At 43.5% G+C, this 288358-nt stretch overlaps 12 protein-coding genes, 5 long non-coding RNA genes and 1 pseudogene across 29 annotated transcripts in view; 10 read left to right on the top strand and 8 right to left on the bottom strand.

The window, feature by feature from the left end:
- LOC111844285 (methionine-R-sulfoxide reductase B3-like) overlaps positions 1-3663 on the top strand; it is a 10832-nt gene extending 7169 nt beyond the window's left edge. For all 5 annotated transcript variants that reach the window (XM_023812627.2, XM_023812630.2, XM_023812631.2 and 2 more), the window contains exon 7: positions 1-3663. This exon is cut by the window's left edge and continues 3550 nt beyond it. The gene's annotated coding sequence lies outside the window, so the exon portion shown is untranslated.
- A 13430-nt stretch (positions 3664-17093) lies between these two features.
- On the bottom strand, positions 17094-35715 carry LOC111844281 (LIM domain only protein 3-like). Of its 4 annotated transcripts, none has more exons than XM_023812617.2 (4): positions 35674-35715; positions 31727-31940; positions 22098-22223; positions 17094-17742 (listed from the first exon to the last, which is right to left on the bottom strand). In XM_023812617.2, exons 2-4 carry the CDS (start codon positions 31930-31932, stop codon positions 17637-17639), a joined length of 438 nt encoding a protein of 145 aa, XP_023668385.1. In that variant the 5' UTR covers positions 31933-31940; positions 35674-35715; the 3' UTR covers positions 17094-17636. The 4 variants fall into 4 exon arrangements, with proteins under 4 accessions (XP_023668385.1, XP_023668384.1, XP_023668387.1 ...); XM_023812616.2 differs by lacking the exon at positions 35674-35715 and adding an exon at positions 34963-35299; XM_023812619.2 differs by lacking the exon at positions 35674-35715 and adding an exon at positions 34241-34477 and having other exon boundaries at positions 22098-22257.
- Positions 35716-38147: 2432 nt separating this feature from the next.
- Positions 38148-41142, top strand: LOC140588243 (uncharacterized). The gene is made up of 2 exons (XR_011989592.1): positions 38148-38492; positions 40773-41142. It is a non-coding gene; the product is annotated as an uncharacterized lncRNA (long non-coding RNA).
- A 41745-nt stretch (positions 41143-82887) lies between these two features.
- LOC111844273 (interleukin-17 receptor A-like) lies at positions 82888-89833 on the top strand. Its single transcript, XM_072709313.1, has 12 exons — positions 82888-83228; positions 83553-83583; positions 84019-84162; positions 84462-84586; positions 85516-85636; positions 85794-85841; positions 85943-86097; positions 86199-86357; positions 86535-86570; positions 86670-86802; positions 87235-87264; positions 87391-89833. Exons 1-12 carry the CDS (start codon positions 83136-83138, stop codon positions 88965-88967), a joined length of 2652 nt encoding a protein of 883 aa, XP_072565414.1. The 5' UTR covers positions 82888-83135; the 3' UTR covers positions 88968-89833.
- A 1206-nt stretch (positions 89834-91039) lies between these two features.
- LOC111844316 (uncharacterized) lies at positions 91040-116645 on the top strand. The gene is made up of 24 exons (XM_072709311.1): positions 91040-91414; positions 91973-91997; positions 93820-93963; positions 94551-94675; positions 94907-95211; positions 95797-95804; positions 96160-96314; positions 96484-96558; positions 97198-97267; positions 99270-99374; positions 99719-99745; positions 99880-101373; positions 108663-108877; positions 109265-109462; positions 109847-109933; positions 110159-110260; positions 110377-110502; positions 110596-110720; positions 110923-111123; positions 111380-111434; positions 112670-112925; positions 113006-113422; positions 114363-114587; positions 115116-116645. Exons 1-24 carry the CDS (start codon positions 91316-91318, stop codon positions 115403-115405), a joined length of 4929 nt encoding a protein of 1642 aa, XP_072565412.1. The 5' UTR covers positions 91040-91315; the 3' UTR covers positions 115406-116645.
- Positions 116646-117739: 1094 nt separating this feature from the next.
- LOC111844349 (transmembrane protein 178B-like) lies at positions 117740-130933 on the bottom strand. 3 transcript variants are annotated; one of them, XM_023812760.2, is made up of 4 exons: positions 130195-130913; positions 121438-121551; positions 118544-118681; positions 117740-118455 (listed from the first exon to the last, which is right to left on the bottom strand). In XM_023812760.2, exons 1-4 carry the CDS (start codon positions 130568-130570, stop codon positions 118208-118210), a joined length of 876 nt encoding a protein of 291 aa, XP_023668528.1. In that variant the 5' UTR covers positions 130571-130913; the 3' UTR covers positions 117740-118207. The 3 variants fall into 3 exon arrangements, with proteins under 3 accessions (XP_023668528.1, XP_072566152.1, XP_072566153.1); XM_072710051.1 differs by lacking the exons at positions 117740-118455; positions 118544-118681 and adding an exon at positions 120292-120630 and having other exon boundaries at positions 130195-130933; XM_072710052.1 differs by lacking the exons at positions 117740-118455; positions 118544-118681 and adding an exon at positions 120292-120627 and having other exon boundaries at positions 130195-130933.
- LOC111844352 (uncharacterized) lies at positions 122853-123586 on the top strand. Its single transcript, XR_002838363.2, has 3 exons — positions 122853-122907; positions 123170-123329; positions 123485-123586. It is a non-coding gene; the product is annotated as an uncharacterized lncRNA (long non-coding RNA).
- Positions 130934-133800: 2867 nt separating the features above from the next.
- On the top strand, positions 133801-134847 carry mrps33 (mitochondrial ribosomal protein S33). The gene is made up of 3 exons (XM_023812761.1): positions 133801-133962; positions 134233-134447; positions 134603-134847. The coding sequence occupies exons 2-3, from the start codon at positions 134242-134244 to the stop codon at positions 134706-134708; spliced, it is 312 nt and encodes a 103-aa protein (XP_023668529.1). The 5' UTR covers positions 133801-133962; positions 134233-134241; the 3' UTR covers positions 134709-134847.
- Positions 134848-145864: 11017 nt separating this feature from the next.
- Positions 145865-150843, bottom strand: LOC111844295 (potassium voltage-gated channel subfamily A member 1-like). The gene is made up of 2 exons (XM_072710049.1): positions 146756-150843; positions 145865-146000 (listed from the first exon to the last, which is right to left on the bottom strand). The coding sequence occupies exon 1, from the start codon at positions 150354-150356 to the stop codon at positions 148881-148883; it is 1476 nt and encodes a 491-aa protein (XP_072566150.1). The 5' UTR covers positions 150357-150843; the 3' UTR covers positions 145865-146000; positions 146756-148880.
- A 9743-nt stretch (positions 150844-160586) lies between these two features.
- Positions 160587-168624, bottom strand: LOC111844327 (ubiquitin-conjugating enzyme E2 N). Its single transcript, XM_023812688.2, has 4 exons — positions 168516-168624; positions 162734-162980; positions 161619-161759; positions 160587-161287 (listed from the first exon to the last, which is right to left on the bottom strand). Exons 1-4 carry the CDS (start codon positions 168543-168545, stop codon positions 161241-161243), a joined length of 465 nt encoding a protein of 154 aa, XP_023668456.1. The 5' UTR covers positions 168546-168624; the 3' UTR covers positions 160587-161240.
- Positions 168625-170279: 1655 nt separating this feature from the next.
- LOC111844315 (complement C1q tumor necrosis factor-related protein 4-like) lies at positions 170280-173769 on the top strand (annotated as a pseudogene).
- An 801-nt stretch (positions 173770-174570) lies between these two features.
- caprin2 (caprin family member 2) lies at positions 174571-191942 on the bottom strand. Its single transcript, XM_072709310.1, has 27 exons — positions 191767-191942; positions 189748-189820; positions 189388-189519; positions 188831-188930; positions 188376-188499; positions 187945-188095; positions 186902-187147; positions 183088-183095; positions 182555-182787; positions 182343-182405; positions 182143-182229; positions 181116-181354; positions 180794-180876; positions 180412-180558; positions 180280-180323; positions 179904-180158; positions 179220-179261; positions 179008-179133; positions 178767-178854; positions 178574-178623; positions 178377-178490; positions 178018-178119; positions 177505-177658; positions 177239-177409; positions 176660-176763; positions 176528-176588; positions 174571-175778 (listed from the first exon to the last, which is right to left on the bottom strand). The coding sequence occupies exons 1-27, from the start codon at positions 191837-191839 to the stop codon at positions 175231-175233; spliced, it is 3618 nt and encodes a 1205-aa protein (XP_072565411.1). The 5' UTR covers positions 191840-191942; the 3' UTR covers positions 174571-175230.
- Positions 191943-192603: 661 nt separating this feature from the next.
- dennd5b (DENN/MADD domain containing 5B) lies at positions 192604-249637 on the bottom strand. Of its 4 annotated transcripts, none has more exons than XM_023812763.2 (22): positions 249307-249637; positions 225792-225851; positions 221859-221968; positions 218509-219235; positions 215364-215551; positions 212328-212843; positions 211381-211612; positions 209293-209443; positions 207081-207177; positions 204618-204749; positions 204048-204200; positions 203426-203504; positions 203229-203310; positions 202765-202893; positions 202078-202199; positions 200517-200662; positions 199172-199290; positions 198704-198891; positions 197859-197941; positions 197072-197198; positions 196471-196645; positions 192604-195011 (listed from the first exon to the last, which is right to left on the bottom strand). In XM_023812763.2, exons 1-22 carry the CDS (start codon positions 249413-249415, stop codon positions 194828-194830), a joined length of 3909 nt encoding a protein of 1302 aa, XP_023668531.2. In that variant the 5' UTR covers positions 249416-249637; the 3' UTR covers positions 192604-194827. The 4 variants fall into 4 exon arrangements, with proteins under 4 accessions (XP_023668531.2, XP_023668532.2, XP_023668533.2 ...); XM_023812764.2 differs by having other exon boundaries at positions 207081-207174; XM_023812765.2 differs by lacking the exon at positions 225792-225851.
- A 2966-nt stretch (positions 249638-252603) lies between these two features.
- Positions 252604-254851, top strand: etfbkmt (electron transfer flavoprotein subunit beta lysine methyltransferase). The gene is made up of 3 exons (XM_072709309.1): positions 252604-252633; positions 253289-253442; positions 253644-254851. The coding sequence occupies exons 1-3, from the start codon at positions 252604-252606 to the stop codon at positions 253991-253993; spliced, it is 534 nt and encodes a 177-aa protein (XP_072565410.1). The 3' UTR covers positions 253994-254851.
- On the bottom strand, positions 254107-268984 carry amn1 (antagonist of mitotic exit network 1 homolog (S. cerevisiae)). The gene is made up of 7 exons (XM_023812720.1): positions 268724-268984; positions 268477-268609; positions 266738-266867; positions 260761-260978; positions 260269-260325; positions 258457-258568; positions 254107-255209 (listed from the first exon to the last, which is right to left on the bottom strand). The coding sequence occupies exons 1-7, from the start codon at positions 268747-268749 to the stop codon at positions 255136-255138; spliced, it is 750 nt and encodes a 249-aa protein (XP_023668488.1). The 5' UTR covers positions 268750-268984; the 3' UTR covers positions 254107-255135.
- Positions 256308-257677, top strand: LOC140588242 (uncharacterized). The gene is made up of 3 exons (XR_011989591.1): positions 256308-256902; positions 256985-257051; positions 257148-257677. It is a non-coding gene; the product is annotated as an uncharacterized lncRNA (long non-coding RNA).
- Positions 257739-259392, top strand: LOC111844337 (uncharacterized). The gene is made up of 2 exons (XR_002838350.2): positions 257739-257901; positions 258447-259392. It is a non-coding gene; the product is annotated as an uncharacterized lncRNA (long non-coding RNA).
- Positions 268985-273898: 4914 nt separating the features above from the next.
- LOC111844334 (uncharacterized) lies at positions 273899-287135 on the bottom strand. Its single transcript, XR_011989590.1, has 4 exons — positions 286952-287135; positions 275692-280610; positions 275525-275590; positions 273899-275395 (listed from the first exon to the last, which is right to left on the bottom strand). It is a non-coding gene; the product is annotated as an uncharacterized lncRNA (long non-coding RNA).
- Positions 287136-288358: the final 1223 nt, after the last annotated feature.

Genomic DNA, 288358 nt, shown 5'->3' with positions numbered 1-288358 from the left:
GACCCCCTTCCACTCACCAGCATAAATAGACATAAAATACCTGCAGTTTCTTCCTTGCTTACATTATGTTTAACACGCTGCTTCATCAATGCTTCAATAATCAGTATATTGCACCACCTCCCTGATTGAGATGCCAGCACCTATAATATTAACCAGCATGATTCTGTGTAACCCATCATGAAACATCAACAGAGAGTAACTCTCGTTCCATGTTCCATCTCCATGTGCAAGTTGACGTGAAACATGCTGGAGTTGATGAGTGGTGTCCTCCATGTGCAAAGGCCTAACTAGCTCTATTCAGCTTTTTAGTCAACATTTTTTCCCAGAGTGATGTCTTGCCACTTTTCTTGCCCTCCCCCCATTTATAGAGATGGAAGGTCAGGCTAAGTTCTGGAATTTTGTAATTTGAGCTTTAAGTGTTACATTAGGCATTTCAGCCAAAAGCCTGCAGGTTGAATTCAAGTTCATGTACGTTATTTTCTGCTCCTGAGGTGTGAGTCTGTGTACAAATTCCAGGAGTTACCTAAAGCCTCAGTCTAACTACTAGAACAATATGTAAATCACTCCCTTTCCTGTGCGCTTAATTAATGAATAACCTAATGGGTAAAGTGAGTGTGTCGGATTAATTAGGCGCTAAGTGAGTTTAAACAATTTGATTTAGCAGCTTGTGGATTTCAGTTTAATTCACCAACTCCTGCTTTCACTTTGCCTTCCTCCTCACCTTCTGTAATTAAAACATCAGAAGTGTAAACCTTGTCTCTTGGCAACAGTGGGGGCAAAAATGATCTGATTAATTGTGGGATTTAATAAGTATCCCAATGGACGTAGACAGGGAGGGGCAGAGATCATACTGAATCATCTGCATTTCATTTCATAAGTTTAAAGGTTCGATATTGGTGCAGTTCAGATAAACCAGAGTAGAAATGACATATAGAAAATGTTATGGGGGGGTGATGAGCTCCAGCAGGGAATATGGGGGCTTGGAACTGTGCCGTCTGTCTTGTGATGAAGCTCATTCCCTGGGTTCAGCTCCACATTTAAAGCGGTGTAGATCCAGAATGTCGGGGTGATATTTCAGAATGTCTTGACGACAGCTATGGGAAGCTCCCTAGTTACGGTCAGGGTTCGAGTTGCCATGGGATTGGCGTGGACACCATCCCTCCTGTTAAAAGAAATGACAAAAATCATTGCCTTTGAAAATATACCACCCCCCCTAAAGTCTTCTGTGTAATTTCACTCGCGTAAAGATTAATATACCCCTTATATCATGGATACTCAACTGGTGGACTCCCAACTGGACCAAAACAATATTTAATCCAGACTGCATTAATCTAAATGTTGTCATCAGCAATCCACTCAGCAGATTTTATCGTGACCTCCCCCCCACTATCCCCCATGAAATATTTTTCCAACTTGATCACTGGTTATGAACACCTGGAGGCGGAGAGGCTGGGCAGATGTTTGTGGGTCAATGGCAGTCCAAGGCATGGCGGAGAACGAGAGTGCTACCTGGCCTGTCATGTTTACACCCTGCCGTGCGACGGCTTGGAAGGAGCCACAGACGAATAATGTGAGCAGAGACTGGTTACTGCTTGCAATAGCCGCATAATTAAATCCATAGAAATTTTCTTCATTTGAAACAATTAAAGCCCTATTCAACACACCACAATGTAATCCTATATCATACAAGGAGGCTAATTAGGAATTGAACAGCTGGCTGTAATAAGCATGATGTGGAGATGAAGCAGAATGTAATTTGTCATTTTCCATTAAAATGCAAAATATGTAAATATAAATAAATATTCCATGCTAAAAAGAATAATTAATAATACTAAACAAAGTGAATGTGTTATACACTAATGAATGTTTTGAAATTCTGACAATGCGGATTTCCCAGGCCGCTGTTTGACTGATTCTCTCTTCTGAAATGCAACCAAAAACCACAGACGATGTGATCAATAAACTGAAAAATGTATAACTCAGGTAATGGCACATGAGGAGCATCTTGGTGTAAAACTTTAATGACAAGAGCTTGAAGAGTCTCAATCTCCTACATGTGGGGGGTGGAACTTGGGGTGTGTGTATCCCGAATATTTAATTTCGATTCATTCATCCCCTCCGATAAATAGACCTTATTATTTAAATTATTAAGTTGTGTCTCCCCCAATATCAATCTCTCTCCTACACCATTGTGCATGTGGACACGAAAAAAATGTCAGGAGCAGCACTCAGATCTGTGAGACACTTTCTACCATGATAATGACTCATTTTGGGTAGATATGCGATGTACTACTGCAGAAGGACCTCGCAACAGAAGAATCAGGCAGTCAAAGCACACACTATATTTAGGGGTTGGTTGCTTAGATACTGCTTTTATTGAAAGTTACCTGCATTTGTCCAGCTGGATATTTTATCGCCGCAGTGCACAGTAGGGATGTTGTTTACGAGTGATACAGCTGAGGCTGGCAGTTGAACCTTCAGTCCGTGTCTTGATCGCTGAGTTAGCTGCTGCCCACCAGGGGGCGATTAGGCAGGCAGGATCCGCAGCGATCGCTGCTGAAACGTGTCACAGCTGCAGTGTAACACTCATCCACGTTTGACACAGACTTACAGCTTCAGAGGCGACACAGATGGCAACACACTGTACTGTATGCAATCCAGTGCGTCGCACTGCCTTCAGACAGGTGTCTGTCACACATCGGTACGCCGGGCAGTCGGACGCCTCGCACCTGTGTCCTTGGGGTCCCACACACTGAACATATTTCAAAAATGTCCAATAATGACCCATCCTTCATCTCATCGCTCTTCATGTCTCTTTATTGAAGGGAAATTAATGATAAACCAATACATGCCTGATATGACTTGCAGAATTAGAAGGTGATTAAAATATCTGACACTTATTAACATAGTAATTAGAATATCTGTACCAGGGATGATAGGATGATCAGTGTAGAGGGATTGATTACTGTTACATGTAATTACCCATTCATTAGAATACTTCAGATGCTTGGTTTGAGCACGCTGACTGATACAGTGTCACAAGCATTTCTGTTCTGGTGTAAATACGACACTCATAGTCTTAAAATGTTTAAATGAAACATATTATTATGATTAGCTATAACAGCACCTTTATATGAGGACTGGCTGCTTTTTTAAAATTGTTACTCATAGCCATTTTTACTCTTTACATTTTAATTAGATTGGATTATTTATCTTATTGTCACCATCCATCCATCCATCCATTTTCTGTATCCACTTGTCCTGTTCGGGGTTGTGGGGGTCCGGAGCCGATCCCGGAGGCTATGGGGACAAAGCAGGGAACAACCCAGGATTGGGCTACAGCCCATCACAGGGCACAAAGCAGGGAACAACCCAGGATTGGGCTACAGCCCATCACAGGGCACAAAGCAGGGAACAACCCAGGATTGGGCTACAGCCCATCACAGGGCATGTCCTGATTAACATTCATATTATTTCTATTTATTTACTAATATATTTACTTATACATTTTTTGCTTTTTTTGTTTATTATTGTTTATGGTTATGAATTACTCAACCCTTTTTGTTTTTACAAATGTGCTTGTTGGTTTGTATGCAGTACAGTACTTTGGACAACATGCAGTACTTTAAAAGTGCTTCAGAAATAAAGTTGACATTAACATTATTCAGTTTATCAGCAGTTAATACTTTTACATCTGAAAATTTGGTGCAGCTTTGATATGATATACTACTCTGTGGGGCTACAACACAAACTCCATACTGATCTTCAGTTTATGAGTCTATGTCTTTAAACCTCATGCTACTTATGCTACACACTGTCATGATGTCATCTAAGGTGCAATTTTCAGGCTGAAAGAATGATAGGGAAGTGATGTCATGGTGATGTAATCACCATCATAATGTCAAGTCTGGTAGAATGCTAAGCGAGTGATGTCACAGAAAATGATGTAATCCTTTTTCCATAAGATTTACTCAACAGAGAGAGTTACATTAGCATTCTGTGTGCGTCACGTGCGGATGTACATTTGCATACTGTTAGAATGGAGGTTAACAGTGTCTGCCTCTCAATACAGCACAGAGCAGCATACATCAATCTTATGCCCTTTGTTCCTATTATAGTACAGCACAGACCACTGACTCAATTATGGGAGAGATTGAAAGAGACAGAGAGACCCTAATGTTACAGTGGCAGGGGCCCAGAAAATGAGTAACAAATTATTCACATGACCTGGATGTGAAATGGATTTGTGTCTGCAGATTGGACCCGCGGCGTGAGAAATGGAAGAGACTTCGCCATGGCTGCTCCCTGCAGAAAGACCCAGTTTCTAATGCAGCCACGATAGGCTGGAGAAGCGGAGACTGGGTCTTAAAAGCCCAGCGGAAAGAAGGTTTCTTCTCCCAGTGCTGATGTGATGAGGAGCCCAGCAGAAAACTGTGTCTGTAGCATTTATTTGCCTATTGTGGAACAGAAAGCGTACTCAGATAGGGTCCTCTGGGGAAAAGAGGATTAAAGGTGTTGTGCTTGAGCCCAACAGCGATATTATTCTGCCAGGCATGGGATTCGAACCAGCGACCTTCTGATTGCAAGCAGAGAGGCCTAACCAACAGAGCCACACACCATAGCTTAGGGTAAAATATCTACTATACAGTAGGTAACAGACGAAACTTCATTTGGAACTCTTGTTAAAAAAAACCTACAATTTTGACTCATTAGAAAAGGAGACAACAACAGTTCCCTGTGGCAGGAACTTAAAACCTTGATCCAGTTCTGTCATTCTCTTCCAAGGAAACTCACAGATTGACTCCAGCAGTTTTTTGGAATGACATTGAACATTTCTGGTACAAGACATAAATTCCTTAAAGAAAACGTAGATTTTTAAATATGGTTTTTCTTGCTTAGATTCCACAAAAGAATTTTCCGGTCGACAGTTATAATTTGTACCTTTTTTTTTTTTTTGTGCTGAACCATCAGCTGAGTTTAGCACTGTGAGCTGCCCCAGTGTTCTGATTGGTTCACACCGATGTACTTTGTCACCAACGATTACAATACTGACAAGCTAAGGTCTTCCGTTATGTAAAGGTCACCCAGGTTGAGGTATCAGCTGCCCTTCCATTCGCAGTACAATCCACATCTGGAAGTGGCACACTTTTATATTTTATGCACACATTGCTGGTTAAATAGCAGCTTGGCCGGTGGAACATGAAAACTACCCACTGAGAAGTCTTTGTGAGTTATTTTGATTTTATTTTTATAAAATGTCTGAGCCTTTTATGAAGACTAACCTTGTACATTAAAGTAATTCAAAGAATAGTCCTCAGTATGACATTACATGGGATATTTCAGCCATCAATATTTTAAGTTATAAAAGGAAAACCAAAAGCATTTACACTACAAAGTAATTTCCTTAAATTATTTCTATAATTACATCATAATTATAATTTTTTTTTAACCGCAGACATTACAGCTGTGGCCAAAAGTTTTGAGAATGACACAAATACTCATTTTCACAAAGTCTGCTGCTTCAGTTTTTATGATGGCAATCTGCATATACTCCAGAATGTTATGAAGAGTGATCAGATGAATTGCAAAGCCCCTCTTTGCCATGAAAATGAACTTAATCCCAAAAAAAAAACAATTCCACTGCATTTCAGCCCTGCCACAAAGGGACCTGCTGACATCATTTCAGTGATTCTCTCATTAACACAGGTGAGAGTGTTGATGAGGACAAGGCTGGAGATCACTCTGTCATGCTGATTGAGTTAGAATAGCAGACTGGATGCTTTAAAAGGTGGGTGGTGCTTGAAATCATTGTTCTTCCTCTGTTAACCATGGTTACCTGCAAGGAACCATGTGCAGTCATCACTGCTTTGCACAAAAAAGGGCTGCTAGCAAGATTGCACCTAAATCAACCATTTATCGGATCATCAAGAACTTCAAGGGCTGAGGTTCAATTGTTGTAAATAAGGCTTCAGGGCGCCCAAGAAAGTCCAGCAAGCTCCAGGTCTCCTAAAGCTGATTCAGCTGCGGGATCAGGGCACCACCAGGGCAGAGCTACCCTCAGGAATGGCAGCGGGCAGGTGTGAGTGTATCTGCACACAGTGAGGCGAAGACTTCTGGAGGATGGCCTGGTGTCAAGAAAGGCAGCAAAGAAGCCACTTCTCTCCAAGAAAAACATCAGGGACAGACTGATATTCTGCAAAAAGTACAGGGATTGGACTGCTGAGGACTGGGGTAAAGTCATTTTCTCTGATGAATCCTCTTCCTGATTGTTTGGAGCATCCGGAAAAAAGATTGTCCAGAGAAGAAAAGGTGAGCGCTACCATCAGTCCTGCGTCATGCCAACAGTAAAGCATCCTGAGGCCATTCATGTGTGGGGCTGCTTCTCAGCCAAGGGAGTGGGCTCACTCACAATTTTGCCATGAGTAAAGAACGGTACCAAAACATCCTCTGAGAGCAACTTCTCCCAACCATCCAAGAACAGTTTGATGACGAACAATGCCTTTTCCAGCATGATGGAGCACCGTGCCGTAAGGCAAATGTGATAACTAAGTGGCTCGAAAGAAACATCAGCATTTTGGGTCCATGCCCAGGAAACTCCCCAGACCTTAATCCCATTGAGAACTTGTGGTCAATCCTCAAGAGGCGGGTTGAAAAAAGTTGATTGACAGCATGCCAGGGTGAATTGCCGAAGTCTTGAAAAAGAATGGCAAACACTGCAAATATTGCAAATACATAAACTTAATGTAATTGTCAACAAAAGCCAATGACACTTATGAAATGTCTGTCTTTATACTTCAGTATACCATAGAAACATCTGACAAAAAGATCTACAAACACTGAAGCAGCAAACTTTGTGAAAACCAATACTTGTGTCATTCTCAAGTTTTGGTCCGGTGAATACATCACATCAGGATTTCAGGAGAAAAACAAATCTCTAACAACAGTCGTTTCATGAAAGCGCTGCAGATCTACAGTATATTTCAAAGTCTTCGCTCAAATCCGATATTCTTTCAGTCTTCCAAGAGCAAGGATGTTCGTATACATGAAACATCTTTATTTTCTGATTATATAACAATGATAAGTCTTTAGTTTGTTTCAGATCTTGGTTACGGCAGACTACACAAATCCCTTAGGATTATTATGCTTAATATTTTATAGTACAGGTGTGTGTTTTTAATTTGCTTCTATTACATACTGGTTTGAGGTTTTGGTGTTTCCTTACATGCCTGGGGTGTGTTTTTATGCGTCTTTAATGCGGCTGTAATGCATAGCGCCCACATTTATGTGTCTCTCAGACTTCGGCACAGCACAGAAGTCCACACAGCTCCGAATGATTCTATGCAGTTTAACTTGTCAGTTTTCAGAAAGTTTAAGGTTATACACTCACCTAAAGGATTATTAGGAACACCATACTAATACGGTGTTTGACCCCCTTTCGCCTTCAGAACTGCCTTAATTCTACGTGGCATTGATTCAACAAGGTGCTGAAAGCATTCTTTAGAAATGTTGGCCCATATTGATAGGATAGCATCTTGCAGTTGATGGAGATTTGTGGGATGCACATCCAGGGCACGAAGCTCCCGTTCCACCAAAGATGCTCTATTGGGTTGAGATCTGGTGACTGTGGGGGGCCATTTTAGTACAGTGAACTCATTGTCATGTTCAAGAAACCAATTTGAAATGATTCGAGCTTTGTGACATGGTGCATTATCCTGCTGGAAGTAGCCATCAGAGGATGGGTACATGGTGGTCATAAAGGGATGGACATGGTCAGAAACAATGCTCAGGTAGGCCGTGGCATTTAAACGATGCCCAATTGGCACTAAGGGGCCTAAAGTGTGCCAAGAAAACATCCCCCACACAATTACACCACCATCACCAGCCTGCACAGTGGTAACCAGGCATGATGGATCCATGTTCTCATTCTGTTTACGCCAAATTCTGACTCTACCATTTGAATGTCTCAACAGAAATCGAGCCTCATCAGACCAGGCAACATTTTTCCAGTCTTCAACTGTCCAATTTTGGTGAGCTTGTGCAAATTGTAGCCTCTTTTTCCTATTTGTAGTGGAGATGAGTGGTACCCGGTGGGGTCTTCTGCTGTTGTAGCCCATCCGCCTCAAGGTTGTGCGTGTTTTGGCTTCACAAATGCTTTGCTGCATACCTCGGTTGTAACGAGTGGTTATTTCAGTCAAAGTTGCTCTTCTATCAGCTTGAATCAGTCGGCCCATTCTCCTCTGACCTCTAGCATCAACAAGGCATTTTCGCCCACAGGACTGCCGCATACTGGATGTTTTTCCTTTTGCACACCATTCTTTGTAAACCCTAGAAATGGTTGTGCGTGAAAATCCCAGTAACTGAACAGATTGTGAAATACTCAGACCGGCCCGTCTGGCACCAACAACCATGCCACGCTCAAAATTGCTTAAATGACCTTTCTTTCCCATTCTGACATTCAGTTTGGAGTTCAGGAGATTGTCTTGACCAGGACCACAACCCTAAATGCATTGAAGCAACTGCCAAGTGATTGGTTGATTAGATAATTGCATTAATGAGAAATTGAACAGGTGTTCCTAATAATCCTTTACGTGAGTGTATAATCATAATCATTCTGCTGATTACCTTTCAACAAACAACCTGAAACTATGTTTTCTATTGAAATCAGTATTTATCATTTCAACACCTGTTCAGTAAGTATCAAAACTAAAAACAACAAATTTTAAGACAATGTATTTATGATAATGATGATGATTATCAATGATACTGTGTTGCATCAGAGTATGAAACAAATGACCTGTCCTGTTAGTGTGTCTGAATGAGATGTTGTATTTAAAGACCAGTCTTATCGTTTGTTACTAAAAATAATTAGCATGAGTTTCAGTAGCTCTATATTTTATATTCTTTTTAGAGGTAGATGTTGCATGAACAGAACGATTCTCTGATACATCTCTACTAGATTGTCATCTTGAAAATACATAACAGCAGAATCATGGAGTCAGTGCTGGGAAACTTGCTAGAACTTTCTAACATCCAAAAGAAGCCCTATTTTTCATTTTGTGTTCCTGGCATTCACAGGGCCTATTATGCTTTATACAGAATGAAACACATTAAGCCAATTATGTCGATGTGAGGCTGTCCTGAAGTAGGCTAATTAGGCTGCTCGTCGAGCTACAGAGTGGCCATTGAATTTTACCTAAACTGCCTGTGTCAGGGAAACTGTAACCCCACTGCATATCCATTAAGGCCTAGGTCGTTAATGTTGCTGTTTAATTAGAACTGGAGACGAATGAGCGTTGTGTGGGTGTAGGCGCCCGACTTGTGTGTTTACATCTTGCTGTTTTTTTTCTGCTTGAGAAATCGTTGTTCTAATTGGGCTTCTGTTAATCTTGGAATTGTACTTGTGTCAAAGGGGTTTTTTTTTTCCAGAGAAGCGGAATGTGGCAGAGTGTGTGAGCTTCCTCTGTGAACTCGCTCCTCCAGGGGCCACATTACTATTAAATGTAAGCAATTTTGTACTCTGTGTGAGCATAAATGGATTCTGGCATTGTAATGGGGGGAAAAAAATAAGTCGGAGGCTGATTGCGTCCTTCGAGCCAAAATGCCGGCCTGTCACTGCGGATTCTTTTAAAACAGACAGGAGGGAGAATTGTGACTCTCGGCATTTATCAAATAATTCATTTTTTTTTTTTCGCTTTTGGACAAACACGCTAAGCTGTATTGCCTAATATTTGTTTTTTAATTAATCTCATGGGCCCGCTTCACAAATTCATTGAAACTTGTTTTCTGCGGAAAGACCTGAAGATGTTTAATGTTTCCCGTCCAGCAGAGGGAGACATCAAAAATAAAGTATGGGGCGAAAAACATGAAAACAGTGAGTATTTCCTAACACCAAAGCTGCACATCACAGTGATAAGCTGTCTCTGTCTGACTGACTTTACTGAGTGCAGTGCGTTCTGGTTTAGTATGGAAGGCGGTACAGCAGTCATCCTGGATGTTGAGTTGATTTTGGCAATATGTCGGTCATTCCTAGATCAAATAAAATAAATTGTTAAAAATGCAGAACTTTTAGCTCCAGCGAGAAACTATATATGCATCATTATTCAACACTGGTGATGCATGATTCTATTTGTCCTGAAGTATTTAAAATCTCGATTTTAATAAATGGCCGCAGTGAATCTATGCACCATATATCTATGATGCTTGTGATTAACTCACCAGATTAACATTACATCGAATCTGGCTGTAGTCCTGTGGCAGAGACCCTGACTTTCATATCAGCATTAACTGAAGATGCTGGCTTTCCATCTCAGCTTGAAAGACACCAGCCTGTGTGTTATGCTAATACAGGGAGCACAGCGCTGTGATTATGTATTGATAAATCCTATTGGACTGCTATCGAAAGCTATTGGATGGGTTTCCGTTCATTAGCACGTGTTATACAACCATGTGGGACACTGCATCCCCACAAAGCGATGGAGGGTTAGCAGCTTCTGAAGTAAAGTTGGCCAGGAAGCTAGAGGTGAAGCATTGTTCTATTTTAAGCGACACTCGCGACGCACATCTGTCAGATCGGCTCGGCGCGCCGCTCTTAGGCTCGTTAGCTTAATTAGGCGAAATTTCAAAGTCGCACTTCTTCCAGCCTCGATGAGATATCGTCGGGAATTATATTGTGTGACGGTCCCCAGGAACCATGAAAGATTCATGAAGGATTCGCCGGAATGCGAGACGCTGGCCGCTGCGGAGAGTGACTGATCGCGTCGGGCGTGCGGGTTCCATGCGGAGATGGCGCTGTGCAGCTTAACTCTCAAGCTCAGCAGAATCGGAGGACACGTCCTGTATCTGCCCCAAACTCCACCCAAAGCCCAGATCCAGCTAAAAAAGAAATCACTGAGGTGTGCAAACATGCCTCAGCCAGTCGGAGGGCCGCGTGTGGTCTCCAGCCATGCGTGTGGTCCATAAACTGTTGGAGACTGACCCTGTAGAATCCCTCTCAAGTCCAGGGTCATGATGCATGCTCCCTCTGGCTGCTTCCGGCTACATTGCGATTCAGCATCACACGCCATTAGGGTAATCCAGACCAAACCGGTACAACAGCCACTCATCGTACCTTTGATTTGAACAGAAGGCTTGGCTGGCATTGGCAGATTGTACCTGCAGAATCCAGCGATTACCATAAGCAATTTAAATGCTATCGATTTAACCTTCTGGGTGCTGTAATTGAGCCCCAACGTAGGACCAAGCTAGATTTTTGCATGAGTGTTTCGGACACCGAGGACAATCGATATGGGCTTTTTCATAGCGGCAGTGAATGTGTTAATTTGGCTCCCAGAGCTATACAATGGTGCATTTATTTATGGCAATATAACACATTCTAGTGCATTAGGCACCAGTGAGGTCATCAAGTAGGTGTTTTCTTTTTTTTTTTTTTTTTTTTTGCATGGACCTTGTAAGAGCGTCACTGAAAGAAAGAAAACAAGCCGGTTGGTAATGTGTGGCTCCGTCAGGTGCAGCTCTCGACTACTTACGCTGTTTTAGCTGAATATAACGTTCATAGGAAGCAATTCATGAATCTGATAGTTGCACCCTGAATGTCCATTCCTCATTCCGACCCTCCTTCCCTAACCCACTGCGAAAAGGTGAAATTTCTCTTGTTAATATTTCAGTGTTCTAATTGAGGCAAAAAATTCCTCTTCAGGTAAGGTGCTACATCTTCTTGACATATTCAAAGTACAGAGACCTTTTGGAATAAAGTGTTTTTTATTAAATTTTCATTATCATAATTTATGCTTGTCAGGGTATCCGCCTTGATCGCGGCCGTCGATTCGGCCACCTTATTTTATCTGTTTGTGGCATCACCTCAGCTCTTACAACGTCATTCCCGAGAGCAATTGCAAGGAGAGGGTACACACATTAGCCAATTCTTAGCAGTTCTTTAAGGTTAGAGAGCCTTTATCGTTACACATCAAGGCAGTACGAGTCAGAAGAACAACTAAAACTAGTAGCTGTTTTTTTTTCTTGTTTCCTGCAGTGGTCAGCAAACAGCCACAATTCCGCTCTGACTACATCCTTAAATATGGTCCCTTCTAATCAAGTATAAGATGGCTAAATTCACACTATATTACTGGACTGTTTCATCCTGGTTTTAAACAACGTCCTTACAGGGCGGTTTTCCGTTTAAAGTCTGTTGAGTCTTAGTGCTTCTTTAATTGGCTTCTATGTGTCGTTTTTGGTCCAGCAGAGCCAAACAGGACAGCTTAAGCCCCACTTCTGGCTAAACGGACCGACAGCCTTTGCACCTTCTGTGATGCATCTGTGTCGTGTTTACTAATGTGCTCCGGCAGCCGATGCAACGGCGCCTTGGTGGCCTTTGGCATGTTGATCACTCCCCTACCTCAAAGAGGAGGCGTGCATCAAATGTATCGTTCCACGCTCTAACTGAGTGCACAACACATCCCTAATGAAAGTGCATAGAGCTTGTTTGTGCTTTTGTATTTTTCACCATATAAAATGGTCATGCTAGACCAGGGCTGTAGATTCTCCTGCTGAGATATCACAGAATGTTTGGGAAATATGGTCTACAACAGGGTTATTCAACTCACGGTCCTCGAGGTCCGAGCACTGCTGGTTTTCTAGCCTTCCTTTACCTGTCAGTCAGGTGTGAAGCCTCTGACCAATCAGAATCAGTAATTATTAAACAACTACCTGGGAGAACTGAGAACATGGCCTGGATTTGGAATCGAGGTCCAGAGTTGAAGAACCCTGGTCTACAATATATAAGTTAGCATCCAGCTAACTGTTTGCTGATTTCACTTCTGTTTATTCTGAAGACCCAGGGAGGTGAGTTCCTCGCCGTGCTACTCGGGTAACGGGAGAAGAGCTGCGGGCAGAGCCGAGGGGCCGCGTCAGTGTCGCGTTTGAAAGCAAGCGACGTGGAGGCTTCTCTGAGACACGAGCGCAGTGGGCCGGCTGCAGTGTGCACAAGGCATGTACGTGGCACTAGTGCTTAGCTCACGTGCTAACGAGGCTTTCTGCTGGTGTAGTCACGGCCGCGGCGTGCATTCCAGCAGAGGGTTAGCTGGGTTTTAAGACAAGCTGAGCGTTAAATTGGAATTTGATTCAAACATGTTTCACACTCTCTTGACGACCGTAAAGCGTTATGCTCATATAAAACACCTGAGTAGTAGGTATTGAGACACACAGACAAAAACTGTTAGCAAGGTGCCTTACTAGTGAGGAAAGTTTGATTATTTACCTCACTGATACAGCTGAATTTATGTCCCCGGTTTGCATGCCTGTATATTGATGACAGCCATTAATGGGGACAGTGTGCTAGTTGTACATAAGTTTACTGGTGCAAAGGTGGGATGGAATTGCAAAACAGGAGCATCGCAAAAACCAAAAGGCTTTTTTTTGTTTTTTTTTATCAACGTTGAATCAAAAATGGATTTTACAGCAAGAAGTTTTGGCCAAGGAATAGATACTTTCAAATCAAGACAGTGCAGACTAATAGTCACAAAAAAATACCCAGAATCCCCTAGGTCAGCTTCCCCAGCTTTATATTAATTCCATTTAGCTGACTTTATTTATGCTTTACAGCCGTATCCGTCTTTGAAGAACCAGCAGGTTTCCATTAAGCAAGGCATCATTCACCAGGACAACACGGCAATCCCCAACTTTCATCTCTCCCTCTCACCTTCTCACAAGGGAGACTGAGACCCCACTTCCAGGCACCAGAGATAAACACCATTTATACGGACAGCAGAGACAGAGAGAGCTGCCGCTTATGGAGACATCACATACAGGGCCGGACGCATATATCAGAAGCGGCTCCTGCCTATTAACTCCTTAGTCTTACCGTGTTATTAGTTTAATGAGTGTTTGCCAGATAGCTGTTAGAGAACAAATACCTCCCAAGACCCATAATCGGGAGACCTCATTATACCCGATATCGCGGTTCACTTCAGGTGATAAATCTGCCTGCTTCATTATCTTCATCATCTGTTGGTGTTCTCTCTTAACTACTGTTTTTATCAAGCTGCTGTGTTTAGCTGCTTTGGAGTTTACATGCCGATTATACAATACTTTGCGGGCTGAAACAGTGAAGGAATTTTTCATCGATTCAAGCCTAGTTGAAGTTCATCAGGAGTTTTTTTTAAATTGGGATTTATGTATGTGTTGTGTTACAGTGGTTTATTTTCAGGAGCAGAGTTATGCATATTCAGAGACTGCCAGTTGTTTAAAATGCTGTGATTAGGTCATATATCTGTATCCGAGACAGTTACCAGTCAGTCTGTTATTAAGAGGCCTTTCCGATCTTCCTGTCACTGGCTAACTGACAAGGGGTGCTGTAATTGTTATTTGTCCAATTACGTTGGCTTGCTGTGTTTTTTTTTTCTCTCTCATCTTTTCTCAGTTCGGGAGCAAATTGTGTCACAGATAATAGGCAATACTAGCCATTAATCCTGAAAATTGCCACGAAATAACAAGCTCTGTGGACCATCATTGCGGGTTTGAGTAACCTCTTTAAGGGCTGCTTTTTATGGAGCGGTGAGTTCAAGTCGAATAAAAAAGCAAAATCCCTATATATCAGCAACAAACAGTCAACAGGATTCAACAACATTAATGCGTCTGTGGCAAACCCCTCACCTTCTAAGAGCCGCGGGATAGAGAGGCAATACAGCGGCGTGGATGGATGGATCTAAGTGAAGAAATGACAGAGGTATGTGCTCTTTCTTCTACCCAGGCTTTTCATTTTACTGAACCTCATTTTTCTCTCAAACTCCAGATATCAGCGATTCTCTTAGATCTCTATGAATGATTATGATTACATAACTCAAAGCCATGTCTGACACATACAGCTTGAACGAAATATATTCGGCTGAAACCAGTCACACAGTCCAACTCTGTGCACTTCGTTTAATGGTGAGATTTTTTTCCCCGTTAATCAGAATCACCTTGCCGTGGTTAGGCTTGAGAAGAACGGTAACCTGGAGCAGTTAAGAGCGCGCGGTGAATCTGGATCAGCTTCTCTCAGCATGGGGCCCATTGGCTGTGCATGAAAACAGGGGTCATGACCTCAGAGAAAGGAGGACAAGTGTAGGATCCTTCTAAGACACAGAAATAAAAACCCAGAAGCAAATTTGTATGGAGGCTTTTTTCCTTTAGGGTTACAGGTAAATGACGAATGACAATATCCCATGAAAACCAAGATATTTCTTGGAAGTCTTTCATTTTCCTGCTTTGCCTGAATATCTCTATAGAGAGATGATGAATCAAACAACCATCGTTTAATAAGGTGCCTTTGGTGATGCAGGCATCAGACACATACGCGCTCAACACCAAATCAAAGGATTCATGAATACCATGTTGCTTGCTCCTTTTAAGGCTCTTGATGTGTGATCTTTGGGTTGAATGTTTTTTTTTTTTTTATTTGCCTGAATTTGCCTTAATCTTTTAAACGGCAATAGCTTTCATCTGTGGATGATTGTTAGCGGAAGCGGCGCAGCTGCTGCACGACTGTATGACCTTCAAACATTATTCGGGATACATGCTGTATACGTCATCATCTTTTTTTATCTGCTGACGTGACAGGGCAACTCTTGGAAAAGGTGCATTGGCTATATTTAACAAAATCAAAAATGAAATGAAAATATTTAAACAAAAACAGGTGTTCGCAGGTTCACAGGGTGCACATTAATGTAAGCATAATACATGAATGATAAAGTTCTATTTCGGCTTCTGGATCACCAATTATAATATTTGAGAAGAATTTATTTTTTTAAGCTTTTTTAAATCTTTATGCATTCTGTAAAATGTATTTTGAATATTATTTCAATAATTCAATTTCCGGCCAAAATTTAAAATGGGTATGTTTGGTGAGTCCAAGAGCAGGTTTAAAGAGTTCATGAGACCCTGGCGGGCACAGGGACGGCGCGGCGCTTTCCGTTACCATGGCAACTGATTACTAACCGGCAGACTCTTCAATTAACGAAACTCAGCTGGTCCTGTTGCCCTAATTGACTTGCTAAGTTTTAAATAGGGTCAGTTAGGTGAGCGTAAGGGAGTGTGTCAGTGGAGAGCTGCATGTGGGGTTTTTGTATCTAACATAATAGTTTTTGTTCTTAAGCTCATTTAGCTGGGTTTCAGCTCGCTTTTGTGAGCTTGAAGGGACTTTATCCCCGTTTTGTGTGAGGCTTTTATTTCATTATCAGTGTATTAATTTGAAAATCTTTTGTGTGCCACCAGCTGTCCAGTGCCACAGTGCAGCTCACGTGACCACTTGTGCTTTACAAACTGGGATTAAAAAAATAAAGGAATGAATAAATCTCAATCCACTAAGCCGGACAGTGCTTGTGAGGGTACAGTTCGCTAAAGCTGCCAGTGTCATTCATCTATAGATTAGCTACCAGAAGGGCTCGAGTTATTCTGTCTTTAAAATGGCAAGTTAAAGCGCATAAAGTCCATTAAGAAATTCCATTTTTTTTCCCTATTTATTGGGGAAAAACAGCATGGATAAATCCAATTATAAATTCCATGATTTTCACATAGAAATGTAAATTTAGGGGAACAAGTATCTTCTGAGTTATACAAAGTTAGTTAAGGGAGGCTGGTCCTATTATTTACCAGAAAGATAGTTCCAGTAAAAGGCCTCAGTATGCAAGGTGATGGTTTCGCAGCAGATGATTTGCAATTACTACCGATCCAAAAATAATGACGTCACAAAGCGTAACACAATAAACCTGTATTACCATCTGTGTTTAAAATGATTATGATGCTGTATTTCATGTATAACAGTAGTCCATGCTGGGTAAAATGAATACTAAACGTGTTTATAGAGATACAATTCAAAAAGATCAAATTAATAAAAGCTATTTCCCGTACTAGCATGTGAACTGTGTTACTGTGCTACATTGGATCCGACGACCATCATGTACAGCATAACTCACACCTTCTTCTCTGCACTGTCCAACAGACCATGCAATAAGGCAACAGATATGTGCAGCATGGTCACCACAGCGTCAATACCCTCCATACTTTTTAACATGCCGTCCTAAAAAGATCCAATGCAAATAAAGAACCACAAAATTCAAGTGTTTGCATTTCAAACTTCTTAACTCATCAGACCCGTTCAAATATATACAGCAATTAAAAAAAAAAAAAAGACACTTGTTCCGCAACTCAGTTTTTCTGGAGTGGGTTTGGGGAAACGTTCACAACCAAATTCAGTTCAGTTAATTACATACTTCAGAACAGGAACGACAGAATCTTGTGGACTGGGGATGCTCTTCTCCCATTAGAGGAACCCTGTTCAACCTGAGATTTTAAGGTTGCTTCTGTTCTTTGACCCACCCACTCGAGTCTGAGATCTTCGCTGGTCCCCCAGTATCTAGTGAAGTCTTTATACTAGCTGTGCTTGTAGGAATAGCTGAGAAACAAAAGTTGTCCATCAGGAGAACATCCTGGTCCTCTCCACTGCTGTTTCACTGAGGTCTCCATCTGAGGCCGCACTTTGCAGGGGGTGAGGGGGGGTTGTTATATACATATAGGAAGGTGAGCCCGGATTAGCAGTGGGTGCTTTTAGTCTGAGACTGCGGGTTCCTTCAGAGGCCGGCCTCTTCCGCATCCTCCAAGGGGCTTCAGCGAACTTGGGCGGTATAGCCTTCCTTCACCAGGCCCTCCTCGTAGTCCGTCTGGCACAGGATCATGTTGTTCTTCAGGAAGAATTTGTCACCCACACAGAACCTGTAGGAAGTGGGGGGGGGGGAAAAATCAGGGTGTTGCGCAGGAGGCTTTCTAGCTATTGAAAAGATTCAGGGCTAAGCCAAGTTCATCTGAGGCTTGACTTTTTTTTTTGTTTCAGAAGGAAGATTGGCATTAGGGCTAAAATACTCCGGGCTGTCGCCCCGAGAGATTGGGTCTAACGCTGCCGCCCATGGTGCTGAGGGAACACCAATAGAACACATCTTTTCATTAGCAGGGCAGAGCTGTGGGTCCGCGCCAGCCTGCGAACACACATGACCTTTTTTTGTCGTTGCGGGGGCCATACTTGACCTTTCGCTGCGCTCGATTCGGGACTGAGATTGACATGACTGCCCCCAGGACTGTTATACATCCTCAGGGGAAGCTGGACACTGGCTGGGCGGGAGGCCGGGCTCTTTACCTGGGGTCGCCTGGCCTGCCTTTATCAGGGTCTTCCAGGGGGAAAGCATTAGCCTCCATCTCCAGAAGAGCTCAAGCAGAGCAATTCTCAGCGCTCATCCCCAGAGCACCACACTTAAGCTGAAGAACACAATTTTTTGTTGGAATAAGGAATCCTCATCATCGAGACGGGCAGTATTTCCATAAGGCGAATCAACTCATTAGGAAAACGTGTTAAGTCCATATCTCTGAATACTCAATTAAGCTAAAATTAAAATACAGTATCACCCTGTTCCACTATATCTGTTTAAGGCAGATTTTCTTCAAGAAATTGTCACAATGTTACATTATGTAAGCTTCTAACACAAGGGCTTAAACATGACTGTGCTGTTCTAGAAGTACATAGATTAATAAACGAGATGCATAGAGGGGTTAATCTAATGGCGATTTATTCGGTACAGTAACCCCGTTTACATGACTCACGCTTCCCGTGAAATTATCTTCACTGAGACGAAGCCTCTCGCTTGCATCGTTCTGCTAACAGGACTCTGCCTTGACATTTATTCTCCACTTTACTTGTCCGCTTCATCCTGCCAAATGTTTCTCTGTTGTCTTGCAACTTTTCTTGTGGCTCAAGTCTACGTTTCTCACCTTATCTCCAGAGGCCAGTCCGACTTGCCGTTGAATTTTCGTAGACGCTCCCCGGGTTACGAAGATTCGTGTTACGATATTTAAATCTTACGATGTTTTTCACTTTCAGTACATTATTCAATAAATTAAATGAGATATTCATATTTGACATTTTATTATAAAACCGGCTTTATATTAATGATTTTGCCCAAGTGTAGGCTGTAATGTAAGTGTTTTAAGCATGTAGATTTTAAAGTTAAGCTATGCTATGCTAAGCTATGCTGTTTGTTAGGTTAGATGTACTGTATTAAAATGCATTTTCGCCTAATGATATTTTCACCTGGCAGTAGGTTTAGCGGAACGTAACCCCATCGTAAGAGGCTGTATTTATTCATAACTGTGGGTCTACCAGTACAGAACCACATGGAACTTCTACATGTCGGTATGTGATGATATTAACTTAACCTTCAGACACTGACGCCAACCTTAGCAAACAGCAGAATAACACTCTGTAACCCTGGTGCCTCGACCGCCTGCTTCAGATCATGAACATCTAATGACATTCTTGGGTGGCCTATTCCGCAGCTCTTTAAGGTTCTAGAATTTCTGATGTTTTACTAGTTACCAAGGCTGGATGATTTCCATGTAACTGCAGCTCTCTGGCACAAACGTCAACAGGAGATAAATGGAATGTGGGGCAGCATCAGATAAATCTGCTGATTCAAGTCTGGATGTGATAACCCATTAGCAGCCAGCGATTTGTTAAAAGGGTGAGGGAGCTTTTCATGGAATATTTTCCATCCATCTTCTAACCTCTCAGCCAGTGATTTCACATTTCCAAGTTAATCCCAACGCATATGTTACACACGCTCAAGACCTTTCCATTAATATCAGACTAAAATAATATTCTACAGCCGCACGTGGTAGTAGATTTATTAATTTCGCTCAGGTTGCATTTTGACACTGGACGTCATGCGGACGATTTCATTGAACAAACGCCCAGACAGAAAGAAGAGTGTGGACCTTGGGGGGGGGCAGGAAAAAGCTGAAGATGAGTGCCCCCCCCATCACGGCCGCAGGATTTTATGTATTATTTATCTGGGCTGTTGATCAAGTGGAATTATATCCAAAAGTAGATCACAGGAAGCTGCAGGCTTTTTTCCCAACGAGCGTGTGATAGAAAGAAAGCCGGTCACAGAATGACGTTAGCATAGGCTAGGCTAGCCAAACAACATAACGGGGGCAGATAGGTCAGCTCAGAGAGCTTCAACGCCTCTTATGTTACCCTAATTTGGTTAGAAAGCCAGCTAATTAGCCCTGTTTTTTTGTTTTTTTTGGAAGAAACTGTGGCTGGTGACACCGTATTTTGACAGTGTCATTTTCCAGTGCCGAGTAACTGTCACTGACAAACTGTATTCAGTCACATCAAGAAAAGGTTCATCATATCATCGCTGTCCAATGAAAACCATGTTGTCCACTTTCTGACAATTGTGACTTTTTTACTATACGTGGAATACAACCATTCTCCTCTGTCTGCTGATGTAGTTTGACATATAATTGACCAATGAAAAGATTTGTTATGAAGTCATCTGTTAAACTAGTATTTATGGTTGTACTAGTTAACATTTATATTCATGAAGGTCGGTTTTATATTAGTTGTTTAATTTGCCTCACTGACAGCAATCCACATAAGTCCATTTAAAACATTACACCATTAACTGACGGCTGAGAAAATATTTGATTTATGGCGCTAAGGGTGTCTCGCTACGATGTTTTTTGGTTTATTTTGTAAAGTAGTTTCCGATAAAGCGTGTTTTTTCACACTCCTGTAATAACAGATTTTTGGAGATATGCGTTTTTCATTGGATGGTAACGATATGGTCAAGCCCACATCCAAACAAGCCAGACCATGGTCACCTCTCCAGAGGTCGTCCTCCCCGCAATACTGAACAGCTCCCACAAATCCACAGTAACGAGTCACCTGATTAAAGCCCAGCGCTTATGCTGTCCGTTGCATTCATTTTGGGTTCTGCTCTCAGCTTGTTTTACCTATCTCCCTCTCCGGATTTGACCGTGCCTGTTATCGATTCTGATTTGAACCTCAGAGTTAAACATCATTTCACGCTGTGTTTGGGTCCTCCTAGTCTGTTCGAATATGTACACATATTCACATATAGTTGTTCTAATTTTGGTTCATCTTAATGACATGTGATACGATGGGGCCCTGGGGGGGGGATACGTTCTTAAAAACCACATTCTGCTGCATGTGACCTGGCTTGAAGACTGAGGTCATTGTTTCAACATCATTCTTTAGGTGACTAATGTGCCCACAACACACTAAAAGTGTTTCTGGGGGCTGGAGACGGTCGAGAACTTTTAGAGTGCTCTACCGACCCTTGCGGGTGCCCACCCATAAATCTTCTCCTACCATCAAACGAAATTGTGACAGACACTTAGACATGCTGGAGTGACCCTAGCCTGAGCAAGTGAGCCTTGCTGATGTGTATTAAACACTCGGCCTGTCCTGGGCTAAAATGAAACCACTGTCCAGCTTAAGTGAGTTTAATTGGGAGAAACCTGGGCTTCTGTGTGCTCGCCTGCCGGGGAAAGCCGGCTGACTCCTCACATTAGCCACGTTCGTCCGCACGGGCCGCGTAAGTGACAAGACGATAAGCCCGGCGCGAGATGTGCTAGATGCCACAATGAGGCACTTCGGGGGATGAGAAGGAGATGGAGATGAGCGGAGCGGGAGCTGAGGCGCTGGGTCAGCGTTTCTAGCACTCAGAGGAAGCCAGGATATTTACACACGCTGGTGATGAATCAATACGATCATAGTAACCACTACACCACCACTACAAAATAAATATATACACTCAGTGGGCATTTTATCTGCTGCACCTTGCGAGTGCTTCGGTAAAGTCCGTTTTTGACTCCTGGAGTTCACAGAATATAGTGCGATAAACAAAACACATCTAGTCAGTGGCAGTACTATTGCTGAAAACACCTTGGTCATGCGAAAGGTCAGAGGAGAACAGCCAGACTCATTAAAGCTAATGAGAAGGTCGCAGGTACAAAAATTCCAGCTCAGTACAGCAGCTGTGTGCAGAAAGGCAATGGCTTATCAATCCCTGAGGTTCTAATGGAGGTAACAGGGAGTCCTACCTGGTGTGACATAGGGGACCTAATAAAGTGACCATTGAATGTGTATTCTGACCACGCCCCACTGGTATCTGACCACGCCCCCACTGGTTGTCTCCGCCCTGCTGATGGTACAAGCCTCAGCATTGGTTAAGGCAGTAATAGGCTCCACCCCCAGCACTTAAACTTACCTCTGATTGCACAGCTGGCAGGCGAAGCAGTCTAGGTGGTACACATTGTCCTTGGCCCTCATGACCATCTCGAAGGCAGGGATGAGCTTGCTGCAGGCAGCGCAGTTTCCTGTCACGCCGAACAACCTGCGAGAGACAGCCCCCGTCGGAGGGGTGCATGCTGTAAGAGAAGGAGCCCTTAGGTAGGGTTGCCCCGTCACGGACGGACACCCCCATCTGGGAAAGGAGGGCACCAAACACTGACGCTGTAACGGCATCTGCAGCGTCAATCACACCCTGTTTGGGACATTCCACAGACACTAAAAATGTTCTATAAATGTTCTATGGTCTATAAAAACACCCGATAACAAAAAATTAATAAAAAACTGTTAGGGAAACTTTGTGAGGCATTCTCCCACAACTGCTAGGGCTATACAGTCTGAAGCAGAGAGAGCAATTTGAAAAATTATCCCTAGAGTACAATGCACTGATGTTTATTCAACTAGCTGCACTTTTCCTGCAGTGTGTCTCCTCAGTAATCAATAAATAATGTCTGTTTAACGTGTGGTACGGTTAATCAAGCAAAAAAAAACGTGTCATCATTTATTTTTAATCCCACACGTAATGGATAAATCGTTAGCGACCCGCGGCGCCTCCAGTGCCGACGATAATGGCGCTTCTGTATATAACGAACGCAAACAGATGCGATCCGCTACCATGACAACTGAGTAAAATGCAGAACACTTCCATTTTCAAATGGGAACAAATGGACACCACAGGGTCACGGGTTTTTTTCTGAGGAGTTCTAACTACTATTGCATCGCTAGATGGTGCTCCCCCCACGCAGTCTGACAATGGACCATTCCTTTCTGCTACTTATTTATGCTAACCCCAAAATGCAGTGTGGACATTCCAAACAGTACTAGTGATGGGGGGGAGAAAGGGTGCCTCCTGTGAGTACAAACTCAACATCTAATTCCCTAATTGCATGCCACTCCAGACGCAAGACGCAAGGCATTCCAGCTATGTGAACAGGCTAACTCTGATGGTGCCCACTCAATTAAACTGTTTATTTTCATTTGATTACAAGCCTAATGAGTGTAACTGTAGATGAGGTTGTTATTTCCGTTCTGTGGTTTCATAAGGTCAGTAAAGCTGTAAAGAGGAATATACAGGAACGGTACATTTCATACAAACTATACCAGAAAAGCATGTTAGAAAATTCATTTTTATAAAGTCAGCCAGTGGCACTGAGCCACACATTTATTCAAGTGAAGAATGTAAAAGAAAAAAAACATGTTTTTTATTAGGCATTTACTCTTCTCTTCTGTTTGTCACTGGATTTAAATAACACACTGAATTAGATTCAGTTTGTTACGCATCAACAGGGCATCCAGCTGAAAAATTATGTAACTGGCATATTTCAGCAACATGTTAAATGATTCCACGAAGTGCTAACCATTTGAACTTCTAAAAGAACGTTTCGCTTTCACAGCAGAACTAAAAAACCATTTACCAGTGTCCTTTTGGACAACATACAAGCAGCAACACCTCTATATGCAATAAAGATTAATTCATCCTCCCGTAAAATGAACACAGGCTTTTAAAGCCATAGACTTTTAATCACACACTAGAGTGATCTCTTTGACACGACAGCATCATTTGAAAATAAAATGCATAATTACACACATGTGCTCACAGAGAGGAAAAAAAACGAAAGGAATATAGATGTAAAATGGAAGGATGATGGGGGGGAGTGGCATCGAGCAACTCTTCAACAATAGGCTGCAATTATAAGGTATTTCAGCCTCTAAAGTAGGGGGTCACAACCTATTGCTGTCCACAGTTTACGGCATACAAAAAATTCACAAACTGATCAAACTTGCAACAGAGTGGGGGGGTGCTAAGGATGTGTCAGAACGCACAGGTGTCAGGGCTCGTACGAAAGGCTGGGGCTTTAAGTGCACATCTTCTTGTTGTGACCGGGTCGTTAAGCGAAATGTTCACTAAGTGACAATCACGGTACTCTGGGCGTGATTGTGTTTCAGCCTTCCATACTCAGTCTCTTACCCTTCATGAATTGTACTTCAAAGATCTCTCTCCCTTCGGCATGAGTTGCCATACAGGCGTACGAAAATTGGCCAAAAATGCCCGCATTGGACGGAAAATGAATTTTTTATTACTGTCGTATGTGCAAATGGTCACTGACAGAGTCAGACGCCAAGCGAGGAGTGGTGGTGCTTTGGTTTTGGAAATTGACCGATCCCTGCCCCCACACCCCCAGCGGCCTGTTGGAATAGTGGCCACTGACTGCGGGGGGGTTGGAAACCCAGACTTGAAAGCACCCGTCTCACCATGTTCAGAAAAACAGGGAGGGGTAAATTAAAGATCACTTTGTTTTGGTGCTTGTCCATTTTCTACGGAAAATTGAGTGATGTAGAAGAAAACCACCCCAGACGATGCTGTCAGAAATCCTAACGCCAACCCCCCCACCCTCAAATGCCTTAGGCTTGGTGTGCATTTATCAGCTACCTGATTAGAATTTGTTTCCATGCAAACCATTGATCATCGACCCATTACTAAGCAAATGACAGTTAATTACGCACTACATTAACCAGCAGACCCCGAGCCTGGCTTCCCTGTCATCAGTCAACATGATGGATTCCGCCTATCCCATGATGCACGGCAGCCCACAGCGGCTCACAAGGCCACGAGCAAACCTCAGATCTCACTCTCCGGCCTGGGAAATCAATGGAAATGTGCATAATTACAGGTTCTGGCTTAATAACAGGCCAGTGATTTGTTGCGTCTAAATTATCACTGGCGATGCTGAGCACAGGCCTCCTGACCCCACGTTACAGTCCATCTTCGGCAGGGAAATAAGGTGGTCATATAAATGTAAATAAGGAGCGTAAATAAGAAAAAGGCGGGTGGGGGGGGGCAAGCAGTGGCGTGTTAGCGCAGCGAGAAGTTGGAACCTGGGGTGAGAGTCAAGAATGGGCTTTGTTTGGGCAGAACAGACTCTTTTCCCCGTGTCCCAGCTAACATTCAATCTTCAGCTGCACAGCGAGAGGTTAATTATCAGTTACTGCTTCCTCCCTAATAGGACCAGACCTACCATGGAATATTACCCAAATGTCAGCCTGAGGGAGCAAAAACGTGCTTTAAATAGGGACAGAGTCTCGCCTCTGCCTTCTGTTTTTTACAACTCCTCTCTCCCATTTACTCCTATCATCTGCTATCCTGTATTCCGGTATTTCCCAAACTGTTCCTCAAGGACCACCAGACAGTCCACGTTCTGGCTCGTACCAGGACCTGGGAGGCAGCAAAAATGTGGATTGTCTGGCAGGGAGCTTGGAGGGAGCAAAAATGTGGACTTCGGGCAGCTCCTGCCAAACCGCTCATGAAAGTGCTTCTCCAAATCAGCTCTGTTTCCAGGGTGGTCTACTTTTTGGAGAGAAAATTGTTTTCCTCGTCCTTAACCTATACTGTAAGCATCTGCCTCCCACATCTAAGGTTTAATTAGTTATTAAACCTTTTATGAAAGAGCCAGGCTGTTCTATGCTAATATTCGGCGAGGCACTTTGCAGACCTGCAAAATAAATTGCCGTGCTGTAAGGTTAATGGTGACGCATGTCGAACCCCGTGTAGTAATTACACAATCATGTCAAAGCTCTTAATGCTTTTAGGCTCATTAGCTGACGCCTGTGGCTAATGGGGACATTATGCTACCTACGTTTCTGCCTTTGAACCCTGTATTCCACAGCAAAAGGCTTTATCTGCAACATCCATTCAGCTTTTAAGAGAGATACCGGGGGAAAGAGAATGGAGAGAATTCGACCAGTAGGCTGTAGCACTGGGCTACTGGTCTTTCTTTAAAGCTCATTTACAAGCAAAAGTGCTAAATATAGTCACGCTGTTGTTTATAATGGCTGAGCTCAGATTGGGATTGATGAATCCCGCGAGGCAGGGGGTTCTGTTGTGTGTTTCCACCCGCCGTCTTCCACATCGGATTTCTGTTTTGGGTGCTGAAAATGAAGTTTGGCCTTTTCCGTAACCATAAAGTTATTGTATCTTCTGAAAGTGCTGGAAATCAATACATGTTTTTGCTTGAGCAATTTAAGGGATAATCATTGTATTATGCAATAGCATAAGCTCCAAGATCAAGTAGCAAATCAGTCACTCAGACAAATCTGAGCCAATGAAAAAAGCTCTAGGTTCAAGTTATCTGTGGGTACCAACTGAGTACTGTCCTCGTCATAACCGTAGTCAACAAACTGTGATGTACTTGGGGAAAAAAATTAAGACTGACTTTCTCGCTATATAGAGCAACATGTAACCTAGGCTGGTGTGAAGAACCTTGAATTTAATGGAAGGGCTGAAAGAATGAAGAACTGCTTCGGATCAGGCAATGCATTCAGTGTGGAAAAGAGCTGATACTTCTGTGCATTCATATGTATGAAACCTATTCAGTGGCAAGTTATGATCACAGCGGTAATGGATTCAGACATCAGGGTCGCGCCTCCACAGAGACTGGAGTGACGTTCCTGCAGTGCTCCCAAATGCGACATCAGTCACACTGCAATGCAGTGCATTTACAAGTTCCATCCATCCATCCATCCATCCATCCGTCCGTCCTTCCTTCTTTCATGGACAGGGCTACGGAGGGCCTTACGGCTATTCCAGGCGGCACAGGACACAAGGCACGGAAATCCCTGGATGGGCCGGTCTGTCGCAGGGGTATTTACAGTCAGTGCTCTCAGTCCAATTTAGCATCGATCTCAGAAGACCTACAGCCACATTCCAACACCTGTGAGGGTCAACCGACTGTTAACGGTGCCATTGCTGCTCTTGCCCATGCCTGCCCTGACTGCACTGACTGCACTGACTGCACTGCAAGGTCTCTGTCTGCACCTCTGGCGAGTCATTAGGGCTTAACCGCCGGCCCCACTGGGAGTCTCTGTGGCTCTGTGGTACGTGCCCGTCGTCTTTGGGAGCTCCTGTAACACTGCACTGCTCTGTGCTGCACTGGGGAATCTTCAGGAGCCATTGAGGCTCTATCCTGCACATCCACTATGGCTACAGCATAGCAAGCCTGGCCGATTTTTTTGCTGTTTGAAATTAATCAATTAATTAAGTAGTTAATCAAGATGGGTGACAGGAGTAAAGCATGTTGGAGTCTCTCACTACCTTTGCAGAATTTTATTCATTCCCCTTTTCTGTAGCCACATATAGGTCCTGAAATTAACAGCATTTCACTGTTTATCCCTCCCCCACAAGCAGGCTTTGGGAGGGCAGCGCGAGGTGAAGCTGCAACAGCAACAGATCTGAGTCATAAAGCGACGGGCACTAAGTGGGCAGCATTAAGCTGTGGGACTCGGCTGCTGTTTTTTTCCAGCTTGACACCGGTGGTCAAGTGACCAATTTATGAAACGCAGGCGAAAGGCAAGCGAAGCAACTCCGAATAACAAAGTAAGTGGCGGGAGGCAGACAAACATCACAGGGTAGACTGACGGTGAGCAGCCCCTCCGCATTCCGGCATATACCGGCCCCAGTCCGTCTATCTGGCAAATACCAGAGCTGTCACAGCAGTTCTCCGGCAATCCCGCACTCTTCCTCTGATAAGCTCGGTTCGGTAAGAAACAATAATACTACTTTCATGTCGACAGCAAAACAATACTGAGAGTGGCAGTATTGGCCTTAGTTTCCAGTCAGTGTCCTCTGCATGCTATGGTCAGGCATGGCTGAGGCTCAATGACGGACCAGAAGGCCTCACTCGTACCGTTTTGTCTGGCCACTTTGACGTCAGTGATAACGCACCTTCTCTCTCAGAGGCCCCGAGGACGAAGAAATGAGGGGGACACCATATTACGTTTATCTGTTTGGTAGAAGACATCGTCTGAAGCTATGCACAAGTGAGAATCGGAGAATAGGGTCAGCCAATCGCGGCAGCGGTTCCGGTTGAGGGTCTCGCTCAAGGACCCGATGGTGAAATTATTCTGCCGGCTGCGGGATTTCAGCCCACGGCCTTGGAACAGAACTGTTCTGAGATCCACACCTCAGAGGTGGCCAATAGAAGGACAACCACGTTAAGACTGGAATACCCACCTCCTCCAGCGCTCTATCCAGCACTGCTTCACGCTAGACCTAAAACACAGGGGTGGTGCCAGTTATAGAACGTTATCCGTCACGTAAATCTTCAGGAATCCCATCTAAAGTCGCGGGCATAGGTCTAAATAAGGTTTACATTTAATAAAACATCAGCGGCACTAGGCGGGACTCGCTCGCCGTGACCCGCTACCCGTCTGCATTCCTGTCGTCGCCTCCGGGGCACCGTTTGGGCCGAGTGTTTACAGCGCGCCGTTATCTCTGCCGCCCCGTTGTGATTTAACGGCTTCAAACCCGCCGCATTCCTTTCAGCCCCTCGCCCTGTGCCTGCTTTCTGTGATGCCGCTTTGATGTGCAGGTATTTAATGAAAAAGGTGCCATCGTCTGGCCTTATTCAACGACGCCACCTGGGGGGGGGGGGCGTCTGATCATCACGGCCTCCTGTGCATGCGGCATGCCGGTATTCCTCAGTATTAATGATCTCAGTGCTGTTAGCCTTGTGGTTTGTGTATAATATTAGCTGACAGTTGCAGTGATGCTGTGTATGTAGCTGTTTCTTGATTGAAATCACCTTAAGTTCTGATATACAGTACTGCGCAAAGGTCTTAGCTAGTCAAAGAAAATGTTTGTCTAAATGATCTTTATGTTGGTGAACAACTATTATATCGCATCAGTCAAAGTATGTCAGCTTATCCGTTTCAAAACCTCTCCTAAAGTTACCCCAGTATTTGCAGCAACCATCCAATACACCCGTGTATTTTTTGACTCAGTCACTATCACACCCTGTTTGGCTAATCAATGCCTCATTGAATTATTTAACTAACTAACTAAACTGGTGGTCAAATTTAACAAATCCATGGAATGGCTGAGGTGCCCCTGAGGAGAGGTTTGGGACCTGAAGCGGTGTTCATCTAGCCGTCCAGCAAGATATCAGTAACTTTCTGGAGAACACAACAAAAATTCTTGTTCGTTTTTATTGTGTTACTTTTAATTTGCATGCATTCTAATGTTAAATGATGGTTTTTTCCTGAGCAAATGTAAATGTATGGAAGCATCCACATTTAAGCTTAGCATTCACTTGTTCCGCTCGTGTACCACCCTAACTCATGTTTCTATTATCAAATGCACCCACAGACTCTTCTGTTTAATGTACATGGCAACGTGGCTGGCAGGTAAAGCTGATTCCGTGTGCCCAGCTTCAGCCTCTCTTAGGCCTCACCCCTAAGTATTATCGGAAAGTTAAGTTACATCAGGCTTGCTGTGGCCTCCTGACCTCCATCTGTACAAATTATATGTGATTACCTATGTACAATGAAATGTGGTCATGCATGCTTCTTTGTCACTGCATCTGATAACTGCGTATAGGTATTTATTTTGGCGTCAGGCCATTTTGTAAGAACATTCCTCGTCTTAAGTCCAAGTTAAGGCCAACTTTACACAACACTTGGATGAATATTTTTGGTAAGTATAATTGTATGGTCGGCTGCACTCTTTTCCTAAAGCAAAATGATTTATTGAGCCCCGCGGCTCGACTATTTAAATTGAATAAAACCACCTATTTCCTTCTTATTCCCATGCCAAGATAACAGCCAAGAACAACCGCATAAGATCCAACAGTAAGAAACAGCAACAGGCCAATTTCCAACGGAATATCCACAAGTAAAGTTGAAAAACTTTGAATGGTGTGTGAATGTGTTTATCATTCTAAAAACACCCAAAATTTTTTAAATCACAAGGAAACTCTTCGGATAGTTCTGGAATATTAGCAATTAACCAATTGTAGATGATCCATAATTGTTTAATTGCCATAAACAGTTTATCTGAGTTGTGTTGCTTGTAGGAAAGTTTAGTTATTGGTACAGTAGGTAGTGTTGTGATAATATTTATTGTTTTGCTTTTAAATTATTATATAACTCAAGGATCAGTGGTAAATGAACCCCATTTATGACAGAACTATTTGTTCCACTTTGTCGCAGTCAGTGACGTCATAGTGGAGTGACACGGGAATGCTTGTAGTCTGCTTGTTTGCAAAAGGTCACTATGGTGACCGTGCTGATTTCCAAACTGTTCAAACACAGAGACACAATGAACAGATGAAAGTCTGGTTCCAGGCAAAAGATTCCAGACACCTCAGTGGAGTCCTGATGTTTTTTCTTCGTGTCACCCACAGCACTCTGTACCTCATGTGTGCCTATTTACACTGAAAAAGAATAGATGTCAGGACTCGTTTTTGACTCGTGCTGATTTCTTGCTACAGTTGCATTTCGCGTATCTGCTCCTGTCTATTGAGTTCATGGAAAATCGTAACGCTGGTTCTACGAAGCTGTTTGTCCATAAACGCACCGCCATTTCTGCATTGCTGATGGAGGAGCTGTGCTGGCAAGATGACTGCTTCTTGGCTGCCGTAGAGGTGAAAAAGGCCCTCACCACACTTCAGGCATCCTCGGGCCACTGGTCTGACTAGTCTAGACCTGCTAATTCGGAAAATTTCTCAGCTACCGAGAGAGAAATGCTTCCCTGTCATTACGGATATTATTGTCATATTTGGCCTTCAAACATGTAAGTTAAAATGGGCCAGAGCCTTACTGCCTTCCCTTAGCTATAACCTTAGAAAGAAATGGCCGTTATCTCCTCAGAAAGTTCATGCTGAGCCCAATAACCTGCTTTGTACCAGTTTATCCTTTTATCTACTGCTAATAGCAGTCCTTAGGCCTTTGTCCCAAATAAATAAATGACCACTGGACACATAGAAGCTTATTGTGAGACTTCCGTGTAAGAGATGCAATATCTTTTTAAAATACTCCTCTCTTGTGATTTAAAGAAATACTGTATAGCATTTGGACCATAACGAAATGACGGCTTTGAATAACTTCAAATGTCAAAGTTCTGCAAGTCCCTTCCGATGGACATATGGACAAATGGAAAAGGAAAAAAAGAGTTGAAACACCCATTACATTACAGGAATTGCCCACAAGCCACACCCACTGCTGACAGACAGGTGTACAATTAAACACACAGCCATACAATCTCCAGCATCAAACAATGGCGGCAGAATGGGTCATACAGAAGAGGTCAGTCAGCCTGGTATCATCACTGGACACTTTTCCAGCAGGTCGGTTCTGCACATTTTTGACCTGCTAGAGCTGCACTGGTCAACTGCAAGTGAAGCGACTGTGACGTGGAAACATCTGGAAGCAAGTTCAGCTGCAAAATGGCAGCCATACAAGCTCACATAGAGGGACCTGATCACCCAACATCAATGCCCAACATTAATGGCAGCAAATCCCACCAGCAATGTCCCAGCATCTACTGGAAAACCTTCCCAGAAGAGTACAGGCTATTATAGCAACTAAGGCTTGGCCAACCTCAGATTAACACCATCTGATTCAGGATGAGATGCTGGATATTGCTGGTGTCGCAATACTTTTGTCCATATAGTGTATGATTCCCCTCTTAAGTAATAAAACCGCTAAAACTTGTGAATCTGCATCTGCAAGTTCACGCAAACATAAACATCCGGTGCGGCGGGCAGGCTAGCGTACCGCAGGTAGTCCCGCCGGCACAGGATGAGGTTGGCCTTGGTGTAGAGGGTGGAGCCCACCTCGCCCAGCCGGCAGTCGCAGCAGGCGCATTTCAGGCAGTCCTCGTGCCAGTACTTGTCGAGGGCCTTCAGCAGGTAGCGGTCCCTGATCCTGCGGCTGCAGCCGGCGCAGCCCTTGGGCGTGGCATCTGTCTGGGCGGAGAGCATCTGTATGCCTGTCGGGGCAGGGGGGAGGGTGGACACAAGCTCAGAGTGCTGACAGCGCCACACGGAGGAGGAGGGGCAAACAGCATTGCTAAGTGGACGAAAGATGCTGCGTAACAACGGAAAAATGCGAATCGCTTTGAGCTCGTAATCCAGATAAGGAAAAAACTGCACAGCAAATGCTACACGTTTATTTTAGGGCTGAGAAGTATTTTTTTAACTATCACGCTGCAGTATAATCACTACTTGTACACGGAGGCACTAATTTCCTGGGTACGCGTTGCCCGCGGCCATCTCCGCAGGGTGTTGGACGCGATGGCCTGTCACAGCAGCTGCCGCCTCGTCTGAGGGCCCGGTTGGCACAACGGCTCACCTCGGGGCCATAATTAGCGCCCCCCCCTACTGCAGACACCCCACCCTCTCCCTGGTGTGCACTTGGCACTTTTCGACACCAGCAGGTCACCTCTTCAGCAAAAGCACTTCATCCCAGCACCGGTTCCAGTAATGGACGGGGAGATGCTGGGGTGACTGGCTCAGTGTGAGATGTACCAGTCCCGCCGCATCATAGGTGTTCTGCATAACGAGTCCGTCCCGGCGCTCAAGCCTCAGGTGTGTATTTATTTCCCGAACTGATACATGATTTAAAACAAAAATAAAAACAGCAGTAAATGAGCCTGTGATGCACTGACGTCCTATCCAGGGTGTCCCCTGAATTCACTGGGCGTATCCCGGGATAAGCTGCAGGGAAACCCTGAACTTTTATTGGATAAGCAGTATGGGAGATGGGTGAATGGGTGAACAGGCAAAATAAATCTGAAGCCAAGTTGATTATTTAATTAAAAAATAATGGACTAACACTAGAAATCCATCCATCTGTCTTCCAGCTGTTTATCCTGGTCATAGTAACAGGACAGTTCAATTCAAATTCCAATTTATCTGATATAGGGCCACTCCCAATATGCAGATCCACTTCTATGGAGCCTCACTGCAAACTGCATTAAAATGGTTTCATGGGGGTCTGTTAACAAATTCCCCTTCTGTTACGGCCTTTGTTTTCTCAGTTGTTGCCCTGTTTAATTTCAGCTATCAAAACCCTGATAATGAAAACGGCTTTAACGGAGATGCGGGCATAGCCTGATCATGAACTGAGAATGTCGGCTGTGTAGCAGGGCAAAAACGTTTAGAACACAAATGGAAATAAGAACCTACTGAGGTCTTTCAGATACAAAGCTAGTTTTAAAGAATGGGAGATGAAAAGAGGTTTTGATGGAAAGGTACTGAGGAACACTATGATTTATTGATACTGGACGGATTAACTTGTAGATGATCTTAATATGTTGGCGAATTATCATTCATTCCTTGGTTATAAATGCAATTAGGAATCAATGGAGTTCAGAAGTTCGGCAAACTACTGATTATTCAAAGCGCATTTGAGTTATTTTGGTGTAAACACACACACGCGCAAAAGTAAACCCTTAGAAATCCCTTAGCTTATACCTATAAGAGATTTATTGTGCACCGTGCGTGTTGTATCTGGGAACTAACTGGTACTGAATCACACAAATACGCAGATGTTGCTGGCACTGTTCGTGAAGATCAGCAGACGCCGTTTCATCACTCCTGCGTTTGCTGTGTGAAAACCCGAAGGACCTGATCAGGGCGCCCGGGCGATCGGCTTCAAGCTGCGATCACTGCCATTGTTTCGCCGCGTCCGAATTATCACCGATCCCTTTTACCAATGAGTATAAATGGCCAGGCGCACATGTAGGCTACACCATAACACATGCACATTAACTCCCCGTCTCCCATCTCAAAGGTCTGGCATTTCCCTACGCTCACCAGTTTAATTGTCGTGGCTCTGACGGGTAGCCTATATCAGACGTATATACAGAAATTTAGTAACAGTAGCCAACTAAAACTCGTCATGCTCGGACTCGGCGTTTAACGTTTCCCCGTTACTTTATGCGAAATGAGATCCGTGTATCCCGAATTATTAACCTTAACAGCACGTAACATTAAAATGATCAAGACTATGGAACTGGTCAATGCATATAAACCTTTATGCACGGCCTCCAGTAAAAATAAATTTTACATTTTTTAAAATCTGCAAACGTAACGCTTTACAACATTTAAAAAACAATCGACACTGCAGAAACACAGAGTATACATGGGTGCCAGTTTTCCTTTTGCTTAGATTTACCTGAGTATTCAGAAGTTCGAAATAAAGACGCCCCCCTACATCATAAACACGCACACGCCACATATGTTTTAGATATTAAAATAATATCCTAAGCAAATAACATAAACTCACCGAAATATGTCTGTCCTTTCTGCATTTGCGGCTCGCATCTGGACCAGTGAGATCAACGCCAAATCAATGCACCCCCGTCCTCTGAAGCATGCAGACAACTGTGTGTGGGATTCACTGCCGTCCCCAGTAACAATACCCACGTTATGTTATGGGAAAGCCTCATGAGAAACCGGAGCGATCTTCCTGCAGCCCAAGCCTCCAGCAGCTGCGCATGGTGAAGACGTGCGTTTTTACCGCCGTTAGCCCTGTAATCTAATAATCCTCCCAGGGCTGCCGGTGCGTGTGCGTTGATGCCACTTTCATATTCGTACAAGGCAATGTGCAGTGAACCGAGTAAAACAGGAAAGATCCCGCCAGTAAGACAGCGAAATTGCGATACGTGAATGATTTTTTTTAACACAATTGCAAGCTTCTTAAAAACTGTTAATGAAAATACAAGATGCATGGTATATACATTTGATCCATGCGGAATATTCTCATTTGCGCCAGGCATTTTCACACATACATATGTTTGCCTAATTGCAATGTAAGATATTTAAAATTTTTAAATTGAGTATGTAAATACGACCTAATGTGTCATCACTAAAGTATGTTTCACGCCCTTACGTTTTGGAAAAAAAATATAATGATATTGCTGGTCAACAAAGCAGTCCAAATGGTTTCAGTGCTGCACGGAATAGCACAGCAGAAATTTGCACTACTACAGTCTGTACTTCACTTACCTTCTTGAGCAAGTTAGGAGCAGGGCTAATGGTAGACACCGGAGAGTAGCTGTCAGCTGTCTCCCCTTAGAGCTGAACTACCTGTAGACCAGGTATCGACCGAGCCGCTTCTTTGAGATCTTTAAATTGAAAATAACGAGGTCCGCATGGATCCAGCGGTAGTTATTCTGCAACCCGGCCACATGTGTCCGCTTTTATGTCCGATCTCGTAGTATTCTCGCATCAGTGACTGTGGGGCTGCTGAACAGTGTACCCAGTCCAGTCCTACACCTCTGATACATAGTGTAGTAAAGAAAAGGTCAGTCAGTTCCTGCTGAAAGCTGCTCTAACGCAAGCAACCCCCCCCCCCCCCGCCCTCCGTCACGCACCCATCGCTCACTGTCTCTTCCTGCGCACAACCCGCACAGTACCGCTAAACCAGCGGTGGGAGAGTTATCCAGTGCAACAGCAGCTGGACAGAAATCCCTCAAGCCGATAAGATATTTACCCTTATATCCTCCATCTGATAAGATATTTACTCCGCGTCCGACTCTAATCTGTAGCACAATATATACGCGGCTGTAGACCAGCCACCGCGCTCCATCGTACGAGATGAGAATTTACTTTCTGTATGACGACTGCAGCAAAATAATTCAAAATGAATCAGCGAAGAGGAGAAGATGGCAGACTGTCTTTAAAAGACTTTCCAAGCGACCTGCCGGCTGTACTTACTGCGTGACTTTGCCAAGCGAAATCAAGTTGCTGATGTAAGCTAAATGGAACTTGAAAGCAGTTTTATTGTTGTTTTTTCCCCTTCCATATTAGATAACATAGCCAGAGTGGAACAGCGGGTAACGTAGTAATGAACGAATTGCTGTTAAAGAGAAGCTAAATTAAGCAACTTGCTTTCACGAACCAACGAGATGTGTTGGTTTTTACATAAACATACATGTAGATTAGGTGGTTAAATCGCTTCGGGATGGCATATGTCATTGCCTTTATTTACAGATCCCTGAACAACTCAAGTGTATAGCTGTAGAGAAAATCACCGGAAATCATTTCTAGATATGGGTAAATGAAATCTGAATGTACCCACATAGCAGACAGGTCTGGCCCAGATCTGGCGTCAAGCCGGCATTGCTGGCTGAGTTCTGGCATGGCAAGTGGTATGTCAACCAGATATGGGCCAGGTCTGGCAATGATGGCACTGTTTACATTATGGCATGCCAGATGTGGCCCGATTGTGGTTTGGTCTATGTGGCCCAGGCACATAGAAGACAGGTCTGGCCCAGATCTGGCGTCAAGCCGGCACTGCTGCCCAGTTAGCAAGCACATGTGGGCCGATTCTCGCTGAGTTGTGGCACATTCGGTTCACTGTCAGCAACGGTAAAAAATTGCGGGCCGATTGTGGGCCTAGCACGGCGACGATTCTGGCTGACTGTCGGCATTTTTAATCTGGGCCAGAACCATTCTGAGCACGGCGAGCGATTCTGGCTGACTGTCGGCATTTTTAATCTGGGCCAGAACCATTCTGAGCACGGCGAGCGATTCTGGCTGACTGTCGGCATTTTTAATCTGGGCCAGAACCATTCTGAGCACGGCGAGCGATTCTGGCTGACTGTCGGCATTTTTAATCTGGGCCAGAACCGTTCTGAGCACGGCGAGCGTTTCTGGCTGACTGTCGGCATTTTTAATCTGGGCCAGAACCGTTCTGAGCACGGCGAGCGATTCTGGCTGACTGTCGGCATTTTTAATCTGGGCCAGAACCGTTCTGAGCACGGCGAGCGTTTCTGGCTGACTGTCGGCATTTTTAATCTGGGCCAGAACCGTTATGAGCGTGGCGAGCGTTTCTGGCTGACTGTCGGCATTTTTAATCTGGGCCAGAACCGTTCTGAGCGCGGCGAATGATTCTGGCTGACAGTCGGCATTTTGCGTGTCGGACGACTTTGGCTGACAGTCATCCATTTCAGCATTGGTAACATGATTTGTGTCGTACCTAGCCCTCACCTGGCGTAAAATTCTGGCCTGATGTCAGATAAATATTCTCAAAAAAATTCGAACCAGAACTAGTCTTAACATGGAAGATCATTCTGACTACAGTCTATAGGAGGGGTCACCAACATGGTGCCCGTGGGCACCAGGGCGCCCCCAAGGACCACATGAGATGCCCACGGTGACTGTTCTAAAAATAGCACAACTCACCATTGAGCATGGCGTCTAAAATTTAATTTTATCCTGTTGATATTCTTCTTTAATCACATTTGCATTTATATAGATTTGAAAATGGCAATATCTAAAAGAAAGCATTTAAAACGCGTTTATTATACATGATTTAAGAAAAATGTATCAAACTGCATGGTAGCCCTTCGTAAGGCTCAGTACCCGTGAAGTAGCTCCCAGTTTCAAAAAGGTGACCCCTGGTCTTAGTCTATAAGAACATAAGAAATTTACAAACGAGAGGAGGCCATTCGGCCCATCAAGCTCGTTTGGGGAGAACTTAACTAATAGCTCAGAGTTGTTAAAATCTTATCTAGCTCGGATTTAAAGGAACCCATGGTTTTAGCTTCCGTTACACTAGCAGGAAGAATATTCCATACTCTAACTACACGCTGTGTAAAGAAGGGCTTCCTCAAATTTGTTTTAACATGTTCTCCCGCTAATTTCCACTTGTGGCCACGAGTTCTAATATTTAGACTAATACTGAAATAGTCATTTGGCTGAACAGCATCCAGACCCGTTAGAATCTTATAGACCTGAATCATATCCCCCCTTAGTCTCCTTTGCTCAAGGCTAAACAGATTCACTTCCGCTAACCTCTCCTCATAAGACATTCCTCTAAGACCAGGAATCATTCTCGTTGCACCTTTTCTAAGGCAATATATATGAGGTTCTCATTTCATTATGTTGTATATGTAAATCTGCAAGATGTCACCTGGGTCTGTTCGAGCATTGGTAATGCTTTGTCCCATACCTGACCCTCATCTGGCATAAAATTGTGGCTGAAGGCTCTGCTCTCTATTATATCATAACCACTGTCTGTTTGGGATAAAGCCTATACTAAAGATCATGAGAAACACAATAAAGGGCCAATGGCTGACATACAAAAAGACTCCAAGCACCAGCTGTTGACATAGTACAGTCCCACTGATATGATAATTTTTTTGTTTAACATTGGAAAACCATTAAAACTTATTGGATATTTTTGTTAACTACGGTATATCGTCAATCATTAATTTTCATCTGACATGTTTACTTAAAAAAGGAAAAGTAAAAACAAATGAAAACATTAATTTATCTTCTCTAAAATCTTGTCTTTTAAAAATATAAACCCGTTTGGAATACTTTGTGTATAGGGCTTTTCTATTGACCGTTCGGTATTTGATCATCTACGCTGAACAACCAATCCTGAAATAAGTGGGCGTTAACGTTTCAGTTTAGACCAATCAATGTCCTTTAGACGTCACTGCAACTTCACCGGACTTTGAGGCTGTTGACGGCGTCGATCGACTTTAGATGGCTGATTCAGTTTGAATAATAACGAGCGAATTGTGGTAAGTGAAATATTTCAGTTACTTTTAAAGTTCCATTTAACCTTTTTAGTCAGAGATTTTAGCTTAAGATTCTGTCGGAACGGTATGTTGGGAATGATCGTTCATTTTAAAAAGTCGGTTCAAACAAGTCACACGCCTTGACATAATATTAAATACAGGGCTCTCGAGTTTAAATCAGATGTTTAACGTTAGATTACATCTGCAGAGCTCTCAAGTCTCACGTATTGTGTGTGGGACACACGCATTTAACACAACAATCTCCCACGCCAAACGACATTTCTCTGTCTGAGAAGTGATAAAGCTCGCGCCACAGCTAATCCAAACCTGCACCTTCAATTTTTTTCTTTTCATGGGGGACATGTCACTTCAGTCCACTGCTCCTTTGTTGCTGGTGATATCTGAAACTTGTTTGGTTAAAAATGAGCACCGCAAGTTCCAATTTACGACTTTGTGCATTTAATTCCTAGTGATGGAAATATATCCTTATATATATACACTCACCTAAAGGATTATTAGGAACACCATACTAATACGGTGTTTGACCCCCTTTCACCTTCAGAACTGCCTTAATTCTACGTGGCATTGATTCAACAAGGTGCTGGAAGCATTCTTTAGAAATGTTGGCCCATATTGATAGGATAGCATCTTGCAGTTGAAGGAGATTTGTGGGATGCACATCCAGGGCACGAAGCTCCCGTTCCACCACATCCCAAAGATGCTCTATTGGGTTGAGATCTGGTGACTGTGGGGGCCATTGTAGTACAGTGAACTCATTGTCATGTTCAAGAAACCAATTTGAAATGATTCGAGCTTTGTGACATGGTGCATTATCCTGCTGAAAGTAGCCATCAGAGGATGGGTACATGGTGGTCATAAAGGGATGGACATGGTCAGAAACAATGCTCAGGTAGGCCGTGGCATTTAAACGATGCCCAATTGGCACTAAGGGGCCTAAAGTGTGCCAAGAAAACATCCCCCACACCATTACACCACCACCACCAGCCTGCACAGTGGTAACAAGGCATGATGGATCCATGTTCTCATTCTGTTTACGCCAAATTCTGACTCTACCATTTGAATGTCTCAACAGAAATCGAGACTCATCAGACCAGGCAACATTTTTCCAGTCTTCAACTGTCCAATTTTGGTGAGCTCGTGCAAATTGTAGCCTCTTTTTCCTATTTGTAGTGGAGATGAGTGGTACCCGGTGGGGTCTTCTGCTGTTGTAGCCCATCCGCCTCAAGGTTGTGCGTGTTGTGGCTTCACAAATGCTTTGCTGCATACCTCGGTTGTAACGAGTGGTTATTTCAGTCAAAGTTGCTCTTCTATCAGCTTGAATCAGTCGGCCCATTCTCCTCTGACCTCTAGCATCAACAAGGCATTTTCGCCCACAGGACTGCCGCATACTGGATGTTTTTCCCTTTGCACACCATTCTTTGTAAACCCTAGAAATGGTTGTGTGTGAAAATCCCAGTAACTGAGCAGATTGTGAAATACTCAGACCGGCCCGTCTGGCACCAACAACCATGCCACGCTCAAAATTGCTTAAATCACCTTTCTTTCCCATTCTGACATTCAGTTTGGAGTTCAGGAGATTGTCTTGACCAGGACCACACCCCTAAATGCATTGAAGCAACTGCCATGTGATTGGTTGATTAGATAATTGCATTAATGAGAAATTGAACAGGTATTCCTAATAATCCTTTAGGTGAGTATATATATATATATATATATATATATATATATATATATATATATATATATATATATATATATATGCGTCTAATTGATCAATCGACAGATTTATCAGTTATGCATGATCATAAGTTGGTAAAGTTGTGTGTCATATTAAAGTCACAGTAAAAAAAAAACAGGGATGAAATTCATATGGAACAATCATATATTCTGTGCAGTATTGGATATAGCAGCCTTCTGGACAGTTACAGTTCAGCAATGAGTGTTTTTTTATGTCAGATCAGAACAGATATTACATTTCAGATTGCATACATATATGCATACAACTTTGACGTGTTGTGAATTAAATGGTGAAATTAACAACCCTGTTTAAATATTGTTTACTTGTTCATGATATTCTGTCATGGACATAATGATTCATATCTCCTTATTTGTGTACTACTGTATGTGTTTTGGAATTGTTTTATACTATAAATGTTGGGTGCTGTCTTGATCTTGATGGTATGATTTATGTTCTATGCCTTAGAAGCAGGTGGCATTAATAGTTTTGTGTTGTGTGTTGTGGCTGCAAAATTCCTTAACTAGGAGTGCAACGGACCAGGAGGCAGAGAAAAACATTCAAAGATGGCTTCAGTTGGCACCTGACAGGGATGGAGGAATGAAGGAACATGCAAAAAGGGCAAATGACACTTAATTCCATTGTTTGTGATGTATTTACTTGTTTTGTATTTGGATTTTTTTGTGTGTGTTTTTGACCACCCAAATTTCACATTTTATTAACCAGTTTTACAGGGCCATGTTCTTAGATATTTTGTATGTTGTGAAGTGCTTTAAACGCCTCATCTGTCTGTTGATGTTACAAAGTAAAGTGTAATTAAATATCAATCAGTGGTTTGTTGAAAAGCATTTATATGTTGTTTATAGTAAAAGTAAAAATAAACTTTATTGATATCAATTGTGTATCCATTGTGCTTTATGATGTCACTGGGCCTGTTATGGCCCAAATCAGGTAGAACCATGTCTGGGCCATCACTGGGCCTGTTATGGCCCAAATCAGAAAATCCATGTCTGGGCCGTCACTGGGTCTGTTGTAGCCCAAATCAGGTAGAACCATGTCTGGGCCATCACTGGGCCTGTTATGGCCCAAATCAGAAAATCCATGTCTGGGCCGTCACTGGGCCTGTTATGGCCCAAATCAGGAAGAACCATGTCTGGGCCGTCACTGGGCCTGTTATGGCCCAAATCAGGAAGAACCATGTCTGGGCCGTCACTGGGCCTGTTATGGCCCAAATCAGAAAATCCAGGTCTGGGCCGTCACAGGGCCGTCATTCTTTGCGGTATCTGGGCCAAAGGAAAATGAATAGTGTGGGCCAGATCTGGCCCAAAAGAATTTTGCTATCTGGGTATAGATGCATCTTACACATATTCTTCAGGCGTTGAAATAAAATATGTAAGACTAACTTATGCTTCACTTTATTCTTCTTGCCCTTAGCAAATTATGCTGCAAGGGAAGTGAGTCATTTGAGACAAACCCTGGATTATAGGTGTTACAAATACCACTGTGATCAGCCTTAGTGCCTTGCTGTACATTCTTGGGTCCTTTGACAATTGAACAGATAAACAAAGAACTGAGAAACTTTGCTTTGCAACAAATGCAGTAGGATGATAAGTGGAAATAATGAGCTCCGTTGGCATTCTGATTTACGCATGCCAGTGTAAGCCATGCCACGCTGGGCACTGGCACGCTGAGATGAGGGAGCAGAAGCAAATATTGCGGGATGCAGCCATCGACCGACGGCTTCGGTGGTTCAGTACTGAGGATGTCGCAGCTCCGATTCATCAGTCACCAAGCGTCGTACTCTTAAGCAGACATCACACAGTTCCCTGCTTAATTCAGTGATCTCAAAGCTCACACACTTCTCTTTGTGAGGAGCTGGCTGTACGCGTATCTGGGATGGGGCCTTGGTACTTGTGGTTGACTTCCACTCAGACCTTCTGACGACCTCCAGTTTTACAGGATGCTGTCAGCACTGACAGACCGATCAGGGCTGATAACAGGGCTGATAATTCTTCCCAGAATTCCACTGTCTTACTCAATCTATCTCTACTTTTCTGCCAACAGCGTGGAACATCTCCACCACCTATCCCAGTGTTTCCCAATCTGGTCCTCGGGGACCCACAGCCAGTCCACGTTTTTGCTCCCTCCGAGCTTCCTGCCAGCCAGTCCATGTTTTTTCTCCCTCCTAGCTTCCTGCCAGCCAGTCCACGTTTTTGCTCCCTTCGAGCTTCCTGCCAGCCAGTCCACGTTTTTGCTCCCTCCTAGCTTCCTGCCTGCCAGTCCACGTTTTTGCTCCCTTCGAGCTTCCTGCCAGCCAGTCCACGTTTTTGCTCCCTCCGAGCTTCCTGCCAGCCAGTCCATGTTTTTGCTCCCTCCGAGCTTCCTGCCAGCCAGTCCACAATTTTTGCTCCCTTCGAGCTTCCTGCCAGGCAGTCCGCATTTTTGCAAGAGAGCAAAAACGTGGACTGTCTGTGGGTCTCAGAGGACCGGATTGCGAAACACTGACCTATACATCAAATAGCCTGAATGCGGAAACAAACAATTAATTAACGGGCCATGAAATTAGAGACCCGGACATCCCTCTCCACTGCAAGGGAGGTGTCTTGATAATTCGGTGTTGTATCTGTGCAACATTTTGAATCATTGCTGCCATTTATCTATCGGCATCTCCCTGAGCTCTAAGCAGCTGTAACGTGGGTCTCAGCTTATTAGACACCCATGTCAGACCATCTCCTGAGGCACAGAGACATTTAGAAGGGGATCGTCCTCCCTTCTGAAATATGATTGCTTCCTAGAGTGTGTGTGGATGCCTGTTTAAAGCTGGGAGTTTGTGTTAGTATGTAGATCTATATGTCTGATTATGTCTGTAAAAAGTAGGTTTTTATGTGCATGTTGTTGGGTAAAAACACACACCTCCCCTGTGAGTGCCCAGGCCACATCAGACGTCATGGTACAGTGGCGGGAGGGAGAGAACCCAAACGACTCACTGGGCACTGCATGGGCCATTTTGCACTCTAGGCCTTCTTGCCAGTGACTGCTGTTGGACACCTTGCCTTCTCTGGTGGGATTCTGGGTAGACTTCCTCTCCGTTACCGTTTGTTGCTCCAAACGTTTGGGTTAACGAGGAAATCATTACAAAAAGTTGGTGGGGAGATTTTAAGGACAACGAGGCCTGCCTTCTAAATGTTAGGCCTTATGCCTTCTGCCAAACATTGAGCCTCACTGATTAGCCAATCAGAAGAGAGCATAGTCGCTACCCTCTGAGATTGACATAATAAAATAAGGCTGATCATGCAGTGCATTCAACTGCAGCTTCTTCTCCATCCTTCTGGTCTTTTCCTTTTTTAAGGACAGAAGGCAAATAAAATCTTATCATTGCCCTGTGTGTAAGACTCTAAAGCAGTGTTTCTCAAGCCAGTCGTTGAGGATCCCCAGACAGTCCACCATTTTGCTCCATCTGAGAGCTGGGAGGGAACAAAGATGTGGATTGCCTGCATGGGGGTCGCCGAGGTCCAGGTTGAGACACACTGATTTACAGCATCTTAACGGTCAACCTTTATCACAAGGTATGAAGTGCAAGAGCTATTTCTTTGTCCGTTTACCTTTCATCTTCTTTCAGCTTCTTGCTTTTCAAACTTCTAATCACTCTTTGACATCGAGGGCCATCTTCGTCCTGCTCGTGCTCCAAATACATAAAGACTGGCATCACCTTTCAATCCAGCACCTCACAAATAGAAATAATTTACCAACAAATGCGCCTCGTGGACGTGTGTAGAGCTACCGAAGGCTTCTCTCTTGATTTTCCTTCACCTCCTACAGGAAGACTTTTCTTAATGAATGGAAAGCAGTGCTCAGCATTGCCAGGGATTATGGGTAAATGAGGCAGCGTGCAGCCATGTTTTTTTGGGGCAGATTACGATGGGGTAGAATTGCAGTGAAAGCCTTCTTCTGAAAACATATGTGGCACCATAATGCAGGGATGCGTCCATCCTTCTTTAATTTCTCAGGGAGCTTTGTCTCTCCATTTTTTGTCTCACCATTATCCACCCCCCCCCCAACGCTCAGTATCTCACCGTCTCTCTCTCTTGCTGCAGAGTTGGGTGCAGAAACTGCTCTGCCCTCCTCAGCTCTAATGGGCCTCATTATACTCTACTTACAGGTGTTCTCTTAACATAATTGATCTGCAGTGAGTTGAGTGGATGGCAACTTGTTCCCCAGCTGCCAATTACAGTCGGGTAATTAGATCCCCAACCACCAATTTCTCACATTGACCCTCCTTACATTCCAAAATATCAAAGTATCTCTTCCCGACAAACAACCCCCACCCTCACATCTTCTCATCTGACAGTATTGATGGTTGTATCAGCTTGCCTTTGTAGTAAAGCCGGATTTTGCTCCATCGACAGAGCTCCGTCTCTCTCCTCTGGATTCCTCTGCCTTTTCGTCTCATGTTTGATGAGCTCCCGGAGACAGAAGGTCGGGTCAAGATGAAGAATTGCTTCCTTGTGAAGTGTGTACTCCTTGATAAAAGTTATGCCTAAAAGGCAGATGATTTTGCTTCTGGTTAAGGGGGTAAGTTGGGCTGTGCGGGATGAAGCAGAAGGCAGCGAGACACGGGTGCGTAATGGGTCCTCTTGCGGCGGCGTGTCGATGTGCGCAATAGCGTGTGCCGTCGGCACACCTCTCTCGCTCACACCTTCCATACCGAAGACCCAGACAGCACCTGATGGGCCGTGGACCATTAACTCCATCGACTTAGCACCATAACAGAACTGTCGGTGGCGGGCATGACATCCTGGAGACCTCTGCAGGGACAAATCCTGGTCAGCAGGTCAGGTGACCAGCCGAACTCCTAGAGGCGCTACTGAGTCTGTCGAGCTTAAATTGGTCAAGACAGTAGGTGCCTGTCTGTCTAGAGTCAAGCCTACCGCCCTACTGTAAAACAAATTAAATTGAATTTATAAGAGCAATGTAAGTACATGGCTGATATTTACGGACAGATACGTAAGGATCTGTGTCTACGCTTGGGATACAGCCGGAAAATGCGAGTTTTCATTTGCTCTTGATGGTTGACTGTGGGTCGGTTGGCTGTTGGTGTTATATTACACCACTAGGGGGCTGTGAAGGGAAGTCATGAGTCAGACCACCAGATGTTGCTGAGTGCAAAGAAGGATATAATCCAGTTTTTACATCAAGCAGCTCCAAATTGCTGTTTTTCCCCCTCATTAGTTTTATATTTCAAAACCAGATTTGCTCTTTTCCGGTACAGCTTTGAATAAAAGCATCTTCTAAGCAGATTCCTACTCTTATTGCCCCATATTGCTGTAGGATATGACTGTCAGTAATATTTCTCTAACACCCACCGTCTGCTGCCAGGTTCTAAGACTCTAGAGCCTGCGGTTCATGGTCTTGGTTTCATTTGCATCAAACGGAACCTCCAGTGCAAACGTGTTGTTAGTGGAGGGGAATTAAGACAGAGTTAATTTTATTTGCGGTTTTAGTTATAAAGCGTGGTGCCAGGGAATGGGCCTGCTGAACTCGAGAATAGATAATCAGTCGCTCCAAAAAGAGAGGGTGTCTCTATACCCCCTGCCAAGGGAGGTCAGGCCGGGGTCGGCGGCTGCTTTGACAAGGTCCACCCTTTACAAGACAGGCCCGGCCTTTGTGCTGACAGGGGCAAGGATAGTAGCAATGGGGAAGTGTGTTTACAAGCTGCAATGTCCAGGTGATACAATGACAATGAATAATAATTAACAATGTACTGAATCGGGTCTGTGTCACGAAGTCGGTCCTTATTGGTCTCTGTGGCCGACAAGGAATTCGACATCCACGTGTTAAACCCATATGACGAATATGAAGTGTTAGTAAACACCACTTACTCATCAGAAGGGCCATCTGTCCTCCTCATTTAGAAAAAACACTGAAGGGAACCTTTCCTTAGCATGAAACCCGTGCCTTCTCTTACATACCTTGCCAATAATATCCCTGTGTCCAGACCTCTCACTGAACAATGCTAGCTGTTGTGCACATCGCCTCCATCATATGTATATGCACCATTAACCATGTGACACACAAGGAGTGGGCTCTTGTCTGCTGGATGCTTGTGGGAGTTTTCCTTACACAAAAAAGGGCAGAAGGAAAAATGATTGGTTCAGAAGAATAACCAATCAGATTGCAGAGGAGTCCTGTCTCCTCTTGCTTGGACCCACCTCCTCTACAATCTGATTGGTTATCTCTCTGAACCAATCATTTTTCTTTCTGCCCTCTGAACATTTTTTGGGTAAATAAAACTCCAGTGAGCCTGCCTGACAGACCTGCAGCCATAATGATTGACATTGAATAGGTATGACTCTTCATCACTGTGACCAGTCCTACCCAAAGATGACAGCTTGTTAGAACCTTAATTATTACATTTTATCGTCAACTCCTTTCACTGCTACATCATCCTCATACTCGAGTCTCATTTGCCAGCTAATTCGCCCTGAAGACTTTGGTTTAAAGGGATCAGAGCACAGCAGCCAGGGAACCTGCACAGATGAGTCTCCTGCTGTGTGCCATCTCATATGGCACCCTCGCTCACGCAACAACGTGGGTTCCTGCTACTGTTGTCCGCTCTCCCCATGGCTCCTTGACCTCTGGCGCCGAGTACCTGTGAGAAAAGCTGGCTGGGTTCTCTCGCCTCCTGTTTCGTTGTCCTGGGTCAGCTGTGATGCTGTGATCTCCTCAGGAACTTGAACCGAAGTCTCTCGGAAACGCTCCTGAGTAAAGCGGTCAGCATTACTGGATGGGAATGGCAGGGGATAATTTACCTTCAAAACCACTCTCTGTGAGGTATTGCATGCTGCTCTTTTTCGCAAATCACAAAAAAAGCTATTTTGTAGAGCTTACCTCATCAAAAAAAAAAAAAAACTCACAACCATGTCCATAGATGATAGTTTGTGTGTCAGAAAACATGCTACACACACAAGCCGTGATAAATATTTATTACACACAAACACTCACACAACACTGAACTGGCAAAGACACTGCAAATAGAAGCACGAGAAAAAAAAAATCATTCTTCTTCTGTTCCCGGCCTTTGGGAAATTAGATCTTTTGAGAAATGGGAGTACTGTGGAGAATTAGGATGGTTGGTTCGTCCATCCACTTATGGCGCAGTGAAACCACACGATTTGGCATTCACACCTACCAGTTACAGTTCACATTCATGGACAAATCGCTGGTCAGACTGGTGTTTCTTTCCCATTTGAATCAGAATCCAAACCATAATCAGGCTTTTTTGGCCAAGTATGTAACACATGCAAGCAATTTGCTACCAGGTAGGATAGTAGCTGATGTTGCAGCATTCATACCAACATATCACTTACATTCCTCACAGTGCTTAAACTACTCCGAGACAGCCGTAGATTGGTATGTGCCTGGGCTGTTATTGTGGTCTATTTTCCACAATATTCATCTGCTTCCTCTACCTTGACTCTACTCTGAGTGCATGACATCAGAATGTTCAGATGAACCGGTATTCCAGATTAAAAAATTACAAAAATAACAAAGCTCTTTCATCACATGGACCGTGGGATAAAAGGATGATAATGTGATCTTTGGACAGGCACGACTACATCATCACATCCTCAAGATCAGAGGTGCCTTACCTTTTTTACAGTAAGAGCTACTTACACAAAGAAAATCCTCTGACAAGCTACCGAATCGCGACCATATATTTTGTCCCAGCTGTATATCTTGCCAACCTGGCGTGGGCGGTCCCCTTTGGTGTATTTTCATGTTTGTGATAGATCGTTTGGCCACCAATAAAATGATACATCATCCATTAATCGTCTTGTGACTGACCTGGAAATGTCGCAATCCATGGCAAGATAATTCTGCCTTTCTCCTCACTGATCTACCTGGAACCACATGAGAACGGCCACTTCCCTAATTAATCGTTCATTTGTCCCCCTCATTCTGCAGTTTCTCATCCGAGATAGTGGGATAGAGGTCGGGGGGATTCTTTTGGGTCCTCATCCCTCAATTGGTTTTGCAGAAATAGCTTTAAATCCCACCTTAATATCTATTGGCAAATGGCCTCCAGACAGTGGAGCACAAATCTTGGTCAAATTCACCAAATTTCACACCTCCGGAGCTCATGACTGGGTAACCTTCCCATGGGGATTTCACCCCAACTTCCTCGTGTGGCAGAAGATGCTTCCGTTCATCCGTTGTGTAGCAAAAACCCTGGTTTCTAAGGGCTACGTATCAGTTATAGAGAAAAATGAATTCCTGATGTTAGCTTAAAGAGCCAGTAAAACCTCTCTCGTGTCCATAAAAGATATAAAAATTATGTCTCGCAATAACGTTGAAGGGGGAGCAGCAGGTGCATATGGAGAAACACTCAGGACTTAGCACACCTATGCTTTTATTCAATCAGGGCTTTGCTCTGTCTTATGTTTGCTCAACACAGCAATCTCCTATTTATCAGAATAAATCCACCGGTTCGCGGCTTCTCAATTTAACGTGTTTCCGTTCAGCGGGGTTCTGCGAGAAGACATCAGGTCAGAAACTCGCTAAGGCCGTCCTTCAGTTTCTCTGAGAACTCTCCCAGATGTTCCTTTCTCCAGTGGTTACAGTTGTTAATTTAGCTTTTTAGGAAAAGCAGAATCTTTTTCTGAAGCCAGAAAGCTGCAGTTTTATCGGGTGGGTCCCCTGGCACTGTGCAGATGTGGTGAATGAAGCGTCACCTCCGGGAATACTCAGAAAGCGCGATGCAGATAATCAAAGGCTGTATTAGTCGGTGCGTAAACTGGGTTTTTGCTATGAAATTCACCCTGCCCAGCTCCTAACTCACAGAATCTGCAGCTTTCATCGTGTGATTCCCCACTTTTTCGCCGAACCCCCATCTGCGTAAATTTAAACCATTCTCTGACAAAATGCAAGGTACACATCACTGAAACCATGTCTCTAGAGGGTGCCCTGCTTTAGGCTGTATGGGGCTTTACCCTAACTCCCCAGACCCCTATCTCGTGCATGGAACACGGAAACGGTACCTCAAACTGAGAACATTTCAGGAAGCAGCACCCAGCATGATGATTTTTGTGTCAGGACAGAAGAATCTCAATCCCACGGGTGGATGATGGCACATTACCATTCATATTAAAGAATTACCCAGTGGGGGAACCTGCCAATTTAACAGTTATCCTGCAATGGGGATTCAGCTCTTTCTGTCTCACAGTAGCTGTCCAGGATGTGGAAGCCCAGTGAATGAGAAACCGTCTCGCATTTATGCCTATGGTTAGGCAGTTGGTTTCTCCGTTGTTCTGCAGGCATACCTGCTGTTGACCAACCCACACAAGAAGAATAGTTCTCTCTTTTCGGTATGGTCCTTCGAAAATGAAGCCTGCAAGATTTAGAGTTTAAAAAAAAAAACAAAAAACAACTGTGTGTCTGACAGCATGGTAGGACGATGTGTGCTAGGGGTCACTCCTCCTAGGCTGCTAGGCGTGGCTCAAGATGGAGACCTCCTGGTGGAGACCTCCTGGTAGAGACCTCCTGGTGGAGACCTCCCAAAAACAAGATAACAGGTTAACATAAAGTTGGAGACAAAGGAGCTTGCAGCTGGATATTTTCCTGAGGCATTTTAGCTTAAATACCTTGGCCTGACTATGGGTACACTCTCATCCAAGCTGAATACACAAGAGCCCCATTCCAGAATCTGAACTGGCAGCATTCACACGTTACAATCTGTGTCCTTAAGCATCAGGTGTCCCTATGTGTTGTGTCCTATAAGTGAGTAGGAAGATAATTTACTTTTCTCAGTGTCAAAAACAGACACGGTTTGGCAACGTTGTAAATCTCCATAAGCAATTTCTGGAAGCTTGTCATTAAGACACCTATAACTCCACGTCCTTATTTGCATATTTCCGTATTTACATATTGTATTTCAAACTGCTTTTTTGTTGCCGTAAATCTTGTTTAAACTCTGCTTAGCTTAATTGTTATATTCAGTGTGCTGCCTTGGCTGCCTTGCGACGTCCCGCTGTTGCTCTGTTGTAATTTATCCATACTGGTGTAGATCATAACAAAGAACATTTCTTTACACAAAGGATTGTGGGGGATTGGAATAAGCTTTTTAGTTGTGCTGGGGAGCCAGCACTAGATAAAAATTTTACTGAGATTTTTGGTATTAAATATCCAAACTGGTTAAAGCAAGATGACTTCTCTTTCATAATGTCTTATTCTTCTAATTTGACAATCCTGATTTGAACTTTCACAACATATCATCATTTGTGTCAGTTCATGTTTCCCTCTGTTTACAGGAGCAACAGTGAAAATGTAAAGGTGTTAAGTCAGAGTTGTGGAAGGAAGTGAAGAGATTCACACAACAGAAGTTGGCATAGTTGAAAAACTTATATAGATATGAAGATCTTTTTTATGTTTAGAGGGGAAAAAATGAGTAAAAGTTTGCTAATGATGAGGGGTTTTTTTAAATCCCTTGCTGTCAAACTGATGTGACATATTTGAACATGTCACATTCTGTAGGAAACTCACAGATGTCATTTCTTAATTAGGCCTGTGGTGATGTTTTGATTTCTGACATTCTTAAATCCTCTTTAAAAAAAGTTTCAGGGAGATATTTGTCAGGAATAACAATGCTTCCATTAACCTCTCCGTGGTGCGTCCTGTGTTTCGGTCCAGCAAGCAGCCTGATTGTGGGGAGCATTTGTTTGGTTCTGTGTCTTTAATGGCTTAGGAGAAGAAGCCAGACTGATGCATAACACATTTTTTTAATGATTTAAACACTTTTTATGATGATTTTTATGAAATTGCTTTTCCTAGTTACACTTAAATGGCACTTTATTAAATTAACTTTATTTTTAATTTATATTTTAACAGCATTGGATTAGTCTATTTCATAAAGAAGTGCCATTTAGCAGCTAATGGGGTCTTAAAAAGGAATAGAAATGTAACTTTAAAACGTTTTAAAATATAAGGTTGCTGACTGCCAGGAAGGAGGGGCTCAGCAATGTTTTGTGTATATGAATTTCAAATTGGCAGTTTAAAGTTAAATGTAATTTTTCTATGCGTAGAAATTATTTCCATTCCTAGACGCTGTTGCTGTGTTCATAACCCAAAAGAAACATACCGCTAACACAAGGTCTGACATTTATTACTTGTCTGAACCTGCTTTCTCAAAAACAAAAAGACCTTTCGCCTGCTAAATAGGTTAAATGTAACTGTACTATTTCCCTTAAAATAATACTGACAAAAAGTTTTCGGGAACAACCAAAAAAAAAACAAAAAACGCACATATAAGGAAAACTCAGTCTGTGATTCATGCCATTTATTGTCAGATTTACAGAGAGAGATGAAGACACAATATCCATTCAAAGATGCATCTAAATACAAACTGCATCAGGGTTGCGCTGCATGTGAAACGCTATGACAGGCCACAGTGAAAAACGTACGTGATAACGCCAAGCTTCCTTCCCAAACCGTGATGGCTCCCATCTGCTGGGCCTTAACTTAGCGCCAGGGAGGAGATGCCTCTTTTCTGGAGGAGCAGGGAGAGAGGAGGCTTGAACCAGGGGCTCAGCGTGAGACAGCTTGTCAAAGTCTGTAGCCCAGCATGTGGCACGACGTAGAGATACGGTGGATTATATTTGAGCCTTATCATTCAGCGTGTCTTAATAAAGGACAACTGAATGCGGACAACTACGCATTTCTCTTAAATGTGATGCAGTGGAGGAGCTGAGAGAGGTGTTTCTCCTGCGTTTTAAACGTTTGTGCAGTTGGAGCAATAATCACCCACCCACAGGGCCCAGGTGTCTCACCTTGGTGGACAGACCCGCTTGCTACCTTTGACGGAAAAATATGTGACTGTGTTATTTGTCAAGGCTGCTTTTCAGAAATCATCCCCTTTTATGAAAAGTAGGTCAAACTGAAGGAGGTTCTGCCAAAGAGCGTGAGCTAGTCTCTCCAACTCGCAGAGCAAATATTCATCTTTGCAGAAGCGCCGGCGATTACCTTACCCTCACCTTGGCAGTAACTTACCTCATGAAAACAGATTCTTTTGACTAAACAAGAGGAGCAGGGAAAAATTAAAAACTGTCTATAAAATACCTAGAAATAAAGCTGGTGAGATTTTACGCATTGGGGAAATGCGATCGTCCCCAGATGTTCTGATCTCAAGATGCTCACTTCATTTATGCGGTTACCCCCGAGGGGAAACAGAGATCGAACACCGAGCAACAGAAGACAAGCCGTCTCTTAAAGCGGTTCGACAGGCATGCTATAGGATCACGATGTTGAAACAACAAAGACAAAGTTTCATTCCAGAGGACAGCAAGCGTCTGCCTCGGAGGTAGAATCCTCCAAGCTCACAGAACGCTGGAGTTTCCCCATTTCTGCTCAGCTGGCCAATATAAATAGTTCATAACCCTCCTTCATGAACGCCATCAGCTGAGCTTAGAAGTCATTTGCATGGGCTATAAATGCGAGGCAGGTGTAAGCCTCTGATAATCCTCTCTTTTCATTCTGAAGTAAAATTTGAAAATAACTTCAACACCTAGGCATTTTCTTTTTCCTTTTTTTTTTGATGGAAGTAGGCAGAACATTCTTTGACAAGTCCGCTGGCCACATCGCTCCTTTCATGCACGCGCTCAGATTGTTTCCGCTGTGCCGCTGGTTCAGGTGCATTTACTCCTTTGAAACCTCAACACACATAAAATATATTTTCCTTTTCAAAGCTGGAAATCCTGCATTTGGAGCCCGTGCTCCGCCACGCTTTCTAATAGAGCGACGGAACGTGGAGCTTTTGCTCATCTTCCCACAAGGCACCGCTAAAGACTGACAGGTCGGAGGGTCAAAGATCTTTTTTTTCTCAGTCTGCTGTGGAATTTTAAAGTCCCTTTTCATACCAGGGAAAAATACTTCAGCTGCCACTCCATCTCACGCCGCCTGGCCTTTTAATTAAACAAAAGATGCAAGAAACAAATATCCGGTAACGTCGTCTGTGAGATGTGTGGACGGCAAAAGCCAGATCAAAACTCATGGACATATGAATCCTGAATTCAAGTGTTTGAGGTGCGGAGAGGCCTATTATTGCTCGGAGCTGAATTCGATAAGCGTCGATGTCTTACGAAACGGGTGAATCATTGTTTCTGGGCCACCTGCCAGCTCCCGTCACAATACGGAAAGGTTAAGGTGTTACGGGCCGAATCCTGCAGCTTCGCGCCGTTCTGAAAGGATGGCGAATAGCAGAGTCGCTAGTTTTTGAGGAAAGGAAACAGAGAAATGCTTCCTCGCATCTGGCGTGGTGCTGAAGCTCTTCTTGTCGTGCACAGCGGTCGGCGAATTCCCTCACCATTCCCCTCCTACCTGCCCCCCACCCTCTTCGTAATTAACTGCAACCGAGAAAATATTTCCCCCCTAGTTTGCCAGGTTAGATCATCATTTAATTAAGTTAGCTCAATATGTGGCTATCCAATTAAAGGGGCTAATCAATTATTCAAAAATACGGAGCAGTATCAGTGTGAAGATTCAGGCCCTGCCGTTAGCTTAACGTCAAGCCTTTGACACTGGCAATGGGCCCCCTGTTTCCGACAGGATGCTCTGAGCGTGTGGGCGGCTTGTGTTGAGCGGGAGGGGGGGGGGGGGGGGGCAGTGTGACTGAATAAATGCTGGACATCAATTCAAATACTTTTCATGGGGAGTACGATCAGTTAATGCAATTCTTGATGCAAAAGTAATTGCCCAATTAAGCGCCCTACTTTCTCAGTGTTGTTCCTTGTTTTGGGATATTTTATCCTAATTCCTCTGAGACACAAGAATCCCAAAGCCATAGAGTGTTAAATTGCTTTAGATTTCATGGCCAATTTATCTGCGGGAATAAAATTAATGATTTTTATATCCCACTACATTTCATATCCTTATATTTCAAAGAATCCAGTGATTACTGGTATAAGCAACTAATTATAGAAGACATTTACGATTTGAAGAATTTGAATGTTGGGAAGAAACTTTAAATATTTTTACACCGTACACTTAATATGCTAAGGCTTAGCTTTGCTGTAGGCCACTGGTAAAAAAAGAGTTTAACATTTAACACAGTGTATTTTATACATATATAAACATTAAAATGAGATTTAAAATAATGAAGCCATTTTTAATGACATTATCTTCCACCGAGGTCACACTCGCCAAAAATCACCTTCATCTTCAGTGGATGTGACAGAGCCGTTCGGCACACTGTCAGCAGAAATGCCAAAAGGGGGGGTTACGCCCCCCCGCCGCACCATCTGCCCCGGAGCACAAACGGCATCCGTGATGTTCATTAGCTGGCTCAGATAGCTGAACACGTCTAAATGCAGGAGCGGTGAGATCAACACCCCCAGGACCCGGCCCTCGGCCTGCGATGTCGTCGTAGGACGGGCGACGCGCTTCGGGTGACGTGAAGCATCCAGGCCGGCCCCGGGCCCAACTCCGTGACAATCCGTGTGACGGCCACCGCCGCGGCCCGGCAGCCTGACAGTCGCCGGCCCGGTTATTATAAAATTGTCACGGTTGAAGGAGCTTAAAATCGGCGGCATTCTTTCGGGGAGATCCAGGGCGACCTGGCTCGGGCGCTGCTTGGATTGGAGTTTTGTCAGGCGTGTGAGGTGAAGTGCCTCCGCGTTCCTCACAGCTTGTGGCCTTCCATCCTCTCGCCGATACGGGAGGGAAGGCCTGGCGCTGATCGGGCCCAGACGGATTTCATCAGGGGCCGTATCCGTTACACGCTGCAGGATTGCTTTCCTGCTCCGTGTCAAGCAGTAACGCATCTCGTGGTTTTGCACAGGTCAGCAATGACACATTCATTTGTTCTGGGGATGGTACGTACATGCAGGGCTGGTCCCTGGTTCTCTGCTCCTGAATTTCCTGTTAAGATGGCACTTTATTTAGTAGAAAACTTTCTTGTATCTTGTCAAATAAGTTTCTGTATATAACTGCAGGGTCACCATTTCAAGAATTTCCCCCTGGCATCAATAAAGTCTATAATGTATAATCTAATCTAATTAGGGGAGCCTTCACTGCTAAATCATTGCGGCTAACAGTAACCCTGTAGAAACCTAATTAAGTGGGTTACTTTAAGAATTTTGTCAGGATTAAGCAAGCGAGCTAACATTGTAAGCACTGGCAGCTAGCTGGAAGTTAATGTACTGATCGAAATAAACTAATAAATCACATAACAAACATGCTTAACATTGGTTCATCTTGCCTTAAAAGAACCCCTGAAATTTCATGAACACTGAACAATGTCAGCTGGCTAATGTTTTTTGTTTTTTTTATAATAATAATAATAAAGATATCGACTGAAACGTGTCAGACGGGTCGGAGGGGCTGAGTAGTGGGTAGGAATTGCAATCATCGTACCAAGTTTGGTCAGCCTAAGACTTACGGTTTAGGCTGGGCATTCAGTTTTAGGGAAAAAAAAATAATAATAAAAAAACAATAATAATCCTAACAAAAACAATAAGGTTCCATAGCACTACGTGCTTTGGACCCTTAATAATAATAATAATAACCAGCGCCTAACTAATGCCTTCCACTGCAAAGAGTGGTGCAAATTCGGAAGTCATCGGAAGCCAGATTTGTGACTGCAATATACTGACATTTTTGCTGGTTGATCTGTTTCAGGCATTGCTACCATTAGCTGAGCAAGATACTCTGCATTGGAACGTGTTTGATCAAATGATTACCGGATTTAAACAGCCTTTGGTAACTTATTAACAATAAGGCATTACAAACTATACAAATTAACAGTCAACGGCCAAATTAAGACCCGACTTACAAGACAGTCATAACTCTTTATGAAGATTGTGTTTTAATTTATTCGATCTGATAAGCTATTAATGTCCTATAGGAAGTGAGAATTGATATTGCACATCAAGCACAACCTATTTCCATATCTAACCTGTCTGTCCCTGTAGGTCTTAAACCAGCACTGTTCACAATTACCACTGCTTAATATTATCACACCCCAAGTCAACTTCACTTATCATCCACTAAACATACAGCATGAACCAATCAGATGAGGGCAGGATACAGCACCCATTGTCTGAGTTATGTTTTCATCCTGATAATTGAGCTAAGCTTTTCCAGCAGAATAGCAATACACAATAATACAGCCCATAACGGCTCTGTAAGAAACCAATAATGGTCAGATTATTGCGATTCAGAAAGAGCAGAACAGCTGTTACCGTACTTCAATTTCCAACCCACACTGGCATTTTGAAAAAGGTAGTTTCTGCTTTGATAATAGGTTACTGGCAGGGCAGCGAGCCAGCAGCCTGATGAAGGCAATAAAAATGCTTGCAAAGTGGTGAGATTAGAATCAAATAACAGCAGAATTCTTTTTCCTTCTGCTTGACTTGGGTTTGCTCCTAAGTGCCGACAGGCATTGAATTCTGGGTAACTCCCCCCCCCCCCCCCCGCTCCTTCCACACCAATTACCCCTGGATGGCTTTTTTAGAGTGAGCCGGGATAATTGAGTCGCCATCAGGGTGAAATTGGGAGGCTAATACATATAAGCGAGGTTTCTAAGCCTGTGCGTGGCTGGGGGGGGGGGGGGGTGGTGGTGGCGGTTGAATGCCTGTGGAAACTGCATCACCTGCGGGTAAATAAATCAGCGGCAGAGCAGGAGACAGTGATAAACCTGAGGGACGTCACAGATGCGACTGAGGCTTCTGAACTCAAACCAGCAGCTCCTGTCAAAACGATTCTTGTAGATAATTTAACAGTACAGAGCGCCGGCACTTCAAAACACAGGAGATACAAACACCGGCTGCATTCATTCGATCACAGAATCATCAGCACTCAACTAACCTTTCAATGAGTATTTTGGCACAATTATCTACGAGGCCCTGTGTATGTCTTCAAATGTATTAGCGTTTGTTTCTTTTTTTAAAAAAAAATAAATAAAAAGCAATAGTATTATCCAAATTCTGTAGACGGTGCAAAATAACACAGAAAAAATGTCGACGGCAGACCGACTCGCTCAGCTTTTCAAAAAATAAATTCCCTTTGCCGAACAATTTGTTTCAGCCAAGATTAAATTTTGCACCTGACAACGGGGAATCTGTCTCGCAGGCTTTCGAGGCGCCCCTCACTTTCACGTGAGTGTTTTTGACCTCACAAAATAATGTACCTTTGGAAGTTTGTTTAAGTATAAACACTTACTTCAGCAGGCTGACATCTACGATAAAAGCTTCCCCAAATCATTTATCTCTTCTGTGAAGAAGATGAAGAAATTGCATAGTTTTGTTTTGTTTTTTTTCTACAGCTGTGACGTTTAGCTTAGGACAGCTAGGACTGACAAGTGAAAGACTGAAGAATATTTAACATTTTTTTTTCAGTGTTAATAACAGGTCTACTATATCAGGGATCCTGGAGAACATCATAGCCAATGTCTTTCTCCCATGAGTGATACCTGCACTGTGTCATTCCCCCTTTGAGACCAAGAGCCCCCCAGAGCAGAATAAATTGGTCTCTTTTCACCTAAGCTGGAGAGGGAATCGGCCAGGATTTACTCCTCAGCTGCCCAAAGCTCAGGGCTTCAGGTCCATCAGAAGCCTTTTGAGTTACTGGTTTCCGGGATCGAGGGTCAGCTCCTCCATTTGGGCTCCGTCATCACCCTGCATGGCACCGGCTGAGAGGTGCTAACGGAGGCGATCGAAATGATGGGAGTCCAATCCCTTGCTCCCTGCCGGGCTGCGGGCATCCAAGGAGAGTTCCCCGATCTGCAGATGGCTTAAATTATGGCGAAAACCAGTGATTAACAGCCTGGCCCGATCAAAATCTAGCTTGATATTTCTGTGTTTATGCTCTACATAATAGTTTATGAAGATACCATTGCCCAAGAGAAATGTATCCTGAAGTTTTTTATCCATTTATTGGGTGAAAATACAAGTCCTTCAGCTCGTTCTGCTGTGTGAAGTTTTTTTTTGGGATACCTGTTTTTGGGGTCTCTGAGAAAGCCTGGGACTCTGAGTGACAGTCCCAAGACACTGAATATTCATGGGCGACACGACAAGATTTATCAATAATGTATAGCGGTGCCGAAAATGGCTGGAGTTTGACTTTAAAAATTTTAAGCAAAAAAAAAAAGCCAATTTTAGAAGCTAAAACACAAACTTCCTGCGGAACAGCTTGCTTGTGCGGTATCCATCTTAACGCAAGGGCTGAAAATGACACTGGTACATTAAGTCGTCTAATAAAAGATGTGACGATATAGCTGCCAGTTATGTTACTGATTTTCTGTGGTTCTGGATTTAGCACTGAGTGAGAGAGAGAGTGATTATGGAAGCTATTTAGGGAATGTCAGAAAGCAATGAATCAGAGACCAGTTAAACTCTAAATATTACTCAGCACTCTACTGTAGCGCTCCATTAATTCATCTCAGTTTAGCTCTGTCAATAATGCCAAGATTAAATATCGTCACTGCTAAGTCATTAATTAATTCCCTGTTCTGAGTTCCTGCACATGCTTCACATCACAGAAGCAGCTGAGTACCGAGAGCATTGAAATATGATATATATGTGGAAGTCTCATATTTAATGGGAGTATTGCAGAGGTACCTTAATACTCCTACTATACCTCTTAGGAACATACTGTACAATGTGTGTTGCAGATGTAATGCTTAGCTTATAATAGCTAGGACTGACAAGTGGTTTTCTGGACTGTGATATATAGACAGGAGACATATTCAGGCCTGTCACCATGTTATCATGTGTTTATGTGTGTGTATGTGTACATGTAATAATTATCGTATTTATTGTGTGAAAGGTGCACACTGGATCTTAATAAAATATGACTGTTTGTATATTAGTTAAAATACAGAAATGAGCTCTTAATTCTGTATTTGTTACTCAGAATATGATCAGTCACATGTAATCACGCAATCTTTCCCACCAATTAAAAAAAAACTATCAATATACATCATCAAAACATGTTTAATCCCTAAAATTTTCGTTATACCCTTCAGAAAAATGAATTCGTTTATATTAGCTGCTTAAAAATGAATACCAAACTCAATCAAGATGTGATCCAATTAATTAAGATTGTCAATGACTTTGCCAGCGTGAGAGCAAATGATGTTTGGTTTGTGCTGCATCTGCCCCTTTTCCAGATGGGACCAGCCTAACATATACAGGAAAACATGGCTTATCCCGTCTGCTCCCAGAACTCTCTGTTTTCCACTCTTTTTTATACCTCACCAGTCATGTCATGAACCTAATTTTCTGTCAGTTGTTCATTATGGGCAAAAAAATTTGCCGGGGATCTATCACCAGGGAGCACCACTGTCTACCGATCTGAAATGAGTTGTTTTCCAGCCTGGTGGAGGCTGGCGGAGCGATGCTGCCCGTTGCCCATGATGCCCCTGTCAAAGAGTCAAGCCTCTACACTTATAATTCACCAAATCAAATGGCATTTGTGAGAAATCGATTTGAACAAGAAATAATGTTTCCTGTCTCCAGACTCCAGTTAGGCACAAGATGCTTCCTGATTGCTTAGCTTTCCTTGTAAAGCATGACCACTTACCTTGGCTATTGAAACTTATCAGGAGATATGAAGTCAATATAAATCTTTAATTTTAGCAATCAATATTAATGGTGAATATTTTAAGGTCTTTTTATTCTTTATCTTCTCTTAGTGTCCTTCAAGGAATCCGTGCCGTCATTTTCTCATTCAATACACAAAAGAAGCGTCTCGCCTGTTAAACACTCAACAAGATCATTTTAAAACTCATCTTTGTGTCCAAATTTATACTTTAGAAGCACTTTAAAAGAGACTCAGACTCATCCTTTGTTTCTGAAGGGAATATCCTAATTAAATTTCTCTCAAATACAATAAGCCCACCCCAATAACCTAGGGACGTCAGGTCTTATGCAACTCGTGAGCCTTTTTTCCATGTTGCAAAGAGGTGAAAATAAAATCAGCATAAGTGTTTAACTAGGAGTCTCATTTCAGATCTGTGAAATCCACCCTCTATGATCACAAAAGGGACAGAAGTCAAACAGACTCAACTCAAATACAAAAAGTACACAGATCGCGAGGGGCTTTTCTTTGACTTATTCCTATTCTTTCACATGCCTGTACAGCTGCAGCTTGTAACGCCTTTTCAGACTTGCCACACTGAAGCCTGCCTTCTGTGTCTTTGGCTGCTCTCCCGCTGTACGCCGGAAGTAATAAGCCACGACAGCACAATTACAGTGACCTCAGAGGCGATCTTCAGGACTCTGGGGGCCCCAGGCAAGAAGACTCCATGGGGCTCCGCAAGTCACCTTCCCCCAACATGACCAAATTTATTTACATGATTTTAGCATGAAGTCTCAACAGATAATATCAGCAAATAGAAATTAATAAGGACAAGTGCTTTATTTTTACTTTTGTGAAAAATAGAATACACAAATAAAGCAGATTTTGTCGTTGAAATGTACTATGTGATTGGCCGCCCTCAGGGGCCCCTCACAGCTGGGGGCCCCAGGCAATTACCTGCCTTGCCTATATGCTGAATGACCTGCTTGTTATTGGCACAAGTTGGAGAGTCCATACCTCTCTAAGTGGTCCGTCGGTACTAATTGTGCGGGTCAGAGTGGACTGTCTCTGTCCTTCTATAGTAGTTTGAAGACCCTACTAATCGACGGCACAAACTGATGATCCATCAGTTAGCTTTTGGAGCTCACGGCGAGCGCCTCCTCGCTCCTCCCCGCCTCCTCCTCCTCCACCGGTGCCTCCAGTGTCATCTGCTCTCATTCCAAAGTCTCCATTTAATTAAATCTCTCATGGCTCTGGCTGCTTTTTGACGAAAAGGTCAGCTGAGTCCCTGCAGCTAAAAAAGACCCCCCCCCCTCCCCATCTATTCCCTAATGATACCCAGTGGTCAATCTCCAACTGCCAGTGACAGGCTCCCCAGAAGAGCACACTGGTGGTCAAGAACAATCGATCAGGTGAAAAATGATAATGAAGGCCTTCACGGGTCCACCTGGTTTGGGCAAGGGTGGGTGGGGGTGGCGGGGGGGGGGGCAGGCTAAGGACCAGCGGGTTGGAGGGAAGGGTAGAGTGCTTCTTCAACTGAGGCCCTGTGCTAGACTTTAATGATCCCACCAGCCAGCAGCTTCGTAACATACTAGCGCCATTACCAGTTAGAGAAAGAATCCATGATCCCACATACTGGTAGCATGTCTGATTTATCTCCAATTTTTAGCAAATGTTAATCCAATAGGCCTCGCTAATTTATCTGTCCAGTTTTCATAGTTCCTTATTATTATTATTATTATTCGTCAGATAGACAAAAAATGCAGTATTTATTTATGCAGTGTCCAGTGCACACTCAAGGTTAATCCGGAGAACCACTCGGCTCGTCCCACAACACAAATCACGGTACCCTCCCTCCCAGCACGACCATGCTGACCTTTTACACCCTCTGACCTTTGCATCAACCTTCACGCTGCCCTTTCCTTTCAGGTGATGGCAGACCCCAGCCCCCCAGCCGGGCCTGTAGAACAAACACAGAGAAAAGGAGTGAAGCCAGCGGTGGCCTTCTGCCCTTTTTGGGCCTGTTTGCTACAAAGGGTAGCGTGTACAAGCTATATTCTTCCGAAATGTCAAAGAGGAAGCCGGAGGAGGCCATTGACCTCCAGCTTCTCTGGGTCAAAGCACTTAAAATATCTGAAGGCTCTGGCCATTCCGGCATGAGCCATGCATGTCTTACTGAGCAGGAGGGAGCAGACTCCTTACATCCTACACATCAGCAAATGTTAAATGGCTTCTGATACAAAGACCTCGTAGCTTAAAATACAAATAGTTTTAAAGGTTAAGGCATTCTGAACTCGACAAAACCAATGCAACTGATCAGCAGAGTAGTAAATACTGAGAAAGGTAAATAATATACTCTTACTTACGTATGAATTAACTAAAAACTTAGGTAAAAAGTCTTAGGTATATACCTATCTCATGTGCGTTCGTCATTAATGAATCATGATGTATGTTTTATTTCAAACAGTAACTATATTTGTTACTATGTCAGTTAATCAGGGAAACGTCTATGAACAAGTCATGAAAAACACAAATGAAATACTGATCTCATGTTTGCTCACCATTAATGAATCGCGATGCATCTTTTATCTCAAGTAGCGACTATGTTTGTTCATGATTTGCACTTCAGTAGTAACTGAGTTATTACTAAGCATTTGTGCCCCCTCAAGTAAAGCGTTGCCAGGTGTTTGGTTGCCTAAATTAATTTTGAGCAATGTTCTTGTTCTTTAATTAGGTCCATAAATTAATTAATTAAAAATTAAGGCAGGGGTTATGATCTGCTGCTTATACAGTAAAATATACCTCATCCCATCTTCTCACTTCTTCTCCTGGTGGCGGCTGCAGTGGAGCAGGTAAGATCAGACCTCTCTTTCCACAGATTCTAAGATCTACTTGAAGTTGCCCAGATGTTCTCAAGCCAGCTGAGAGAGAACCCCTCTGGTGCTTCCTGGGCCTTCTCCGGTTGGCACATCCCTGTAATTACTCCCTGGTGGCAACAGTGATGCTTGAAACCACCTCAACTGACTCTCCTCGATCTGAAGAAGCACCATAAAACTAAGAGCCTGAACCATGTTTCAGACTCAAATGTGTGTTTTTTTTTTACACCAAATTAGAGCTCTAAACTTCTTTTATTGTCACTTTAGGTTACACGGTTGCCATTCTCACCACCCAGATGCTTGTTACTTTCAGTTTTCACCATTTTTGGGCAAGTGTGTACCAGAGAAATATTAACCACAGACAAATAAGTTGACAAATCAGAGGTCTCCTTGCTGTGGCACATTCTGCCTGTCAGTACAGTTCCTGGTAGATCTGCAACATAATTCTTTCAAATCTCAGACAGTATCTTTTGACACGAAGAAGCACAATTAAATCCAGTCGCCTGTCCACAGTACCAGCCAGTGTCTGCTCTCCCTGGCTTCTTATTTACCACTGGAAGCACTATGAATTTAACCAAAAGAGGCACATGTTCGACATGAAGAGCATCATTCATCATGCAGAGAAATGGCAGCCAACTGCACTCAGAGAGTCTTGTGTGTTCATCTGCTCATTTTCCCACCAGTTTCCTGCTCATCATCACCTAACCCTCCCATTTTCTCCAGCTAGCCTTAGGAACTCCTGAACGCTTGAGTTTTTTCCCCGTGTCCTTTGTTGACACCACTGCTGCCCACTCTCCGTGAAGGGAAAACACATCTTCCAAAAAAGTATGTTTCCACACTTCAATCCTCATCTTGCCCTAATTGCCATTCAGATTGAAAGAATTCTCACAGTGAACAAGGTTGGGCAGGTGAAATGTCACAAAGCTCGATGAACAAGGAAGACTCACCCTTTCATCCACCTCTCCTGCTGCCTGCTGACAGTGTTCACCAGAAGGGCAGCCTGGAGATCCCAAAGCTGGGTTTACCACCAGCCCGAAAGCCCAGAGTCTGAGGGAAGTTCACTGTAGTCCTACTGAAGCCTTAGCACCTGGAGGAAAGAACAGCTTCTCTTGGCAGAAGAAAACTATTAGCAACCACCGCAGAACTAGAGCAAAATAGTTTGGAGAAGCAAAGTGCAACTACTTTAGATGCATAGATTAGATCATAAATTCAAGGCAAAAAGCTGTCATGTCTTTGTATCAAGCAAGTGTACCGATGATTTATCAGTACATTAAAAAAGCCATTTAAAAACAAACACTAGCTATTTTGCACTACTAAGAGTATTATTAGAAATGTAAATTTCTTTGCATAATTTCTTGTTGATGACTGGGAATTGCCTAAAGCGCCTTAATTAGTGTCGTTTTTCCGACATGCTTGTCACGCGCGGGAGGCTGATTAATGAAGTTCAGCTTTGGGAGCCAGCATCTCCACGATGAAACATGAATGAGCCACCGATGGGCACCAGTGCTAACGATGCCCTCAGCCCATGCTCACAGCCTGCCTTCTGGCCCTTTCCTCCACAGGAGAACTTCCACCATCCCATCCACCCCCCCCCCTGCCCCCACGGTGCTTCATTTTTTAACCACGGTTATGCAACCTGGAAAGGGACCCCTAACCCTCTGCTAAGCTGACGGGTCGGAGGAGAAGCGAAGGAAGAAAGAATTCTCGCCCTCTTTCTGTTCAGTCCTGGTACCTTTATTCTCTTTATTGTTTATGGAATCCCATGACTAAGACCCTACTATGCCTCTGTTTAGGCGAATGATCGACCAGCAGCAAAACCACAGATTACATACCGTTACCCTGAGAAAAGAAGCAGGTTGTGATAACACAGATGCACATGTGCAGGTGATCTGAGATGAGCTTCTCATTCAGCTACATATGGAGTCTAATTAATGGTGCTGTGATGTCATTTGAGGAGTCTAGTTCACGCAAAAGTAGAAAACAAATTAGAGTCAGCTCACAACATGACTTTGACCAAAAGAAATATCAGTGAATCTCGTTACTTAGAAGTGTAACGTTATGCATTGAAAATGTAATATTATAAAGGAACGTAATTGTCATTCCAGTTGTAATTATCATTTCAGACTTTGGTTGAGTGAAATGTAAATTGCATATGGCTGTTTAAGTAGCTGTCAGTCAAGGTTGCTGCCAATCAAATCTGCTGCTGATCAGGGAGCCGGTTGACGTGACCCAGTTGCATCTCTGCTCCTTCCCTTTGAACCTACTTTTGTTTGCCACTCTTGTAAAGCTTCACTTTCAGTGTGTCGTGTGCCCCCCCCCCCCCCCCCCCCGCCATGGCCTTGCCATGCACTTGAACAGCAGATGGAGGCGTACTATAGCTGCAGCACATTTATCATAAAAAATGCATCTGACACCTGTGTAATTTGCCTAATCATTTTTTCCTAATAAGCCCGTTCCATTAATTATGCACGATTTCCACAATGCAATGGAGATGAAAGTAAATCTGACGGCTTAATATCCCTCAGAGTAATGTGGGTCTCATCGCCACCGTCTGACTTCCTCTCACTGCTTCCATTTCCTGGGTGTTAATTAGGGGTAGACAATGAGGTATCTGTGTTATCGCGTCGTGGATTTGGCCTCAGAGCCCCCCCCCCCCCACCACAAGCGTTTGGGTGGGGGACCGGCATGTGAAGGTGGACAGAGTGGAGCAAGAGAGATGGGCATCCCTCGCCTCTCACAGACAAACTAATCATTACTAAATTTTGTCCTCATAGCTGGAAGCAGAGTCAGCCTGGTTAACGTGTTTAACATGCCAAACTCTCTACCTGTTTATCTCTAAACATCTTCCAAACCTTTCCTGTCATCTATACTACCTCTGCCTTACTACACAAAGTGAGATCTTTATTAAGGTGACAGAGTGGAGATAGAGACCAAGGTACATCACAGCGTTTTACCCATGTTGGGAAGAGGTTTTCTACAGGTAGACTCATACATTAACACACATTATCCGAATCACAATAAACTGACTGTGGGAAAAAATGTACACCATACATTTAAAGACCTTCCTGAAAAGTTATGATCAGCTTCTTGAGTAAACAGCCACCTCTGTGGCAAGAGAGATGAGTGTACTGTAGGGACTAAGCTTTGTGGTGATTGTATACTTATTTAAGTCCACCAAAATAAATCAGAAATTTTGTATTTCATGGCATCTTCCATTTTCAACAGAACTTCACACAAATCCTGAGCCTCTTGCATGAGACATAAGAGAAGGGGTGAATCTTTGTAGTGATCCACAAAACCTCAAAATACTATAATGAACATGTATGAATATAGGACAAAATATGGATCGATGCTGAGTTTTATTTATCCTTTGCTAACTGTTATTTGTTTGTTTATTTATTTATTAATTAAAAATGATTGATTGTAATAACCTGTAACTGAGGTTTTGAGGTTAGAAAAAAAAATTGCATTATGCTTATTGACTAATCAGTGATTCACCTCTGGCTTTCAACATGGAAAATGCAACAGCAGTGAGATACAACATAAAACAGCTGGTCCATAATTCACCTGTGGTATGGGTGGATCTGTGGGAAATAGGCCAACAAATAGAGGTTAATAACATATTACCGCAACAGTTTAGGAGAAACAAGTATTTAACAAACCTTCATCGTCATGGGTACAGAATTCACCCCCCCCCCCCCACCCGCTTTGAATAAAGTGTCCCTGTGGGGCGTCAACAACCTGCTTTGACAGCTTGGATTGATCCCTTCTGTGGTTCCCTGGCCAGAGACAACCATAGACCAACCATACATCAACTACACACCAACTGTACATCAACCAGGCAACCACAATGCACAAACATGCACCAATTACACGGCAACTCCGCACCAGCTATGCATCGACCACACACCCACTATAGACAACCTTGCACCAACTAAGCACCAGCTATGCACTAACGTGCACAAACTATGCACCAACCTTGCATCAACCGTGCACTAACTATGCACTAGGCAAAAGATGCAATAAATGTATTTTAATATATGGTGCCACGATTATAGTGATTACAGGGTGTAATAATCTTTAAAGGCCCTGATCTGCTTGGCGGGAAAGGTGAGAATTCACCACAGTGCTGACGTGCCTCGTGCTCGCGTGGGGGGCAGAGAGTATCACAAGAATGGCAGACAGATCCAGAGCAGCACAATGCTAAAAATACGTTCAATGACAAGAGCAGCCCGATTAGGCCCAGAGCATCCACTCAAAAATAGGACATTTGCTTTGAAATAAAGACATGAATTCCAAGGAGTATAAGCCAATCACAATGTGCGGAAAGGACGGGGGGGGAAAGGAACACTGTAGACGTGGCAAACGGCATCTTTGTCAGACCACTGGAAAAGCCTATGTCTATGTTTGTCTTCCAGTATGTTTCCTTAGTATTAATTATAAATTTAGGCAGAATACAAATAAATATTAAGACTCTCTGAATACCAACAGAAAGCACCTGACGCTTGTCTTACATGCTGTTCTGTGCCCAGCCGAGCACAGAAGGACTTGTTGACATGCATAAACCTTGTCATCCAAGGGTTTTCGTAATTGGGATCTCAGGAGTTTTAATTATCTGTAAAAACCGCCAGCATGCCCGTGCGGGTTTGTTTTGACGGCCCTTTTCCACTCGTGTCATCCTAATTCTCTTTTTCCCTGGGCCAAATGGTGATTTTGTTTTAATGAGCAGAAAGTGAGGGACAGATGACTGATGCTGACTGAACGCGTGTTTATAAAGACAGGCGGAGAATCCGCATAAACTGCAGCTACAGCCGGGGCCTCGCAGTCTCCATCTCACTGCTCACATGTGCAGTTTTTGTTTGTCAAGCTTCACAAATGAACTTATTTGGATTTTTGGTATTTTATTTATGTCTTACCTTTGCTCCTTCATAATTAAGAGTTTCAAACACAGATTAAAAATAAAGAAAATATTTTTGGAAAAGAATTATCCAGAGCAGTGGTAGCAAATTTGTCATTGTAACCTTGTATTAAAGTGGGTATTTAAAAAAATAACATGTACCTGTTTCAGCATTTAAGAGGTGAAGCGTTTAAATGTTGAAAGGTATCGTTTGGAAACAAGGTAAATAAATACAATTTAAACCTGAAAAAAAAATCAGCAGAAGAGTGTTTAACTTGTGTGGATTGTTGACTTTTTTGCATAATATATTTTTCCTCAGCTAAAAGGGCTCCATTGTCAATGATATTTCCCATCGGAATCCTTGTTTTTCAAACCTGCATAGTTGGCAGCCCACAAAGGCCTAATTTACACACAAGAGCCTATGGAAATAATACATATAATGTTCATGATCATGTATCCCTCTCTGTGTATATATATATATATCTAACAACATATTTATTTTATATATATGTGTGTGTGTGTGTGTGTGTGTGTGGATTATGTTTATATTACATTGTGGGAACCGAATGCCTCCTACAATGTAACAAAAACCTGCTATTTTTACATCTATGAATCTATGATCTATGAATGCAATCAAAAAACTAAAAATGCCAAAAGTTTCATATTTTGTTTGGTTACTTATGGTTATGGTTATGGTTATGGTTATGGTTAAGGTTAGGGCTAGGTAGGGGTTAAGGTCGTCATGTTGGGAAATGAATGAAGAGTCCCCAGAAAGATATAAAGATATAATTAACAAACGTGTGTGTGTGTGTTTGTGTGTGTATCGTTAAACTACTTATGGATGAACATGACGATGACGTCACAGTAAATGTTTATTTCTCACTGCAATTCCAAATGCAAATTTCAGAAATCTTATAAAAACAATGATATGCAGTTTGTTTGAGCTGCAACTGAATCTTTTATTCACAAAACTGATTTACACACTCTGATCTCTGTGAGAGGAGTTTAATTTGTGTTGTGGATTGAATGCTAATTTGACAATGTCTGCGGTCACCTGCATCTAGTAACAGTAATAGAGTAAAAGTCACGATAACAGTCAGGGGTTCAAGGACTGAACACCAGCCTTCAGAGATTTGGTTTCAAGTTCTGGTTTATCTCTTTGAGAATAAGGAGGGATTCTACAGAAACTGAGAGGAAGCCATTTCCACCATATAAGGTCAAATGCAGAAAAGGAACAGGATTTTTTCGACCTTTCAGATGTTAGACAAGAATCACACCAGGAAGAGGTCTAAAGGTTAGATGAGATCTTGTAGATATGGCTGTGCCTGGTTCACCAAAACCAAGAACTCGTGCATAACATACTGTAAGCTCCAAATGGCAGCCAATGGAGGAGGGCCTTGAGAAGCACATGGCCAGACTTCAGAGTGAGTCAGAGAGGTATAACATAACATGGACCGAATTCCTGCTGCCTTGAGGAAGCGGAAGGTGATGTTCCTGTCAAGGGTAATACGGAGGCTTTTGACAGTTGTTGACATTGCTACAATTGAGCTGTTTAGTGGGATGTTAAGCTCACGGCAATATGATGGACTGGATGGAATATGGAATATCTCAGTCTTTGACACGCTAAGTTGGAAATGACGGTTTGCCATCTAGGGCAAGCTGTCAGCAAGGCATGCTGTAATATGAGAGGAAACTATGTGTTTGAAGGGGAAAAAGAAAGGAAGAGATGCACGTCCTCAGCATTGCAGTGATGTGAGATGCCCTCAGGAGATGATGGAGCCCAAGGGTGCTGTGATCAGAGAAAAAAAGGAGAGAACCCTTCAGCGACCCCTGCAGGATACCAGCGGAAAGGCTACGAGGCCTGGAAAGGAAGCCCAGTCAGATCACACGGCAGAACCACCCTAGGAAATAGGGCATTCCATTTGGATGCAGTTTTATCCAAATCAAAATTTGTTTTCTGCTCATATTCAGCTCTTTAACACTAATGAAACACTGCTAACTAGCTCACTAGCGATGAATTGTGAACAGGTGATTATTTTTGAAATCCACACTTCAATCATTAGCTAAGTCTTTGGATAACTCTGAAAATTGCCATATAAATTGTGAATTTAAATAAATGTATGTTCATTTTTTATTTCTTTTTATGTTACTAACAAAAAATACATGTTTGAAATAGATTGTTATTATTATTATTATTAACCTGTTACAAACAGAAAGACCCAAGTGTGGAACATAGGGAGTTTATTGGGAACCAGGCAGGCAAAGATGGAACCGGAGGTTCGGAAGCCGGGGGGGGTGAGTCCTAAACAAAGAGCTCTAGATAGGCGGCAGGCAAGTGCAAAGGGAGTGGGATCGGGGCAGAACCTTAAGCAGGCAGGCAGGTCGGATCAGAGCCAGATGAGAGACGTCACATTACATGAGAACACTGAGTGCAGGGGCACTGGGTGCGAGGCGGGGCGGGATTTTAAAGGTGTGGGTCAGGTGGTTCCACTCAGATGCTGATAAGCTGGTGTTCTCATGGGGGGGGGTGAATGAATAATCATTATCCATTATTTTTCTCTCTTTTAAAGCTCATACTTGTGTGGAACGATATAAGATTTTACGTGATTTAGAAATGCAGAAGTGCTCTCTGCAGACGAATATTCCGTGTGCATCGAGCTTGGAGGTGGCTGAGGATTACCATCGCAGATTATGAGCAGAGACAATGTTAGCTACACAGTTCATCTCACGTGGAAGCTGTTCATACAAAGTCAGGGGATTAATGAGCATCTTATGTAATTAAAGCTGAAGCAGCCCTTTCCCAGTTGCTCCTTTGAAGTTAAATTAGCCACCGCGCCCGTCCCCATCGCCGTCTGCTCGCCACGGCGGACTCCCTCCCCCAAATCAAATACAGCCCTCCATTGTCCTATCCCTTTAGACAAAAGACACTGGGCTGGTGTCCCAGTTCGTGGTCTTTGTGTTTGCTTAATTGGTATAACTGGGATTACAGAATCCTGTTGTCCAATGTTGTTGTTCCACATGCCTCATACGGATCAAAGCAATTTAAGTGGTGCTGCTCACTTCCTTGGCCGCTCCAGTTTGCGCTCCATCACAGTAACACTGGTAACAGAGAGGTCCTCCACAATACTGAGATGGAGTATCCGACGTGTATCAGATTTATAGTGGACCCAATGCAGTCATACCTTCAGTCATGCTGTTTTTCCTACACAATTCATCCAAGCCAGTATACAAACAAGCACGCTTCAGACACTTCATATACTAATAAGCAACTCAACAAGACTGAAATTATTTATGTAACGTGCCCAAGTGAGAGTGTCCTGGTGTCACTGGGCTCTACGCCCCTTGCTAAGAGGGTGGGGGGGGTATTCCCATGATTACACAGTGCCAGCTGTACTATATGGGAGAATATTGTGTATTATTTACAATCTAAATGATGAATGACTACACGACTTCAAGGCTTCATGTCTCCGGTTAATAGGAGATGACAGGCACATATATGAATAAAGATGGACGGATACACTTCAGCTGAATCTGTGATATATGTGGTTAGTCACGAAACTTCATTATGAAGAATTATCAAGTTGAGAGACGCGACATAATAGCATCTTGGCCATCTAATTTTGTCAACAATGAAGCTGACTCTGCGGTTGAATATTGTGCATTATTTACAGCCTAAATGGTTTAGACAGTAAATTTAGAAGAATTACACTTGATTTATTTAAGGAGATGAGATTCATGCCCCTGTTGAAATGGCAGATTATTATTTTTCAGAAGTGAAACTGACAGGCAAAACGCAGCCATTTTTAGTAACAGACGCAGACAATGCGATCAGGATGCATTGCTTGTCTATCATCATCTGCCTTAAACTTCACTCAAATCAGTAAAGAAAAATCTCATAGAACTATCCTTACCAGCTTTCACAGAGTTCCCCGTTGTCTGAAGGGGTTTCATTTTCACTTCTGGCACAGCATTGTTGCCATATTCACCGGACAGTAGGACAGCTCCGGACCGTTCCTCAAAAATCTATGCAAAATAAAAAACAGGTTGTACCGGGAGTCGACACGGTGGTGCACTGGTTAGCACTGTCACCTCACACCTCTGGAACCTGGGTTTGAGTCTCTACCAGGGTTTCATGTTCTCCCTGTGTCATCATGGGGTCTCCTCCAGTTTCCCCCACTCTCCAGTACCGTGCTGAGGTTAATTGGAGTTACCAAATTGCCCATAGGTGTGAGTGTATGTGTGAATGGTATGTGCGTGCCCTGCGATGGGTTGGCACCCCATCCTGGGTTGTTCACTGCCTTGCTCCCACAGCCTCTGGGATAGACTCTGGATCCCCCCATAGTCTTGAGCAGGATAAGTGGTTTCAGAATGGAGGGATGGATGTTGTACTGGTAGCTTAAGGAAAATACATGAGAAATGAGGTATAGGACATTGCTTAGGTTGGGCATGACCTGTATGATCTGAATTCCAGCTGTATTGTTTGGGGATAATTTATTGTCTTGCTGCCATCAACCTGGATCACCTTAAAAATCCCAAATTTCCTCAGTGCCATTTTCTTTGCAATGCCAGTTGTTTGTAAGTCAACTAAGAACCCTGTGGTCTCATCTGCCGATATCAGCCACGCAAGACACCCCCTTCTGTGTTTAATAAAATGCATATTTACGTAATCCTAATGTCATCATCTCTGTATAAAGCACAAAATTGAGTTTGACCGAAAATGGAAGTATTTTTCAGATGCCAGTCAAGTCACGAGGGAGTCGGGACTCTGGTAGCAGCTTCCTGCTTCTGGACGACTTAGAGGAGCATGTGCTGGCTGAGAAGAGGTCGGCAGACCATGCTGAGATCCTCCAGTCAATCTATGTAGCTGCTCACCAATTCTTGGAACTTTCACAGAAGACATTTATGGTTTGCAGGCACTTTGCAGTTGATGAGTCTCTGCTTATAGTTTGGGATGACAGGTGAAGATACGAGAAGCCAAAAGCATCCTAAGTCGCTAACCAAAGAAGCAACAGACGCATGCCAGGGCATAACCCAGGAGAGGATGCTGACCCATCACAGGGTATTATTACCAAATCTCCTATAGAAGTCCTTATTTAAACCTCTCGATCGGGTCACTTATTCCCATACCTGCCTTTTTGTGGTGGATACAACTTTCATGAGCTGCCATCCGAGTAAGATCTTCAGATTTAGAAATGATGTTGCATAGATTCATTGACCCAGTGCTGTCACTTGTCAGCAGTATGGACCTCCATGCTAAGCAGAGACCAGGCGAGGGGATAATTGGGTCTCTGCTCTATAACCAAACGTAATGAAGAGCTTGAAAGGGCTGTCACTTTAGAGAGTTTTGCAAAAGTAAATATTTTGAGAGAGCATGTCTAGGGGATTTCATAATGAGAATAAATCCAGGTTGAAAATATCAAATTAAATTTTGCATGTCAGAAGGTAACCCTTCAAGGTGTTTTTTTATAAATAATGAAACACATAATCAAAATCATAGCATAACTAGGACACTTCAAGGATTAGCCAGACAGATGGACAGACGGACAGACAGACAGACAGTTGGATGGATGGACAGATGGACGGACAGAAAGACGCTTGGACAGACAGACAGACAGATAGATAGATAGATACAAACATACATACATATACATGCACACACATAGTCCAAGTATTCGTATCTTTGTGGGGACCTCTCCATTCATTTCTATGGTCATAATCCTAATCCCAACTATGACATGTCATGACCTGCTCGTCCGATCCTCCCGTGTGCCACGCCCCCCTGCTACCTCGTGTTCTCAGCTGTGTCTAGTTGTTACTAGTCAATTCTGTGTATTTAGTGCTTCCGACTTACCGCCGTCTGGTCATTGACGTTCGTGCTTGTGTTTCTGTCCTGTGTTTTGGTGATTTCCCCGAATAAACCCCCATTTACCCGACTTCACAGTTTTCGGTGCTGCTTCCCCGCACGCAATCCGTAACACGACATCCCTAATCCCTACCCAGCCAAAACCTTAACCATAAGTAACCAAACAAAATACAACACTTTTTGTAGTCTTTTTAGTGTTTTTTTGATTGCATTCTCAGATTTGTATAGAATTGAGGCCCTTACAAGATAAAAAGTTACAGATTTTTATCACATTGTGGAGAAATCTACACACAATGTATTATACATATTACATTTATCATGTAATCAAACCATTATTGAACCAAATGGATTGTCCCAAATGTAAATAGGGGAGCAGGGAGATGGCACCCTTCACTAGAATTCAGTTGTAGCACCTTCCCAACAAACAGCCGAAACCTGTCTCCGCTACATTTTTTGCACCCTTATTTCCACCATTCAGTAATCATAGAACACCCCCCACGAGCAAGCTATACCACCTATGAGTAAAGCCTGTCACCTGTGAAGCGACCCCATACCTGAGAGTTCTTGCTCCCTTCACCTGTGAGAAAAATCTGTCAAGTGTGCATAGACCACCTTCCTCTATATATAAAAAAAAACATTTGGATACGACCAGTCATTTTGATGCCACATAGCCTAATAAAGCAATTTATGACATTATTCAGAACCAGAAGATTATCATCAATAGTTTGCTGTATTTTTGTCATGTTCACTAGAAATCTCACTGGCACAAATTCCTGGACAGGTCACTTAGTTCTGTCTCAGTGCCGTGACTTCATCCAGAAGGTTCCTTATACAGATTATAGCGGACATTCGGTAAGGTACCAGTACACCAGCTAGGTTGAAACCCTGTCAGAGGTGGCAAGAACATTTCTATATTAATGCTCTTCAAAAATAGCCGGGAGACGCATATAAAGTTGTAAGTATGGATGTGTACAAGTAAATTTTGTTGCCAGCACACGTTGGAAAGCGCTGAAATCTCAGATAATATTCTAAGTTCTGGTTTCGCGATTAAGACAGGCCTCATTAATTCGGATTCGGGAATCAAAACGTGGAACGCTTTCGGGGTAAGCCTGCCTCTGCTCATTGCCTGGGAAGAATGTCAGTTTGGATTTACCATCTACATAGTGAAAGAAATAAATTTATCAGACGAAGCAATTTAGCTTCTCTCCTGGTTCTGTTCTGCCAGTGCATGACTGACACTCTCATTATTGGCTCACAGTGAGATTAGATGGTGTTACCTAACTGGCCTGGGATGAGGCCTGTGGATTATGTACAGGAACCACAGTGTATCTGTGTGACAGAGCCAGTCATGGATCTCTGCTGGCTTCTATAAGCTTGCCAGTGTTCTGCTATTCACTTGTTATTGTCTTATTTGTTCATCATTCAGCATTTGGTTTTTTTTTTCTTAACCAAGTGTCATTCAGTGTTCCTATCCAAACAGCTGAAGTTTTGGCTGTTACACCTGTCATTCACTGCTTTACTTATTTATTTACTAAAATCAATATTCGCCCCCCCCCTGCCATTCAGTGTTTTTACCAAATTCAGCATTCATCCTTTTGTCAGGCAAAGTGTGTTTTTTTTGTGACAGAAGCTTAGGAACAATGTTCTGGGCTTAGGATTGGGAAACGTGTCATTGCTAGAGGCTGTTTCACACTTGAGTTCCCCCTGACTGTGCAGTGTTTTTTTTTCCACTCAGGTATGTATGGAAGGGGGGGTGGTGGGGAGGGGGAGGGGGGTTGCTGTGGGCTGATCACCCCACTGTCACTGCACCCGTCATCACAATGTCTTGTTCACTGTAATTCTGAGTGGCAGTGAACCCTGTCAGAGATTAACACAGCACGAAGAGAACTGAACAGCAACGTGGCTGTAAACAAACAAGCCACATCAAACCGGCTCGTTTAAACCGGGTGGACTTTGTGGTGCTGCTTCTGTTCCGCCATTTCCCTTAATGCTGTGAACCCAGTACCCCAGTACATATGCACTGTGTCTCCAGTGAGATAATCGTCAATGATTCAGCCTTAGAAAAAAAAGACAACTTCAAAGTACTGCAGTACCATCCCAGATGCTTAAAATCTAAACACCTTACAGTAAGACACGAAGCAAGAAAATCAGCAGCAACATCACAAGATCGCAAACAAATCGACGTTACCATCCTGACATAGTCAGCGGGGCACAGTTTAAAATCAATCTGTTAAAACTGTATAAAGTATGGAGTGAGGGTAAGACAGACGGGATGCTGTGCGGCTATTTCATAGCTAAGTGTTTCTCTAGTTTATTCATCATCTATACTTTGGAATAAGATCGAAATGGTTTTGTTAATGAGCAAGTGGTTCTTTTTATGTTTTTTGTCGGGGGCCTGGTCACACGTAATATACACCCCATACGCAAATCCACAGACACATAGACGTGATTTTAAATCTCTCTATAGGTATGAAATATACACTGTATAGTCTATGCATTGTCACAAAGTAATGACTTTTACAATTAAAGGCAGTTAAACTGCAATGTGAGTGGACTGTGGGAGGACACTGGAGTAACTGGACACTGGAGTAACTGGACACAGAACTGGGACAGGAAACAAAAGCAGCATTCTCCCTTTTATATTGTGGGTGGTACTTGGTTCTTCAGTTAATAAATGAATTGAATGTTTTAATTTTATTCATTTTGGCTTTTCAGTGTGTTCTGCGTAGACAGCTGCAGGCGGGGGTGTCACTGGAGATTTTGGGCCCCATGAAAGGATACAGTGTTGGACTCCCAGCCTAGACCATTCATATTATGTTCCAAATATTTTAGGGGTCCTTGGAATAGTCCTAACAACCCCCACCCCCCGCGGCACCCCTAATTGGGGGACTCATCGGGTACCTGCTCTGCAGCCAACAGCAGATTTAAAAAGGTGAGCATCGAATGACGAAAGAAATTAAACTGTGTTTTTATAACGTAATGTCAAGTATGAGAAGGTTAACAATGCTGGGATAAAGTACGCAATCCAGTTTGCTGCAGTTTCCAAATTAGTCGACCGCTTCCTGTCTGTTAAATTAAAACAAAATAATAGTGTCATTTAGCTCATGATCAAAAACAGGAAAAGGGACGCGCTCCTGAAGAGGTCGAACAGCTGCATATTTAGCTGAAGGGTCTTGACGGAGTCCTTTTAAAGCTAACGATTAAGTTAATGAGAAAAGAAAGTAGACCGCATGGGTTTGAAGTTAAAATGCAGGCATAGAGCATGTTCTTTCCTTTCCTCTGTCCATTTCAGTGTAATTCTGGGGTTTGTATGGTCAATATTTGGCAGACAGGCGCAAGAAGTCTTACAGGTTTAATAGGAAGATCTCTAGTTTTCATAAACAAGTATATATATATGTATAGACTGTATTTATTCTGTAATTCTACTTAATGCTTTCATAAGCACAGATATCGGCAAAGTCTCAATGTCAAAATGTCCGATACTGGGCAGCATCCAGGCTCTCTCTCCGACAAGAAACTTTTAAATCAAGATCTAATTCAGAGATTCAGCTGTTTCATCTCCTCCGTCTAATTTAATTTACTCGGGATTTAATCCTCTCCGAAGCAGTTAAGCAACATTTTAATTAGTCAAGTAACGCGAGCGAGTGCATCTTCCCGCCCTCACTAGCAGTGCGGCCTCGTAGGCTGCACGCGTCGCTCGCATCTCCAAAGTCATTAAATACGGATAATTATGTAACGGGTAAAGCGGCCTTCAATAAACCATAGAAATGCCTGCCAGCCAAAGCTGTCTCAGCTTGAGATACGAATCTGATAAGCATGTATATTAATAAAAATAATTACACAGGTATCATTCTTTTTCCGATTCTTGGAAAACGGTGTTGAAGCGTATATTGACCCCGTTCTGTCTTAGGAGCAAATATTATTCACCGGCACATTCCTGAGGAATTAGTAGGAAACGGATACATCTTTAAGTAGCTCTGGCTAATTCTATATTTAACGAAACACCTTGATTAGACAAGATATTGTTCCGATTATGTTATTGTCCCATTCTCTTCACTGGAACTTATTTTTCTGAAATTTCTGAGAGAGGACTAGCTGGAAAAGAGCCTTTTTGCACATTACGGTGAACAATATTTTACGAAGAGCTCATTAGATTTTTTTCATTACATTGCAATTTATAGTGAAAAGGCTCTATGTTAATTAGATATCTCCATCCTTAATCATTGCGATAATGACTATAATGTCTTTTCTATAAAACGTAAAATATAATGGAAAAGTATTTCATTGTTAAGTGTAATAATTGGGGGAAGTTTAATTAAACTTTATTGCTTGATTTTATTTCACAGGCATGTTGTTGTATTCTTTGTGCTATCAATGTCCATTGGGGAAAAGCAATATATTTTATAACAAATACATAATTGTTTAAGTCAAAGAAAACATAGATTAAGCACTAATTAGGCACAGATTAGCGTCTAAAGCCCTGTTGCCTTCCTGTGTCCACTGTGAGAGGTGCATCCCTCCTCTCTTTTTCTAGTCAATTTTGTTGTCTAAGTGGGGAGACGAGGTGCTGAATGCAAACAGGTGCCCCCCCCCCCCCCCTCCCAGATTCTCCTACTGTTTACAGGGGGATCAGCAATGCTTGCATATAATTTTCTACCTTTATCTGGAAGCTCCTAGGGACTCAACAATTGGTCTGTTGGTGATGAGAGACCTGAATCTTCAGCACTGTCTGTTTATCTCTGAATCATAACAGGTAGGAAGGGCTGACAACTGTCCCCTTTATGCACAATTGGCCATAAACAATCCCTGAAATGTTTCCGCCTTTTCACACCCATTTATTTATGGATCTGTATTTTTCTTATTCTCGACACAATAATAATATGAATAATAATCTTTATTTATATAGAACTTGTCATACATGAAATGCAGCTCAAATGATTCACATTTGGGGTTAAAATAAGAACCACAGACAGAGAAGCTAAATAAAATGTGCGACTAACGTACAGGTCAAAGAAATTCTAGGAAGAAGGAATGAACGTAAAAACAAAATAAATAAGCAAAAAAATAGTAATACATCTATAAAAAAAGAAAATAAAACAACAATAGAATACATGAATAGGAATACAATAAAAAATAAAAATAAAAAGGAATGAAAAGGTCAAAAGATATAAAAGTATAAGCTAGTAAAAATGTTATGGAATGTTATGGATTTATCAACTTGATAAGAATCTAATGTCTTCTATGTACTGCCTGATGTTTTTCTGGGTTTTAATGCCTGGCCCTAATGCTTGATCTGCCCTAAAGTAATCAAGTAATAAAGTCATCAATAATCATGACATAGTCATATTTCTTCAGTGTCATTCTTTGACTAAGAAGTCATTTGAATGGACATATTTGGTTTTTCACAAAGTAAACCAGAGCTTGACATCAGTCACAGAAAAATCTGTAGGTTCTTTTTTTGGAAAGTAACACGAGTTTTCTTATAGTAAGTAAAAATGTAGCTAACTGTTTCTAGCAATTCTGATTTGTTTGTATGTATTGCATGTAGGATCAGAAAATTGGTGCAAATGATTAGCATTCCAGTGTTAGATAACCTAGCATTGGTTTCACGGCTGTTTAACGGTTTACAAGATGCTCTGGGCAGAAACAATGAGCTCGAATTAAAGAGCTGTCTGGTTACCCCAATCTCTCTCCCCTGAGGCCGAATCCAGTATTAACAGTGATTGAATAATTTAATTTACAGACCCAGTTTTATTCATCCAACCAGGAGTGTTGATGAATTCCAACACTTACCATTTATTTAAGCCACAGAGAGCGAGCGAGAGAGAGTGAAACAACCACATTTATATTGCTGGAGGTAGCTATACGTTTCTGCAGTGCGCAAAATGTTACATGATGCTAATTTCCCTTTTAACAGAACAGCACTGTCATTTTAACTTTCAGACATTCATAAATAACGTTAATACTGCAAAATATTCTGATTATTATTGTCGGATACTCCGTGAAAGGATACACTTAATTTGCATCATGTAAGTTTCATCTTGCTCTTAGAAAACTCTCCAACCTTTTGGCGTGAACACTGGAACATCTGAATGGGATTTTCTGAAGGAGATCAGGCAGCATCAAAGCCAGAAATCCATCACCGCTGGGAATCACAACACTAGCATGAAACACGCGAATAGGGTTCATTTCCTCTGTTCATTTTCTGAGCGACAGAAAATGTCTGTCCAGACACTTGGAGTGAAATAACTGCATCCTCAGTGACTTTGTGCATTGGCAGTGGGTCTTTCTGTAGGGAGGATGTTAGCATCTTTCGGATGTTGACGATTTTAACAATTAGACTAGTGAAGCATTTCTTCAGTCCATTCAGGACATACATCTTACTCAGGACTGATGCCCTTTTTATTTAAGCGGTTAGCATTGCCTAATGGCAGGACTGGCATTTCATTAGTTTCCGATCCTGCTAGACACCGCGCATGCCCAGCAGCGCAGGGGCAATCGCTCATAAAGACACCCTATTGATCCGGGATGACAGTGGTCTCTATGGCGCCTCATATGGTGGCCTGAGAAATGAAAGGGAAATCCAGTTTGACAGGAGTGAGCATGCAGCCGCGATATAGATGCCAGTTTAAAAGCAAGTGGAAAAAAAAACTTTATGAAAAACTTCTTTTCCCGTGCACGTTTTACATTAAGTTTTTTTTTTTTACATAAATCTCTGATCCAGAAACACTTATTAAATACTTAATTACTCAACTGCAGCAGAAGGGACACTATCTGCGCATAAATAACCACCATTCCGAAGAGCCAAGTAACAAATACCATCAGCAGTTTGATTTGTACTGCTCTCTCTCTCTTTCTCTCCCAACTTTTTGATTTAGAATTGATGTATTAGTTTATATGAAATTCCCATAAGGCCGTCCTCATGTTCTTTTTCAGTAAGAGAATCTCGAAGCCTGGATGCTGCTTTGTCATCTCTCGAGTCTCTATCCACAGCTCTTTTGAATACGTGACAGCGGGGTTTAATACATTGTTATATAGTTTCAGTTCTTATCCTATGCAGGTACTAAAATTGAGCCTCTGTTTCATGGATAATATAATCCAGTACTCTTTTAAACCCAAATAATCTCATTAATCTTCTATTTCCAAGAATTGTATAAACACTGCTGGGCGATTTTTGTAAATGGAATTCATGTTATTGTTCAGTGAAAAAAATATGCGCATGCAGGTTTGGGCTCGCTGGTATTTAGAATTACGGATTAGTAAGGAAATAGCGCCACCTACCGAAGAAAACATTAGTCGCTCTTTTTCATTACACTTGAAATACTCGTGAATACTGGCTTTCAAGTCTGTATCTTTAGATCCTGACTTTGTGACCATTATTTTGTTGGCCTATTCGTTACACTATCGATGCATACTGTCACCTATGGCTTACTCACTGGGTGCTTTGGGTGGGGATGCTATAAAGTGCTTTGAGACAATGTAATGTTGTGATAACGCGCTATACAAAAATAAATTTGTTGTTGTTGTCGCATACTTTACTTTTTTTAAGTGAAGGTTTGTTCCAATTTGGACACGTAGTGTTAAATATCTGTTCTCTAATGCAGAACATTTTCTGTCAACTTTTACTGGCAGATGAATATTGCAATACACCGGATATTTAAGTTCTAAATATGTTCATGATGTCCCTCATAAAAACATACTACTGAGAATTTATATTCATTGTTATCGGGAAGATAGTACTGATTTATTTTTTAATATTTTGGGTTTGGGACATTTGGTTGGGTTTCAGAGAACCAGGATGAGTGATTCTTTCAGCGTTTAGGCTGAGGACTATATTCAAGCTTACTATGAAGAGGACAGTAATTTCTGGGGAATTCATTAGTTTCAGAAAGGGGAAACATTTATTTTAATTTTAGACTGCCTCAGTAAAATGGAATAACTCTCAAGTACAGTCTTTGCAATGGCTGAAATACATAACTACATTAAAAAAATGTTAATGAAATTCTACTCTGTAGTGACACATACATGATGAAATATGGGTTATTGTAATGATTGGCTACTGAAGTACTGAGATGTAGTTATACTGGATTAAAGAAATATTTGGCCATTATAAATGATAAACCATGATAATGAAAACCCTGGTTTTTTTTAAACACTTACAAAGTACGGGTTTTTAGCAATGTAGTAATACAGGTGTACGGTACTACCTGGTTCCAGACACTGCACTAATGATGCAAACGGTCAGAGTAAGAGTGGGTCTGTAAAATACAGGAGCCATAATTAAGACGTTTTAAATATTCAAACAGCCTACATTGGAAAGGTTTTAAGAAATAATTGAGTCAAATTCTATTTTTAAGAAGTATTAAGGACAGAAGGGTCCACTCTTTTGTGATTAATATTTCCTTCCAATAGACATTTAGAGAAGTGAAAGACCAATTAATTTCATTTTTATTCTCCTTTCTTCACCTCCTGTACAGTATCCCGTTTCCTGCCACGTGCTCTGAGCGATTATCTTAAGTATTACGACAAAGTACTCCTACCTTGCTTGAATATTATATAAGTATGATATATTATACGTTTTACGGTAAAAAAAAATAATACAATGCTTATGTCCAAACGGGCTGTAGACTGATGTATAAATGTACAGTATATGTGCTTAAATATTGTTTATATACTTGAGACCCTCACACCCATTGTACCTATTTTCCCATTACTCTCAGTACCCACTATAATGTATAAAAGCAAAATTTGGAAAATCAAATGTACACATCATGTCTTGAATTTTTTTCATATATAATTTCTGTATGTGTATGTAAGACAGCACATTGCAAAATGTAATTATCTGACTATAACGTGGTATTTTTCTGCCGTGTACGTACTGCACGGTAAAACATGTAATTTTGTATTTTCCATCCACGTCGTCCTGTAATATTTTCATGGCTTAACATGCAGTCATTCACATACCTTCACCCAAATATAACATGCAGCACGGTGCCGTAAACATCGCTCTATACACGTTCTGAGCAATAGCAACACCTACTGGGCACTTAAACTTTTATGAACACGTACAACACGTGCAACGTAAGAAAAAATTGGGTAATTGTTTCGCTATTAGTTTTACTATATTTTAATTCTGGTTTTAAAAATAATTAATTTAGGGTTGAACATGGACGTCGTCAGGCCTGTTTTAGGGGGGCTGAAGTGACCTTAGACAAGACGATATGCTTATGGAAAAATCTAAATCTTTACAAAGAATGATACAAAAAAGGCAAGCATATAAAACACTAAACCCGGAGCAGAAGCCGAGGAGCGTCTTTTGCTGACCGATTACCTGAAATGGATTGGTAGCTGAATCTCCCAGACAGGAGTGTGCTCTAAAGAAATGCTAAACATCATGCATTCGTCACAACTGACCTCATTACAAAACCACAGCGAAAGCATGTTGACTTCCCTTGAGATTTCCCGGCTAGATGCATATCAGAAAAAAATCTCATCTGTGTTCGAAGACACTTTGTTCTTTATTAAAGCAACCATTTTAACTACATAATAGGCCTATAAGCTTTAAAATTTATACCACACATTGAAAAGTAATTATACTTAACTGGATAATACAGACCCTTATATTTTGCACTTGTATTGATTCGGGTTGACTGCGTTCTCTAGACTTTGTTTCCAGAAAGAAAGAGAAATGTATATTTTACTTTTTTGTATTATCATTTTTGGCAAAATGGCCATAACTATAAATCTTCGCATACTGGAGCAGCAAAACTGTTCGCAGGAGGTAAGAATCTATACTGTTCTTTAAAAATAGTTCGTCATTAAATTAAAACCGATTGTATTGAGTATCTTTCATATACTAACTAGGAAGATAATACTCGTTTTGTTTTGCTTTCGATTTCATGGTTACCGTTATTGATAGTATTCATAAGACAGATTGGGGGACAGGTTTAATGTTATGTTGAACTGGTTTATGTCTTATTGACCCCCCATTTCTAAGTTGGTTTTCTAGGGGTTAAAATCTTGGTGGCGGGGGAGGGGCACAGAATCATGGGTGTTTTTTCTAGAATTTATTCAGCAACAAAAAAAAAAAAAACGTTTTTTTCAGGGCCTGAGATGCAGCGTAAATATAAGCCTAAGTAAGTATTTTTTACATATATTACGTTATCCGTTTCACAGTGACATCAAATACATATAGATATGTAGATGGTGACAGTTTTAATACAGACATGCATCTTCCAACTGCGTGTCTTCAACAGTAGGGGGTTCCCGTCCTTTTGATGGCAGTGGACCGGTTTATGTCGTACAAAAATGTTACCAAGTTTTATCGTTTCCTTTTTTTTCAGATGCGACTACTACACGCGAACGTTAGGGGTCGTAAAAAACTGAAAATATGTAGTTTCTACTACTCTGCTGGGGTGCAGACCTTAATATGTAGATTATAACAGTAAACAATTAGTAGGCTCTATCAGCACAACAATATTGTTGAACGGGCGTAAGGACGAACATAAATAGAGCAATGAGGTTTGTAGGGGCATCAGTTACTGTGACGGAACTGTTGTCACATCTGCTAGGTAACTGTTTGGATGAGCGATGGAAGAGGCCAAGCTGGGATTGTCCCACTGGACCAGTGTGGGAGTGCAAGGCCAGTGCGAGACGGGATGAGATGGGCCATCTTGTGCCGGTGCTGATGGTGGAGTGGAGGGCAAGGAGAGATGGTGGGTAACCTATGGGCTACCCCCCTCTCCACCATACCCGAATTTATACCAGCAGTATACCCTATGTACCACTGAGTAATTTTGTAGTATACCCTATGTACCACTGAGTGATTTTGTAGTATACCCTATGTACCACTGAGTAATTTTGCTGCTGCCGTCTTGTTTTTACAGTAACTGAAGTTAATGTGGTTTCCTATAAACAGCTTCTATAAATGATTTACCTGAGTAGTCATGTGAGTAGCTATGAGGTGAGGACATTGCACTAATGCTAAGCTTTGTGGCACTTTCGTTCCCCGCAGGGAGCATAGATGCCTTAAAGGGAGCAGAGGTGCAAGTCACCGAGGCAGGTAGCGGTCAGAAAGTTTGCATCCAATATGTCTTCCATGACGTAATAAAAAGGATGGTCAACCCTCATGGAGAGTCGGTAAGTGGCCAATAGTGGCCATTAGATTCTAACTTAAGTTCCTATTAAAATGTTTTACAGGGTATGAAACACACAGAACCTGCTCTCCCTGTGTAGTTCTGCTCTCCAAGCAGCTGCTTTTTGGAAAGCAGTTTATGCCCATTGGTTCTACTGGGGAAGGTGTTTATAATTTACATTCTTCTTATTCAGCAGACGCTTTTATCCAGAACAACATACATTTGCTTTGCACACACAGGGTCAGCTAGCCCCTGGGGCAGTTGGGAGTTAAGGGCCCATCAGTAAAATCACTCAGCTTGCCCTTTAGGATTTGAACCGACAACCTTCTGATAACAGGCACAGCACCATTTCCCGCTGAGCAGGGATGTGGGGATGACAGGGAGCACTTGTTCCTATTGCCCTTTTGCTCAAATAATTGAAAGTGCTTCCCTTCTGGTTCTAAGTGTCGAGGGGACTTAACGAGTGCCTGTATTTGATCACCGACAATCACACAAAAAACACTTCCGGTGAATGGACCTACCCAACCATCCAAAAAGAGATTGGGCATGTTCTGGGGCTGGAAGCGTGCTGATGAAGACAGTGGAGACAGATATAGAGTCTAATATGACTGACACCAGACACTGCCGGTCCTATGCCATACCACAATCCTGTGCAAGAACCTTCCCAGTTCCACCACTGCAGCCAGTACACATGTGCTGGTGCATTTTAACGTTACAGTGCAATATCCACACCATTTCTACTTGTGGTTTGCTTGTTTGTACTGTTATTTATGTTTTTATCTGTCCCTTGTGTTGACGCCTGTACCTGCAGAGTAATTCCTTGTACACTTGGTACTTGGCGAACAATAAAGATTCTGATTCTGTTAAAAAAAATTCACAACCTGATTGGGATCATCTCTAACTTTTGCTCAAATGGCGTTGCCTTGATTTCAGTGGTCGTTCTCAATGGATAGAGTGACAGTCCTCCCAGGACAGACATACACAGTCTCTGTGTCACACCTGCCAAAGCCAGACGTAGGGCATATGGAGGAAAATCGGACATATACTGTCCCAGGTACTACAAATACTGGACCATTATACTTTTGGATAGGTATCTTCACACTGACTGAAATTCATGTCCATTCCATTTGCTTTCCACATCTGATTAATGTAACCATAAAGTTATCTTTATGTGGGCTATTTTGCAATGACGGTGTTTCTCCAACTGACAGGTTGCAGAGATACCACACTGCAAGAAACTGAAGTGTGTGTGGACCACGGTAAGTTTGAGTGTCCATTGAGTGTCCAGTGGTCCGGCCCGTCCTGATGTGACATGCTCAGTAGGCGGTGTTTAACTTGTGCTCCTGAATGCTACTTTCAGGCAGCCTATGGAAACCCAACATTACCTGGGATATATCAGCCTCCCCACAATTTACAGCTGTGGTCAGCGTGGCTTTCAGTGCTGGGAAGTTCTGTGACAAGTACCGGGTGTCAATCCACTACTCGGGTGTTAATCAGTCCCTGACTGTCTGGAAGGTACCATGATCATGCCCCCCCCCCCTATTTTTCAATGATATTGCTGGGACAGGGAAAAATGACACTGGGTGATGATATGTCTTTTATCCCCATAAATTCAGCAGGAAAACCAGACTTCCATGAATGTGAGCTTCTCTGTGGGTCCATGGCATGAGCCCTGCTGTGAGCTCATCGCAATACATTTGGTGCCTACATGTGTTTCCGACTTGAACTCCATCACCATTCCAATGTCTTTCCGCTCCAAAAATATTAATTACTGTGTGAGTACGACCTCCCAGAATGACCCTTCAAGCAAGTAGTACTTTGCATTATTACATTATGTCCTGAAAAAAAATAGCTATTTCTGAAATGATTTGTAGCGAGTCAGTTATAAAGTTGTTGACTTCTGTTGACCTTTTTGATCTTTCTCACAGTTTCAGCCTCTTTTGTCTCTCCAGGAAGATCAGCTGGGCAAATGCATTGGCAAGTCTTCTTAATCCAGATTATATTACTTTTCATTGCATTACCCATAATGTAGTGTGAAGCAATATTGGAATGAACACCTTTGATAATCAATTCTTAATGATTGACCTGTATGTTGTATCATTTTGCCAGCAAAAGGTCTTGATGAATTCAGTCTCGGCCATAGTCTGACTGCTCTGATCTTTGGACTCACCTTGACTTGTGTGCTCCTAGCTTTTTTACTACACAAAAATCGCCGGAAAGGTTAGTAAAACATCATTTTGTCATTGTATGGATATGTTTTAAAAATGTTTTTGAAACATACTTTAATTCTACTGCCATTTTCTGCACTGTCAGACAAAAGAACCAATTTGTACCTTATAAGTACTTGTCACTGAAGCTGTACGCCCAATGGTCTGATAGTTCTACCAAAGCTGTAGGTAAATGTAGCTTTTAAAGTACCTAAATGCACTCTGAGGAACGTTTTTGTACCATTGTGGGTACATTAATGTTGTTTGTACCAGGCCTGTGCCCTTTTTTTGACTGTGTTTATCTACAGCTAACCCATGATTTTGCTCGAAAGGGAATTTTTCTTGAGTTAGCAGCAAAGTAACCGCAAAACCAAAGATAACAGCGTGATGAAAGTTCTAGCCATTCAGACTCTCATCTCACTGAAGTTCCTTTTCGCATTTTCAGCTGCCTACTTGGAGGAAAACAGCTTAGAAGGTAAAGTTATAACCACGATTATCTCCACAACATAAAACTGCATGTGTTCCAAACCCAGAAACAGCTTTGCTAAGAGAGAAAGATTATACGGTTATCATAATATATCATTTATTTTTCTTTCCCCAGATTCAGGCCACTTCTCCTCAATTCCAGCAGAACCACAGCAACACTCTCAAGTGAAAAGCAAAAGAAAAGTGCTCGTCATCTACTCTCTGGACCATGCCCTGTACAGGGAGATTGTGCTCAAGCTGAGTGCCTTTCTGAGGGCTAGATGTGGTACCGATGTGGTTCTGGACATGCTGGACACAGCAGAGCTGGGCACAGTGGGCCGCATGCAGTGGCTGGACTGGCAGAAGCAGCAGATGGAGAAGTCTTCCGACAAGATCCTCATCCTCTGCTCCCGGGGAGTGCAGGCCAAGTGGAACGCCATGTGTGGCGGGAGAAGGGTGATGTTGAAAGAGGATGTGCGCTCTCCCACCGGGGACATGCTCACTCCCGCTTTCAGCCTCATCATGCCAGATTTGCTGCATCCGGATGCAATTGGGAAGTACATAGTGGCTTACTTTGATGATGTCTCTTCTGAGGATGATGTTCCCTCACCCTTCAACATCACCGTCAAGTACAAGCTAATGAAGCACTTTGAAGAGCTCTGCTTCCGAATCCTGGACAAAGAGAAATATGAGCCCAGGAAGGTGAATCGCATTGAAGGTATAGCTCAGGATGAATACTTCAATTGTCCCTCGGGAAGAGCCTTGAGGGACGCCATTGAGGCATTCCAAGCCTACCAGCTTGAGCACCCTGACTGGTTTGTGAAGGAGTGCGTGGATAGTGAGGATGATGCTCTAGATACAGACCTGCAGTGCCCTCTTCTTGTAGAGATGCCAAATAGCTCCGTCTTGCAGTGTGTGCCAGAGTGTAAGGAAGGGCCTCCTGTCTTTTTCAACACATTAGATGTGAATGAGGAGTCTGGGAGCATTTTTCAACTCACTCCCCTGATAGAGAATGGAAAAGGAAATGTATTCTCCCAACATGTTGATCCAGTTGCTTATTCAGAGGGAAACCAGGTATGGTCTGCATGCTCAGCCGCTCAACTGGATGACAGAAGTGTGTATCCCATGCCCTCAGCTGTTCAGCCGCAGCAAAGTCAGGTATATTCTGTAAAACCAGCTGATCAGGTAGAGAAAGGCCAGCTATGCTCTGTATACGCAGCTGTAGAAGATATTCAGAGGCTCTATACAGGTTCTGTTCACCCCACGTTCTCTAGTAATGTAGCCATGCAGGAGCTCGCTCCCCCAGCACTGGCCTGGGATCAGGAGATTCCTGAAACAGAACATCTCCACGTGGAGGACCACGAAGATGAGCCAGTCTCCCATTGCCTCTCAGCAGATGTACTGCAGAAGCTGATGGCTCTTCAGCAGTCATCGTTGGGGTCTAGGACTTCTCAGGTTCCCTCTTCTGTGGAGGACAAATTCCCATATGGACAGCAGGCAGCAGGTGTCTATGCTTGGAATAAGTCACCGAGTGGCTCAGATCAGGGCTACATCTCCAGGACCTCCCCCCAGCAGGACTCTCCTCTCAGGGAGGACTTTCAGGACCAGCTGGATGCTTTCTCCAGGCTGCAGGACACCAATTTGTCTCATAGCATCAAGCCCCCAAGTCACCCAGATGGAACTCTTGGTAACTCAGGAGATCATAAGAGATAATAATGAAGTAAATGAACAAAATAATGGTCCAGAACGGACCTTACATTCCTGCATGGAACGTTAACTCATGTGACATACACCTACATAAAATGGACCCTATAGTGCACAATGAGCCACGAGCATGTAAGCTAGATGTTAAATGGTAGACCACACAAATAGGTAACAACCGAAGCAGCGATTGCAACCATCTTCGTATATAAGTGAGCCAGATTGTGGACAAGTGTAATGGCAAGATCAGTCTAAAATGTATTTTCTGTGCTTCCTGGATTTTAGGTTTAATGCTTTTGTTAAAAAAGGCAAAGAATTTTGTAAAATGTCTTCTGTGGTTATCAGGTGTTAAATCAGTTTCTGGTGGCAGATGTGTATGTACTGTATATGCAGTGGAGAAAAAAATATTGTACATCACGTTACTTGAATGTCGGTTGCAGAATTTAATTATTCATATTTGAAGGTGTGCTGTAAATATGCAATTTACTTTATATATATCTATACCAGGGGTCTCCAACTCCGGTCCTGGAGAGCTGCTATCCAGTAGGTTTTCTGTCCCACTTGGCTTCTGATGAGCCACACCTGGTCCTGGTATTTACCTGAGAACAGGTGTGGCTTATTAGAAGCCAGATATGATAGAAAACCTACTGGATAGTAGCTCTCCAGGACCGGAGTTGGAGACCCCTGATCTATACGCTTTTTATCAAACTGTCACTTGGCATGTTGTTCTTATGGTGATTCACTAAATCAGAAACATTAAAAATGTAACGTTCCAAAAAATTACAACTGAAAATACTTTTGCAAAAAATATGTCATGATATAATCTTGAAGGCCATTAATGCATTAGGTGTAAATTTTAAATATAATTTTTTATTAAATGTCTGATTGATATATATATATATATATATATATATATATATATATATATATGCTTGTTTTTTGTAAATATTACAATAAAACTCTCTATTCTCTATTCTATTCTCATACAGTTGCACCTGTTCTTTTCAGTTATGAATGTATTATGAAATGAAAGTTAATGTTAAAATGGAAAAAGATAATGATGTTCATGGATCATACATAATCTATCCATTTATACATCTTCCTGTCCTGGATTCTCGTGGTTCATGCACATATTTTCATATGATATTAAAAGATTGATACGTCGTCAATTTCACATTAAAATGATTGACATCAGCACGAGCGATATATTGATAATTGAATTTATTTATTTTATCATACGGCATGCAGTAATATTTTGATAAATTGTGACGTTCTGTGACGCCCAGCTCGTCCGATCCTCGTGTGTGCCACGCCCTCCTCATTACCTCGTGTTAATTCCCGATTGTATTCACCTGTTGCCTGTTCTGTTCAGCGTATCCTGTGTATATTAGTCCACGTCTTCCGTTGTTGCCCAGATCTGTCATTGTCGTGTCGTGATGTTCGTTGATGTCTGCCCTGAATAAACCCCGTTTATTCATATTCACGGCTTCGCTCGCCTGTTTCCCCGCTCGCCTCGCACGCCCGGCGTTACACGTACATTCTTGTGACGCAGACGATATAAATCTGTAATTAAAGTTCAGCTGTGTGGTAATTGTGTTTTCATAGCCAGGGGCGTGGCTAGAAATTCTTGACCTTCAAAGTGTCACTTTGCCCACCAAAGTGCCCCTCCCCCGCAGTAGATTGTGCCACCCGGAATGGGGGTTGGGGTATCCCCTCATCACATTTTGCTGGATTGACCCCCTGAATTCTGCAGGGTATCTGTGCCCCTCTTACATCCCTGCCTATGACAATAAGATTTTCATGTTTTAGAGATAATTTTAACACATTACTAATATCCTTTCCTAGTCTTCAAAAAAAACGTATAACATTGCTACCTTAGAGATAAGTACAGCATCGTGCTCTGTAATTTTAATAAAGTAAATGGGGCACGTTTTCAATTCATAAATCGCTTTCATTAGCCTTTATCTTATAATGGAGATGTTTCGTTGTATTTTGACAGTGTACTATTCCAAATGAATGGTATAGTCGGAAAACACTGTCATTTCCAGTAACGTCGGATGTCGCAAATATTTGCATAACTTCACCAGGAAGTTTCCTTCAAGGGAAGTTTTGCTCTGGTGTTACCTAATCGGAAAGTCACACGGGAGTGTAACAACAATGATGATCGCGCTGCGCCAAATTATTCACTTATTTACCAATTGATATCATATATATATCAATAAATAAGAAAGATACGTGTTGCTTTGCCAGCAGTTCGACGTAATTCTATATTATTATAGACGGTTTCAGTTTAATAGGCGCTCTGGGAACAGGCAATGGGCTGCGACTCAACGCCGACATTTTCATAATAATAAGAGAAAATGAAGTTTCCTTACATTACATTTTTATTATCGACACAAATCGTGCTGCTTTCGGGTCTTCGCATACTACGTGGGCCGCCTCCCAACTGCACGCAGGAGGTAAAAGTCGTCGTTTTTATCTGTGCTTTTAATTATTGAGATACGGCAACGTGATAAAGTTACAGTAGTACTGGGTGTCGGTCAGAAATGGATTTGGCTTGCATTACAGCAAAAGGACCGTCGTCTTTTTCCTAATAATACAAAAGAAGAAGCCTCTTTGTATACAGTAACGCAAGATTAAACTTACCTGCTGCACCGAGCGATGATTCATTTTCTCCCTGAGCGACGCAAAACAAACACGAAGTTTAATCATGACACATATAAAAATAAGCTTTATACTTACGCTTGCTGTATTTCTAATTGTAAGGAACTCTATTTTTAATAGATTATCATAATGTGTGAAACTTTTTTTTATCGAATTACCAATAACATAAGATTATTGTATAATTGTATAAATTATACAATAATCTTCTGTTATTGGTAATTCGATATATATAAAAAAAAAATGTCTGGACGTATATAAGGGCTTTATTCCGGATTTTGTCTGGAAAAACAGTGATTGCTCTTTGAAGAACTTGCGAGGCCCTTTTTCAAAGCAGTGTTTTTGTTTTTTAACAGGGCCTGGGATGCAGAGCTAATATAAGTAAGACCTCCGACTGATCCCTCTTGGTTATTGTGTTTGTTATCCTACGTCTGCAGTAGATGAAAACAACATGATTGGGAGCATTAGGTGAAACATTTGCGCTGCATGTTAATGTAAATATGGGGTAGAAATACAGAATAGCAGCTGTTAACTTCCCGTGTGTATGTAAATCCTCAGCCCTTTGATTATGGAATGTTTTGCCCAACCTTGACTTCAGCCACCGTAAATTTTTCTTCTGGCTTCAGTTACCTATTCAACAAGTAAGTTGAACAGTCTATTGTAGGGGTACTGGGGGGGGGTAATTGGATTGGTCTGGGTTGGGGACCCCAATATTCACTTTAATGGGACCCAGAATCTCGAACGCCACCGCTGGTCCATTGAACTCAAATGGGATTCAAACAGACCCGGCCAGATGAAAAATTCAGGTGTAACTTATGTCTCAGGTGAGCTTCCTTCTCTTTCATTGGAAGCCTGTTTTTTAACACAAAATATCATTTTCACTCACATTGTCTTAGTAACTAAACGCCTGGTCAAGGGGCAACCCTATCTGCTCATGGTATGATGCTACCAGCATGGTGATTAGAAGATAAGCTCTCAGTGGCAAACTCTCAGTTCCTCTCCTTCTCTGAACTTCTGCCTTTTTGCCACTGTACTGTGTTTTGTCTACATTGTTTATGAAAGTTTTATATACGAATGGGTAGGATAGAGAACTGCTGAAGTTCAGCTCTGTTCTTCATTGCATGTTCTCTCACATGTCCTTTGTGAAGCCGAGGACAGGTTTACATCTCGTCACACATCATCTGCAACTTTCCAGTCTTTAGGACACAATGAACCCATGTTCTCTGGAGAGTATCCACAGTCCCTTTGGCTGTCGTAAAGCTTTCCTCCTTGGCTGTGATTAACTTCTCTGTCATCACTTGCCATTGTCCTTCTTGAATAACAGTCGCTGTCCACTGTCCACTTCTACTGTAGGTACTTGTTGATTTTGCAACGCATTTGATTTTAATTTTTGTCTGTAACCCAGAGAGTTAATCCCCGTGTTTTTATTTGCACAGTTAATGCAACGTGGATCATCTGAACAATTAGATCTGCTCATCAGCTCTGAATCCACATGTTTGTTCTCACCTCAAATGGCGGGATTTTAAATGGCAATGATTTAATGGCTAAAGAAATACAAACAGTCTCTGTAAATAAAAGACATCATTCTGTATTCTTTGCCTGATATTAATCTTCTGACCAGCAATACAAATATTTAGCAATAAAAAGTGACCCTATGGTATTTCACCTCGCTGTCGATACGTTTCTCCATAGCTCCCATCTTGCTTAGGTTGGGTTGAGGCAGAATGTAGATGCTGTTCCTAAAATAACAATGTTCTAGCACAGTTAAGGTACTTTACTGTTTATAATTCTGCTACTTTACCTACTTTACATACCTAAATGTAATATTATCTTTGTAACCAACAGAGGAGGACATGAGGAGGAGTTTGATATTGTGAGGGGAGGGGGCCCAGTTACATAATTTAAATACAATAGTTTGTTTAATATAAATGAATTATATTTAATATTTATTAAAAATAAATATTGGAGAATACACGTTTCCTCCAGCTCCTACACCCTTGCTTGTGACAGTTAAGTGAGATAAAATAGTTTCCTATGCTGTTGAGTAAAACAATAGATACATGCGTGGTCATGAGTGAACTGATGCATTAAGAGGGTCAGATGATGTAGTATTAAAACTAGTATCATGATGCATTATGAAAGCTCAGGCAGCCTGTGGGAAATGTCTGTCCTACATCTATCAACACTTTCTCTCACTGTACAGATAACTGTTTAGACAAGGACTGGTTAAAGCCAAATGATTTCACTCCAACTGGGCCGGACAAGTTGTGGGTCACGATTGCAGTTAGAGAGGAGAACGGCACGCAGGTGCCGGTGCTGATGGTGACGTGGAAGGCCAGGGCAGACGGTAGGTGCGCCACCGTGGAGCTCGATGTGCATTTCCGCGTCTGCATCAGTGAGGACTTGATATGTCAAGTCAACTTTCCATGTTTTACAGCTTGGCTCATATCTTATCGAAATCAATCTATCAAAGGAATTCTCATCATTTTAATTTATCATTTACAATAAAGTTTTTCATACAGCAACAGAAAAACCTCAAAGCTCTTCAAGAAGAACATGAGGTGATATTTACAAAAAGATTAAGACAAGACCGCAGGCAGACAGAGAAGCTCTAAGCCAGGGGTCTCCAACTCCGGTCCTGGAGAGCTACTATCCAGTAGGTTTTCTATCCTACCTGGCTTCTGATGAGCCACACCTGTTCTCGGGTAAATAACAGGGCCAGGTGTGGCTCATCAGAAGCCAAGTGGGACAGAAAACCTACTGGACAGTAGCTCTCCAGGACCGGAGTTGGAAACCCCTGCTCTAAGCATTATACAGTCTTAGGTGTTTGGGTGGGTCTGACTGCATTTTCATTTTCTTACACTTTTCTATCACAGTGTGTTTAAGTAATAAGGGTCTGCAGCTTGATTGACAGGAATACATTGTTCCCCTTAGGAAGCATCAAATTTCTTAACGGAACAGAGGTCCACGTACTGAAAATGTCAAGCAACCAGAATTTTTGTGTTCGCTACATATTTCTGAATGCTATTAATTCCATGAAGAACGCCTATTCTGAAAATGTAAGTAAATATATAATTACGACAGAATTATATGGTGGTTTGTTTTTTGCAAGTCCTAAACATATACATAGAAGGGCATTCGATAAAATAACCTATACTGTGTTTTTTATTGTAACAATCACTGCAGTCTGTAGAGCTCTGTATAGCCAACACCTCTATATTCTGCATATCTGCAATGAAGAGTTCTAAGTGTTAACATTTTTCTCATTTATGGTCTGTTTCTCTTTCTAGTGGTCATTTTCACTGGACAGGCTGGTGGTGGACCCTGGCCAAATGTACCTGGTTACTGTCAGTAACCTACCAAAGCCAAATATGGGCCATGACATATATAATACTTCCAAAGATATTGTTGTTCCAGGTGAGATTGACAGATTATCACAATTAAAAAAGTCCAGGCTTGCAAACTCAGGAATTATTGTTACGAAAAAGCAGGAACATTTTAATGACAAAAGATGTCTCAGTGCATATGAAATGTGTTTTATGGATGGATGGATGTACTTCGTTAATTCCCGCTGGGAAAATCCTTTGTTACAGCAGCAAACATAAATTACACAACTATATAACATAAGTTTAAGATTAAATAAATAAAATAGAAAACAGGATGCACAAGTGAAATAAATCAGATGAATAATCAAATAGATAAGTAAAGGTATTTGGAATAGCCGTGCTATATGCAATAGTATTTGGAATAGCGAGTGTTCTGGGCTGTCAACGTCAAAGGTAGTGCAAGTATGGAATGTTTTATTCTACATGTAAGACAGATAGTAGTAATAGTAACAGTTGGCATTTCTGAATTAAGGAAACAGTATTTAAGACAGTGTTTCTCAACACAGTTCTCAGAGACCCCCATATGGTCCACAGTTTTGCTCCTTCCCACCACTCTACCAGACAATCCACATTTTTGCTCCCTAGCATTAGCTAGGAGGGAACAAAAACATGGACTGTCTGGGGTCCCTGAGGACCGGTTACAGAATCAGAAACACTGATGGAAGCAGTTTTTGTCTTGACTGATAATATAATTTAGGACAATGAATTATGTGTTGTTTGCTCAGACTGTGGAGATAGCATGATGAAAACGACCAGCGTATGCTCAGAAATTGGTGAGTGTCTCTCATTCCAAGGATAAGGGGCGAGGGGGCCTTATATTGGATTTGCTATCCTACAGCTCCTATTCCAGTCCCATTCCAGGATAGAGTTTCTCTCCCACTTTCCCTACCCGTCCTTTTCCTGTGGAGTTATTTCTTTGCCTTTGAATGTAATTAAAATCAGTATAATTCAGCATACTGTCCAGGCACTGCTTTTAAATCAGTACAGTAAATTATTATTCTTTCCACAGGCGCACAGTAATTACAACAGATAACATCCAAGCAATTAAATACTAAAGATTCCCCTAAGAATTCATACCCCCCCCCCCCCCCCAGAAGTGGATTTGAATATAGACTCTCTTTAAGAAGAATAACATGGTCTGTTCTACGGCATTTCAGGGAGTTTATGGAAATCAAACATCAGCCTGAGGAGGTCAGACATCGCTGGTAAAAATGATGCTATCACTGTGTATTTCAACGGCGGAGAGTCATCCATTAAGTACAAGGTGTCAGTTCAGTGCTCTGGGCAGAAAAACTCTCAGACTGTCTCGCAGGTACAGTCATCTCACAAGCATATATATACAGTATATGTGTATGTGTATGTATATATATATATATATATATATATATATATATATATATATATATATATATATATATAGCCGAAAACCATAATAGCAACTGATATATAACATGTTTTATTTATCCTCTTGGTTCTTGCAGAATGACTTGAAGCGAATGAATGTGACATTTGAGCTTGGGAAATGGCCTCGGACGTGCTGTGAATTTTCTGTTGAGGTGAGTGGGGGGGGGTTGGGTCCCTTTCATTGTGGCTTTGATATCCTAACGCTGACTTGGCCCCTCTGCCTTATCTTTCTTATATAACAATTGGGGAATTGCATTCACCCATCTGCACACAGTTACAGTGACATAGACCATGGACTGTGTAACCAGCTGATTTTTGGAGCATCATTAGCAGTGCAGTGGTGAACAATCGTGAAAAAATTACCTAGAAATTATTTAACACAAGCCAAAAAAACTTTTTTAATAAATAGCCTGAATTATATCCATTTTTAAAAAACAAAAAATGTGGCAAGGCGAATGATATTATTGACTACTCGCTGAGTGTTACAGTTTGATATCTACCAATCAGCTGTATTTTAGTCTGTTTGTTTACTGTTATGTCGTTGGTAGCATTAGCCAGACGCTAAATCAGCGTGCATTGTAAGGCTAAAGGGGGCATGGTGAAGAAGGCTTCGAGAATTTAGGGAAGAATGAAGAGACGGAAGGTTATATCTGAGTTTTTCAAAAGTAAACTGCCAGGTGGACATGATTTTATGCCCCCTCTCTTCATGGCCCCCCTTAGTTAGTCCATGACACAAGCAGGTGTATGATTTGAATATAATAATGTTCTCATCTTTCTCATCTTTCCTTTAGATCCAGCCATTTTTCCATCAGTGTAGAAATGATTGTGTTCGACACCAGAAAAAAAATAATATCTGTACTGGTGAGTGCAATACATATAGAATTTCTAAAATAAGTTAATTGTCAAAGAAGTACACGTTGCTGATGTTAGCTACAAACCCTAAAGAAATTTCTTACATAAATTCGGCAAAAGTTTTTTTTTTAGCTCTCTCCTATTCCTGAGTTGTTCTTACTGGTGTCTGGTTCACTCTGATCATTGTTAGAAAGCTCTGTTTTTCACAACAAATCGTTCTAAGATGCCTTTGATTGGCTCAGTGATGCATTTACAGCATTAAGGTCAACAGCCTGGAGCATAATAGTCTTGAAGCCATTGGTGATCAAAGTCAGTTGTAGCAGGTTTCCAGGGATCCTTAAAAAGTCTGATGAAGTTTAAATTGATCTAAATTTAATTTGATCTGAAACATGCCTTAATTGGTATTAAAATACATCTGTTGTAGTCTTCCTACGAATGTGGAGAATAACACTGATTTACTTGTTCATGAATGGATAGATTTTATGTTGCCGACTTTTCTATGGCACAGTGCCCAGGAGTTAGTACAACCAGCAGCTATCATTTGGGGGAGGGAGAGGGACAGTATCTTCCATTAACAAACAAGTTTCCTTGTTCAAGGTGGGCAGGAAGTAATGTTATCTATCTCTCATCACTATGGGAAAACGCAAATACCACAGAAGCTGGTTGGATGACCCCAGTTTGGATAATGATAATGAATACCAGGCTGGTGTTATACTGTCTAAAATGTTCTTCAAATTTGGCACAAGGGGAATCAATGTGCAGGGTGAGAAACACTAAATGGCTGTGATGAGCTGTCAACAACCACAAGTAACTGGTGTCACTGGTTTGCCGTTTCTGCAATTGTGAAACTGGCCGTAAATGTAACTTTAGGTGGCATTAAGAAGTCTTGCATATAGAGTCAACTGGATGCTGCATTATTACCTCTGAGTACTGAACACTTTCTTTGTAATATTCTTAGTTATCTTAAACAAATGCAGATCCTCAAACCTATTTAAAACACAAAAAACATAAGTCACTGGTCATGGGATATAATGCAAAGTAGACAGAAATATTTACTGATGCACTTCTCAGGCCGGTTATCTTTGCGGGTTTTCATCCCTAATTCATTCATTTAAAGACTCACTTGCAATGTGCTTGTGCTACATCTTCAACCCTCATTGCAGTGGTCGTTAGGCAGAGCAACGGTTTATGTTTTGTTATGCTGGTTTTGTTAGAATCATTTTTGGTACAAAGTTCAGTGAGCTTTAGGGCGTTGCCATCATGCATGTGTCTACGGTACCTGTGATTATTTAAAGAGACACGGCACAGATTTTCTTGTTAAAAACTCACCTCATCTTCCATGTTGTCATGTACAGTAAAATGCTGTTCTTTTTTGCAGTAGATACCATGACAGATTACAGCATAACTTTTAAATAGATAGTGTATAGTTGCAGCATTACTGGGAACAGTTTTTAAATAATTATCTGCTGTTGCATTAAGTATATTGTATTCAGATGTAAATGCAGGCATTTTTACTTGCAAGTTATTGTTACCATACAGTGGAGGTTTTAAAAAATTAAAAACCTGAAATTGAAGGCTGGTTCCCTTATTGGACTGCAAGGTGATTGTGAATCACTTGGGGGGGGGTTGCCTGTGGAAGATGTTTTCAGGTTTTTACTGATTTAAAAAATAGTATTTATTTTTTACTAATTAGAGAGTATTTAAGTTAATCAACTATGTGTAACGTTAGCATCGCTGATAAATGTAGGTCTTCATGAAGTAATCAATTGTGCTCTGTAAATGGGTCAACTGCTTTTCTGAAGGTTTAAATTACAAATAAATACTCTAAATATTTCATAGTTCCCTATTTTTGACTCCAAATTCAAGTCAAATTAATATGTTATGCTAGTCAGTTACTTTTGTGAGTTTTATTTGGACTGCACTGTGGTCACAGTGACTTTCCATGATGTGTCAAACTAAGAATAAAACTTTGATGGAGCTTAACTCTCTATTTTCCATTATTCTCAAACAGAAAACAAAAAGCCTTTGATCTGGCCCATCATCGTTGGGGTTTCCCTGGCCTTGGGGGTTGTATGTTGCATCGGCATCTACTTTTGGGTCCGGAAACCTTACAAAGGTTGGTATCAAACATGACAACAATGTATGTCTTAGGACTATAAACAGTGACTATGGATAGTCTAATAGCATATAGCTAATGATGGTGATGTAGTGTAGTGTGGCCTGTTTCATCTGGATATTTGGTAAAATTATAGCAATTCAGTTTAGAGAAAAGCATGCAAGCAAAGTTTATTTATATACCACATTCCTCAGGCAACAAAATGAAATGGCAACATCATACAACAAATCTATAAAACGAAACAATGTGAAAATATAACACAATACGATAAATACAATAAAACATAACATACATAGCACCAATCAGGTAACAATCTAACAGTCTATCACTCTTCACATTTTCAGGTGTCCCACATGAAGTACACATAGAAGGTAAAATTTCAGTTTTTCTCAGCTGTCGTTGGACAAAAGAAATGTCGTTATGACATGATTAAATTCTCAGTGGTAGAAAAGTTTTAAAAATTAGCTAAGACTTGTGTAAATTTACAGAAACTTACTTTTCACAGATGTCACTATCACCACTAAAATATCAGACAAAGAAGAAACGCCTTCCAATGGCCCCAGGAGAGTGCTCGTCATCTACTCTATGGACCATGCCCTATACAAGGAGATTGTGCTCAAGCTGAGTGCCTTTATGCGAGCTAAGTGTGGTACCGATGTGGTTCTGGACATGCTGGACACAGCAGAGCTGGGCACAGTGGGCCGCATGCAGTGGCTGGACTGGCAGAAGCAGCAGATGGAGAAGTCTTCCGACAAGATCCTCATCCTCTGCTCCCGGGGAGTGCAGGCCAAGTGGAACGCCATGTGCACGAGGCAAAGGGTGATGTTGAAAGAGGATGTGCGCTCTCCCACCGGGGACATGCTCACTCCCGCTTTCAGCCTCATCATGCCAGATTTGCTGCACCCAGCTGCCTTTGGGAAGTATATAGTGGCTTACTTTGATGATGTCTCTTCTGAGGATGATGTTCCCTCACCCTTCAACATCACCGTCAAGTACAAGCTAATGAAGCACTTTGAAGAGCTCTACTTCCGAATCCTGGACAAAGAGAAATATGAGCCCAGGAAGGTGAATCGCATTGAAGGCATAGCTCAGGATGAATACTTCAATTGTCCCTCGGGAAGAGCCTTGAGGGACGCCATTGAGGCATTCCAAGCCTACCAGCTTGAGCACCCTGACTGGTTTGTGAAGGAGTGCGTGGATAGTGAGGAAGATGCTTTAGATGCAGACCTGCAGTGCCCTCTTCTTGTAGAGATGCCAAATAGCTCCATCTTGCAGTGTGTGCCAGAGTGTAAGGAAGGGCCTCCTGTCTTAGTTAATACAGTACAACTGAGTGAGGAAGGCAGGGGGACCTTTCAGGTCACACCAATCATGAACGAGAGTGAGGGGAACATATTCACTCAGCATGTCAATTCTGCTCACCCAGAACTGAACCAAGTATACTCGTTTTACCCATCTGCTCAACTGGATCACAGCCAGGTATACTCTGCACAACCAGCTGTAGATGATGATCCGGGGGTGTATAGAGCAGAAATTCACCCCATGGTCAGTCAAGATGCAGCCATTCAGGAGCTGTTTCCCCAAAGACATACTTGGCATCAGGCAAGACCAGCAAGTCTGCCCGAGGAAATTGATGAAAATCAATCACCGTCTTCCAGTAGCCTTTCTGAAGGAATGCTAAGGAGACTGATAGCTTTCCAGCAGTCAATGGGTCCCAGGGACTCTCAAAGTTCCCATTCTGAGGAGGAAGAATTCCTGTCAGAGGCTGCAAGTGATTGGATGCAAGCAGGGTGTGCTTTGAAAAGGCCGATAAGTGACTCAGATCAGGGCTACATCTCCCGGACTTCCCCCCAGCAAGACTCCTCTCTCAGAGAAGACTTCCAGGATCATCGAGAAGAACTCCTTAAGCTCCAGAACACTTGTTTATCTCTCAGCCTCAAACCCCTGGGCCATCCTCTTGGACCACAAAACAACCCAGAAGACTATGAAAGTGATGAAGATTTATAGAATTCATCAATTATTGTTTAAGCAACTATCATAAATTACATGAATACAGTAATATAGTGTATCCTGAAAATCAGTCCAAACACAAAAGAAGATTAGCGTGAAGTTAAACTGAAGTGGTTGTAACAATGTTATCTAGAATTGCTGTGGAATACAAAGGATATAATATTACCTTATCTGAAAAAAGTCCTGGAAACAGGTTACAATGCAAATTTGCAGATTTTCAAATAAAGTATCAGTTTTTCTAAATAATAGTGATTAAAGACACAAGACAGGATATTAAGGAGGAATGTTGTAAATTTGGTTTGGGAGGTTCAATCTAGACTGGAAAGCATATAATAATAATAATTATTATTATTATTATTATTAACACAACATCCAAACATATATTATAACACACATGTGAATTGTGATTAATGTTAAAATATGTTTTATAATTACACTGCCTAACGAATTGGGATCGACATGAAGTGGTTAAAGAAAATTTAATCTTTTGCGGATTTTTAATTATAGTAATTATAATTAAATAATTATTAATAATTAATAATGATAAATAATTAAATAATTGGGGGCAGTGTGTGGCTCAGTGGCCTAAGCCTGTATGCCTGTAATCACAAGGTCGCAGGTTCAAACCCAGCTTCAGCACATCTGTGGGTCCTTGAGCAAGACCCTTAACCCCCAACTCCCTGGGCGCTGCTATGGGTGGCTGCCCTTTGCAGACAACTTACTCTACAAAGAGCAAGTTGAGGGAGGCATAAAAACAATTTCCCCACAGGGATCAATAAAGTATCAATTATTATTAATTATAGAGCAATGGATCCGATAGTCAGTTTGTCATGACACATTTTGGTTATGTGCGTCACAGATGAAATAGGCCTACAATTGCGGTATTAAATGCGATTTACATATCAAGACAACCAATTCTTGGATTTCAAACCGTGCACATACCTGGCATACTTAACATGGAAAACGGTAAACGACACAGCGCACTATAATCACTGAAAAAAATGTATTAATTCATACTATTTATTGATAATGGTATTTCGGGTAAATAATTGTACCAAAAGTTCCAAAACAATAAAAAGGAATAAATTGGGCCTAAGTAATCGCTGCTCCCAAGATTTATCAGTGACACCTCGCCTATAGTTAAAAGGTGGAATTAACCCAGTCGAGTGACCTGTATACCTTTAATAGCCTACATATTTTACTTAACGGGGCACAAATAATGTAGTATTATCTTATGTATTAGTTAAACACATACTAACTGTTAGTTACAACTCATATTAATTAATTCACGATGAATAAATCATGACGCATGTTTGGTCTCAAGCTGTTACTATATTTGTTACTATGTGTTAATTCTGTAAACCTTTGTGCATTACTTAAGGAACAAGCAATGAATATTACAAGTGAAATACTGATCTCAATTTGTTCGTTAATGAATCGTGATCTTTTACCTCAAGTAGCGACTGTATTTGTTCATAATTGTTCTTCTGCAGTAAAAGAGTTATTACTATTTGTGTCCCGTGAAGTGAAGTGTTACCATTAGCCCTATATATTTTGTTTTTGTTGTTACGCAATATCTTTGAACTGCTTGGGGAATAAATTTCGCAGCCTATCTATTTGTTTCTGTTTCTATTTGTTCTTGCCAGGTCCGCGATTTTCCCGCCAAATTTGGCAATTTTGAAAATAGTGTTGCGGGTAAATATTAGGATGTATTTGGGCTGCTTTCATAATGTTCCGCGGCAGTGGACTGTGACGGGGGAAATTAATTATTATGAATGGTGGCTCCTGGTGCTGAGTAATTCTGAGTTGCTAGCCACGGAAAGTCAGAGACTGACGCTCTCGGAAAGCAGGGTTGCCAGCTCTCACGCATCTGGCGTGACACTCGCGTTCTGACTATTACGTTTACGTAAGAAGTCTTATGGCAAATCTATATTATTCCATTATAAACCTGACATTAGCGACACCAGAAGCGTTGAGTAGTTTGCAAACCCTACAAACTATTTCCAAGATAATAAAACTGTTACATATATGTAAATGCGTGTGCAGACTTCTCTCGAATTGAAACTCCAGCTAGCCGGTTCGGACTTGTACTTTCTGGACCTGAACTAGTCATCACTGGAAGGATTTTGCTTGGGCTCGATAAATAACAGCATTGCTGATTTCTTGTTAGAGATTTTATGGCTTTTTACTTTATTTTCATAGAAAAGAATAACATAACGTGACACTTGTATTTGGGAATGTAATTGTAAAACTTTTGTACGACGTAACTTAAAAAAAAACAAATGTATCATCTTAAGGCTCTTTCTGAATAATTAAAATTCTCGAAACAGGACCACAATGACACACACACATAAGTAAATTTATTGGCATACATATACAAGGTGTAGTTTGAAACGCTGAAAGGCAGTACCCACAACACATGAAGCCGACTACAGTTCCCAAAATGTCTCATAGTCACGTTCTCCTTTTGCATCATGGGATTTGTAGTGCTCGAATACAGCGTGGGTGTGCAATTATATTTACATCTCAGATTACCTAGATAGTTGTCTCTAAATCAAAACGAATTTCATAAAACTTAAATGTAGCTACATTTGTATTTTAATTATAAGTTTCCAATAATTTTTGCTCCGATTCAACACAAACTATTTAAGGTGGCTCTATATTACCCATGAAACATTTATAATCACCGTCTGCGCACGTTCCGTACGTTAAGAATGCCCCCTCCCTCCCAGTTTCAGTGTAAGATGGTGGCTGGAAGGTGTTAGTGATACTCAAAGAAACAGATAGAATAAGCAAGGCATTTCGCAACAAAGCAAATAAAGTTGTAAAGTTTTAAAAAAGAGGGAAGCCGAGGTGTCTGTATACACATCTTGAGCTATTCTGAAAGGTAACCGATCCCCGCCCCATTTTGGTGTGAATTTCCCTTGGAGAAGAGTCCTCCAAGCAATAGAAAGACAGGGTGAGTATCCCACAGAAGTCGCCAAGAATCTGCCTCTAATTATAATACGATCAGCCACATCTACGCACACGAACACGAACCACCGTCTCATTACTTGGCCACCGTCTCCAGCTGGTTCCCACTGCACGGCCGCGGGGGAGCGGCGTGTAGCCGATGCCGAGAATGTGTCGCTCTTGGTCGGCGTAGAGTGCCAGGCTCGGCCCCGGCTGTGCAGGCCGCGGCTGCTCTGTAGTTAAGCGGGTTAGCCGGCTAACTACCGCCTTCAGTCCGGCGGCCTTGTCGTCTAAAGTACGTGGCACTTTTTGTATTTTTTACATCTAATCACACGCCACATTGAAAGAAAAATGCCATCCAGAGTTAAGACTCCCCCTATAATCCTGTCCTTGTCGTTGGCGCTTCACCGGCATCGACTAGAGTAACTTTGTTTTACAGTAGTAGCGTTCAACGACAAGCTGTATTGAAATTTGACATTAACGACATTAGTGTCCCTGACAGGTATATCGCCGATCGTTGTTTACGTATGAAGTACTAACTTCAACGGCGCCAGAAAGTTACTGCCCAGCGAAATATCTTGGTCAAATGACCCCGGGTGTCTATTGAAAGTGGGGGTTACTAGAGGGGTGAGTGCTGTCAGTGAATAAATATAATTTCTTTTTAAATGGCGTGAAAAGGATTCAAAGTTTTGGGGTTTTCTGAAACTGTGAAACAGAGAAAATTACATCCAGACAGGGTAGTAATTTCCTGTTCCTCATGGGCGCTACGCGGGTACAGTCAGACGTCCAGGTGCTGTGCCGCTGGATCCGAAAGCCTTTTCGTGGTTTAAGCGACGTTTTCTCAGCAGCTGGACTGCTGAATGGTTTTAAGGACTAATACAGGCCAAGTACTCGTTCTCTCCTGTTACTATCGAGACGAACTTTGAGGATTTTTTTTGAGGTCCGTGCGTACATTCGTTGCGTATCTTTTTTTTTGAATGCCTACGTACCTGTCTTCAGTAGCATATAACAGTGTGCGGTTGGTTTGTACACTGATTAACTAATGTACTACAAACTGAGGGGTAGTTACTAGGTCAGCATCTGTAGGAGAGACAGTCTTGTGCAAATGTAATTGCTGCCTAGCCAAACTGGGAAGCAAATCAGCCATGCTGTACTTGATGTCTGCCCTAAAGGCCTGCGCGGACTAGCTTTGCAGCCCCTGTCAGCAGCTCCACCGATAGTATAAACGTGTCAGGCATGTAAATCGCACCTTCAAGTGCACTGCAAGTCTGAGGTAGCAGGAACTGTCATCTGATGGTAAAATTTAAGACACGCACGCAAGAATTGTTGATGTATTTCATTTCTGCTTGGAATTTTCCTGGCTGGTATATTGTAAATAGTGTATTGAACTGAGTGCTACTTTACAGTATGTAATTAATTCAATTTCAGATACACATTCATTTGTTTTGTAGCATTTCTTCAGGTTGAGCTTGCCTTGATTCTGTTATCTCGTTTCATTTTCTGTTGGTGAAGGTTAAAAGGCTCTATTTATAGTGTTTGCATACACCAAGTAGCCACAGCAGGTGTGGACCAGTCACAGATTACCCCCTGTGGATCTCCGTCTCATTTTGTCGTAACCTGGATATATGCTCATGTGTAATATTCATGCCTTACAGAATTTCAGTGTTTTAAAAATATCTAATTTTGTAGCTGTTTCATGTTTAACATTCGTCCAAGTCTCTGACATCCTACCTCTAGTGAACAGTATACTAATGGAGTAAGTAATGTCCCTTATATACCACAATAAATACCAGAACCTTTCAGTGAATGTAAAGTTTTACAACTCTTAGTAAATGTTCTACTGGTGCTTCAGTGTTCCACAAATATCTGTACTGTTCTGTCTCGACATTAGTGTCCCTGACAGGGGGCATCACCGACAGTTGTTTACATATGAAGTGTTAACTTCAACGGCGCCAGAAAGTTACTGCCCAGCGCAATATCTTGGCGAATTGACCCTGGGTGTCTCTTGAAAGTGGGGGTTACTAGAGTGGTGAGTGCTGTCAGTGAATAAACATTTTAATTTTTTCTTTTAAAGTGTGTGAAAAGGATTCAAAGTTTTGGGGGTTTCTGAAACTGTGAAACAGAGAAAATTACAGCCAGACAGGGTAGTAATTTCCAGTTCCTCATGGGCGCTAGACATCCAAGTGGACGCGGCCGGGTGCTGTGCCGCTATTTCCGAAAGCCTTTCCGTGGTTTAAGCGACATTTTCTCAGCTGCTGGACTGCTGAATGGTTTTAAAGACTAATACAGGCAAAGTTCTGTCTCATTACTGGGTGAGTGTATGTTGATGTCTTCCTCTGTATCCCTCTGAGAGCCTGCAAGTCAATCGTTATCAGACTGAAGGTGGATCGAACTATAAGACTCATCCCACAGGAAATCAGGCTCTCATCGCAAACTGAACTGGGCTTGTGAGACATTCATAGGGATTCTGTTATCAGAGGCAACTTTAAACTATTTAAGTAAACGAGGTCACAGCATTCTACAAGCTATGCAAGGCTGCTTTATTAGGCAAACAGGAGGGGTGTGCAAACATTACATGCTATGTTGCCCAGTAAACACTGGGGCTCATTGGCTTTGACTGGGAAGTTTGCTGTGATGGAGGGGAACTGGGTTAAGTGGACTATGTGCAAATTAGTATATTTAGGCCCAAAATTGAATAATGATCACAAAAAAATAGGCAACAGCTTCACCTCAGTGGCGTAACTAACATTTATTTGATGGGCCACTTAAGCATCCGAAGTTTAATCTTATTGGGAGTGAAAACAGTGAGCACCAATAGCACTTCATTGGTGAGCCACTTTGGTAAATGTCTGTTTAGAAGGACTTTGAGCTGAACTGTTCGAAACTGTCAGTCTGGTCAGTATATTTTAGATAAACTCGTCAGCTTTCATTTTCTTAACTTTACTGCCATAGAATAGCAACTTAATTACTCGTATTTCAATAAATGCTCGTTTGAAATCAGTACAGTTGCCCTAGTTGCTTGTTAGCCTTTCTGTGTGCTGTAAGTGAGCTGAATTGTATCTGCTGATCAATCACGTGAGGTACACTCGCTGAACCTGTTAACTCCGTTCAGAGTAGAGAGTCCCCTACAAGCTAAGGAGTAGCACAGAGTCGCACCCTTAAAGAGTTATGGTTGATGTCGTTTGCCACTGTGTGACAGATGGTACTTTGATAGCTTTAGCTTTCCTTCTGTTGTCAGTCATTTAAATTTGATGTGAGTTCATGCCGGATACGTGCTGAATGCATAGATTCGTGATGTTCAGAAAACTTGAGTGAACTTTTGTGGCTTTTTAGTCTAAATGCATGTGAAGATTTGGGAGTGGGGCTTTGCTTCCCAAGTTCATTCTGTGTGTGTGTGTCTGTGTGTGTGTGTGTCTGTGTGTGTGTGTGTGTGAATTTGTCTGCATCATACCGCTTCTGCTTTGCAGTTTGTTTACCTGAGTGTCAAAATAGATCTGTTTGTATTTCAGAAAATGTAGTCATCTCAGTATCTTAATATAACTGAAGTATCATTTGTAACTACTAAAGTGCTTGTTTACACACCGCTTTGCTTAAATATAACAGAGGGAAGCTAAAGTGTTAAGAGTTTATTATGAACCTTAAATCCTTAACTTACCTCTGGTGCATCTTATAAAATGCGGTAATGCATGACGCGCCATTTGGGTGACTGACCTTCATTACATCACTCATATTTTCTCATGTGATTTTTGGTTAATGACAGAGAAGAAATGTGGGTAGATCGGACATTAAGCAAGTTTTATTCACGTGCGTATTTTCTGCATGGTAGCATTTCCCAGATCTATTATTACAGTGCTTGTATTGTATTTAACATCATTTTTCGTCTCCCCTTCAAAATTGCAAACTCCCAACAAAATTTAATCAGCAACATATGCTAGAAGCCTGCAGATAACTTTCCCCTCAGCCGTATATAAGCTTCTCCTAACTGGAACACATTCATGATGCAGGTTTTTCTCGACCATATTTGCATTATCATGGACTTTTTTGTACTCTGCCGCAGGCTCATTCCCCTCTAATTGGGAAATGAGTTAATCTTGATGAGCCACTTTGAAATTTCCAGGTTCTCCTGAGTAGAGTGGAGAATCATTAAGTGTGACAGTGGATAACAAGGTTTTTACGTCTGCTTCAGATGCCAGTGAGCCTGTAGTTTTCATTGTCTGCTGGAGGTTCTGACTTCATCTGACATCATGTTCTCCGGAGTACCCTATGGGTAAATAAAGCACTTTAACTGTCTCTGCCCTTGTAACGACACAGCTTGTCTGTCTCCCCCAGCCCCGCCCCTGTGCCTTGTACCCTGCCCACCGTGTTATAGGATGTCCCGCAGCCCTGAGCTGAAAGACGATGCTATGGAGTGCCCTCTCTGCATGGAGCCGCTGGAGATCGATGACATCAACTTCTTCCCCTGCACCTGCGGTTACCAGATCTGCCGGTTCTGCTGGCACCGGATCCGCACAGATGAGAACGGGCTCTGCCCTGCCTGTAGGAAGGTAGCGTGCAATCTGTAGTGACTGAGCTACCCTGTCTGTGGAGTAGAGGGGTAAAATCTGTATATGGTGCTTATTAGCCAACACCGGGACTTGTGCTTGATCTCCTCCGTGGACCAGTAGTGTCACATGACCTGGGCTGCTCTCTTTGAGTGTTAAATATAGCATACATATTTAAGGTGCTTAAAACATCTCCTTATGTGTTGCTATACTGTGACACATAGATTCTCAATGGTAATCTCAAGCATCTGTGATCGTTTGCTCAGCCCTGCTACATGTGCAGTCTCCGTCATCTGATTACAGTCGTGGGACATCAGTGACAAAGAGGTTATAATATGACATGTTAGGTGGGGGTAGAGCCAGGCCTTAAGAGCTCCCATTCTTGCACAGCCCTACCCAGAAGACCCGGCGGTCTACAAGCCTCTCTCGCCGGAGGAGATCCAGCGGATAAAGAATGAGAAAAAGCAGAAGCAGAACGAGCGCAAACAGAAGATGACAGAGAGCCGCAAACACCTGGGAAGTGTGCGTGTGGTGCAGAAGAACCTGGTGTTTGTGGTGGGGCTGTCACAGAGGCTGGCTGAGCTGGAGGTAAGGGACCCTTACAGAGGACCTCCACTCTCTAAAAGATGCTAATGCTAGTCTGATCCTGTTTAGAATTCTTGGGCAAATCAGGACCTAGTCTCTGTAAATGTTGGTCTGACTACCTAATTTTTAAACTATTATCTGGCCTCTCTTCTTTGTCTGCCTTGCCCACAGATGCCACCCAAGGCAAGATGTTATGTCAACATCTAATTTCTCACCTCTTATAGTTGTACGTTCTTTGACAGCTTTGGACTTAACAGCCTTGTGTAATATTTTGGTGATTTGCTTTGGAGTCTGGAATGTCTTCCTAGTTCCGCTTGCGCAGACTTACCAGCCGAATAGCGCAGGCTCAGCGAATGAGCGCTCTCGGCACCTTGTCTGGACTTTCAGGTTCTAAAGAGGCCAGAATATTTCGGGAAATTCGGAAAAATTCACAAAGTGGTAATCAACAACAGCACATCTTACGCGGGTTCCCAGGTAAGCGTAGAGGCATCATCCTCTTTACAAAAAAAATTCTTTAGATGGCCTAGTCTGCCTAATAAGTACATATTTTTTTTCTTTATATGGTTTTATTGGGTTAGTTTATTAGGATGTAAATCATAAATCACGTTCCTGTGTTAAATAGTATGCATTTTAATGTAAGGTGGTACTTATGTTGGCAATAGTCAGTGGAGGTGAATATGGCTGTACTGTAACTCCCAGGGTCCTAGTGCCAGTGCCTATGTCACATTCCTTCGGTCTGAAGACGCCCTCAGAGCTATACAGTGTGTGAACAATGTAGTGGTGGATGGCAGAACACTTAAAGTAAGTCTGAGCTCCTGCCGGCTGCCTGAAGGCTTCTCGCTTGTGGTTTTGGTAAAGCGAATGCCTTTCCCCTTAGGCTAACATGACGTGTGTGTGTGTGTGTGTGTTCGTTCCAGGCCTCTCTAGGTACGACGAAGTACTGCAGTTACTTCCTGAAGAGCATGCAGTGTCCGAAGGCGGACTGCATGTACCTCCACGAGCTGGGGGACGAGGCGGCCAGTTTCACGAAGGAGGAGATGCAGGTCGGTTCCAGCTTCAGTCCGTGAGCCGCACGCGCTGCTGCGCTCGTGCTCTGCGATCCGTCCTGTGCTCAGCCTCCCTGTGTGTGTGTGCAGGCAGGAAAGCACCAAGAGTACGAACAGAAGCTTCTACAAGAGCTGTACAAAGCGAACCCCTGCTTCCTGCAAAGCTCAGCCGGGGCCGGCGAGAAGTCAAAGGGCAAGTCCAGTTCAGCGCAAAGGTACCTTTCTCATGGCGATACAAAAGTAAATATCAAGGTGCGGGAACATGAGAACTACTGCCAGTTGATCTGTTTCCTGAGTGCAAATTTAGCAGCATAGATTATTTCCCCATTACTTGGTCACGTTTAAGCACATATTAAACATCTTCTTCTGTGCGCTGTAGTGGCGCCCCCTGCTGACCACCCCTGTCAACCTTACCAGACCCAACAGTAGCAGCAAAGAGGCGTGGCCGTGGCTGCAGGGCTCGGGCAAAATAGCCAATGGGCTGGGCGAGCACCACAAGACTCCGCCCCTATTGGACGGCTCCGACTCAGAGCACATGACTGGCAGCGGGCCAGACTCGGACTTGGGGCCAAGCCAAGGGGCCATGCCCTCCCCCTATTCACACTGCGACCCTGCCAGGTATGCCTGCCTCAGGCACTGCCACTTCCTGTTTGCCCAGAAATACTCTTTTTGTTGATTATTCTCTGTAATATAACAAATGTTATCAATACTGACTTAATTTAATTCGTCATTGACACGAAGAACTTTGCTTTTCACCAGTTTTCCTTTTTTTTATGCTCCTGCTCTTAAATTAAGGCGTCGATTTGCCTGCCCCAGCTGGGCACTTGTGGAAATTTTAACCCTGCTAATCCTTCTTTTTCATTTTGCCTTTCAGTCCCAGCGAAAAAACACCACAGACCATTAGTATAGGGAACGGGGAAAGTATACAAGTAAGATATACTTTTTTTTTTTTGGACCTCCTAACGCATATGGGCTCGTTTTTGTTGTGTGCAGTATGTCAGCATGACTGTGACTTGACTGTGACTTGGGAAGCCATCAACTGGTCAGTAGCACAGGCTGGCATTAGCTGACTCGCTGTCACTCTCACCCTGACCTGCACACACTCTCTGTCCTCTTGCTCACACACTGAATCTCTCTGCACACCACATACCTGAGGGACACTACCCCCCTCCCCCCCCAGGCTGATCTATTTGTTCAGCTTGTGTCAACCTTAGCAAGTGTCATCCATGCGTTGGAGGTTCAGCTCCTCTGCATTTCTCTGCATGTGAGTGCACGCATTCAGAAATGCTGAGCTGCAGCATCCTGCTAAAATTGTTCTGCAGTTTTATTTCAGACAAGCTGCTCACAGCTTCAGTTATTAGTTTCTGTTGGCTTGTGCCGTACAGTTGCACTATCCTTGTGCTGCATTATCGTCTTCCTGTTTAATTTTGGTAAGGTAATTGGTAATTTGGTAATTTTGCATTATTTCTGGAAAAACTGATTAGCAGTATTAAAGGCTGTGAAAATTCACGTGTAACCATAGCAGCATGAATCAGGCAGATCGTATGAACTCTAAAGGGTTAAAAAAAAAATTGATGGGGTAGGTTAAGTAGTTCCAAGGAATAAAAAAATCGTACAAATGTAATTTTGGTTTGAGCACTTAACCTGCTAACCTAAATATTTTGCTTAAAATTCTATTTATAACCACTTCTTGTTTTTTCTTTTTATTATGCATTTGTTACAAAGAAATTTTGGCTTTTTACAAAATGAAAAATACCTTTTAAGTTTGAGAGAAATCTTTTGTATTGTCACCTCTACAATGGAAGAGTTTAATACAAAAGTGTCAAATTATTTTGAGTCAAACTGAGGTCTATTTGTACATGGCATAGTCCAGAAATTTACGGCAGAATGATCTCAGAGGCTGCCTGCGTTGAGTTTGAGGGCTCAGATCTTACCTGGCACAGGGGCTGCCAAGTGCCGTCACTGCCGGGTGTCTGGAGGTCAAATCGTGTGGCTGCTTCATATCCAGCAGTTAGGGTTGCTTATTCTGCACTCACTGTGTTTCTCAACCCATGAATATGAACCAGTAGATAAAGTCCGGAAATGATTCCTTGTGTGAGCTAATTTGCTAATTGTTTTTTCTTTTTTGTTAGTTAAAATGTTTTAACGTTCCCCTTTCCTCCAGAACCACGGCACTGAGTCCCCTTCGCCGCCTCCGGGCCTGACTAAGCCTGGACTGGTCGTGCCCATCAGCATGTCCAGCCTCGCTGCCCGATCCCCCTTTGAAGGGGCGGCAGCCGAATCCCAGTCACTTTTCTCGGACAACAGCAACTTCCGGCACCCCAACCCTCTCCCAGGTGGCCACGCCCCCCCTTCCGGCCCAACCCAAGGGCACTCCGATTGGCCCACAGCACCCGAGCCCCAGAGCCTCTTCACGTCAGGTACGTTTCTGCCGTGTAGCTTGGCCACTGGGCTCCCCCTCCTAGTGTGGTATAATGCTTTTGCCCGCTTCCCCCCGCAGAGACCATCCCGGTGGCGTCGTCCACGGACTGGCAGGCGGCGTTCGGCTTCGGCTCCTCCAAGCAGCCTGAGGACGACCTTGGCTTTGACCCCTTCGATGTCACTCGCAAGGCGCTTGCCGACTTAATCGAGAAGGAACTTTCGGTTCAGGACACGTCGCAGTTGTCTCCTGGGGTTCTGCAGGGGACTCTGCGTCGCCCCCTTCACGGGCCCCTCCCCCCCCACCTGTCACACCTGCAGCACCGCGCCGTCTTGGGCTCCTGCGGTTTCCCGGGGCATCCAGCACGTCACCCGTGGCTCGGTTACCCGCCGCACGGGAGCCCGCTAAACCACACAGCCGGCCTCAGCGCCAACAGCCGCCTCATGGACTTTCTACCAGTGCAGCACAGCACTGGGCTGGGGGGCGTTCCCACTGCAGGTAGGGAACCCCGAAGGGGCAGAGGGGACATGCTGCACTGTCAGTGATTTCAGGAGGATGATGGGCTTATCCTGAAGAGTCAGGGAAATTTCTCTGTTGTACACTTGCCTAAGGTTCTTAACTAGTTGGCTATATTAATTCTGTCAAACTAACAAAATATTTTTTAGGTGTGGTAGTAGAATTCGTTAAAATGAACGCAGTTCTCTGAGTTACCACAAGATGCCAGCAAACTCCTGCTTTAGTTATCATAAACTTGTCTAGATTAAAATTTATTTCATAAATGGTATCTCATTGAATTTAAATTAGATGTTATATTAATATTCAGTAATTTGGTTTTGTACATATGAGGGAATCAAATCTGCAGTGTCTTCTGTAAGTCACCAGGAGTCACTGGTAAGTCTTGTTCTACTGTGATTGGTTGGCCGTTCCGTTCATCTCTGAAGTTGTGCCTTTGCTGCTTCTGAGTGGTTACTGCAAATAAACCCTGGAAGGCATTTTGGTCTACTGTTGTCTTGTGGACCTTTCAGTCTTTCCTTGTTGTCACTGGCTGAGAAGAGCTGTTGTTTTTTCCTGGCTAAAAGAAAAACTTTTTTTTTGTGTTTTAGCAGCATAACAGCAAAGAAATAGATGCAAAGTTAGGATTTGATTACTCTAAACAGGTCTGCCATTTAAACTAGCAACGTGAGACCTTTATTGTATGAATAAATTTGTGGATTTTATTGGCATTTACATTGTCACACATCTGTTATGATGATGAAATGAAAATGAAAAACTTGTAATGAGGTTGTAAGACCTGGCTGATAATATTTGCAGTCTCGCTGTGGCTCAGTAATGGACACTCGTCTTGGAAAACATCAAGTGTTGTTTTGTGGCACGCTGATAAATTAGCACTTGATACTCACATTTGACAAAATATTTTTTTTCTTTCTCTCTTCTACAGAAAATAGCAATTCTATAGAAAATCTAAATATGAAAGAATGGCAGGATGGTCTGCGAGCTCTTCTGCCCAACATCAATATCAATTTCGGGGGACTACCGAATTCCTCCTCATCCCTGCCCCCCTCCATCATTAACCACACAGGGGTTCCAGTTGGCTCAGGGGGCATGTCACACAGTCTTAGCTGGGACGGAATGGTCAGATGGATGGACCCGGCAATCATTACAGGTAACCAGTCAGAATTTATCAGCCAATAAGGAGTGTTCTAAGTGGCTATCCATGACAGCCAATAGCAAAGGGGTATGCGTACCAAAGCCTTCTGCATGATACGAATGGCTGCATTTCTGATTTGGTTAAATGTAATCTTATTGAATATTTACAGCATACAGGAAATGTTGTTGCTGTCCTCTGGGCAGTGTTTAGCTGAGAGGGGAAGGTCATAAGTTCAAGGGTTATGATATCAGCATTGGGCCCCTGAGCGAGGCCCCTAACCCCCAGAGTGATGTCACTATTGGGCCCTTGAGCGAGGCCCCCGATGCCCACTGCTCCCAGGGTCCTGACTGACTCTGCTCTCTGACTCCAGATACGTTCCTCATGTGTGCTGCTTTGGACAAAAGCTTCTGCTAAATATGTGAATGTAAAGATGCTCTTATTTGGGATCCTTCACAGAAAGCATGACCCCGCTGTAGCATAGACTGTTGGGGACTAAGACTGATGTTCAAGGCTAAATGCTTTCTTCTCACCCACCTGCTGCAGGTATCCCAGCATCCGCAGCCCACAGTTTGGACTCTCTGCAGGATGACCCACCTCATTGGCTGAAGTCCCTGCAGACGCTCACTGAGATGGAGGCGCCCGGCTCCACAGTGCCCCCACTGGCCCCCCACAGTATACCCTTCAGTGCACAGTTCCCAAATCACAGAGCTGGCTGGGCTGCCACACCCACTGGCCCCTTCCACTCACCCCCACCTGGTTTCCAGACAACATTCAGACCTCCAGTCCAAACAGCCACAGACCTGCTACAGAGTACTTCCATGGACCGCCACTAGGGGAGCATAACCACACAATCCGCACATCACAAAACTATTAACACCATAACAAATACTACGTTTTCCTGCTTCTGTTTTCATTGTTTCGTGTTTATTTCCTTTTGGCTTGTGGCCATACCTATCTCTCTTTCTGCCCCCCAGGTTGAGCACACAATGGTTCATTCACCAAAACATCCGAACCTTAACTAGAAACACTGGGGGTGTGGTAATGATGCCAGAAGGTTATTCAAAGAAAATAACACGGGGGGGATTTGATTTCAGCATAATTCAGTTTGATAAAGGGGAAAAAAACATCCCCCCTCTGTTCCCAGACGTCACAACACTGGAAGTATCCAGCCTTTGGGATTTGGCTAAGGTGCTCCTTGCTGTGCTGTTTTTACCCTGTGAAGGTAATTATGAACAGGCAAGCTGCCAGAGGCCTTTTTGGGCTGTAGAGCAGCTAGGACTAGTCTGCATGTGGGCAGCAGGGGGTGCTATTTCCCCTAAGAGTGACACAGTTAGACCTCTGTATCAGAGGGGCTGTGCGCTGATACACCTGAAGGGCCCTGTAGTAATGGGATGCAGACAAAACGTGCAATTTCTTTTGGGAAACAAGGTGCCACTATGTGGTATCCGTGGTAACTGCCCTCATTGTAGCGCCCCTGTTGCTGTGCAGAAGCGATGGTAGGAGGCCCACGCGATGAGCTGAGGGGGAAATCCTTTCAGTCAGTGCAGAAGAAGCCAGTTATTTTGAACGAGGCCAGCCCTGATGACTCGTCGATTCTCTGATGACATCATGGGTAAGGGAATCCCTGTTGGTACATTTGACCAGTCATGAGTGAAAAGTCATGCTGCTGGAGCGATACAAAGGATATATACTAGTTTTTTTGTGTCTTGGCTTAGTTGGCTACCTCCAAAAAAATAAATAAAACGAAATCCTCAAGCTGAAGCAGTTTCTAGGGGCAGACTAGGGTCTTTGTGGAGACTGGAGCGGATGTGGTTCTGCCCTGGAGCTTTTGAGTGAGCCACACCAGTGGGGCTGTCTCCGTTCCTGTGTTTCTCGCAACGGTCCTTGGCTGCAGTCTGCCATCTGCTCAGTATTAAAGACAATAGAAAATAAATTCAAAACAAGCGATACAGTTAGCTATGGGATATACGATTTTAGACACCTGTTTAACGAAGCTCTAAATGATGTGTGCCCCTCCCCCCCCCCCCAAACACAGGTCTGGAAAAACTAAATATTAAATAAATGCAAACTTGACACTGGTGTTTGTCTGTCCTTTCCAACCTCATTTGTCTTAATTGTCTTGCTAATGCAGCTGCTGGTACAGAGATCATGAGTGAGACCTGGGTAATGACAAGGCTGGAGTAAAAAGCAGTCATATCCTTTATTTATTGTTAAACAATTACAGGATGTCTCCTACCCTTGTCTTTGTACCAATGTCCAAAATCCAGCTGCAAGAGAAGTATGGTGTTCAGAGCATGATGTTTCCTGCTCCATCCATGCATTCACATGAAGCTGGGTTCTGTGCTTGAATATGGTGATTTAGCTTTGAGTCATTTTAGCTTGATGTTCCTGTAGTCTGAGGAAAATCAAGGAAATGAAAAGCCTGTGGCAAGACTGACTCCATCACTAATCGGGTCTTGTTTTTCTTTTTAGTCCCGGATTTGATTATCACTTTGCTTTTCCTTATAGGTGAAGGAATCTGGTCATTTCACGAATTGTCTCTTACAACCATCTAAGACCTACTAGTCTCAGAACAGATTGTCTTTTAAGCTCATAATATGCTTCTATCTCGGCGATGGCTAAGAGCTAAGGTGCTTTTATTGAGTCAGGTCACCCCCCGTTCTACCCCCCCCCCCCTTTTCTGGAATACAGCATGGACTGAATTATAGTGTACATTGTGCCTCTGGAGATGCTCTGCAGTCTGTACTTGTGTAACTCTACAACGCTTCATCAGACTACAGTCCATTGAGGGCCCTGAATTGCTTCGAGGAAAATGTACCCTTAATGGTGGAAATAGCCAACATCCTCTTCACTTTTTTTTTGTCCATAGTATAATTTTACAGCTATTTACATGTGGGGAAACCTGACGAGAGTGCTTGAAGTTTGACATGCTTAATGGGTTACGTTCAGCACTCTCAAGAAACCGCGTTCAGATTTGCACTAGAAAGAGGAAACTGTTGACATGACACTTTGGAAAGGGTTTGAAAAAGTAATTTGTGATCACAAGCTCAATATAGCAAAAATGTGAATTTTTGTTTTCCCTTCCTCCCATTTTGTTTGGGGAAATTCAACGACAAGCATAATGGTTTTCACGAAAACTTTCCCAGAAGAGAATAGGACCCCCCCGCCCCCCCAGGTGAAATAAGGACTCCTGCTCCGGAAAAGCCTGGTAGAACTCGGATAATCCCACTGTCTGTCCCGTGCAGATTTCCACGCTTTTTGGGAATGGTTCCCTAAGGAAGCAGAGGGTTTTCTGTCCATTATGTTACAGGCCAGGCTGCTTCTTTCTCAGCCTTCGAGCTAAACCGCATCTCTTAATTCCTTCCTTTTGAAATATCCTGAAGCAGAATCCTGTCCTTCACAATAGAGGTTGACTTGTTAATCTGCAGCACTTGTTATTCAGACGCTGTCGAGTTCTGTTTGGGAAGCTGCCGTCACACAACGTTCTGTTCCAGTCTTTTGGCAAAACCTAGCAAAGGCCCCTGTTTGAACACACGCATTTTTTTGCACGTCGTTTACGCTGCCCAAAATGTACATGGTGCACCCCCCCCCCCCTCTTTTCACACGCTGAAACGGTGCAGAGAGGTTCAGATTCCTCAGCACACGGTCCCGTTTTCAGGCCGCGTCTTGGAGCACTGGGACGGCACAGGTTGCATAGAGGGGGCCAGGGTGCAGAAGAACCCGGCGATAAGCGTCAGCCCCAGCCCCCCCCAGGCGCAGAACATGGACCAGCCGTAACCGTGGGCGATATCGTCGGGCAGTCCATACAGGTAGCGTGGGTAGCGGGAGAACTCGAAGTTGATGCCGGCCACACAAGTGCAGAGGGAGATTATGCAGAAGGTGCCTTTGGAGCAAAGACAGAGCAGAATGGTCAGCGGACGGCTACTCGGCCCGGTGCCGACAGAATGTGCAGCGATTCCAGACCCACTCACCACCCATGAGGAAGAGCAGTCCAGCCACATACTGCATGAGACCCTGATCCCAGCAGCCGCCCAACAACCCCACCAGCCATCCGAAGAGGATAATGGCCCCCGCCATGCCCATGAATCCGGCTGTCATCCGCCGCAGGTCTGTGGGAGCAAAGGCAGGCTGAAGAGCGAGCGGTGCTTGTGTGTGAGGTAAACCCGTCACCCAGCCTTCACTGGGTGAACCTTGGTTCAATTATTGGTCGTTATTGTTACTATTATTTTTGTTTTATCCAGTATATCACAATGGATTGATCCAGCTTATTTTTTACTAGGTTTATTTATTCTTTGAGCCTGTATCAGTAGCCAGTATTGTATCTGATTTGGGCTTCCGATGTACTGGACAGAAGATTACGCTCCGCGCAGGACTGAAGGACAGAAGCTCAGCTTCTCACCGGCCTGCGGGTGAACTGGGAGGTTAGAAGTGAAGCTGCCTAATCACTGGATCTGAAGCGAGATCCACGTTGCTGGAAGTTGTACAGCTCAGGGGTTTTCAGCTTTTCTTAAAACAGAACCCCCCCCCCCCCCAATGAAAACAGACCGGTGCTAGGAATACTCCCCCACTAATGTGAGATTGCATGAATTATTAAGAACTAAAGATCCGGGGACTTCAATACTTCTTTCCCCATTGGGGGGCGCTTTCAATAGTTTTCGCTCTGAGTGGGAAGCCTTTAGTTTAATTTTTGCATGTTGAAAGCCCCTGTTGTGGTGGACGATGTGAAGTATCACTAGACTATAAATGAAGGATTCAATGGGATTAACAGGCAGTACGGCCAACCTGATCTTATTATGAACAGGTTTGCTCTGAGAGGCCTACTTTTCATGTCAAATACATATTAATGATTCAAATACAGAATCCATTGGTCCTAGAACTCCTAGAATATGGTCACAGATGTAGTAACACATTAACCCTAAATGTTAGATTGGCTGCTTATGACAGGCAGGAGTGAGAGTGTTGTGGGTGGTGTGTGCAGGGTGCGTGAGTAGTTATTCTTTCCCAGTAAGGAACAGGCACTGGGCCAAACAGGGGTCTACAGCCTGCGAATATGACCACCCACTAAGCTCGCGCTGAGCTCCAGCCCTCAAGGGATGACCTAGAATGAGTCAAACCACAAGTATTGTAGAGCATAAATCTGAGTATATTACATTTGCTGGAATAACTGACCCTTCAGTATTATGAAGCACTATCAAGCAGAAGCAGGGACCATTTTAATACTTCTATAGGAAGAGTTTCTGTATCTCAAATTACAAATAGCACTTGGCTTTCCAGAGGTGAAAGGTTCATCAGCTCAAAGTTGTAATATTACTCATGATAATAATCTGGATCTGCTGTAGTTCAAAAAAAAAAACAAGCTGAAAATACCTCTGACCTTGGAAAAACGCGACCCAGAGCTCACTGCACCTGCTTCTCCTGCTTTTATTCTCTCCTTCTAATTTTCAGACACAGCGGGGAATTCAGAGTTGCTGATGATTAATAGGCTGACCGCATGCAACACTTCAGGCAATTAGGGAAGAACTGACCCCAGAAGGTTATCAGTAATCACTCCTATTTTCTGCCACTCTCCGAACAATGCCTGCCTATTAAAGTGAACCATACTATTCAAAGCACTTAAGTGCTGTATTTCAAACTTTATGATCTGATTATCTCCTCCACAGCCTAGGTGCCCTGTCCAAGTCTGTCCATACCCTGCAACGGTGCTCCTTCTTTTAATTATAGCTTTTGCTTGCTTGTTCTACAGAAGGTAATATGGTGAAGCAGGTCCACTGTACTTTATAACTTATGTCTCATGATATTTGTCTTGCACGCCGCGATCTGTTACCACAATAATTCCAAGTACGAACCTTGCAATCGCACACAGCATAGAGGACAAAACCCCTTGATAAAGACGTGAGCATTAGCAGGATGTGATAATCAGCTAGAATTAGAGTCAGATGAACACGTAGGATGCTCCTGTAGGGCTGAGAACTTACTCGCTGTGACCTCCAGAATGCAGCACGATCAGGCTGGGGGGGGGCAGGAACCGCAGCGGGAATGTGCTTGGAGCCGTCACCTGCTACATGGAGGCCAAAAGCGCTCACCTACTCATACCTGCTAGTAGGTACGTTCAAGGCATCCAAATTCAGAGCTCCAGTGATAGGCCGCTATAACAGGCAGTTCCCAGGCTACAAACGAGATCCGTTCCCTCTGTCTGTCTTTAAGTCGAATTTGTAGGTAAGTCAGAAAAATTATGATCAGAGGTGGAGATTTCAGGTCCAGAGAGTACAAATCCAGACCAAGATTTTGTTTCAACCAACCAGTTGAGTATAAAGAGTCACAGTCACAGAGTACTCAACTGGTTGGTTGAAACAAAATCTTGGTCTGGATTTGTACTCTCTGGACATGAAATCTCCACTTCTGATATTAATACAGTGCATAATAATTGTAATAATTATACAGTAATAATAAAAGTAACTAAAAAGTAAGTATTGCATCTGGTACTGTACTGTACCGCACCGCGATCCAATGAAGCGCGATGTTTTCACGAGCATCACAAAGTGTGTGCTTTGCTTATTAGGAACCATTGTATTTATCTGGAACCTTTAATATAATAGGCTTTATGGTAGGTCATTTGTAAGTATGAGTTGTCCGTTGGGTTGAACATATTGAACAGTATGGTCAGTCGTGCCTAAACAGTAATTTGTATAATAATGAAGAAACAAGCAAAACATATGTTAAATATGCTAAAATGTCAATTTAACATATATGTCCTGATTTATTTGGTAATTACTAAACCAGGCAAAACGGAGCCAAACCCCCCATGTTCAGTTAGATGTGAAGACCCGGGGTGTGTAGGTGAGCAGACTAAGTGCAGTTCTCATACGTAAGGCGTGCCACTCGTCCTGTCTGATGGTCTTTGTCATGTTGTAGGAGAGATTCTTCGGGATGTTGGCTGCAGAATAATGGTATTTGATGTAGGAACATCTTGCAATAGAACCTGTGGACAAAAAAGAAAAATGAGTCTGGAAGTTAGCGGAGTGTGTGAAGGTAGTGTTTTATAGTCTTTGACCTCAGGAGCATCCATTGTGCTGCTGGAACTGTCCTGACACCAGAAGGCTGTTGAACAGACCCAGTTCTGTCTCCAGTCCAAGATCTAGTACCATTTTCTGTTGGTTGATGGCCAATTTCTCACTTTTAAAGCAGTTCCATCAATTAAAAGTAAAACTAATTTTCCTTGCTACTAATGGGTATTTAGCCCGTTGCTATAAACAAAGAATGACTGAAGATATGAAGAAGTTGCTCCTTTTACAGTCCAACATGCCCTTGAGTCCTGAAGGCCCAAGATATAGTTACCAATATACAGGAAGATGACTGCACACATATTAGGGTTGGACCAGCGAAGGATGCCAGCATCCCTCCAAAATGACTGACAGATATCATGGTGTAGAGCCAACGTCACGATCCCCCCACACGCGTTAGGCTAACTACTTGGCCAGATTTCAACAGCTTCAAATAATTAATTACTTTTTCTGCTTACATAATAATAGCCATAAAAGACAGATAAAATGTTTGTATAAATTGATATTAAAAAAAGAAGTTGTTTCCAATCACACGTTATTTGGAATAAAAGCAGAACAGCACACTTTATAGGCTAAAACATTCCATTTTACATTAAAAATTGTTCAATTAATTCAATTGAATAGTGAAGATTTTGCTGTGCCAAAAATGTGAAATGACGTGGTACCTTTTTAGTGATCGAGCCTGTCAATGCCCTCAGAACATCGCTATGACTGAAATAGTCTCAAATAATTGCATACTTTAGTACTTAAACTTGCTATTTTCAGTGCAGAAGAGGGAAAGTACGACCTACCCTCCGATGTCATCGTCCATCACAACATTAAACATGTTAATGTTAATGTCAAACATCGCCATATGCCAGTTATGCAGACATCGCCCATCCTTAACACATATAGGTCAAATTGCTGACCCTGTTTCTCAATTGTACGAAAATTTAGATAAAAGCATTTGCAAAATAAATGCGTTAAAAAATGTAAAAGAAAAAAAGATGATTAGTAACATCAGACTGGAGATGGTGTCATGCCGCTGTAGAAAATTTGGTAACATTTTACTCAGTTACTACTCAAGTACAAATCATTACCTAATATAGTTCCTGCATGAAATACAGGAACCGTCATGACTGATTAATGACGAATGAACATGGGATAAGTGCATAATTAACACTTAGTTACTGGTTAATTAATACAAGTAAGAGTGTACTGCTGTTATTTGTGCCCACTCAGGTAAAGTGTTACCAAATCTGAAGCTGTTTTGCCAGTGAGGACACTAACCACAGGTGTGCAGTAAATCCGCCTTCGCTCTACTGTATTGTAGAGGAAATGAAAGACTCACAAGATGAATGGATCAGAGAAGCGTGCAGTGCATACCTCTTCCCATTCTCTACCAGAACATGTAAATTCAGTCACTCTGTCACTCAGATGATTTATCGTTCAAGAACGTGTCAAAAACAATCGAGTGAACTGATAGGGTTCTGCACCAGGCACCAAGCCAGGACACGTCTCAGTCCTCTCCTGTGAATCGCATTACCTGCCCTATAGGCAGTGACACAGGATCAAAGGTGAGGCCAGAAGCCATCTCAAGCACTACAGGAGATGAGAGAACCTCCCACTGGGCTAAAGGAACTGGACAGAGGGCCAGCAACGTAACGATACTTCCGGACTGTTTAAAAGCATGGATCCAGGAAAGGAGTAATGCAACGTGAGGGCCCTAACACAATCAGGAGAGCATGTTGACAGCAATGTTTAAACATTAAATGTAGTCGAATTTTACCGCCAAGCACCCCAGCTGCCCATCACCGATTAGCAGATTATTGAGGTTGCATCATTTTTACTTCTCTCTTATTCCTCTTTCAGCTCCAGAAAACAAACCCATGAACCCGTCACATCAACCCAGAGCCCCCAGAGAAGTTAATCCACCCACACGCAGGTTCATCATGGCCCAGACCGCTTACGGTAGGTTCTGAAGGGGCAAGTTCACCTTAAGCGATTCTCACGTCTAACTGGGCGTGTTGGGAATCACGAAACTTTCTAAACCTCAGAATCATTATTATGGTTAAAAAAGAAAATCAGATATATACAATTATTTTATCTGACATTTTTGTTAGTTGAAATGGATTGACAAACTGCTTTTATCAATTTATATAGCTGTTTTTACCTGTTTACACAGCTAAGTTCATTTAAGTACTTCATTTAAGGGCTCCTCAGTTTTTACCCAGCACTCATTATCCTATAAACTGAAACTGGATAGATTGAAGGCCCCCTTCAGAGAATGCAGTCATTTGCTAAATACTGAATGAAAATCTTTTTTTGGGAGTGACATCTGGTACTCATGGGAGAGAGTTCGACGTTACATAAGACTCATATGCTTCTGCTGCTTACAGCAATAACAAGAAACACACCGGAGACTAAATTAGCCGCTTTCCTCAAACCCTTAGCTACTCAATTTACACCTGCTCTTTCCACATTGCGGCAGTTATCTGCAAAGAACGACACCACGGAAAGAGTCTGCATCCCATCCTGTCACCTCGAGTGCCGTGTTTCACGCTGGCCGGCGCACGCTGCGAGTGATAGGTGACGTCTGAGCTTAGGCTTTCGCCCCATCGAGATACCGTTGCCGTGGTTATCGCCATGCTGCGGAGGAGAGCCAGTGCTAGCGCTTTCGTAGCTACCGCCGCTGCGGGGAACGCCATGACGCGCCGCCGCTGTGAGGAACGCCCTTTCCTGTCTCTGTTGCTTCAGGAACAAGCAACGGCTCTGAGGGAAATTTCTAGTGGATGATGGTGAGGTGAAACGTGCAGTATTGTCTGGCCCTGGCCTTTCGAGGCGTCCTTGGGGGTGTTAAAACGGCTCCTCTTCAGTCTGAAGGAAAGCCAACTCGCTGTGCCATTAGTGTGACAAACTTGTAAATGTCTGAGCCGGTTGGGTGTCACTTGACCTTTCTAGTCTGTACATGGGGAAGAAAGAACCGACTGCAGACGCAGAGGGAAGTCAGCCCTCTGGGGTGGGCAGAATCAGTTCCGCAAAGGCGTCTAGGAACTTGCAGTACCCCCCTGACTCTGATGCAGCCAAGATTAATATTCCCAGTAGTGTCTGCATATTGAGTGGCAGCTGACTGCTGGATTCGCCTCGTTTTTGTGTGCGTGATTACGAAAGCCCTACATTTCGGTGCCATGTCAACATGTGTCAACATATTGAGTCCGGAAGGTTCTCCTGTCACCATAAAATATACTGCCTGGCCAAAAAAACAGTCCCACACTTTAATATTTCGTTGGACCTCCTTTAGCCTTGATTATGGTGCACGTTCCTCAATGCATTGCTTTCATGTGCTTATGCAACATCTCAACATTTTTTTTCATCCAGATTAGCACTGATTTCTCGTTGAGCTTTCGTATCGATGATAAGTGTTGTTGAACCACTCCATAAAGTCTAATTCAGCACATCTCAAAGACTTTCAATGGAGTTAAAGTTAAGACACTGTGGTGGCCAAATCATGTGTGAAAATGAATCCTCATGCTCTCCAAACCAGTCTTTGACAATTCGAGCCTGGTGCATCTTGGAATGTAAAATTCATCCTGGAATTTACCCATGCCATTAGGAATGAAAAAATCCATTGATTAGATAACTTGGCCATTCAGTAGTTTCAGGTGCTCAACTGACTTCACTTTACTGCTGCGTAACGTCGCTGAGCTGTAATAATGATCCTGTCATTGGCTCTTAAGTGCTTGCTGATTTAAATTCAAACGGTGACTTTTTTTCCTCGGCCAGGCAGTGTATGATTCCTTTATTGCCATTGTATGATAATGAGGCGCATGAAGATAATAAATTCCAAACCACAAGACCGTAAACATACAACAAGAATTTGCAAAATATAAGATGCAGTCAGTGTTGGGATGAGATGAGATGAGATTCAAATGGGGGATGAGTCAGTGATGCTGCAGTAATAAAATATTTACATATTAAGGTAGGTTTAGTGTGGGTATATACAGATGCTAAGGTGAAACAGGGGCTTATTATGAATATTATTGCGCTTGACAGAGTAAGTGACATATCCAGCACCCTTCAGTACTGCATTAAATGCACCACAGCGTCCATGTGTACAGACAATGAGCAATGGTGCACTGAATCTTTAAAATAAGTGGGCAAAGGCACTGCATACATATTTAATATTAAAAGTGAATAAGTGTGGTGTGTTTTTAAGACAAGAAATGGCTCTGGGGGAAATATCTGTTCCTGAATCTAGCTGTACTGGTATAAGGTGTCTTGTACCTATTTCCAGGGGGTACGGTAATATGTATGAGGCTGGGGGGTGAGTCGGGCCTTTGGAAATGTGGCCTTCTGAGGGTGTTGGGCCTTGCAGATGTTGGGATCTTGTGACTTCATGGGCAATTGAGTAAGCTGCAGTTGATGTTTTACATGCATAAGGAAGAGATTACTATGGTTTTGGGGGTGCAGTGGTAAATAATTGTTGGGGGAGGTTTTTCTATTTCTGACGCATTTGAAAATATAATTGCTGTTGGGCCTATTTTCACGGGAGGGAGGTCCTCAGTCATGTGTGTACTAGGAAACCTAAATATAGGGGCACTCTCCACAGCCACTTCATTGATGGGGGGGGGGGGGGTGACTAGACTACTGTTCCAATGTTAACAATTAGAGAAGTATAGAGGACAAGGCCAAGGTCCAGTTGCACGTTACAGCATGTAGGTCCAGGTCATGAAGTTTGGATGCCAGCCTGCTCTGAATGATTCTGACGTTTCCTGATGCACTAAGGCAATGCGTGGTGTGACTGAGGTGACATCCTCTGTGAAGCTACTATTTTCTATATGTAAACTGGCATAGGGAGGGGGGGATGATGGTACAGGAAAGGACAGGATTATGGGAACGAGTCCAACTGGGCAGGAATCGTTGAGGTTTTTACTGGCCGATTGTTTCGGATGACGGTGACCTTGACTTGACTTGAGTAAACTTGAGTTGAGCTGAGCAGAGGTAGGTGGGGACTGAGACCTGTAATAGTAAGAAGCTGAGGATGCTTGTGAATCCTTGGGTACTAATCTAACAGCCTGATTAATCCCTTAACTACACTATATGAACATAGGACACCTGGCCATTACACCCAGAGGAACTTTTATGACATAACATTCTAAATCCATTGGCATCAATATGGAGTTGGTCCCCCCTTTGCAGCTATAACAACTACCACTCTCATGTGAATGCTTTCCACAAGATTTTGGAGTGTGTCTGTGGGAATTTTTCCCCATTTACCCAGAAGAGCATCTGTGAGGTTGGGCACTGATGTTGGACGTGAAGGCCTGGCTCACAATCTCCATTCTAATCCATCCCAAAGGTATTCGATGGGTTTGAGGTCAGGGCTCTGTGCGGCCAGTCAAGTTCTTCCACACCAAACTCACCTAACCATGTCTTTATGGATCTTGCTTTGTGCACTGGGGCAGAGTCATGCTAGAACAGAAAAGGACTTTCCCCCAAACTGTTCCTACAAAGTTGGAAGCATAGAATTATCCAAAATGTCTTGGTATACCTTCCCACACTCCAAAACCTTATGGTAAGCCTTCCCAGAAGAGTGTCAGCTGTTATAGATGCAAAGAGGGACCAACTCCATACTGATGCCTATGGATTTAGAATGTTATGTCATAAAGGTTCCTGTAGGTGTAATGGCCTGGTGACGTAATACTTTTGTCCATATAGTGTATCATCCTGTGTCTATGTTATTAGCACTTGGTCCTTTGTGGTTGGTGTAACCTTGGTGATAGAATCTGTGTTTCCTCTGTCAGAGCAGATGAAGAACCTGTTCACCTATTCAGGAGTGAAATGTTGTCCATGGAGGAGCAGGTGGTCTTAAGAGTGTAGTTAATGATGTACTTAGTACCCAGCCACCAGAGGTGGAAATTCCAGGTCCAGAAAGTAAAAATCCAGACCAAGATTTTGTCTCAACCAACCAGTTATATATAAAGAGTCACAGAGTACTCAACTGGTTGGTTGAAACAAAATCTGGATTCTTACTTTCTGGACCTGAAATTTCCAGCTTGGCTAGCCACATACAGTGGGGTTGGTATTATGGTAGAAGTGCTTTTCTATCTGCTCGTTGTGGCAGGTCTTTGCTTCCCCCTTGTTCAGGACTGCCCTGGCTATGCGGTACCTGCGCGGTACCTGTACAGTACACTTCTGTGTCCTCAGACCTGACAGCTGTTTCCCAGGCAAGAGTTGGATCTGATCCATGGTTCCCAACTGGGAAAGTTACAGCTGTCCTTGCTTACTGCAAAATTATTTATGCCGCAGTTTATGTTGAATAATACTGAGGAAATATAGTCTGTTCTTTTGGAACAGTCCTGAAGGTCTGACGTAGCTCCCTCAGGCCAGACTACCAGTGATATTATGGCTGGTTTGACTCTGCCAATAAGAGGTCTGTAGGCAGGGCTGAGGAACAGACAGATTATCTGATTGGACGACACTTGGAATGTTATTGTATGCCAAGAGACACCACTCAAGGCTGACCATAACACTAGGCTTCAATCACTATCAGATTTCAACTAATCTGATGTGTCTATTGTGCAATTCAGAGTAAGTGTCCAGTTCAAGAGTAGAACAGATCAGCCAGTCCAGTGCACAAGATCCATCAATATAAAAGCAAGACTCTTCCTGTACCTGTGGTCTACCCTTCCTGTCATCATTTGGAAAGGGAATAATAACAAATGCCAGTCCCTGATGTACAAATACTAAAGGATTTGCTAAATGCTAACGATTAGATGAGCAGGCTATAGAAAATGAGGTAGCTTCAGATTACACCTTCTGCAAAATTGTCGCCCCATAACTACGATGCCCTTTGACCCCTGGCAGTCTTGTGGGAACTCAATCCGGATGTAAGGTCTGTACAGTGACACCTGTGCCCCTGGGGGGCCGTTGTGCCAAACAGCCATACAGATGTCACAGGTGTCCCCCGGAGCAGGCATGGTTTTCTCCACTGACCCTGTGACTCCGCCCTGCACCCATATGCTCACGCTGAGCTTGATATCAGCTGTTTGTTAGGCAAATGGGGGCATTTGCATAATTTATTGTGGAAGGAAATCTGTGCTTATAGTGACTTGTTAGTGCGATGTTCAGACAGGCCTGTGCACCATCATCAGCTGCAGAAGCTTTTTAATGGATCTGAAGCAGTTTTTATTTCCAATTTCCTTTCACATGATGCTTGGTTTCTGCCAAGCAGCAGCAGATGGGGACATAGTGACGACACGCAGGACTCCTGATATGGGAAGGTTATCGACTGATGCTGAACACAAACTTACTATTGACTATGTGAACTGAAGGCACTAAATCCATCCCAGGCAGCACTAGGCACAAGGCAGGGGTGCAACCAGGATGTGATACGAGGATTTAGTACCTAGTTAACCATAAAAATAATTCTAACACAACCATATATAACTAATATGCAAATTCATGTCTATGCAAAAAGAGCAGCAGGTGACAGAACTGATTATCACTGCAGAATTTCCCCCTGGGATCAATGGCTGCTCTTGTCTAAGATCCACAGCCTCAATAATAGCGGCTGTAAAACAAACATGTGAAGAAAAAAGAAATGTATCCAACAAAAAGAACATTGACAACTAACTCATCCAGCGCCTTCAAAGGTAACCTGTTATCATGCAGCCGCTTATACTATCAGACACTGGTATAGCTGAAGCCCCCCTCCGTTTTGACAGCTTGTGTGATCCCTGCATGCCCTTCACAAAACCAGCCCTGGGGATAAAGTTTTCATATTTTACACTCGTATAAGCCCCATGGTCCAATTACCCCGTGGGGAGAGCCTTTGCGGCCGGTGCTGTCAGGGTGTCACGGCTGCGGCGCGTCAGTCCATTTCAGAGCCATCAACAGAAAATTCCAGCTGCAGGATCAGACATATTCAACCGAATCACCGGAGTTCACCATTTTCTCCCTTCAGATCCTATTATGGGGGATAATTGCGTTTTCGGAAGATATCGATCATCAAATCCGTGCCTCCGTTGAATTGGCAACTACATAACAGACGTCTGAAATTTTAATACAGTGGACATGAGCTGATGTTTTAAGATTTTTTTTTACCACATGCGTTCATTTATGTATGCAGTTTATAGGCACATGTATGAATACAACGAACTGCACCACCTAGCAATCATGATTTTCTATTAGGAGCTCAAAGGCGCTTACAGGTTGTGAGAAGGACAGGGAGCGGTTTATAAGGTGCCATGTGTTATACAAGTGTTTACCCACATTCATTTGTAATTCTCTGCGTTTAAAACAGACGAGATGATTGATTGCTGGACACCATGGACTTCGTGTGAAGAGTGGCAATCAAGTTGCATTACTAATATGTTTCGCAATGTATGCGCTTGAAACAACTATCAAATTCTGTACATTTGTCAATCTGATGACTCGCATTAAGACATCAAAGGCGGTTTGCTTGCCCCCCTACAATCGAGGCGTTTTCTCGTACGTGCATAATCAGAATCAAGGGAAGTGAACATTTGCAATTGAGTTTGAATTAACCCATATAGGAAAATATGACGATATTTCTTTACCTTTGCGAATGAGCTCATCAATGTCCTGGTCGAAGCCTTGCCGGTGGCACTTGCTCCACAGCCCCATGTTGGTTGAGTTATAACGCCGGCTGCACTCGTCCGCGGCGCTCAGGGCGAACATCTGCCGGCGATCCCGCGTCAGCAGCCCCGTCCCCGGCTCCGTCCGCGCCCGGCTCGCCCGCAGCGGAAGGCTGCTGTTGGAGATGTAAATGAAGCCCGGGTCGTTCCTGCGACTGGAGAAAGTCCGGCATCGCTCCCTATGCTTCCTGGCGTCAGTCTCGTACCAGTGATCGGAGTAGATGGCCACCGTCAGCATGGCCAGGGCGCAAAGAGAGAAAAAGAGGCCGGCGCACAGTAGCGACTTGGCGGCAGCCATGGCTCGCTCCTCTCAGACCCGCATCAGCGCCTCAACGGCGGCCAGCCCGTGTTACAATCCGGGACTGACAGTAAACAATGTCATCGTGGATGCGGTGAGACGTGCAAAGCGGGGTCAGCCCTCGGCAGTATGTAAATCCCGGCGCCGGTGGATTGCCGGTCTTGTGACTGTGCATGTTTGAGAGGGAGGGAGCTGCTGCAGATGCACGGACCCTGACCGCCTGGAAGGATCCCTGTCTCATCCACAGCCATTCATCGCCACTCTATTCCGATCAATCATACTGACACTGTACTAGGTATCTACACGCAAAGACGGGTTTCAGGTCCAATGCCTTCAAAGAATCTCTGCAATGCAAAATGAAATTTATAACCCTCCAGATAAAGACACGTACAGTGACACCTGAACATGATGTTCTGAATATCAAGTCAAATAATCCATGTGTGTAAAGGTGTGTGTGTGTGTGTGTATATATATATATATATATATATATACATACATATATATATATATATACACACATACACTCACCTAAAGGATTATTAGGAACACCATACTAATACGGTGTTTGACCCCCTTTCGCCTTCAGAACTGCCTTAATTCTATGTGACATTGATTCAACAAGGTGCTGAAAGCATTCTTTAGAAATGTTGGCCCATATTGATAGGATAGCATCTTGCAGTTGATGGAGATTTGTGGGATGCACATCCAGGGCACGAAGCTCCCGTTCCACCACATCCCAAAGATGCTCTATTGGGTTGCGATCTGGTGACTGTGGGGGCCATTGTAGTACAGTGAACTCATTGTCATGTTCAAGAAACCAATTTGAAATGATTCGAGCTTTGTGACATGGTGCATTATCCTGCTGGAAGTAGCCATCAGACCTACAACCAGCTGATGATGGGTACATGGTGGTCATAAAGGGATGGACATGATCAGAAACAATGCTCAGGTAGGCCGTGGCATTTAAACGATGCCCAATTGGCACTAAGGGGCCTAAAGTGTGCCAAGAAAACATCCCCCACACCATTACACCACCACCACCAGCCTGCACAGTGGTAACAAGGCATGATGGATCCACGTTCTCATTCTGTTTACGCCAAATTCTGACTCTACCATTTGAATGTCTCAACAGAAATCGAGACTCATCAGACCAGGCAACATTTTTCCAGTCTTCAACTGTCCAATTTTGGTGAGCTCGTGCAAATTGTAGCCTCTTTTTCCTATTTGTAGTGGAGATGAGTGGTACCCGGTGGGGTCTTCTGCTGTTGTAGCCCATCCGCCTCAAGGTTGTGCGTGTAGTGGCTTCACAAATGCTTTGCTGCATACCTCGGTTGTAATGAGTGGTTATTTCAGTCAAAGTTGCTCTTCTATCTGCTTGAATCAGTCGGCCCATTCTCCTCTGACCTATGGCATCCACAAGGCATTTTCGCCCACAGGACTGCCGCATACTGGATGTTTTTCCCTTTGCACACCATTCTTTGTAAACCCTAGAAATGGTTGTGCATGAAAATCCCAGTAACTGAGCAGATTGTGAAATACTCAGACCGGCCCGTCTGGCACCAACGACCATGCCACGCTCAAAATTGCTTAAATCAACTTTCTTTCCCATTCTGACATTCAGTTTGGAGTTCAGGAGATTGTCTTGACCAGGACCACACCCCTAAATGCATTGAAGCAACTGCCATGTGATTGGTTGATTAGATAATTGCATTAAGGAGAAATTGAACAGGTGTTCCTAATAATCCTTTTAGGTGAGTGTATATATATACACACACAATTAATGCCGATCTGCTATGCAATTTGCTTTGGTTAGGAATGAACAATTAGGACTTTATAATTTTAATTGGGTTAAGAATATGTTAAACAATGTTTCTTATTTGCTGTTGAAATTTTGTAGTTAATTTTGCAGTAAAAACAATAAATAAATAAAACACAGTCTTGCAAAATAAGGTAAAAGCATGATGGGTGATGATCGATTATATTTTTCTGATATAAACACCGTGTGGATTAACGCCGGCTGACTATTGAAGAAACGTACGGCAGGATGCTATTTTTCAAAATCGGTTATTTTATTTGATGTGATAAGCTGTTGAACTGTCAAAATGAATTGCTTTTACGATTATCATCAGAACCGAATGTTTCAGTGCTGAGTGAAGGAAAGGCTTGGGAGGGCAGTAATTAAGGGATGTTCTGGGCCTCCTGATCAGATCCCATAGTTTTGTCGTAAAGAAGAAATATACAGATAAATGGCCCAGATTGAAAATACGTGTCATAACTAATCTGGAGAGTGTTGTTTTCAAACGAATAAGTACTTGTCACTTTAAATCAAGAATGCATCGTGCAATTTTCCCTGCCTTTTAAAATATGGCTATAATTACATTTTCACACTGTTTCTGATTCCACTGTATGATATATAGTGTGGGTCAGAGTTATTCACTTTGTTTTTTTTTTTATTTGTGTTTCATCAGAATAGGAGTGCAGATGAAAATCATGATAGTTACCTTAGCAGCCTCCAAAATCAAAAGCAGCAATTAGATCTAGAAGCCCAATTATTTTCTGTTTTAGGATTAAAATGCATCATTGACTCCTCTGGAAAAGACTGCCCTGTTCCTTGTCCAGTGCAAAAACCAGATTTAAGAATCAGAGTGTCAAGTATTTTTAAGGTTTACGTCTGGAATTGGATATTTTTAAGGACTTTTAAAATTATATTTACGTCCGTAGTACAGTTAACTATAAGTAAGTGTGTTAGTGGATACATTCTTTTAATATAACAAACAAAATATATAAAAACATGTTGCGTTATAGATTAAATTACTAGCCTTTTTTGGTTCTCGTGTTGCTTGACCGCCCCCTTGTGGTAGAAATTAGTTGTAGAATGTTTTAAAATGGGTACGTTTGTCTCCAACTGATAGTTATATTCCTAAGTATTTAGTATCTATATATAAAATTATAAAGTAGATATCGAACTAAATATAGCCTAAATGTGCAACTAGAACAATGCACCTTTAATAGGTATTGAAAAACTAATTATGTATCCATAGAACTGTAGATTTTAGAATAAATAAATTATTTACAAAAGTCAGAAACTAAGCGATTCTGTTCAGACCGCGAATTTGTTCCGATCACATTACACAGCAGAAAGAAAGATGTCATCATAAAGAAGTTAAAACTCTGGGTCTCGGCTGTTATACTTTTAAGCGGAACTAAAGAACAATGCATTTTGGTACACGAGACTATTAAAGTGACGTACCGGTCCTTGTTTAACGTGCCTGGGAAGGTTATGCTGTATCCTACTCTTTTATAAATCTAATTGTATTAAAATAGGTGTTAAAGCTTTATTTTTTGGAATGTAAATGCTTTGTCATAAGTGACATCAATCATTTTATTAAAAGGTACGTAACATGCATAGCGTTCCGGGAAAGTGAGATTAGCATTTGATGACATTGATTATTTCTTGATTTATATGTAAGTAACTAAATGTATTCTGCAGAAATGTTACAAAAAATGTTCCTTATATTTAGACCTGTATTTGTTCTCTACTTATTCTTATATATGTAAATCAGCGATCAGAGTTGTACGCGGGTTGTTACGAGGACTCGTTTAATATTTATGGAGCAGAGCTATAATTCCACTGTATTCGATTCTGTCATTTGTTATTACAGGTAATAACCATGTCGCACTACGCCACGCGAATGGCGCGCCTGAGTGCGCGTATCTTCGGCGAGGTTGTGCGCCCCACGGATGCCCGCTCCATGAAGGTAGTGGATCTTTTTAAAGAACCGCCTCTGGCGCAGCGGAAGGGGGTGTATAACTGGTACCCAGAGCACAACACCTACTACGGCCTGACCAAGACATTACGCTTATTGGGCTTGTTCAGGTATTCAGATCGCAATGTGTATGGTTTTTCACAGTGCAGACTATGTTTTATACATGTATTTTTATTATGGTTGAGAAGATCAAAAGTGACAATTTTGCGAAATTTGTTTTTTATGCGTGCATTGCACCTTGCTGTACACCTGTGATTATGATTAGAGATGAACACGAGGACTTCAAGGACGAGATGCGACGGCTAAAGAAACTGCGAGGGAAGGGGACACCAATGAAGGGTGAAGGGAAAAGAGCCACAAAGAAGAAGTAGCTTAACTTTATTACCAAACGGGATCATAACAGGTCAACCTGAAGCTTCAGGAAGAATGACTGCAGAACAGGATATGGGATTGTAACGGACTCTGGAGGGGAAAACCAAATTTGATGTAAATAAACACAGAGGAACTTTCTGTGTGATTTATTATGTTGTAATATTGTAATAGAATCGCCAGTTTACAGCACCAACACGATCAGCTTTCACCAGCTAAAGTATCTTGTGATATGCTGTGATTTATATCATTTAACATTACATTTTGAGTGAAAAGTTTAAGGTAGCCGAATGAAAATACCAAAACGCAATACCACTGCCATTAATTAAATTCTCAGTGTGGCATGCATTATAAATCCATGTCTTTATAATTAATTATTTATATTATTTTAAAGCCATTAGATTGCTTCAAAGCTATCACAGCAATCAAAAATGAAAAGCTCTGTAATGCTGCATACACTATAACATGGGTGTAACAACATTAACCACACAGATAGGTTCTTCACAGTTATATATATTTCTGTTGAGCCTGATGATGCATCACTGCTCTCTCGGTTAGAAGACTGTCTATTAGATATCCGGTGCTTGATGGCAAAAAATTTCCTAATGTTAAACACAGAAAAAACAGAAGTTCTGGTAAGTGGTCCCAAGGCTGCACGAAATAAGTCTCACCACCTCAACAGTAGTGGCGTTCCTACACAACCTAACACAGTGGTCAGAAATCTTGGGGCACTTTTCCACCACGCAAAGTTCAATACTTTCGCTTTTCCATTGACTTCCTGATGAGTACCAGTACCGAAAGTTCCAGTACCGAAAATGCCAAACCAGCTGAGGTACTTCTTTGGTACTTCGGTACTTTGGGGTGGGACTTGCAAACATATTTGCTGTTGATTGGTTATGCAAATAGCCTGCCGCAGAAACACAAAATACAACCGCCATCTTTTGAAACACACAACGAACAGCGAGAAACTAAATAAACAGCAGTAAAAACAAAAATATTAAAAAAGGAAAAATGGAAGGATGGACAAACGAGGAAATAGCAAAGTAATAGCAAGCCGCTTGGAAGAAATGGGGCACATGCGAAACACCGAACAATGCCGCTTGAAAATCACAAAACTTAAGCAGAACTACAGGATAATGAAGGATCATAATAATATGTTTGAATTCAGTGAAATAAATACTGCACCGCGCTTTGTGATGATGTCAGTCAGGGGCGGTCACTGATGATGTCATTTGGTGCCGGTACCAGTTTTTACGCCAGTGGAAAACCGACACAAAAGAAGTACCATACTTTTGGTACTTTATGGAAGTACCAAAAGTACGGTACCTGGTGCGGTGGAGAAGCGCCCTTGGTCTTCTAATTGATTAAGATTTAAGGTTTGATGCTTACATAAGAGGTATTACTAGAACTGCGTTTTATCATTTACGAAACATAGCCAAGCTTCGGAAGATGCTCTCCCTTCATGTTGCGGAAAAATTAATATATACCTTTATAACTTCCAGACCGGGCTACTGTAATGCCCTCCTGTCTGGTTGCCCATCTGGATCCTTACATAAACTTCAGCTGGTACAGAATGCAGCAGCCAGAGTTCTCACAAACACTAAAAAATTTGATCAGATCACACCTGTCTTATCCTCCCTTCACTGGCTTCCAGTTAAGTCTTGGATTGACTATAAAATGCTGCTATACCTGTAAAGCACTGAATGGCCTTGCACCAGAATACCTTAGTGATCTGCTGACCTCATACAACCCTCCACGCTTGCTTCGTTCTCAAGGCGCAGGATTTCTATTAGTACCTAGGGTAGAAAGAGCTACGGCAGGCTGCAGAGCTTTCTCCTATAGAGCTCCTCAGCTGTGGAACGGTCTTCCACCGGATGTGCGGGATTCAGGCTCACTCTCAATATTCAAGTCTAGACTAAAAACACACCTGTTTAGTTTGCTTATAGGGACCCTAATTCTAGCTCTAGCTAACTCCTCACTCCCAGTTAGACCCATAGTGAGGTGTAGAGTTGGGTGGGGATCGGTGCCATTAGCTTTGGATGACCTGAGCTGTCAGTTCTGTCACTCTAGCTTCACACCCCCTTATGGAATTGGAGTGCTGACATTTCTGGGACTCCCCATGCCTGCATTCCCACCTGCCTCTCCCTCCTACTTATGCTGCCATAGCCATATCTGCTGGAGTTTACATACTGCACTCACCTAACTGTTTGCACTGCCTGATTGCACATTTTTTCCCACCTACCCCTCCTGGGGGGAGCTGCCTGGAGACTTCAAATTATCAAGATATCCTGCACACCCTGCTACGTGCGACGTCTCCACTACCCATGATGTCCTTGCATCCAGCTCACCGTGTCTGTGTCATCCTCCATTTTTGCCCTGCTACCTAACTACTGGTTGCCTGGCGATCTGAAGGAGCGCCAACACCGGTTGTCATCACCTCCCTGCTCCCCGGTTGTGACTCAAATCTTATGACTTGGAAAGTGTGACTCGGCACTTAGCCATCTCTCTGATTTGACCCTCCCTGCCGGCCCCAGGAGGATGGGCTCCCCCTTTGAGTCGGGTCCCTCCCAAGGTTTCTTCCTTCTGGGGAGTTTTTCCTTGCCACTGTCGCCTATGGCTTACTCACTGGGGGCTTTGGGTGGGGATGCTGTAAAGCGCTTTGAGACGATGTAATGTTGTGATAACATGACACCACGCTTTCAGATTTTCACGCAAGCAATCTTATGACGAATCTATATTATTCCGTTATAAACCTAAAATTGGGTGCATCAAAAGTGTTGGGATAGCTTTCAAACCATAAAGACTATTTACAAGATTGTAAAATTGTTACATACACGTAAATGCGTATGCAGACTTGTCTCACATTGGAGATCTCACTCCAGCCAGCTTTCCAAAGTTGGCAACCCTGCAAAGGTCTGACTGAAGATCAGTGATTTTGGCCAGAGTCACACGGACAAGGTGTGAGTTATAGCAAGATTTCCCACCCATGTGCACCATAGTCTTACTGTGTTGGTACTGGAAATCATGCGTACGGGGTTAAGGACACACACAAGTCCCAAATCCAACAACCGCGTTTCAGACATTTTAACTCAAAAAGGAATGAGGAGCTGATCCCCTCTTTTCTGCGCCAAAGTCGGTTTAGCATGTTTAACCACAGAAGTTTTGGAAACAGTCTTACTTTGGGTCACAGTGCAGGATTACCCATTTATCTGCTACCCCTGGGGCATTTTTCAGGGGGTTAAGGGCCTTATTCAAGGGCCCAGAGACTATTCTGCAGAGGACAGGATTCAGAGCGTTGACTTTGCGGTTATAGGTACAGAGGTCCAACCCGCTGAGCTGCACTCCGCCCACCTGGCACCCCACCGCTTCCGTCAGATGTTTGCTCTGTATGAATGCTGCACGGCCCGGAGGCCTGGAGCTGCTCTCCATTCCAACACCGCCGACTGAAACCAGGTGTAATTAGACATTGCCGCTGAGAGCACGTGACTGGACCGCAGCCAGCCTTCATAAATTGTGAATGAAACAGAGGTAATGCAGGCTTCTAATACTTTGATTAGATGTTGTCATTGATCCATATTGGAGCTGTGCAGTGTGCTGCACGCATCGACAGGCTGGATGAAGGTCTGAAGAAGCAGGAGCTCCTGGACCTGGTCCATCAGGATAGGTGGCTCTAGACATGGATGTGCACTGCAGAATTACTTTGCAGATTAACTTCAGACTTAAGCATCTACCTATCTTTCTGTCTGTCTGTCTCTCTGTCTATCTATCTACAACTATCTGTCTGTCAATCTTGCCTGTCTGTCTATCTATCTATCTATCTATCTATCTATCATGAGAAAAGGGAGGCAATTTGCCAAAGAAAAGTTTTTTTCAGTAATTTGAACATGTCTTTGAGCAAATGGTCATTTTTACATTTTAAAGTGCATAAAAGATTTTTTTTTAACAAGTGATAATTGATCATTCGAAAATGTTAAGCTAGAGAAGCATAACTGGCTAGCAAGGCTGTTATTGTGAGAAACTGGGTATTCTAGGCCGTTTGTAGAGGTTTTTGGATTTGTGTTTTTTTTTTTTGTATTTCGATGCTCATACTGATTTTTCATTATGCCAGCTGTCCTGATTGCACAGCTATTTATCAAACACCTTTAAACGTATTGCTGTTGACTTTTTTTTCTTAAGAAGGGATGTTTTCCATAATCTGTACGTGAAAGGGTTGTATGTTCTGATGCCCGAAAAATGGAGATTCTGCACGAATCTGGTCTCTGTCAGCCATGAAAGTATAAACACCAATATTCTGTCCTTGCCTTCTGCCCCATCAGCGATGCTGAAAACATGTTGGACTATCGCTGACAAAGGTGCTTTCACACACAAAAAAAAGGGCTGAAATGCTGCACCAGTGCAAGCGTGATGCTTTGCAGATGACGCGTGAAGCCTTGGAAGAAGATGCAAAGCATGTTCTCACAGTAAGCGGAAAGACAGACACCATTCTGCAGTGTGCATAACATACGCAAATAACCTCTGAATACTGCTGACCTCAGGATCTGTTTGGAGTTCTCTGATTGGCTGATTCCTCCCGGTTACTCCGGTTATGAACAAGCCAGCATATAATGAAAAAGAGCCATCGTGACTAATCAAAAACAGTCTTTGTTTTGTTTTTTTGATGCTTGTAAATTAACATTCAGAATGACATTGATTTTGCCCACATTGGTATCAAAGCTGGGTCCTTGGTCAATGCTTGAATTTTAAAGTTGTTTAATTAATTAAATTCATTCTTTCTCTTCCTTGCATACATCGTGTTGATTTTAAAGATATTTTACTTTCCTTTGGCTGGCTTGTCTACAAAACTGCAATTATTTTAATGAATTTCAATAATGTTCTACCACAGATATTTAACTGTTCACATTTATTTTTGCAGCAGATGCTTTTATCCAAAGTGACATTCATTTCTGAGAAAGGAGAGTCGGTCAGTCCCTGGAGGAATCTGAGCCTCGCTTACGGACCTAACAGTGAAACCACTCTGCCAACCCTGGGATTTGAACAAACAACCATCACAGCACAGGGACACCACCCTAACCCCCACCGGTATCCTCGCTTGCTTTTTATGTGGTGGTAAGTCCAAGCTAATTAATAATTCATGTATTTTATAATAAAAATTTCACAGCACGCACATCGTGGTTCCTTTCCCATCTTGAATGTGTACCGTGTCAGCGGACGATGTTTTTTATCAGTGGAAGGCTGGATTGAAAATGACTGAGAATAAGGGTCTCTATGAAGAATATCTTTGGACCAAAAAATACTGTGAACATGCAACTCCATTTGATTTTTTGAAAACTTTGCTGACTTTGAGGCCGACTCTAGGTCACAACTTAAGGTATCATACGTATCGTCTTGTTCATCGGCCGGATCGCAGTGGTGTGGCTCACTAGTGCACAAGCATTGATGCACACTTTCCCAATTAGCTATGCTGTGTTCCCCAGCCTCTCTCCCCACACTATTAAAAAGCTTGTGTTTATACGCTGAAAAGTAAGAATGGATATTTTCTCTTCATAGAGAATTTGAAACTGCCTATGTAGCTCTTTATTTATAAAAGTTAGGAGTTATTGAACCTGTTAGGCAAATTAATTTATATAGCACAACTCAGACGCAGGGCAATTCAAAGTGCTTTACAAAGGCAGACGAATACATTTAAATAAAAGATACTAAAATCACATTTAAATGACAAAAACACCTAAAAACCAAACAAATAAATCGTTAACTGAAAAGAAGTTACATTGTAGCAACAGTGTATGACTAAACTGATTTAATTTATGGAAAAGTTGCAGCAAACAGTAATGTTTTAAGCCCGGATTTAAATGATCTGACAGGGGAGTGTAATATATTTGGCAGATTGGCTTTCTGACGATGGTTTGTGTTGTTTGGGACAGGCGACCCTTTTCTGGATGGATGGTATGGAAGATGGATGGAGTTTCTCTTGACTTGCTGAGTGGTGTAGTCATCTAAAGTGCCTTTGCTTGGCACACAGTCCTCCATCCCCAATAGCCAGGGAACAAACTGGACCTGCTCCAGGACACAAAGCAGGATACAACTTTGAGCTCTTCTCATGTTTGTGGGACCCACGTCTCCTATAGAGCAGCCCTGATTTCGGGTGAGGATGGTGCCCCTTGGGTCCCTCACCATGGTCAAGTGATTAGCGACATCATTAATTTGGGAGACATTTCAAAATACCATCCTATGTGCTTGTATGTTTATTTATACCTTCATGGAGAGAAATTCATGTTTGGATGAATGTTTCATACTGTGATGAACTCTCCAGTGTTTAAAAAGGGGTGGGTTTGAACTGCGTAATTTCCTTGGAGAACCAAGGATGAACAATTTGAGGATGGAGCTCATGGAGATAGTGACCTGAATCCTGGAAAGGCCATTAATCCAAAGACAGGAATTTGACCTCATCATCTTTTCACTGGTTTGAGCAGAATCACTGGAAAGGTCAATATTGTCTGACAGAAGAGCAGAACGTTGTGTATCAATTCACATATTCCACAGCCTTAGGTTGTGGTTTGGTCTGATGATGGTTTGTGTTGTTAACGATGCAATGTTTATGTCATAAAAAATTGTAAAAAATAATTAACAAATGATTTTCAAAATAAGACCCTTAAAAGTATGAGATTTGAGTATGGGTGTAGGGACTGGGGACACGTCCCTACCAATTATGTGGGAGTACTGAGTGTTTTTAGGGGGGCTGGGGGTTCGGGGCTGAATTGGTCCCTATCAATGATAAAACCACACCTCGAGCCTCACATGAAAGTATTGCAAACACTTATACATTTCATTTTATATTTTGCTCTTTGCAGCTCCCGTCACAGTCCCCTATGATTCGTTTTAATTTTGTGGTTTACAGGAAACAGAAGACAGCTAACAGACTCCCTACTCTATTTGTAAAACTTAAAACGAACGCCTGAGTTATAGGCCTTAAAAACGTGAACACCACGAAGTTGTTAAATGATTTGCAAACCACATTTTCTACAGAATACGTTTTTCTGTGCTACCAAGTGGTCTATTTTAGTTTTCTTACGTTATGTTTAGAACAGCAGTTTGCTTTTTTTTTTTTTTTTTTTACTGGGAAGTTGCAAGGCGACGTGAGAACTTACGCGAAAGGGGACTGTAAGGGTAACCGAGAACAGTGACCTACAGTATCCTAGAATAAGACAACAACTAAACCTTCTGATTTGCGGCAAAAAGTGGCACGTCCGTAGGTTTTGTCCGAAGAACTGATTAATCTGCAGTAATGTTGTATTCAGGGGGAAAATGCAGGTCGGCGTGTTTTGATCTTTGTCGATCAGCGTTATAAACTTTCGCGGAAGCTAAAAATGAAACGCATACAATATACAATAACTGTAGTTCATTAAAGTAAAAATAATTAGATAATTATTTGTATCATTTTCTTGCGAAAAAGAAATTCCAGTTTACTGTACACTTGAATTTAGCCGGCTTTGGAAGTTTCTGGGTCGGCGGGTGCGTGGTCTTGGTTTAATTTAATTAAGCAACTGCTTATACAGCTGAATTTGGTAGGTTATAATTTAGCTGTTTCCGCGGTGCTTGTTTTGTGCGGTTGGTGTCCGTTCATTTTACGTGGTTTTCGAAAACAGTGTAATACCTTCGTAAAATGCAGTGATTCATGCATTGGGGGAAAAAACCACACAGAAGCCAAAAGGATTTTAAAAATCGTAAAGCACTAAGGCAGGAAGAAAACAAACCAAAAACTGGACCTATATGAAGGCAGCACTAATGAGATGCATGCAAAATGAATTATTTTTCAGTATGCTAAGAGGAATTAATATTGTATGACACATTAATTGTGATAAATATTTTATATAGAGAGAGGGAGACCCAGTCAGAGCTTTGTGGTCAGATGTGCACGCTATAGCGGTGCAGCACAGAAATGCTGCAATCCTAGCTGCACCTGCAAGCTCCAGCTTCTCTCTCTGTTGACTTTGTACTGTACTTGTGGTTTCAGTGGCAGCTAGCGGTGCATGAGTAAGGCTGCTCTATCAAGGGCACGCGGCAGAGCGCATACTGTGGGATGCGCGCGAGTGACGCGCAGACTGGGTCCGAACAGCAGGTGGAGCCCTAACGAGCTCGGCATCTGGGCCGTGGGGGCTCCGATGTCCTGATGCCATTGCAATGCGGTGGGATCGGTACTTTCACAAGAAATCTGTGAATAACAACACGTCCCTGAAGCTATAGGAGGCAAAACATTAAACTGTTTGGTCTGGGATCATTTCAAGAATATTAGCCAATAGTGGACTGTGTTTATCTCGTTACTCACTTGCACTGTCAGTAAAAAGTCCCAATTTGTACCTGTGAGGGTACAACTACTTGTCACTGGGGCTGTACCCTCAAAGGTCTGCTAAATGTACCCTAGCTGTAGGTAAATATACCTTTTAAGGTACAGAAATGGACTCTGAGGAACATTTTTATACCATTGAGGGTACATTGATTCATTTGTACCTTGGGGTACAAAATTGTACCAGGGCTGTACCCTTTATTTTTATACTGTTCATATCACTAATTATTTTGTGATGGGCCGGTTTTCAGAGGTGTGAGAGAAGGTAGCTCTGTCTCAGATGATGAAGCACTCACTTTAATTAGAAATTAGTCATGACTGAGAATGTTTATTCTTAAGGAATATGTTTACTACATAGCAGTGATGTACCAGAATGAGGCGTCCGATGCTGAAACAATGTATCTCTTTGGATCCTGTTGTTCCTCTGCATGCATGACCGTCATATTTCCTTTTAAACCCTAATGTCAGTGTAATGCACTACCGGAGACCAGGGGCTTAGATATGGCACACAGACAAGGTCAGTCACACCTTTGTCATAAAATAAGGTTTCCAGTTTCAGGTTACCGGGCTGAGTCATGCAATGGCCAAGGTCAACAATCAGCTTGTGGTGAATTTCATAGGCATGACTGGGGTTTCTAATCATCTCTGCTGCGTTTTTCTTTGGCAACAAGCCGTGTAACATTAACCCAAGATGAGTACACAGGCTGAGAGGTGTGGAGTGCAGGCAACGTACGTGGATTACCCTGTAAAGTGGTCCCAAGGCCAGGGGCTGGAAGGATTCAGGTGCTGTTGTGCAAAGTCACAGGGCTATCGGGTATCATAGTGCGCAGTGCACGGTGGGTGCTGTCGTCAGAGGCAGCGTGAATGTTTCACAGATCAGTGTAATGCTGAGGAAACCGGATAGCATGAGCGAGAGCCGACAGGCCGCCAGTGCTGGCTTGAGGGACGCTGCATTGCATGGACGGATTGCGATTGACAATCAGCTTATTTATGCTGGAGGAGTTTCAAATGCTTTGCTGCATGGCGTATTGCGGCACAATTTTGTGCCATTCATAATTATAATTATGACATTATAATGCTTTGTGTTATGAATCCGTGATGTCACCCTGCCTGCCTTGTGTGTATGATGTCATATGATGTGACATCAGATGTGAATATGACATCATGTTGAAAAATGTGTAGGAATCACTCAGCACAGGTAGGTCATAGAACAGAAAGGATAGAGGGTGGGATTTTCAGCGTTTCTGGGACAGGGTCAGAACAATTTGTGGATTTTTCTTTTCCTTCCAGAAGAAAACAAATGTGAGCATGCCCTTCTGGGAATAGTATGCAGTAATGTGATTCAAGAGAGGTTCTGCCAGGGGTTCCTGGGGTTGAGAACAGAATATATTTTATAGTGGCAGATTCTAACAAGGGACAGGCAGAGTGAATCAGCATGAACACACCCACTTACCTGTCTCTCCCACTCAAAGGACATTCCCCCACCCCCCATCCCCGTGGCTTGTGAGGGGGAATGTTCGATGTTACATATTAAAGGTGAAAGTTCTGACACCACAATCATCACTGCCACCTACACATGCTTGGCTGTCACGGGTATTGTGAACGCTCTTCTGGAAACTTGGTTTTTGCATTAGGAGGAAACTGGTGTACCTCTCATCCTCCTTTGGCCAATGCTAGTAGCTGTTTAGATGTCTGTAAATTCTTGGCGACTTTTATCCCTGAGTCAGCATCACTAGCGACATGCATGTCTGCTTCATTTCCTGGTCCTTCTGATGTAAGACAAGCCGGGTCTGGTTTCTCCAGGATGAGCAGTAAAAGAGCAGAAAGAGTGGTGTGGCTCAATGTTCACTGTCCCTGCCTGTGAACTGGATACTACTATACATTTCCCGCTTACTCTACTACAGATTCCATCCGGTGTGGTTTTGGTTGCAGATACGTTAGGTGATATTCTGCTTGTCGCCTGGCCAAATGTTACAGGAACTAGAGGTGGAGTGATATTTAACCTGCATGGTTGAATCAGTTATATTGCTGCAAATGTTTTGTCGTTTGTAAAAAGGAAATGTTTGCATGAATGTTAATTTTTGGGGGTGTGATATTGCATGATTTTCTGGCAATCTTTAGAATAAAGAGTCACATGGTGCCGGGATTCTGTACTTGCTGCGTGCAGAAACACCAAAGGTAATGTATTCCTGGCTGCTGCCTCGGTCAGTGCTGGCTAATTTGATTGCTTTGGTTGTTCTATAAGGTCATATTTCATCACTTTATAAATTATCTTCAGTGGAAACATTTCTGACAAAAACAGGGGATGACAGTTCTTTTTTTAGACAGCGCCCCCTGCAGTGTGGCATCGGAATAACTTGTTAAAATGACGTATTGTGACTAAATGCAGATGAGGAAGGGAGTTAAACACTTATGAATGAATTTTCTTAATTTCGTCGCAGCGTCAGTGGCGAGTTCCCCTCAGGATGCAACATCTGTTCTGGCTGTCGCGTTAGTTTGCAGTGATGCAGATGTGGCACTTTTGTGGATGGGCGGGGGGGTCAGATAGCCTCAGCGTGCCTGGTTATGAGGAACTCCAGCTCTGGCTCATGAAAGCATGACACAGAACCCAGAGAGGAAGCCCCAGCGCTGATGACATTCCCATTGACTGCACGGCTGCCCCGCCGCATGCGGAGCTGCAGCACGAAGCTGGGCATGCAGCAATAATGCAATGCTGTCTGTTATTTGAGCATCCCAGCGTTTGCACTTCAATAAGGTCAAGGTGTATGAGGTAGATTCCACCCCCCCCCCCCCCCATGCAGACATAACCACAACATAGATCTTTAAAAAATTTATTGAACTGGGTGCTATACATGGCAAAATCATACAGAAAACGAAACAATTACCCTTGCATAGGTCATTGGTCACAGATCAGACTGTTTTTTCATGTACCTCATCCCTCATAGACTAGCAACTAGAAGAAAAAGAAAACGGAAAAAGGAACGGTAAGTATTTCCAGTTACAACTGGAAGTGCAGCCAGACGAGCAATACATCTATAGGTACCAAAATTACTGAGCCAGGCTGAGGTCAAGTTCTCTCCGTATAACTTAAAATAGCCATTAAATATTCTGTCATTTGGGTAACGGTACCTCTGTTTAATTGTACTTCACATTTATTGTCGTAGAAATATGATTGTATCAACTATCATTGCGCCAATATTTTGTTTCGTAGTCTCGTCGTGCCTCTTAATGTCCCTTAATGTGTACCTTGATTTTTTTTAAATGTACAACAGTGTGGCCCCAACCTTTGTCACTTGCAGTCAGATGACCCATCAAAATGGCACTTTAGATTTTTAAAGTTCGATAACTTTCAGTGACATTGGTCAGAAACTGCTTTTTAAAGATCTCAGTCTGGCGTACAGATTAGATTGCTGTAGGTGTCTCCTGTTATTAATTTAAGTAAATTTAAATAATTACATATAATAATGCATTGCCTCAGAACTTCTCACTACAGTTTTTGTATTGCAGTAAACAGCTTAACGGCTGAAATAAGATGTGCGGTACTTTTAGGAACAGTACGCAGTGTTAAATAGATATCTGCATTTTCATTTAGAACTTGTCTTTGGTTCATGGCACTCAGCTGAGTGAAAAAAGGTGTTCGGCTGCTTGACCACCACGCCTAACCTTATAGAGTACCATCTTTTCAGAAATATATATGAATATAGTTACCACACATTTGTGCGCGAATCTCTGATTTCAAGCAGAGCAGCATTGTTCCTCTCGCTTCTTTAGCAATATTAAAGCTGAATTGATGACTTTTCTTTATTAATTCTGTCTGCATGCCTTTTTTTTAATCTTCCCCGGATGCACCGTGGCTTGTCCAACCCAGGCGCAGTCTCATAATTACAGCTTCACGGCCAAAATTGACGCTCATATTTCTCTTGACGTATTATTTCAAATCTCCTTCAATCCTTATTCTGGACAAGCAGGGTACAGATGGATGGATCTCCAATGATACACATTTTTTGTAGAAAGGCATGTCTTTAGTTGTAGAAAGCAGTCTTTTTTCATCCATTCTTCTTTTTTTTTTAGTTAGAATAGCTTTTTACAAAATGCTGAGCTGTAAATTCTCGGAGGCTGTTAGGCTGTCTTTCAGCGTGTGGCGGATCTTCCTCATTGCAGACGTAACTATAGATTAGCTCACTTCACCACAGCTCGTGCTCCTTGCTAGCTGAATATTAAGCTAAATAAATGTTACAGCAGTATTTCATCGCCCCACCCCAACAGGAGTGCTAAATTTGCTCGCATGCAGAGCAACAGGCTCAGTGCTTTTTAAATATATATATTTATGCATAGATTTTCAAGCTACTCCCATGTTAATTGAAATAAATACACCTAGTTCATATGCACCTAGTAGAAAAAATAAAATAAGATACAATACATTGTCAAAAGTTAGTTTGCATCACTGATGCACTTCTGAACCACTTCAGGTACGTGTGAAAAGTTCTTGTCGGTCTTGTTTGATAGATCATCACAGATATAGGCACCATGGATCCAGAGACCAAGGATCTTGGGCTCAGAACGAAGTGGTCCAACAGAGATCCGTGGTTTAGATAACCTGCTATGACTCTCAGTGACATGCATGAGAGACGTACATTCGAGGAGCAGCAAAGAGCAAAGTGTTGAGTAGAAGTTGAAGATGTACATTAAATCTGAATTATTATAATTGTATGTTATTTTGCTAATAAGGATTGTCTGCTTTTCTCTGAATTTAGTCAGCAAGGGAAACTTTTAAAATGGTCTAGTGTGTTTAATTTAAAGGCACTATACTATAATTTTGGATAAAAAAATGTTTTCACGAGTGTCCTTTGCGCAATACCTACTTTTAGAATGGGTTTAAAGCTGAAACAGTTATATGGTGAGTGCGTTGCCTGTATATTTTTATATATTGGTTTGTGAACGTCGAGGAGCTGACGGTGTTCAAACTAGAAGCGGATGGTTCTACAGAGTATGTGTGTCGAAAAGCTTCTACAACCATGTTAACTCTTATTGTTATGCTGCATCGGTTCGTAGTTAATATAAAATGAGTTTAGAAAGATGCTTATTTCACGACTGGGAAAACCATTACGTCCCCCCGATTTGCCCAGTTACCACGAACTTCTAATACTGACGTCATGCATCAAATATAGCAGGATACATTGCTCTTAGTTAGACCACAAATTGTTCAGTATTTGTACATGCTATGGCATTCAAAACTCGGGATCTGACATTCAGCACTTTTCTAAATAATACTTTTTAAAGGAATTTATCAACCATTTAAACAATAACTTGCGAAATTTCAGTTTAAAAAACAGTTTCTAGTTATATGAGGAAACATCTACCTTTCTAATACTGCAACGTAGAGAGTAACACTCACTTGAGCGAACTGTCTGTCACTGCTGCTAAAATTACCGAAGGATATGGCAAAGTTCCTACCTGGCGAAGTTGCAGTATTAATACGGTAGGCCTAGTGTTCCCGATACTATTACCTCATGCACCTTCCTTTAGTTAGAAGAGACGCGCTTTTTTTCACTTAAGTAAAGCATCCCCTATAGGTCCACAACTCGGATCGATACGATGCTGTGACTGCTTTCTTTTCATATTTTAGTGATCGCATCATCTCTGACAAGAGCTCTCCCTCCTGCATATGGTGTAGATCTAATATATTATTTCTATATTTTAATCACATTTTAATATAAATGTCGTTTTTGTTTTTTTAATGTATTGACTTTTTTGCCTAATACTTGCACTGCCGTTCATATTAGATTGATTACGCTGGGTGATCTGGATTATTCTATAAAGCTGTATCTAAGTTTTAGACGTCGGTTAAAATCTTGTTCTGATTGACGTTTTTGTTCGCTGTGCAGTTTCCAGTTCTCAGGTTCATATCCCTGAAGTTGTCGAAGCTGTTGTTCATGTCCTCGTTGATCTCCATGTATTCGGACTTGCTGATGATGGACGAGCCGCGGCGACTGGACTCGCCGTCCGACGAGATGTTCTGGGTGCTGATGTTGAGGAGCTTCGCTTCTTCTTCCCCTTCGGTCTCCTTGTGGTAGAAGTAATTGAAGTTGGAGACGATCACGGGCACCGGCAGCGAGATCGTTAGTACTCCAGCAATGGCGCACAGGGAGCCCACTACCTTGCCCCCAACGGTCACCGGGCACATGTCCCCATAGCCCACAGTGGTCATGGATACCACCGCCCACCAGAAGCCGTCGGGAATGCTGGCGAAGTGGGATTCCTTATCCTCCGCCTCTGCAAAGTAGACGGCGCTGGAGAAGAGGACGACACCGATGAAGAGAAAGAAGATGAGCAGGCCCAGCTCGCGCATGCTGGCCTTGAGGGTCTGCCCTAAAATCTGGAGACCCTTGGAGTGTCTGGACAGCTTAAAGATGCGGAACACCCTAACCAAACGAATCACTCTGAGGACGGCCAGGGACCCCCCCTGATCATCTTTCAGGTCTTCCACTTCTCCCCCCCCTTCCGACAACTCGGTACCCAGAGTTATGAAATAGGGGATGATGGACACGACATCTATGACGTTCATTATATCCTGGAAGAAAGCCGGCTTGCTGGGACAGGCGAAAAATCGCACTAGCAGTTCGAAAGTGAACCAAATGATGCACAGTGTCTCCACAATAAAGAATGGGTTGAGCAGTATGTTTGGCTTGTAAAATAAAGTGACGTTGCCCACGATTCGGAAGTAGTGCGTGGGATCAGTCTTCAAGTCGGGCAAAGTCTCTAAACAAAATATGATGATGGAGATGAGAATGATCGACACCGATATTATAGCGACTCCCCGGGCGCTGCTGGAGCTCTCGGGATGCTCGAAGAGGAGCCAGAGCTGGCGCTGAAATTCCTTTTCGGGCAAGGGGCGCTCTTTCTCCCTTTCGTATCCCTCTTCCTCTCGGAATTTCTCCATGGCGTCGTAGCCAAGTTCGTAAAACTTGATCTCATCCGCGAACATGTCCAGCGGAATATGGACCGGTCTTCTCAACTTGCCGCCCGACTGATAATAATACAAGATCGCGTCGAAACAGGTGCGGTTCCTGTCGAAGAAGTACTCGTTTCGCAGGGGATCGAAGTAGCGCATCCTCTTCTTGGGGTTCCCCAGCAGAGTCTCGGGGAACTGGACCAGTGTCTTGAGCTCAGTCTCGAAGCGCAAGCCCGAGATGTTGATGACCACCCTCTCGCAGCATTCGTACTCATTGTGGTCCTGGGCGAACGTCTCCTGCGGATGCTCGGGCAGACCCGAGGACTCGTCCAAGTTTTCCACAGCCGCCACTGTCATCCTGGTGGGGCTGGATCGTCAGTGCTGCAGGGGATGCGGAATTTCGCGTCTCCTCTCGCTGGACCCTCGCCTGGGAGCTGCGGCGATCTGACCGCGTATGTATCGCTATGCCACCAAGCGCCACCTCTTCTTCTGCATCGCGTCCCTCTGCAGCGGCTCCTATTGCTCTTGTCACACCGTCAGGAAGGAAAAAGAAGCTGTCGGATGAAGGAGACGCCTGCCAGCTCAGCAATCTCCTCCCTCTTTTTTCTGTATAGCTAACTACTCCAGCACAACGTAAGCGGCTCAATAGGCAGCTGTAAAAAAAATTAATAATGAATGCATTTGAAAACCCTTATTTCTGAACATGAGGAAAATTTAAAGTTTGTCTGCACCGCCCTTAGACAGTATTCACACTAAATCCCTCCGATGCCTAAATCTCCAGGTTATTAGAACATTGATTCGCTAATAGAAAGATTGTTTTTAATACATGTATAATTAACCCGTCTTGCATTTATACCTATTCATTAGTGTGCTCAAAGTTTTCAGGTAGGCTATCACTGCTGTCAAATGACAGGTGCAGCACTTTGGTTAGTTTCTACACGCCAATGGCTTAATTAATTTTCCCTGCATCGTGTGAACTTGTCTAGAGTGTTAATTCGCATGTTTTCCGTCTCGTCTTATCGTTTTAATGGGGGCTAACCTGCAACTATTCTTATATTCTGTCCGGCAATATGTGATCGTGCTTGGGGGGAAAAAAACCCTAGGAGTAGGTAGAGCAGAGATGGTCTAAAACAGCGAATCCGCTGGCCTGGCTTCGCTGCGGGGGGATCTGCACTGTATGCCTCACGCGAAGCATCATAATGGTGTGATTCAAAGTGCTGAATACATTAAGCGTCCATTTCTCGGCGATGCCGCATCAGCAGAATTTGAGAGCTTTTCCCTAAGTGATGCAGGTAAAATACGGACGCTCAAGGTAGCCTGCGTGGACAACGCGGTGGGGCTGGCGGGACGTGCAACAAAGGCTAAGAGGATCATTTGTTAATGTCGAAGCACATTCCTTGATTTGATATACACAACCCGGATGCAGATGACGTATGATCCTGACATGATGAAGCAAATGAAGAATAGATCTGTTGCAGTGATGCCATTTTCCTTGCATCGATCACCCCCGCTCTGTTGTACTGAGGAACGCAAATCGATTGGGGGGGATTCATAAAGAAATCGCGACGATGAAAGTTGATAACATCATTCTGTGCTCTGGTGATTCGTCGAATTATCTTCAGTAGCCTATGTGTTTAATTAGTGCTCGAAACAGTACTTCAGTAGGCTACTTTGAAAAGATAATTGGGTTTTTGATTTGGTTTCAAGTCAAAAAGTTTTATTAACGTATGTAGTGCAATTAATTTTTCCCTTGTGCGCTGCATTCTGCCTGCACAATAAATACAAAACAATACGTATAACAACGGAAAATTAATAACACCGCAGTAGAAAGATGCAAAAAAGACAAATTAATTAGAATGAGGGGATGATGAAATTTGACTGGATGTTGTGTGGGGCTGACATCATTCAGCAGCTTGAACCCAAAAATGCTCGCAAGCTCCGATAACTGCGATTTTAATTTCATCGCTTGGTTGCTCAAAAAGACGTACGGGTGTCGAGGAGGATGAATGTTTTGTTGTGAAATGCTTCAGGACTGCTGCATTTGACGTGGCAGTTATACAATTTTATAACTAGTGTGTCCGAGTTTAAGTAGCAGCGTAAAGAGCAGGCAGCACTGTAAATGCAGATGCCGTATGATCCTAACACTGTAAATGCAGATGTCGTATGATCCTGACACTGTAAATGCAGATGACGTATGATCCTGACACTGTAAATGCAGATGACGTATGCAGATGACGTATGATCCTGACACTGTAAATGCATTTTCTTTCGTAAGTAGCGATTTCACTTTTTGTGCGAAGCAGCGTCAGAGGGCCATGGATACCCTGGCAGATTAGTCCGGTGGGGGGTGGGGAGGCGTTTTAGTGGGCTGCTAGTACAAAATGCTCGGTTAACCGTGCATCCTCGGCGCCTCCCACTTCAACCTTCACGAGGAGCAAAGTGACATTTTGACAGGGGAGCCAAGAATTTCTATCTTCGCCCATATTGGTCTGTTTTAAAGATAAAGATGCTTTATTGCCATCGTAAGAACAATGAAACTTATTTTGGAATGTGCCAACGGATGCACCGTATACTCAGGGGCGGATTAAGGTGTACAGAGGCCCCTAGGCTACAGTAGTCTGTGGGCCCCCCAACCCCACCCCCCTCCGCGCCAATGGGGACCCCCTTGCAGGCTGGCACACGTGGGGCCCCTAGGCTTAAGCCATATCTAGCCTGTGCGTTAATCCGCCCCTGCGTATACTTACAATTAAATAGATTCTGAGGCGTAAAATAGAATCGGAGAATAAAATATGTACAGACACTATATATGTACACACAAAAAAAGTTTTATTTATACGCACACACACACACACACACACACACACAATAAGGTGCTGGTAAGTTGGTGGGTGAGCAATTTCACAGCGGTACAGTTTATCAAGTGGTTTACATACACATAAATATGGATATTTTGGTGGCTGGTGAAGTTTCATTAGTTGCAGGCAGATGCCCTGCTCCCGCTCCGTATCATTTACTCCGCAGCCTATGGAGCGCATTGAGCTCTTGCTGTGCGTATATGGGTTTCCTTCACATACCCCAGTTTTCTCCCCTTGCCCTAAATTGCCCTTAACTTGTGTTTGCGAGTAGGTGTCCCGGAATGGACTGCCATCCGCTGTGCATGCTGGGATACGCTCCAGGCTCATCCTGACCCTGAACCGGATAAGCGCGAATGGCTGCATGGACGCTCCGAAGTATCCCGAAGGCTTCGGAAGTGAAGCGGGTGGTGAGTAGAGATAGGAGCGCCGCTCTTTATAAATGGCGGCAGTATGTCTATGTTAATTGTGCGGGTGTCCATATGTATATTATGCACTCCAAGGACAATTTTAGTGTCTGGTGTGTGACCCCACGGATGTGTATGCCTCGTACTTTGAGCAAATAGCTCTTCATGAAGATACATTAAGAGATCGCAACCTTGTGCGCTTTTTAATCATTTGTTTTCAATGTGTATTACTTTAAAACTGACAATAGGTCATTTATCTTGCGTATTTACTACAAAAACTGGTGTGAATCACCCCCAGGGGTCCAAATTACGTGACGCAAGCCTTAACTGTCTGGGCAAAGTCTACCAATAAATCTCTTTTTAGGTGATAATGTTTTTTGCCAGCAGGATGCCACAGAGCACTGAGTAATGGCTCTTTTACACTTGATGGAAACTAAATAGAAGCAACAGGCCTGAGAAGACCAGGTTCCATCACACCTAAGAGGTTTCTTGCGAACAGATGTGCTGTACACACTGTACACATCTATCCAAAGCCAGGTCACTTTGTTTTATGGTGCCTGATGCAGCAAGGGGGCATTTTGACAGTTTGCATATTTCAATATATCAAATTTCATTTTGTTGTCTCTATAATGATTCAAATGTGGCCCTTGCTTGTCATAAAGTTATGAATAACTACTTTGCCTAGTTTTTTGTAAAACGGAACAATACGTACCGTTTAAGTGGGATGAATTTCCTATATTGCATGCAAAGGGATTCCTGCTTAATTGAACTAAGTGGCTGCGTTGGTGACCCTTGTTGAATGTCCGCCGTGTCACTGCGTCGTAAGCGCTGCTGGCCGCACGCGTAAGCATGTAAGTCAAGAGAGTGGCTGCATTTTGTGGTTATAATTTTTTTTTAGCTTAGCAGTCCAATCAGAGGCTGCTTTTAGGCTCATACTCCTTACTGCTTGTGCAATCCTCACTTACCTCCTTTGACCCCATGGGCCTGTAACTGTTTGCTCACAATACTCAGGTGGGGGGTCGAACCCCACATGGTTCCAAGGACAGTCTAGGACATGCTCAGTGGAGGCTGCTGCTCTGCTGGAGGGCTGGTGCACCCAGAGCCATATCCCAGTTCTTGTATGTTACTTATCGTCCAATGAGCTGCAGGTTTCCCACCTGCCCCCCCCCCCCCCCCCATCTCGACCTGAAGTGTCGTCACAACTTCTTGGTGACGGAAGAACGCGCTGTGTGCAGAACGTCAGCATCGAGCTGAAGACTGAAGGGCACACTGCTTTGCGCAGCGGCCCTGGGGGGCGGGGTTGGGGGTGGGGGGGGTAGGGCATGGCTCACAGGTGCAGCGTGTCCTTCACCGTGCCTTCTTACCCTCCCTTTAAACCGCTCAGAGCTGTTTAACTGAGGGAGGCGTTTCAGGACCCATGACAGCTAACAAATGCAAGGCTCCGTGGGTCACGTCGGTGCCTCAAAGCTGGCCGTGCTGAGTCATGTGACTTTAGGTGGCAGCGTCTTCCAGGAGCTTTGGGAGCGGTATAAAAACCCATCTATGCTATTTATACACCATAACTGCATCATCTAAGCCATTTAAACGGTATTTAATTCAACTTGAGGTTTGCATATTTTAATATATCAAATTTAATTTTAATAAAGTCTCTAATGATTAAAATTTGCTCCCTGCCTGTCATAAAGTTAGTTTATTAATATCTTCTTTGCCTGCACTATCCTGTATTTACTGAGTTTCTATCAAATCTGAACCGTTCATCCGCAGCAATGAATTAGCTTCTGTTCCTGTATTGAAAGGTTGTATAAATTGAACACTTTGTAAAATTATTATTTGACTTTCCATAAATCTGTTCAGTTTGTATTTTTACTTCCTGCAACGTATGACATTCTCTCACCAACCCTGCCGTTAATTTGATGTTTCTGATCCGAGCAGTGTGTGATTATGTGCGCTTACGGGCCAAGTCGGTCTACGTAGACCAACCTTCGGGCCTCAGGCCCAGCGTCCAGGTGGTCTGCCTCCATTATAAGCCAGTGTCACGTAACAGTAGTTTGTGCCGAGAACAGGGAGAGCGGCGAAGGTTGGGCAATGTGGATACGGGAACCGGTTAGTTAAAACGGAGGCAACTTTGGATGTTTGTGGCGTGGAGAGAGACTGAATGCCAAGTTTGAAACCGCAAGCAATTGTTTCAGCGAATGAGTAACACTTGCTGGCTCCGTTCTTTCAAATGCTGCAGAAACAAAATATGCTGTTTATGGATTTACAGGAAGGAAGCATTCCAGAGATGTGGTAAGTGTGCAGTGCAGGTGTGTGCTTTGCTATTAATATAAAGCTCCGGTTCACTGGTGTCAGGCTTTGATTGTCAAGGTCAGAAGTCAGTCACTGATATCCTGAACACATATGGGTTTGATTTATTATTTTATTGGTGCCCTTTCTGAGACGTATATGTTTTCCCACCGCATCGGGTCTGTTTCCAAAGCATTCCATCCCCCCAAACCAGATGATAGGTTTGAAGTTGAAGGGCATCTCCTAAATTACAGACATTTTTTTTTTCTTTCTAAAAATAGCACAAGGAGAATCAGGGGAAAAGCGTACCCTCTCCGCAGCATCCACATGGGTTAGCGGCACGTTGGTGTTTATGTATTTACAATTTTACAATTACAATTACAATTTTAACATTCCTAGCACCCCTTTCAACAAGAGTGTGCGCTGATTAGATTAACATCATGTGCAACAATGGCATGTTGCCCCATTCGTGAACAATAGCTGTTAAGTTATTCGAGTACAGTGCAGAGTTGTTTCAGTATCAGCATATTGTTCAAGAATATACTACACACCGCATTTCTAGCTGCTTAATTTAAGAAAGGTATTTTTAAATTGTAATTGTAGCTACCATATCACATGGTATAATAAATGGTGCATGTAACTGTGTAACATAAAATGGTAATATAACAGACATTTTGTGGTAAGCCAGATATTTTTGTCTTTGTAGATGTATTCTCTTAGCAATGATCGGGTACATATTTAGAAACCATGTGAATTACCAGCACAAAAGTCCTCTTTGTGCTTTATCTGCCTGGATTGGACACAGCAGGTATGTAAGTATGACTCTTATCTGAGGATGAGGCAGGAAATCTTGGGCCCCCGCAGACTGCTGGGGTCTTCCAGGGCTGGGCCCTCTGAATCATCCCCCCCCCCCCCCTGCCCACACACACACCTGCTCACTAAGACTCCAGGCAGGTGTATGAAAGCCAGATTTTAACTATGGCAGCAGTTTGGAATCAATGACTGCATTCATCTGTAAAGCTGCGGAAGGCACATATATTTAAGGATGTGATTTGTCACTGTGTGGATGGTCATTTATACAGCGGGATGCGGAAAAAGCCCGACGTCGATATCTGGGAAGCCTCTGACCCTTTCAGAAAAGGGAGCTGAATGTGTCGACGTGTCTGTAAAGATGAGCGATGGCAAGTCCACATGCGGACGGAGTTTAAAATGGAAAATGCCAATAGAGGACTGAGGAGTCGCAGTCAGGTGATCCAGCCACCAGGAGGAGGGAACAACCAGCGGGCAGATGCGGAAAACGGCGTCCGTGCACCGTGTGAGCTATTCAGCAGGCGGAATCGCAGATATCGCGACTGACGAGGTTTCAGCATAAACTGACGGATACAAGAGGTGTTCGATCAGTAGCTCGGATATGGGCTTCAGCCTGGTGCTATTCGAATTTATTTTAGCACGTCTCCTTAGGTGAGTGAAGAGGCGGAGCACGTGAAATGGATCATTCCACTGTACAGCGACAATGAGGATCCAGCCTCCACTCTGCATGCGTGGCTGTAGGGGTCGTCACAAAAGTCGATTTTAATTGTAGATTTATTCAGAGACTGTTCTGGCAAAAGACGGGAAACGGATTATTAATCAGTGGGCTTGCAGTGTTTGGGTGAAGCATAGCCCTGCTAAAGGTGCAGTCTAAGTGTAATTAGGGCTGTGGAAGTGAGAGACGGTTTTTTAAAATAAATTTATTTGAAGGTAATTTTTAGAGCCCGTCATTGTGATGGCTTTGTATGCAGCCAGTTAGCAGGGCATGGCAGTATTAAAACATAATTACTGTAGGTATCTGTAAGTAAGAAGGTCCTGCGGGTTTTTTTTATGACATCATAGAAAGAGAAGACACGCAAAGTCACGTTGAAGCTAAGAATATTTAACTATTGGGGACTTTTGTTTGTATTTTTGTTACACCAGAAACGTTTTTTTTTTTTTTTTTTTGCAAGCTTCAGTACTTGATATGGAATTGGAATACACTCACCTAAAGGATTATTAGGAACACCTGTTCAATTTCTCATTAATGCAATTATCTAATCAACCAATCACATGGCAGTTGCTTCAATGCATTTAGGGGTGTGGTCCTGGTCAAGACAATCTCCTGAACTCCAAACTGAATGTCAGAATGGGAAAGAAAGGTGATTTAAGCAATTTTGAGCGTGGCATGGTTGTTGGTGCCAGACGGGCCGGTCTGAGTATTTCACAATCTGCTTAGTTACTGGGATTTTCACGCACAACCACTTCTAGGGTATACAAAGAATGGTGTGCAAAGGGAAAAACATCCAGTATGCGGCTGTCCTGTGGGCGAAAATGCCTTGTTGATGCTAGAGGTCAGAGGAGAATGGGCCGACTGATTCAAGCTGATAGAAGAGCAACTTTGACTGAAATAACCACTCGTTACAACCGAGGTATGCAGCAAAGCATTTGTGAAGCCACAACACGCACAACCTTGAGGCGGATGGGCTACAACAGCAGAAGACCCCACCGGGTACCACTCATCTCCACTACAAATAGGAAAAAGAGGCTACAATTTGCATGAGCTCACCAAAATTGGACAGTTGAAGACTGGAAAAATGTTGCCTGGTCTGATGAGTCTCGATTTCTGTTGAGACATTCAAATGGTAGAGTCAGAATTTGGCGTAAACAGAATGAGAACATGGATCCATCATGCCTTGTTACCACTGTGCAGGCTGGTGGTGGTGGTGTAATGCTGTGGGGGATGTTTTCTTGGTACACTTTAGGCCCCTTAGTGCCAATTGGGCATTGTTTAAATGCCACGGCCTACCTGAGCATTGTTTCTGACCATATCCATCCCTTTATGACCACCATGTACCCATCCTCTGATGGCTACGTCCAGCAGGATAATGCACCATGTCACAAAGCTCGAATCATTTCAAATTGGTTTCTTGAACATGACAATGAATTCACTGTACTAAAATGGCCCCCACAGTCATCAGATCTCAACCCAATAGAGCATCTTTGGGATGTGGTGGAACGGGAGCTTCGTGCCCTGGATGTGCATCCCACAAATCTCCATCAACTGCAAGATGCTATCCTATCAATATGGGCCAACATTTCTAAAGAATGCTTTCAGCACCTTGTTGAATCAATGCCACGTAGAATTAAGGCAGTTCTGAAGACGAAAGGGGGTCAAACACCGTATTAGTATGGTGTTCCTAATAATCCTTTAGGTGAGTGTAGATGTGTAGTAATGCAGGAACTGACTGCCGTGGGAAAAAAATATGCTACTTTGACAAGGGTTCCCCAGTTCCGGTCCTGGAGGGTCAGTCTGCTACACAGCTAGCCGATTTCCCTGCTGACATACACCCACTAAACCTGGCATTTAGCCGGTGAGCTGAATAAGGTGTTTGAGCAGGGAAATCGGCAAACTGTTGCAGGCTGACCCTCCAGGACCAGGAACGCTGATTTAGGTGCATGCTAGAAATGTAACGGTATGCTGACATTTTCCTACTGTTAAAGCAGTCCGTGCCATCTTGTGGTAGTAAGCTGCAACTGCAGGTACCCTAAAGCATACTACTTTGGCTCGTGTCTCAAGCCGAAACTAACGTTTACATTCATTAATTTCCTGTATCTGGTTGTCCTACTCAGTGTCACAGGGGGTCTGGAGGCTATAGGTGTAAGGCAGGGAACAACCCAGGAGGGGGTTTGAGCCCTTTGCAGAGCACACTCATGCTGGGGGGCGGGGGGGGGGCAGAGTACATGGGCGAAACCCCACGGTGACACAGGAAGAATGTTGTGTAAAAGCCACACACATTGAACTATGGTGACTTGAACCATGGTCCCAGATGTGTGAGGCAGCAGTGCTAACCACTGTGCCCGGCCCCCCGAAATGAACCTTTGTCCATGAAATATGTTACACTACTCGGGTAACCAATTGCTGGTTTGTGGAATTATAATGGTAGGATGCATTCTTGTACTGGGCAGGTAGGGGACACCAGCAGCTGCAGCCAAGGCTGTAGGACTGGCAGGTTACTGCGGCTGGAAGACGACAGCCAGTGTGGCCGTGACATGCTCTCTGAAGGTACCGCGCCATGTTTTATTCAACATGTACGTGAAATTTGAAGCAGGTAGGCAAAAGGGACGAGGACGATAGCAGCAGATTTGGTAGTGAGAACTACTTCAACCTTGGAAGGGTTCCCATGGACTCGTACGGCTTTTTTGTGGTTCTGTTTTCAGACTGAAGTCTTGTTGCATTGTGCTTATGAACTAGTGAATTGGAACATCATACTCGTAAACAAACCAGCAAGCACTTATTGGTGAATCTGTCATCTGATGTCCAGCTAGGCGAGTTGGGGGGGGCGGGGTAGTTTATAGCAGGGCTCCCCAACTAATTTTCATTGAGGCCCACATTCCATCAGAAATTTTGTTGGATCTTCCTTCATTTTCCATTCAAGGCATCTTACAGAAAAACACATAAAAGCAAAAATATATACTAAAGCACAATAAATTGTCAATTTGCATACAGGCGGATGTTGGCTTTCTGTTAGCATCTCTGTAAACCTGCTTTTTGGATGGTTGGATTTACAAGTCCACTTTACACAAGTTGAGAGCTGCCTTATGTGCTGTTTTCTTGGTGCTATTTTCACATTTGCTTTAAAATCTCAGTTTCTGAAGCAGGTTGAGACATTTTATTATACCGCAGCCCAGTGTATGATTGTATATATGAAAACTTGCACAAGTCCATTGTCTGTGCAGTACAAAACACTACCTACCTAGCATGGCTATTCACCCAGGTACGAAGGGACATCATGCATCTCTTTCAAAGGTTTCCACACAGTAAGGGGGGGGTCCTGACCAGGCCATAGCTATATTCCTCTAATTAGTCACCTTTGTATGTTTGGGGGAGGGGGGTGTCTTCCACAAATCACACTTCCATCATAACACCCACTTACCAGCACCAGTTACACCTACAAAAATTAAAGTTTGGGATGGGGAGGGGGGAATACTAGGAATTCTATTCAGTGTCAATGACAAATCAAATGCAGACCCAATACAATAACAAATTTTACTAAAACTTTACACACTTTCTTTCTCCCAGACAAGCCATACAAAGTCACAAGCCTACATTAGTCTACACTGACGGCTGTCAAAACAGTACAAGTCATTGTGGTGGCTCTGTTTTATTTCATTCATTTCTTTACACGTCGGTTCATCACTACATCTTTTGCCCTCGTGGGGGGAGGGGGGGGCAAAAAAAAACAAAAAAACAACCCTCTTCAGTGGGATTTTGTTCTTTCTAAAGCGCCTAGTTATGACCACCAGTGGGGGGGGAAGCGATCATCATGGAGCAACTTAGCTGTGCTTTACACCAGGAGCGTCACAGCAACAAAAAGTTACGTTTAAAAGAAAAATAAGTAAAAAGTACTGTTCCGCCAACTCCCCCCCCCACCCACCACCCAAATACGCATACGCACACACATGCGCGCGCACACACACACACACACACACAGGCCCTGCTTATGAACGGTGAATCAGGACAAAGATACATCTGCTAATGTGCATTTCGAACATCCTCAAGTCTCTAATCTCATGTTTGTCTTGCCAGACCGTGTCCTTTAAATGCAAAACGAAAATGTTGGGGGGGGGGGGTGGGTTGGGGGGATAGGAGGCTTGGTAGAACAGGAAGTTGTGCTCCACTTCCACTCCTACACTTCGATGTTGTTTCCTGCGTACAGCCTGGTCCATGTGCGTGCTGTGGAACACAGAGGACACCTTTGAGAATCAGTCATCCCATCCAGAGTGGCTCACAATGAATGGCACAACAAACCTAAGAATTGTTCACAATGACCACCACCAAGCCCACTGGCCAACACCCATGCAGTCACACACTTGGACACTTCAGAAACTGATAGGCTGTTAGATCAATCACATTTGCATACGTCACTCCTCATTATGGGTAGGCAAAACCAACATGAAAGATCTCCTTCCATATGCACAAAATAGCACCGGCCACTGGTTTCTTGTTTCCACTGCACCTCGACGGCGGGATTAAGATACACCCTCCTACCGCCATGCGCGCTCACCTGTCTCTATAGCTTGGGCCTCATTGCTTTTCCATTGCTCAGCGACGTCATTAGCTAGTGGATCGTCCGGGTTGGGAGCGCTTAGTAATGCCTGGATGGACAGCAGCACTGTGCGGATCTGCAGAGCTGGGGACCACTTGTCTGCGGCACAAAGCAAAAAAAAAAAAGGTCAGGTGCAACTGACACACTGATCACGCTCACTAGTGGATACCGGTTAAACACGTGCATCACACACCTTTGCCGTCCCCTGCAACATGAGAAAAGGCACCGCCACGACCGAGTTAGCCTGAAATGAACATTACAGGCCTCTCAGACACACATTCCATTATCAGCTGCTGGGAATGCTTGGGCGTAGGCTTACCGTACTTCAAATACATATATCACTCCGCACAAAATGACCTGGTCCTATTCTCTCCCCCCTCTCCTCCCTAGGATTACAAGTTAATCTAGAAGACTGATATCGACGTTTCAACAGCCTGAAGCCAGCCAAGCTCGTACTGGCGTATTTGCTTTGGCGGTGGGAGGACACGCCACAACCCCTGAGCATATATTCCCATTACCAAGCTTTGAAATGCCAGAGCACGGCGTTTAAAGTTACGTCCTTAGATTACACTTACAACACTGCCGAGCGCCGAGAGCCGTAGGACGGTACCCCAAGTACACTACCTGTGTAAGACCTGCCTCACTAATGGAAGAATATTCATCAATACAGCTTCATAAACACCTTACTTGATGTTATGACACCTACTACTTGGAATAGACTACTTGCCTAAAAGGTATTTAAGCTCAGGTCATTTACCCACTAATACCTACAGCCTCTCCTGGTCCTTCTAAACTCCTAAGCAGTGAAACCCGCCATCACCACCCTTTTCCAGTGTGACCCGCCTCATTCCCAGAGACAGACATGACATGCGTCAGGGAGCGGAGCACAGTACATACAAGCAACAAGACAACAGTGAAACCCAGCCGGTATCTGCAGAAATAAAAGGCTCGTTTAGCGTCATTATGAAAAGGTCACAAGGTCGTGCTCAATTTTGGATAGAGGCAAGACAACCGCTGGTTTTCATCCGTAACAGATTCCCACGAGAGGCTCATCAACGCTGACAGGCCCCCACCTTTCAGGATATCCAGGCATATCCGGCCCAGCTTGTCTACGTTGGGGTGGTAGATTTTGGTCATGAAGCGTACTTTCGGGGCTGCCATCGGATACTCCTCAGGCAGAAAGAGTTCAAGTTTAAAAGTCCCGCCTTCAAAGGGCGAGTCCTGGGGGCCCGCGATGACCACGTGGAAGTAGCGGGCATTTCCCTCGTCCGGCTCTGCCTTGATCCCGGGTACAGGCTCCGCAAGCAGGCGCTGTGTCTCCTGCAAGATCCACAAGTTACAACCGACAGACAGCAGGGGCCACATCTTGACAGTTCATGACATCTTACAAAAAGATAATGGTCTGCCTTCACTGTAGCTTAAAAACGTACAGACCCAACACTGGCAATGAAGTTTACATGCATTAACTTCCCTAGAATTATCAACTGAACATCTAAACGAGGTCTAACACCATCATATACCAACACTATATACTGTGAGGCCATCATGCCCACATCTGCTTAATTACAAACGGTCCCACAGTTGCGATTAGCTTGGTAAGCAGCTCGCACCCGTGGTCTATCCAGGCACACGCTTGCTCTTCCAGCTCGTTAAAAACCGCCAACAAGCTAGGTAGAGAGAGAGACCGCTACCTTATTATTAATAATTCATTCAACTGCAGACTTAAGTGTTTGCGTAGGCTGAAAACCTGCACACAATGCAAGCCATGGACCTGAATGTTACTGGACTACATTTAACGGATCTCAAGTCCATTACGGGTCACAAATCTGTCAAGCATCAAAACGATGAGACAGACGGACACTTGGTAACACGCTACACCCTTACAATGCTAATGGGCAACCATTCATTTAAATTTGCACGGCAAATGACTCATTCAGAGGGAGTTACTGAACCCACGCCGTCTTAATTATGCACATCCGGCCGTTTTTGTAAAACGACTCAACATACTACATCCTGGCAAATCCAATGCACCAACAGAGCCAAATGGGCAGCCTCACAATTTTAATGAGCAGAGGGAGACTACCAGGAACAGCAAAATCTGACGAAGACTTACGCAACACGTCCAAGCTGGTTATAAACCAGCACGATGTCATCATACCGGTTAACTGTCAACAAGCATTCTTGCAATACTTGTCAAATTATCATCCATGTCTTGCTGCTTCCAGTTTCTAACTTTAGTTCCAGCCACACTTTCCCCCCCCCCCCAACAGCTAAAACCGTGAACGCGCTGGATTTCGTCTAACCGTCTCTCACACTACCGTAACATCCTTAGGTGACTGTTGTGACCACTACAAGACACCGTCACAAAGTCCAGCCCAGGTTATGGACACGCCAGTTACTAAACAGAGAAGGCCCAGTTCTGCGCTACTCAGCACCACAGGCTAAGATGACAACTAAACAGATCCAGAGGATCACCCTGGAGTTCGTGGTCCCAATTCTGTCAGCCATGCATTTTCCATTAGCGCTGAACACCCCTCCCCCCCCCCCCCATTCAAAGACATTCACAGGTTTCTTTACTTGCACACACTGTACTTCTTCAGGGGCTGAGAGATAGACACATCTTCTCGTGCAGCAATCTCAGGACTCACTTCTACCACACATTCCAACATTGCCCCCGCTTCCATTTTATATGAGATACAGGGCAGTCGATAGCCAGAGCTCTACTCATCACTGCCAGCCATAACCCAACACCACAGATCAAGGCAGCTTCACTACATCACAACAGAACGGGCTCAGATTTAAACCTCCAGGTTCTTCACCATGGCATCGTGTTACCTGTGCAAAATCCCACCACAGTCAGAGACGACAAGCCTTGAGATTTGAGTTTCTCCAGTCCACCCTTTAATCCAGGTACCAACCCCAGTCAATCAAATGAAAGAAATAAAAATACATTCATTCATTCATACTCCAAAATTTAACACTGGCTGTTTACACTGTTAGAATGCAGTCTAATGTCTAGGAATGTTTTGAGTTGTCCCAAAGTAAATCACAACTCATTTTATCTACTCTAGTATCCCTGTCTAAACATACCTACTGCCTCAATCCAGGAACCACCCCCAAGAAGCACTGCTAGTTAAAGCTGAAGAGATTTCAGGTCCAGGGAGTACAAATCCAGACCAAGATTTTGTTTCAACCAATCAGTTGAGTATAGAGTCACAGTTGCAGCGTACTCAACAGGTTGGTTGAAACAAAATCTTGGTCCGGATTTGTACTCTCTGGACCTGAAATCTCCACCTCTGCTGACTATTTATTGGTGCGGCTCAGTTCTGGCTTGATAGAAAACCTTCTTCATAGCAAAATCATAGGGAAAATACCAAGACAACTCATTTGTGCGCTGCCCAATTTCAAATGAAACATTTCGTATCAGAAGAAAAACTGTAGACTTGTGTCACATAAGCATTCCCATCACCTCAATGTCAGGCTGGTTCTACAGTAACATCTAAACTCCTTAGAATGTTCAGGTCTCCTTGCCCATATACTGCAACCGGTTGGGTCTGTTAAAGACATTTCAAACTTCTTCCAAAGCCTGTAAAATGTAAAAATTACTAGTTTTTTTTGTTTTTGGTCAGGCAAGAGAACCCAGTATCCCAACATTCTCAAAACTGAGTCACGAACAATTCCTGACATTTCTGTGAAGCCACTAGGAGGAGAATACTAGTCAAAACAACCATGTAACCACACTGCCGACAAACTAGCCGATGTTATATTAATAGCGATAAAAATTTTCATAGCACCACCCCCACTTAGAAAACCAAGCCAGACAAAGTATGTTCCTCACTGAATTCCCTCACAACAGGTTATCAATGAAAATGCGCGCACACACACACACACAATGCATAACGATGCATTTAGATCACAGTAAATACTGTTGCACAAGCTGTAATACAGCATATAAGTTGCACAAGTTTTTTTTTTTTTTTGAAAAAGTAATAAAATTACCAGATAAAAGTACAACAAAGACATCTTGAAATATAACCAAAATGCAATTGGGCTCCAATATTACACGAGAAGAGCAAGAAAAAAAATACTTGTATCATCTATAACTCAACCTTTTCCTAATTAGAACTGATATACACATCTGGCCCTACATGCCAAGAGCTGCTCGAAGAACCACCTTTCTGAAATTGCTGAACTACCACTGAACCTACACGAAACAGGTTACCTAACAAACCAGTCACCCAACTGAGCACCAAAGCGTTTCAAATGAAGCCCTCCAACTGATGAAGTGAAACTCATGTAGGACAAAGACAGCTTATACTTAGAAAAATGAAAATTATTTGAAAAAACAATGAAAACATTTGTCCAATGGAAAACTATTATATGACCAAATTTACATTTTACATGTGACAAGCCCACATACAATTCACGACACTGCAGACAAATCTGTAGTTTTGCAGAGCTGTAAACAGGTGGCCGTTCTGTACATTGCACAGCAAAAAAAGTAGATGCTGTGAACACCAAATAATTTGACGGTACAGTAAAATTCACACACCACCGACTAAAGATGCAGCAGGACATTACCCAGTAACCCGCAGGTCGACACATGGGAAGTATCTTGCTCTTAAATTGAGCAGCAACAGTAAACAACCATTGTTAAGTGCTTCAATATTGAGTGAATGTGAAATTCAGACTTCTGCAGAAGCCTTACAGAATGTCAGTGAGGCTGGTACCATTTCTGATACATCAGCACTCCCTGAAACTACAGCAAATACAGGTATTTAGGATTGATCAAATATCATATAAACACAGACCAGTGATAACAGTCTCTTGGATATCCTACCCATAACATTCAAAGTAGTAGCACATTTCAAGATTTTCCCTCTGAGATGAATAAAGTTAATCTAATCTAATTTCAAAGATTTCTAATAATTACAAGGATTTCGCAAGGCTAAAAAAGTAGACATTCTGCCTGCAGTACTCCGCCAGTGCCATAGGAGGCAGTAGAGTCGAGTCACCAGGTTGGATCTACATTCCTTGGCCTTCACACTGACACACCTGACTCCTGAACTCAAACAGTCTGCAGTTCTGCATGTGGATAAGAAGGTGGCCTCAACAGCTGATGTTCTCATTTCATACAATACTTCCTGCCTTGGGGACACATGGCTCACAGCATAAACTAGAAGCGAAACGTAATATTCTGATCCTTCAACCACACAGATCCCACAAATAGACAACAGTCGAGTCTTATCTCCGAATGTCACACCCACAGTTACCATGTTACAGTATACCAGGTTTCTTCATTTAAACGTTCTGAGTTTGGTCCTACACAGAAACCTCAGCCATGGACTGATTCACAACGTTGTGTACACCTCACTCATTCCATTCCCCTTCTTCTTGACACTACATATATACAATTTCCACCAGCAGGGGAAAAAAACTACTTTTCTGACTAGAGGTAACGCCATCCCAAATAATCACATTGTGTTCAGAATCATTTCCCCTTTTTGATTTGTAAACAACGGTACAAACCTCAGGGGCCTGCATAGCAATAACCAGACAAACAGCATGTGGATATGGCAGCAATTTTACAGCTTCGGGAAGACTGGGGAGCCAAAACGCATGAGTGCTTCTCAAAAAGGGCCGATTTAGACACAAGTGAAATGCAAGATCGCCAAGCCTCCATCGGGCTGTGCATCAGTCCAAGCTCGAGATTCTTCCATCACGGTTCTTATCGTTCTTCGCTATTAACCACAAAACGATGGTGCCCCTGAACTGCTCACCGCAAACGCACCGAAGGAAAACCTCGGTCTCATGTCCGCAAATCCAACCACTTAGAAACATCACCCTGTTCACCATCGAGGCGGCTGGTTTTTCCCTCATTGCCATTTATCAGGACGCTGACAACCAGCTGTTTAACATGCACGGGAAACAGTACTTCTGCCTTACGGCCAGGCGTGGGCGAGAAATGACAGCGTCGGGCTGCAAACTAAAGTGAAGCGTCACCAGATTTATTCATTAAATTCACAAAAAAATAAGTTTCCACGGGAACATTAATGCATGGAGGTTAGCAATTTAACGTAAGCCCCGTCTGACAAAGAGCTCCCTTGCATTTACATTTCCGCGGCGGGGCGTGTTGTTAAAAACACGTACATGTGCCGAATTAGGCAAAAAAAAGTAAATGCAGCGTCGCTGTGCAAACCACCCCCCCCCCCCAATCCGCAATCCCCCCCCCCCCAGCAGCCTCCCATTCATTTAAACGGCCTTGCGGCAGCGAACCCGCCCATGGAGGCCTCGGTTATGAAAATACCTGCGCCACCCATTCCCCCCCCGCAACACCACCCAAACGGGGCCGATCCCCGGGGTTCATGCCCAACACAAGCTGGGCTTTAAACGCCTGGAGGAAAAGGAGGAATAACCTTCTCCACGGCGAGGGGGGCAGCTCGCACTAGGATGATCGCAGGCATTCACTGTACCGGGGACTAACCAACGCGGAGCGGGATGATGCCCCCCCCCCAAGCCAGCACGCCCGGGAGCATTACTGCGTCCCTCCAACCACAGCCGTAACACGTCGTGCTACCCTGCTAAACCAATTTAACGCACCCCCGATGCACGTATCCGCCATGTTTCGCTTTTTGGGAGGGTGCAGCTCTTCCCAACCGAAGCGTATCCTGGTTTGTAGCGGAGAATGAACGGAAGTAACAAGTCTCAGAAGCTCGCCGATCACCGAGAGCAAAGCCGATTTTACTACGGGGTCGCGGCGCCCTTTCCCCTCTTTTTTCTATTTAGAAACTAAGTGAAAACTCTACCACAGTGACTGCGATTTTGGCATGGGGGGTGAACAGAAGAACGAATTACCTTAATGATCCTGCGGGGCAGTCCTGCCATCTTGTCTTAATGCGGTTCAGGTTGTGACTCTTCCAGCGCTCCTCCTTTCGTCAGAACCGACTGCACGCAAGTGCCCGGCTTCCGGTCCTGGTGGCGCTATGCGCACCGGGAAATGTAGTTTTAGCGCTAGTGAATTCAAGGCAAATCGAGGTTTTGGAATTACATTATGTATTTCAGACAGTTGTGCTGTTGCTGATATTTGACTAACGAAATCCACCCATCCAGGGTAATCCTCTGCCTTGTGGCCTCTACTAAAGATATCTAAGCCCCTACCCACCAAGACACTGGATAAGTGATTGGAAGATGATTTGATGAAATAAAGAGGAATAAATTTTAAAAGCAAATTGCTCAAAATAATACATTATAAAACAACTGCAAAATTACCAATAAGGTCAGTGAATGTCTGCTTAGTGGTTATTATATATTGCATGGAATAAACACAAAATGTCTTTATTTTTTTTTTTAAGTCTCATTTCATAATTATTCGTTTGGACCCTCCCACATTTAACATAAAATATTAGTTTTATGCCAGTGTGTCCCCCCCCACATTCAAAATGCTTCTGACGCCCCTGTTGTAACTGTATGTTGCATTGCATGTCATTCGTATGCAGTTAGCAGTGTATTACATCATAGTGTCCTCTGCATTAATCCCAGGCATAATACATTTACACTATCATCACAGACAATAATAGCAATGATAAATGGTTGCTTGGGCAACCATATGATACATCTGAACAACTAAATCAAAACTGGATACTGCCTATAACAGTGTGTGTGTACAATGGACTGTGTCTGCTTTTTGCTGCTTGTCTAAACAGCAACACTAGTGACCCAATGCTCCCAAAATGATCCTGAGGCCGGTCTGGTCTTTTGGTGAGAGCAGTAATGGGTTAAGCAGGCCTTGGCGATGGACCGCTCCACCCCTCGTCCCGATCTCCTGAGTGTCATCTGTGCCTTTCAGACCCAGAAGTCCAACGAGGGTTGAGAATTGAGACTCGCAGACTTCACGGTCTGCGAGTCACGGTGACGTTTGCTGGCACCTACTGGTAAGTTGCCCATTTCCCTCCTTCCTTATTACACTGAGACTCCTGAAGTATCCCTGACACCAGCCTTGTTGTTTAATTGTATGCAATTTCATTTCACACTGTGATTCAGCAACTGAGACGACGAATTTGCTCTGGTCACACATTAAAATTATTTTTACGTATAATTCATACAAAACCTGATTTAAAAAACTCATTCTATTTTATGATGTATGTATTGCTTTCATCCGCAATGGTAAGTTTTCATATAATCACAGCCCTGCTATTTAATATGTTTGACGCAGGTAAGGTAAATGTTACCTTTCTTATACAAAATGTGGGTTTCTAATGCAGCATGCCACACGAAAGTGTCTTATTGAATGCACACTGATAACTGGCTGTCTTAGAGCAGTGGTTTTCAACCTGTGGGCCACGACGGTATTGCAGGGGGGCCGCCAATTATTATTAATAGAAATTGTAATATTGTTAATATAATAAAAAATGTCAAGTCAAAATCAAATAAATCATAATTTGATATATAATTAAATAATGAGAAATTAAATAATAAACTGTTACTATGCGTTCACTATTCGAGCTCGCTGATTGGTTTAATAACAACCCGCCAACTTAGACTATCTAAAATAGTTTTGATTCATACATGCTGAAGCAGATTTAAAAATGGATAAATGGTTGACAACAGGATCGCTGAAAAGAAAAAATACAGACGTTTCTTCAGCAACAAGTAAGCCTGACACTGAAAAGCCTCAAAATATACCTAAACGAAGAAAATATAGTAGCGACTACCTAGCGCTGGGTTTCACATATGTTGGAGCAGAGAACGAGCAGCTACCGCTCTGTGTTGTGTGCTCAGAAATACTGTCAAATGAAGCTTTTTTTTTTTTTTGCCTGCTCTCGATTTGCGCTTGTCACTCGAGTCTGACTCTAGTCTTGCTTTGTCCAGTGCTCCATTTCTCTGCCAGTTTTGACTGCTCGTTTCAACCCAGCTCTGCCTGTTCCCTCTGACGGCTCTTCGGCTCGCTGACATTCTACCCGCTGCTGACCTCTGCCTGGATTTCGTTTTCCCGTTTTCGAAATGTCAACCCGAGCCTGTGGGGGCTTGCTGATCCGTTATGTATATTTTCTGTTTATTCAATACATTACCAGTTTATTCAATAAAGACAATTAACAGCCTTGCTTCCGAGTACTTAGTTAACCCGACACAAAAAGCGGGATCGTTTAAATTCTTTTGCAGTGGGCCGCGGAAACATATGTGTTTGGATGTGTGGGCCGTGAGTTAAAAAAGGTTGGGAACCACTGTCTTAGAGAACCTTTTGATGTCCCAAATGTTACGTCTACCACGTTCTGCCAGCCTCTGATACTCTGAGTAATCCGGTGCGTAACCTGAATGAGCCTCATCTCTTCTCCTCTGTCACCATGATACGTAATGAATGGTCAGTGTGATGTGATCATCACATAGCTTGTATGGCAAGAACTTTATTATCTGTAACACAAATATGAATATTTATTATACCCATCTTTGTTTTTGACCAACAACTGTATCCATATATTAGGGAACTCAGTATTTCACTGGCATCGCATATGTTTGGTTACGTATCATCCATTCATGTCTGATGGTATTTAAATAATGCAGACTACTAAATTGCTCAATTATAAAACAGTCAAATATATTATTAAAAAAATAGTGAATTTTCATGTGTTCAGTCTTTAAGGGCCTGTCCCAGGCTCTGGACCCTCAGTTAGTGGGGATGGTTAGATTTACTCTCATTCTCAATCCAATGTGGTAAAAGAATGGTGTTATGGAAAGAGAGACGTCCACTAGACACCTTGACACCATGACAGACCTGATATCATCATCCAGGTAATTCCGTCAGACAGCATTGTCTTAGCTGTTTGACGATACACTGTAACTCCTACAATATTGCCTGTAGCCTATTCCATATGCATTTGTAACAGTATAATACTGTGGTGAAGAATAGTGTCTCATGGAAACGTTCTTCCTCCCTCCCCATTGCTCTGTCTGGTCCCTTAAACTAAAACAGAAATGTGCCTTTGTTATTAAGGGTGGGGACAGTTGAGTCTGTCCCTAAGCCATAGCATTTTCTCAGTGCGCACAAAGAACAGGCAATAACAGCAGAATTACCGGACCTCAAGCTTCCACTGTGTGTGTGATTTTGAGGGGCAGAATCGGTCCTGACAGCACAAAACCAGCCTTCTTTCACACTCTTTTCTACTGGCTTTTCATTGAATACCACGCAGCTGCCTGAGTGTGCAGAACATACACAGAGGGGGCTGAACTGAAACACCCAAACTTCTGGTCTGCTACTCTAAACTTTGTTCTTATATTTGATCTAAAATATTCTCCTAAATAGCTAATAAAAATGGAAGATACAAAGCAGTCTGCCGCTCATGTTACTGTAATTCATTTGCTAGCTGCTCCAATACATATTTGGAGTTACCCAAATTAACATTAAAATAATAAAATTTTATAAGGGGCAGTTTGGAGTGCTCTGAAAATGATGTAGAATGTGGCTTTCATGCAGTGGCCCAAACCAAACACATACTGTGCTACAATTATCACCCCAATGTACTTCAGACAGATGCTGGACTTATTTGATATTTTGTTGCGATTTCGGTAATCTTTCTATTTTTCGGTATGAGAATGAATGTTCCATGCACTTTTAAATCTTCACAAGAAATGTATCAAAATGGCCCTCTGTTAATAATGTGAAATAATCTACGTATATAATGCAATAGCATGCAATACATGCATAAATCCTGATAAGTATTATAATTATAATTTACCTTCTAGGTGTTCTTTCTAACATATTTCTTTCTGTAAACTACATTTCTTATAACTAGGAATTTTAGAAATTGGGGATTTCAACATAATTTTTTTTGCGGAGAATTAACCACACCTTTATTGGCGTCTGTTCTTTTCTTCACCTCAGATGGCATCCTGGACTCTTGCCAGCCTGCTGGGCATGTCCTCACCCCATCTCACCCCCGAGATGGCGGGCATCCAGTCGGCCTTCTCCGCCGCCCCATCCAGCAGCTTCCACGGAGGCTCCCAGAAGGCCGTGACCTTCGACCGCCTTCTGCTTAACATTGGCCATGACTTAAACCCTGACACCGGAGTGTTCAGGTGTTGCATCTCCGGCACGTACTCCTTCTCTTATACGGTGGGTAAGTTTCCGAAGAAGCCTCTGTCCGTCATGCTGGTGAAGAACAGGCAGGAGGTCCAGCCTTTGGTCTACAATGACCACCAAAACAAAGATCGGAAAGTACAAAGCCAGAGCGCCATGATCAGACTGAAGGCCTAGGAAACGGTGTGGCTTCTTCATCACAACAGTCCTAAATGTGCCCTATACAGCAATACGGGGCCGTATGTCACCTTCATCGGCTACCTAGCATATCCAGACATTTCCTCAGACTACCTTGACAACCACTTGGCTCTGCCAGGGTTCTTCTATCCTAGCTACCCTTTTCTGGGCAGCCCCAGGAAGGCACAAGCAGATAGAGTGTTATGGCTGTGTCTATAGTGTTTGACAATGGCAAGTTGAAGCGGCGGGAAATGCAGAGTCAGAGCCTGCTTTTGTCACTGCGGGAGGGAGACACCGTGTGGCTGTACAGCCACCAACACAAACACTTTGCTGTCTATAGCAACCAAGGCCCCTACACCACCTTCTCTGGTTTCCTGGTCTACCCTGAGCCGCTGGTATCAAAGCATTTGTCCAGAACTCCTCTGAGGGCTGCCTCCACTCGCACCATGTAAAATACCTTCACGAATCATCAAATCCTTTCTAAGGTCACATCACAACTACTTAATATGCGCATAATACTTCTGTAATGGTGTATGATACGCACGTCTACAATGAAAGCCTTACCATCTAATTGATAATATGCCCCTTAAACTTAATATCTGTGTTTAGAGCAAAAATGTGTCTGCAAAAATCACAACACGTCTAGATCACTGAAATTTCTCCCATTGGTTATGGGTAAAATTGTGGAAAACTTATAATTTTATGTGTCATATTAAGCAACATGTTCCTTCAAATTACCCCTCTCATCAAAACCGTATGAGCTGTTACCCTGCATGTCTTCCACTTCCATTGTGATGGTTGCTTGATTACCTCTGGCGGATTTTCTAAAATTAAATTTTGATAAGTATTTCTAGCTAAATTTGTGTTCCTATTTTAGAAGTAAATCGTGCTGCAGTCAGTTCGTGGTTTTATGCAATGGTGCAATAAATGAAATATGCAATATTCTCTACATGTATATTTAAGCCTTAAAAAGTAACATAATGGACTATTTAAGATAAATGTTATTTACACACATGACAAAGGTGGAATCTACACTCCCTGCCCCACTGAGCCACCATGGTTACAATGAACGGCATAACCTAAAAAGATTTCTCTAAATTTAAGCACATTAGGTTTTAAGTCATTCAACATTCATATGTTAATCCGGTCAGTATAAACGTTTACAGAGAGCTACAGGCTGGTTGTGAAACTGGAAGGCATCAAGACAGCAAGACCAATGTTCATTTACCCTCCAAAGTCCAGCTTTGAAGGAAACATTCTGAAACGAACACAGTGATACAGCAGTGCTGAGGTTTCCCACTGTCACCCACATAACAGGGGCCTATGGTGACCTTACAATGAACTATCCCACTGGACTCCGTCTATAGTTCAAAATAGCAGAGTCACATCTCAGGACACTCAGGGAACCTGACAGCCTTCACCACGTCCACAGGTGAGGGTAGAATCTCGACACATTCGTGGAAGTTCAATATATTGAGTGGAAGAGAGAAACTTTACATATAACCCACTTAGTATTTCTTTGTGGATATAGCACTTCTCAGGTTCAGATTTGCTAAATTACAGCATTTGAGGTACGAGAGACTGTAGTAGTATATACTGCTAATGCATTTTCAATCCATCCGTCCATCCCATGGCCGAAAAAGGATGAAAATTCAGACGAGCTGCGCAGTTTCATTTATTTAGGCACTGGACTCCTCCACAAAAATGCTCAATACACAACTTTGGGTGATTATGTTGTATACCTGCATACACAGATCACAGCAGTAGCTTCTACCATTAAAACAGCAGGGCAACACTGAAGCTTGTGCAAAGTGCTGTGCTTTCATCAAGCAATTTCAGCTACATCCTCACCGCCCATTCAGTCGTGCAAACAAAGGCACCGTTGTGCTAAAGCTTTGGGAGAACCCTTGAAATTGCACCAAAGTCTTGACTGGCCATAATCACATCCTATGTGGAACAACATAAACTGTGCATTCTGTAATACATTATAAAGTGCATAAACCAATAATTAGGTCAAATCTGGCTTTTAAAAAAAAAAAAAATTGGGTGAACTGAATCCAACAAGTCAATGGGTAATTAGTTAGTGATTAAATGTTGAAGTAGGATGTCATTAGCAAAACATCAGCATCTCACTCATGGCTCTACCACAGCAGTTAAGGCAAAGTGGCAAAGAAATGGCCAAACGCTTCATCAAAATTAAACCTGAGCATTAGAGTGGAAGAGAGGGGGTGGGGATTGTTAAACTGGACATGCATTTCATCACACAGCAGAAAGACATCCAGTTAGGTGCTGAAGTGCTCGCTATAGAGTGAAGGGCATGCATCAGTCTTGGTACAGGAGAAAGCCAGAGAATGTGCTGTACTTCCAGCTGCTGCTGTAGATGGCGCCGCGGTGCAACTGCAGCCACACCTGGTCACCCTGGAAGAGCTGCAGCACCGCTTGATTGCTGGCCATCTCGTGGTCGGGCGCACAGTCGTTGGCATAAGCAGACACCATCACCTCGTCGTTCTTCATCAGGTTGACGTAGAGCGGCACATCTATGGCCAGCTTGAGGATGTGGAATATGAAGACGTAGGTGCCGTTGACGGGGCAGGAGAAGCGGCCCACGTGCATGTCGAACGCCTCCCCCAGATTGCAGTGCAGCACGTCAAAAATGATGGGCTGGTCCAGTGAACCGGGAACAAAGTTGGTGGTGCAGGCGGCAGAGAATGCAACGCGCATCGGGTAGATGGGAACGAGTGCTGGGCTTTGGGCGGCGAAGGGCACGTCGACGGGCGTCGCACAACGAGAGTCACTGTACCCAGAGTCTGCACTAGTGAAGGTGTCATCTCTCTCCGGGCTGTTTACTTGCGATGGATTCTTCCAAGTGGCTGGGAAACCCCAGAATTTAAAAACATGCATCAGAACCTGCACAGCTTCTCATCTGATGCACACACCGCAATAAAAACAGCTTTCCTCCATCTTCGCAACATGGTCCAGCTTAGGCTCTGCCTTTCCAACTCTGCTGCAGAGTCCCTCATTCACGACTATCTCTAGCTGTCTTGACTCCTGCAACTAACTACTCACTGGTATCACTGCTAAATCTCTCCATAAACTCCAGATAATCCAGAACTCCGATGGGCACCCCCTCGCCCACTCCTACCAGCACATCACTCTCATACTTCAGTGCCTTCACTGGCTCCCTATAAGAGAACGTATCCACTTTAAGAGCTTTAAATGTGAAAAGTATTTTAAAGTCCCATAGCTTCCTGAATTGCTTCTCCCCTACCGGCCTCGATCCTCCTCTAATGGCTCTCCTCAACCCCCTTCCAAACTCCACAGCTATGGTGACCTCACATTCTCCCCCCCCCCCCCCCCCATTTTGCTTCCAAAACATGGAACTCCCCTGCTGCCAGGTCAGTTGATCTCAGATTTAAAAAAAAAAAAAAAAGTTTACTCAAGCATATAACCTTCCTTATTTGCATTTAGTTTCTTGTCTGCTTACCTCATTCTATGAAAGTGCCTTTGAGATCTTGAAAAGTGCTACATAACTATTATTAGCCCCAAGGATTTGACATTTCACACCACTAGTCCTATAGATCACCATGTTTCACTCGGAGAAGTGATCCATCACACTTACCTCTAGGTTTGCTTCTCTTCCCACTAGCAGCATGGTTGTAGCCCATTTGGTATCCAGGTTCCTAACCAGAAATTAATGCAAACAATCACATTTGTGTCAAGTCAATCAAGTGGCTACTAACCCTGCAGTTACCTGAACTCTGTACAGGACTGGGGCACACTCGCGCGTGACATGCGGCCTGGGGGGACAGCTACCCCTAGGGGACCGAATGCCAGCCCTGAAGCCTTCAAAACCACCTGTAGATGAAAGAGGGCAAATTCCCCACAAGAGACACATTAGATCATCTTTCAGAGGGGGGGGGGGGAGAAATCCATGTAGCACTATAGTGCGTTTCACATGCATGGATGCAAGGCTATTCCAACACCAATCTGGATACAAGGAGCTTCTGGATTCATGTAGCAGGCTAAACACTGTATGCCTCCATGTTACCAAGGAGCAGGTCTACGGGTACCAGCCTAAGTCAGGGGTGGCCAATCTTATCCGCAAAGGGCCGCTGTTTGCAGGTTTTTGCTGCAGCTCCCTAATTATTACAAATTAGAGGACTGATTGGCTGAAGAGTCCTCACACCTGGGTTTGAACAGCTGACCTAAAGGTTATCCCCAAAACCTGCACACACACCGGCCCTTTGCGGGTAAGATTGCCCACCCCTGTGCCAAGTCAAGAGAGAAAGAACACCCCAGTGCCTACCAAGCCCAAAAGATTGATACCCACCAGGTGAGCGGAAGGAGTGAGCCAGGGACCTGCCACCACGTGCCATACCTCTGACAGAGCCTCTGGGGTAATAGGGCTGGGCATGGTATGAAAGGGCACCAACAGGCTGGCCAGGGGACATGGGCATCTGGTAGCCATTGGTGATTGGGGTCTCAGACTGGTATGAGGTCACTGTCCCAAAAGGAAAACAATGGGTTAAGAGAACTTGCACCCTGCTGATGAGCCAGACTGTTCCACGGGGAGACACTTTGCAGATACTGTAGTACCTGGTTGTAGAGGTTCCAAATCATCGAAGTCAAGGTCAGGTGGGGTCTGCGTGCTTGCGGTCGTATAGTTCAGGTTGTACGAGTCCGAGAACACGCTTTCATCGGATTTCTGATCAGAATCACTTCTGGGGGGCATTGGTGCATCATTAACCACCTTTAAATATAAGGAGGGGGGGGGGGCGGCACATTAAACAAGCTTAGTCTTTTAGCATAATAGTTTCAAATAACCAAACACGCCACTCTTACACCAATCTGACATGAGGGTGAGGGTGGGGTAGGGTTAGGGGAGTGGTGCATAAAGAACCATGTGTTTCGGCACACCGATTTGGACACAGTAGGGCCAGTGCATACAGTACAGCATTTCCTCAGATCAGGAGAGCACTGATCTGTGTACAATTCAAACGTAACTAAGACATATTGGACTCCTTCAGTGACATTCAAGGTAATTACGAATGTCCAAGAAGAGTTAAATTTCATAAAACCAATGTTTCAACTAGATATCAACTGCATCACCTGTTCTGCAGAATTCTCAGCCAGGGAGATTGACACTGTAGATTCCCTATGAAACAATGCTTGTGATGCAAACCCATCCATGGAGCCATCTGAAACAGTCTCCTGCAGAGATAATAGGATTGACTATGTAGACAGGCCATAACCATCTAGTAAAATAGCTATGCAGATAATCCAATGATCAGGTCCCTTTGAGTAACTAGTTGTGCCCGAATAACCTATGGTTACAGCAACTTGAACCCCAAGAATGCAGCTATGAGGTACAAGTTCTCCAGGTGCCTAGGGTTGTTAAGGATGTAAAGAAAAACTGCCATCTAAAAAGTACCCACACAGATCCCAGTCAAACACTAAAAGAGTCATACATGTATTCCTTGGTCTGCAGTGAGGTCCAGGTCATTGTTATCCAGAGATTGTTCCCCATTGGTCAGATCCATTTTGGCATTGATTGGATGGCTCTTGGTAGGCAAAGGAGTAGACTGCAACAAAGCCAAAAAGTAGCATAAGCTAACTTATGCCTCGTTGTCTTACAGGACTAAAATAAAAAGGTTGTATTGCTTACATGCAATACATTGGGAAGGCGACTTGCTCGACTTTCCACTTCATTCTCCGCTGTTGGGATGACAGAAAATAAAACTTGGTATCATGTGTAGAGTCTCCTCAGTAACCCAGGAGTTACTTCCGTCACGATTAATGAGAAACCGAGACCAATGATTGGACTTCTGGCAGCAGTACAAGCAAAAGAAACATCTTACTGAGATCAATTGGCGAAGAGGGTCCACTTCCTGGCGATGATACCCATGAGTGTCTGCTCACAGAGCCGTCACTGTCCAGCACTGAATCCTAGTAAAACAGTTTTACAAAGATTAGGATGAGTCACATGGTCAAAGCTGATACATTAAGCAATGAATTTCATCTATGAATGACCACACGTGACACTAACTTACCTGGACAAAAACTCAATCCCCCCTACAAAGCCACTGTCATACATCGTACCTGCATGAAGCTGAATGAGCCTTTGATCTGCTCCATTAGTTCCTGCAGTTCCTGCTCTCTTTGAACAGGGTCATTGGGCAGGGAGGAAGAACCGAACACCTCAACTGGCATTTCCACCTTTGCAGTCTAAAAAAATGCACACAGAGCCAAAAGTCAATTTGACATCCAGGCTCTGTTGTCCATCGTGGATCAAGAAGATGTAGCCTACTAACCAATTTTTTGCCTGGCTGTCCTTTCAATTTCTTCACTTTCCTCTGACATTTCCAGAATTTCACAAGAGACACAGGCAGAAGAGAGGGCACCAGAAGTGAGAAAAAAAGTGAATCCAACCCTTCATGTATGGCATGTCCAGCACCATATTTCAGAATAATCCAGAATAACCTTAATTGGACAAGTAGAGCTACGAAATATTACTTGAACAAAAGGCAACTTAGTTCTATCTGGAGAAAATTTAAAATGAAGTGCACTATTAGGGGAAAAAAAAGTACGAGTTTGTACCACTGCCTGTTACTGGGGCTAAACCCTCAAGCATCTGAGAATTGTACCTTTTAGTCTAATTTAAGGTACAGAAATGGACTGAGGGACATCCCCAAGGTACAAATAACATTAATGTACCCTCAATGGAACTATGAGAAACATTTTTGTACATTTCTGCATCTTAAAAAAGGTCCAATTACCTGCAGCAGGGGTGGCCAATCTTATCCAGAAAGGGCCACAGTGTATGTGGGTTTTTGCTGCAACTCCCCAATTAGATTGATTGGCCACCCCTGACCTACAGTTAGGGTACAACTGGCAGACCCTCAAGGGTACAGTCCCAATGACAAGCAAAAAGGTACAAACGGGAACTTTCCTGACAGCATGGGTCTTAAAAATAGGGTTCAGAAATGAAGCTTTACCTCTTTGGTTGCTTTGGTGGAACTGTTCATGGCAGCCTGTGCTTTTGGGACAAACCCTATCGCCCCACTCCAGGGTTTCTGGGGCGCAACCGGTTGAGGTGTTGGGACATCCTCAAAGTCCATATCCCATGAGTCTGGAGGCTCCTGCTGTTTTAGAGCTAGAAAATCAGCCTTCCAGCTCGTCGTTGGTGCTGGACGTTTATTTGGCTGGACCTGACCACTGAAGTCTCCATCAACCAGGTAGCGCCTGTTAAACTAAATTGTAGAGAAGTAAGCTGTAAGTTTTCCCCTCACATTTGTGGATTTCACAGAGAATGAAACCATGACACACATCATGCCGTATCTGGATGAGATGGCATGTTATCCCAAGTTATACCTCTTTGGATGCAGTCTCAGTTCTGGCCATCAGCGTTGACAGATCTACAAAGCCATAGTAGTCAATATTTAGAGGGAATCATCAAATGGCACCATTGTCTATACAGATTACCTGACGGATTATACGGAATACCTGACACGATTCTTTGTGGTTTTATGGTCATCTTCTTATTTTTACCCTCTAGAGTCTCCTCTTCCAGTTTCTCACTGTGTGGAACTGGGATGTGATCAAAATATGCACAGTCCATCAGTCTTGCTAGATGTTCTTTCAGGTGCTTGTCTACGAGGGAAACAGAATGGAACTGTAAGCCAACAAAACAAAAAGTTGCCTAAGAAACCAAATGACATCAAAATGGTTTTTGACCTTCCAGAAACACCCAGGCACAAAACATCACTGCTTTACAAATGGGTCATTCAGGTGAAACCTAAAATTCCTTTACCAAAAATTAGTGGATTACTCAAAATAGGGCAAAGGGCCACAAAGATATTTCAAAGATGCAACATGCTGTGCTTACAGGTAGTTCCAGCGACTGGCTTCTCTCCTCCTTCTAGCAAATCCCAGTAAACAGTGGACACCTGTTCCATTTGGTCTTGAAGACTGGAACAAAAGCAAGCCGACGAGGCTGAGCAGTCAGTTTACCAAAGACAATTCCCTGCAAGCCTGAGAATCCTCAGATATAAACCGACAATACCTACACATACCCGATTTAACCTGACTGAACGACAGAACATGACTGAAAAGGAACTCCCACATGGAAGAGGCCGTTTGCACCAAGGTATGAGCACAATTGGTCAATCGCTCAACAGAACTTCACCAACTCCTGAGAAGAGCCTTACCTCATGCTCTCATCCCTGCGGCAGCCTAGCAAGGTGGACAGTTCTAGCAAATGCTCCAGCTCGCGTGCAGACAAGAAGGGGGCCCCGTTCAGACCACTGCGGAAGTCTTTCCTTGTGTGCTCCTTCTGGAGGTTCTGGAGGATGTAGTAAACCTGCAGCACGGTGCACAGCCGCTGCTTCTCTGCCTCCATCTGAATCGTCTGCTCTCGCCTTACCGCCTTCTTCTGGGCCTTCAGCAACTGCGGCAACACGTGATCGACACCTAGGCTGGATTCTAATAATGCAGTGTTTCCCCAACCCAGTCCTCGGGGACCCACAGAGAACACATTTTTGCTCCCTCCCAGCTCCCTGGGAGAATCCCCAGGAGGGAGCAAAAACACAGACTGTCTGTAGGTCCCCAAGGCCCAGATTGGGAAACACTAATAATGATTTCATAAGGACAATGTATATGAGCACTTCACTTGATCAACCAAGGGATGTAGCACTTGTAGTTTAAAATGTGAAGACGTGAGCCACTTCAGAAAGATTTCCTTTGAATAAAAAAAAACCTGCAGTACAACAGAAAGCTGAAAATTCAAAATTCCTAGCTTAGTACTGATGCACGTGTGGCTACACTGATTAGCAGACTGGGTAAGGAGTAGTCATTTGAGATTCAGCAGATTGGCATCCTTTCACTAAAACGGAGCCCATGGTCGTAGAAACACTATCCTTACTCAGCACAGGATGTCCATGACAGGAACCATAGTGTTATTTTGGTATAATTTAGGCCTCAGACAGTTTATAATACCGATTTGTAGAGCTATTCTACTAGACATCTTTTCACATTTAAAAATGCAATACCACTATGCTAATTGTATAGTACATTCAATTTGCAAACGTATTACATGCAACTGAACCTGAGCACATCATTGCAGATGTCGATTTATGAACTCATCGTTACACATGCAGCTTACTCTGAATCTGATGTGAATACCGATAACATGCACTGCACAAAATTATACCCTCAAAAGTTACGAAGGGCACTTACATCTTGGCTGAGGGCACCTATCGTCTTCTGTAGTTCTTTGGCAAACTTCAGGTTATGGACAACTTCTTCGTACGTCTCCACGGCATCCTGGAAAGCAGAGAGCGTGTGATCTGCACAAATTCACGATAGCAGTACATTTCAGCTAAACATGCAGAATTGTCTGGCAATCAGCTCCTGGCTTTAATCTGGAAGTTACCCACCAGTTGGTCCTGATTGAGGGATTCCCCATTCTTTATGAGTTTCTTGTAATTTTCCAGTTTCAACTGAAAACGTATATAAAAACCATCACAAGCTTAGTGTGCAATGCCTATTGACCCTAGGCTAAGCAGAGACATTTTGAATACAAGCATGAAGTAGGCCTATGGATTGCTGCAAAGATCAAAAGTTGCTAGCTAAAATTGACCAGCTTTACCTTCTTTTTCTCAATATTGCGGATCTTGTGCTTCAGGCAGATAAGGCCGTTTTCAATATACGTCTCATAGCCTTGGTAAGTGGTGGTAGAAGCAGCCAGATCCAGCTGCAAAGAGCTCAAGGCATCGGGAGGGTCTGGTCTGGGGCTGCCTGGAGTCTCAGGGACCTCCTCAGAGCATTCGGAGGGGGAAGACACATCGAGGATGGAGGAAGACGACTGGTGCACCATCTTGCCTAAGATAGAAAGCAGGAAAAAAAAAAAAAAAAAAAAAAAAGTTTGACATATAGCTCAGTCAGGACGGGGGCGGGAACAAATACATGGGCTAGATCCAATAAGAATGACACGCAGCATTTAGCTGAGTGTGGTACCAGTCTACATTCACCCACACGAGAAAGGTAGCCCAACATAAGATTTTTTTTTAAAGTGATGAGCAAACACTAACGTGTAAATTTTAAATACACAGCCATCAAGAGAAAAACCAGTACTGCAGCAAATTCACCTGAAAGGGTGGACTAAACTACATTAAATCGCACGCTTGACGCTAAACGAGCATAAGCAGCATTCACAAGTCTGAACGCTTAAGGGTGCATAAATAATACATTAGCATAATAAAACAAAAATCACAATCAGCGTGGACTCTGAAGAAGCGACAGGACCGTACCATGGTGCCTGTTTCACTCCCGTCGTAAACAACCACTTCAGAAAACCGGCAACACGATTAATACACACCACAAACCATTTTTTAAAAATTCCAAACACACATTTACCACGAGGGAGCAAAACGGATTTCAGCAAACTTGCATGTCATCCATACGAACTTGCAGCGGAAGTTCATCCCCGTAGCCTATGATTTAAGATATAGGAGCGGCACAACCAGATCATACACACCAGCAAACAAACGAATACTCCCGCAAAAATAAATTTGCAGTAAAGCTTAAGACGAACCAATCGTTCGCTACGCCAATGAAACAGACGCGCAAAATAAATAAATGCTCCAAATGTTACCCGGCGCAGGTACTTAACAGAAGGGAGAAAAGAGGAAATTATTAGTGGAAAAGGAAAAAAAAAAAAAAAAAAACCTCAGCTAAAGGACCACTCCTGCCACACGAACCTAAATACGCGATGTCAGCTTCAGCACGGACTGGCCATGTCCCACCTTAATAGCGTTTTATAGACTGAAGCGCTTCAGCAATTAGGGCATATAGATGCAGAGTGACGTCATCGTGCCCGACGCGCGCGCGCGCACGCACCCAAGGTAGCTGACTGAAAAACAGTAACATAATCCTCCTGTTTCTACTCTTAGTTTCCCTGCTAACCCTCCATTTTTAGTCTGGAGAGATGCCTTAAATAAAATCATGACCGTACTTCCCTACCTGTCCATCACAGTGTTTGCCCTTATAAAATCCAGCAAGCAGACTTTATATATGCAGTATGTTACGTCAGATTGGATGCCAAAATGTCCTGATATTGCTGAACAAATCTATCACCGCAACAGCAGTGTTTTGTTTGCAGATGGTTCTAACCTTTACTTTGTTGTCGTTCATGGCATCGGAAGTGAAACCAAAAAATGAAACGCCGTAAATTGTCGTCAACTTCTGCTCTTCAGGTTTCACAAAAACCCTTTGTACCACACAGTTGCTTGAATTTGGTAGTCTATTTCGGAAGTTTATATTTAATTATGTTATCTTCGTTGTAAAATCTTATGTGCAGTGAATAATCCGTAACTCTAATGCGCTTAGTAGCTGCGTAATACGCTGTAACAGACCTTGAGGTAAACAGTCATTTTCACAAACTACTTTTATTAAACTAGTAAAAAACGTACAATATGTATAAAAATACAAAACTTGCTTCATATATTTCTAATGTTGTCAATACAAAGTGCATAGCTACCATACATGCCTGTACTACTACAGCTAAGACACTAGTCTATGTAGAGATTTCGTGTGGGAGTTGAAAGGTCAAACTTTCCTTTTGGAAATTTACAATCAAAATCAATACAAAAATAATCATAATTTCATCTCAGATTGGTATACCATCATTGCAAGGGGCTCATTTTCAAATTCCAAATTACTTGTCTGCGTACAAATACAGAACATAAATCATTTTGCGACTAAAGCATCAATATGTAACTTTGAAATGTGAAATTCTGAAATGGTGGTCATGGTAGAATGAAAAATTTAGACACAATTATGTAATTCGACTAGAGGTGCTTAGAGCAAACATAACACTTCTAAATATGGTTTGTTTCACCCTTGCTACTTCAAAAATAAACATCAGAGACATATAAAGGTCCAACACAAGCAAAATACAGAAATCCTTAAGCTAATACTACAGAAATTACCACGATTTAACATGCATTGTGTCGATCCATCAACCGCACATAAAGTGTGAAAAGTACATGTAAAATAATAAAAAAAAGATAAAAAGCACACCCAGTAAAGTAAAACAAAGTGGTACCAATAAATATAAATAAATAACAGGAAGGAAAGTCAACCGGTACAGGATTTCCCCAAGAATAAATATGTACACAAACCCTCCCAGATATATGACAGGGAGAAAAATCACACACACAAAAAGTACCATTTTAGTGTCCATGCATGAGATTCCTACAAATACATTGGTGAAAAGTCAATTGGTCTGCAGCATTCCTACAATAAAGCTTAAATACCAAGCTGTCAACTGCACTTAACGTTTAGGGGAAATTTTAACATATAGCTGCCAATAAACACATCCACTAATAGGATATAATAAAATATGAACCGGACCACATATTAACTGGTATTTTATCTCAGTGGTGACATACATTGACGAAATGTTTAATAATTCATTGATGTATAACAACCATTGAGTCTGAAACGCTATGCTTTATGAGATTGCATGGCGAAACTTAACACACAAAAACTAGTCAGACGGTTTACTGCTGGGGGAAAAAAAAACTGACGATTCAGCAGCACCGCCTTCTGGTCAGTAAGCGTATCGCGAAGCTGCTCACAGGTGAATATGCAAGATAAAAAAAAATACATGAATCTACCATTCACAAAAGCAACAGGGTTAATTAAAATATCTCTAAGCATTTAATCAATACAGTCCAATCCCTATTATACATCTTTTCTAGAGGTAACATCATTTGATTATGGGGGGTAGATATTTTATCTTCTTAAACATACACAGCCTTATTGTCTTAAAGGCCATGTTCGCAGCCAGGTACTCTCGTTGATGTTTGAATAATAAAAAAAAAAAACACCTTGCACAAGGGCCCTCATGGATCCTGAAATTTGGTCACAACCATTGTTTATTCTTCACTATACTTCGTGGTGTGTGACCACCATCCAAAAAAAAAAAGGTGCTCGCTACTTAGGAAATAGTTAAATCAACCACTGGAAAAGTGTTGGAGGCAGATAGGGTCTCATTTTGGCCCAACTGTATCAGAATAGTAGCATACAGTGCCCTTAAAGCGCTAGCTACGTAAATACACAAAAGCATGAATATGACAAAGCACACAGACAGCCACTGGAGGTATGCAGTACACTATGTTGCAGAGTACATCCATTTTTAAATGTCAACATTGCACACTTGTGTGTGTCACACTCCCAATCTTAACCCTTTGATAAGTACATTGCGGAAAGTTGTCCATAATTTTTTCTATACTTAATTTCATTTTTTTTTAAAATGCTTATAGCTTTTTTTACCATTAGGCCCAAAAAGGCACAACATCCCTACCACCAAAGGCCATGCAATGGCTTATATCATGCAATTTACAAAGATATACTTTGGAAAATCTATCGCTTATGTCATGCAGGATAACCAATACTTCCTAAAAGGTGTCAGTTTCCGATTGTGACTATCAATTGGTCCCGTAACAACCATTTTGAAAAAAGAAAGTATAATACATTGATAAACAACCGACGACTAAGAATTTAAGGCTGGTGTTTGAGTTTATAACTAGGTTTGTTTTCAGTAGATGCCCATACCCACATAGTGGACATAGACGTATATACAAAGCAGGTCTTTGGGCAAGGCAAACGGCAGGAAGAAGGGCCAGCTTCAGTTATGGCTCTGGTCTAGAAGCAAGAAACACGAGTGCGAGAGTCATTCCAAGTCTTTCGCCTGCTGCGTCCAGACGTCCAAAGGGAGCGGAGAGTGCGCTCCAAGCAGAATCCAAGCATTTCTTGTTAAAAGATAGGAGGGGAAAGATACCATTGAGAGAGAAAACTAGAAAAGTCTGCGTGGCTCATTATATCAAATACACAAAGTACAACCACTCAAATAAAAACCAAAAAAAGTTCTCCTGAAATGAAGGCAATTAAAGGCATCTTCTGATCGGTGGAGGGGAAGAAATGATGTCACCACTCTTCATCCTCCTCTATATGCTCTTCCTCCTCTTCCTCTTTGGCCTGAGGGGGTGACAGCAGGCTCTGTGGCTGTAGGCTTTCCCTGCCCTCTTGGCTCTCCTGGGTCTCATCTTCTTCCTCTTGCTGCTGCTGCTGCTGCTGTTGCTGCTGTTTCTTACGGCAACAGGGCTTGAAGAGATGAGGGTCTATCAGGACTTCCCCGAAGCGGCCTTTGTAGATAATTCCACAGCACACCTTCTGCCTGTAAACGGTTGAACGCACAAGTGAGCACCCCAACAACATGAACTAAGACAAGAGAATGCTTAGCTCAATGGTTATCTACAACTAATCATGAAAAGAACAAGCCACCTTAGACAGTGAATTTCGCTAAACGATGCCGGCTACATATACTATGCTTTATATGGTCTACATCTCAAAAGACAGATCAAAACACAGATTTCTGCCAGTAAGTAACATTTCAAAGACACAGGAAAACTTTATATCCCGTGCATATAACATCCTGTATTTGTAAGTGGTAAAAGGAGTATATGGAAGCCACCAAAAAATTTCCAACTGCTTATGCTGGGTCAGGGCTGCTAGGAGTCTATCCCAGGCAGCAAAAGGCACGAGGCAGTAGTACACCCTGGATGAGACAGCAACTAGAAGCAGCAGCAGTGTGAGCCAATGCCACTACGTCATCCCAGAGAAATATTCTAAATTTCAGCTGAAATCCATGACAGAGTTAAAGCAGAACATGGAAGTCATAAGGGTAATTCCAGTACAAGTTTAACTGTGTGCGAGTTAGTGATGACCCTACCAGACCAGAAACAGAGGCAGTGCATGTTTACAACAGAACACCCCGCCACCAGATGGAGCTCCAACTTGCAAGAAAACAGCAACACTTATTGAAGCCTTTATATACAAAGACTGTAGGCATCGTGGAAATATTCCCTTGTTTGGACAGGTACTAGTCAATGGAGATGATGGCCAAATGAAATATGACAGGAAATTAATTTGAACTACGATTAAACACAATAGCCAAGCAAGCAAAGTCTTTACCTTTTCCAGTAAGTGAGGTCAAGGAAGGAGAAGACCGGGGAGCGGGAAGAGCCAGAGGCAAGTTCAGAGTCCGATCCCTCATCGGACTGGTTGCTGTAGCTGGGAGACTGAGCTGGAGAGGCGCTGGATGTGGTACTGTGGGCATCAGAGTCTAAAATAAACACAGGAGAAGGTCAGACCCTTTAATCAGAGAAGGAATGTTGTCAAGAAAATAATCCTCACCAGCCACATGGAGGACTCAGATGACATCCAAAGTTGTTCTATCCTTACTGTGAAGCGAGAGACCCACCCAGCGAGAATCGGCTTTTCATTTTCAAAGAAAAACAAACAACCATTGATCACATTCAACATGTCTAATCATGTTCAACTAGCGATGGTCTAGGCGAAGTTCCAAAAACAAAATTAATCAAGCTTAGGAAGCAAGGGCTTACACAGCCGTTTGAGCTCCTTCTGGACTTTGTTGATCTGACTCGGCCTTACTCTCCTCGACAATGGCTTTATCTTCTTCGGCCTCACTGAAGTCTTTAAGCTTGGCCCACCTCTCGCATCAACCACCTGGAATAGAGCAAGCCGCACTACATTATTACAAGCTGCCTATTTCCAGCGCAAGGATCTCACAGCATAAACACATGCTGGCACTGTCTGGGGAACAGGAGTGATACTAATAAGATCACTACACCTAACAACAAGGAGTAGTAGATTCGAATTGCAACCAAACTGAAGACAATGCATTTACATCACATTTGACAAGCATGTTCTGCACCATGTGACAAAACCGTTTGTTATCAAGAATAAAACTCAAGAACCATTAATTTTTCTATACGTTTTTGTATAGTTATTCATATTGCGGTTGGGCTTGGGGGAGGGGTGCTGAGGGGGTCCATACATGACTCCAGTTCTTCTTGGATCCCACCGGGAGTTTCTTCCAGCGCTTCACCAGGAGTACACAGGCATTGCAGATCTCCCCAGACCGAGTTTCAGCAAGCCTGCGGAAAAAAGATCCCACATCGTGCATCCCGGTAAACTATTATTTCAAAACGGAATATGTCCATTGCCTAGCTCACTGAATGGATACAGGACATAAAAAAATCAGTAGGAGAAGCTGCTGCATTTTAATCTGAATGTCCCTGTGTGCTTGTGTTGAGTCATTTCACAAATACAAATGAAGTCCAGATCAGAGACTGTTTTTCCAATTATCAGGTCAAGTACCATTACATGCACCATTACGTAAAATGTGCTTGCTCAATCCCCAGGCTCTTCTAACTTCATAAAATTACAACTTACTCAGTACTTACTCTAGTATTTTTTGGTGTGTGTGTGGGGGGGGGGGGGGGGGGGGGCAGTGCTATACGCGAAAACTATGTTTTAATATTACAGTAAACTCTCCAACATCTGTATCTGTCAAGTCGGACGGGAGTGCAGCACGAAGGACAGCATGCTTACCCGAAGCAGCTCTGGAAGTCCCTCTCGTAGCGCTTACTGTCCGTGAAGCGCGAGCTGGAGGACTTGGCGCGACAGATGCAGCAGCCGTCTATACTGCGGTACATCTTCGGCTTATGGAAACCAAACATTTTCCTTCAAATGGCACGTGGCAAGAACACGAGTAAGTGGGAGTGCAGATGCGTGATCGTACGATAAATAAAAGTCCCAATAACAGAGTACACGTTTTCTTTTTACATCCTTCATTGATATATTTATCAATTAGATCACCTAACTTCCTCAAATGTAAGGTTGAACACAAAATTCTTGAAGGCGGTTTGTGCATAATTAACAAAAAGAGAATGCTAGTTTTTCTAAACTGACCTGTAATCATACGTGCGAAAAGTAACACTAAAAAGCAATGTCCTGTCTATAAGTTTCCAATCGCCGCGGGGTCCTGCAGACAACATAAGGCAGACGAACAGTGTCGTGATCCAGATCAAGAGAACTAGGTCATCCGTAGCGTATATGATAGCATTAATAAATCGCGTAAAATATGACTAAATCCTGCATACCATCTAGATAATGCATGGCTGTCGAACATCAACTAACAAACGACCGTCAGAAGTTGGACGATCCTCCTTCAATAAGCTGGTGAGGAATGGCTACCCTGGCTAGACATTAAAATGAACGCAATTGGGATTGTCGTGATCATTTATTTATTTAAATAACAGACTAGTTCCACAAAGTTATTGAAATGGGCCCTGACCGAAAAGGTTTGTTTCTGTTCATTTCACTTTAGCCTTCACGAGCGACACGTCAACTCCGGCAACATTCCTCCTAAATCCACTTATTACAACAAATTACACAAAATCTGTCCATAAAAACAAGGCGAGCCTGTTGTCAATGTTGCTTTCCACAGCTTCAAATTAGTACAGCGGGACTGTATAATTCGGAGCCTGACGTAATTCAAACATGGCAACACACTTCAAAGGGAACGAATGGGGGGGGGGGGGATTTGAGCAGACCTGTAAAGAAATGCATTTGCGGAAATTGCAAAAAGAATAAGAATAAAACGGGATTTTAAGCAAGTAAATATCCATATTAGATCGCAGACGGTCGTTTAACCGGTAAAGCGCCCGCATTATTCGCCAAAGCGACGTTCACGCATTTCGAAATGCGCCAGTCGTCTCCTGCGAAAAGGTAAAAGGAGGCGCTCACCGCCCACCGCTTCTCCGGGGAAGCATGGCTCTGCATCATGCGCACCCATTTTCACTCCATTTTCACTGCAGCGCGGTCGCCAGCTTTCAGATGCCTTTTACCACAATTAACCAATACGAATCAAGTAATAAAATCACAAATATACCAAAACCCATCAACTACGCTTAAGTTGTGCCAGCGCATACAAAAAAGCAGAACATAAGCGAATATAAGCTGCGATGTGCCCCTTTGTTTTCCGAATGACTCTGCGGCGGTGTGCGCAGTTACTCCCGTAGCCTGAAGTACACGGAGGCGCGCAGCAACTTCAAAGCGGCGCCCGTCCATCCCCCTCAGCGGGATCGAACGACTACAATCAGAATAATCGAATAAGTGCAAAATGGCAACTGATTTCACAAAATACGCGACTTCGCACAATAATGTAAGGCGAGCCGCGGGCTTCATCTGTAGTTAGACGACGCCATTACATCTTTATAGCATTTGCATTTTCTTTTTTTTGAGCAACGTGTTGTAAATGTTATCGCCTTAGCAAGTTAATAAATGTAGATTGACGAGCTGCGTTGATTGACGAGTCCCGAACAGGCGTGAAACGTGCACTTTCCACTACAAGGATGGCCGCAAAAAAATCCCGAGACGTAACCAGAAACACGCACGGGATAACCGGATAACGCGAATTTAACTTGGAGACAACATCTTACCGAACTAGTGGCACAGACAGCACGAAATCGACCGTTTATTCGGCCCCGGTCCAAAGTGTCAATTCTCATAAAAAGTATATTTAAAAATTTTATTCCGTGTCATACATCCGTCTGGCTAGGAATAAAACTTTACTCGTGGCACTTGCTATTCCGTTTTAAAAGGATCACAGAGAGGAAAAAAAAACCCCCATCACTTTTATCACTCCGTCTTCGGCAAAACAACGTGCACGCTCCATTACCGGAGACGGTATTTTAATAAGTATTATAAACGTCGTACTTTCTTTGAGGCTCAAATGTCAATAAACTGCTGCCAAAGACGTACAAGCTCACTAACAGATTTACATATCCCCAGTTCCGAAAAATTAAGTAATACCGCTTATTTAAATAACTTGTTTTGAATGATACCATGCGAGGATAATATAAAAGAACACGGTTTTAAAAACCATAAACACTGCGAAAATGCGTATCAAGTAATGCGTTCTCTTACCGTGATGTAAAACGAAATGAGCCCGTAAATGTGAATGAATTCGAAAAAAACCGTTAAAACAAGTGTTCCTCATTTAACACCTTCGCTTGTTGACGTCTCACTTCTACTGTCTGGAAGATAGTAAATCGCTTCGTGTTTGCGCATGCGCCTTTCCCACGCCACCATTTTCTAATTTTCTTCAATCAAATCGATTTACATACACGCCTGACGTACGGCTGCGTTTGAATTCTGTTGCCCTTATAAGGAAGCGAATATTGCGCGGGAAATGGGGGCTGGGGCCAGTTTCCATGGTACATTCACTGCAGTGAAAGTATCTAAGCGGGAAGGCGGAGCCACGCCGATTACTACGGGAACAGTAGGAAACACGCGAGCGGACACACGCTGCTGTAGTAATACCAGGCAGAGGTACTGGGCTACGGAGCTGCGAGGCATTCGGGGTGAATCATGACATTTCCGAAGCGTTACAAATTTGCTTAGTTTAACACTAAGCTTTTCAAAAATTAAAGAGTTACATCTGTACTTGATTATGACACATTTCATGTCGCAACAGTATTCTTATAAAAGCGTGTTCACTTACCACAGCACCAGTATACGTATTTGATAACTAACCCGATCCGAATAAGCGACTGTCTTACCAGTGCAGACAACTTGATCACTGCAGGAAAGAATTATAATTTTGGGCATATAATGCAAAGAACCAGGACGCTGTAATCATTATGTTACAATCATTAATAATACTTATAATATTAATGCTTATTATTCTTACAATAACAAGAATAATAAGAATGATATTACTATTTTACATACAGCCAGAAAAAAATACACACGGGATTTAAGTGGATGTACAGAGCGTCTTTAATGAAAGATTCCATAAAGAGTATAACACAACAGTGATATGTAAAGATCATATGCACTTAGACTCAAGAATCCTTTGTAACTTACCCAGATCATTCACATTAACATTATAAGGACAAAACAATGACAGATGTACAAGGCCAAGGACATTGGTTTCAAAATGTACAGTGCAATTTCAAAAGGTGTCTTTCCCAGAGTTTCCTTGTGACAGTACATAAAATATACAGAACAAAAATGTAAGAAGGAAAACAACACTCTTGAACATTAATGAGATCACAATTAAGTCCAATTTAAAATTATCTCAGTGTATTGGACTCACGAGACTTTAACATCTTGCTGCAGTCAGGAAAAAAATCCAAACACCACCCATGTATCCATATTCTTCTCAAAGGAAAAAACTTGGACAAATTGTCCAAAATGTTGTTATAGGTATAACACAGGAGAAAACTTGTGTGATGCCCATGTAATTCACATCTCCCAGCCACTGCCAAGGGTACACCATGTCATTTAATAAAGCAAATAATGTTTGGTTGTTGGAAAATGAACACATTACCTTAATAAATAATCTGTGGCACCTTTAAAGGCTATCTATTGCATCCTTAATGAAAGTAACACCAGAAAATCACCAACACTAAATTTTACACTAGGATTTTTCCTTGGTTCACTTCTGGCTGTTCAAAAAAGGGAGAAGGTGTGCAGATACTATAGAACCACATGCATGAGTAATTTAAATCTATAATGAATTAAGCAGGGTACAATCAAAACACAATTATATCCTTGTGCTGCATACTATGTTTTAACAGTAGACTTGGGGGCTGTTTGTGCAAATATTTGACATATATTCCTATATAACCAGACTTTAAAACTTGATTTTAACTGTAGATACATGTGGAAAATGGTGTATGTTGTTATCAGTAAAAAGCACATTAGGATCCACAGATGGAATAAAAAAATATGTTTACATTTTTAAAAATATGAACTATCCCCAAACAAGTTAATTCTGTGATGGGTCTGAATGAACCTTCAGTGAGTTGCTGCTTTGTGTAGGAAAAAAATATGAGACCTTTAAGGTTATTGCTATTAATGCATATGCCAGTTTACACTTACCAGTTCCTTGTACTGTTATTTTTTTTTCTGAAAAATTAGGAGGCAAACCAGCCCTGAGACTATGGGACTATACTTGAAATTCTTGGCAAAATATATATATAGTATTCTGAATCATCCTTTTGGTTGGGGGAGAGGGAGAGAGAATTTGAGAGAGACACTTAACAATACACACCATTCTTAGACAATGACCAGACAAAAATCAGAATATGGTTTTGTAGATTTCAGTCAATGTGCGTGATAATTGAACCACAGAAGTGCTCAGAGTTTCCAGTAAAGAAACAACGATGCAGGTGTAAGCATGACTTCAGCAGGCATTCGAGGGTAGGAGAAGCTCGTGGGCTCAGTTTGTCCCCTTCCATACACTGGAATGTCCTGTTTGCTGAAAGCTCTGCCACTCGAGCATGACAGAAGACGGACCTCTCCAATCCCCAGTTCTGTAGAGTGGGCGTGTGCAAAGCCAGCGGCCAATCGCCACAGCACTTAGGGGCATACATGGTGCAGCGTTGGGCTGCAGAGCAACATGCAGTCTATGTGAAGACGTCCAGGCGCCGTACACGGCGTGGTCTGCAGACAACCACAGCTCCTGAGAAGCTCCTCCACCATCCACCCCCCCCCCACCTTTACATATCACGAAAGCCAGCTTTCGCTACCACACCTTTCTATAGTATCACGTGGAAACACCTAGGATAGGATTCAAATTCGGCCAGGTGGGCTAGGCTAGAAGCTAATGCACAGACCATTGAGAGGTGCAGTCAACTCTTCAGAACCAGCATCACGGAAAAGATATTTACACAAAAAAAACTAGCACTAAGAAAATATCATTGGTTTAAGTTTGCTACTAATTTTCAAAATCCGTTAAATAGCACGTTAGGCAATTATGTGTCCATACTTGGACAACACACACACACAAAGGCTGGCCTAACACAATGCGTCTTGTTTCTTGCAGCAAATCCACATTTCGGACGTCTTCATCACTTTCTGTTCCTGCTGCAGGGAGTTAGTCTGCAGGTGTATGTACGTAAGTATTGTGTATAGGGGTAGATGTTTGAGCATCTGCAGAAGTTTGTGTACAGTCGATGTAGCCTGATCCCTTGGCTGGCTACAGCTGGACGCCCTTGGTGAGGGAGGACTCCAGGGTGATGTTGAAGTCGTGCAGCGTCTGGAGGACACTGATGAGTGAGTTGACAGTGGTGTGGTCTCGCAGCAGGGCGTTCTCCTCATACATGCGCGTGATTAGGGGGCACTCCACCAGCAGGGGGAGCCACTGGGGCAACAAGCGATCTCTGCAAATTTACAGAGGTAAAGGTCAAACTGAACTTTCGTCTACAGTAATTTAAGAGCTTCATGAACATGTCTATTGATGTAGGTTATATTAAAACCAACAGAAATACACATCACAAGAGAATTTCATATGCAGTATTGTGCAAAAGTCTTAGGCAGTCAAAGAAAATGTTGTTTAAATGATTATGTTTGTATAAATCTGTGATATGTTATGTATAAGTGTGTTAGCTTAGCCATTTTTAAACCTCTCCTAAAGCTACCCCAGGATTCGCAGCAACCATTCAGCATGCCATCAATGTATTTTCTAACTCAACCTCTAGCACATCTCACTTTGCTAATCAACACCTCCTGGAGTTATTTAAATTAAGTTAGTTAATTACTTGATTAATTAGGTGAGCTGGTGGTGAAATTTGACAAATCCCTGGAATAACTGAGTGCCCTCTAAGGAGAGCTTTGGGACATGGAGCTGTGTTCTTACAGCCATCCAACAAGATAAAGGCAGTTTAAGCACGTCTGTCTTACGGACAACTCGTACTTACAAATGGCCTACCATAAGGCCTATTACATTAGAACATTCTGGTTAAATACAATGGTTCGTAATAATGAACGCACACACTACTTTGTGAAGCTCGTGAAAACATCGCGCAGCTTCAGGGGTCTGTCGGCTGAGGTACAGTTCAGTACCGTATATAGTTAGTTGTTATTATTGCTGTGTAATTATTACAATTATTATGGGCTACATGATTATTTTTCCAAATTACGTACAAATTTGACTTAAAGACAGACAGAGGGAACGGATCTCATTTGTAACCTGGAAACTGCCTGTATCAATATCTTTTTTGAGAACAGAAGCAATTCCTGTTAGTTTTTATTGTGTTACTCTGACTTTGCTGATATCCTAACGATGATTCTATTTTTACTGAACATTTCCTTTGACTGCCTATGACTTCTGTACAGTTTTTTAGTTCAATATTGGGCTGGACAAGCACTTTGGTGTCCTGGAATGTCATCATTATCTGTGATTATCTTTCTTTACAGTTATATTAATGCAGATGGAAGACGGGGGGGGGTTAGGCTGGATATTCTCAGTTAGCACAGCCTGCGGCACAGAGGAGCAGCTTCTCATAGAGCTTCTGCTGCCAGTCATTGGGTCAAACTGGCTCCAAAACATAATTCTCCATGAACATATTTCTTAGTGGCAGTTCACTGGGAGTACTGAATACAACAAAATAATTAATTAGCTGGCAGAAGTGATCAGTAAATGGCAATAAACAGTTTTAAGGCACAAACTGTTGTCTTAGTTACGAGATTCAGCAAAACGCACATATGAATCTAGTTGAAGTCTTGACGACTTTTGCCCGCTTTCCTGACATACAGCCTGCGGGATTTAGTTTGGACGCGTCTTCCGACACTATCAAAACGTTCTTGGAAACATGGCGGTCATGTGAGCTCATCACTCACCGGGCTCCAAGGCAGACCAGCAGCTGAAACTTGCCGTCCTTGCCGATGCTCCGGGACGTGCCGTTGATGCCGTTGACGTACCGGCAGAAGGTCTCGCAGCTTGGGCCCACGGACTTTGGGGATTCTTGTAGGTCCCCCACCTGGTCAGCACTTTCCAGGTAGGCCGTGGCCTTTTCTGTACAGGCCGAGAGAAGAGAACAGTGTCAACCTGATGTAAGAAATGTGATACTGCCCACTGTAGTGAGGGCTATACACTTGAAAGTATGGTATCATAGTCAGGATGAAGACTCTAATAATGAGTCTGACGACTAACGAATCTGTGCATGAAAAATACAAGTAATGTATCATAATAGCTGGAATCAGCTCTATCTAAAACACTATCTACATTCACGTTTGCTTTCACTAAAATAAAACAGCAATATATTTCATGGTTTACAAGAGCTGCATTACCACTAGGGGGCACAACTGCACTTCTACTTAAGCAGGTTCACCACTGTTTGTAGACGAGCCAAAGCATTGTGTACGACACAAAGCTCGTCCCAGTCCTGTGTGTGACGCAGAGACCGATCGAGCCCTGCCTCGTGATTGGATGAAGGCTTACCCACGAAGTCCCAAACAAAGACGTTCTTCTGGAAGAGGCGGGCAGTCTTGAAGCCATGGTGGAAGAACTGCTCCAGGGAGGAGACCAAGCCATTTTCACCGCACAAAAGGAGGGTCAGGCTGCCTCTCTGCGGGGCACAAGACGGTGGTCACCCAATCGCATCCACTTTAGCCTGTTGCTAAGACCTCATTGTCTATAAATAAGGATTTGCCAAACCACCAGAGAAAGGCGTATAACATCCTGTCATACAGCATAGCAATTACACAAGGCCGGGTGGGACTAGCGGAAGATTCACATTTCCCTTGAATGTTTATGAATTGTAAATTTACTGGAAAGTGACCCATTTGGAAAAAAATGTATAATTCACGAAATGCCTACAGCAATCAGAAAAACACTTACTTACATTGTGCTCTATCAAGTAAGTAAAAATGTATTTACAGAGTGCCTTTCAGAGGCAGCGGTCACAAGGCGCTGAACAATATAATTGTGCTAAAAGGTACAAGGCCAAAACAAAACATCAGAAGATAGAGATTAAGGTGAGAGAAAATCAGTCACTTGCAAAACACAAAAAGAGACGAGATAAGGATATAGCAGGCAAGTAATAATAGATGAAAAAGCTGACAGGCAGGGCTTTTGTAGGAGATGGGAGCTGCAGCGTGATTTCATTAAAATATACACATGGATCAATGAGAGAGGGGTATATAAGGCTCCCCCCCCCCCCCCCATGCACGTTTCAGAGAGACTGCAGTCAGCCCATTGTCATGCCCGTCAGCCACAAGGGACCCACCTCTTTCTCGGGCTTGTGAAAGTGTTTGACGATGTTGTTCACCGCCTCGCCGATGGCCTCCTGGATCTGAGCGCAGTTGGGCTCTGTGAAGAAGCACTTTAAGGTTAATGTCCCCAGCAGGAAGAGGCTGCATTTTAAATGCAAAGCGGTCTGCTTATTTCAGTGGGTGGTGGATGAAAGAGAAAACCGTGTCAAACGAAAGATTGTAAAACTAATCAAATCAGGCTCCAGAAACTGCAGAGACTGCGGTGTTCTTTTCTGGTTGATATATATTTTTTTTTTTCTTTACTGCAGATGCTGCAGTTCAGATGATCCCTCTGACCTCACGTTAGCAGTTTGGCCACAAAGCACAGAGAGAGCAGAGGGGAGCGAGGGCCGTTAAAAGTGCCAGTCGGATTCTGGGCACCGGCTCAGTCAGAAGGGACACGAGGGTCACACGTTCACCAGCTGTCACTCGCCGACTCCAGCCTCCACAGGTCCTCCACGGGGGGGGGGGCCCAAAGCCTCCACAAAAGCGGGTAACTTGTCAGCTAGTTCAGCTACAGTCAACCCCCAATTAAAGCACAAGGTTTCAGCCAGGGCATACCTAGATACTATGCCCCCCCCCGAAAATGTCACCTTGCCACCGATTTTTACTTAGTTTTACATATTCATTGGCCCCTGTCAAGTGCTGCCCCCCTGAATCTGCTAGGGTATCCATGTCACTAATGTATGCCTGCGATACAGCAGAGAATAAAGAGCATCTGTAATGAGTGAGAAAAGTAACTCTGCTTTTGAGGAGAGGGGAATTCTGGGATATATGTAGGCTACAGGGCACCCTGGGTGAAAAGTGTAGCCCTACTTACTGCCACCCCGCCCAGTTATAGAGGGGATGCTGCTGCGCCTGGCCTGGGTCGGGGAGCGCTGCTGTGGGGGGGTCCGGCACGTCTTCCCCCCCTCCTCGTCCCCGGCTGGCACCAGCAGCTCGCCAATCAGGACCCTCTCCAGGCTGCCATCGTCCACGCCCTTTCCCAGCCAGCGGCCGCAGGGGAACCTGAAGCGGGGGGGGTCAAGCAGGCCAATCAGCATTAAACATGCATGTTCTGTACTACCCACAATGCACTGGGGTGCTGGGAGAGCCAGAACCATACAACCGTTGTTGAAAGAAGGTTGCTATAGGACAGGCTGAGGGGTTATAGGACAGGCTGAGGGGCTGTAGGACAGGCTGAGGGGTTATAGGACAGGCTGAGGGGTTATAGGACAGGCTGAGGGGTTATAGGACAGGCTGAGGGGCAATCGCAGTGGTCAGTCTAAGGTCTGAAGCGAAGCCTTACTTGTATGTGTGTCCAGTGATCTCGTTGCGCACCATCACGCAGTCCACCAGCCACTTGGCCAGCAGCCCCGCATTGTCATGCCCCAGCTGGACGGTGGTGAGCTTGCCCAGATTCTGGCACTGGAACATAGGAGAGAGCAACAACGGTGGGTGGAGAAAGACAGGGAGAACACGACTGCAGATGTGCGATGATAAGCCGACCAGCGACGACTGTACTCAGGTTTTGTTAGTGATATTAAAAATTCCTCTGGAGACAGTTAGTTGCAGCTGAAGTTGCTGCAGCGTTAGTTGCAGCTGGAGGAGCATGCGGCATTCCTGTACGTTACAGAGTTAAGTTAGTGAGGCAAAAATTTGTGAGAACAATGAAAAACTTCAGCACCCATGGAAAACCCAACGTTCCCAGAAAACTGAGGAGAAATGGAGGGAACCAGACGAGGACCAGGACCTACAGCGGCCCGGCACCGGGCTGGGAAAAGTGAGGATTAACCTAACCTTGAATGCTGTGGAGATACGTGTTTGATGGCGCCTAAAAGCAGACTGGGAGAGGGAGACAGCGTCAGGACATGATGGGCCACAGCGTGGAGGGATGGGGGGCGTGGGCCCGAAAAGGCAAAATGTGGGTTGGGTTTAGTGAGTGTTTTTGTCCTCATGAGGCTTTGAGATCCTGCACTCATCTTTTAATGACACTCATCATTTAAGTCATCCATCCATCCATCCATCTTTAAACTTGCTTGTTGGGTCTTGGGGGTCTGGAGTCTATCCCAGAAGCTATGACCACAAGGTAGAGAAAAACCCAGGACTGGGTGCCAAGCCATTGCAGCATTTAAGTAATATTATATTTAAAATATTTTGGTTGCAGGTTTACAATGTTTTAATTATAAATAGTGTGGAAAATCTAAGTGTAACAGTAAAATGTGTCACTAGAAAAAGCATGTGCTTTGAGCTAAGAGACATTCACATGTGACTGGCTCTCAGCCTTGCTATGGGGAGGGACAACTCTGTAGTAAACAGGTCACATGCAGAGCCACTGGGAAATAGACTGCGCAGTGGTGACACAGACAAAAGTAACACTGCAACTGTCACCATGTTACCGGCCTGCTGTGGCCTCATAGACCTGTTCATGGTAGGGGTTAGCATATCTGACATTAAGCTTCATGGTGACAAATGATGATCACAGACACACCAGCAGACACAATGAAGAGATCAGACATGGCCATTAGGCAGAGGACTGAAGCGAATGAGGGATAAGCGTGAGAGAGCATTAAATCAAGAAGAACTCGAAGACGTCGCGGCATCATTCCCGGCAAACCTGGCGGCATGACGCGGCATTTCCGCCCGGCACTCACTTCGAATGTCATCTCCAGCACGTTCTTGGGGATCTGCATGACGCCCGAGTCACCCAGCTCGCCCGACACACACACCCAGGGGTTGGAGGTGGTCATAGCATTGCTCAGCTTCTTGATGGGAATGATGACCACATGGTACGGAATCACTGCAGGGACAAAAATCAGTGAGAACACAGCGCTTTATGAGTCGCCATGGTTATACATGAGCACATACACCTTTAAAAGGCTTCTATTTCACAAAAAGAATGGTGTACTGCTGATAATCACCTAGACAAAACAGTGAATAGAACAGAATAGCAATACAGGTGAGAGCAAGCTTGGTGGGGGGGGGGGGGTCACAGCACAGGGTCAGACAGCATGCAGCACCCCTGGGGGTTAAGGACCTTGCTCAGGGGCCCAATGACAGAATCAGTTTGCCCATCGCAGGATTCAAACTGGCTCTGATACAACAATCATATAATTATGAAGATGTTACACCTATATTAAAGGAAATCCCTTAATGTAAAAAGTTACATGGACAGTTTTGCGAATATGCTATGCTAACTACATACGCAGTGTAAGTGCAAAACCAGTATTACAAATACAAGTAAAAATCATTAGCTTAATTATTCAGCTGGTAGTCACCGCGAACCAGTATTGGGTAAGATGCAGCTAAATCTGATGGATGGATTCAGCTGCCAGTTGAGTTGCTGATAAACCATGTATTTTGCCAAAGATCAAATTTTATATATATTAATACTTGTGATCTTTACAAATCTTTAAAAGGTGGAACAAAAGTAAGATGAACAACAGAAGGCGACAGAGGAAGAGGTTCTGGTTATTTTTTGTATGGTAAAGCCATTTTCAATCATTTCTGGGACGTGATGCTGTGTAAATACTGTGGTTAGATCTTGCAAGCGCAGCTCTCTGCCAGTGCACACTGCGTCAGCATTCGGTCACTGCCACCACACAGCATCAGACGCAAACCAAACCTGAAATGGGTAACGATACCAGCTTTCATGAAAGCTCTCGAGTTTCAGTTAAGCTCTGTAGCTATGTTCGGTTCACTTCTTAGCCGGTCAAGCATAGTGTGCGGACTGAATCTGGATCTTCTCCGCCCACAAAGGCTTTCAGTGACACAGCTGTCGGTCCACAGGGTGCTGAATTATTCAGCTTGCTGGGACAGTAAAATGGATTCAGAACCATGATCATTGTGACGTCAAAGCCCGGCTACTGTCCTGAGATACTGCACCAACCATCTTTCGGGGGTGGAAATATTCAAATTTAGGTGACAGTTTCTGGCAGACAGCCTTGAGCTCAGCAATGACACACTGAGGCTTAACTGTGGAGTGTGAGTGGAATCCAGTGAACATGTTTTTCTGGGTGTGAAATGATTCATGCCTTCTGAAAATCTTCAAACAGACACTTGGTTTTCATTGCGGATCAGCACCTTGAAGAGCAGCTAGGAAACAGCCCCGCAGAGATGCTTAGGGCCTACAGCAACGCGAGGAAGTCAAAGCAAGGGGCCGCTCTAGCCAACCAGGGCGCTAACGGTATCCGGCTCGGCGTGCAGGAAGCTCACCGATGGTGGTGAAGACTCCGGTGAAGCAGTAGTAGTCGACAGCGTTGAGGGACAGGAGGTGGTAGAGGAACTGCTCCTTCTCCTCCTCGCAGCGGAGGAAGGCGTAGCGCTTGTACAACTTCCTGCAGGGTACAGGGTACAGCGTACCGGTCAAAAAGGCTACCGGTCCCACGACTCTCAAGCCCCAGTGTATTAATGCATGACATCTTGCTGGCACACATTACCCCAAGGACCACATTCTGAGCTGCTGTCAACTGGGTTTAATGGTTTTATCCCATAGATTGAACATGCTGTTCATTCTCCATGCACGGGCTCCTCTAGGAAATAAAACCGCCCTTCACTATCTGGGACTATAATGGTTTTGGGTTTTTATTTCAGTTTTCAGAGGAATTCAATCTGTGCTTTTTACTCCCCAGCAGACAGGCCTGCTACTGTAGGAAAACAAGCAATTTTGAACCAACTTATGTATTCATAGGCAATCTTATGTCTCTGGTAAGATGAGATATAGTTTTTTGGATGTTGTGCGCAATTTCATGAGATAACTCGATGTGGTTAACTCTGTAGATAACACTGTGTGCTCTATTGTGCGCACGTGTGTGTGTGCGTGTTTGGATGTGTGTGTGTGTTTGGATGTGTGTGTGTACATGCAGCTGCTGCCATTGTCCCGATACACAGACGTACTCTTACTTTGTTAAAGCCACATTGCATAGCAGCTGTTTGAGGTGCCGCGAGAGCTGCTTCTTCTCCAGGGAGAGCCGGATCCAGGCTCGAGCGCGGCCTACTTCCGTCTTGATCTCGCTTATGTTCTGAATGTGCCTGGGGGGGGGGGGGGGATTCAGATTCGCACCATCCTTCTTCATCACAGTGCTGCCTACACAGTAATGACCGTAAGTGGGCCGTGGGCTCCGCACTAAGCAGGAAGCAGGAAGCAGGAAGCAGCAGACGGGCTCAAGCCGGCAGCCACTCAGGTCACTGACCTCATCGGTTTTAGAAACCTCTATCTTTCAGTTTGAGCTGCTTAATTTAGATGGTTTTTGGGGTATGGGGAGGGCACAAATAAACAGAGGTGGAGACACATGTCCCCAGTGGAAATGCAGACGAGAGACAGTCAGCCTGGAGATCCTCGCAATAAAACTGGTCACGTGACGAACCTCATATCCTGCATGAGCGACACTCTGAGATAAGGGAGGCCCACACTCGTTTCTGACTTCCTCCGTTCCGGCCCATAAGAAACTGTGGGGGCAAAAAGAAAAACAGATAAGGGATCAGCCTCCAAAAGCGGGCAGCTTGTTTTTACCAATCTATTCAGTTCAAAACAAAAAGAACAAAAAGTAACAGCTGATCTCACCTGGCGACTCGACCTGCAGCTCCAGCCTCTCCTCTCGCGCCTGGAAGTGTAGCAGGTGGGACCACAGGGCGGACTTCCCCTACGGGGGGGCAAAAATTCATCAGTGGGGGCTAGGGAACAGGGATGGGCAGCACCCAGGTCCAGGGTGGACGGCCGCTCTCAGACACTGATAAACACAAGGCAGCAAACATTTTTATACTGTACAACAGAACAAAGGACACTGGCACTGTATTAATGGGGGGAAAAAAATCAGATTTGGAAAATCTGACAGTAGGGTATCCTGACAGATTCAGGGGGTCCAGCAGTTTATAGGGGTATGTAAAATACGTAAAATCACAATTTAATTATACATTTATACAATGCATTCCGGTGGGTGGGGGGGGGGGCAAGGTAATATTTTATCAGAGGGCCAGAATGTAGCCACGCCCTTGTGCAAACCCACAGAAGGTGGGATTATCTTCCCTTACCAACCACTGACGGGTTTAACCTGCTTCGCATCATGTTTAACCAGACAGTGACTGACAGCACACAGCAGTCCTGCCCATCAGGGACCTTAGCTTCTCCCACCGCTGTGATAGGATGAGCAGAACAAAGACGGCAGGCATACAGGTGTGCGCTTTACCTGTTTGATCTGCAGGCCATGGCTCCAGATGCGTTCCAGGAGGTCGCACAGACTGGCGATGAGCGTGTTCTCCTCCAAGCCGGTGATGCTGACCTCGCCGTGGCCCAGCTCCGCTGCCTCCTTGCCCATCTTCTCCACCAGCATGCGCTTAGTCTGGTGGGGGAGAAGACAGCACCATACTAAACCCACACCCCCTGGACAACTAGGTCAACTGGGAAGTGCAATATATAATCACTTGCAGGGATCAGAGATCTGTGTCTTTATCCAGAACATTGTGGGTTCAAATCCCATATCTGGTGAAGTAATCATATCACTGTTGGGCCTTTGAGCAAGACCACCAACCCTGGCTCCTGCAGAGGAGATGGACGCTGGCTCACTTTGGGATGTGATCCCCCAAACATCACTGTCATCTATACATATAAACCTGTGTCTTTCATGAAGAACAAAGATGGAATATGCAAAAGTGGCCAGTTTCCCCATGGAGGTAAATAAAACACAACTATAATCTTGATCCCCTTTGAAACCAAACCCATTCAGGGTTTCTAAAGGGTAATGGTTTCATGAATCTACCTTTGCACGGCACTCCTTCAGCAGGCCCTCCACGAACTTCCAGTTGGTCTGGGCGATGACGGCGGGGGAGAGGTCCGAGAGCTTGGGCTGCCGCAGGCTTTTCCCGAGGCTGCGTGCCTCCTGCATGTATTTCTATTGGAGGAACCCGGACAGGTACAGCGTTTAGCTCCACCCCCTCCTCAGGCCCCTCCAACCGTATTGGTTCAGCAAAAGGACCCCCCTTCCCCCATACTCTATATAAATTAATAGGGTGGGACACAACTGATCTGTGTGTTACTGTTTCTGTAAAGATCACAGAACACTATGATGTGCAGTAGGAGCACTGTGAAGAGACAGAAGTGAGGTGCGGCTCGCAGGGGGGGGGGGGGGGATGGGGGTTAACACCTCTGCAGTGGGGAGGGGGATTAGGAGATGTCAGGTTAAGTCACGTTTTTTGGTTTAACACTTTCTTCCTTCACCTTGAGAAAAGAAGCCATGTTTTCATTTTCTGTTGCATTACTATTCGGCGAATCTGAAGTTCGCAACCAAGGTCACAGAAGAAATGTATGGCGTGCATTTTGAATCGACTTCATTTCTACTCTTTGTTGCGACTGTTCACTGAGCTTACAAAGCACCAAGTTAAGGGATTGGGGCAAAAATAACTCAGAGGAAAATTCAGAAGAAGTAAGACAGAGACCGTAAATTCTTAAACTGGCTGTGATGATGATGTAATAAGTACAGGATACCAGCTGTGTGCAGTAATATTGCAATTCACAGGAGCGGATCTAGGCTTTGACATACAGAGCCTGACTGAAGACAAACATCTACAAAAAATGTTGGTAACATTTTCCAAGTACCCATGTATAATACATTATGGAAACTGTCAAAATGCATTACAATGCATTCATAAAGCATTATAAACATGCTTATAAATATTTATGAAAAAGCACAACACATTATCACCGTGTTTTTTGTGCATCATGTAGACTCTACAAAGCTCTCATCTATAATACAGTATAGATTCCTTCATAGTGCAGTACAAAGCATCCTTAATTCTTATACTGACCATTATAATGCATTATGAATGTATTTATAACACATTATAGACGATAGCTTCATAGAGCATTCATGATGCATAATAAAAGGTATCTATAATGCTGACTGATTTTTTCCACCAGAAAAAATTTGTTCTACAAAACTGTTCTTGAAGACTTACACTTGATGATACAAACAAAAACAATTTATCTGCACCAACAGTTAATAATCTGAGCTCCTTTTAAAATGACTGTTTAGCACAGCTTATGCTTCACAGCCATCTTGTGTGTCAAAATATTGCAGCTTTAATGCATGTAAAAGGGCAGGAAATGTACACACAAAAAAAAGAGTGGTGTAACAATCTGGGTTTCTCAGTAGTTGGTAACCATGGCAATACTCATCTCTGGAGCCTTACAAAGCATCCATGTCGGGGGGGGATTTAGGAAGCTGGGGCTGAGGGGTCTTGCAAGTTTAACACATTCTGGCAGGTCCTGCACAAACCAGGCAGCACACTGAGAAGGATTTTTGGGAGGTTTTAAAGGAGGGGGCGATGTCTTATCCCACTCACAGAATGCCATGGGGTTCTGCAGGACCGGACACCGCTCTACTTGCTGGAGGGGGGGGACGGCCCACACCCATTATACAGAAACACAACAAAGTAAACCCGGGGGGGGGGGGGGGTATGAAGAGAGAAAAGAAAACAGCATGCAGATGGCTGGACAGCACATTCATGGGACACAGAGGCACCCAAAGAGGCTGCGGGAAACAGATGTGAAAGTGAACGGGAAAAACCACGAGAGACAGCGGGGGGGTCTCATAGCCTGACTGCAGGATACTGGGGGCAATGGCCAGGAAATAAACTCCAATGGGGGGGTATTTAAACTGAGCACATTTGCTTTGAGGGACATGTTTCACTGAGACAAATCTGTGTGTAGAGGGAACATTTTGGGTAAAACCACAGACCTGATTAATCATGATGGAGAGATGAACAGTGGCGGACATTTCAGTTCCAGAAAGTAAAAATCTGGACCAGTATTTTGTTTCAACCAACCAGCTGAGTATAAAGAGTCACAGTCACAGAGTTTTCAACTGGCCGCTTGAAACATAATCTTGGTCTGAATTTTCACTTTCTTGACCTGAAATGTCCACCTCTGGATACAAGTTTGTATTGAGTTTGATGTATTAGTGATCAATGAGGACTGTGAAGAGACCTGAAAACCAGACCCCTCCCCACACTGAACCGAACAGACTACACCTTCAATAACCCCCCCCCCCCAACCCCAGTCACAGACCAGACAATAAGACACAAACAAAAAAAAAATTACAGCAAGGCGGGGGGGAACCTGGTGGGACCAGAGAAGAGCAGTCTGGCCACCAGGGGGCGGTGAGGAATAGAGGGGGGGCAGGTCAGGGGTGGAGGTGAGCAATGTGCTGCAGGGTCATCCGAACCTCTTTCAGGTCATTGTCCAGCACAAGGTGCTCCGTGTGCTGCCTGTGCTGACGCTCCTTTCTGCGCTGAGCGGGTGCTGTGCGACTGAACCACCTGCTAAAAGTAAATGAGCATCGAGTTACAAAGGCCTGGTCACATGACGTGCTCTGAACACAGCCTCACACAGCTAGTCACATGACCAACAACTACGCTCTGAACACGGCCTCACACAGCTAGTCACATGACCAACAACTACGCTCTGAACACTGCGTCACACAGGTAGTCACATGACCAACAACTACGCTCTGAACACTGCTTCACACAGGTAGTCACATGACCAACACGACTGTGCTCTGAACACGTCATCACACAGGTACACGTCACACATTTTAGAGAAATCATGCTATCATTGTTGTTGGTATAAAGGGTTTCTCCAGAAAAACAACACTGATACATATGCTGCAGAGATGGGGGACTCGAGTCACAATTTTCAGGACTTGAGACTTGCTTGATTGAAGTAAGAAAATGACTTGACTTGACTTTGACTTGAGAGTAAGTGACTTGAGACTTGACTTGACTTAAAGTGGAAGACTCGACAATGACTTGAACTTTTAAATATAATTCGTTTAATAAAATAAAATAATTTAATAAAATAATTATGACTCAGCAGCACCATAATTGGCGCCTGCGCCCTTAACGCTGCACAACTCTTAACGTTACCAAGAAGAAGAAGAAGAACGCTGCACAACTCAAACCGCGCCAAACATGGCAGACAATAGTCGAGCTCCTCTTACTGTATAGTCACGTTTGGCTATAAGGACTTTGAACTAGACCGTACTAGCAAAAAAAGATTTGCCAGATGTAGAGAATGCACCGCGCGAGTATCAGACACGACAACCACAACATCAAATTTCATCCAGCACTTCAAAAACCACAAGGAAAGGTAAGAAAGTCGAATTCTTTATAGTCAATTTAATAAAACTTACTAATTAATTAAATTAATCTTTTCTGTTTGTCATAATTTGGCCTTGGTTGCATGTTTTTTTTATCAGAAACGTGATGATCATCTCATAAATAAAACGCTATAACGTTACCAGTGGCGTAGCCACATTTTAATGTTGAGTGCAACTTGAAATGAAAGGGCTTCTCGATATTACATGTAAACTATAATGTCAATATTAAATGTGCGCTTTTTCAAGCGTTTGTATGGACTGACTGCGTGTAGTTAGTTGAATGGCAGCTCGTGTAACGTTATACTGCATGAAAATCTAAGATGAAAGCGTCGGTGCAATCACTTCTCCTTCAATAACTCGTTCAAAACTTTTTGGTCATACAGACAAGAATAATTTCATCATTCGAATCGGTTACGTTAAGTGTCTATAATTTTTTTGTGTACACTCACAATAACAACAAAATGCTGTGTGCTGTATAACAATGAAACCAGTTCAAATAGAAAACAAATATATCAGATTATATATTATGTATGAAACGTGTATATTGCGCGTCCACCGCAGAGATGACGATTAAGCTTCATAACTTCATCACTGGGCTATATTAATGTAGCACAGATATGCATTTAATTTAAATATAGCAATGCAAATAAGATACATAATATATGTATATAAGTTCATCTTTTCTGTAAAAAATTTTCTGTGCAAAAATAAACATGTATCGAAAATTTAACCTCTGTTTGTTTTAGTACTGCAACTTGACTTGACTTGCTTAGGGTGAACCCTTGACTTGACTTGACTTGCTTGATTTGTCTTAACTGTGACTCGAGACTTGATGGTTAACACTTGAAACTTGCTTGGACTTGATCATATGCGACTTGTCCCCATCTCTGATATGCTGTGTTATGCCTAATCGTTGGCATTTCTCAGTTACTATCCAGTATAATTCCAACTATTACTATTACAGCCCCTCACTGACTAACGTGTCAATGCTCCTTTCTGAGGGGGGTGGGTCATTATGAGGCCTGACAGTCTCTGATTGGTGATATCCAGCAGGGTTGGTGCCATTCCGGAATGCATTGATCAATTCCAGTCCAAATCAGGAAATGGAACTGGAGCTGAGATTGGAAAAAAAAACTACGGGGAACAGAATTGGAGTTGAATTTGAATTTCAGGGAGATTTCAGTTCCAACTCCAGTTCCATTTCCTGATTTGGACTGGAACTAATCAATGCATTCCGGAATGGCACCAACCCTGATATCCAGGCAGCTGGGATACTCACTTGTTATTAGTCGGCCCCACTGCCAGCACGTCGGCCTGCAGCTTGGGGAAGAAACCCTGCTCGTACTTGCCCTGGCCAATCTTCATGTCCAGGAGGTGCGGGTGGATGGCCGTGTGGTCGATCTTCATCAGCCTCTGCTCGATGGCCTGGGCTGGGGGGGGGGGAGATCAAAGTGTTACTGGTCCGTAATTCTCAGTCCATGAAGGGTCAACTGAGGGTTTTATTTTAAACAGCGGTTCCTCCACTCCTGCTGTTCTACCTTCACTGTCGGCCCAAACACAGAGAGATCGTTCCAGGTCCAACACACACCCACCCTATGCTCGAGAAAATCGTTCTACTTTAACTCCATCCTCTGTGATCTCTTTTCTTACGGCACCCAGCAGGGAACGTCACGATCAGGACGAGTGAACCGTCAGCACCTCCTGTGAACAGCGCCCGGCCTGGCCCAGCCCAGCCCAGGAAGGAGACGTTTCCCAAACCCGACGTGAAGCCCTGACACCTACAAACATCCACCGTAGCTGCAGCCTTTTCCCCGTCACGCAAAGACAAAAGCCTCGGGCTCAGAAGCGTCTCCAGTATGTCAGGGAGTGTTTGCGTATCAGCAAAACACCGGGCATTGAAGGCGTTCGTGAGAATTATGGCAACCTGCTGCACCCTTAAGCGCTAAGCCCAGAATCACTGCCATAAAATAAACAGTAAAGGTACATATCCATCCATTTCCCATGCCCGCTTATCCTATGCAAGATCGGGGGGTCCAGAGTCTTGCAAGGTACAGCCGTTAGGCAGGAAATAACCCAGGATGGACAGGGCATACACACACACGGGGAGAACCTGCAAACTCCACACACTTATACTTAGATTCGAACCCTGGTCCCAGAGGTGCGAGACAACCGCGCTAACCAATGTACCACCCTGTGAATTGATATTCCGTCTAAAAAAATATATTTTGCTCAACGCAAAGCATTTTTTTTTTTTTTTTTTTTTTAACATGCTGCAAGGTCACTGTGAGCAGCAAAGACACAGGGGTTTAGGCAGAGACTTCAAGGAGGCCGCACTTTCAAGCCCAGGCAAAGTGTGACCTCACAACCAAAGAGCAACAAATTAGTTTCATCTCCCCGGAGCAGACATCTCTAATGGGGACGAGCCCATGAGCCCCCAACGACCGGCGGCAATGAAAGGAGAGGGCGGGATGCGGGGGCGTCACCAAAAAGACGCGGCGATGCAGAGGGGAAGGGGGAGGGGAAGCAGACGGCAGACAATATCCCAGCCAGGATTTTACCACTTTCATTAAGGCGGCTGAAACGACGGCTGCTGAGGCTAAGGAAATGGAATGCTTGCTACGCAGAATTAAACCAGGGCCACCTTAAGAGCGTCCGCCCTAAAGACGTGCCCAGGCAGGACTTGGCTGTGGGACGCACCCTCTGCAGGACATGGTGACCAGGACACCATGGCACTCAACTAGGACTCCAGCTCATGCCTAGTGACCCTCTCCCTCCTAAATTACCGGCGCCACCCACAGGTCAAACGGCTTGGCACCCGCGTCACGCTGAGGCCCCATCGCCGGCCACCTGGCACCCTGCCAGCTCATCACACCAGAATATATTCACGCTGCTAGCGGATACTGCTGAAATTTAATTGCCAAGGTGTTTTTCCTGACCTATCACTGTACCTACTTGGGATGCAAAGGCAGTCACGTTGAACGAAGTCCTCCACGGCATGAATTAATGAATCCAAGCCATTCAAATCTTTACTTAACCAAGAATGATAGTGTTCTTTTTTATAGCTGCTACAGACGGTATCCGAATAAAAGCCCTCCGACAGCTCGATGCGATTGAAAGGCTATTCCGAGGCGGTCATCCATCACACGCCGGACAGACACCGTGTACCACGCGCAGAGGAGGTATGCCTTGCTGACAGCTCCTCATGCACAAAACAGGAGCACCGAAGCACACTTATGGGACAGGAGCAGAGATCAAATAGCCCCAGGCTATTGTAGGTAGGCTCTTGAAGGTACACTTCACATTAAGTGCACCTTCATAATGCATTCATAGAACATTCATAAGCAGCATGCAAGTACAGCGCCCCCACCTGAGTCCTGGAGGATGGTGCAGCGCTGGTACCCGGAGGAGCGCATGCCGGGGGCACGCACGCCGTACATCCGCATCTTGTTGATGCGCCCGTCGAACACGCGCAGCTGCGGGTCTTTCTCCTCCCACTGAGACATGATCTTGTTGTCGATGAAGCTGGCGAACATCTGGGTTTCGATGAAGCGCGACAGGAACGGCAGATGCGGCTCCGGCTGGTCGGACAGGAAGGAGGCCTGGCAAACGCCGGGGGGGGGGGGGGGATTCAATGAGAAAACGCCACCGGGAGACTCAGTTATCGCCCCCCACTGTTACTTTTATGAAAAGAAACAGATCGGCATCACTAAAGCAATTAATCTTAACGGACCAGGCTTTCATTAAAAAACAAGGGGGAGCGTCGCTGGTCTGGAGATCAAATCGGCCCAAAAGAGAAAATGGGCGGGAGACCCGTTACGGTGGTCCCGGGGGGGGGGGGGTTGGGGGATTAGACAGCCCCCATCCTATGTAGACTGTCAATCAACTGGGGGAGAAGGGGAGGGGGGCAATTTAATTAGCGGCAACAGCCCAGAGACTCATAATTATCTTAGGATGTTAATCTTGTCCGAAGCCATTTCGGGGTCCAGACCATTAGCAAGATATCGATAAAAGTGGCTGCATTTGCACAACACCTCTGTTCATCTGGCAGGCAGACAAATGTCTGGAGTGGTGACAGGTATCCCATGAGCCTCTTTACCTCTTATTTTGCTTTGTATTTTTCTTGTTAAACCCTGATAACTCATTACATGTAACAGGATGCGTAAAGGCACAAGGGTTTCTTTCTGGATTAATTGTTACTCATCAGCACAGTTAAGCTGCATTTTTAATTTGTTTTTACCAGGTGCAAACCTGGGTGCCCTGACTGAGTGGAGTTGGCGTGTGATTGGGTGGATGGAGGGGTGGGAGTGGCCTCACCTTGTCAAAGTTATGCATTTGCTCGCGGTTGGTCAGCCAGGACTCCAGGTCGTTGGCGCTCTGAATGACGAAGGCCTCGTAATCGGCGAACATGTTGGCGAAGCGGGTGGCGAACACCTCCCTCAGCTGCACGGCCAGCTGGGCTTCCAGCAGCTCCTCCTCCTGGCCGGTGACGCGGGTCCATGGTTCTCCCTCTGCCTCGCTCGCCCGCTCTAGGGGCCCCACGGGGCCCACCGTCACGCCCGTGCGCGTGGCCAAGTCCTGCAGCCGCTCCAGCACCGCCAGGGCCTCGCCGCCGAGGTTTCCGTTCCGCCGGTCGTCCACCAGGTCGTGCAGCGCCCGGCTCTTCAGCTGGCCGCGGGTGGGGCTGAGAGGGTCGCCCCCTTGAGGCGACAGGCCGAAGTGCACTAGCACCTCGCTCAGTTCTTGGATTAAATGCACCTTACTGGGAAACTGGGGGAAATCCTCCGGCAGCTCGATGCAGTGGTTATCGACGTCCACGAAACAGAGGTTGGCCTGTGGAGAAGATCCAGCCTTCCAGTCAAGGTCTACAAGGGACTGTGAGCAGGACTGATCTCTCAAACTGCATGTTTATTATTCTCACACAAATAACAAATGTTTATTTCCTGGCCCATTAAGTCCCAGATTCTTACAACTTTGAACCAAATTTATTTTTTACGAAAATCAGTGCAGAAAAGTAAACAGAACAGTGCAGTAATAATTCATGCACTGGTAAAATAATAATAATAATAACAATAATAATAATAAAAATACAACTGATGATAGCAAAAAATTCTTAAGATATTTTTTAACCACACATTCTGAGATTTGATGAAAATTCTCCTGTGACCCATTTTTGGGTCGTGTTCCGCCAGTCGCGAAACCGCGTTACAGCGCCCCTCCATGACAGAACAGGAGATTACACCACACCGAATGTGGAAATCTCAGTATAATCTTATCCTAGTCACAGTGCCGATGTCGCTCCACACCTCACAGGCAGCCGAGAGCCGAATTCCTCGCACTGGTATCAGCTTGACGAAAGCACCGTTTGATGTGCACATCTCAGCAGCCACAGGCTAGCGAGCGTACAGCTTGAAAGGCTGGGGGGGGAAGGCAGGCCGCATATGTCACATCTGTGAAAGCAGGCCTGCAGACACCTGATCCCATCATCTCTCTGTGAGGCCTGGGCTCTCGTACTTACACAGAGTAAAGTAAGCGGCTTTGCAGTAGAGGTTCTGCCAGGCGGGGCACTGGCTTCTGGGTCTTAATCCAGCGACACCAGCAGCACAAAGAAAAGCTGTGGAGTCTGACGATGACTGATGACCAGTTTCAGGCAATTCCTCGGGGATCCCGGTTCTAACCTCAATTTAACATCCCAAATCATTTACAAGTGGTGCGTATTATGGAATAGAAATGGAAAAATATTTAATTTAGAGTGATATATAACCTCAGTAAGAAAAACATCCTCCAGTGGATTTCTACTCAGAGGTGCGTCAACACAGGGCTGATCCACACAGCCACCCTCAGGGCAGGAGCCGGTGGACCATGTGATGGGGGTGGAGGCGGCTGATGGATGGTAGATTCAGGAAGGTGACCAATAGGAGAGTGTGGGTTGCCCCCCAGAGGAGAATGCAGACGGGCAAATCACTGACCGATTCCAATACTGCTGATCTCTCAGTGATGAGGGACAGACATCCCTGTGTTCTTTTATACCTCACTGTTGATTATTATTTATTTTGGTAACCTCCCCCCCACCCAAAACAGAGAGCTGACCAACAGGCTTGAGATGACAATGACATCTCAGAATTCCATGTCCAGCAAGAACAACCTTTTGGAAGCCATCACCGCGCAGATCCGCTCAGAATCACCGAGCATGTTTTTGTGTACGTGTACGGGAAGGTGACACTGATCGAGTCAAGAGTCATCTTGACTTGTGATGGTTGGCCATAGTCTGAGGGTAAAAAAGACACTGCCCATATTTCAGGGCATTGGGCTGCTAATGATGATACGAAAAAAATCACACCTGAAATTAACCGCGATCGATATAGTCCTTAGCGGAGGGAAAGTCTGGACACCACTGGGTTGAAGGACAAGTTTAATCTCAGTTCAAAGGCCTTTATGGGATAAAAATAAGTATAGATTCTTATTCCTGATCTTCATTCATTATTTATTCCCTTTGTAAAAAGTGCAGCGTTTTCAGCTCTGCTCTGCCTAAAGATCCTTTATGTCAGTTACATTCTAGGGCACCAGAACTTCAAAGAAATATTCCAAAGCAATAATTTGTTATGCAGCAATCTTCAGGGAGGGATGGGGGGGGGGGGGGGAACAGAAATGAAAAGCGGTTGAGAGAATTGGATTTGGGAGAGCGGAAGAGGCTCTGCTTGCCCAGATTGCAGGCCGAACTGCAGGCCGGATGGATAATTAAAATTCATGCAGGGGAGGGGAGATTAACGCCCCCCCTGGGGGTGGGGAGTGAGAATGCTCATCAGAATGCAGGCGCTCGTTAGAGTGTTATCACCGGGATGCCTGACTCTGATGGTAACCGCCGCACTTTCCATCGCGAGATGGATCCGATTGCATTGTGTGTTCCAGAGAAGAAAAAAAACTACAGGAAAATAGATACTGGACATACTGGGGGGGAGAAAAACAATCTGGTCTACCACAGGCAACCCTACTGTGCTGATGGACAGCTTTAATGCACTGCCTCACTATAGGGAGTAATTGCAGCGCTCATACAATTACGTAGGGCATTAGGTATTCTCTGGCATTTTTAAATCATGAATCCCCCCCCCCTTCCACCCCACCCCCGCAAAATTTATTCAGCTTGGCGATTTTTACTCACCCAGATTTAAAAATACCGAAAAAGCTGTTGAAAATATCGTGAAATCACCGTATATCATGGTATAATGTCTGGACAGTATGACGGTATAAAAAATTAGACATCACCCAAGCCTATAGGTCTGTATGGTTCCAAATCTCACCCTGGAAACACTGACTGGCAGAATGGGGGCGTATATGAGACTTCGGGCCACTCACCTCCTGCGGCAGCTCCAGCTTGGAGCGGTCCATCCCTTCTCTGGACTGCAGGCCCATCAGGTAGGGCACGGGCGCATCCAGGAAATGCCGCAGGGAGGCGGGCAGGATGGGCACATAGACGTGCTGCCACTGGAAGGGGAAGAGCAGGGTAGTGATGCCCTCGGCGACGGTCATCAGGCGCTGGTAATCTGCAGACAGAGGGACGGGCGCGTGGTTAATGCCCAAATGCACATATATCATTTATATACAGACAGAACCCGGCCGACTGCCACAGTAAACACAACAGGGAACAACCAATTCAACTCTATTCTTTATCTATCAATAAATTTAACTTCTACACAAAATCCTCCAGGTTGTTATAGCCGCCTGGACCCGTGCCGACCCATAAATCTTTAACCCAGAAAATGGTAAGTCCGTGCCACAGCACTGAGAGGTGAACAGTTTACAGTGTTTACTCAAGTTTTTACAATGGAGAAAGGAATTGTATGTACATCAGCAAACCATTATTGTCTCTGATGGAAACATGTATTGTATAAGCATTTAAAATAATAGAATTATCACTTAATGTTACTAGGTTTTGGGGATAAATTCTGCCCAGGGTTGCTGGGTAAAGCCATACAGTGATTATATTAAAGATCCTCATCATACCTGAAGCCTCAATTATGCTGAACACATCATTTTTCAATCTAAATATAAAGAGGCTTCATTTTAAGTTCAACCAATTTTATACCCAGAGGACGAGTCTGATCAAAAGCAGCAAGTAAATAAATCCCTCGTTTCTCCTCCAGTTCATTGAACAAATCAGATGCTTCCTCAAAGCTTCAGTCTTCCTTCACATCACAGATCACATGACAGCCAGACCGACGTTCCCCACCACTAAGGTGTTGGTCAGTGCGAAATCTCATGTCAGTATATTTAGGCTTTGTGTAACGGATCTCTCAGGGTTGCCAACCTTCATCAGCTGGCTTGCGTGAGATTTTCAAGACAAGTCCGCACACACATGCGCACACATTAACATACATGTAACAGTTTCATAATGCTTCTGATGTAGCTAATTTTATGTTTATAATGGAATAATATAAATTTGCCGCGAGATTTCTTACATGAGCGTGAAAGTGAGCCAGATGTATGAGTCGGCATCCCTGGTCTTTTCAAGATCAAAGTTAAATAAACCAATGCAAAACAAAAGCCACAAAGGTGATAAAAGCAGAAAAAGCATCACTTTCCATATTCATAACACACAGCATCTGCCAGAAGTTACTTGTAATTCACAAGACTAGTTAGTCCTTCTCTTCCTCATAAACAATGGTGTCAGAAAGCACCACTGACCTGCATAATACAGACACTCCTCTACTTACGAACTTTCAACTTACGAACTTTCAGACATACGAACGAGGATCAAATTGTGTTACTTGGGCTCCCATTTCCTGTCCACAACATCAATTTTTTCTTTCTGCGCGCCAATTCTGCCTAGTATGACTTCTGGCCGCTACTCCCGCCGCACAGCAGCGTAGCGTGCGCACTCCCAGCATCCCAGTTCTTTGTACTTGCGTATACCCTTAAAATGATGTTGAATAACGCCATTTCAAGTTACGAATGACCATCAAATACTGAATACCAGATGCTGTGCACCAACACGTTCTGGGTTCTAGTCTCTAATTTGCCGCTAAACAGCTATACCTCACGTGGATCCAGTTGCAGATCTCATGGTATCCCACAGGCAAGAGATCAAGTTCATAATGCGGAATGAGGAATTTTTTTTAGATGCAAGCTTGGGGAGGCCATGTTGAGCACATGAGGGTAGGGTTGATGTAAACGAGCTCAGAGGCTCCGTCCAAAACGAAGTCCAGATGTCTCTAACACACCAGGAGTCCCAGCCAGTGAAGTGATTAATGGCACGCTTCCTAATGAACCAATTACAAAACGCTCGGCTAATGAAAAGTAGAAAACGTGCAGTGAATTAGAAAGTTTATTAAGGAACAGAGGAGAAAATTGGGAAAATCTAGCTGGTTGTGGATTCCTGTGGGCCCTGATTTATTGTAAACAATGACTCTCTGTGATGGTGTCCCTGAAAAGTGTGGGGACTGGGATGGACAAATCCCGTAAAAACAAGGGCCTCATCTTCCGTCTCACTGAGCTGATCCATCTCCCTCCAATCGATACGATGTTCTTTTGACTCACTGCTGCTGCTTCGAGTCGTTCAAACACAAAGTCACCTAAGACAGGATAACCTAACCCCACTGGCTGTACCCTGCTTCATACACTTTACCATACAGGGTTGCTCTAATCCCATTACACTGAAGACATCCTACAAGGATGCCAAGGCACAGGCACGTGACAGCAGCCAGGCAGCTGACTGAAGCCAGACAAGCCCTGAAAATGCAGTGTGGTTTTTAACTAAGCCGGCGATCTGATCTCTCTTTCAAAAGCAGTGCTGAAGCTGCTGTTTTCTTAGGGACGGGGCTTCAGGGCCTCGATCAAACAGAAAAGTGCCTCTCGCTGTACATGAAGTGATGCCACCGCAGCCACATCAAGGTTTAACACAACGTTCCCCCTCCGAAGAACATTAAAATCACCCCCTCCTGGACTCGTAAGGACCAATCAGGACGGACAAATCCGCCAAACAGGAAATGCTCTCTTACAGTGGCTGAATGGTTTAACTCAGAAGCTTCATTTATGTGTATAAATACACACACACACACACACACACACACACACACACACACACACACACACACACACACACACACACACACACACACACACACACACACACACACACACACACACACACACACACACGAATAACAGGTTCACACACACCATACCTCTTGACTCACTTATTCAAATGTTCCAAACTCAAATATCAGTTCAAACATAGTTCAGTTTGATGATTGTGAAATTGTTGTACTATCAATATTTTGGTTTTTCATGATTCAAAAATGCAAACTTTCCACTAGACTTGGCTGGCATCTGATTTTTCATACCAAAATACATCCAAAATACTGTGGTCTATATTATTTCTGTAATGTCACCCAAGTCTACTTTATATAAAATAAGTTCTTTCCATAATTTTAAATACAACATTTGATGACTTTTGCTCCAGTTGCAGAAAACAGCTGTCACCATGACGACCGCTCCCTACCTTCAGAGTAGAGCAGGATCTGCATCTCCAGTAGCACGCAGGTGAACAACTGCACCAGGTTCTCCACCCCCAGCAGCTGGAAGGCCTCCCCCAGGGGGAAGTCGGCCAGGGGGAGCTCGCCGGGTCCGGGCCGCTGGCACAGGATGGGCTCGTAGACGCCGTGGAACTTGAGCGAGCGGCCGGGGGGGGGCAGTGGCACCTCGTAGAGCACGTTGTGGATGTAGCTCTCCAGCGGCAGGGGGGGCGGCTGGGTGGCGGTGACGGCGCGGTGCAGCTGCTGCAGGAAGCGGCGGCAGGCGTTCATGAAGGGCATGGGCGTGATGAGGCAGAGCGCCTTGGAGACGTATAGCGTGTCGCGCGACGCGTCATACGCCCCCGAGCAGCCCTCGCACGGCGTCGACGCCGCCCCCGCCACCGGCGTCCCCTTCCCCGGGCTGGAGCCGTCCGTCTCGTCCAGACTGCTGGCCAGCGAATCCATGCTGGAGGACGAAGACGAGGAAGAGGAGGAGGAGGCCGTCGGCGTGGCGCCGGAGGTGTGCTCGGCGTGATGCATCTGGTAGAGAGTCTGCATGGCTGCGCAGATCTGCGGGCTGGTCACCTCCTCGTAGAAGGTGTAGACGAAGCCGTATGTGCGGGAGCCGTCCTCGCGGGTGATGATGAAGGAGTGGAAGCGAGGCTCGCGGCTGTCCAGCTGCGTCCGGAACGACAGGCCCTTTGGCATGCAGAGCTGGGGGCCCGGAAAGGCTCGGCGGTTAATATACAGCACCGTGCAAACATCTTAGGCAGCTACAGAAAATGGCATTTAAGTGATATTACATCAATCAAATTGTGTCAGTTTAGCCTTTTCAGAACGTCTGCTAAAGTCACTCCAGCATTAACAACAACCATCCAATACGCCGAGGTATTTGTTGACTCTACCATAACCTATGTGGCTAATCAGTACCTCACCGAGTCATTTAACTACATAATTAATCACTTAATCGAGCTGGTTGTGAACTTTAACAAACATGGAATGGCTGAGGTGCCCCCAGAGGAGAAGGTTTGGGACCAGAAGTGCTGTTCTTCTAGCCAACCTGCAAGACATCAGTAACCTTCTGGGGAACACAAAAAGTTCTTGTTAGTTTTTATCGTGTTACTGTTAAATAGCTTACATTCTAATGTTCGACTGTTTTTTTTTCCTCCTAAGCAAATATACCCTTACTGCCCAGGATAAATGGCCTTAAACATTTTCTTTGACTGCCCAGACTTCACTCGGCAAATACTCAGATGATATATTCTGAAAAAACATGGCTGTCCTTGAAAGACTTGTCAACAAAGAAAATGTGACACTGGTCACTGAACCATTCAAGACAGTAGAAACATAATATTAAAAAAGATGCATTGAATTGGTAACACCCTTCATCGAGCTAGTAGAATAGCAAATTATCGTGTTCCGCAAATTAGTTTTAATATCCCTTTATCCATCTCTCCCACTAGATCGGTGCTTCCCAACCCGGTCCTTGGGAGGGAGCAAAAACATGGACTGGCTGCGGGTCCTTGAGGATCGGACTGCAGTTCATTACTTCTGTTCTGGTCTATCTGCAGAGCCCCATACTAGCCTTCGTACTATGAAGGAAAACTGTGCTCCAGAGACGGTCTAACCATAAGCACCAGGTTGACCAATGAGTCTAAATCTATTGGTGTCGCTCTTTTTTTTTGTCCCATCCCAGAATATGGCCAGTAGATGGGGACTAAATGTATCCTTCAGCTCATGCAAACACCATCTCAGTCTAGCGAGCTGTGCAATTCATCACTGTCTGGGTCTCACTTTGCGACGTAAAGAGGAATAGGCCAAACTGAGTCGCAGATTTTCCGCCGATTTCCCCTTTTTTTGTCATTCCAACTGGGTGAATCGCCACCTCATGTTGTTAACATATGTTGAAAAAGAGACTGACCAAACACAGCCATCTGGGTCATTGGAGAAACTCATTTTCGAGCAAATAAACACTCATCAAGAGTGAACGGGTGGTCTTTCGAATGCACTGGAGCATTAGAGCGCGATGAGCTGCTCTGGACGGCTTACAGAACGTTAGTGCTCGCTTGGTGATGCCTGTCCAAGGTTCGCGTTCAGGTTTACGGAACCAAATCTAAATGGAAGGTGGAGTAGATACAGATGCAATTCACGGGAAAACTGGAATGGCTATCGATCAGAACAAGAAGATGGAAACATGTAAGGTCTGGATCAGACATGGTGGACAGGCCAGTCAAAGCAGAGGAGATACCAGGATAATTAAGCAGGAGACAAATTCACCCCCGTGTCAAATATCTTCAGGAGATTCTAGAAGGGTACGAGGTCACAAGACCCTACTTAGGATCTGTTAAAGATCAGTTCCACTCTGTTTCTGCTCACGTGTTATATTGCCCAGTTAGGACTGTGATTACCTCTACAATGGGTTTTTTACCTCTACAATGGGTTTTAAAAATACGGGAGACACACTAAAGGTTCAGTCCATACCATAATGCAATTCATGGCCACGGAAGACTGTTCACAAAGCAGCGACTATTCACAAAGCAGAGGCCTACTCTGGACAGAATGTGAAGTTTCCTTAGAAGGACACGCTAGTTTTTATGCTGATGTTGTGATGAAACAACCCCAACAATGTGCTTTTGTGTTCTATTTTGCGACATGGAAAACTGTTCAGGACATCTGTAACTGGCATAAATAATTCTGCAGTGGCCACAGAAGGGCAGTAATCTACTAGAACACACTATGACCATTCCTCACTCCCATTTGCAGTCTAAGTTGGCTGGTCTGCTCAGTCACCAGCACAGACATCACGCTCAAACACACCCTACAACAAGCAAATGCATTTCATAAAGTGGTATTCTTTAAATTACCCACAATCCCCCGATTGAGCATTTCAGAATAATTTATAATAAAAAGGTCAATCTATGTTCCGTCATGGACCTACGAAGGTGTCCGTCGCTGGCTGGGAGTCGGCATGGCGACAGTTTCCGTTCCCACGTAAGCAGAGAAGCTGCACTGAATTATTCAGCATAGATGATACTGGAGCCCTTTAGCTTGTTTCGGAAAATCTGAGTCTGTATAGAAAGGAAGGTGCTGTGATTTAGAGTGAGTGTGTGTGTGTGTGTGTGTGTGTGTGTGTGTGTGTGTGTGGGGGGGGGGAGGTACAATGCCCTTTTACCCTCAAAGGAGACACACGATTTTCAGCAGGAACTTCTATATAGTGAGCAAAGACCCAACATTTAATACTAAAGCAATAGTATTACTAAAGCATATATAATCAATCAAATGGAGTTCTCATCTGAAAGAACCCGCCCCCCCCAACATCAGCTCTCGATTCACCCACCATGTTGACGGCATCCTGGTCAAAGGGGTTCCACTCAACGTTCTCCGGGTAGTGAGCGAGCACTTTGGACTTGAAGGTCCTCTTGAGCGGGATCTGCTCAAAGTGTTCCCCTGGAAACAGCAGAACAAAGAGGCAGAAGGAATGAGAAGGAGAGGTGAGAGTCCAGTCTAGGGGGCTGTGACGTACATGAGAGCAGAGGAGAGAGAGAGGGAGAGACGCAGGATGAGAAGAGAGGGCATTCATTGTGCATGGTGAAGAGTTAATCACAGCAGAGCAGCTGCAATGATTACAGAAGCACCCAGCACTGCAGACCACTGCATTAACCCTGAAGCCCTTTTCCAGCTGGCCAGTTCCTCAGTTACTCAGAGTACCTCATGCCCATGTTAAACCCAGGGTACAATTACTCTAGATTTCAAGTCATTGTTTGAAGATCACAGGCAAGATGGAAGAGTATTTTAGAAGGAGAATGAGTGAGTGTGTGTGTGTGGGTGTGCGTGTGTGTGTGTACGTGCGTGCGTGTGTGCATACACGCACATGGAAAACAAAGGATGTAGAAACAACAAAAAACAGCATGCCCCAGTACACTGCAGACCGAATGGCCTGAAACTCTCCAGTATCCGGCTGTGGGAAGCATTGTGTAGGTCACTGGGACACTAGGCTCTCAGAATGGACGGCCCACACAGGAAGGAAGGGAGAGGCCAGCAGACAGAGCTGGCGGACTGAGGCTGACCAGCACAGTGCATTGTGGGTACATGGGTCATATGACATGATGCCCCTCAAGATCCGCTTTTCAATTCCACAGCTTTGCACATGCCAGAAGAATTCCTCAGCGTCACCACTGCCACCAGTGAGCCTCCCATTCACAACTAGATGGTGTTTACACTGGGGAGGGAGGGAGCAAAGAAAGGCTAGATCACCCATTGCTCCCGACAAGTCCCACCCCTCTGAGGCAAGCAAGCATCATTGACAGTGAGGAACTGGACCATCGAAGCTCACAGGCAGATCTCAGGTTACGTGGAGAATGAAAACCAGAGAAACAAAGCAGGTGAGGGAATCTACGTCAGCTCAATGTACACGAGGTTCATTTAACAAGCCATTCCCATGCTATAGCAACATTTCTGAATGAATGTCAGTATACTAGCAGGATAAATAATGACAGTTAGGCCGCCTATGGAGCCAAAATTCATAAAACTGAGTCCTGACAGTCAGTACAATCTACCCAGGTGTGGTGAGCCTCTCCGTGGACGTTCACTAACTGTGCTGCGGATCCAGTGCGCAAAATGCAGCCGGTTTCAGCTCCTGCTCAACCAATTTATCTGGTTTGGCGTGGATGTTGGCAGCATCCACCTCAACAGATCAGTAAAGACTCGAAAGTCAATGTGAAAGTACGGCTTCTAGAATTCACAGTGACAATAAGTGATAAACGGACACGCCAGCCATACGAGAATCCATACAAGCATGTCCTATTAATGCGAGGAAGAGGATCTATGTATGGAAGTATTGGATTTATGATACATATAAAGAGATTAATTTAAGCATGGACGATATTATGCATTAAATATGAAAAGTCATCCATAATCAAAGTTGTATTATTGCAATTTAAAAGCCCCGATAAATTATTGAACCTAAATGTTGGAGATTTATTTTACCAAAACTGATGTGGCGATTTAAAATGCATAAACCCGCACAGGCTAAAGTGCAAGAACGGCAAGTGCAGGCAGCGTGTGAAAATGTGCAAATGTGCTCCGATCAGGTGTGACCCATCAGACGAGGAGGCAAAGCGTTTGCAGCCCGTCGTGGATTAAATCTGCATTTTGCGTCTTTTCACAGCAGACAGAAACTTAATTCAATTTATAAATCCCCACATCGCTGCTAAGACTACAGCATGATTCAGCTTCCATGTACGAAACTTTCTTATTTTTGCTAAAACTTCTAATATATTTAGTGACATAGAAAGTAACAACTGGATCTCGAAAGGCTGGGGCTGACTGGGAGAACTGGGAGACTCTTCTGGGTGTCTCTGGATCAGAACCAGACCCGAAACACGCATATTAACTGAAATGCGCAGGGACCGAGCTCCAGATGTAAAGAGCTTCAGAAGGTCTCATCCCAGCAGACATGCCAACCTGCTAGTGACACACTGACATTTCCCATTACACCTTAGGTTCTGTTCACACCTCAATCTTATCATCTGGCCCCCAAAACCCTGTTTGTACCTTTTGGCAACAGTCTGCTAAAATTACGTGTCAGTGAGGGGAGTGATAAAATGCACTGACACGGAGGACAAATATGGAGGAAGGCAGGGAATTAACACGACTGAAGCTACCGTGTTCCAGGTCTCACCGCAGAGATGGTAGTTATGGGGATGGGATTAAGGTTCCTCTCTCGTTACCTTCAGGGAGGTCCCAGGGACGGCCGTCTTAGGACCAGCCCCCCAGGCTGAGGGACGTGGGGGCTGCTGCATTACAGCGATCGGTCAGCCCCCCCCCCCCCCCCCCCCAAAATCCACTTCTGGAACCAATCTGTGGAGACCTTGCTTGTTTTCTCTTTCCTTAGAAATGTCCTTTTCTTACTTAAAAAAATAACTTATTAAGCCTTCTGACCTCAAGTCACTACAGTGTAGCTGGTTAAATACTTTCGAACTTAATTCAATTTAATTCACTTTCGGTTAAACATGAATATGGGATTTGCCTTCTATCGAGTTATAGCATTATGCTGCTGAGTGACGTTTGGGCTCTGTGGTCAAAGCCACGTCCCTGGGGGGTTAATTAGCGCTCAGATGGCATTCCCGGACTCGAGAAAGGTGCACGCTGACGTGATGAGGAGTGAGAAACTGGAGGGTGACACCCAACCCGGGCTGTTCTCTCACTTCCTCTGAGAATGCAGGGTGTGTGAAAGCTGAAGAGGTCAGCTGTCACCTACTGGGGCACACACACACATGCACGTGCACGCACACACACACACACACACACACAGGCCATGGGTCGAGACATTAAAAATAAATTCAACGACAGGACAGCAGCAAGATTACAAAAACAATGTCGGCAGGAACATCGATTCATGGGGGACGGGGGGGGGACGGCGGGGGGGGAACGGGTGAGAGAAAATGTTTGAAACCCAGTAAAGATCGGAAGGACGCTAATCTACACTGACTAAAGGAGGGACAGAAGACCTGACGAGGTGTGAAAACTGGAATTTCCAAACCAGCAGGAGTAAGGAGATGACGGCTCCTCAGGATATAATTTCCTTCACAAAGTAAAACTCAGCAAGGTAAGGATTTGCAGCAAACTGGCGGTTAGGCTGGGCCTGGGTAGCCTGCAGGAGCTCATTTGCAGGTAAAGTATAGCATTCTCTGCTGGTAGACAAAGGCAGGCAAGCAGACCCCCCCTCCAGGCCTACATGAATATGTGAGCGTGATCCTGACACTGAGCTCCCAGGGGGTAAGTGGTCTTATTATTCAGAACCAGTCTCGAGGTAAAACACATCTACAGTGCTGGGGGGGGGGGAGGGGCTCATTTGCAAGGCTCCTCTCAATCAAATCACAGGGTGTACCAATATTATCAATAGCCAATGATATGCTTCGACTCAGTGACTGACAGAGGAGTGGCCACTCCAAGGATCAATCTGCCCTGGTGGCCCTGCCCCTTTGTACCCCCTGCGCTTTCCAGAGGATGTGCGTGCGAGGCGAGCTGGGGGGCGACACTGGCATAGGCAAACTAGGGGGGTTAAAAAAAATTTAAAAGCCTGCAGTGAAGGGGGGCTGTAAGCAGCAGGTGAATCAGAGTCAAAGGAACTCAACCCACAATTTACTACAGAACTGGATAGAATCCGGGGGAAGCAAAAATGGAGAAAGAAGATGATTAGGAAGGATGGATCTGAGAAGGGGGGGGGGGGGCAAAAGCTTGGCAGCTGGGCAGCCGTAGGTCTGGTTACCTGCGTCTGCAGAGTCTGGGCTCCTGCCTTGCCGATCTGCCTCTAGCCATTGGTACAAGGCTACGGTCACACAAGCAGGACATAAAACACAAAGATGGTGCATGTGAAAACCAACAGGGCAGGCCAGACACAAGCAAACATTAACAAGCATGATGCAAAATAAAGAAGCACAAACAAAGAATGGTTAACATTTCAGAACTGGGCCAACAAGCAATGGAAAACTGTGTTTGGTGGAAAACAGCTGCAGGCACAAATAAAACAATTGGTTATGAAGCATGAATCAGGTTATGACAGCTACATAAGCACATATACATAACAAACATATATACAGTACATACACACCTTTATGGTATCAGTGAGTCGTACTGTAGTATCAATAGTCTTACTTTCCATGTATTTTTTGCAATAATATGTGGTTATGAAAAAATTATGATAATTTTTTGTCATTCTCATACAGTAGTACATTCACTGGGTACAGTTTTTACAGCTCTTGGGGTTACTGCGTTACAGTAGTACATTCACTGGGTACAGTTTTTACAGCTCTTGGGGTTACTGCGTTACTGTAATACATTCACTGGGTGCAGTTCAGCTCTTGGGATTACTGCGCTACTGTAATACATTCACTGGGTGCAGTTCAGCTCTTGTGCTTACTGCGCTACTGTAATACATTCACTGGGTGCAGTTCAGCTCTTGTGCTTACTGCGTTACTGAGTATGTCTTACGAGGATTCACAGGCATCAGCCTCCCACATTTATGAAATTACCTGGACTGAAATGTGAGTTTTAAAGTTTTTAAATCTTTCCATACTGCTGTATACACTGTGCTATATGATTCTCTAAAGCACAGCACAAGAACCTCTGCACCTGCCTCTCGTTAGGCACCCTCACAAATCGCAGCTTCGTACAGCAAAGGTGTCCTTCTGGTATTTATATAGATAACACTAACTAGAGTAGCGGCCTTGCATGAATTCCAGAATTTTCCACATGTTGTTCTCCTCTATTTTCAATTCAGACTCACACGCCCCTCCCCTCCCAGCCAGTGGGTGATATTCCAACAGGTCTCTTATTTAGAGATTCATGCATATACACTCCCGGTGATAATACTTGTTCTATACATCCATCTTTGTGTGCGTGGATCCTCTGCTGGTTAATTGATTCATACAGTATATTGCATAATATTATGTACCTTGATACAGCAATAAAAACAAAACAAAACAAAACAAAACCTTGACAGAGAGTGAGCTCTTGGGTAGCTGTGATGTGCAATAGTCAGCTGCCAAGGGACACACTCCCCCAACCAAAATTAAAAATCAACTGCACCCTGGAATCCACAATGGTCAGTTTCCATTGAGTCTGAAAAGGTTCTGGAAGATTCACTGCTGACATGAAGCTCAACTCAGACTCTCCAGAATCTTCAAAGACAAGGCGACGTTAGAATATAAGCATTTTTAACGGGGGCACTGCAGGAGTGTCACGCCATCAGAGTCAAAACATTAAAATTAAATGCAGTCTGGGCTGCAGTGGCGGCTGTCAGCCAGAGCTGGCGATGAATTAAATATCACCTGTTCATTGACTCACTGAACGGATCAGAGCAAAAACAGCATGAAATATTTAAAAATCATCCTCAGTCCATTCAGAGCTCCCGCATGTTTAAAATGGCACAGAGTCAGAGCCATGCTGCTCTCAAACTCACCATGTATGTAAATCAGAGGGGGGAAAAAAAAGAGAGTAACTGAACACAAAGACCACAGAATTGGACCACAACCCTGATACCACTGAACACTTTACCCACAGGATGCTGAGTAATGATAGAGAAAGAGTGTATCTCACGGACACGGGAACAACGGGCTAATCAAGGTGAGTTAACTGGTCTGACAGCCAGGGAGAGACCTACCCAGGGTGGGAACCTTTCTAACTTTCAGACAGGTGAGAAAAAGCAATGAAGTTACTGCAATTAGCCTAAAAGATTAAGTCTACAGCGACGAGTTCACAATGACAATGCCGTTCCGCTACAAACCACAATGTTAATAGACTGTCAGATAACCAAGCCCGCCTCTACTCTAATTTAGAATTTAAATGCTGGTCATTGCTGGCCAGATCTGGGATTTGGTCGTTTCCACATCACAGGCAGAGAAGATAAGATTATTTCCCCTGACTGCCACTTAAATCTCATCTGGGGAGGAACCACGTGCTTTAACAGGGTGTACAGAGAGGGAACATTTCAGGATCAATATGGTGCAGCCAAAGAATTACTAAGAGACACATTTTTGGATATGGACTTCTCTTCCTAATTTGCAAGATTGGACGATAAACACTCACACTTCCTCTACTGAACAAAAAGTTCACATATATAATTGGCACAAGATTCTAAAACAGCATGCAGTTACTGCAAAGCTGGTTATGTTATCTGCAGTAAGTCATCTGGTAAGGAACATTTCTTGATGAGGACCTGAGTTTTACTTCTGCTCCGAAGGACGGTACCATTTCTACAGTGCAGTGCAGTGTTCTCCTCACCAGGGCACTGTCTACAGTGCAGTGTTCTCCTCACCAGGGCACTGTCTACAGTGCAGTGTTCTCCTCACCAGGGCACTGTCTACAGTGCAGTGTTCTCCTCACCAGGGCACTGTCTACAGTGCAGTGTTCTCCTCACCAGGGCACTGGGACCCACACAGGCCACAGGATAGCTTAACTTCCTGGCCACACCAATACCTCTCCCAGCAGCAACCCAGCTTTCTAAGTTGGTCTCCCACCCAGGGATTGGCCAGGTCCAAACCCGCTTAGCTACAGGTGTGATAACCCAGCCTGAACTGCAGGTGGTACAGCTGCAGACTGACATCCACAGCACAAACACCCAGGCAGGATCCTGCTCTCAGACAAATCACACATACCCTTCCCACTTCCTAATCGGCGCCCAGTGCCCACTGCCACGGACCTCCCTACACACAGCCGTCCTGACAGCTACTATGGCAACAGAGTCAGAACGAACTGCTCAAGGACACCGTAGATCCAGACTGCTCATGACAAAAAAAAATCACACACATGCAAGTTCTATAAACGGGTAAATGTGGTTTTGTCACTCATGGTTTAAGTGGTTAGTTAAGGAACGGGATTTCGCAGGCTAGCCACTGTGTGCAAGTTTAAGAGGGAGAATTACTCTTAAAATGTATAAAACAGAAAACATTTAGGTTGCAAGAGTCAGACTGACGGACAGTGCAGTGAACGAGACCCTCTCATTTGAAGACCTACGTCCTTCCCACAGTCTCTGCAGAAAACACAGACAGACAGCCTGCAGTCAAACACACACCGACCATATTTTTTTCAAAAAAACTTGCACTGAAAAGCTAAACTCAACACCAGCAAACCTATCATCACGGACATCTCAGGGGGTGTCAAACACACACGACGAAAACAATGAACATGTGGCTGCTGAAATGAGTGTTTGAAAGCAAGAGGACCGGCAAGTACAGACTTTATCTCCTCACATCTCCCCCGGCTTGCACTGAGAGACGGCTGTAGTAGCGACACAGCCACTTATCGCTTCTATCAAAGGCACTTTAACACTCAGCATATGAGTGTGAGGGAACACCGAGTTAGACGAGGATGTGGCTCCGTTTAGCATAGTGGTGAATATGATGCACCAGGAACCACTGGCCATGAAAAAAATAAGTCCACATATACAACTATACACTATACAGTGGTGGTTTAATGGTTAGGGAAGTGCACTTGTAATTGAAAAACTGCTGGTTTGAATCCCCGACGAGCAAGGTACCGCCCCCAAGCACTGCTCCCCGGGCACGGAATTAGCTGCCCCCTGCTATGTGATGATGTCACATATGGATTAAATGCAGAGGACACATTCCGCTGTGGTGTGTTAACAATGAGCACAGATCTCTAAATTCAATTTTTTTGTTCCAATATCAAAGATTGGAATGGGGGGCTGATTCAGGCATTTATTTTATTTTTTATTAACTGCCATGACTACCTCAGCCCGATTCAAAGACCGATTTAATTTTTCACGTCCGGCTAATTTATGTCAGTCAAACAGATTGTAAGGTTCCGTCACGCGCTGCAGTAAAGCTTGAGGCACATGGGCTCCAAAATGACAAACTGCAAGTCTGGAAATTCTTTAAATTGGAACCTCTAAGTAGCACCAACAGCTACCTGCAATGTCGTCCTTCCAATAGGAGTTAGCGACCTGCAATGATCGAAATGTCGTCCTTCCAATAGGAGTTAGCGACGGAGTGTTGTTTAATCCAATTAGGCCCTTGCAAAAACATCACTAGGAATAATACTGCTAAATCGTAAAGCTTACTCAGACAAACAATGTACTGATGCCTACTGTATATACATGTACATTTAAATGTTGCGATGGGGACTCTGAATCGGCAGATGTAAATTTCAATTGGATCAGAGTGAGGTACCAAAAAAGTGGGTCATCCTTGCCATAAAATCAGTGTCGTTTCTCCTACTCATTATGACTGCAATTCTAGGATTGGTTTTGTGGGAGTGGCCAGTAGCCAGGCAGCATTAACCGACATGGGAAGGCGACGCTGGGCTGCCCGTGACAGCAGGGCCTTTTTGATGTCAAACACCAAGATCAGACACCGCTGCACTCTAAAGGGAGGGCCCCCCTTTCAGTCAGTTTCATCAGCGTCCATCACAGCGCCTAGCGTCTGGAAAAAAATCTATCAGGTGGTACTTCTAGAGGAGAAGCCATTAGCATGAATTTTGACTTTAAAATTTCACATGCCAACAACGCTGACCTTGAGCAAGAGCATCCAAGCCTCAGCAAGGGTCTACTCCGATACGGCAGAAACTACGCCATTTCTCTTGCCAAATTTACCCAGGGATATTCCAACAGGAATATGTGAGGGCAGGGAAAGCGGAGGGCAATACATTAATTGTGTCACATGTGGAATCTGATCTGTGAGCAGCGACAAGCTCTGTGATGCAAATGAGTACAAGAAACTCAACCACGGATTGTACCCAACAGGCAAGTCATCCCCCCCCCCCTCTCTCTCTCTCTCTCTCTTGCTCTCCCGCAGTCACACAGAGATCAGAGTCTGCTAACAAAATGCTCCCTCCACACTTGCTATCTGTACAAAACCGTTTGACCTGGGAAAGTTATGCTTACGGAGTCCTGCTGACACGCGCGAAAACAACCCTACGTGCGACTTCACTCTGCTATGGGCAGCTGTATGTGGGTGGGAATGAAATGTACCACGAACTGTGGTTTTAAGCTGCACTGCACTCTCACACTGCACACAGGCGCTTTCTGTTTAGATGCTAAGGGCACAAACAGGAGAAGTGCTGCCGAGTTGCCAGTTAGCCTAGCGACCTGCTAAGACCGCGAGGCGCACAGCCAAAGGCCATCATCGATTTTTCCCTTAGTAGGCTATATCAAAAGAGGCCGAAGCTGGACTCATGAGTAAGTGCTTGCCGTGATCAATCCAGACATGTTGTTGCTTTGACCTTCCCACGTAAAGGGCACGGCACAGCATTAGACAAATGGTCTTCGCCTGTTCTTTCAATACCAGTTAAAGAAGAGGAAAGAACATTTTAAAGAAAAAAAAATAATCAATCACCCTCACAAAATTATATACTGAAGCCCAGTGCACCACACTGAGAATCAATATGCAGAAATCTCTAAAATGATCAGTGGTTTTCATAAATCATAAGCCAATATAACTCATATTTAATCGGAATGGATGAGCTGTCTCATGGCTTCACAGCACCGGTTTGAATATTCAGAACCGCAGATTAAGCGCAAGACAAGGACTGAACTTCCATTTTTCATCTGAATGAAATGATCTTGATATTCGCAATGGGTACAGGTGTACTGGGATTCTTTCCACATACACCATCATGTTCTCCTTTGGCCACATATGCACACACATTACATAAAATATCTGGGCCTTGCCTAAGGGCACAGCGGACATGTGATTATTGGGATTTGAACCAACGACCTGCTGGTCACAAGCACAGGTGGTTAATTTACTGCACCATAAACTGACCCCCACCAAATAACCCTTGGGCCATCAGTACCAAGGGAATGAGGACATGGGGAAACTCACTGGAGTTATTTATTTATTTATTTTTAAAGAGTCATGAGATTGACCCAAACAATAGGAAAAGACTGTCCATTTACACCTTCAGCACAGTAAATGGAGAAAATTCTAGAATGACAGTTGGTTTGTACTGTATCTAAGGGAATATTGATAATTCTCTACTGTTTTAGCATTCTGGGAAAAAGCTTCATACAGACAAGTGGGATAGATCTAAGGGGACTTCTCAAAGCCTGGGTTTTAAATGAGGATGGTATGTGAAATAAATACAGGCCGAAGTCCTGGATCATGGCTAGAGAGTAAATGGACTGCAGAACTACCGCAGTGTCCTTGAAGGACAGGAAACTCCAAAACATATATGTTACTGGTAGGAACCACCACCACAGGGGACAGGCTCAGGGAGGGGGGACGTCACCGCCTCTCTCGCGTGGCACAGCTCGGGTGTCATTAAGATCCGAGGACCGTTAACTGCCGACAGCTTTGGCGACCTCGACAAGAGCAACAGGAAGCACGGGGGAGGGAAATCAGACGGCAGATGTGCGACCGAGAGCAGGCAGGACGTCCCTCAGACGCCGGCCCTCGTGCCGTTCAGGCACCTCACTTCTCCTGGAGCGCCGCCTCGAGCTTCTGCACGAGCGCCAAACGGCAACTGGGTCAGATCGCTGGGCAGGAGTCCAGGCACCAGGGCCGCAAACACGCAAACGTGGGAGATAAATGATCAGATTGTGTCTAATAGTCTCATATCCGCTCGGAATCTCTTATACAGCAGGATTCTGCATGATACAGTTTAGGTGAGCTATCCAGTAACTTTCCAGTCCACTCATCCCAAATGCCCTCTGATAGGCTCTTTTGGGAATACCGTAGTATTTCGAAATGTCAGAGACAAAAATTGAGGGAGGGATTTCCCCACAATAAAATGTGACATTTGGAGGAATAGGGGAGTAAGCTTTCCTTTTGCAAGTAACATCAAAATACTGTATACTGAGGTGTGATGTCTGGACGGTATGAAAAATTTGACACTGCCCAAGCCTACCCACTTCCCTAAACTCATGATTTCTTCTAGAGATTTTTGATCAACTTCCAAATCAGACCATCTGCCTTGTTCAAGGGTAGAACCTCAAGGTTCCTCCTGAGACCTGCAGCTGTTACAGGATCGCACCTGAAGATGCCACATGTTGCCTGAGTTAGCATAACATCTAGGAGTGCAAATTCTGACTACAGTAACCTGAAGGTTAAAGCTAGCAGTGGACAGGACCAAGCCTTAGCCAGGTAGCTATGACCACGCTCATGACCAGCAAGAGTATGACGAGAAGCCTCCAGACCATTCAAGAGATATGATCCTGGCATCTAGCATAACAGCACCACAATGAACGTAACCAGAGCGCAATTTAATTTTCAACCCCAGGAAGCAAACATCTGGTTGTTAGGGGTCAAAAAACGGGCACCTGAAGCAATTTAATGTCGGCCAGGCCTCAGAAAACGCAGCCAGGTGACTCCTATGTGCACAGTACACTCACGACACGCTTCATGCAATAAAACACCACAAACCTTTTAAGGTTCTCTTGCATGCTTTCCCGTACATAACAGGCATCACGCATCACTGCACTGAAACAAACCCCTCCCCCTTCCATATTTAACATGGGTGTGAATATTTACCGCTAGCTGGGTAAATAAAATACATCTGGACAAAAAAAAACAAAAAAACAACACCTTTAACATTAAAGAGACACTGAATCTCTTGTCAAATATGGCCCAAGTACAAATCAGTGAGCATTTAACACTAGACGTGTTGTTTGTTGTAAAATCTCGGTCAGGGGTTGTGTCAGAGTGCGGCCAGACACTTTCCACAAATTTTGCAACAGGCGTAAAGATCAAAAACGCCACCAGCTGGGATTTGTAGGATTTGTAAGCACACTGGTTAGCAGACGCACCATAATCCATGGGCTTTAGAAGGAGCGTGCTGGCCTACACACAAGCGACAGAGAAACCCGGCGTGATGAAAGCAGTTTGGGGGCTGAGGAGCTTGGAAGCACAGCTTGGCCTTCAGGGGCGGAAGTGTCTGGCTACTGCAATGTGCACAAGCAAATCCCAGTACCATCCATGTGTCACATCTACGGCAAGCCACAGGGGACACACACTGCCTGTCACAAGTCTCCCAACAAACCCATGACCTCAAAATGAGTAATATTGCCAAACTAGGTATAGAAGAATCGCATCATGAAGCCTGGGTACATTAATGACGAGGACAGACGGCGAGAGAAGCCCAGCCCCCCAGAGATGGCTTCCCTTCCATTAAGGCCTCATCAGGGATCTCAGCAGGCTTTTCCAGACTGTAGCGAGGATGTTAACAATCAGGAACCTGTCCTCATTTAAATACAGCGATAACGGATCTGTTGAAGCGTTGGGCTTTTTTGTGCGCTTGTTGGGGGCTTAATCCATCTCTAATTACAGCTTGAAAACTCCAGGGGTGGGGGGCTCCACTGATGATCATGCCCCCATAAATGACAACCAGAGGACCTCTGTCTATTGAATCTCATTAACTGAGGTCAGGCGAGGACTGGGCCCTCCCTACTAGTGCTGAATACAAGCCCCACCCCCCCCCCCAGCTTCGAACACGCTCACTCTGACAGCCATGCATTATGCATGTCGTCCCGTTCCACCGGCGGCTTAAAGTTCAAACACGTGTCGCCAGGCGCATTGACGGAGCCCTGCTAGCGGGGAGCGGGAGTGATTGGTGGGCGGGGCCGACCTCCAGAAAGAAGTCGGCAGCCGTCCAATCAGAGCGGCCCGCATCCATTCTCAGCAGCTACCGCTGTGAAGAACGGGACGCGTTCAGATTACAGAGGGTTTAAAAATAAAACTCATCCTTCCTCCCATTTCACTTAAAATGTGACAGGAGATTATTGAAGGCTGCTTGAGACTGCGGTTTATAGCGTACAGATTTACAAGAAACCGGTGAAATGTCCCCCCCCAACTCAATCCACAGGTTATTATGAAGGCAGCAGCGGCCAGCAGACCCCTTGGGGCACCGTGGGGGGGGGGGCGATAAACCAGTAGCTTTGTGCCACAATGAAGCACCCATCTGCCTCCTGGCTACCACAACCCTGGGGGGGGGGGGGGGGGGGGGGGAGAGAGCTTAGACTATTGGGAATCACCAAATAATCTAATTGTCCAGAGGCATCTTTGCACACAGACGGGGCCTCTATACAGGCGAGTGGCAGGACTGAGCTGGAAACACGGTCTCATCAGCTGGGTCTACACACATGCTAGGACATCACAGAGCCTCACAAGACTGTTGGGGCGTGGGTGGGTTTAACTAAATAAATAAATCAAAATAAAAACAGCTCTGGTCGCCTGGATGTCACAGAAAAAGCTCTAAATTTACAGGAACCACACCAAAGGAGCAGAGGTGATGCTAGGTCAGAGGCCTGCCCCCCCTCCTCTGAGCATCGCTTCAATCGCAAAAGCGCACATCAGAGAAACTGAGGCTTCGGAAGGGTCGCCGAACACCGTCCTTGGTGTGGTGAGGCGGAGGGTGACAGATCTCGCTTTCACCCAGGTGGTAAGCAAATGAACGCAGGTGCAGACTCAGCTACCCGGGAACATTCTCGGTTTCTGCAGGAAAGACACATTTACAGATTCAAAGCAGCACTTCTGAAATAAACAGGTGATGATACCATTCAGATCACTTCTACTGTTACTTCTTTATTACGAAACTTGCATCGGTTTCCTGCTTCCGGGGCCCCGTATATTAGGAAAAATGCAGACTAAAAGACAGACCGACGGACAACAGCAACGGCCGCCAAGCAGGAACGTGACAGACAAGAATCTCCAGCTACTGGCTGAGTCATGACGATTACCCAGACTCCCTTGCGGCGGCACAAGTTGGGGAGGGCCAACTGAAGAGCGGGGCGGCAGCACCGACCGGGATCCAGTCCTGGCCCCGATAGGACGGTATAAATAACACGATCCGATGCTCTGAGATGGATCAGTCAGCGCAGTTCCCGGAAGAGAGGGATTTTTCAGGACAGAATAAGGAGAAGCGGTGATGCTGCACTGACCTGGGAGGGGGAAGCTACAGCCCCCTCCCCTGAAACACCGCTAAAAGCATCTGGGTCAGCTGAACGTGCATGCATTTGGGTCACTCTTAATCAGGGCTTGGTGATATGGCCGGCATGAAGCGTCGCCATCTTGGACTACACGGTCTTCCAGAGGTTCTGGGGACACACATCGCTGCGATGACCCGCCGTGAGGCACCGAGGAGAGGCAGACTGAGCTCACACTACAGCTTCAAGTTACCTTACAATAACCCCTAACCAGCCCTAACCAAACCATAAATACAAGTCTTTTCATATTTGAAGTCCTTTGATTACAGTCACAGATGTTTGTGGGGACTTGAAAAATGGTCCCCGCAACATTAAAAAGGAAAAAAAAAGAATTGTGGGGACATCTGGTCACACACAGCACACACACACACACACAGCAGCTATACAAATGCACCACACTTGGATCAAAGGCTTTGGGCCTGAACTGCAGACACATTCCTGACGTGAGATTCAATGCAGTTCCGGGAAGGAAAGACCAACAGCAGCGATCGCTTTATTGAAGCATTGGGTTTCTTGTCTGATGAGGCAGGCATTGAAAACACCTGAAGCAGAGCCTCAGAAACAGACATATCACCATGAAAAGCGGCCGTTATGTTATTCATGGGAGACATCATAGCGTCTGTGGCTTCTCTACAGGGACCAGCCACACACACGCTTTACAGAACAAAATCGGTCATCGCCTGGCCAGACAGTTCCATCACATGCAGAACACTTTCGATAACCATCTGCGAGCACCAAACATACCATAATACTTTCATGCTGTCAGCTGGGGGGCAAATTCACCCAACAAAGGGCAGGAAAAAAAAAACAAAACTCCGTCTGACAAATGCATACAGCACAAAAACAGAAAGCATGCACTCTGCCCTCCACTAACACGGACGTGACCCAGTTCGTGCTTTAGGTCAGCCCACAGAAGATCTGTCTAACACAGCTTCCAAGCCCGACCATAACAGTACACAGGGCGGGGGGGGGGCATTGTTTACAAGCACAATTACTGATATTCTAAAGTAGGGGGCTGGGTACTGCTAACTAGCCTATGAGACAATGCATCACTCTATTAGTAACACTGTGATGGTAAATTATCATTGTATTCTGATGGTTACACTCCAATTCTGAAATTGGAACTACTGAAATCTCAAATAGGCCAGATTTAATTAATAAACATTAATAGTTTTTAACTACCAATAGGGGTGTAATGGTACACAAAAAAATAAAAAATAAAAAAAAATTACAGTTTGGTACGCTGAAACAAAACAAATTGCTTTTTTTCCCTTCATTTCTTTAATCAGTAGTTTATTGAATAAAGTACTTTATTTAAGTCTTTCTTAAATAAACAGTCTCTGTCAATCGTATTGCAACCTACTAATAAAAAAACGAAAATGTACTTAAAAGCAAATCAAAAATAAGAAATATCCATTGAGGTGGACATTTAGAAATTAACTGAACCTGATCTGTACTGCATTTACATTAAAAGCTTTCAGCTTCATATTACAACCAGAGCTACACAATGCCCAGCATTCCTGCCCTGGCTTTCAGATCAGTGAGTGTATCCCCTGTCCCCTAATAGAGAGAAAGGAGCCTTTGATACATGCCAGGGAGGAAGCATCATTCCAGCGCTCTTCACGCCAAACGATTCTCATGCTTTATTGCTTTAAAAATCTTTGTTGCTGCTGCATGGCTGAAACTTGCAAGGAACAGAAAGTCAAGGTCGAAAACACAACAGCTGACTGTCATCTCTCCCTGTGCACAGCTGACAGATGCAAAGGAGAGAGTCAAACAGGGATAGAAAGCTTTATTCAAAGAGCCTGTTATTTTTTCCGCCTGTACACCGGGCTAGTCACATGGCTAGCCTAGTTTAAATGAGTAGGTGAGGCGATTGCTAATCCCATGGCTCAGCATCCTAATACTGACAAGCACTGCAAGAAAATGCAAGACAAAACACCAGAGTTTAAAAACTGTCGCTACATTAACGGACTGATTAACCCAGCTGCAGTGGAGAACAGCGAAGCATTTTTATCTTTTAATTATTTGCCCTGCTAGAGGCGTAAAATATCAAGGGCTGCAGACATGCTGTAAAAGTGCCTCACTTCAGAGAGACAGTTCCAGAATGTGCTGGAAAAGGGAAAGAAAAAACCTCCGGCAAAACGGCAATAAGTAGCCTACAGAAGGGCCGATCAATAGAGAAAATATTAATTGAAAACAAATCAGAAACTGCGCCTTGAACGACATAATAGTTAACATTGTACTTAAACAATCACTGAATGAGCTCAAAAAAGGCCTTCTGCCTTTTTGGTACCAAATATGGATCGGGGACAAAACCTTTAGATTATTAGACCGTCAAGGTTTGGCCGAGGAAAAAGCAGACTATCACAGTAACGTCGTAGGACGACTCGAGAATGAGCAAGGGAATACAATGGAAACAAGGAGAAACACCTGACAGATAAACTCAAGAAAGGCAGAGGTTGAGTTGAGGCCTTGAGCAGAGAAACAATAGCCTACTAGCGCTTGAGGGCTACAAATGCAGCAAGGTCAACTGGCTCACAAGCAAAAGAACTAGTATGAATGTTGCTGCAGTGCTACAATCACCCTGAATTTTATTTGTGAGCTGATGAACCTATCCCTTCACATATCCCATCTTTGGAACTTTGTTAATCATGCTGCTGGTGATTAAACCATCTTAAGTAAATCTGTCTACTAGTCTGCCACTTAATCCAACAAGGGTCCTTAAGCTCAGACACTAGAGGACTCTAAACTCCTGGGCTTGCTTGCTGGTCACAGTGCTCCTGCTGTCCGGCAAGATTTGGACGATAGCCGAGGCGCGAGTGGCACAAAGCACTCAGCGCGGGCAAGTGCAGGGCAGTGACAGCGCCTGGGCAGCAAACAGCTGCGTCGTATAAAACACCCCAGGATTGGCACAGCGTGGTACCAGTGCCCCAGCCTCCACATGTGGCACGGCGCCATGTGACGACACAATAAAGACATGCGGCTGATTGATGTGCACCACAAGCTCTTAGAGGAATTTAAAGCGATATACACACATACTAGAATGACTTGAATAGACTTGCTGTCCCCTTGCTGCAAGGAATTACAACTCAGGGAAAACTTTTTGTTGGTCATGTTGTTTTCATCATTGTCCAGCCTTCAGAAATGAGCAAAATCAGTATCCCCGAAACACAAACCGATGGTAGGGAACGTTATTACACGATGGGCCACCAGGAGAATTGTGATCCTAACCTAATTACTTATGCTGCGTGCTAATGGACCTCGGAGGTCGGAAGCTGGAGCTGGGACTGACGTCACACCAGAGGTAACCGCGTTCCAGTACAAGAAGTCGGAAAGCCATTTAGCAATACCAGGGACCCATTTCAAAAGCAGGATTTCTTGCTTGGCCGAATAACTTGTTGGATTTAAGGCATCCTAGCTTCGTTCATTTACGTTTAGCCCAGACTACCTTAAATCTGACAAGTTATCCAGCTAAGCAAGAAATCCTGCTTTCTGTAACAGGCCCCATTTCTGGCCAGGTTTGCCGTTAGCCATTCTTAGCAATACCAATTGATGATAACACATTTTGCGGCATAAGCACTGCGGTAACATGTCCATGGATAGCGTTTGTGTGTACGACCGATTTAATGAGCCACAAATAAGATGCAAGTGCTATAGTATATAACTACAGCTTTCACTTCTGTTAATAAAGGGCGCAGCCATCTTGAATTCTGAGGTCAGGTATACAGAGGTTCCTCCGACTTTCCGAGCCTGAATTCTGACTTCAGGGGGTGTTGAAATATCTGACTAAGAACTTGGAAATTCCAGCCTCCGAGTTCAAATGGAACACAGCGCTAAATCAGGGCGGGTTTCCCATCCCTTATTTAAGGGGGTAACCGCCTGCCACAGACATCCATCAATATATCTATTTTCTGACTGCTTATCCTGGTCCGAGTCACAGGGGACCTGGAGCCCATCCCTGGCAGCACAGGCCACACGGCTGGGGTACAGCCTTACCAGAATGCCTGTCCCGAGCAGGACATACACATTCACACACAGCAGGCAATTTACAGACCTGTAGAAGACAATCCAATCCAAAACGCAGTCAGACGGACACCTGAGCTCTAGAAAAAGACCAGATCGGCTACCCCTCCCCTGCTCGCCATTAAGGCACATTAAACGGACGGAAATGAGGGCAGCACCGCCGATCACATTTTCCGCAGGAGAGACCTTGCGTGACACAGCCGGGCAGAGAGGGACCCTCTTACTCCCTGTGCGCTGGGGCTGAAATCCATAGGCACTATAAAAAGCGCAGCTCAGGGGTGCATCGGCCCTCCCCTGCTCATCCCCATCTCTGCCATGTCATTCTGCTGCAAAAAATAATAATAATAAATTTCACCCTCCTCCACAGACACACAAGCACATCCTATCAGCAGTACAGAGACCAGTGATGTGTGAATATGGGAAAAGCTTCATTTAAGTGCCACAGAAGTGGACAATCCCCCAGTACACCCACCCGCGACCTAGAAGAAAAATACAATAAGCCGCGGGAAGGACGACTCCCTTCGCTAAAGGCAAATCCAGCTTCCATTCACAGTAACGCTCCCCAAACCCGGGTTTAATTACCGATACAGTAAATGAAGGATCCAAGGTGACTGGTGCGATTTCACACATTCAGGAGCCTGAATGTTTTCTGGAGCACCTTGAACAAGGTTGGAAAAGGTGAGCCCGTGACTTTCCCAGCCAAGTAATAATAAAGCACATGACTGCACTGTGCAGAAAACTAATGTTGACCAGAGTAAATACATTGCCCACATATTTCAGGTAACAAGCTGGACTGGAGTGGATATGGAGATGTTCAGAAGGCAGTCTTCCCCCGCTGAGCACCTCGGATTTGGTTCCGTGCTAGAAAAACTGCAACAAATGATTACAGTAAAATCCAGACCCAACACTCAACACGGGATGTTCTCAGGTGTCCTTCAGGTGGGCGTCTGATCGCTGTGATCAAGGCTGAGTTACAGGCCATCCCAAGAGGTTATCAATAGTGACACGGGCAAAGACACAAATCAGGAAGCGAGTATAAGTAGTCTCACAGAGCATGAGAACATGCAAACACAAGAAACAATACATACAAATACGTAACTGATGTGACTGACGTTAACAGCGGCACTAATAGAAATGCTCAGGTCCTCATTCGCAAACCCCACTGTGCCCTAAGAGTGACCTCATGCTGGCAAAACACACGGACCACATGCTTCAAGTGTCTGGGCTTCCAGACGACACAGAAAGATTAGAGACCCTTTTACCCCAGAGAGTTATCAGCATGACACCTTGGCTGGTGCCCCAAGGTTCACACCACATTTTATAAGGAATGTTCATGAATCACCCAGTGAAGAATCACAAGGGAGTTTATAACCCTGGACTGAACCTGGGTGCAGTTATCACTTTCACTTTTAAAAACTCTGCCTGATGGGATTGCGTCTTGCGCAACAGAGCATTTCCCTCAGCACCAGGGTCGCAAGGTTCCAGAGACCTTCACAGCTTACTCAGCAAATTTACTTAATTATTAAGCAAATTCTACATTAACATTGTCTCGGGACTTTTGTTGCCCGCAGTTCAAGACAGAGAGGGATTAAATAGGTGACAAAAAAAAAAGCGATAAGATTTTCAGTCCTTATCAGATGTCAACGTGGAGCTCTGACTGTCACTGGTCAAAGTTGGCTTGACAGAGCAGTACTGCTGCACAGGGAAAAACCTTGGACTCCCACCCTACAACAGCATCTCTCCAGCACCAGCTTTTATAACAACACGCTCAAACAAATGGCCGCAGCAAGAGGTCTCATTAAAGTGCACTGAGGCGTCAATCCAGCCTCCAGATTTACATCCAGGTAATTCCACAGGACTGGTACAATACAGGAGGGAAGAATCTTCAGTGGAACGAGACCAGTCAAGTGAAGTAATATATTCAGCACAATGCCACAAATCCAATTATGCACCACGATCCCTATTATACCATGCAATAAGAGATTAACATACAGGTAATGAACATGTTTCAGATGGGGCAAATAAATGGCAGAAAGACCCCCTAGCTGTTAATCTATTAAACGCCCATGAAGATGGGAATTGAATGAGGTGTATGGGAGGCGTACAGCAGAATAACGACGTGAGCAAAGCTGATATGATTACACCCTCGACGCAGCTCTGCGTGAGCCTTCTGCAGATATGGATACACTCACCAAAACATCACGGGTGAGATAGTGACTGTTATTAGATTTGAGCAATAAAACCCAACATGGGTCCATAATATATTTGCCAGGATTTCTGTCCACCAATCCCATACAAGTGGACATACATTCTAACATCCTTACTCCATACAAAAGTCTTCTATTGGGATTATTGTGTTGCACACAGTGGGTAAGAAGACTTCACATGTCAAACCGTGAAAATGTTGAGTGGAAAGAAGAATGAACATATTTCAGATCAGCTACTGCTGCAATATGTGATCCTGGCCTCATCACAGTCATGGATCCTTGAAGATCACCGGCATGCAAAAACCCAGACTGTCCACATTAAAACAGCTCCTTTCATGTCTGCCTTCAGAAATCCATCCAGACCCATCTTTGACAATTCCCCTGCTGAGAAGCATCACAACATGCCAGCAGCGAAGAAACTCCTGGTATTTTTTTTTATTCATCCACATATGTATAAGAAACCTCAAAATGGCATGTCCCCCCCCCCCCCCCCAAGTTGTCGAAGCGTCTGATAAACTATGAAACGTCACGTTACAGGCAGGGCTGCAATGCAATATCGCATTTTATGGACAAGGCAACAAAGATTCAATCCATGTGCAGCTCTGTGCCAAAGCAACCAATTTCAGGGACAACAAACCATGACTTGATTCCATTCAAACTCTATCATGGGGAAAGAGGAGGATGGATCTTGCATCTCTATACATACTGCGACTGCGAAATTACCAGCACTCACTGTAGAGCTCAGCTGTCAAGACTTGTGATGAAAAATCCAGACAATGGCTTTGTTATGACTGTTCAAGCAGCATGGGGGTGTAACCATTTAAAATGTGGGGGGAAACATAGCATTTATTCATGTGGAGTGGAATGCCAGACACTACAGTCACCCCCTGTCAATCGCAAGCCATCTCCTGCTATTCCCACTGAGAAAAACAATCTTTCCTGGCTCCATGATGTAAACCCCCACCCAAGCATCCCAGTTCCACCCACCCCTGAATGCAACCACAGCTCCAGGGATGCCTCAGCCCCCGCCCCCACCCCCTCCCCTCTCACCCACATCTGCGGCGACAACAGTCCATATGGCTCCCAGGGGTCAAAGTTTGGCATCACACCGTAGAGTTCAAAGGAGCATCTGCGCTCAGATTATCACGGAGACTGTCTCTGCATTTGCACGACAACAGCAGTGACGCTCAGAGCTGCCCAGCTCCCGCGGCCCCCTCAGAGGACACATCTCAACATCCTAATCAGGGCCACAGCCTTTCAGCCTCAACTTTTTAAGCGGACAGTAGAAAAAAAAAATCACATTTATTGTAAGGGCCTTCAGTGTGAACGGTTGTCCCAGCCTCCCGGGGCAGCAGATCTGGCTACATTCCACACTTCTATGCTTGTGTTTAAAAACAGACATTAAATCTCCGTTTTAGCTTATCATTTCACACCACCCCTGAATTTTCAGTCCCCCAAAACGGAGACTTTTTTAATGTTCTCACATCTGTATAGTTTGGAAAACTGAGTGTCGCAATGTGGGTGAGTGAAAACGAAGTATTTTTCAAACGCAAACTTTAAAATGACCCTAACGGATGCCTACTTGTCACGTGACCCATCCCTGATTTGATTCTGCTAGTTACAGCCTCTCATTGTCTGATTGTTCACCTGGTCACCCTAGACTGAAGTAAATGGTATTCAAACATGGCAGATATGGAAGGCCTTCAATGGCACTTTCCCTACTGCTGGTCTATACGCAGATAAATAGCCTGTTACACGGCGAGATATTTCACCAAAAGAAACCAACTCACTACGCCAATGTGCATGTGCCCAATGCATAAAAACATAAATGTTTTTGTTCATTTCAGTGTGTTTGGAAATACTTCCATAAAACATGTTTGGATGCAGCTGCAGGCCAAGGATCAGCAATAACAGAGAATCTTACACCAAAAAAAAAAAAACTCCCATTCTGTGGCCATTTAGACGACTCCAAGCGAGACACTTTCCAGCCAATGTGTGGATGGGGTCTGCAAAGTGTTTCAGGGCTTTGATCCTGAAAAGGGGACCTGAGGTGTGCAACAGTCCCCCCCATAACAAAGACCCCCTTCCGGGGCCACGGAGACTTGGCCAGATTTGCATATCCATTGTGGAGACGTCGAAGCCCAGCTCCCCAGGCAGATGGCAAAGTATCACGTCCTTCTGCAGCCTTTGTGGTCTGCGCTCCGTACGCAAACCCGTGGGTGCGGCCTAGGACATCAGCACGGGGGAGGCACAGTGTCCCGGGGGCAGGTCGGAGCACGAGGTACGGAAAACAGAAGGTAGGAGGGCGGATGGGGCCGAGTGCAAGGCCGGGGTGGATCTTTCACAGCGAAACACATAGCAGTGATCTAAAGGCACTCCAGCACTGCCAATATCATGGTCTGACACCTCACACGTTGAAAGACTACATTTACGTGGGGGGGGGGGGGGGCTTCAGCTGTGGAGGGCTTCAGACTGAAATACAAGCATGCGTGTCTGTTCGAGGTTGTACTGGTATGAGGCTTTCCGCACTGGGAGGCATCCAGTCATCATGGAACGTGACAATGTCAGTTTATAACCTGTTGCGCCGCTACTGCGTCGTGGCAGCTGCCGCACCGACGTCGATGCCAAAAATAGACGGCCGCGTTCTCCGCTTTCAGCACTGTGCAGCGCCAGACCAAGAAGACCTTCCATCTTGAAACACAATAAGACCCCTGACTTCTGTTACACTGACGGTAGGGCGACCTCCTCGACATAGATCCAAACACAAAAACGCTCGATGAAGCCTTATGGAAAAGCCTGCAAACTCCCCACATGGTGGAACCGTCTTATTAAACAGATGCACTTAAATGAGAGACTCTCAGGTCCATAAGGGGGATTCAATCACTCTGGATCAACAACTCCAGCTGAGTAGCTAAAGTCACACAAAAAGCTAAAAAGGGGGAAACACGTGGCATCATAAACACTCTGGGTAGCAAGAGGCTCTGACCAGCCACTGATTTCTACACAGGTTAACAAGCAGAGGATAGCGAGGGGTTAGTAGAGCCTGCAAATGCGCAACGGAGCAGCTGCATATTGGGAGGGAGACGGGGCAAATGATGCCCCCCCCCCCCCATAACCCCACTCTCCGATGGGAGGAAACAGACACCATTAAAACCAGCCACTGCAAAATAATGGTGGGGAGCAATTACAAGATACAAAGCAGTAAGATTACACACCTGCCTTATTCTGCTATTTATTTAAAACCTTACAATGGGCCAGACTGAGAAAAGCAGATGGATAAAAACTAGAATTCGTACGGGTGGAATTACAGGGTGAGCAACAAAGTAGCCAATCAGCATAGCGATTCATTTTAACTTTTAAAATCAAAGGCGGCCCATCATAGACAGAGGCTACTGTGGCCGGCGTGGCGATGGGGTACGGACAGAATGGTGGAGGGACGAGCAAGATGGGCCACATAGGGCTTCTCCCACCCCACCTGCAACACCCATCAGGAAGCCTGGCTCTCCCGTCACAATGGAGCTGCTTGGCAAAAGCTGCCACTCCCATACCACAACAATGGAGCCCACGGCGGAAAGGAAGCGGGGACCTACCGCACAATCATCTGAACCCTGTCAGGCCAAAAATAACTCACTGGGCGACTGGACACTCAATGTAGGTCAAAACCGCCCCCTTTGTGTTGAGGTAGGGGCCACACTGGCAGAATGACATCACTGTAGGAAGGCTGATGGCAGACATCGCGCTCTCCTCGCACACACAGCAACGTGTGCATTTATATGTATGGAATATAGAACAGAACACAAATGCTCCAAACCAAACTGCTGTTCCCTAGGGACAATGGTTTTGCTAATCTACTGCGTGTCGATCGACATGACTGTGCTATATATTTATGAAAAAGGAGCTTTCTCTTGAGGTTAAAATAACCCCCCGCCCCCTACTGTGGGGAAACCCAGAGATGCAGCTAGAGGGACAGTATCGCAGCAGTGGATATAGATACAAACTAGCTGGTGGTAAACCACAGAACGGGATCAGCAGCGTGGGGGGGGGAAGAGACACTGGGAGAGACGAAAGTGCGTAAGGTTTCTCTCTAAGCCACGATTCACACATTCTACAATGATTCCTCCCCAAATCAGGAGCAATAGTGCTGTCAGACAGAGAATGATTTGGGGGGTTATGGGTCATCAAACTGATGGGGAGAGTCGAAGTCGATCCTATTTACCAACATTTGGAGACTATGTGTGGTGTGGTACCAGATACCAGGTGCCTGCTCTTATGTTCCATATTTAGACTAACAACCAGGCTTTTTAAGTTAATAACCAATCACATCATCTTCCAATTTTCACAGGAGGTAAAAGGACAGGATACCAGACAAGTACAAGTCATTGCAGCAGTGAGATATGTTGAATATCATTTTCTAGTGGCAAAATCAGGGCACGACGATCCAACTCGCCAAAAGGTGAGGTTCACATGTGACCTCATCCGGCTGCTTGGCTGTACCTTGAAGGACGTCCCCCCCCCCCCACATCCCCCAACTAAGGCTCAGGTCACCAGGATCAGCGTCTTGATAGAAAAACATACAGATGTGCAGCTATTTAAATGTCACCTCTGGATGATGTCTGTATTTAGCAAAGCAGACGGGATATTACAGAGACATGCATGACACTGCAGCCTTTTTGCTAAAATCAAATCAAGGGGCAAGAAAAGCGTGACTGGGCAAATTCTAGATTATTTTTTTTAATCAGGGTGAAGGACACTTATCTAGGACAAGGGGGTTCCGCAACCATTGTGGCAACTATTCAAACGACTCCCCACACAAAACCATTTGCTGCAAGTACAATATAAAGGGAGCTCACTTCCCAACCGTGCGAGCCTTCGCAAAATCCGCAGGACCACAGAACTATTTATAATTCCTGGGGCAAACTCTGAGCTAGCAAGCGTGCATGTATTTCATGAAGAGCAAGAACGCAGTCGTGGGCTTTTGCCAGAAATTCATCTAGCAATGGCCTGAAAACACTGGCACGTGCCACAGCCCAAGTCAAGCAGAGCTAAAATCCAATACCGCAGACCGACACAAACAGGACTCAATAGCGACAGACAAGCATGCCTCAGAGACGAGCTATGTGATAGGCCCAGACCCTGAGTTACATATAATGACCAAGACAACAATGAGACCTTTCCTGTTGAGACAGAGATCACCAAAGCAATCCTTAACACTGATTTATTTCCCGGAACAAGTGCCAAACAGAGCTGCAACAGAATTTAGGTGTAGATCCCCTGTTCCCAAAACGACATGTCCTGAAAGTCTTAAAGCTAAAAAAGTCTGTTGATTTCTATTTAATTTAATTTAAAATATAAAATATATTTTTTTTACAGTGGACCCTGCATCTGTCCAAAAGGCAAACCCCGGGTGTATTCCAAAAAGCAAAAGGCTGATAAGATAAAAGTTAATGTCTCAGTTGTGAAGTTCTGAGCAGTTTAATGTTTAACATACATAGAATATACGTAAGATATACGTAAATCTTCAACATGGCCCATTACAAGAGCCACATTCATTAACAACAGCATTTTGAAATGTTCATGTTCACTGCCAAAATAACACATTTGATATTTTTTTTATGTGTGATTTTCTTTCCATATGACAGCACAGGGTGGAAGAAGAGACTATCAGAAGAGACTGCTCACGCAGCATTGCATCACTCTGACCTTTGTGCTAAGCACAGCTGAGAGTGGCAGCCCATTAACTAAAGCACAAAGTCATTATCAAACCCCACAAGCTTAAGAAAATGTATACAATAAAAAAATCAGAATCAACGGAAGTGAATATAACGCGATCTCAAGGGAATGGTTCCACTGGGGATTGGAGATGATCAACATAAACTAGATCCCTGTCACGGATGTCATCTCTTGTTCTGTGCTATGCGTTCAGTAATCAAAACACAAATTGTTTGCAGTAACATCGCCAGATCTGAAACATACACAGTAGTTTCTGGCCCAAACAAAGCTAGCATTCTATTGAATTCACTGGTACTGGTCTACTTTTAAGGCTAACTGGTCATACAATACAGGCTGTTCACTAAAATTCTTATCTTAAGCTCAAATCGCGCAAAAATCTGTGTGTGTGTGTGTGTGTGTGTGTGTTATTGAAACACTCCGTCACACCTTAAGCTCACGAACAATTATTTTTAAAAATACACATTTTACATGCAGTTGTCAATACATCAGAAAACGACGGATATCGAACTGTTCACTGAATCGAACAATTCGAACCGAGAAAGCGTTCGATTAGTCGCACTGGCAACGTCACAATGCATCTGGAATGACATCACGGACACGCAGGATGTCTTGTCTACTCTGAATTTTTATATATTGGGAAACGCACGAAACGTTTTCTGCCTCTTAGGTTATATGAGGAGCAGAATACCCTCCAAAAAGCCGTTCTCAATACATACTAAATATTTAACAATCAATGAGGGAAATGATAATGGAAAACTAATAATGCTGCAGAAAAGTAAACATTTCTAAAGCAAACACTATCACAAGCCTGTTGTGTCGAATTAAGCGATACACGATTCGTTGGATCTAAAGTGTGCCAGAACCCTCATATACAGTTTTGCTTGTCAACCAGACTTAAGAACCTGACACTGTAGGCGAACGCCAGCACCATTTTTAAAAATCCCTTTAATACTAACTTCCCGGAGGCGACAATATGTGAATAATAATAATAATAATAATAATAATAATAATAATATAATAATAGCAGCCTAATAATAATAATGATAATAAAATAATACGTTGCTTTGTAGTTTTAAAAGAGTGTTTTAATTAAAATAGCAACTACATTCAAAGCATATAAACGAGAGGACTGCTATTTGCCATTATTACAAAAACTACATTTGTTAGCCTCTTAACGAGTACTGACAAAAACACAAATCCACGCAAATATATCGTTAGATATGTTCTTCCAAAATCTTACCAGAATTCCCCGATTTTGATCAATACGTCTCTCTATGCCACTGAATAACACAGATTTGTAGACGCCTTTCATACACAACCCAACCATAATATCGGTACAAGCAGCGACACAAAGAAAAAAAGGTTTATAAGTGAAATCCCACCTGCTAATTCGTCCGGTTCTAAACCCGTTTCCACGTCTATTCCGCACGTTGCGAAGTAGTGGGCGAAGCGGCACGGGGCCGCTCCGGTTCCCGGGGCGCTCACACTCATGCTGGGCGAATATCTTCGGGCTGCTTCCCCACTAACACACCAAAATATCCATCGTAAAAAACAATGAACGGCTGTTTTTAAGCAGAACTGACAGCACCCTTAATAAACATATATGGAATAAGACCTCTGTGGTGTTAAATATTTGTAAAAGACTGTCTGGCTTGCAAAATATTTCTGATTGCAATGAAAGAGCGTCCGCATCTCTCACAGCCTGATCGCGACTGTCCGAAAGCGGGCGCCGGAGCGCTTGTTCTACGCCTGGCTTTCTGCGATTCGGGGCGGGCACTGAACACTGAGCGACGGCCGCATGGCGGGGCGGGACGTTCAAAGACAATAGGAGCTCGTCGGGTTAACATTACGCCTTTCAAAATAATCACTTTCACGGGTAAGTAAGTTACAAATGAATGATTTAAGTGTATACGGACGTCAGCATTAAAGCCACAATAAATAATAATTCTAAGACCCCAAAATGTAGCATTACATGCACCAACATCAGACACATTGACAGACGGGTGTGCAAAACAGAGGCAATTTTTATATGTTGATAGAGAAAACGTGCTTTCACGTATAGGCCTAGTATGTAATGTATGAAAACAACTCATAAGCTATCACTCAGTTACATTCGGTTTTTATAGCTTCTGTCATAATCTAAAAACACTCAGTAGTAGTAGCCTATAGAAAAAATCTAATTATAATCTGTACAGTTGGCAATTATGTATGTTAATATATATATAACCGTGTTTCCATACAAAGTATTTTGCGGCACACCAGGCATGTATAGTGGAGTCAGTACTGCTGAGCTCTTTATTTATTGCCCTGGATTGAAATGTTTTTCAAATGCTTTGTATCCATCAAATCAAGTGAAAAATGTCAGTTGAGATCAGCTTTAATCTCGCTAACCAGTCTAAAATATGATGCAAGTATTTGTACTGAAAAGGTGAGCTCTTAATATATTTTGAAAGATAGCCTATAGGGGAGAGTGGGGTGAGTTGTGCCAGTTTTTACTTAAAGTGACTTAAAAGCAAGGCCATGACAGTAATACTTCAAACTAAAATATGTACATATATTTCAGGGTGTGGTGCATCCCTGGGAACAATCACTTTGGATCTGAAATACAGTATTTAAGAAATATAGGTTTCTGAAAAAAAGTGGTCCCATGGCACAACTTGCCCCCGGTGTGGGGTAAGTTGTGCCTTTGGAGAGAATACATTGGGGTAAATTGTGCCATTGATTATTTAAGTAAAACAGTATATTTTGATCTCAGAAACTGTAATTCTATATAAAAGCTAGACAAATTCAAAACAAAATTGCTCATTTAAGGTTGATTTAAGGTTATTTTACAACATCAAAGGTCAATTTTCTACAAGCCTATTGCGCCACATGAGCACATGTTCAGAATAAAATGAAATTCAAATGAAGACCAAATTGACTGCAGTTCTCTTCACAGATCTGGCCTACTACATGATATCCCACTTGTTGAAGCTATAGGGGAATATAAATTTCTGCTCCCTTCTGGCTGTACCACCAAGTTTTTGTGGTGTGGGTAGTTTCTTATGCACATCTTCTATAGGGATGAGTCCTTCATCATTGTCTTTGAAAGTGCAGATGGGCTTTCCATCCACAGACCTCTTACTACTTCCCCTTCTCCACCTCTTTCACTGCTCTGTCCATCTCATCTAGAGGAGTGGGAGCCCTGCCTGTCTTCCTTTTATAACTCCGTGGCATGATGGTCTATTTCTATTTTTGGTATAAAATTAAGAATGCCACATAGTTTTAGTGATAAAATGTAAGAATACAATGTACAATTACAATAAAATAATATGTTTAAAATATTCATAAGTTGGCACAACTTAACCCAGGCCCTTTGGCACAAATCACCCCAACACCATCCTTTTGGAAAAAATGCATCATCCAGCAGCTTTCAGCTAACATCATGCTAGCTGTATAGACTCATAGTGTAGCTTACAAAAGCACTAAAACATGTGTGAAATGTTTTAAAACTTGTGTATAACTGTTCAGACGCAACAATCAAAAAACCTTGATCATAGAAATTTTACTTTGTAAGGCAAAAAACAGTTTTTTGAACTTAAATGTGTTTACCTCTCATGCAATTACGCTCTCTTCTTTGCAGGATGAGTAAAATGACTGACCCTTCAAAAATGTGTTGTCACATGACTAATTTCTTCTATGGTTCCCTAGAAACAGGGGGTGGCACAACTTCCCCCCTGGCACAAATCACCCCACTCTCCCCTACTTTGCACCACAGCAATTGTTCCCAACAACAATTTTTTTTCTCACAACCAGAGAATCAAAAGAAGAACTATTAGACTTAACGCGATTTCAATTAAAATCGTGGGGGAACAAAACCGACCGTTTAACATAATCAAGTCTAATCTTATTTAATTAAGAGCTTAAGTGCGTCTAAAACTACAGGGTACGGAGTACGTGAGGACCACGGCTGGGAAATGCGCTTGAATAAAGTAACCAGCAGCTGAAGGCACGTGGATTATCTCATTTTCCATTTCCTTTTCCAAGGTCGTATTCCTTGAAGTGTTGAGAATATAATCTCTCGGTTTTACATTATTGATGGAGTTACCTCACGGTTGAAAGATGACACGACTGATTTTCCCCTCAGCACTTTGGACAGCTCTCAGTAGGAAATACTTGCCATTCTGTCCTCTGCCCATGTCTACCTTGTTTGCAAAACATGTTTTTCTCCTTATTATATATGTTTATGAATGTTTTAAATCGGATGAGGGTTATCCAAGCTATAAAAATATATTTGTAATTATTAGACTCTACATGTTTATGCATTTATTCACAATTACATTGCCTGACATCACAGCTTTAGAATACCCATGTTTTATAGTACATTAAAATTGTATTTTCTTGAACTTACGCAAGTTACATGACATTATATATGCAATATCGCTCCAAGATAACGCGTTGCTAATAAATCGAGCACGAGAATGTTTTCACTGTTCTCTGGTTCCACCTGGCGCTGGAAACGTAGAACTGAGCTGTAATCGTTGTGTAAACCGTTTCATGTGACATAAAGTGGAAATATATTTATCTAAATGTTATAAAATGCATTAAAATGATGTGACTTATTGTTTGTAAAATAAATGTGTAGGGCAATACTAGGCCTAGGCCTACTTGTGTAGGCTAAGCAAGTATGAAAATGCGCGATGGGAACCATTTTTAGCGGAACCAAAAATGTCAGTTTAAGAGAAAAGCGGAATAAAAGCAGAGACACCGGATGCGCTTTTATTATTGGAGGATGCATGCAGTGTTTGCGTGGGATAAATTATGAACTATGTGATGGCATGTTCGTTTGAACAAACAAGTTGGTAATCGATTATATCAGCAAAATACAACACATCTGAGTTAATGTGCTTTGTAGTAGCGTAAGTGCTGACACAATACTACTGATAAGTAACCTTAAAACTAAAATCTTTTCGGTTTTTTGACGAGCCATTGTGAACCTTCCCACTATGTTGCACCGTTATCTGCAACGCTTACGTTTTGCGACGAAAACTAATATGGTTAAAAAAACCATCTGCGTTTCGTACTGCACCGCAAATGACCATTATAGTCACATTTTAAACGTTAGCTCTGAAGACGATATTAAGCAGTTTATTATAGCAAATACAGACATAGTGAGGAGAAATAATTTAACTCCAGAAATCAGCCTAAGACTGTTTACTCTAAATTCTGGCACGCAAAACCAGAGTTGTGGCCGTTCACTGACCCATATTGGGCTATTTACTGGCCGGGTGGACAAGCACTTGCAAGGTATTTAAATACTTACTTTTGATTTAGCAGTGTTACAATGTAATGTCAGTTTAAAGTTTAGTGAGATAATTCTGACAGTGTACAACACCCTTATTTAACAGGTATCTCTTAAATAACCCGGAAGTGGCCCGGGGTAGGAAGGTCTTGGACTTGGGCTGTGGATGCGGCGCCTCCGCCATCGCTGCGGAAATCACCGGCGCTGTTTACGTTTTAGCTAACGACGTAGATCCAGGTAGGCGTAGGTATCTGCCAAAACAAATTCATGTATGTTCATCACATGTAAGCAGTGAAATGTAACCAGGCATTCCAGGCCTAACATGTTTATGTGTGGGCGTTTTACAAAGGAAAAAATTGTCCAGGCATGTGGACATTTAGCACACAGACTTTTCACTTGTTAACCCTATGATAACGTAACTTACCCATTAAATCTCAGTTGCAGCAATCGCCACCAAACTGAACTGTGAATTAAATGGCTTAGAATCCCTCCCCACTGAGACGGAGAACTTGATTGGCACTGAGCCCAAGGGCTGGGACCTCATCCTGCTTGGAGACATGTTCTATGAGGAGGTGCTGATTGACAGCCTGCACACCTGGCTTCGGAGCTGCATCCAGGCCCATGGCACGCAGGTCCTGATTGGAGACCCGGGACGGGCCCACCTGGAGAGCCACGTGATTAGGAGACATCTGCGTCTGCTAGCTAACTTTCAGCTTCCTGAATCAATTAGAGAAGAGAACTTTGGCCTCTCCAACAGCTGCGTGTGGAGCTATCAGCCAGAGCTATGACTTTGCCTAAATACTGGTGCTATATATAATATATAAGTATGTCTTATTTACTATATAAATTGGGTAGTGTGTGTGTGTGTGTGTATCTTACAAAAAAACAGGTTGAATCCTGATGACATTTCAGTGCAAAATTCTTTATTAACACAAACCACTGGGGTGCACACAATACACAGATCCACTTTTGATAAAATAACAGCACACCAAGTTAATAAATATACTTACAAACACCTTTACAATTAATAATACATACGGAATGTAATACTCATTGCTTCCCCATATCTTCCAGTTTCCCAGTGATGTTACAGTAGTGCACAGGCGAGTAACATTTAAAGAATCACACTAAACACATAATCACAAAAGTTGGACTGCCCTTTACCTCAGCTTTGCAAACTATTATTTTTTTAATTGCAGCAATACGTACTGAGCACAAACGAAGCACTACCAGCATTCATGTTGGGTCACATGGCACATTCTTTAAAGAGAATGTATAAAGATTGATGGCCACTAGAGGTCACTGTACGGCTGCATTAGCATTTCCTTAACCTATGACAGCAAAGAGCAGCACATACTTTATAGTTAGACGCAAAGGATTATAAATGTACAAAATGTAAACCCCATTATCAAATACTTTAACAGTGTTTAAGCAGAACATGTTCCACCACAGTTAAATGTGCTGTAATGCAATATGAAGTCAGGGGCACTTTTGAAACAAAGCTACATGCTACACTGAAGGATTGAAGTCACTGCATGAAACATGTTGGTTAAGTCATGAAGAACTTAAGTTAGGGTATGAAGTAAGACTCGGTGATCTGTATTTAAATAAACACTAAATGTGTCGAAATGAACCAGATAATGCTACTAATGTGTAACTTAGTGTCGTTATTCCCAATAAGCACAGCTGTAATTCGGCCCTGATGACTACACCCCCTGCCACTTCAGGTACTTTATGTTATATTGGGTTTGTGTATCCAGTCTGTCAAATGCAGGACACCCAGGCAGTAGCTTATAAGCATGGAATGTTAAATCAATAAAGTTGGTTTGCTATAATGTTTTGGAACTTGTTAAAATTGTGTGGATATACTGCAAAGATCATCCGCTGTCTTTCAGAATGCATGCCGCCCTAACGGCAGTCCTCTCAGGATCTAATAGACCGTCCATGACACCTGCTGGATCTTATCTGGGCCAGTGAGGTTCTGGAGAGCTTCTCTGGAATGGTCTGACGGGCAGATGCACAAGAGAAGATTTCCAGGTGTACAAAAAAACGGGACTGACGCTATGACACAAGCTCCAAATTAAATAAAAAATTAACCCAACAATTCAGGTGGTGAGTGTTAGAGACAAGAACTTGTGACCTGTACATCATGGATTCAAATCTCAGGAGATGCACTTCTATAGCACTTCTAGATAAACTGGAATTAGTGCTTAACTGGAATAACTGCAGTGAATAAGTAACTGTAGAAGTGCTGGTTATGCAGTGAAATTCAACCTAAAGACTGAAAAACAAAATCTGCCACATTATGGAAAAACACCTTTTTAGAATGTTTTGCCAGAAGAGAGAGAGAGAGATAATACCGCTTTCGTCAAAATGACAGGTCTTTGAAGTTCAAAGGGTCAGATAAATCAAATATGACAGGTCTGGGTTGTGAGCCAATTGAGTGTTAATTAAAGGTAACAAATCAAAAATGACAGGTCGGGGTGAAGCAGGTGACGTCACGATTAGTGACGTTGGGAGAGGGGGTGTATTTTAAAATTATTTATTTATTATTATTATTATTATTATTTATTATGTATTATTATTATAATATATATTAATTATTATATTATTATTATTTTATTTTGAGGAGAGTGAAATTAAGTTTCAGTGATTTGTCGGAATAGCCCCGTGCTATGAGGCTGGCGGAGCTGAGCGCGGAGCTGAGCGCGGAGCTGAGCGCGGAGCTGAGCGCGGAGCTGAGCGCGGAGCTGAGCGGGTCGGTTACCTGATGGAGCGTGAGCGTACGCCGGGGGTGCCTGTGGAGCGCTACCTTGGGAAGGTCCCGGTCGGTCCGGCGGAGCGTGTAAATGTTGTACTTGGGCATAGCGCAAAGGACTCAGAGAGAGCGATGCTGGAGCTTATCCCAGTGCTGCGCGAGACTGAAAGAAACTCTGGGAGAATGAGAAAGTTGGAGCTAAGAATGAGAGGAGCAGGAGGTGGGTCTGACGCTATCATCCAATGAACGCTTAGCAGCAGCAGTTTGGCCGTGTGTGTGTGTGTGTGTGTGTGTGTGTGTGTGTGTGTGTGTGTGTGTGAAAGTTGACACCCCATCTACAGCAGCAGTTTGGCCGTGTGTGTGTGTGTGCATGGTAGGGTTTTTTTTTTCTCAAACTTGTTTCAACTTTTGGTTTTTCTCATGCACCTGTTATGTACATATCGGTAGGTCATCCGGGTCATCTGTAATAATTTGGGCCACACATCAAATTAGACATTTTGTCTTAGAGTAAATTTTGTTTGAAGTTTAGGTTTTTGCGATATTTACATCCCGGTAGGTCATCCGGGTCAAACTGTAATTGGGCCACACATCAAATTAGACATTTTGTCTTACAGTAAGTTTTGTTTGAAGTTTTGGTTTTTCCGATACGCCCATTATGTACATCCCCGGGTCGATCGCATCGTCATAACTACAAATATGAGTTCAAAGAAAAACGCGGCAATGTACATCAAATAGACTTAATTAAGAAAAGAAGATAATCCTAAAAAACTTGACAGGCTCTATATTTCTCCTTAAAGAATCCTAAGAAAAAACCATCCGCAGATATTTTTATTATGCCGAGCAGGTTTTCCTCCTTTGGTAAAGAAGCACAAGTACCCCCAAGTATCATCTATGGCCTTACCCCACTGGAAAAAGAAAACTACACGGGACTTGCATAGAGTGAGTATATTATTTGTTTTATACATGTTTTATGATAAACGCTATACATTAAAAATAACTATCATTTTTTATTTATTTTTAGAGATTCAGCTATTCTGGGTTTTTTTTTTTTTTCTACGAGAGACGGTGCGGATAGAAAACTCCATATAGTGAGTATATTATTTCTTTTATACATGTGATAAACGCTATACATTAAAAATAACTTCTTATAATAATAGGTATTCTCTGTGTTTTATGTACGAGAGACCTGTACATCATGGATTCAAATCTCAGGAGATGCACTTCTATAGCACTTCTAGATAAACTGGAATTAGTGCTTAACTGGAATAACTGCAGTGAATAAGTCAAGAGAAAATCTACCAGAAACCTGAATCAGCAGGTATGGATGGAGCAACACCCCCTCCTATACCCGAAGCCTTATTAGATGAAATCGACAACATCAACAACGCTAATAATAATAATAATAATAATGATGAAAATGATGCGGTTTATCAAAAGTACCTCGCTCAACACGACTCGCCACCCGCAGCGTCTGGTGAAGCGAGGGCCCAAGAGCCCTGTTTCCTACCATCCTTTGAGATATTAATAAGCATGTTAAATTAAAGGGGCTCTGAAGCAGAAGCGGTTTCAACCCAAAATTGAAACAAGTTTGAGAAAAAAAAAAACCCTACCACGCACACACGGCCAAACTGCTGCTGCAGGGGGGGTGTCAGCTTTCACACACACACACACACACACGGCCAAACTGCTGCTGCTAAGCGTTCATTGGACGATAGCGTCAGACCCACCTCCTGCTCCTCTCATTCTTAGCTCCAACTTTCTCATTCTCCCAGAGTTTCTTTCAGTCTCGCGCAGCACTGGGATAAGCTCCAGCATCGCTCTCTCTGAGTCCTTTGCGCTATGCCCAAGTACAACATTTACACGCTCCGCCGGACCGACCGGGACCTTCCCAAGGTAGCGCTCCACAGGCACCCCCGGCGTACGCTCACGCTCCATCAGGTAACCGACCCGCTCAGCTCCGCGCTCAGCTCCGCGCTCAGCTCCGCGCTCAGCTCCGCGCTCAGCTCCGCGCTCAGCTCCGCCAGCCTCATAGCACGGGGCTATTCCGACAAATCACTGAAACTTCATTTCACTCTCCTCAAAATAAAATAATAATAAAATAAATAATATATATTATAATAATAATACATAATAATAAAATAATAATAAATAAATAATAAAATTAACACCCCCTCTCCCAACGTCACTAATCGTGACGTCACCCTGCTTCACCCCGACCTGTCATTTTTGATTTGTTACCTTTAATTAACACTCAATTGGCTCACAACCCAGACCTGTCATATTTGATTTATCTGACCCTTTGAACTTCAAAGACCTGTCATTTTTGATTTTTGTGACCTTCGACCCAATCTGTCATTTTGATGAAAGCGTTATTATTTATCTCTCTGCCAGGAACTGAATGGGATAACATTACTAAACTACACCAAATATGCTTTATTCGCTACGCTTTGTCTTAACCTTGTGCTCAATAATGTTTCGTGAAGTGAAGCGTACCTGTGATCAGTGGACAGCCATGGAAGATGAAGATCCTGATGTTGCTGCAGTTGGAAAGGATCGCCATCACAGCTCTGTCTGTCAGGGACTGACAGCGTGCCATTTGCAGCTCCTGGGACAAAACCACGGCAGCATGACATGAAACCGCAGCGACAGCATCACCATCTAAGGGCCGCCCAAGGAAGCAGCTGTTAAAATGAAGCTCATAGGGGTGGCTGCTGTCTAGAATGGTGTGTTCTCTCCTGAAGCAGTAACCTCAATAGCTACTCTATTAGGAGAAGTACTTGGAATTAGATGTATGGCTTCCAGATCCAATGGTTCTATTCAAGAATGTAGAAGAAATTCCTAAGGAAGGAAGTGATGTAATCTTGTTATCCATAAATGAAACGTGCATCATAAGCATGGTTGTTGTTGACTGATTTAATAACACTGAGAGATGATATCTGGAAAAAATATATAGGGCTGATATTGATGGAGCAGATGTACAGTCTGCTCAAGGTGCTAAATGAGGTGTGGAAACGATAAATCGAGGAAGATCAGTGTAAAGATAAGAGCCTACGGTCAAGACAGATGTAATGCAAAAGATCACATTATTTGAAGAACTGGGAAGTGCTGAAAAATGGTTAGCGGAGTCAAAAAGTCAGGAGGTGATCTAGAGTGTATGGTGACCTTTGGAAAGTACTGAAATAGTGTGGGCACCACTTGCACATGAGCTGAAGTAAGCAAATTCAGTTACTAAGGGCAAAAACTAGTTACGGAATGTAAGTGAAATCATTCTCAACAAATCTAAGTCAGAAGTTTGGATGTGTCATGTGTCACTAAAGACATATACGACCTGTAACTGCTTGCAGTGGAAGTGAGCCACTCTGACAGAAATCTTAGGTGTGACTCCCTCTGCATGCAAATTGAATAAAAGTAACCAGACATTTAAAGAAATTCTCCTCCTGTCTGTTGCTTAATGTTTGTTTGTTTACTGTAATTCTTGAGATTCGATTTTTTTCCACTATGGGAAATGCATGCATTTAATATAAAGTCACTGCTGTTTTTCAAATTGCCACATGTCACAAAACAGTTAGGAATGTTTAAAATAAAAATATCTATAAAAGCTGAGAAAGTATGCAGAATATTGTTAGTCCTGCAATCCAACAAAATGATCCAGCTCTGAATGTCAACATTTATCACCACAAAATATTACTTGATCTAATACAATGATATTGTAAACCAGGGGTGGGTAATCTTATGCACAAAGAGCCAGTGTGTATGCAGGTTATTGAGATATCAGCTGTTCAAACCCAGGTGTGAGAACTCTTCAGCCAATAGGTTTTTAAATATAATGATTTTTTTAGGCTGTGAAAGCTGACACACTATCAGACGAGGCCACCTTTCTGCTTTGGGTCTTCAGCACGGTTCCATGCGCTCATACATATCAAAGCAAGGAACCTTCCAGCTCATGGGTAAAGGGGTGGTTAGATTAGTAGCTTTGTCACAAACATGAAACCTGGTATATGTGCCCTCCTCGGATCCTCCTAATTTATTATTATTATTATTATTATTATTTATATATACTTTTTTTCCTTCACTGGTTGTTTTACTGCCTGTTTTATTTAACTTTTTCTTTTTTGTTTACTGTGTTGCGCATTAGGTGTCAGAGATGCAAGTTACCCATAAAATGTATTATTATTAGTAGTAATAGTTGTAGTAATAATCATATATAAGATCAACCATAACCATATAGAACAACAAACTCTCAGAAGTGTTGCTTTGGTATATTACCGTTTGGGTACACAAGCACACACCGACACTACTTTTTACCTTCAAGCTGCTGGAACACATCCCATTAGCGAGTCCGATGACACCCTCATCAGTCACCTGAAAAACCATAAAACACGGCTAACCCAGGAACAGAATTAATCATATTTCAAAAAGAATTCATGCATTTTAAGTAAAGGGGATTCCCAACGAATTTGTAGCTACTCTGCAATATATTTCTTTATACTCTTCCACTACATATTCATAGGCTTGATAATAATCAAACTTAAAATGATTACTCTGGTTTTAGTTGTTCAGGCGAAATGATGTCACTGAATGGCCCTCAGTCTATCCCTGTGTGCGTGATTGCGAGAGGCTCCGCATGAGCACAAACATTATTAAACACAGCTCAGCGGTTAGATGATCAAAGCCACCGTTTTGAATCTTTGGGGAATTACCAATAAATAGAGCCATTTTAATTCATACATTTCAGCCAATAAATCAGGATGTCAAACACAGAACAGAGCCCACTGGTCCAGTGGCATTCCATCTTACCCGTGTCTCAGAGATGTAGATGCTATGCAGAACTTTGCAGTTTTGTGCCAATGCCAGTAGGGCGGCGCTGGTGAGACCCAAGCAGCCGCTGAGACTGATGACCTCCAGAAGCCTGCACTGGGCCGCCAGGGCTAGGACGCCTTCATCCGTGATGGACCTACACCTGGTCAGGTCCACGACGATTAATCCTGGGCAGGAGGAAGCTAATGCCTTCACACCTGGGGAAGACAGCACTGTAATTAAGATCACAGGGCTGGACTGTACTGAAAGGGAAATCATATCTGCTCCAACCTGCCAGATGTGACCAATGCTTGTGCTACAAATATATAATTATATGCTTGGTGGGATATGGAGTGTGGGGGGCAGGTTCATGCTGTGGTCAACTGAGGAACCTTAAGGGACTAGCAGAATTAGACGTGCAAACCTAGGAATAGGTTCAAAGGCAGCAACATCTGTGCTTTGTCAAAGCTAGTGTGTTTCTTTGATGAACACAGGATAAACCCAGAAAGAACAAAAACACGGCCGTGCAGAAACAAATAGACCTACATAAATTACACAAGTATTTGGCCATAGAGAAGGAATTCCCTATGAGAAGGAATTCCCTATGGCTAAAACAGAGATATATTACTTATACATCTTATTACAAAGTGAATAGCCTATGTATTACATACTATTTTTCCTGAGGAAATACACTCCTGAGAGACATATTTTATTGCGTCCTTGAAGTCTCTAATTAGAAGGAATTCTGGAATCTATCAAAAAGTAACCAAAGGAGCAATAAATTCTATTATAAAAGGGAAAGCAGAGGTAGAACTTCCTGGTGAGTGAATAACCAAGATGCAAGAAAGGAGAGGAGCCAGAGCAAGGTGACAGATTCGACAGAAAGGGAGGATTCCCTCCCCAAAACTGACAAACATCTTTTATTTGTCCTCAGAATACCACCCTTATTGCCATTTTGCACTCTTTGTTGATCTAGCACCCAGCTTTCACACGACTGCAACTTTTGCTTTATAAAAAGTACAACAAAAGCACTCCACAGACGGCCGGCATTTGGCCAACGACCACTGAAGTGTTCAAAAGCCTTAAGCTGACCCAAACCTCCCCCCACTAATCACTCATCATGTTGTCTGCCGCTACACCAGTTGTAACTATCTGTCAACGGCTGAATAGTCTGAATAGTCTCTCTAGAGACACTGTGCAAATCAACTGGCACCGATGGTCACAGACTTTTTAATCAAAGACGCCACTGTCACAGGACCCAAAACGCTAAGGATCACAAGTCTGTATACCGCTAGTTCTGACCTCTGCAGTCATCAAGACTTTTAAAAGACTTCAGAACAATGACGAGAGGCCTTTCTAGATTTTGCTTATTTTGAAGATGGGAAATGAAAAACTGGGAAACAGCGACTTTTCGAATGTGGTTTGGAAAAATGACACTTCAAGAAATAAACAATAAAATGACACACAATACAGAGGAGGAGGATTTCTCTGAATGCTAGGCACAGTTTATCACTCTGCACGCAAGGAGGGCCAGACCTAAAAAACAATGATTGCACCCATGTTTCATCACTGTTTTATCCTCAAGCTACCAAGTTTTCAGCAAACTCAGGTCTTTCTTTACTTTAGGTTATATGCGAGTCTATTTCAGATCACCTCCAAAGGTCATCATTTACAGACACTTAAATCACCTTGACTCTCCTGACCATTATGCAAGTCCTAATTCCACATTGACGATTAGTTTGAATAAAACTGCATTGTCTGCATTTTACTTCTGCGGTTGTTGTGTGGGGTGGTGGGTTTGGCTGCTGTGCCTGTAACTGCAGGGTTGGTGGTTCAATTCCAAGAGTCTGTAGATTAGTTTCCCCTTTAGCCCTGGAACAAGACCCTTAACCCTAATCACTCCCGGGACCATCAGAGCCTATCTCCGAAACAGTGCATCTCTTTGGATTAAAGTGTCATCATTTTACATGCAATGTAAGATCTGTGGTAGAAAAATTGGAGGATAGGAAGGAGGACCTGATTGGACTGTGGTCAAGCCTTGATGTTGGTCTGTGTATTTCTGAATGACCTTCCCCAGGAAGGAAACTTTAGAAAAAAACATGGTGGATGTTCCAAGAGATTGGAAAAACAGGAAACTGCACATCAGTGTCAGAGAGAATATTGTACAGTTACCAGTAAAAAGCATGTGAACCAGGTCCAGCAGAGGATGGGAATTAATGTTGATACTAATATTCAGCCACACAGTTATTAAAGGAGGGGTATTTTATACCGTTTTATTCAGTAATTACTAGGCGTGTGGTGATTCTCCAAATCCACTCTTCGGTTCATACTTAGTTTTTTTTTTTTTTGGGGGGGGGGGGGGGAAATAAGGAAAACCAGGGGGAAAATTCTGGGTTTTATTAGTCATTTGTGCGCTGCTAAGATCAACAACAACAACAAAATGATTTTTGTATAGCGCATTTTCACAACATTACATTGTCTCAAAGCGCTTTACAGCATCCCTGCTGTTGGAGTCGAACTCCGCCGGGTCTGTTGATGAGAAGAGATTCACAGCACAGTCGAGGAGTAGTTGCAGGTCACCAGTTTATTCTCTATTCAGGTTGCAATCAGGGAGCGACCATCTGACATACATTCAGCATGTACAGTAAGAAGCTCGAACCCTCGGTGTCAGTTCTGTCCCTTTTATTGGCCTTCTAGGGTGCTGCCCCCCACCCCCCCCCTTCTCGGTACTTTCCACCTATGTGACCACAACATATTTTGACTTTTGTTCCGATTAGTCAGTGTGTGCATGTTTCCCCCCTTTTTGTTAAGCATAAGTGAAAATAAGTGTCCGTTGTATGATGGGTTCCTCTTTTCCTGCTATCTCGTGCAAGGTCGTCCTGACCTGCTGGTGTGCTGTCAGTTCCTGATTTTTCCAAAATGCATGGGGTGAGATCACCCCATCCTGCCGGCCTAACATCGGTTCCCATGTCTACTGTCTACATTATGTTAGATACTCCTCTATTAGCTACGTTCTTAGTAGATATTATATGATTAACCCCTATTAGCTACATTGTTATAGAATTAGTAAGTGATTATATGCTTAACCCCTCAATTTCTGTCTTCCTGGTGTCTGGTACGAGGTCATCCTGACCTGCTCTCTTGCTATCAGTTCCTGATTTCTCCCAACCTCATGGAGTGAGATCACCCCATCCTGCAGGCCTAGTATCAGTTCCCATTTCTAGTGTCTGCATTATATTAGACACTGAGTTATTAGAAATTAGTAAATTAGTATTTGGATTATTGTAAAATTACCCCTCATTATTGTATAATTAACCCCTCACTGCCCAAAGCTCCCAGTGAATATGCCAGAGGCGACAGTGGAAAAACTCCCTAGGAGGAAGAAACCTTGGGAGGGACCAGACTCAAAGGGGGAGCCCGTTCCCCTGGGGCTGGCAAGGAATGCAAACCAGTGTAGGCATGATGTCTTCTGAAATGCTCCAATACCACTGACTAGAATGTGCCCCAGGGGTCTGCAACCTCATGGTTATTATCCATCTGAACCTAATGAAACCAGCTATCACCCCAGGCATCATCACTCAAACCATGATTGGACCAAAATAGTCACGTGACACACTCAGCTGGAAGACAATAGGTGTAATATTTAGTAAATATATAGCTTGCTGTAACTTTAAACAGAATAATAATTTTATTTACATGTGTTATGGTGTTAATTGCGAATTGAAAAATGACTTTTATAACATTAGTGATGTAATGAGAGCTGAACAGGCTCAGTGGGTTCAGGTTGGGGGGGGTGTCAAGGTATATCTTCCAGAATCATGACGCGAGATTGTGAATGTTTGTATTGCGGTTTCGGTCTCAGATTCAGAATCATTACACCATTAGTAATTACTCTTTATACTTATTATGAAATCTTTTAGTTACTGGATAATGTATTCCAGTATTTAGTCATAAGGGTTGGGCAGGGATTTCGACCATGTGTGAGCACGGAAATAGTAATAGTCCGGTCCTGATGACCCAGGAGTCTGCAGATGGCTCCTGGGTCATCAGGACCGGACTATTACTATTTCCGTGCTCACACATGGTCGAAATCCCTGCCCAACCCTTATGACTAAATACTGGAATACATTATCCAGTAACTAAAAGATTTCATAATATATAAGATAATAATAATATAATAATAATATAAGATTTCATTATATATATATATATATATATATATATATATATATATATATATATATATATATATATATATATATATATATATATACACACATACATACATACATACACACATACATACACACACACACACATTCCCTGGGATTTGAACCCACAACCTTTTATGTTGGTGGCACCATGCTCTACTTGTTGAGCTACAGTGAAGCATCACTACATCACTAGAAGCACCAAGCCAGATTCCTTGTAACTTACAAGGCCAATGAAACTCATCCCATTTCTGATTGTAAACTAAAGAACTTCATTCAGCAAGGTTACAGCACTTAGTAATATCCACAGAAAAGCATGTGGCTCTGTGAACCTCGCGGCACTCAGATAAGACTCATAAAATGGTATCTCATCGCCTTCCTTTGTTCTTTCAATGAGTCCTGGAGGCTTTGTAGCATTCAGACCTGGTGCTCAGATGCTCTTATCTTTATTACCCTAAGGGGTCACGCCATTTGCAGGCATCTGAGGGACTGGTACCGCCCAAAACCCACTGATATGCAAAACCTACATTCACAAAATTCCTCAGGGTCTCCTGCTTTGATTGTGTAAAAAAAAGGCACAAAGCCTTTTTTCATAAGGGTATATTTTTCATAATTAGCTTTTGAATAATCTGCTTTTCGAATGCATTTTTTTTATATATAGTTGCAAGAATGCCTGGGTGACAGACAGCTGACACCCATGAGTTTAAACCTCAGTTCTCTTTTTGCACACATTTTTTGGAGCATAGAACTTGTTAGAATTCACAAGAAATGAGGGCTGGGGGACAAAGGTGTGAGCGTCCAGTGCACTTATCAGAAATGGCAGGAACACCACAAAGACAGAGGTCATGTGTAGACCCACAGCATGTAGCTTATATGAAGTATATACATACATGCTTGCAAGATGCAAACTGCATAAAGCATATGTGTTGCAAAGTGCACACCCTACCCTAACCAGTTTGATCTGGGTCTGAGGAGGGGGCGTGAACTGTCTGTGTAACCCTATGAAAGTTATGGTGACCAGAAAGTTCTTTGAACATTAGCACAGAGATATCATGGAGGTGGTTGCTCCTTGAGCTCAAGAATAAAAAGCACCGACTAAGTGTCATAAATTTCTACGACATCTTCCTCTAGCCTCCCCAGTAAAGCCCTGCATTATGCTCAAGCCACTGAATTCGTCCGTGTTTTCCCATGGTCACAGATGCCAGCCTCACCGTTATGAGCGGCTCAGAGGGTGGACCTAAGCAGAGACTCCACAGCGATTACGCTTATTTATACAAATAATACAATTTATACAAAAACTGTATCATATACAAACATTATGTTTTGTCATAAGCAGACATGCATGGAAATATTTCTAATACAAATGTTTAAATTTAAAAAAAAATTTGATTAATCGATTCTTTCATTGAACAACAAAAAAACCTGAATGTCGAATTACTAAATTGCTACATGATATAGGCTAACCTGCAAATTTGCAGATTTCCAGTTTATTCCCATTAGTTCCCATATATTCCAGTTAATTTCCATGGAAAATTTCCAACTTTGAAAATTCCCAGAAATTTGCAACCCTTGCTGCAGGTGGAGAAAACCAAGGACCCCCAGACAGTTCATGTTTTTGCTCCCTAACAGTGTGGACAGTCTGGTAGGAAGCTGGCAGGGAGCAAAAATGTGGACCATCTCGGGGTGGGGGGGGGGGGGGGGTCCCCGAGGACCGGGTTGGGAAACACTGCCCTGTGTCAGGGTGTCAGAGGTCAGGACGGGGGTACCTTCCGCAGTGACGCCTTGGCACCCCCGCAGCAGTATCTTCCTGAGCTGCTTACAGTGGATCTGCTGCAGGGCAGAGTCTGACACGTTGCAGTTCTGCAGGTCCAACGTGTTCAGCCAAGGATGCAGCACCTGCGAGCAAACAGACGCAAGACAGCCAGTCATTAACTTAGCTTTGGAACTTCTTATGAAATATCCACTATTAAAAAAACTAATAGGGGCCAATATGGCACCAAGGAAAATAATGCATTTGGGCCTAAATGGGGGGGGGAGGGGGAACAGACACTCAGCAGTTTCTCATGGGTCTTGTGCTCTGATCCCCAAACAACAAGTACATACATCTTTTATAGCCAAAAACACGCCAGTTTACAGACAGTTCAAGGGGGGGTCGGATATCAGTCCCCATATGCTCCTTTGCCCCCTCTTCACGTAACCTTGACCACTAACATACATGCATTTCTGCAGCAGCCTTACTTCTCAGGCCAGGTCTGTACTTCGATCCGGTACCTTTTGCAGAATAAGCTATCATACCAAAATAGGTTAGTTCCTCTTATCTAAAAATGAAAACCTATTACTTAAGCAAGCTTGCATTATTCCATTATATGTTTAGTATATTAAATGATGCAAGGCAGAAGTTAATCGGTATAATCACCGTAGTTGAATCTTTTTTTTTTTTTTTTTTTTAACTATCTGAGGCTCTTCTGATTTCCACCAAATAAACAATTTCTCACATAACATTTCCACTCCCTGAGATTCTACTAAAGTAAAGATGTTTGCAGTTGTGGTCAGGGTGTAGTTTAATTTAAATTATAATAAATAAATAAATTATAAACTAGATTCTCATGAAGCTTAGTATCCCTCAGAGGTCTGTGATGCCTTTTCACTCTCATATGTGTCACACCCACACAGACAAATTCCAGGCACAGATTGCGGTACTCAGGGAATAAATTGCATTCATAACACTGTCAATGGTCTTATGACGGGTTAATTCTAAAATAATACAGCTAATAGAAACAGGAACTAACAGTGTGCCGGCAGGGCAGGGTGACCTGACCTAGACGTTTGGAAGATAGAGACAGATGACGTAAGCGATACTTATTTAACTCTAGCCTAACACAAGGAGGGGTGTAAAAGTGCTGATGCGATAAAATGCTTTGGCTGGGGAGACATGTACTAACTGACTAATTGGAGCAAATGTCAAAATATGTTGATGACACATAGATGGGAAAAATACCAAGAGAGGGGGGAACACCCCGGAGGGCCTATAAAAAGACAGAAACGACAACTATTGTTCGAGCTTCTTACTGTACATGCTGAATGTATGTCAGACAGTCGCTCCCGATTGCAATCTGTCAGAGAATAAACCGGTGGCTTGTAACTACTCCTCGTCTCAGCTGTGAATCTCTTCTCATCAACGGACCGGGAGGAGTGCGGTTCCAACACTTATCAAGCTTCCTTTGATCAATAAAGTATCAATCTACTGTACCCCTTTGAATCTATTAATGTGACTAAGATTCATAATCTAAGAATTTAGTAATTTTTCGATTTTTTTTTTCCGGGATTGCGGCATAAAATGATTAACAAATCTATAGTGTCTGAACGCTAGTAACTAATGTACATAACGAATAAGGTAGGCAGTGTAATGCAGATATAAGTGTGATACTGTTAAGGCATCAGGAAGTTCGTCCTTCGGCGACAGCCGTCTCCCGTACCCCCTTTACCACATTCATCCGCCATTTACCTGACTGATATTGAAGTCGGTGAGGGTGCCGTTGGAAGTCATTAACCGCACCAGCTTGTCCTTTATTCCCAGGGGCAAAGTTTTAATGTCCCCGTGGAAGTTGCCGGCATATTTCGCGACGCAGCCCAAACTTCTATAAACAAACAGTACATGAACACTCACGTATTAGACAATCAATATAGAGGCGGTGAACATTTAATAAAATAAGCGCTAAACCTGCATCTAGCTGACATTCCTGCCCACTTACAGGTCAAAGAGCGAATACAGAGCCATCCTGTTGAACGCTACGTCGGACACAGCTAGTTGTGGGGACCCATTTTGTACCAGCGAATTCAATATCCACGAACTAGCTGAGCCGGATTTACGTGATGAAACGAAGCCGAACTGAGTCGATTGGCAGAGTGAAACTGAAAATCTGTACAAAGGTTATTTTAAGATTACGATACGCTTTAATATTATTTAGCTGCACATACTAATAACGTCTGGTTTTCCAGCGCCGTCGCGAGCTTATGATGACAAGTTATCGAGGCATTTTGGTAATTGTAGTTTTATTAGCGATGTCTCTGCATTCTTATTTACAACAGCAATAACATTATTATTATTATTATTATTATTATTATTATTATTATTATTATTATTATGATGTACCGGATAAGAATTATTTTATTCCTCTGTGCAACACTTTGGTCCAAAAGGTTATTTAAAGTGCTTTACAAATAAAGCTGGATTGGATCGGATTATAACGTAATCATTAGAAGCATGTTTCCCAATAACATTCCAATACAGTAATTTATTTAAATACTAAAGTCGTCTGCTTTCGATCTTATAGTGTCCTTTCGTCTAACATTCAAAGCAAACTATTTTATGGGGAAGGCCAGCTATGTCATAGGACTGCACCATGCATGGCGTCGTTAGGTTCAATAACTTGGGGCTATGGCCATGGCTATTTTAAGCCAAGCCTGTAGTATTTTAGCCCTGATGGCAATCTTCCTTCAAAAACAAAACAAGTCAATCCAGGTAAACTTGACTTAGCCCCAGATCAGATTTTTCAACAGCTAGAAACCACCCTAAGACTGACCCTGGACCCACTAGAGAAGAGGTGGCTAAAATAGCCAATATATTGTGGTTAGCAATTTTGCCTCTAGGGTTGTTGGTTTGGTTTCTACCCCAGAGTCTCGTGGAGGGGGAGCTGATGGGTTCAGATTGGCAGAAGGCATTGTGAGATTGATATCTATGTTTTATGCCTTAGGCATGAAGACAATTGTGTGTATGTGCTGTTTTGTTGAGAATGCAGGATGCATGAGCATCTTCTCCAACACACACTCCAGGTTTATCCTCAGGAGTGGGCTGGTGAGTAGAAGCAACAGGAAACATGTGGTTACATCTGGAGTCTGCTGATACAAGAATAACTGGCTGGCCAAGGTCAAGAGAGGCACAGAATTGACAAGAAGAGGAACCAGAGTTAACTGGTTGAGGGGATTGATTTTCTTAAGCCTTGTTTCCACCAATGCGGTGCCATGCTGGGCCAGACATTTTCCAAATCCGGCACTAGTTCTACGCGTTTTGAGGGGTTAATTCTAAAAGAATGCAGCAGACTGAAACAGGAACTGAGCAGCGTGCCGGCAGGGCAGGGGGGCCTCGCCCCAGAGAGTTGTGAAACTGAAACAGATGGTGCGTTGTTGCCGAGTTGCAGAGAGGGTAAGCTGTCCTTGCTTAACAAAGGGATGCTGAGCTTCTTACTGTACATGCTGTCAGAGGGTGGCTCCCGGATCACGATCTGTTGCAGAGAATAAACTGGTGACTTACAACTACTCCGCGTCTCTGGTGTGAGTCTCCTCTCATCAATGGACCTGGAGGAGTGCGGCTCCAACAGTTTCCACCGCAAAAAATGGCCCTGGGCCAGAAAAAACGGCTCCAGCACTGCACCACAGAAAAGCTGGGCATAGAATGTGGCACCATAACAGCTATGCCGTCCAAACCTTCTATATACCTGGAAAATTCAATCCATAACTGATATAGTTCGTCTAATAATGGGGGTGCTGGCAGTGAAACAACTTACCAGCTTATTAGTGGAATAAGGTTACATTGTTTTTTTTATTCTGAGAAAAATGAAAGATCGATCTGCAGGAGAGATTTAATAATAAAGTATAAATATGTCGCTGGATAAATAAAATATTACGGTGTTTGGGTGGTGAAGTGATCATGAGGTGGACTGCAAAGTTTAGTTTTTATTGCGTGATCCTTAAAAGGACAGCGGTATAACAACAAGTGAGAGTAAAGTATTAACTCTCACACACAGACGGGGAGCCTTTAAGGAGACAAAAGTGGATACCAGCAATAGAGACAGGGCGCAATGAGTCATACTTCGGTTCGGCAAAATAAATCCAAAAAGCGAAATACAGATTAACCCTTACTTTACTTTTGCTTCCGCCTACGTAACATTTCTGTTCCGTTCTCATACAGACAAGTTTCTTCATGCCTGAGGCCTAAAACGTGGCAGCAATCCCATAATGCCTCCCTCCCAACCTATCTGGTCAATTTGCAATCCACAGTGGTTTGGTGCTACAATACTCCTCTTATGCAGGAGACACCATTGAAATGTGGCCCACTGCAAGAAATTCACTTGAGAAATCTCTCACCAGTATATTTCCTGTAAAACAACTTATTGCAGGACAGAAAAATTCACGTGATAGGCATATCTATATATAGGGAGCTAAAATGCAAAAAAGGACAGATTCTTACTCCCATGCATACTGCATAAAGGTGTTGCTTGTGAATTTTCACTGAGAGATTGATCTCCTGGATGGTGGTGAGCGTGGGCAGGATGATTGCATCACTCAATGGTAAGTGTGAAAGCAATTAAACACCTTCCCATACAGATGCTGATTCACTCACCTCCTTCTCACCTTAGTGGTGCCAGATGAAACCCCCATTGTCTCTGGCTTCCTCCACAATCATGATTGACTTTGTGTCCTTATTCAAATCATTCCAGAGAACCCTATAGGTCAGGGCTAACCAACCTTTTCTACAATGAGAGTTACTTAGAAAAAATACTGAATCGTGACTGCATATTGTGCCAACTCGGGGGGAGGGGTCCCTCCTGGTATATTTTGCCACCAATGATGTAAAGCATTATGCATTAATTATGTCACGATTGACAATATTTGCAAACTCAGCAGCTGGCAAGTAATTTAATTTTGGTCTGTTTTTAGATGTTTTTCCCTCGAGCTAGGAGGTGCTGCTTCGGTTTATTTGTCCCCCCCGAAACTGCACCCCCTCCAAAATTTTTAGCACCAATCAGCACTGACTTATACATGTATTCTTATTACAAAGTGAATAGCCTGTGTATGAAGTACTTCATGCCTTGAGAAAAGACACTCCTGCAAGACGTTACCACATCCTTGACGTCTCTCATGCTCAGATTAGAAAGGGATCCGGAATCAATCAAAAAGTAACAAAGACAGCAATAAATACTATAAAACGGACAGCAGAGGTGGAACTCCCTGGTGAGTGATGAGGGGTGCATTAGACAATAATGAAGGGTTAGTTTCACTATAATCCAAATATTAACTTACTAATGTTTAATAACACAGTGTCTAATATAATGCAGACACTAAAAACGGGAACTGGTAGACAAGAAAACAGGTCAAGATGACCTCGTCCTAAATAGATTGTGGGGTTAATCATTTAAGAATGCAACTAATAATTCTATAATCAAATGGCCTCTAACCCAATGAAGAAAATAGACCTGGGAACCGATGCTAGGATGAGGGGATCTCACCATGTAGATGGGAAAAACCAGGAACTGTTAGCATGAGAGCAGGTTAGGATGACCTTGTTCCCGACAGTAAGAGAACAGGAACCGAGCAGGTTAGGAGGACCTTGTTCCCGACAGTAAGAGAATAGGAACCGATCATGTAGCTGACACTTATTTTTACTCTTTTCTGGGGACAGGCACACACACTAACGAGAGTAAATGTCAATGTATGTTGTAGTCACGTAGGTGGAAAAGTACAGAGAAGGGGGGCCACACCCCAAAAGGCCTATAAAGACCTAGAGCCGACACCTACGGTTCGAGCATCTTCCTGTACATGCTGAATGTATGTCAGATCGTTGCTCCCTGATTAATCAGAATAAACTGGTGACTTGCAACTACTCCTCAACTGTGCAGTGAATCTCTTCTCATCAACGGACCCGGCGGAGTTCAGACTCCAACAGTGAATAACCAAGATATGAGAAAGCAAAAGAGATGGAGCAAGGTCATTGATTACGCAGGAAGAGAGGATTCCCTCCTGATAGGAGGCATTCAGCTTGGTTCTCTAAAGTGTCTATGCACCCTCCGCCAATAATAAAGGAATGAAGAACTTAAACTCACCTGGTTTCAATGCTTATTATTTTCCTACGATAACAGTCAAATGTGGAGATTTTGCCAGCTGTAGTGGATAAAACTGATTGACTGCAATCATTCAAGGTGGTTTCTGTTTATCTGTCATTGTTCCAATGTGACTGGATGAAATTTTCATGGGTGAAATTTTCTACTTTCCCAACCAATCTGTCAGCGTCATTGGACAAGTTGAGGATTTCTTACATTTGTTTAGCCAGGCTAATCATTACCAGAAAATGTAAGGCACTCCATGCTTTTCTTAGAAGTAATTGAAAGTTTGTATAATTTAAAAAGTACAATAGAATTCACTAACAAATTTAAACCGACTTATATGAACTCTTAGTGGACCCTCCAATGGTTGCTTTGTTTTGAACTCTTTTGCACACACTTCAAAAGTGACATCCTGCCCACTATGACCCTTCCATCTGCATCTCCATCCATCTTCAGAGCCCGGTCACAGACGTTCTTCCAAACACAAGTCTGAGAAGAGACAGGCAGGCTAGGTAGGTTAAAAAGAAAAGCTTTAGGTTTCTAAGTTACTTGGGAAACCTTGTCTTTCTTTTCAGCTATTGGCTTAAAGCTTGACCAAAGCCTTAGGGCTTGTCATAGTAATTGAAGGAGCAAGCAGATAATTCTAAGTCAACAGACGTCTCAAACTATTTTTCATCCGTGTTATGCAGGAGTCTGTTGGTCTCTAAGGATGTGGTTTCTTTCTCACAGCCAGAGAGAACATCATGAAAATCTTTGTAGGTGTCACGTGCACTAGCAGTTAAGGCTAACACAGTAATGCCTGAATTTCTTTCACACCATTTCTCCTGGTGAGGGTCATGATGGCAAATTGAAGGGTTAATCATTTAAGAATGCAACTAACAATTTTATAATTATATAGCCTCTAACCCAATGAAGAAAATAGACATGGGAACCGATACTAGGATGAGGTGATCTCACCATGTAGATGGGAAAAATCAGGAACTGTCAGCATGAGAGCAGGTCAGGGTGACCTTGTACCAGACAGTAAGAGAACAGCAACCCATCATATAGCTGACACTTATTTTTACTCTTTTCTGTGAACATGCACACACACTAACTAGAGCAAAAGCCAAAATCTGTTGTGGTCACGTAGGTGGAAAGTACCGAAAAGAGGGGGGCAGCACCCCAGAAGGCCTATAAACGAACAGGACTGATACCGATGTTTTGAGCATCTTCCTGTACATGCTGAATGTGTGTCAGATGGTTGCTCCCTGATTATAATCAGAATAAACTGGTGACTTGCAACTACTCCTCGACTGTGCAGTGAATCTCTTCTCATCAACGGACCCGGCGGGGTATTGATCCCAACAAAATATACTGGTGTGGGATGCTAGTACTGAGGCAGAGGAATAGGGTCTAAGGACTTAAAGCAAAATGATATAACCAGGTAAACAAAAAAAGCCCCAAACTGGAGCAGCAAAGCAGTGGGGTAACAATGCAGGCAGGGAGGTGACATCCTCAGGTGCTGCCTGGGTCACCTGGACAGAGGTGGCATCTGGTGCCCACTGAGGTTGCAGGAAACAGAAAATAAAAACCACCTGAACCAACAGAGGCCAATGATTCCAGCAGGGGGGGGGCACAGGTTGCAGAGTCCAGATCCAGTCTGTGGCCGTCGCGGCCAGAATTTCAGGTGGCGATGTTCTCTCCATTCTCTCCCAGGCGCTTCCTTAGAAATGCAAGCGGCGCTCCAGGACAGCCTCAGCACCTGGGCATTACTGCTATCCACCCCAGCGACTGCCTATGCTGATCCTGGGCTGGCCAGACCAGTTCGCCTCTGGCCTTTCCATGGTTGTCAATGTCACAATACTAAGCAGGTTAGAGGGACTCCATTTAAGGTAATGGGTCACAACTACTACTGTATGTGCAACCATGTATTGTTTGTTTTCTTGTCCAAGATGTACGCCACTGCTAAATTTACAAGATGAACAGTGGTTTAAAAAGGTCATGGCTATTTGCTGCATTCTCTTAAATGGAAAATAATTGTACTTTTCACTCTCAAAGCCAAAACCATCCTCTTACCCACCCGTTGAACCGTCCATATTGTAACACCTCATTAACCGCAAAGCAAAGGTCCATTTGCCATCGTGTAGTCTTCACACCAGGCACTCAGCTAAACCAAATGGACCTATTGGTTACAACTTACAACAGGTTATACTAAACGGTAAACATTAACCATATTTATTGTACTTATTTATTGTCAAGTCAGGTACAGATCAATAATCCCAAAGTAAAAAAAAAACAAGAAATAGAATTCCTGTTTATGAATGTAATACAAAACTGTAAGGTATTCCTTTACTCAAACAGAGAAATGAGAGTTTCCATAGGAAACGTGGTAAAGCAGGACGGTGTCAATCCGTGCAGTGCATTCTGAGATCGGTCATTTCACAGCCTTTGCTAAATATCGCTTCTTATACTCTTCATATGTTGTGTGTGACTGGCCGACTCTGCGTGATGGTACATCAGAGATGGGTGGGTCTTTTTTATTTGGACCATAACGCCAGTGACCTATAAGATAAATATTAATTTGCAGTGAATGGATTAAAAAAAAAAAACTCAGCATTTCCATACACATGTAAAAACAAATACAATATCCACAGCGAATCTGGCAAATTAACTTGTAAAGAAAAGACTTACTTTTCAGTTTCCAGGTTGTCGCCTTCAGTGTTCGAGTGTGTTCGACTCTTTGGGGAAAGGCAGAATCTGGAGAAATTCAGAACTTAATATCTTATCTTATTAGAGCAACAGCAGCCAAAGATTACTAATCAGGATGCATTCTTCACTTCAAGGTTTGCTCTGCTTACCTGTAAGTTCTTTTGAGGGCTTCTTCATCACTGATATTTCTTGAGGCTCTCTGAAGTTGAAAGACGTGGGCAGCAGCTTGAATTCCAGAACCTTTTCCTCCACCGGTATTGGCATCAGAGCTGGGTTCCCCATCTCGTATTTGCTCTTCCCCACAGAATTGCTGGAGATTGATTTGCGTGGCTTCTTCGATATGTGAGTTGGCCCCCCCTTTTGGGAAATTTTCCTTTTCTTCCCTTTTGAACACAGCAGCTGTTCATCTTCTTTTGACGGCTGGCGTGTGTTTTGAACCATCCCACGCTTTAATGCACCAGGATCTTTCTTTTGAACAGTTTCGGAAGCAGAATTGACTCTGTGAGTACAAGTCATGCTTTTATTCTTCTCATATTCATGACATTTCTTGGGTGTGACTGGAGAAACATTTTTTTGGGAAGACACCCTACTGCTGCCGGTTCCCTCCCTGATTCTTGCAATTTCTGATGATGCCTTTGGTTTTTTGGCAAGTTTATGTGAACCCTTGCTGTTTTTGGTTGGCCTTATCTTTGATTTAAAATCGCCCTGTTGTTGAACCAAGCTTCTTTCCCAGGAGGAATACACCCTTTGTCTTGCTGCAGTACCTTGTAGAAGGTTGTCTTCTTCCAGAACTTCTCTCTTCTGGGAGTGAAGTTTTAGGCTAATTGTTGTAGGAGGCCCAGTCGTGGTGCTTGTCCGAGGCTTGAGATCAGGCTGTGTGCTGGAAACAACCATGTATTTTTGCTTTTGAGGAGAAGACCCATATAAAGCTAGACTGGCAATGCCTTCCGATGACACAGATAAACTTTGTAACCTTTCAGTTCTCCGAATTTTTGCCTCGTTTTCACTCGCTTGCTTGCTTTTACTGCAAGTGCCGAAATGCAGTTTTGCAACATTCAAAGAGTCTTTTTTGTGTTTATTTGTGCCATTAAGTGTTTTTTGTTGATTGCTGTGACTACAATCCACGTTTGTTTTAATGCTGGCGATAGACCGAGAGCTGGGTGCCTCCTTTTGTACGGTCTTAAGACTTTGAGGCAAAGGCTTCTGAAATGGCACTTTGGATTTGGATTTTTGCATTTTCTTTCTTCCACTCAATTTTTTCTGTTTCCTACTGAAAATCCTTTGCCTTAACGAGTTTGACACAGTCCCTGTCAACTTCGCTTGAAGGTCAACCAACTGCATACCCTCAAAAGTACTTTCTTTAAGAATAGCCCCTATTTCCCCAAAAATCACATCTTTAGTATCAGTTTTGCTACTCTGACTTCCCCATGACTTTTGTTCAGAAAGTCGTTTGCTGCACTGCTCCTCAGGCGTCACAACAGGTGCTACAAGAACTTCTTCAGAATTGCAATTCACATGTTCAACTTTTAAGTCACTGTCAGCAGCAGTAGACAACTTGGTTTTAAGTTCCAAGATGATTTCCTCTACTGCATGCTCATCAGGGCCTTCTGCACTCATGTCGTCTCCTTTACTGCATTCTGGACGAGATTCCTTAGTTACTACAAGCACGTCCACATCAGAGTTAAGAGGATTTTGAATTACATTGCTAGTTGCTGCACATTCATTAGATGTTACATCACTCTCAGTCGGTGACTCTGAAGCCATCAATTCAGTTTGCCGTATTGGACTACGATTTGGCTCTGCTTGTGGAAAACAGTGTTTTTCCAAATAAGTTGTCGTGGATGGTCCCTCCTCCATCTTTCTCTCTTTATTAACCATTTCATGTACCTCCTGTCCTTCCTGAGAATTAACTCTGCACTTGCAGAGTGAGCTCGCTTCATACCCAATAGTTACTTCCATCCACCGAGAGAGACAACAATAAGACTCCACTGCACTGTCATGATCATGTGATCCTTGAGCCACTTTAGTTTCAGGATCTTCTATGGTGTCATTTTCACTTGGCTGGCTACCAAAAAGGCACAATTCTCTTGCCTCTGTAGGTGATAAAACCTTAATCTGTAACAAAGACAGGGGATCAGAAGCCCCCACCAAAGGGCACAGCTTCTCAGTCTGGGGCTGTTTCTGCAGTAATTCAGTGTCAGTGCCAGGTTCTTCCACTCTGCATTTCTCATCAGGCTTTATTCTCCAATTGTCCCTCTCAGTTACTCGTACTTCAGTACTCTTTGGGTTTACATGGTGTTTGTCTACATTGTCTGTCCTTTCACAGAGATTTAGCGACAGTGGCTTACATACTGGATCATTAGGAATGTAAGCATCTGGTCCCAGAATGAGACACGCTTCTGCTAATTTCGCACTGTATGCAGAGATAACCTCCGAAAATATGACTGGGTTTTCATCTTCGCTGCATGTCCTCCAAGTATCAATAATAGTCTCCTCAAAATTTGCATCTAATGCACTGTAGAGATGTTGCTCACAGCCAACCCAAAACATTTCAACAATGTGAGGTGTTGGGCTCTCCTCCATCTTGGACTGAGGTGGTGTTGAGTCTTTTTCCAGTTCAGCAATCAACTCCCTTAGTTTGTCAACAGTCCAAAAAATGACAGGAACTGTGGATAAATCAAATATATCCTTTGTAGGCAATTCCTCATCTTTGTTAGCATTCGGCTGAAGCTGACTGCTCCCCACATTGAAAGCAGAGGTTTCCGCTAACACAGCAGATTTTTGAATTGATAGTTGTGCTTTAACCACATCTGAAGTCTCCACTACAGTAGGTATCACATTACATAAGGATCTGCCTGGTGAAGAAAATGTGGGAGTGCTCTCTTTTACATTATGAGACAAACCGGGATTATTTGGTTCACTCTCAGGGTTTCCTCCAACATTTTTATTGCGAAAAGTAGTCTGAATCTTGAATTCTTTATCTTCATTTGCAATACCAAATGTTTGGTCAGTGCTTGACTGCTGTGATATTGGAGGAACGACGGCAATTGCTTTCATCCCCACCAATGCCGCAGATAGATTGTGCTGCTTTTTGGTGTACTCAAGTTGCCGAATACATCCTGGAGAAGTCGTGTCAGTGTTCAGACATTTGGATCTGTCCTCAGAACTGTTTTGGTAATGGCACCTTTCTGAATGCTTACTAGAGTCAACTTTGGTAGTCTTGCCTCTAAGCATTTGATTTTGCTCCGTGGCTAAAGCATAGCTTGGAGGCGGATTCTTCTCAGCAGTAAAATGATTTCTTTGTCTGCTCTCTTCCACTGACAGACAGTACTCCTTTCTCTGTTGATATGCAGGAGGGGCAGCATTTGTCCCACTTGGTAGCTGCCCACATGACCGCACTACTTGGTTTGAAGGCCAACTGTGACTGCGTTTAAAATTATGAGGATCAGCAGCAAAAGTTGAGGGGGCATTTGTGGTGGTGCAAAAGCCAAGAATGGGCCCTGAATTTGTTATTGCCTGACTCCTTTGGCCATTCACTTGTGCCAAAGCATAGGACTCTCTAGCTTTATTCTGGCATAATCTCTCACGTGGCAACTCCTGGTTCTGGTAAACATGAGGTACATTCTCACACAAAACTCTTGATCCTTGAGAATTATTGCCAATACTTTTCTGTTCTTGTGGTGCAGGTGGTGGGGGCAGGCACATGGCAGGGGAAGCATCACTTTGCTGCTGGATATATGGGAAGCCGTGAGGAACGATGCCACCACTGGAATTACTGGGTAAGTTCTGATGAGACTGCCTAGTGTCATATGGACCAGATGAAGGCTGCACATGGGCAATGCTGGAATAAGAGATACTGTTTGAGTCACTGGTGCCATTTGCAAAAGATGAGTTTGTATTCATGGTCAAGGGAGGCAGGTCAGGGGTGGTAGGAATTTTCTGGTTGGGCACTCTAGCACCCACCTGCACTGTACTTGATTTCTCACTCCTCATTCTCTCTTGGTCATACATTTTTCTAAGCAAAACTTCAACCCTATTCTGGAAGGCAGAGACTAAGTTAAAAGCCACTGTAGAATCGTTTGAGTGCGACCCCTGCATGTTCGTTCTTGAAGTCACAACACTGGAAGGCTGGCAGTTTGCATTGGAACTTTGCAGTACTGATGATCCAACTGCAGGTGGACCTTGACCATGACCCCAGGTCACTGCCTCATGAACTGGGCTTGCCTCCTTACCACAATTTGTTAGCCTTTGAGCACTTATTACTTCTTGCACCACATTCACCCCATTATTCATATCTGCCATTGGGTAATTTAGATTAGCACTCTGTGTCACAGCAGAACCAACAGTGGTGGACATGGGACCATTCCTCTGTCCGTTATTGACCAGCTCACTCCCACCATACGCTGGACAGTGGTTCACTGGGGCTGTCATCTTTGCGTAAGTCGTCCCCCCAGCTTGTTTCGTAGGATAAGGAGAAAAGGAGTTTGCGGACCCTTGCCTCCTATCACATACCCTATCCAGAGGTCTACAGTCAAGGTGGTTAAACACAGGATTAGTTGAGACAGGGTGAAGAGAGCCATTCTGCCCTGCCACAGAAGACTCTGTCAGATTTGGAACAATGGAACCATTCTTTGTTGAATTCCAGCTTGATGATGGACCCCACTGTACTCCGTTTGAAATAGTGCACCCCCTTCCGTCAAACACAGATTGATTTCTTGATGCCAAGGAGGATGCAGTTCCTCTGAAATTTGCTTGTATGTCTGTGGAAGGTGCTGTTGGCACCTGTAGCACCTGGTAAATCCAATGACTGTCATTGTTGACATTTCCGATCAACTGCGATACTGGTCCAGTTTGCGATCGTGACTGATGTTGACCAACATATGTGCAAGGAATTCCATTAGCCCCTCCTCCATTAAAAACATTCTGGTAAATATAAGGTGTCTGTCCTTGCCCTAAGGGTGGATTATTCCATCCACTTGCAGTCCATGAAGGGGCTTGCATTGGGCTGCAGTTCTGTTGTCCTGATTGGAATCCACTTTCACTGAGGCGTGATGGAAGACAGTCACATCTGCAGGACGATAGGATACAAAAACAAATGTCAGTTGTGGAAAGAAGGTTCCAGTAAGGCCAGGAGAGATGTGCAGAGGCAGTGCTGTCAATGTCTTGGGCAAGAAGACTGTGTATGTGTGTCTCTTGTGCTGACCCTGAAACTGGAAACTGAAACCACCCATTCATGAAAATAATCAGTGCATCCTTTGCCTTGCAGAGAGATCGGGATGTATTACGCAGGCTGCTCAAGGCCGGAGAGGAAGATAACGGGGGAGCAGTGAGAAATACCGAATAGAGAAACAGGCGTATACTCTTATGTAGTCATATGTATTAATGTGCATAATCTGATTTGCTTGATTGCATGGAATGGATTAAATAGAAAATTGAATGAAGTACAAAGCAAGGGTGGGATGCAGCTGATGGTGACTGGCTGTCTGCCCCTGGGCCTGGAGGATTGTGGAGGTGCATGGGATCAACTCTGAGGCCATCATGCTTTTCATCTTAACCAATGGGTTAGAAGATTTCTTTTTAGTGTGGGTACAGAAATGTATAAGAACTGAGCCTTTCTGTTGTTCAGGGTTCACTTCTTTGGAACAGAAATATCCTTGTTTCTTTGATATCAACTCCAGGCACGACCTGCTTTAATAAAAAGATTTTGTCTTACTCAAGTCACGTCACATATTTACCTTGTACCTGTTGCCAAAAAGAATTGAGAGAAAGAAAAGTGAATATGGATTTTTACTTCCATACTTTCAAGACTGTTTCCCCGACCATTATATTAGGGGGGGTGCCCCCCTTGAAGGTCAAGTTAATTTTATTTAAAATTTCTATATAGCGCCTGATCACAACAGAAGTCATTTAAGGTTACCTTTCCTATAGAACGTGCGTTTACAATTCTCCTCTGCTCTCTGTATCGTGCATGGCGGAGTTTCGCCCCGATGCACGCGCACAGACACGTGCGCGCATATACAGGTGAGCACACTCCCACCAGCGGACAGACAGCGCGCGTCGGAAAACATGTTGCATCAACCACCTGAAAAGCACGGTAATAAATACGTTTCACAATGGGATGTTCTGCTGTACACTATCACTATTTTAAGCTATCAGCTATCACTTTTAAAGCCTAACAGTTAATGTATTTGCAGGTCAAGACAAACATCCGCAATCTGAGTTTGTCCGCATGACGTCACACTCGCTATAACCACAGTGTATTATGGGTCGAATTGCCATTGCTGTCATTAAAAGAAACACATGAACACCATGTGTTGGTGTCTGTCTAAAACCATCCCCCCCAAAGCTGTAAACCTAGGGGAAACACTGACTTAGATTTCTTTACAACTATTCTGTCACCGCAGGGGCTGCCAGTCTTATCGGCAAAGGGCTGGTGTATATGCTGGTTTATAGGCTTTATAGGCCTTCTGGGGTGTCAACCCCCCTTCTTCTCTTCGGTACTTTCCCCTGCTCATGACAACAACACATTCCAACCTTTATTCAACCCTGTCTGGTACATCTCCAAAAATAATTGTTCTGACATTATAGACTGATTGGCCAGCAAGCTTTTGATAGGTAATCTATCTTAATATAATGTTCTGACGTTATGGTATGATCTGCCCGCAAGCCCTTTAGCCAGTAGGTTCATGTCCCCGTCTCTTGTCTGGCACCTGATTAATATAAACATTAGTCAAATGCTAAGTTCCTGTTTTTATGCACATTCTGTTCCTACTGGTCTGCACCTGCATCGGTAAGCTTTTTCCATAGTGCAGGGCCAGTATCAATTCCTCTTTTTCTATTATGATTAATGATAGATAAGCTTCGGTTAGATATTAGTGGCTGCGTGTCTGCACATATGTCTTTTATTAGGTATTAGTAGTTATACAAGCACACTCAATCATTAACCCCTCACTGCCCACCCCAGAGTAACAGCATCTGATTTTAGCACACCCAACACCCAAAATACACTTAATACAGAAGCATTGCAGTTTTATGAAGGTGTTACTCCATTCATGAACACTGCAGTTCATTCAAGCAATTCCTCTAAACACAGATGGAAGACAACTGAAAGTCTAGAGCACAAATTCTACACACAACAAAGGAGTCAACATACTGAGCCATGCGGTAACAAACGTATCGTTCGGAAACCACAGGTGACCCACACATGGATATCTTGATCATAAAGACGATGCGGAAAGAAGAATTATATCCGCTTAAAGTTTTCAGATGCAAGTAGTGCTTGCATAATGAACATATTTTTGATCTATGCAGAGTAGTGATGTCCCAAACGATAATTCTTTAAACGATTGATCTAGCGATTATTTTTGATTATTCGACTAATCTAACAACTAATTTTTCGATTGATCTGAAGATGAAAATAATTGCTTATCAATAAATTTAAGTTAGTGATTTAATACAACGATTCACCCCCTCCCCCCCCCCCACACACAAATCTGAAATTCTCATTAACATTTCTATTTATTAAAACAAATGTCCTTTTTGCAGGGTAGTAGGAGATCTCTCATAAATATTAATGAGACAAGGGTTACATGATTGGCCAGTGCATGCCTTACAAAATAGTGTGGCACTGCTGGCACCGGTGATATGCTGGCACCGGTGTGCCAGCAATGCAATTTTGTTATAAAAAAAATATTGTGGTATTTATAAAGCAAAAAACAATCTCTCAGAAACCTGTCTAGGATTTAAACAGCAAGGATGAAAAAGTACAATTGCCTTGGTGAACGCATGCAGCTAAAGCAGAAGAGGAAAACTTCTCAAAGTACCAAAAAGTACGGTAGCTGCTGCAGTGGAAAAGCACCCTTAAGATGTCAGGAATCTTTTTGCATAAAGATATCTGTAGAAAGAGTGTTACCATGACAACATCAAAGGTCATCAATGGGCTTGGTAGGGGGACCTCCCAAGTAAAGCTTTGTCTAGCTCTTCAGAAAAGGTACATCAAGCCCTGCAAACTGGTCCAATTACACACAAAAACGGACTTCTCTAGAAATATGCAGGCGAGAAGTACTATTAAACAGGCATTTTTTTAAGTCACAACCTTTTCACCACGAATGAGCACTGATTATGTAGAAGAATTTTTTGGAAAGTTTTGTAAGGATTAAGCTTACGAAACTGGCCAGGTGGGTAGCCTAATGAATACTCTGGCAAGTATCTATGATTGTATATAAGAAATATCAACAGCTGTACCTGGAGCTAACAGAAAATAAAACCACTCTTTCAGGCAACGACCAATCAGGCTATGAAACACACACACACACATCACAAAACCACTGCAATACACACATTTATGTCACATTTCCTGTTCCAAGAATTTCTCTACTACCCTGACACTACTGTGTTCCCTTTATGTTCTTCGTCCGGCACATTCTGGTCATTTAATAGTATTCATATTAGATTCTTTTGCTTTGCTTGGAAGATGTTTAGCTCTTGCTCAACTACTGCTTACAGTTGGACCCGAGAATTCCTTGGAGGCTCAACCTACCTGCAGTTATGGATAGTCGTCTGCTAAGGCTAGTTCATACCTCATTTTTGTGCGTGCTTATTGTCGGCATACAGAATGAAAGACGTAAAATTTTGTCATCAGGGGTGTACACAGGATGATGCACGTGCAGCTTATTTTTATGTCCAGCGGACATTATGCACGTTGACTGCGCAGGCCCAAGGAAATTGTTTCCAGTAGGTGGCAGCATTCAGTCACGGAGGTACCCGCATATGACATATTTCATATAGTCCAGACATTACACCAGTTTTTTTTTTTTCTCTCAAAAGCAACATTATTCTGGCATGTTGAAATCTCAGTGATAAATTTCGCTGAGCGGGGAGGGGGGGGGCGTATTTGATATCGCCCTAGCCTGCAACTTTAAACACATTCTGGTCATTTAATAGTATTCATATTAGATTCTTTTGCTTTGCTTGGAAGATGTTTAGCTCTTGCTCAACTACTGCTTACAGTTGGACCCGAGAATTCCTTGGAGGCTCAACCTACCTGCAGTTATGGATAGTCGTCTGCTAAGGCTAGTTCATACCTCATTTTTGTGCGTGCTTATTGTCGGCATACAGAATGAAAGACGTAAAATTTTGTCATCAGGGGTGTACACAGGATGATGCACGTGCAGCTTATTTTTATGTCCAGCGGACATTATGCACGTTGACTGCGCAGGCCCAAGGAAATTGTTTCCAGTAGGTGGCAGCATTCAGTCACGGAGGTACCCGCATATGACATATTTCATATAGTCCAGACATTACACCAGTTTTTTTTTTCTCTCAAAAGCAACATTATTCTGGCATGTTGAAATCTCAGTGATAAATTTCGCTGAGCGGGGAGGGGGGGGGCGTATTTGATATCGCCCTAGCCTGCAACTTTAAAACTGTACGTAAAAAGTGTACCCAGTTTTCTAAACTGCGTATATTTTTGTTTAAAACTGCTCGTATTTTTGCAATACATCTGTCCTCTCCTGGTCTTGTGGAATATAATTTCTGTACGCATGCGCCGACTACGACCATCTGAGTCCCCGCACATGTGTATGTACATATGAGGCCGCGCGGGCAGTACACGCACGTGGGAAAGTGAAATATGCACCGAGCTTCAATTGTTCTTTAACAAACAGCACGTTTGTCTGCAATGTGCCACTTGTCCAAGTTGCACGCCACTATGGACAAAAGAGTCAGATAAAAAAAAGGGTTGGGGTGCCAGCTAACCTCGACAATTTGCTATAATTCCTACCAAAGCCGATGAGGGGTTAATCATATCATAATTTACTTACTAATTCTAATAATATGTCTAACATAATGTAGACAGCAGATTTGGGAACCGATACTAGCCCGGTAGGACGGGGTGATCTCTCCCTACCCAGTTTGGAGAAATTGGGAACTGACGGTACGCCAGCAGGCCAGGACGACCTGGTACGAGACACGAGGAAAACAGGAACCCACCATAGAACGGATACTTATTTTTGTTTATGCTTAACAAAAGAAGGAAACACGCACTTACAGATTAATTAGGAACATGTACTCACTGGCTAACTAGAGCGAATGTCAAGATGTGTTGTAGTCACGCGAAGGGAAAATTACCGAGACGGGGGGCGACACCCCAGAAGGCCTATAAAGGGACAGCCCCGATACTTATGGATTGAGCATCTTGTTGTACATGCTGAATGTATGTCAGATAGTCGCTCCCAGCTTGCAACCTGTCAGAGAATAAACTGGTGACTTGCAACTACTCCTCGACTGTGCTGTGAATCTCTTCTCATCAACGGACCCGGCGGAGTTTGACTCCAACACCGATATTTCAGGAAAAATACAATTACGAATAAGGAATAATATGCTTTCAAAAGAGATTCAAGGGGCACAAGTGTGCGCATTTTTATGGAGAGAAAAAAAGCACGGACTTTTGGAGGTCAATATACTGTTCAGCAGACACCACAGCAGCTCTTGCCATTTAAAACGAAATTGAATCGTGAGTCCAACTTAATGGGAGAACCCCAGCGCTAATTCAGCTCATACAGCGGGCCGGATCAACTGTTTCAGCCCTTTGATCTTTGGCATTATCGAAAAATGCGAAGAACTAGGTAGTCCGTTACGCGTTGTTTAAGCAGCTAACTTTTTAAAGCTTTACTGGACTCGTTTTACCACTGCAGCCCGTTCCTCGATGGCAGCGAATTCATGATTGCTGACAATCACCGACTAAGGCAGGGGTGTCAATCTCCAGTCCTGGGGGGCCGGAGCCCTGCACATTTTTAGGTTTCCCCCTCATTTAACACACCAGATTCAATTCCTTGTGCCAATTACCACACAGCTCTTGAGTTGAATCATTTGCGGTGGAACAGGGAAAGACTTAAGCTACACAGGACTCCGGCCTCCCAGGACTGGAGTTGGACACACCTGGACTAAGGCAAAACGTAAAATCATCGATATGTAAACAGTCGAATTTCCTTCAGGAACTGCTGGTAGCCTATTTTATGGGCGACGAAGAGCACTGACAGGCTTGCTACAACATGCAAAGTTAATTTAATTGCCTTTATTAAGTTGTTTCCTTTTATTCAATGCCGATTCACCAATGACTGCACATGCGCATATATATATACACGCATTTGCATGTGTGTAACAGTTTTATTACCTTGTAAAGTCTGTAGGGTTTGCAAACTACCTCAAAGCTTTTCATGCAGCTAATTTTAGGTTTATAACCGAATAATATAGATTTGTCGTAACATTTCTCGCGTGAGAGTCCGAAGGCGTGAGCCTAACGCCGGATGCATGAGAGCCTGCAACCCTGTTTCTAAACACGTAACATTTTAAACCGAACAGAGCCGGTCACAGCGGTTTAAGTTAAGCACAGCTCAATTTCTAACTCACATGTCGCCGACGGGGCATCCAGCGTCCAATCTGAGAGTCGCTCCTCCGCATCCAAACTCACCAGACTAACCTCAATAAAATGAACTCACGTCCTAACGCTGCAAGCCTCCACCCCAACTCCGTTGGTGGGGTCTCCTGCAGAGAGACAATAGACTAATGCGTCTGCGTCACTTTCGCGCCTGAACACGCCCTCAGCCGGACGGCTCCCCCCCCGAAAAAAAACACACACACACACGAATAAAACCGTTCCTTATCTTTTATAATGAATCCGCGCGTTACTTATGGAATATAAACCTATAAACTTAAGACTGTCTCGCCAGCATCGGCGTCGTTAGGTACGATCATGTTAACCCAGAATATTTTTAATTTTAGCCCCGAGTATTTTCGCACTGAAAAAGTGAGAAGGGTCTGTCTGCGTGTGGGAGAAGGGGGTGTTATAACAAATCAACACACACTGACTGTGGAATTTGACTTGCAACGTCCTATCTAAGGACGGGGGAGTAATCAAGCTTTGCACAGTGCATGGAAAAGTTGGAAGTTGTACGCACCCAGATGAAAAGTTCCGTTTTTAAAAAACCTGTTTAGCCTTCTGTTGGAGTCAACCGCTCTACCGAGTCCGTTGATGAGAAAATGATCGTTTTTGGAGACGTGGTATAAGTAATACTTTATTACCGTTACCAAAGCTTTTGGGAACAGTCACTCAGCAATCTTTCATGCATCTTGTCAGCTGCTCCCCGAACAACAGGTGGATACATCCTTTATAGGCAAAAAAGTTGCAACACATCAGCAAAGAATTGCGACATATCAGCATATTAATTATTAAGCATCTTGTAATCAATATGGGAGGTGACTGGGCAGTGGAAATTAGTCTATGGTCACCTTGCTATTGGTGATCATCAGGGTAGGGGTGGCTGAGTGGTAGAATTTAGACTGTGGTTACCCTGTTATCAGTGACCATCAGGACAATACCAGAATTAACCTTCCCTGCAGCCGTCCCCTGAGGCTGTTTTCGCCCTTGCATCTCACTTGTCCCTCAAGCCCCCTTCCCCGTGACTATTTATATTGTTTTATGTTGCAACAGCTTACTTCTCAAACTTAGATCTATACTCTAGTTTGGGCCTCTTGAGATATACTAGTTCTGCACTTTAAGCATTACAGCCTGCTACAGAATCATTGCATCATCAGAAGTTTGAAACAGTAAGGTCATATAATAATCATACAATTATATATATGCATCTCCGTTTAACAATTACTTCTGGTAATGGTTTCAAGCAGACAGGTGCTTCCTGTTATTTTAGCAAGCTCTAAGTCGCATAAACATGTTCTACCTCACGCCGTCTACATCCTCACGCACGCCCTGTCCTCCTGACCTCCTCGCTCGCCTCTGCCATTTTCCGCCTCCCACAC

Source organism: Paramormyrops kingsleyae, chromosome 3, assembly GCF_048594095.1.
Source record: "Paramormyrops kingsleyae isolate MSU_618 chromosome 3, PKINGS_0.4, whole genome shotgun sequence".
In the NCBI taxonomy this organism is placed as follows: Eukaryota; Metazoa; Chordata; class Actinopteri; order Osteoglossiformes; family Mormyridae; genus Paramormyrops; species Paramormyrops kingsleyae.
Note: the sequence above shows the minus strand (reverse complement) of the source record. Positions and strands in the feature narration are given on the sequence as shown.

Excerpts from the sequence above, each read along its gene's own strand:
- LOC111844349 (XM_023812760.2), bottom strand. The coding sequence starts at position 130,570 with ATGGCTGCCGCCAAGTCGCTACTGTGCGCCGGCCTCTTTTTCTCTCTT. Across the intron at positions 121,552-130,194 it reads TGATGAGCTCATTCGCAAAG|GTTCTATTGCAAGATGTTCC; the intron begins GTAAAGAAATAT and ends TTTTGTCCACAG. Across the intron at positions 118,456-118,543 it reads ACTGCTCTTCCTCATGGGTG|GCACCTTCTGCATAATCTCC; the intron begins GTGAGTGGGTCT and ends TTTGCTCCAAAG.
- LOC111844295 (XM_072710049.1), bottom strand. The coding sequence starts at position 150,356 with ATGACAGTGGCGGCTGTGGAAAACTTGGACGAGTCCTCGGGTCTGCCC.
- LOC111844327 (XM_023812688.2), bottom strand. The coding sequence starts at position 168,545 with ATGGCAGGACTGCCCCGCAGGATCATTAAG. Across the intron at positions 161,760-162,733 it reads ATGCCTGGATATCCTGAAAG|ACAAGTGGTCCCCAGCTCTG; the intron begins GTGGGGGCCTGT and ends TTTGTGCCGCAG. Across the intron at positions 161,288-161,618 it reads GGCCCAAGCTATAGAGACAG|CACGCACATGGACCAGGCTG; the intron begins GTGAGCGCGCAT and ends TGTGTTCCACAG.
- dennd5b (XM_023812763.2), bottom strand. The coding sequence starts at position 249,415 with ATGAGTGTGAGCGCCCCGGGAACCGGAGCGGCCCCGTGCCGCTTCGCC. Across the intron at positions 198,892-199,171 it reads ATCACTGGACACACATACAA|GTTCCCCTGCGGCCGCTGGC; the intron begins GTAAGGCTTCGC and ends CCCCCGCTTCAG. Across the intron at positions 197,199-197,858 it reads TTCACAAGCCCGAGAAAGAG|AGAGGCAGCCTGACCCTCCT; the intron begins GTGGGTCCCTTG and ends TGTGCCCCGCAG.
- LOC111844316 (XM_072709311.1), top strand. The coding sequence starts at position 91,316 with ATGAAGTTTCCTTACATTACATTTTTATTATCGACACAAATCGTGCTG. Across the intron at positions 108,878-109,264 it reads TCTGCCCTGCCTGTAGGAAG|CCCTACCCAGAAGACCCGGC; the intron begins GTAGCGTGCAAT and ends ATTCTTGCACAG. Across the intron at positions 111,124-111,379 it reads TCACACTGCGACCCTGCCAG|TCCCAGCGAAAAAACACCAC; the intron begins GTATGCCTGCCT and ends TTTGCCTTTCAG.
- amn1 (XM_023812720.1), bottom strand. The coding sequence starts at position 268,749 with ATGGCTCTGTATTCGCTCTTTGACCT. Across the intron at positions 266,868-268,476 it reads CCGACTTCAATATCAGTCAG|GTGCTGCATCCTTGGCTGAA; the intron begins GTAAATGGCGGA and ends GTTTGCTCGCAG. Across the intron at positions 260,979-266,737 it reads CCAAGGCGTCACTGCGGAAG|GTGTGAAGGCATTAGCTTCC; the intron begins GTACCCCCGTCC and ends TGTCTTCCCCAG.
- etfbkmt (XM_072709309.1), top strand. The coding sequence starts at position 252,604 with ATGGGAACCATTTTTAGCGGAACCAAAAAT. Across the intron at positions 252,634-253,288 it reads TTTTTAGCGGAACCAAAAAT|TGTACAACACCCTTATTTAA; the intron begins GTCAGTTTAAGA and ends TAATTCTGACAG. Across the intron at positions 253,443-253,643 it reads AGCTAACGACGTAGATCCAG|TTGCAGCAATCGCCACCAAA; the intron begins GTAGGCGTAGGT and ends ATTAAATCTCAG.
- mrps33 (XM_023812761.1), top strand. The coding sequence starts at position 134,242 with ATGTCGCACTACGCCACGCGAATGGCGCGCCTGAGTGCGCGTATCTTC. Across the intron at positions 134,448-134,602 it reads CGCTTATTGGGCTTGTTCAG|AGATGAACACGAGGACTTCA; the intron begins GTATTCAGATCG and ends GATTATGATTAG.
- LOC111844273 (XM_072709313.1), top strand. The coding sequence starts at position 83,136 with ATGTATATTTTACTTTTTTGTATTATCATTTTTGGCAAAATGGCCATA. Across the intron at positions 83,584-84,018 it reads CAGCGTAAATATAAGCCTAA|GTAACTGTTTGGATGAGCGA; the intron begins GTAAGTATTTTT and ends CACATCTGCTAG. Across the intron at positions 86,358-86,534 it reads CCAAAAATATTAATTACTGT|GAAGATCAGCTGGGCAAATG; the intron begins GTGAGTACGACC and ends TTGTCTCTCCAG.
- LOC111844281 (XM_023812615.2), bottom strand. The coding sequence starts at position 34,265 with ATGCAGAAAGGACAGACATATTTCG. Across the intron at positions 22,224-31,726 it reads TGCCGGCGGGACTACCTGCG|GTTGTTCGGCGTGACAGGAA; the intron begins GTACGCTAGCCT and ends TGTCTCTCGCAG. Across the intron at positions 17,743-22,097 it reads TGCCAGCTGTGCAATCAGAG|GTTCTGTGTGGGTGACAAAT; the intron begins GTAAGTTTAAGT and ends CACTTCCTACAG.
- caprin2 (XM_072709310.1), bottom strand. The coding sequence starts at position 191,839 with ATGAGGAACACTTGTTTTAACGGTTTTTTTCGAATTCATTCACATTTA. Across the intron at positions 187,148-187,944 it reads GACCTCACTTACTGGAAAAG|GCAGAAGGTGTGCTGTGGAA; the intron begins GTAAAGACTTTG and ends AACCGTTTACAG. Across the intron at positions 178,120-178,376 it reads CTGCAGACCAAGGAATACAT|GAGACTGTTTCAGATGGCTC; the intron begins GTATGACTCTTT and ends TTATCTCTGCAG.